The sequence below is a fragment of the Zootoca vivipara genome, chromosome 4 (assembly GCF_963506605.1).
Source record: "Zootoca vivipara chromosome 4, rZooViv1.1, whole genome shotgun sequence".
Lineage (NCBI taxonomy): Eukaryota > Metazoa > Chordata > Lepidosauria > Squamata > Lacertidae > Zootoca > Zootoca vivipara.
In genome coordinates, this window is record NC_083279.1 from 50,652,669 (window position 1) to 50,864,844 (window position 212,176).

Here is a 212,176-nt window from a genome sequence, read left to right on the forward strand (position 1 = left end):
TTCTTGGCGATCAAGTTCTCATTTAGCCTAAACAAAGTCACGCACAAGATGCTACAGAGATTTCAGACCAAAGGCAATTTCTTTTTTACAAAAGGTTATGCTGATCTTCATTCTCAGTGGAAAAAAGCCGTGAGCAGGACTGGGAATAATTACTAGCAATGCATGCCACTCATTTGCAAAGGGTGCCAACTGCAACCCTGTGAATGCCCCTCAAAAGAGAGAGAGGCTATCCTAGGCTGACTCTTTTCCTCCACTGACTCAGTTTCTACTGATGTTGACTGCTGTCATACCAAACAGTAAATGCTAACATGATTGATATGTAATAATATATGCTTTTTTACCACCAGCACATTGATTTAGACTCAAACATTCTGTGATAAAAAGATTAATCTTGGTCTGATTAATCATGGTTTATTGGGCAGATTAATCATTGCCGTGCTCATGTGCTTCTTCCTTTCCTTGCCACACTTCTCTCTTTCATCTTAATGCAATACTTCTTGGTAATGTTAAACCAGAGTTTCCCATTTTGTCCAAACCCAGAAAACTGGTTGGAACTCTCAGTACATTCCTGGTTTGGAAACCCAGGTCAAACGGTGCTTTTAATAAACCAATATTAAGAAGCAATGCATTAAGGCACAACAAGTAATGGAAGGCAAGGAGGTAACTTGCAGGAACTTTACACCTGGCCATTACATCCAAACCAGGTTGTTACCTGTAAAGTGGACCACAGTGTCAGGATGAAAACTATACTGTACATGCAAGTATGTAAATACACTCGACAAGAAATGATAGCTAAGTCTGTCCTTTGCTCCTGCTATCACAGCTGCTCACTTGTTTTTAATATTCCTATACAATTTTCTATGCAGCAGTCTTTCTGACACTATAAAATGAAGAGCTGTTTGTACTCGGTTTATTGTAGAAGAGGTAAGCAATTTGAGGTGCTTCAAAGGTGAGACAAAGCACACTGCCTGCCAGAAACACACAGAGATGTTTTATTTGTCCATAGAAAGGTTTGGAAGGTCTGTAGCTCAGCAGTAGAGCATCTGCTTTACCTGTGGAAGGTCCCAGGTATCTCCAGGTCATAGCTGCCAAGTTTTCCCTTTTCTCGCAAGGAAGCCTATTCAGCATAAGGGAAAATCCCTTAAAAAGGGGGATAACTTGGCAGCTATGCTCCAGGTAAGGCTGGGAGACATCTCTGTCTGAATCCCTGGAGAGCCATTGCCAGTCACAACAGAAAATACTAACCAGATGGACCAATGGTCTGATTCAGTACAAGCCATTTTCCCATATCCCTATGCTATATATTGAACTATTGGTTTTTCTTCTTATGTTTATATGCAATTTAGCATAGGAAAGGGAGTTCAAAGGTTGTATCCAACACTATGAGAGAGGGCTTCTGCATGCACACCAGGAAATCCCCTTCCTCTCCTCCCCTTTCAGCCATCCTGTACCACAAGCTATGTTCCAGAGTGTCCCTTAATGCTCTGGAGCAGATTTAGAGGGTGTGCAAGGGGAGGAGGGGGAAATGAACTCCTATTGCGCAAGCAGAAATGTGTTCCAGTTGATTTGGCTGCAGCATTGACTGCAATCCCAGGACCCTTCAGCCAAACCTCAGCTCCCAGCAAAATAGGGGTGTAGTGTAATACTTCTGTTTGCAGGTACCTGAATAGAGGAACATTTCTCTTTTTGAAAATTTCAGCTTCATAAATGCAGCTACGTGTTGTTTCACTTTGCACCACATCAAAATGTACTCTAAGGTGGGTTCACATGATGAGTTATATGTGGTCCATTACATCACAAGGGTATCATGTCAAAGATTGCATATGTTGACTTTCTGCAAGAGCCCGCAATGAAAATTTCAAGTGAATATGCTGTGATCTGGTTGTTGCAATCATCATGGGAAAGGTATGGTTTTGAAAATCCATTGCTGGGACTGCGATATGAAAAGGACAACCTTTTAGACATCTTGTCTCAAAGGGCACTCTCACCTTTCGATGGTAGAAGGGAAGATGGAGCGCAGAAAAACACAAACTAGCATGGAAATGCTTTTGTATAGGTAAATAATGGCTTTTAGACTCTTGTTCATTGCACACCATATTTAGAGATCTTCTGATGTGCTGCTATTTGCATTGATGCCAGATATACAAATACTAGCAAAATAAATACTCTTTGTTCTCCAGGTCTAGAAAAAAAATCAACATGAGATTTCTCTCCCCCACCATCCTGATATTTTTAGATTAGTGGGCCAGATGAACCAATGGTTTGGCTCTGTTTAAGGCAGCGTTTTATGTTCCAATGAGACTGTTTGGAGGGCTGGTTGGGTTTTCTAACAAGTCAAGGGTTTTCAATAAATGAAGTTATTTATCGCTATGATACAGTACAGGGAATTATACTGTAGCACTGAATAACTTAGGACAAGACTGTTTTCCCCTGTATAGACCCACAGCTTCAGAAATTCTATTCAAGGGACAGAATATCATAGGACAGTGATCCCAAAATGGGCTTTTTCTGCTATTGTTCCCAAACTATGAAATACCTCCCTTCGGACAGCTGTAGCTCCAGACAGCTTCTAAAAACGTATTTTTGTTCAGGCTTTCCTAACTCATACAATTGGTTACAGGTAGGTAGCCGTGTTGGTCTGGATCGAAGTAAAATAAAAAAATTCCTTCAGTAGCACCTTAAAGACCAACTAAGTTTTTATTTTGGTATGAGCTTTCGTGTGCATGCACACTTCTTCATACAATTGGGCACTGTTTGTTTGAATCCCCTGAATTCCTGTTTTTATACAGTTTCATTCTATCATTCTACTTGCATTACATTGTACCTTTGTTTCAATGTAAAGGTTTGTTGTTTTTATGTTGTACACGCTTGGATATGGATTGATTGGTTGAATTTATATTCTGCCCTATGCCTGGAGGTCTCAGGGCAGCTCACAAAAGAAAACCACCAAACCACAAAATATATAATCAAAATAAAAACAACAACCCAATAACCCCCCTGCTTTGTTAAACATAAAACAGTTTATAAATATTTTAAATAAATTAAATTTAAATAGATATCAGATTTGGTGAAAAGAAGAAGTCATGCAATGATGGCCTCAGAAATTTATGGCATCTAGAATCATATAGCCTCCCTCAAGCCCTTTTAACAGGAGGAGAAGGAGGAGATCTCAGAACCCAGGCAGCCCTCTGTAGGATTACAGAATTTTAGAATAATTAGGCACGGCTGGTGGCAAAAGAGAGCAAAATCTTTAAACAGAAATTGCTCACACTTCTAATTAAAATTGTGCAGATCACCTCTATGTTATATCCTATCTCAGTGCTGTTGTGTATATGTTTAAGCTGTTTGAGGAATTTGCACTAAAAGCAAGGTAACACAATGCGTTCCCTGGGTTTACTCAATAAGTATTACATATCCAGTAGGCTGGCTGTTGCAAAGGGCTCCTGCCTCAGAAACATATTTTGTATATCTGGAAGACCTCAAGAGATTAAAGAGATTCTATGTGGAGCAGAAATTGAAACTGAGACCCTGGTATCAATGAAGGAAAGAAAGCCAATATATGTGTACAACTGGTCACTTGTGGGGCAGATGGAGTGGAGGTGAGCTTCCCTGCATTGTGCCTCAAGCCTCAAACTAATCCTTTTCCTGAAGCTGAGATACACCACAGAAAACCTCACCGCATTATGCCTTGGGGATTTCTGCAGATTGTGGGTTTTTGTTTTTGTTTTGCAGACTGCATGCTGTTTTAATTGTAGGAGTGGCGGAGGTGCTTCTGTATCACAGACCCATAGTGGTTTTGAAGGAAAACAAGCATTTGAACTCACCATTTGGCACGTCTAGTATCCAGTTGCCACAATTTGCTTTAAACTGCAGAAGCGCCAGGAGTGGGAAGTAGGACTGAGCCAAAGAATAAGATGGAAAGGGAAGAAAGGTACGTGAAAGTGGCTGTACTACCACCAACAGCAGAGCCAGCCCTAATGTTAGGTAGAGTGAATAACAAACTGCCTCGGGTGATAGATGCTGGCGGGCAGCAGTGGTGGCTTTCTGGCTGTAGCTCCTGAGCCATCTAGCATTGACTTGTGTTGGTGGACAGAGCAGTATATATCACACAGCTTGGCCTAGGGTGCTAAACTAGTCTGCTGGAGGACACTATCCTGTCATCAGTCAGTGATGAAATAAGATTCAGCTGCCAGTCCAGTCTACATTTATATGTCAAAGGGGGAGGGTGTGGTCACCTTGTCTACCTCAGGCAGCAAAAAATCATGGGCCAGCCCTGATCAAAGGCAGCTGCAGATCCAGAAGTTGATAGGTCTCTTCATGCTATTACTAGGAACCTTACACTAGTTTTTGCAAATCTTTAGCTTAATATTTTTTTCAGGATTGGACTCTAGATCACAAGTCCTGCATCCATTACATAGGACTCTTTTAATAATAATGTTATCAGTTTCATACAGATTTATCCCCCTTGTTTAGTCCTAAAGTAAATTATTATTTGCTCCTCTCTTGACCGATAATGGAAGATGCTACCAAATCCCATACAACTTTACCAGGAAGTAAATCCTGTTGAATTCAACAGTGTTTATTTCCCGATACTGTGTGCATAGGATTGTAGCCATGCAGCATGTTTATTCAAACATAAGCTCTACTGAGTTCCAAGATACTTACTCTGTAGTAGGAATGGGGCAGGAAATCAATTTGGTTCACGGTTAAAGGCGAACACCCCTAATTCACACTTTCTAAAACAATATACAAAACTGAAATGCAGCTTTTCTGTGAACTTCTCTGAATTTTGCAAGGCAGTTCTCTAGCCAAGCAATGTGTACACAACGCATACATTAGGGGGAGTTGCTTTTCAAAATTGTGCATATCAGGCAAAAATGCATTAAAATAGCTACTAGAAGAAATTCACACTAAAATGCTAATGCCTTTACATAAGGACTTTAAAAATAAATTTGCAAACTGTTGTGGAAATGGGGATAACTAAACTGAAGACTAGGAAAATGAGAAACTGGGAGGAACTGACAATGACCGGTTTGCTCACTCCTAGTCTCTTCTAATTGTCCATACCTAGGTGTATAGATTTGAGATGAAATCCTAATCCCATTTAAAAGGGAGAAAGCTCCATTGACTTTAGTGGAACTGACTTCTGAGTAAACATACATAGAATTGTACTGTTAAAAAGTATAAAAGTAGACTACTACTTCTTATCTAACCTAGAGTCAAGTTGAATGGTCATACACTAGCATTGTCAAGATCTAATTACTTGAGTTCATGTTCCAGCTAATGACCCCAGCTAATAGGGTCATATTCTCTAGAGTAACTGTGGGGAAAATATTCTTTTGCATCATTGGACCTTTGACCAGATGCACTGGACAATGAACCTTTTTATATATAAAAAAAAGTGTACCATAATACCACCACAGTTTGTAGAACTGAATTTTGTACTAGACTGCAATTTGGTCAATCCAATTGGAGTCAGGAGGACATCTGCATAAACACGCTTCGGATTGCACTGTTAATCATTTAACTCACCCTTTTTTGTAGAAGTTCACTAAGGATCAAGGTTTCTTTGCACATACCATAGCGCATTGGCAACGAATGTTACAATTCTAAAGGAGGAGCATTTGAACATGGATATATGTAACAAGCATGGAAACATTCAGGTTACAATTTTAATCAGATAGACTTGGAAATAAGCTCAAAAATCAATGAGGTGTGTCACAATGTAAATCTGTTTCAGTTTAAAGTGACAATCTTTTGAAAGCAAATATTGCTGATGGCTTTGTGTTTTTTTTTTAAAAAAAAAACCGGTATATCTTTTTTTTGCTCAACATTTCTCACATTCTTTATTTATGTATAATGCAAATAACTGTGAAGGATATGGGGAGAAGCTGCAGGAGGCATGCTAAAAGCATTCAAGGATGGGCTTGCATCATCCACAGATGACAAAATCAACCCAGCTGTTGCTTGACACATACCATAGTTATTCTTTGACAGATGACGGAGCTGAAAAACACTAAAATGTCACACATAGCATATATATTCATTTATCTACTTTGCTGGGCCCCAGGCTGGGCAGGGCCGGTACCTGTCACATCTCTTTTCTTTTAGGTTTGCCATTTGTTATCCTTAGTTGCCCTTCTACTAATCTTATTTACTTCGTGAATGTGTGGGTTGCTTCTGTATTTTAAGGAAAACCTCAAAGAATTCATTAAAAGCGGGCCCAAAACAGAACATTAAAAGCCAAGCCATTCCAGCCCCCAACAACAAGCAAGCCTAGCAACAGCATGAAGAAATCTCGTCAAAATCAGGAACTAAAACTCAGCCAATGCAATATTTCAAAGGCTTTCCTAAGTAAAAATGTGTTGACATGGCAGCTGAGCAAAAGAGCCTCAAAAGTAATGAAATCCATAGGTTGGCAGTGAGGAACAAGAAAGCCCCTTGAGGGAACATGGAGAAAGGCACCCCCCTTTTTCAACCAGGTGAAACACCCTCCAGGTGTTTTGGCCTGCAGCTACCGCCAGCCCCAGCCACCATAGTGCCTCTCAGGGACTCTCCCATTCAAGATGGCTGGTGACGAAGTCCGTTTCAGTTTAGTTTTATTACAGCAAAAGCCAGCAATACAGAATACTATAATTCCAAACAAAAGAAAATCAGCAATAACATCACCAGAAATAAAACAATTACACAAAGGGAATTTGCAATATGTTATTCAATAAAAGAGACTTAAGTTTCTTAATAACCAAAGTGCAATATTTGGCCACATCATATGAAACTGGACTTGAGGAATCTTCCAGAAGGAATTTTCGTAAGGTTTCGGAGGAGAATTCCAAATAATATTGTAAGGGTGTAAATTTTGATAAAAGGGGTAAAATAAGTCGAGCTCGTTCTTCACTATAAAATTCGCAAAATAATAGGATATGAGTGACAGATTCTACCTTGTTAGACCCGCATAAATTTGCCGTACAGCACAGCTGAGGGCATTGCCTCAAAATAGGCTCTGGAAAAGGCCCATCTATAGGCTTCGTTAGTGATGTTAGATAAGTAAGGGCTGGTGATGAAGTGATTGTCTGACACTTGTGTGTTATGTGTGCACAAATAGACCTAGACAGAAAAAGATACAGCAAATCAAGTCTTAAGTGAACCGGTGAGGAGGGCTAGATCCCCAACTAGTTCCACCTGTCCAAGGAAGGTGCATCAATAGCAGCCCCCCCCCCATGCTACATAATTTTTTTTTCTAAAAACAGAGCAGATTGCTATGTATTTATTCATTTTAAATGTTTGTATTCTTTCCTTTGTCAGAAAATTATGGAAATCTTTTTAAAAATCAACAAAAAACAAGAGCAAAAATCTCATTAAATAAAAGCAGCAATCATCAAACATCTATGTTTCCATCTATATCAGCAGTACAGAAATTAAAACAAAGTCAAAATGCAATCAATGCCCCAGAGCAGCCACATTTTTACCTAGTAGTAAATAATAATAAAAATCAATGGGATCAACAATTATGGTTCCATGCCTGAGAAGGCCCCATCTTCCATAATTGTCCAGGTTTGCTAAAGATTAGAAACTCCTTATAGACTTTCTGCATGAAAAGAAAATGAACTGATGATCTCTGGGCTTGAAAATTGAATAAAATATGTGTTTATAGAAAGTGGAATTGTTGGGTGTTATATTGGAGTGGCCCCTTCATGGATCAATGCCTTGTCGTGGCGAAGGGGCTTGAATAACTCAGAGAAGCTATGTGCTATGCCATGTAGGGCCACCCAAGATGGACAGGTCATAGTGGAGAGTCTTGACTAAACGTGATCCACCTGGGGAAGCAACTGGCAAGCCACTCCAGTATCCCTGCCAAGAAAACTCCATGGACAAAGACAACAGGCATATAAAAGTTATGACGCTGGAAGATGAGCCCCTCAGGTCAGAAGGCGTCCAACATGCTACTGAGGAAGAGCGGAGGACAAGTACAAGTAGATTCAGAGCTGATGAAGCGGTTGGGCCAAAGCCGAAAGGTCACTCAGTTGCGGATATGCCTGGAAGCAAAAGGAAACTCCGATGCTGTAAAGAAATGCTATGGTCCATGGGGTCACGAAGAGTCGGACACGACTAAACGACTAAACAACAACAACAACATATTGGAGTGGCTGTTTTGAATAACTTTTGAATAGCTGGCAGAATAAAAATGGGAAGTTTTTCTTTCTTTCTTTCTTTCTTTCTTTCTTTCTTTCTTTTTTCCTCTTTTCCTTTTCCTCCTTTTAGTCTATGTTTTTATTTAGATTAGTTTTTATGTCTTTGATAAAAATATATATTTGATATTATGCTTTGTATATTTTCTTCAAACTTTAATAAAATTCAGGGCAGGTGGAGAAGGCCCCATCTCCCGTGTTCTCAATTGGTCAAGGGACATAAAACAGGGTTTCTGAAGCAGCCCAGAGTTCACAACAAAGAATGTGTGGTAGAAATCATTCCTCCAGGTAACCAGTTCCTGGGCCATTTAGGGGTTTAAAAGTAAGAACCAGCACCTTGAATTGGGTCCAGAAATGAATAGGAACTGATGGAGATGGTTCAAAACTGGACGTTGATGCTTTGTCCTGCCGGCAGCAGCATGAAGAATAAATGGAAGTTTGTAGATACTTTTCAAGGGCAGGCTGACATAGACAGTACTGCGCACTGCTTATCAAAGCATATACAGGATGAGTCTTTTAAAAGAGGCCCCGTGGAACATGTGTAGCCTACTCTGTATCCACGGGGCCTCTTTTAAAGGACTCACCCTGTCTAACCATGACATGAAATACAGCATGTGTGCCTGCCACTCAGTGGCGAAATGACAAATTTTTCATGGGTACACTAAATAATTTGAAGCTTAGAGATGAGAACACTGAGAAGGATGGGAACTAGCAATTGGAAGGTGGCTTGTTGTTATTAAGAGATGAGTTAAGACTGAGTTTTTAATGCCCTGCCCACCAGGATTCTGTAGCCAGCATATTGGCAGCAGCTGTTCCTCCTGCCACTGTTGAATCAGAATGAGGGAAGCCAACAAGCAAAAATTCCTTAAAGTTCAGCTTGCCAGACACTACAGTTGTGACTACCAGGGACTTTCCAAGAGGAATGAGGACGACCATCTCCAGTATTAAACATCCTTTCATGGAAATAGATCATATTAACCTCTGTGGAATCTACTTCAGTGTAAGCAGGCTTTAAGAACTAAGCATTACAGAATCAAAATCAAAATCAAGAATGTCCCTATCAATCAGAGACAGCAAAAAAGATTGTGATATTAACTGCTTTCTTATGGTGTGCTTTTTCTGTGAGGAAACTATCAATTCACAATGTAATCAGGGAAACAAAAAACGGCGGAGTTAATGTTGCCAGCCTTCATATCATCTTTGTAGACGTATTTGCAGCACAGAGTTGGTCTGCCAATGGGCCTGGTGCTTGAAGTCAGTGCCCCACAGATATCTTGCCATCTTCCATTCTGTGAACATGAACAAGGCAGTGTAAGACGTCACTGAGACAGACTACAGTTGTGGTGGTCACCTTTGTCCTTCAGAGGGTCACAACGCTGGAGTCATGCATGGATGTCCCTCCCTCCCTCAATGAGCTGAAGAACACCATCAACTCTCAGGTATGTGGGAAAGCCCCACGACAGGAAGAAATCCCAACAGAAGTGCTGAAACCCGACCTCAACTCCTCCCTCATGACGCACCTCCATGGTCTTCTCTTGCAGTGTTGGGAATCAGGATCTGTGCCACAAGCTCAGCAGTGGCAAGCATTTATAGCATCATGTGATAACCAGAGTAATAGAATCATAATTGGGGGGGGGCACCCAGTTGGCCATTGTGAGAGCAGAACGTTGGACAACGTGGCTTTTGGACTGATCCAGTTGGACTCTTCTATGTTATCTCAGACTGAAGGGAAAAACAAAATGGGAAATTGCAAAAAAGAGTCTAATTTCAAAACCCTATACCTGACTGTTGTGGACCCTTTCTCACCTCTCCCTCTGCCCCAAACCAACCATCCACCATTGCAGCTATGGTCGTATCACCCACTTGTATTCTCCAGCTACTGGAATTCAGAGGTAATATCCAGTCATCAGAATTAGTAGCCACTGATAGCTTTATCCTCTATGCTGTCAGGGGATAAGGCAAGCAATCATTCCTATTCCTTCCCTTCTTTAAAAAGTATCTTAAAATTGTCACCATATCTCCTCTCCCTTCCATCTTCATATCTGTAGCTTGGTTCCTTAATTTAGTTTTGCCCCATATGCAACTTACCACCTACACTCTTGATCATTCTCACGGCCCCATGAAATTCACTTTTCTGGATGCCATTTTCAGCTGAAGGTTAAAAAGCAAGAAGCATCTTGCTGGATCACTCCTATTTGAACTGGTTCATTGCTTCTATTATAACCAAATGCTTGGCAAATGCTTAATGGTTTTTAAATATTCCTGTGTGTTAGGCCTTTAGATATTACTAAAGGTGTGGGGAAAATCCTCAGGATTTCACATTTGAAGTAGAGAAAGGCTGCAGTGAGGTATACAGATCAGTGACTAAGGTGCTTAATAGCGTCTTTGTTCTTAAGTGGTTCTTTTCTTTCTTTAGAATTTTCCATTGGCACATGGTGAGGCATAAACTATTCTCTCTTTTTTGCTCCATGGGAAGGAAATATACATTTGGAATATCAAGTCCTAAGTTGAGTACCTTGTACCCAATAATTTCCAAACAAGAAGGTAAATCAAATTTTGAAGGGTTCAACAACAAAAAGGTTTTGCCCCAATAAAAATAACAAGATAATGATAATTATTATTAATTTTTATTATTCATATAGCACTTTAGTTTTCAAAGAGTTCCATAATCCTTACCAGTTAAAGTTTACGCAAGTCTTTAGTTCATTCATAAGATCCCTGACATTTTCTGGCTGTCCATTTTATCCTCTTTTGACTTATTATTGCCTTTTAAAAAATCCAGTTGCCCACCTGCTGAACTTTTTGAAAAGTGATTCCCAATGTTAGATGATGCCATATACATGCTCTTTCAGCAGCAGACTAATGCCAGGGTTTGAATTACTATTGAATAAGCAGCAGTGAAATATCTATGAAAATAATCAGTAGTTCCAGAAACCACAAGCAAAAACAAGGCAGTGTTGTCCTTAATCAGCAAAGCCCATTTGTAGAACAAGGACTGTGAGTCAGGCTCAGCCTCTTTCTGTGTCTCTGTCTCTCTGCATACTGTTTCTTTGCTGAATCTAGGGGAAGGCAGGTGGTGTGAGAAGAGCATTGCTCAAAATGCTTTTTTTTTTAAAGTTGACATCACTGAAATCATGTGATTGTCAAGAACCAATCGAAAGAGGCTGTGGAAAGAGGAACGGTTAAATTTGTAATATTGGTTGTGTGAAACACTTCTTTGGGCCTCATAAACAACCACAGAACCACAAGTTGGGTACAGAGGCAGTCACACAAGAGCGGGTCCGGGATATTGGTCAGCAGGCAGGGCGAATCATTTTGACTGCAAACCACAAGAGTTTCATAGAGTGGTAAGCATCATGAAACCACAAGTGATCCGCTATTTCTCTCTCTCTCTCTTTTACAAAACAGTTCAGTGGTTGTGTGAGAGAAAAAGTACCTTATGACTGAATTTATTTTACTTTGCAGATACAAACATGCAAAGTGCAATGGCAGAGGAGTTTGTTACAATGACCACTCTTGATTTTTTACTTCCCAAGGTAAAAGAAGTAACATATCATCTCCTTTTAAAAAAGAAAATAAGTTTTTAAAAGAGGAAACCATGACTTCAAACAGCTTCTTTGAGTCATTTCCTTCTTACCAGCAGTGCTTCGTGCGAGGTAAGTGCCACTCAATCTTTTAAATATACTTTTTGACTCATCCATGTTTAGGAAAATGCATGTTTGCACTTTTCAAGAAGCTCTTAGGAGCACATGTTTTTCCATGATTGTTTTCTCTGATTCTAATAAAAATCTGAAATGTAAAAGCATTACCAGCTCGATTCTGTTGAGCAATTGTACTGAGGATTCATTTCAGTTGTTCAAGTCGCCAGTACATAATCAACAGTGCTCTGTTTTGTAAATGTGACTGTTACAAATCATACAAATTGCATGCAACAAGCAGAAGCACAAACCACCAAAGGAGACTTTAGCTGTGCTGGCTGAATCAGTGGTTTGCAACTGCACTTATTTAAATAGCCAATAGCACACTGTATGCATCACAGACTAATATGAATAAGGAACAAAGTTGAGCTGTTGCTCCATTTATGTACCAATCCAAATAATGGAAGACGCCTAGGGCTACAATTCACATATGCATTTTCATCTAGGAGTAAATCCCATTAAAATGAGTGGGGCTTACGTCTGAATGAGCATAAATAATATCAGGTTGTTGGAATCACTCATTTAGGACATTTTTAAAATAGAAAAGGAACTTAACTTCCCACAGTGTTAAAAGTCACTGCACAGTGAGTAGAATGAAGCAAATTTGTTGCGTTTCTTGTTTATTGCGTGGAAAGCTGTGTTGCTTTCTGTATTTAGATATCATTTGTTGCAGATGCTTTCAGAACCATCCAGAGGTGCGGAATAATAAAGCAACCTGTGGAACAATGCCCTATACAAATACTGACTGAAGTTTTCGGCTAGCTCTACTATCCTCAGAACAGATGTTTTGATTGTGATAAATCCTTATTAGTAAGCAAGTTAACTTGTGAAAGAAATAGGCTGTCAGGAAGTTTGATCTTTCCCCAGTAGCATGCCAAGATAAGAGTGATGCAACATGATAAGAATGTTATTCTTATTCTTGCAGTACTCCTGAAAAAAATGCCTGTTATCATAAATGCTATTTTATAAACTGAATTCTTGGCTATTTCATGCTGGTGGTGGTTGGCAGGGGTGTTTGTGTGTGTGTGAGAGAGAGAGAGCATACAAGCGTTGCAAACTCCTTTACTTCGCCGCCTCAGGGGTGTCAATATGAGTCACCAGTTATTTGTATTAATAAGCATGCAAAGGAATGCGGAAGGGTTGCAAGCTGCTTTGTCACAACAAGCCACTTTGCAGCATCGCTCCCTTATGGATTAGAAATGGGGTGAACATAGGGGAGTAGAATGCTATAAAAGCTTTTCTTTGACTCTGCGACTACAAAGATTTTAAGCAACATTTTACTGGCAGGAGAGGATAGTGTAGCTCAACCAGATCATTATGAGCTGGGTGAGTCACACACCTTTTCTTTTTCTGAGACATCTTTTAGTAGCAAGGCTGGGGACTGAGAAACTGCTTAATCTTCCCCGACTCATTTCCTTTGGGTTGCTAACAAGCAAAGGAAGCAATATTCGTAGAATAACAAGGGGTCTTCCTGAGTGTAGTTGGCTTCACTTTTTCTCTTTTTTTGCCCATCCAAATGTTTATTTGCTCTTTTATCTACAGGACAGGAAGGCTTTATTGAGGAAATTTTATTCATTTGGAATGTAATAAAGACTGAACCCTGTAGTGCTCTACTTGACATAGTAGTGTACAGTCAGCCTGTTCTTGAACTCTGACAGGAAGAGAGCCATAAATGAGTAGATAAAGTTTAAACAAATTTGAAACAGCATGTATTAGGGCCTTCATTCTCCATTAGCATAAGCAGGCATAACAGTTCTTCTACAACATTAAGTGCAGTGGTACCTCTACTTACGAATAACTCTACTTACGAATGTTTCTACTTACGAATGGAGCTCCGTCCGCCATCTTGGATGTGGTTTAGATAGGATTTTTTCAACTTACGAATTTTTAGATAGGGTTGCTTCGACTTACGAATTTTTTCTCCCAAAGCATTCCTATGGGATTCGACTTACAATTTTTTTCAACTTATGAATGTGCGTTTGGAACGCATTAAATTTGTAAGTAGAGGTACCACTGTATAAACCTTTTATTATATACCAGACCAATCCTAATACTAAAATACTAAAAATAGATTCCAAGTGCAAAATTGGCTGGAAATCTGCCTTGTGTGAGAACCAGTGCTATTTTTCTAGAAAAAAGTGTCAAAACTCAACTACGAACACCTCCCTTGTTCTCTTGATGCCCACCTGAGAGGTGACAGAACTGAGTTCCAGTGTGTTACGGCTATAAAAAAAAAACACCTGGTGAGAACCATTAAAATTGTGAGGAACTCAAACATTTCCTCTCCTCTACCACTCAGATTTCATTCAGTTGATCTTGGTCCTATTGGGGGTACAGTTCCCATAAAAGTTTGAAATATTCTGTGCCCCTTACTTTCATTGGCTCATATTTTCACATCTTGCAGCATCATTTGTGATCTTCCCATCTATTTGCTGTAATGTCTGAGAAGCACATGTATTGGGCATGTGCTTTGCTTAGTAAATTTCCTGTATGCTTTCTGTTTTTACTTTCCCCGCTGAACATAGGTACAAGTGATTCCCTAGCAGCTGCATAATTAGCCTTCACTCTCAGCAGTAGTTTAGACTGAGTGGTAGTCAAGATGGTTGCTAAATGATCTTTGGAATTAGCAGCATAGAATGCACATCAAGCACAAGTGATTTCTGATCTTACAAATAGATATGAGAGGAAAGCACATTGGCTGCCGATGGCACAAAGACAGCAAAAAGCATTGCAGGGATCATGCTGGGCTAGTACCGTACTTCATCCATGATACCCTAGGGTTTTTTGTTTTTTGCTTACAGGGTTTTTTATGTGAGATTATTAAAATGAAAGTCTGAAGCATCAAATTCACCCCAACATCTTATGATTATGCCCCCACACTCTGTGTCTGTGGACTAGGCCTTAGTTCCAGAACTGGACCTGTTTTGAGCAATTAAATCAGACATTTTGTTTTGTTTTGCCTATATTTTAGGATGCGAGCTTAATTGCAATGGATAGCTTCAGTAAGTAGTGAATGTATTCATTATTTTCACTGATTAACAGAAATAAATGGGGTTTAAATATGAGAGACTTCAAGACTTGTCCAAAAGTGGTGTGTGGGTGTGTGTGTGTCTGCTTCCTCCTTTTACTGAGTTTCAGACAATTTCCAAAGACCTGACTTGACAAATACCTAGGCTTTGATGCAAGAAAAATAATCATTCCCTCAGTCAAATTGTTCTCACCGCCTTTTCTCAGTAGTGTTTATACATACTAGTCATTAGAAATGTCCAAAATAGTTTGGTTATTTTTCCCGCCAAAATTTATTACACTTTCTCTCTCTCAACTAAAATTATGGCCTAAAGGGTGGAAAAAACAAGTTGTTTTCTGCCATAGATTTCACTTTATCAGCCCATGCAGTCCTCTAGGACGGAAATCCATCATTCTTTTTCAGTGCGATACTCTGTGGAAATTTGGACAAAATGAGAGGAGTGGGGAAGCAAACACTGGTCGCACCCTCTGTGAAAACTGACAGAATCACAAAGCTCGTCATATTAATTGAATGTGGTACACCACAAAGGATATGACCCTCTTTCTATCACACCACACCAGGTCCTCCCTTACACTACTAGGTAAAGAAACAAAAAAATCCATTTAATCTTTCTTTTTGGGAAGCTAGGCTTCTCCAAAAATCACACATTCATTTGTGTACCAAGAAAATTATGAATTAATCCACTTTCTAAATGTTTTTCACTAACAAGTGTATGACAATGGGATTAAAAAACAAAAAACCTTTAATACCCTGAAGACGGAAAAAACACCACTGTAATAATCTGAAGGTCAGGAAAACCACCATACTACTTTTAATGGTTTTATATTTCTGTGTACCTGATATTTTGTAACAGAGTGGTACATACTTTTATAAACAAATAAATGAAAAAAATAAAAATAAAAATTAGCTATCCTGTGCCAAATATGAATTTATTGCGACAAACTTCCTGAACTCTTGGAGACAGCAAACAGAGCAAACCTATGCCTGTCTACTCAAAAGTAAGTCCCACTGAGTTCAATGGGGCTTCATCCCAGGTACATTGGCCCAGAATTGTAGCCTTCATGTTTGAGCACCGCTTTCTCCTTCTGAATGCCACAGCTGTTAGGGTCATGTCAAGAGATACAGGTCAATCACAAAGCGGGGGGGGGGGAATCAAATGCTTTTAAAATCCCATTGCTTATGTGTCTTCTGTCAGTAGGATTGTAAAATGATGAGTGTTGGTTGAATTGTGCCCAGTTATCTATGGCCAGGTGTAAAGAGGAGTTAGATCAGGCATCCCCAAACTGCGGCCCTCCAGATGTTTTGGCCTACAACTCCCATGATCCCTAGCTAACAGGACCAGTGGTTGGGGAAGATGGGAATTGTAGTCCAAAACATCTGGAGGGCCGAAGTTTGGGGATGCCTGAGTTAGATTCTAGGGTATGGTCTTTAGGACGCAGTACAGCTACTTTGATGTATCTAAGCAGAGTCATATCTGCCTTAAAATGGGAAGGTTGCTCAAGAACTCTATGTAGGCTGCTTTGAGAAAGGTGGAATATTGATATAATAAACATAAATAAACAACAATAATAATAAATATGATGATGATGATGATGATCAATATAATAAAGCGTAGTGTGGGTAAGGAAGCAACAGGCAGCATTTGGTATAAGAAGAAGCAAAAACATTCTCCCCAAGACTACAGCATTGTTACCCACTGACTTGGCTAAAGGGACACACATTTGTGGTTCAGCTCCTGACAAAGGTCAGGTATGAGGTGTTGAACTCAGAGGCCTGGAACTGGTCTGGGTCAAGAAATGGATCTGCTCTAAACATTCCATCAGTGAAGCACCCAAAAACTTTAAGAATACCACTGAACTCCATTATACAGTAGGTTAGCAGAGCTATCTGCTATACATCCGACAGAGTCAGTGAGAACAGGCAGGAATAGGAAGTGGACTGCTGCAATTTCCTGCTGAAAGATACAGGCACTTGTATCACTAGCAATTCACATTGTGCAACGCTTGCCGTCTAATTAATAACCTGTGGATCAAAATACATAAGCAATATGGCTTCTTGATTTAGTTCGAGGACCATGCAAGTCTACCTTACTCCCAGCTACCTCCAGCTACTATTTGAAACCAAAAAATGGCTATATTTTTTCTTTTTGACAGAAGTAGAACAAAATTGCAGGCATCATTGCCCTTCCAGAATGAATAAAGCCTGACACATCACAGGTATATTGGTCTACCGGCTTTTTACCAGCAACTTAAAAATGTGGAGTTTTTTAAAATGAAATTTCTATAAAATTATAAGATGCAATGGTTTTTTTTTCTTTTCTTTTCAAGTAAAATCATTCCCCCTGTTTACTATCAGTCACAGCATACTTCTGTGTCCCTCCGCCGCCACCACTCTGGCTACTCTCCTTTCTCCCATCACTGGATTATGGTATTATAAATTTAGAGATATTTAGAGACATTTCAACCCCTAAGTAGGTTTGAAAGGAGCTGTTCATTTCATTTCTCTTAGTTTCTCTCTCTCTCTCTTAAGCCTTAAATCTGGTTTTCCACATTTCTGTAGCAACTTGCAAATTTTCCTTTAAAAATCCTCATGAAAATGCCTCAGCATTTAATTGCAAATCTCTCTTAATAAACACATAAAGCAATTTTCCTTGGGGTGGTCAGGGACTTGAAACATGCTTCATGGAGAAAACCTGGGTTCAAAGAACACACTGAATGACAAGAATAGAATTATCATAGATTTTAAAAATAATTTAAGATATTATTTGATATTTCATCTGAAAACACACAATCCTGTAGTAGCAAATGATGATTCTTAACATGTGGGATATAATGAGGCTTTTCTTTGTTATGCACACCTAACTCATTCATATAGATTAATTCCTACAAATATGACTCACTCAATAACTTCTCCAAGTATGTAGAATCCAGCCCACTCATAGGAACATTTGTCTCTAGAATAGTTAGTCAGCATTGGTGTTACATGTCCTCCAAAATCCCTAAGGGCACATTATTGAAAAGCCTTCAAAATATCCTTATGGATGGCAGATGATTAAATCAATGTATTATTATCCACAGTGCATATTCTAAGCATCTTAATCTAAGCAAGTACAGGCAGACTCTTGATGACCTGGAAACATAAGGCTAAAATAACCATATTGACAGGTGTCTGTCTAGACTTTCCTTTCAATTCTCCATTAATGTATACACTACTGTTTAGCTCTTTGTACGTTAGAAACTTTCTTCGCATATCCAGCTTAAAATGTTTGTTGAGTGTGGTATGGCAGAAAGACGGAATATAAATGCAGGAGGTAAATTCTGTTGAAACTGAATGAAATTATCTCTTGCCCTCTTGTCGTTCTCTGGCCCTATGCTGCAACACCCACACTGCCAACGCTACCCAAATAATCTTTTGTTTTTAAATGTTGCTGGAATGGTATGTGAGCAGCTGCAACACACAAACTCCCACACAGCATCTGGATATCTAAAACACATTCATGCATTATCTCAGTCCCATCCCATGATGTGCAGAAACACTGTCATCTGTACTTAAAGGGTATTGGAATGAATCATAGAAACTTAGTGACCCATCCAAGGTCACATGGGAAGTTTGTTATGGAACAGGGTGGGGAAAAACATTTCTGGCCAGCAGGCTGGATCTTTATCTCCCCAGCCCTTGATAGGCCAAATTTGATAGGTGGGTAGGGGCTCCAACCAGTCAATCACTTGACGCCACTGTGATTATTAGGAGATGTTTTGCTTTAATGCCCTAATTGTCAGGACTTCAGAGCTCAGTGTGGCCTGTTGGAAAACCTTTTGGAAAACCCACTTAACACTTCTGATTGTTCCTTTGAAGCCCTCGCCATACCCACCCCTGACATCAAGTATGACATCAGCTGTCAGGCAGGTGAGCACAGTTTTCACCCAAATGAGGAACTCTGCTGAGCCATGTTTGATCCACAGGCTGGATCAAACATAGCTGGAGGTTCCCCACCACTGTTGTGGAGCAAAGGCTGAATCACAACCCTAACCACCTAAGTCATTAAACCATTTTTGTTTGTCCTATATCCTTTTCTCTAGGTTCTAAACTAGCGATAATCTAGCAGTTAACTTTGCGACAAGGCATGTTTATCCCTGTTTTAGGGTGCTAAGCATCTAAATGAAAGAAAGGGCTACTCAGAAAAACACTAAATTATCTTGTGGAAAGGAAATGGAACTGGCGAAACTAACAAAAGGCTTGGCATGGTTGATGTGTGGGGAGAGGGGGGGGGGGAGAGAAGGCTTGCACAATGTCTGGTTTTTACACAGTCTTCTCACTGTTAGAGATGCTCCCTTTTTCATTGGGAAGGCCTGAGTGCCTCTGAAAGAGCCATTACAGGAATTACTGGAAAGAAGGGAGTAAAATATCAAAAAGAAAACAGTGTGCTAGTTTGGTAAAACTAAGCATTCCAGACAAGGCCTGAAAACTAGATCCAGTGTCTGAACATTGAAATGGTGGTGCATTTTCTTCCGGTGCTCAACGATGATTGTTAATTCATAATTGTTTGCTCTGTGTCCTGTCACTATCAATGGAAGAAAGCCGCCTCTGGGTCATAGCTGCCAAGTTATCCCGTTTTTTAAGGGATTTCCCCTTATGCTGAATAGGCTTCCTCGCGAGAAAAGGGAAAACTTGGCAGCTATGCTCTGGGTTTGGTGTTATGCCTAAAGAGAAGGGGCTGCAGCTCAGTGGTACAACATGGCTTCTGCATTCCTTTGTCTCTGGTTAAAGGAACTCCAGCTGGGAGACTCTAGAGAGTTGCTTTCAGTTAGCACAGATCGAGGGGGGAAACCTCAGGCACATCCAAGCCTCCTTCTCTCTAGGCTTTGGGATTCTCCCCAGGCCCTGTCATTCACTAGCCGTGCTTCACACTGCCCTTGAGTGCTTTTGCCTTCCTGGAGTGTGACCATTTTACTCACTTACTGTAATTGCTGGGGGAAGAGGATTCTGATTCACCATGGAGCTATAGTTTACAAAACCAGCCCAGGAGTCTTTGTAATGCTAATGTTTGGGCAGGGCCATATCGGCAGGCCGGAGGAGAGAGTGGTTAAGTCTTCCTTCACCTGCTAATTGTCTCCTGGAAATTGCACATTTTAGCTCACTTCTCTCCAGTACAATAACCGACTGAAGATGAAATCTACAGTTAAACAAGGAGAAAATGGTACCCTGACTGCCACTTCAGGTAAAGAGCTATATAGGTCTGACCTGAGCCACTTCTGACCTGTGTACTCCCCTTCCCCCCCAAAAAAGTGTCTTATTCCTCTCTTCCCTGTTCATCATGCTGGTCCTTGCTGTTTCATCAGTGCTGGCCATTCAGTGCCACTACACCTTACCAGGCATGTCAAACCTGCGGCCCTCTAGATGTTTTGGACTACAATTCCCATCTTCCCCAACCACTGGTCCTGCTAGCTAGGGATCATGGGAGTTGTAGGCCAAAACATCTGGAGGGCCGCAGGTTTGACATGCCTGCCTTAGACGCAATGTATCCATCCTTGTACAGGGAATCTGTGTTAAATTTGGATGGTCATCTCATGGAAACCTCTGTCTTCCCTCAGTGTGTATTATATGAGAGCCTCCAAAACCTCAGTTACAGGGGCGGAGAAAGAGGGTGGTGGGGGTGTCACCACTGAGGGGGGTGACAAAATGCCAGGCGGCACTCACCGCGGGGCCTGCAGCGCGTCCGAGCCACATGTCTTTCCTGGGAGAGACATGGTGGCTTGGGCGCCCACCGGCTCCACACTGCCCCAAAGGGTCTGCCCGCTGCCTCCCCCTCAGTTGTAGGGCGGTTGAGTGGGAGGAGGCAGGAAGACTCTTTGGAGGCCCCGCAGAGTGTCCTGCCCTGGCTTGCCCCACCCCGCGGGTGGCTGGCCCTGCCCCTGGGCGCAGGGCACGCATGCTGCCCCAGGCACCTGATCGGTATGGTCCACCGCTGCTCACTTACTAGCATTCCTGCCCCTGGTGTGATAAGGGATTTAGAGTTGGAATTGAAGCTAAAAAATTAAAATAAGAATGTGCCAATATAAATGTTTCCAACTCAATTGCTTTATTGCTGCATAGAGTCTAGTGTAACTGACCAGATCATTGTTATTACAAAGCATCAGTGTGTATTTTATGCAGACATGAGAGCTAACAAGAATACCTTCATATTAGATGATATCTGGGAAGGCAGAAAACACCTGCAGTTGTGAGAGGCTGACAAGTTGTCCTTTGTTAGTTTGGCAGTGGTTGCCACTTTAGCATGAAAGTGAAGCTGTGTGAAACTTGGCAGTATTCTTTCACAGAGATCTGCAAGAGCCCTTGGGTTTTTGAGAAAGAGATATTCTCTCTCTCTCTCTCTCTCTCTCTCTCTCTCTCTCTCTCTCTCTCTCTCTCTCTGCTATAAATTCTGTTGGTCCTTAATTACAGAGTAAATTTCATTTGTCTATCCTAATTTTTCTCCAAATTCAAAACATTTTCCCTGGTTTCCACACATATCGTAAGCAGGCCTAAGATCTGTATCCTTATCAAATAGTTTCAGCATTTCAGTTGACCTTTCTGGTAAAGAGCAAGCACCTTTATCCTTTTAGTTCTTTGATGATGGCATGTAATGGAATGTAAAAACATGTAGCTGCCTGAACTTTTAATTTGCTTCTTTATGGTCCTTAAAGGAGAGAAGTGCCCACCTGCTACAGCAGCTTTAAAGCTTCAATCACATTACCACAAGGTGCCACAGGTGCAAATCTTATCCCAACGACAAATGTATTGCACACTTTAAAATGTGGTCACCGTCCCATTTTCCTTGATCACAATTTAGATCAATTTTATGGTCCACATCTGTGGCATACAAAGGATGCATGCCATTGTGAGATATTCCATCAATGTACTTAAAAAAGCAATATGCAGGCTAATTCTCAAGACTTAGCAAGCGAAAGCTGTGTGGAAGTGAATTTTCTATAATTAACTATGAAGCTGGGACTGGAAGGGAAGCTTTGTTCTAAAGCAGCAATAATAGTTGGAGGAAAGGTGCAAAGCTGCTGGGGGTTTCAGAATGGATTGTAGAAGTCTCTTTTACAACAGCATTCCCTTTAATAATAAGCTCAGGTAGTGAGTGACAACAGGATTGGAGCTACTGAGAAAGGGCAGTGTCACCATGGTTGAGAAAACCCTGAGGCCTACAGAGGTACAAACCATTAAAAAGCAACTTTCGTGTGCAACACCCTCCTAAGAATGCTGCTGCATGCTCCATAGCCATAGAATGCTGAGGGTTTTTTGGGGGGGGGGGCGGAAAACCATGGGAAAAGTGAAATGGCCTACTGAAGTTCCCTACAACTTAAAGCATTCTGGAAAGAGGACAAGACCCTCCCAGAGGCTTTTTGAAATGCAGAATAGCAGCACTTCTGACAGGTGAGTGCTCATGGCAACATTTTCTTGCAGGACAAAGTTGTACTAAGTTTATTTCTATTTGCATGCTTTGCTTTCTTGCACCTTTGTAACTTTGTTCATTCCCAAATACCTATGTCAGCATTTACCTTTAGGAACCAGTGGTTAAGATTTTGAACAATGAGGAAGGAAGTCCCTGGTTCAAATATTAGTTGAACCACGAACTGACTACCTCTAGGTGGCCTCTGACAAGTCATTAGTTTCACTTAACAATAATGGGTTACCTTGCAGGACTCTTGTAGTGGTTACGAAGACAATTTATGTGTCTTTAGAAACATGTATGTTCACATTTAGAACCCCAGATCAATTTTTGGTCATGCATTTCTGTTCTTTTCAACCACAGCACAGCCAGCAATGACTTGCTTCTCTACACATCTTTATAGGTAGATAGCACAACAGATGTTTAACAGACTGAAACATTCCAACATGTCTTATTGATTCATAATAATTTTAAAAACAGTAAAATGAGGTGTCAGTGATCCTGCTTTAGAGATATCTAGAAGTGCTCAAGTGCTGTTATTTCATTACATCATATAACATAGGCCTTCCATTCTGTGATACAGTTGGTTAGTTGGTTTGTTTTAGTGGGAAAGCACCTTTTTAAAAAATAAAAAAGTTTAACGTAATACTTTCCAATTTTGGCTGTTGTCAACAATACCGTATTTGAAGTTTTGTTCTGTTTTTAATGTTCTGTTGAAAGCTGCCCAGAGAGGCTTTCCCCAGATGGGCAGGGTAGAAATAATAAATTTATTATTATCAGTCCATGCGGTCTCTGAAATGTCACCTTAGGGTGGGTATATTACTTAGCGCGTTCATTGGATTCATTTCGTTGAATTGGTTCATTTTATTGATTTCAGGGGCATTTCTGGCTGAAGACTAGTTTATAACCAAGAGGAACAAATTGGTTTATGGGTTTCACTTTACACCTGTAAATGAAGGAAAATAAAAACTACACCAGCTAATTGCATTTGCTATAAAAACCTGTGTGTGTCCCCCCCCCACTTTTTCTGATGACCTGCCTCAGATCAGGTTTTCTCCCACCCACCCCTTTGCAAGATCTATTAAATTTAAATTCCCTTGTATAAACTGGTGATTATGTTTCAGGCTGCCTGCTGACTGGAAGGCTCCTTTGGATGCTCCTATTATATTTGCCTCCTTCCCCCTTTCACTCCCTGCCTCTCCCTGTTTCCATCACTCGCCCATAAGAGTTCCTTTCTCTCTGTAGGGCCCTCACCCTACACAAGGCTGCCTCTGGGACCATGTTCGCAGAGCTTTTGTGTGCTGTTGTGCTGGGGAGAGACCGCAGCAGTTTGAGATCAAAAGTATTAGTTAAACAGAAGCGGTTGGAGGTTTGTTGTGTGTGTTTCTTCCCCCTCCCCTGACTGCTTCATCTCGACTTTCAGCTTTCAAAAAAAAAAAAAAAAAGCCCTGTCCTGCCAGCAGAATTAGCAAATGCAGCAGACCTTTGCTGCAGACTGCTGTTATGGATCAGGTGTGACAACCCCCTTCTGTGTCAGGCAGGATTAGCAAGTGTTGTAAAAGTCACGGTACACAAATTTAGACACTGGAAGGCCGTCAGTTTCTGGGGTTTTCCTCTTGATGCCGTGCAAAGAAGTGTTAATCTCATCTGCTGCCTTCAGTGTTTGTTATGACGCAGAGAGATCCTTGATGTGGTGTTTCTGGAAGTTTACTATGGCAAGATGGCTTGGTTTGGGCGTGCACATTTTTAAGGTTATTTCTTTGCTGGTACTTGCATTTAGACTTATAAATGCAAGTAAACCATCAGTTTTTCTTCTACTTTCTCTTCTCTCAATACTGCACCTCGAATGCTAGGACTCAGCAGACTAGATGGGATTTGGGAGCAGGCTTTTGATCCAAGGGGAGGAAGGAGCTTGTTGTCTCTGATCTTGGCTGGCAGCTGCACCCTGGTGTGGTCCCGTGAACAGTGTTGCACTTGGAGACCCGAGATTCAAATCCCTTCAGTACTCAAAACACAGCCTCATGTTAAGGCTGTGTGATCTGAAGCTTGTAATGTATGGATTAGGATCTCAAACTTTTAGCATCTTAAAATGAGATAAGAAGTAAGCTCTCTTAAAATGAGATTATAAGGGCACATTTTGAAATGCATGAGGTCTTGGCCATTGGATACAATGGTTGATGCTCTTAAGCTAGTTTGTTGCATTGCATGCCCCCACTAGTACATTGTATCTGATTGACTGTTTCTTATTTGTCTTGCAAATAGTTGTTTGACCCTAAGCCTAGTTTCAAGAATGTGAGATGGACTCAGTTTCTAGGGAGGTCCTCTGAACCAAACAATTGTGTGTATCCATAAGCATGTTAGGTGGTGGACTCTCCTTCCTTGGAGGTTTTTAAGCAGAGCTTGGGTGGTCATTTAATGTAGCAAAAAAATGGGCTTTGCTTGTCTTTTTGTGAGTGTTAAGATGTGAGTCTGATGTATATCTTTTTGTAATATTATTACATTATTTTTCATAACTTTATAATAAATGGTTATTTTTTTAGTCTCACTGTTCATGCTTATTACTTGTCATTATCAATCCATGCAAAAATACAAATTGTAATTTTTTTTTTGTTCCTTTTTCTTGGAAAAGTGTATGGGTAGGTTGGGGGGTGTATCATAAGCACACCCTGCTAATTATGCCCTGAACAGTGTGATCTGGGTTAACAGTAATTAGATGTTAACATGCTAGCTAGGTGACAAGAAAAAAAAAACAAAGAACAGTAACTCTGGATCTGTCACCTCTGAAGAAGTGTGCATGCACACAAAAGCTCATACCAATGACAAACTTAGTTGGTCTCTAAGGTGCTACTGGGAGGAATTTTTTTATTTTGTTTGGACAGACAGTAACCCTGAGGCATGGGCAATTACTGTACTTCAATGGGCAATTACTGGCTTATTGTGTTTTCAGCCAGCTTTGAAATCATTATTAAAAAGGTAAACAATAATGTTACTTTTGAAAAACTAAAGAGCTGGATCAGGAACAATTTAAATTAGTGAAGTAAGAGCTGAAGCTAAACAGTACAAGTGCTAATCTGCCGAATCATAATCCGAACCAGTACCAGGATCCCTGATGTACAATAACCACTGCCTCCTTCTGCATGTTGAGCCTGGATCCATTTTTGACATTTGTTCACATCAAATGGAAAATTGTGGTGGGTAGTTATCTTACAACTGCCTTAGATTCTGGAAGGTTATCACAGAAAGACACAGCTTCATGGACTCAGGTGTACTAAGCCCTTACCCTTTACAGTAGGTAACCTACTCTGCTGTTCTTGGAATCTAGACATATAAAAGCCAGTTCCCAGGTTTTGTCATGCTCTAGTGTGACTAAGATACCAAAACCAGAATGGGTTTTATTCAGAGGGAAGGGGCAGGGCTGCCCAGTTAGGTGCAGACTTGATTCTCATTGGCTGGGATTCCTAACCCATTGGCGAGCCAAGCTTTACTGTAAGTGAATAAATTGCCTTTCCTTCTTACGGGCAGGGGGGGGGGGAGTATTACCCTTGAGGGCGTTATTGCTGTGAGGACAAGAGCTGGCCTCCCATCCCTGACAGGGTGCAGCCAAGTTGTCACTGCCCGGGTCTTGCACAGGGACAGAACAAGAGAGGGAGAAAGGCTGCAGTATTTGTGTTTCAGTGTAGCACATGCAAAGGCCCACTCTTGACAACTTCTTGGGTGGGGAACCGGTAGCCCTCCCGATGGTTTCTGGGCTACGCCTGCCATCATCTCTGCCCATGGGCTGTGCAGGGAGCTGGAGGGCCTGTTATAATGACAGACAGTTTGGTCTCCCCTGGTGCTTAATGCTTGTGATTGTCTGAGTTTTTAAAGAGCGTGACTGCTCTATTCATCCATATTTTTAAATCTGAGGCTTTAGTATCTCTAAAAGACTGCTCAGGCAGCTTCTTCTTTTAACAACCGCCATATTGACTGGTTTTTTTCTCATTACATCTGTGGCGTGCATCTTCAGCTTAGGAGAAGCGTTTTTTGCAATCGAGAGCGAGTAAATGGTTGCGTGTGAGGCTGAGCCGCCCTGCTTCTTTCTGTGAAGTTTTAGGGAAGGAGACACCTTAGATGCCGGCATCCTGTTCAATGAAAAACAACTGTCAGTTATAGCAGGCTTGTAAGAGTGAGAAAACCACAGCCTTCTGAGCCGAGCTGATAACAAGCCTCAGCAGCTTTTGCAGAAGTTCCGTCCCTTCAAGGTACTGATGAAAATATGCTTGAGTGTCGGCGGGTCTTTCCTGTTTCAGGCTTTTTTAGCCCAGCTATTTCATGCTGCTAAGTTTGCAACACTTTTTCAGTTACATGCTCATCTGTCATGTTCGTAGCCAGCATTTTGACTCAGCCAATAATTGTTCATCAGGTGCCTTTTCAAAGGAACTGCCTTTTCTCCCTCTGCAAGTAAATAAACTGAAGCACTTTTTCATAGGTGTTTTGTTTATTATTCAATAAGAAAAGGAATTCAAGCACACCTTGAAGTTCTCATCATCTTAGAATCATAGAGTTGGAAGAAACCACAAGGGTCATCCAGTCCAACCCCTTGCCAAGCAGGAAACACCATCAAAGCATTCTTGACATATGCCTGTCAAGCCTCTGCTTAAAGACCTCCAAAGAAGGAGACTCCACAACACTCCTTGGTAGCAAATTCCACTGCCGAACAGCTCTTACTGTCAGGAAGTTCTTCCTAATGTTTAGGCGGAATCTTCTTTCTTGACTTGGGATTCAGAATCCTGCCAGTTTTGTTATTAGGAATATATGCAGTTGTCCATTTTCTGCGGTGGCCTTTAGCTCTTGCAGGGAGGGACTGTTAAGGAGTTGTGGGCTAAGGTGTGCTAAAATGCTTACATAAGGAAATCAGGATGTACTTTGAGCAGCTATTTTAGAAAGCATTGAAGGGGTTTTGCATTATTTGTTTTTCAGCTTTCAATACAGAATAATCAGCCAATTCATGCTTGTCTGCCTTCAGCGATAAAAAGTAAATTAGGTCTGCACCTTCACTCGACCTTCCTTTATTTTCACAATCCACAGTCTTTATTCCATGACAGGTATGCAGAGAGTGGCATGGGTTTCTGTGGCAGCTTCTTCCCATGTAACCTTCAGAAGCTAAAGCCATGAAGGCAGAGTGAATTTCAAGCCCTTCCAGTCTACCCTCCTTCCTGGCAGGGAGATAAAAAAAATATCTACAAATCAACCTACAAATGGCTTTCAAACATCAGTGTAGCAGTGGCAGGAAAACACTCTGGAGAAGAGTCTTTCCATACCACTACAGAAATATTCTTCTAAGGATCACCATATGCCTCGAGAGGCAGGTGATGACCTGGGATATAGGGCCTTTTATGTGGTGGCTCCCTGTCTTTGGAGTATATTTCCCAGGGAGGCTTGCCTATTGCCTTTTCAGTGCCAAGTGAAAGACCACTTTATTTGCCAGGACTTTAAAAATGTTTTTAGATTCTATTTCAATAAATGTTAAACCTTACTTGGCCCTGATTTTAATATGTGGTTTTACTGTTCTTGGGTTATTTTATAATTGTATGGCATATTGATGACTGTATCATCGTTTCTATTCTTTCTTATGAGCTGTTTTGGGATCCCTTTTTGTGAAGTGTGGGATAAGTACGGATAAGATGAATGAAATCTAAGAAAGGATGAGCAAATCTGTCAACTTCAGCTTTTCTCAGTTTACTAACAATTTTTCCTGATAGAATGCATTTTGGTACAATATTATATATGTTTGCATACCCATTTCTGTGTGCCCTTTCCCCTAATACACATTTCTTTGACAAGGCAGCTGCATCACAAAATTGGGAGAAATTCAAAAATGGGGAAAGCTGCATTTCAATTCACATATTGATTTAGGAAGTGGAAATTAGGCATTAAAATGCAAACCAAACTAATTTCTCTCTCATTCTGAAAAAAAAATGTCTTTACTTGGTATACCCACCCTCTACAGAAGAGTCAAACTATTAGGCTATTTCTCTTAGATAAATAAATTAGAATAAACCTGGTTCAGCCTCTTCTAAAATATCCACACTGTGTGTGAAATCACCTCTTTTCAAATCACCAGATGTTTTTGGATTGCTGTGGTGTTTTATTTCCAGCTTTGATTTTCATCTTGCAGTAGCTAAAGAAGCGCCTCATGTCTTTGCTGGCGAATTATGTACAAAGCGATGCTGCAGAAGAATGGGTTTTTCTCTTGTGGGAAGGCAAAAGCCACGTACACCACTAATGCCACCACAATCATTCCTCCCTTTGCTGCTGATAGGGCAGAGTGGAGATGAACAGAGTGCTGTGTGTTAGGCCACAGATCTTGCTGGTTGACCTCATTTCTGTTTTCCTGACAATCCTGCAGCCTTTCAAGATATCAAATTTAATGCTGGCTTGTCTCCTATAATGTTTCTGTGCATCCATCAGAACACCAAGAGAACTATGGGACAGCAGAAGAAAACCTGAGGCTAAAACAAAGTTACTCGCAAATGCCATGTACTTTGCAGATATAGAGGAACTCATGTAAAACATCTTATTTTTATATATTCCTTCCATCTTGGAATTCCTAGATTCATATTTTATTTTAATACAAGGGGAAGATTAGAACACACATCCTCCACAAAAAAAACCCATGACAACTTGTGGCAGGGTTACTTATCTCTCTTATAGGTTTTTTAATGTGCATATTCTCTTATTCCAAATATTTTATCTGAATGTTGCACACACAAATATTATCTATACTAGAAACATTTTTTTTTATTTTTATTTTTAAAAAGCTTGTTAGAGAAAGTTTCCAATGGCCACTTTCAAATTCAAAAGGTTCCTTGGCAAACAAGGTCAGTGTTTGGTTTCCTTCTTTGAACCCAATGATCAGAAGAGATTATTTGCAGTAAGCCTGCTAGAAGCAACTTACTGGTAGATAAGACACATCAGGAAGTCTACATTGTCCCATTCTCAATTTGGTTGCTGGAGTATGCTGTAGTTGGTGTATTTTATGAGTATTGTAAAGTACATGGCAAGTTTCTAGGTTCTTTGAGACATAGAAGATTTCTGCTTTAAAAGATTGAGCTAGAAGGAATGCCTTCTGTGGGTTTATTCTTAGTACATGTAGGAAAACTGATAAACAAGATTAACAAGACTAGATTGAAAATATTTCAGTAGATTGCAAAGTGCAGCGAGCTTATGTCATGAAAATATAAAGGGATGGGGAGAAATTGGATTCATTGCACATTTAAAGGAGAGCTTGACTAATTTGCAGTATACAAAACAAGATGTGAACCAAAGCACAACCATCTTTGGACATTTGCACTTGTCTGAATTTTGCATTGTAGTTCTCCAGCTAAGTAATGTGCACAAAAATGCATGTACTGCATTGCAAAATTTAGACAAATTTGAAAAATGCATGCAAAAAATGTGTATATTAGGATAAATTTGCAGTAAAACGTTGGTGGATTTTCATGAGGTTGTGCAGGCCTATGCTATGCTGTCTAAGTGTTGCAATGAGCTGATTTTGTACTTTTATTGCATTTCCTACAAGCTTAGGTTTGATGTCAACATCCTAGGGACCTCAGATCCTTCTGACATGTTGTAGACCTCCACTGTTGTTAATTGTCAACAGTGCTTAAACGTACAGGGTTTTTTTAATCAGACATTTGGGGGGGTGTTTTTATCTGAATCCCCTGCTATATGCAAAGGAAAAAAAGTAAATTCTGCTTTTTTGTCTTCTTCTCTACAGCAAATTTCTTTTCTGGAAACAGTGTTATCTACTGGCATTCTTGTACAACCAACATTCAATGTATCTAGAACAATAATGAAACACCTACATGTTCACAATTTTTCTTCCAGTACTCATAAAAAAACGCTCATAAAACTCAACCACACTTCTTGTTCCCACTTCCTTGCTTTGAAACCATTTGTGGTTCATTTTGCTTTTATTTCATTGAAGCAAAAAAGCAGAAATCCAGAATGGGGCAGAAAACATGAAAAGAAAAACAAACAAGCAAAAGGGAAATAATAGACAGAGAAGCCATGCTGTGCATATCTGATGAACATGAAACAATTTTTAACATGTTTAGATAACCAAACTTGTATCCAGGCTAACACACTCTTGTCTCACTTCAGTTCATGTAGCTGCTAATCTTTCCCTGGGTCCAATTTTTGCATTCTTCTGATACAAATGCATTTCCTTCTCCTAGAATGGTGGGCTCTGTTTTTTTGCTTAATAAGTAACAAGGTGCCTATGCATGCGTGCATATACATCCCTGTAATCTTAAATCATACCATTTTAAGGGCAGGTTCTGAAGAGGCCAGAGCCCTATGCAGGTATTCAATGCAGGTTCTAAATGAATGTGTATGGAGAGGACAGCAAGCATCAATGTGCTTGCTCCATTCCCTGCCTGTCTCCTCGTGTTCAAGCACACTGGTGCCAACTATAGGGGGCCCTGGGGGGACCAGACACCCTCATTTTTTGTCTCCGAGGTGACGTCTGAGGCCCTGTGAAGCCTCTGACGCAACTTCCAGTAGAAACCAAAAGTTGCGTCAGAAGTCTCACGAGGCCTCGGGTGTGGCCTCCAAGGCCTGCCAGGCCCCTGACGCGATGTCCGACAGCAACCGGAAGTCGTGTTGGCGGTATTGTGAGGCCTCTGACATGATCTCCAAGGCCCCCGTGAGACCTGAGGCCTCAGAAGGGACTTTGAGGCCCTGCCAGGTCTCCAACGCAACTTCCAATATAAACTGGAAGTTGCATTGGAGGTCTCACAAGGCCTCCAACATGACATCCAAGACCCCGCAAGGCCACATCATAAGGTCACGTTATATCACGCCCATAATCTGGGATGGAACCAGAATGGTTATGCATACTGCTTCTTCACTCCTTCATTGAGGCCCCATAATGAATGTCAGAATAGGGCTTGGGTTTTGTTTCTGCTAAATTAATTAGAGATGAAGCTGAGATATCTGAGTAAAAGGATACACACAAAGAAAAAAAACGCGCCATAGATTACATTTAATGAATGGCATTGCTAAAAAGATAGACTAGCTAGATGTGATGCTAATGAATCAAATGCTCTCAGAATATTTTAACAACACTTTATGGGGGTGGGGAGGTAGACTTTTTCCAGTTTTGGTCATTTGTATAGCACCGCAGTTCATGTTTTACATGCGGTCTTTGTTTCACAGAAAACTAGTATGAGTACAAAAAAGTAAGTGTCATCAGCTCTGAGTGACATTTCAGTCAGTTCCTTAAGGTGTTTGAAACAGTATTTCTTGTAACATACATGTATGTTTGTTTGTTTGTTTGTTGGCTTCTTATTTCTGATAACTCAAGGAACAAATAGATTTGAACTGTATACATTATATGTTGTTACTCTAAAACATTACCAGAAAGGCAACGGCTTATATCATCATTTGCCAAATATATAGAAGTGGGAGAGAAACCATTACATTTGAACCTTCCTTGTATTAAATAAGGGGGATTATGCCAAGGGATCGTATTCATTTTAGCTGCACACACAAAAACCTCTAATTCAAAGTTTGTTCCTAACCAGCTACCACCTTAATCCATTAGCACCTGCCAGGAGACATCCAATAACCTGCTCTTTAACTTGTAGGAAACCATACAAAAGAAAATCTGCAACATTTCTCGTATTACAAGCCAGCTGCTAGCAAAAATCCATTCTGTTTCAGGAACAATTAGTCCTGATCTCTTTTGTGACTAGTTGTAGACTCTACTTCAAGCTAATTTTCCTTTTAAATGACTTGCCAGCTTGTTAGCATGCTGAGTTTGCCTAAATTTTGGTTCCACGTATATTACTAAAAAGAATGAATACAAAGCCTAAATTAGATTGTACGTACATGGCATTTTACCAGGAGTAGATGTTCATAAGCAAATTTCTAGTAATGCTGATATCTCTCTGTACACCACAGAACAAAATACTACGTGGTTTTACTTTTCCTCGTGGTAGTTCTTCATTTCTGTGCTCAGTAACTGGGCACAGGTGCTGCTGGGAGGAGGAGCAGCCTTAGCAAATCTTCCATCTTCAGTTGAGGAAAGTCAGTCGCACCACCCATCAGCTGTTAAATAGGGCAGAAGCAGTTGGAAGAGGAAACTTGGAGGAAGATGTCTGAGCAAAGTTGGGTGCCTCCTTCCCTCCTCCAGTCTAACTTGACAGCTGATTAGAGCTGTGGAAGGCTTCTGGTCCATGAAAAGTAAAGCTGATGAATAGGACCCTAGCTTGTGCGTGGGTGTGCGTGGGTGTACATCTATTGGATGATACAAGCAATATATAAGATTCACAAAAATAACTATTTAATGGACTAGTACAGAAGAAAGTTGTCCAGAGTTTCTAGATGTTGAACCTATCTGGGAAGTTTTAGTTCCACAGTCAAATTGAATTCTTTCAATTCACCCGAATCAGTGCTATTTTTCTAGAAAAAGAGGTGCTGGAACTCACCATAAACTCCTCCCTCGTTCTTTTAGAGTGGCAATGGCACTCACCAGAGAGGTGCTGGAACTGAGTTCCAGTGAGTTCTGGCTGTGGAAAAAAGGCCTGACTGGAATCCTGTCTGGACCAATCCTCTGCACTAAAGCTTCAAGCTGCATAATTCACGTTCATTCAAATGGTGGTGGTGGTTTTCCTGGTGTCCTTAGACAGCTCTCTCTTGAAAAGTTGACTGCTGAACATGTGCCTGTTCTAGATAATTTCGTATCTCCTAGCGTTTTCTATTATTTTAATGTAGTTGACTTTCAGAGAATAAGCTTCACTGCAATAACAAATTAGATATTGTTTCAGCCTGCTTGGCATAGTTTTAAAGCTGTATTTTCCTTTTCATATATCACATTTCTATTTGATGCGCTCTAAACCCTGTAGGGCAAACATGAAAACCGCTGATAATTGCCCATTATCAAAAACCCACACGACTTGCTCTCTGCACCATGCATCTGCTGCTCAATTATAATCTCAATGACCAGTGGTCTTATTTGTGTGTATATTTGATGTCCTAATATAGTGAAATTTCATCTTGCTCTCCAAGCCTAACCTGTTCAACACCATCAATTATCATGCAATAAAATCTGTAGTCCTGTCCACAGAGCAGTGGGGTTAACCAGTATGTACTTGACACGTGCAAGTTAGCTAATTATGTTGCTATTATTATCATCTTGCCACAGAAGCAATCATGCTAACATAGACTCTGCTTTCCTCTCTTAATGCATATAACAGTGAAAGGTCAGACTTAAGCATCAAGGGCTTAGACCAAAAATGGGGAACTTCATCCTGGAGTTGAATATAGTTCTATCCTTCCCAGTAAAACAGCGTGTTGACCAGACACACAGTGATGTCGTCCTCACCCCAGTATCAGCAGCTTGAGAGGGGAGGTCACCCAGACAGAAAAGTCTGATTCTGGTCTAAAGCAACAGACGGGCAAGGATATCATATTCTACTCTATCCCTGTGAAGCGGGAAAGTGTTCCAATGGCCCATAAAGCATTGCAGGGACATCTAAGACAATTTCCCATTTGTCCAGGGCCAAGGAGAGAAGCAGTGGTTGTGTGTAGTTTGTGGACCAGCTACCACCTCTCCTCTGGTCTTGAGGAGTGAACTCTGTGGCCAGGAGTGTGTTGGGAGTTGCTGGGATCCGGGTGTAGCTGCCACACACAGTGAGTCGGTGAACTGCTGAGTGGGATCTTCTCAATGAAGTACCCTTAGTATTTATGCCTGACCTGACCAATTCAGAGGCTCTACATCAGGCATCCCCAAACTTTGGCCCTCCAAATGTTTTGGACTACAATTCCCATCATCCCTGACCACTGGTCCTGTTAGCTAGGGATCATGGGAGTTGTAGGCCAAAACATCTGGAGGGCTGCAGTTTGGGGATGCCTGCTCTACATTGTGCAGTAATTACAGGGTGCTGCTGCTGCATGCTCCCATTCCCTGCCAGTCACCTGATGTGCAAGGCAGGTGGGTGTAGTTTGGCTGAAACAATCTCATGGACCATGAGAGGGGTGGCACCTGGCAGGTCCTATTAGGCTCTCATGTTGGATGTCCAATGCACTAAAATGCAGCTGCCCTTCGAAATTTACACTTGTATGAATTTTGGAATGCATTTGTCCTGCCGAACAAAGAGATGTGTACAAAAATGCATACATCAGGAGGATATGTTCATGAAAATGTTGATAAAAATAACACAGGAAAATTTGTATTAGGGTACATTGCTTGCAAAAATGTGTACAGTAGGAGAAAGATGCTTTAAAATGCTGATGAATTCTCGTGACAACTTTTTTGTCTTTTTATGTTATCATTTTGTAGTTTTGCGTATATTGTAAACTGGCCTGGGGTCTTTGGGTGATAGACAGTATACAATTTAATAAGTAATAATAATAATATTTTTTACAAAGAAAGTTTGCAAACTGATGTGGAAATGTGATGAACAGAACAATGAGAATATGAAAGAAACCGAAATGGACAGATTTGTCCATTCCTGGGTTCTGGTATGTGGGTTATCTACAACTGCTAAAGTGTATGAAGGAGGAACTGGATTAATTCTCCATTCTGTCATATGTGTGGGTTATTGGGTTTACGCACTTAAATTAATGGCTGAAACTGCAAGTCCCCCTCCAGCAATTCACTCAGCCTTTGTGTGAAGATGGAACAGTCTGGAAAGCCCTCCATTCTTCTGCGTGTGTGACTTAATTTCTTCTCTGCTACTGTGCGGGCTAGTATTACAGGGACTGAATTCATTCCCTGAGTCTGAGTGAGAGAACTGAAAGTATCTCATTTTGACCAAATCTGTGTCTAAATATGTACCAAACCCTTACCTTCAAGCTTCTGGGATGGTACCGTGCCAATTCTTGTATCTTCTTGAGTAAGTGGACATGTTATTGGTTGGACAGACCCAGGTCCAGTTTAGATAGTTTCACTATACCACATGAAGGCTTTGGGCCTCTGCCTCCTTCCTCCTTTGTAGCTCTCTAACTTACTATGCACTTTCGGGTTTAAGCAAACCATATGATATCCGAACTCTGTGAACCAAAGTACGTTCGTGCTCTGAGATGAAGGGTACCTGCAGACGCTATCCATCTCAGTGTGCAAATGGCAGCCAGCTCCCTTCTGTCTACGAAATTCTCCCTGTCTTCAATGTGATTTTTATTTTCCTTAAGGGAGAGGAAGGCAGAGGAGGCAGGTGCTCCTGAGTCTGTCATTTGGGTTGTTGTTGGTGTTGTTGTTTTAAAAAAGGCTTTGATTGGGGAAAGCAAGAGAGTCGTTGCCTATCTCCGGTAGTTTGCCTGATTCAGGCAGCACAGTCATTATGAAAATCTAAATGCTTAGTTCCCATAGGGACACACACCAAATGTGCATAGATGGTCCCTGTAAAGCAGGCATCCCCAAACTTCGGCCCTCCAGATGTTCTGGACTACAATTCCCATCTTCCCCAACCACTGGTCCTGTTAGCTAGGGATCATGGGAGTTGTAGGCCGAAACATCTGGAGGGCCACAGTTTGGGGGTGCCTGCTGTAAAGTAATGCCAATGAAATACATGAGTATGAGAAACATGATTATTGCCATTTTGCAGATGGAAAAGAAAGCCATAGAAACAGTGTAGCTTTTCACTGTATATGAACAGAGACAGCATCAAAACAGGCAACATACCCTACAGTTCTGAAGACTGATTCAATTAACTTGATGACAAATTGACTCTAAAGCTCTAGATTTGCTCACTATTTTTCTAGTTTGCGGATCAAGCAGCAGCAGAGAGTCCTGGCTTCTACTTCTTCGGATGGATATTTGCCAGAACTCTCAAGGGCCATTTTTCTGCTTTGTTTTCAAAGAACTAGAAGTCTAGTGTTTTCATCTCCTCATGTTTTCATAGCCTTGTGGAAATTCAGTACAAAAATTACATACAGTCATCCAAGCTTTTTCTGCCAAGGCAGGATAGTTTCCTACTGTGTGTTCTCAATTGTATTATCCTGTCTAGTTTTAAATGACTCAGGCAATGGGGCTTCCCATCATTTCCCTTGGGAGATTGTTCTGCAGCCTAAGTAGACTGCTTGGGTTAGCAAATGTTCCTAAAATTCAGCTGAATGTTTCTTTCCTTCTGTTTCATCCATAATTCGTGTTCCAGGCAGACAGTATTTGTGTGCTTGAGGGAGGCAGCTGGAAAAGCTGGTTAAAGACTTAGTAGAAACAATGGAGAAGTGGAGAGCCAGCAGAGCAGAAGATCTCCCCCAAACAGTTTTCTAGTGGTGGCACTTCTGGCAGCAGCAGAAGAAATTTCAGTGGCACTCCTATTCCTCTTCTTACTCAAAGGAGCCCAAAGTTGCAGAGAAGAAGGTTAACTATCTTAGTCATTTTTGCAAAACTATGGTTGTTTTCAAAGCATTATGGCAGAAAGGGAATAGTCCCTTCCGGCTCTCTGTGCATACATAGATGGAGTGATGTTGCCAAAATTAATCATTATTACTAATTGAGCACTATTTCACTGTGATTATAATAAGAGCCTGTGCCTCCCTTTGGATGCAGAGGCAGCATCCCAAATGCCACTGATATTGGGAAATCTAGTTTTCCTAAGGCACCAGAACCCTTTGTATAGACATAGATGGTTACATAACTGCAATGGAATCTTGGGACACGCTGCTTCTCCGGACATTCCTTGGAGGTTTTGAAGCAGAGGTTGGGTGGCCATCTGTCATGGATGCCTTAGCTGAGATTCCTGCATTGCAGGGGGTTGGAAAAGATGACCCCTGGGGGTACCTTCCAACTCTACGATTCTATGATTCACGTTAAGGATTCAGGCACCTGGGGATATGGCATGTCCCTACATTCCCCAAGTGAGAAGCAACAGGGAAGCAGTTGAGTTTGTGGAGATTGGAGAAACTAAGTGGAGAGGAGAGTTCCACATTTCCCAGCTGCACCCCAATTCATTGGTTGTCACAGAGGACAGGGAACTTAGCCGATGTGGTGGTGCCATGTGACACATTCCTTTTACCAACCCTTACAGAGGAATTGATTTGGTTGGAATCTTTGTTTGTGGTTCTGTACTAGCTATGCACACACACCTCCCATAATACAGTGTGTTCTCCCTAAAAGAGGGCACGTGTTGTGGTAAGAACTGGAGACTTACCTTCGTGTTGTGGGTGGGTCTATTGGATGACCACAACACCCGATTGGTAGGTCCCTCATTACTGGGTTTAATCTGGCCAATGGGGTGCAGTTTAAACGGATCGAGGGACCTATATATACCCATGCACATGACCCAGAGCTTCCTCTTTCGGCGCGTGCATTGAAACACGCTTCCGCCTCTCCCTCTATTTAGAGCATTTTGCGATTGACCTTGCTATGCCATCGTGTGTCGGCTGTCATTGGGACAGGGGCATGGCAGGAATTTCCCCCACTTGGTTGATTGGCTCTTGCCATTTGGGTTTTGCCTGCCACATAGCAAATTGTCACAACTTGTAAGGTTGCGGATAGGCCCTGTTTCAGGTGATAGGGATGGGAGAACGGTCTCACCATCCCTACGTGAAGGTTATTCCGTTAAAGGAATCCGGGGACTCAACTTGGTTTGGTCAACCCCCACGAGGGAGTTGTGCCTGTGCCTGAGTCCAGGGGAGCATCTGGGGGAATGGACATAGCCTGTACCCGGGCTTTCTACCTACCTCAGGTGTTCACCCTTGGCTGACCTACGATAGAGCTCTGGGTGCAGGGAGCTAGTCAAACCAGAGTCTATGCAACCACTCACTTTCTGTAATCAATAAAGTTGTGGCCTAAATTCTGCCAAAAAACAAACTAAAATTTGAGTCAAATATGTTTTTATTTAGGGGGGAGGTCTCTGGGTCTGAACATGGAAAGAGTTAGACCCTATAGAGAATACAACTTCAAGAAAACATCCTTATAGTGCTTCAATGCAAACTGCATAAGCAGATGGGTATTTGGTGCAAAATTTGGTACATGGGGACTAAGTCAATAACTCTGAAGCTTTTATCTGATTTCAGTTTGACATGGATATGAAAATGTGGTGCTTTGAGGGGCAGAATGGGCAGTTTTGTGAGTCATAAATTGAGTCACACAGACCCCCTAATGGCATTTCCAGGACTTCAGACAAACTGTTGCTCTTAAAAAGACAAAGCCGTTAAAACCTTTACAAAGTAAACTTAAATTTCTGAAAGATTTCCAGAAAGTGTGATAATGTTCTTCTGAGAGGGTTGCTGCCAAGGTACACACATCATCTCTTCGGGGAGGATTTTTGCAAGCCTTTGTGTTTTATGTGCCACATGAGGGTGGTAACGGGGAGCTGTCATCACATTCCGAATCCCAAGTTACAAATCAGCAGGCGGACGTGGAAGAAAGCTATCAACAGAGAGTTGTCCTCAGAAGCATACAGCAGAAAATCTAAGTAGCTCAGGGCACTGAGTTCACTAACAATTCATACACCTATATAGGAATGTAAGCAAAAACTATAAATTATTTAGCATTCTCTTTGGCGGGGGGGGGAGCCCTGCCCTTTGCATAGTTTTCCTATCACTGACATACACAATTGTGGGGTGGGAACTACAGATCATCACACAAAATACTATACATTTTATTTTGCTACTTTTGCACACAATTGGAAATAGCTATAGCTTCCCAGCAACGAATGATCCCAGTAAAATAGAAATATGTGTGATCTACAAGCATAACAGAATCCAGGGGTACCTCTCCTTATGAGCAATTGACTCTTGTGTGACTGAAAAGGATTCACATGTCCATTCAGGGCCAACCTCATACTTTGTTTTTTTGCCTGGGGTAAAAGGCAAGGCAACCTCAATCCATGTACAGAAGCCATCTGGATTGACATTTGAATCTCCTTTCAGTACAGGCGATAGGGTAGCATCCTCCATCTGAAGCAAGCAAGCAACTTAAGGGTATTTATGATAGATCACAGCCCTGTCCTCTAGCACAAGTGTGCATCCAAGGGGCTCAGGAAGAGCAACCAGGGAGCTACCACTGCCGCCGCCGCCTCCAGATTTGTTGCCTGTTGTGGCCATCTCGCTCTCCCTAATGATAGGGCTGGCCTTGCTCTAAGCATAGACTGAATTTAAAGATGATTATACTTCATTCCCTACACTTAGGTCTTAACTATCCATTACATTAATTGTGTGGTGCAAGGAGAGCTGTTGGTTACCATGGGGTGCAGCATGTGAGGGTGTGAGGTTTGTGTAGGCTAAACAGAGAGAAAACCAGATCTTTACCAAAAACAATTTGGTTTGCCAGTAACTTTGCCAGCGAAATATATTTTACCAAACATTTTTAATCATGTGCATTGATTTCAAACCCCCATAGTTAAAAGGGCTCCAAAGGGCTCCCTGAAAGGCTTTTCACCTCCTGCAGACCAATTCTAAGAAAGGTCCATTCAATAGTTAAGTAAAATTTGTTGCCTATTATTTTTATTTATTAAATTTTTATACTGCCCTTCTTCCTAGGATCACAGGACAGTTTACAATATAAAAACACAGACTGCATAACATATTAACAAACAAAACCAATACCCCCCACTCTTTCCCTTAGATGTCAAAAGCTTGCTTAATGAGTTTGCTTAAGAGCAATCGTATTTCCTACTCACCCACCCATTCCCAAAATTCTGCATCATCTATTAGTTGGTTATGAACGTTGCACTGCTGGTGCTAAATCAGGACTAACAACTTACGCACCAAGGGGAAAATACAGTTGCTTAAAATCATCTGGCAATGCTGTGAATGACTGCCCCACAACTGGAAATCCTTTCCCCCGAGGGCTCGTTACAGCTTAAGCCTGAACATTTTCCAGAAGTGTTGCAAGATTTTGTTTGGACTGACTTTTAACAGCTGGAACTAAGCACTTCCGAATTTATTTATTTTATTTTTTGTATACAGCATTTTATTTATTTTAACTGGATCTTTTATGTATCTGGTGTATGGCAGTGAGTTTTAGGGCCCCAAGGTATGGGTTGGGTTAGAAATGGAAGCAAATTGGTCTCATTTGCTCTAAGCATATGGAGCACTATGGAGTTCTGCTTGCAACTGGACATAACCAGATAACCATTTCCTATATATACTGTAGCAGGACTTGAAATTGGTCATCAGCAGTGTACTTTATGTCTAAGCTAGTGTCATAGTGGTGCAAGTCCAGAAATGGGTGTGAAATGGCCAAGGAAAATACAGCAGCAAACACCAAAACCTTCCCTCATTACATTCTAGCAGCAAGTGCACGACTTTCCTCCAAAGGATCCTGGCAACTGTGGTTTGTTAAGGGTTCTGGGAAATGTAGCTCTGTGGGGGGAAACTATAGTTCCCAGATTCTTTGTGGGAAGTCATGTGCTTTAAATATGCATTGGATGTACTTTGAATGTATCTCGCATCAGTTGTCATTAAAGCCTAGGAGAAGTTGAAGCGGTGGATGCAATGGAAGTCCCCTTTCACATCCCAGGAATGAGGTGACTGCTTCCTTCTACTGGCATGATTGTGCTCAAGGTCCTGAAACTATAATTAAAAGAAAGCTTCCGCCAACATGGATTCACTTTTGGTATGTACAGTGGTACCTCGGTTTACAAACACAATTGGTTCTGGAAGTCTGTACTTAACCTGAAGCGAACTTTCCCATTGAAAGTAATGGAAAGTGGATTAATCCATTCCAGACGGGTCCGTAGAGTACTTAAACTGAAAGTACTCAAACCGAAGCGTACTTAAACCGAGGTATGACTGTACAGTATTTACATAAAAGACAAGCAGTGCCTGTTCTCTTGGCAGGTCTGTCGTGTGTATGTTTTATGAAGACACTATAAAACAAAACTGTGTGGGTGGAAGTTTGGAAATATTTCTAGAACATGAAGCGAGTTCCTGTGAAAGAGGAGGAGGCAGCAACAACTACATTGCTCCACATCTGTGTGAAGTGCCAGTCTCAGAGAGCATGTGTGAAATGAAGGTAGTCTCAGATGGTAGTCACAGGATCGCCATATTTTATACTGGCATAGTTAATGTGGGTTAAGAATCACTGCATGGTTTGATCCTCTGATCACTACAGCAAGCTTTAACAAGCTTGAAACTCCTTTATTGATTTGCAGAATTCAAAGCTGCTACAGGATTGCAAAAGAATAGCTTTTATTCTTGAAAAAAAATTTAAAACATGTAAGGAACTTTCTCAAAGTTCTATATTAACGGTTCTAGGTGTATTAATCTGTGCTGTTTGCGAAAGCATTTACAAAGCTTCAACCATTTACACAGATGGTGTAAATAAAAGGATTGTTATAGTGTGTTAACTGTGTTAACTATGTTCTTGTAATCTAGTCCATTGCACACATATACACCATCCACTGGCCAAGTGACCTGAGGCTTTTGGCGAGAGTTCACTGGCATTCTGTTTGTTTGTTTGTTTGTTTGTTTGCTTGCTTGCTTGCTTGCTTGCTTGCTTGCTTGCTTGCTTACAACATAATGACCAACAGAAATAATCATTTGTCTTATGGCCAAAATAGGCTTCTAAGTAATAAATAATAATAATAATTTTATTATTTATACCCCGCCCATCTAGCTGGGTTTCCCCAGCCACTCTGGGCAGCTTATAGTCAAACCTCGATTTACGACTACCTCGGCGAGCAACCACTTCAGCGAGCGACTGCCGTGGACCCGGAAGTGTTTACATCCGGGTTCCGCGGCATCGGATGCACAGACGCGATCTGCGCAGCACGCACATGCGCAGAAGTGCTCCATCGGCGCTTTGCGCACGCGCAGAAGCATGCCTTTGGCGAGTGACCGCCTTTGTGGAATGGATTGCGGTCACAAACCGAGGTACCACTGTACAACACAAATAAAAACATAGTGGTTTCCAAAAGCCAGTTATACAAATATTAACATTCATAATTAAATTATACAATGAAATAATTCAATTAAAACAAGACAGTCAGATGGAGAGATCAAGAGAATGTCTGCGTAAACTGGTGCAACTTCAAAGGCCTACGGAATGCCAATATAGATGGGGCCTCTCATATTTCAGCAGGAAGTGCATTCCATAACTCTAGCACTAACAGTGAAAAAGTTCCTCCATGTTACCACAATCTGATAATCATCAGACCCTGGCAAGACTAACTGAGTTTCAGTTCTTGAATTTAATAATGTCCTTACCAGGCAATGGAGGGGAAATTCAGTTAACCTGGAAAATGTAGTGCAAACAGCTAGGGCACAATTCAGTGTTTCGGGTTCTACTATCAGGACAACCACACACATCAATTTTCAAAAGGAGAAGGTAAATGCAAAATACAATACAATGAATATCTGTCTGGGTTGGACCATGGGCAACAGCTGTCTGAGGTGCACCAGGAGTCAGAAACCAGAAGCCATAACACAAGCAAGTACAGGCAAGTCTAAAGCACAACTCAGGACCAAAGGAGGCTGGCTCCCCCAAAAAACCAAAGATACAGTAACGCCAGAGCTGTGGAAGTTTGGACATATTTATGCAGGAATGAAATGGAATTATGGGTAAAACATGCCAAAGTGACCCAAAGGCCCAAACTAGAATCTCTAAGCCCTTTCCCCTCTACCACTTTAGTCAGGAAAAAGGAAGAGGCAGTTGGGGAGGCCTGTAAATATATTGCAGTGAGGTTTTTTTTAATTATTTCTTCAGAGAGCAGCACAAGGGACTTGCAAAGGAAGACAGGGATTTGCTATATTATTCTTAGTAATAATTGTCTACTGATTTTGGCACGGGATTGCATCAAAGAAGAACCAGCTACACACACCGAGGCAGACTCTAATAAAATTCATTAGGTTCCCTGTGAGATTACATTTTCAGAAGTGATCGTGTTACAAGTCAGTCTGACAGCGTGAACCCATGTAGAAAGAAAAGAACCACAACTGTCAGGCTGAGCAATAACTGCAGAGAGGGAAAGAGAGAGAGAGAGAGTAACCAAGACTTTGCTTGTTCTTTTTGGAAGGTGAGTCAGAGGCACAGCTGCACTTCAGCAAAGAAATTTCCCTAACAGATGCAGAGAAAGACTAATGGGCTATTATGGGCAGACTATTCTTCTGAGAGAGCTCACTTGCAGCCCCAGAGAAGCCAGGAGGACACACTCATTGCTCACTCATATGGCAGCGAGTTCCGGCTGCAGTCCTAGGCTGGGAGAGGATGCCACATTGAGCACAACAGGGCTTACGTGCAAGGGTTAGAGAACATGGATTCTGAGCAGATGCTGAATCGAAATGAAACAACCTCCAGGTTTCTGAAAGCTTTCTTTAAAACCAAAATGGTTACTCAAGACCTGTTAAGGCTGGACCCCCCAGGCACAGATGGCTAAATCCTGCCCTCTGGTGTGCAAGGGAAAAGAAAGGCCAGAGGAGGGGATAGTTTGACTTCCTGGAAACTATGCCAGGCCAAAAAGAAAAAAATGCTCCAGGACCTGTAAGTTCTGTTGTTCGAAGGCATTCCCAATATGTGAGAGGGAATAGACAGCACATCATCAGATTTAACAAAAACAAAAAACAAAAACCCCACACACAATAAAAATTCCTCTATTTTTTTTGTTAGTTTGTTACTTATTAGTGTCATTTACTAATTACCAGTATGTGGTAGGCAACACCTAAGTAAAAGTCAATACAGTACTATGGTTGGCATAGGAAAGTCAATGCTATAGTTGACACAGCAATTCAAAGTTGGCATACAAAACCCTAAATGACTTAGGGCCCAAGTGCACCCAGCCCTAATACCTACAACACAACAACATTCACTTTCACATGTCAACAGGGGACATAGTAGTTTACCTATGCAATCACAACATGATCTGAGTTTAGTGGTTCTGGTATTGTACTGCTATGCTATCTTGTTTGAATTTTGTAGTTTTTAGCTGTTGTAAATGATTATATTATTACTTTTCTACTGCTCTGGGCTCCTTTTAGAGGAAGCTTATTTATGTGGGTGTGGGTGTATCCCAGCAGATTCACTGTGAACACTGTATTCTGCTTACCTACCACCATTGGCTGATGTAGAAAAATGATCTAAGGGCGAGCTAAGATATGGGGTTGCCACACATACAAAAATCCTCCTGCCAAATGCTACCCCTTTCACCAGTAGCTGTCATGCAAGCAGATCTGTCTCTCTGTTAGATGTTTCACTCCACCTTATTATTTGCTGCTAGCCTAGGCAGGGAACTGTGTCTAAACATTACTGTGTGTGTTTGTGTGAAACATTAACCCCCAGGAGTACATTTTTTGGCAACATCCCATGTTGAGTGTATCACCTAATTCTGTCCTTAGAGTTCTTTAAGACAACCCAATAGTTCTTGAATCACTATGTGCCTCCTCCGCAGCTTTCTTCTACTCTTGGAACAGGAATCTCCACACCATTCTGATACAACAGGTGTTGTATACCAGGTCAGATTGTATACCAGCTCAGTATTGCCTCCTCCAGGGGTAGGTGGTGTGATGCTCCCCAGATGTTTAAGGACTACCACTTCCATCAGCCTCAGGTGTTGATGATCAGAGGTGGTGAGTGTTGTACTCCAACATCTGAAGACACCACATTGGCTACTTGGTCTACTCCAACTTGTAGCTGCTCTCCAGGAGTTCAGGCAAGATCTTTCACGTTGCTTCCTACCTGATCCTTTTAACTGGTGGTGCTGGGGGTTGGACTTCTGACCTTCAGCATGTGAAACATGCCCTCTCCCACTAAGGTATACCGATATAGTTGGGTGTCTTACAGAGCACTTTACCAGATACTAGAGTGCTAATCCACATCAAATGCTAGAGTTGATCCTTTTAGATGTCCTCAAAGTTCTGCTTGAAAAATGGACAAATAATGAGTCTATGACGAGAGTTGAGTGTCTGAGAAGTCCCCTTCTGAATTAGGTAATATCCTTTGCTCTGCAGCAAATGAGAAATTCACTACTTTGTAACCAGGTATTTGTCAAATCAGTGATATCATACAATGATCCACTGCTGCACAATTTTTATTTTATTTAAGAGAGAGGTGGATGACTAGTTCCTTACGGGCAGCTTTCCATCTTCATGTTCGGCCATCATGGAAATGCAGCGCACAACTGAACTATGTGCAGTCAGAAAATTTGGCACAGTTGTATAGAAATGTACCATGTTTCCCACTCATGGGAGTCTCCTGTTACCCCCCCCCCCCTTCTGACTCAGTTACACATCTATCAATGATTTCACTACTCAGCTGTCTTACAACCTCGAAAGATCCAAAACTTGGTCATGCACATTTAAAGCCTGGAGGTCTGCCTTAGTGTTTGTAATCTACAGGGCACCCCAATTTATAGACATAACCAGTCTATAATAGCTTTTATGGCCGAATAAACCATTAGAACACAAACATCCAAAGAGCAGGATTGCTGTAGCCCTATAGCAACAATTGGTTCTAATGACAGCTGCGTGTTTAATGCCTTATGTAGTTGCTTGGGGAATGCAGGAGAGTTTAACATGTTATCTGTTCAGCCAGGGTGCCATCGTTTCTCACTGCGTTTATAATCAGTATAATTAAATTAACTATTATAAGGTGAGGGTCCAAAAACAAATAGCACCCAGTAATCAAACTCCATTAATAGGATAGTCTATAAGCAAAAAAAGACAATTAAGAGGTAACATGATAGATATTTATGTAACTAAGAATAGTGTGAAGGAAATGGATTTTAAAAACACCCGGTTCTCCTGCTCCTTAGAACTTTGGTGCTAGATTCAGGATTAAGAAAAGAAAGCAGTACTTCACACAATGCAGAATTAATGGAACCCATTGTCACAAGATGAGACCTCCAGGTATAGGGTGGTATATAAATTCAATGAATGAATGAATGGTTGTGATGGCCACTGGCTTGGATGACTTCAAAAGGGAATTAGGCCTGCTGTATGAAATCTACCCAAAGCTATTCATCACAGTGGCTTCTATGCAACTTCTGTTTAGAGGCAGTATGCTGGTGAATATCAGTTGCTGATGGAGCAGCAGTCAGGCAGGATTATGCTTTTGAGTCTAGGGGCCCCATCTGTACTATACATTTAAAACAGTATAATAGCACTTCATAGCAGTCATGGCTCCCCTCCCCCCAATAATCATGGGAAGTGTGGTTTATTGAGATTGTAGAGAGTTGTTTCAAGACCCCTACTCCTCTCACAGAGTGAGAGTTCTTCCGAGAGGTTTAACAAACAAACCCTTTCCCCATGAAACTATGGGAATGTTAGCTTTGTGAAGGAAGGGGGTCTCCTAATGACTCCCAACACCCTTAAAAAGCAATCTAAGGCTGGAAACTGGCCTGCTTTAACAGCCAATGCTTGTGTTTTCAGAGATTGGAACTAAGCCATTGTTACATTTCTTGTTCCCAGTAGGCCTTGGTGCAACCTGATATGTACACCTAAGAAGAGCTTCATTTGAATGTCTGCTCCTTTCCTCCTTCTCTATTCCATATGTGACCAGCTGCAGATTCCATGGCTTCAACATCGGCAAAATAAATAAATAATCTCTTCTCTCCCCACCTGCTGCCAAATTGTTCTGTTTATCATCTACTATGATAAAGATTTCTGGAGAATCTTGCTCACTATTTTATGTTATTCTGGTTGTCTTCAGGCAAGCATTGCCTTAATATGGACTGAAGAAAATGCAGTATTATGATATTGTAAACATTAGCCTCCAGCAGTGGTTGAATCCATTGCCAAGGTTGTGGCTAGTTGTTTCCTTGCCCATCTTATTCATGCATGCATTCATACTTTGCCTTCTACAACACACTCCCAATAACTCCTTTGTAGTCTAGAAACTGTAGAGTTAACTTCATATACATCCTTTTACTGTCAAGAGTTCTTCCTGGCCCACCCTTCTTGGGGTGTGTTGACCAACTGCTGGAGTGTGATGTATAGCATGCTAAAAGTTCCACAGAAGTAGACTATTTTGCTCCTGTTTTTCAGATCATCAGAAATGCATTCCCTTTGCACAGACAGATCTGAAAAAACAAGCAGCTCTCTCCACCCCCACCCCCTTCGTGTTGTAAAACAGCTGTCTTTAAATAGAAGCATCCTCTGCAAGTGATGTATTAACTTCCAGCACATTTGAAATTTGGCATGGATACGCTACTTATCTAGAGTGTGCTGAGCTTACAGGACATCAAAACAGGGCTGAATTTTTTCATGAGAATGAGATTTTTTTTCATGAGTTTCCCCCCCCCCCCCAGACTTCCTGCTGATTCAGAAATGGGAGATCCCAGTGTTTCAGGACATCCATTGTTGACTAAACCCAGAAGGCAGGAATCTACAAGAAGGGGGCGGACAAGAATAATAAGTTAAGCATCGATTTTACAGAACCATGTAGCTGAACTATAATTCAGTAAATATTTGGATTGTTTTCTGTAGGACCAATCTAGTCTCTTCAAGGTCCATCATTCTGGCCCCAGTTTTTCAAGAAGTTCTCATATTTTGAATTATTAAGCCAGGATGAGGTCACTTGTCTCATCTGAATGAAACACATTGCCTGTTATTTAGCTTATTTAGCTCCTGTTCTCCCAGTGGCCAAGCAGGATAATCAGAAAAGCAAAAGCCCTGTCAACATTTATGATTCCTAGCCATTGGCATTCTGAGATTTATATCAGGGCCGTCTTTACCCGGCGGTGCAAGGGGTGCGGTGCACCGGGGCGCCAAATTCTGGGGAGTGCCAAATGTATATGTACTGTAGTATATCGGGCCCTCTTGATCGGCCGCAGTGAAAAGCAGTGGAGTGAAAGTTACTCTTTTTCTCTGTTACTCTGTTTCACTATAGGTGAGCGATTTCCCCCCCTAAAAAAAAGCTCAACAACTTTGAGTTTGCTCCCCCAAAGGGCGGCTAAACTAAATTTGGGGGCACTGGGCACATCCTTGCATCCCAGCGGCGCATATGCTAAAGACAGCCCTGGTTTATATTGTTATGTTTTTACCACCATGGGAGTCCCATTTTTGTTTTTTGTCATCTTCTGTTAACTGCATGCCCTGTCTTCAAAACTCTGATGAGGACAACACTACTAATATAGGAAACTACTTTTTACCAGGTCAGGTTGTTTGTCCATCCTCACAAGGCAGTTTACATAAACTTTGAAAGCAATATACAGCCATGCCTCTTCTTGCGAATGCTTCATGTTATATTTTTTTTCAGGTTAAGAACGCAGCAAACCCAGAAGTGTTTACTACCGGGTTTCGCCATGTGCGCACGCGCAGAAGCGTTCTGTGCAGTTTGCACATGCATAGAAGCATTCTGCGTGGTTTGCACATGCGCAGAAGTGCCGCTCTGGTTGCGTACTTTTTGGGGTGCGAACGGCACCCCTGAATGGATTGTGTCTGCAACCAGAGGTACCACTGTAAAATAAATACAGTTACAATTTAACTATTTTTTTCAAACAAACTAACAAACTGATTAGGGCCACCAGCAGTTGAAATTATTAAAGCACTAGAATTGTGTGCTGAGCTCACTGCTTTATGGAAGTGAGTCATGGGCAACTTACACCCACCAGCAGCTATGCCTCAGTGCCTTCCATATGCGCTGTACATATGGGCGTCACATAGCAGGACAGAGTCTCAAACAAAGATCCGGCCCACATTCCCAGCAAGATGACTCTTGTGGTTCCTTCCAACACTACAGTTCTATGATTCTATGCAGGGTTTGGCCTGGCCATATCACTCTACTACAGGGGTCAGCAAGGTTTATTTTGCCTGGGCCGGATCGGTCCCACGGAGATCGCTCCATGGGCCAGATCGTGCACGCATGCCCGTGATTTCCAGTGTCTGTGCGGACGCAATTTCTGGCGCGCGGAAGCGAATCCCCACGCTGCACTGCGCTGGTTAGCTCAGTTCGGGGGTGGCTCGTGGGCCGGTCAAACAACCTCCGCAGGCTGCTTCTGGCCCATGGGCCTTAGGTTGCTGATCCCTGCTCTACCAAATACAGAATCCACATCAGTTTCAGTGAGCTTCAGGTTAAGCCTCTCCTCGCCTCACATAGATACAGTGGAACCTCTACTTACAACCATAATCTATTCCGGAAGGCCGGTCATAACTACAAACGTACATAGGTAGAGGCACACATTTCCATAGAAAGTAATGGAAAAGTGAAATGATCCGTTGTAGACGATGAAAAACACCCCCTAAAACAGCAATTTAACATGGATTTTACTGTCTAACGAGACCATAGATCCATAAAATGAAGGCAATAATCAATGTACTGTACTATAAAAGAAATAAGACAGTATTGTAGATGAAAAAAACGTGCACTGAGGGTGGGTGGGCTTACCTGGCTACAACCTGCCAGGCCAGGTTCTTCTCTGGACTTCCTCGGGTTCCTTGGCAGGGTTTGGGGCTGCAGTGTGCCCTGCTGTGCCCCTTGCAGGTGGTGGTGGGATGGGGGCCCTCTCCCTGGCAGCAGAGGCCTCAGCACTGCTCCGCAGCCAGCCGGGCGAGCTCTGGGCTGCCGGCAAGGCCTCTGTATCTAGAGGAAAGTTCATAAGTCGAAGAAGCACCTACTGAAGGTCATAACTGGAATCGTACGTAGGTAGAGCTGTACATAAGTCGAGGTTCCACTGTATCATTCCTAGAGTTTGGAAATTACTTATACATTTTCAAAATGAACAGTCTTAAGAGCATATATGTCATGAACGTGTTTTGTAAACAGCTGCAATGCCCAAAATTATTATTATTTTATTGTGATCTAGTTTCCCTCAGGCACTACCAAATGTTAGCTTCTTTTATGAGTAAGCATCCGATGTGCTAACTGTGACTAAAACCTCGTTCTGGGTTCCTTCCTGATAGTCAAATAATTCAGAGTCATTTTTATTTTATTTTTTAAAAGGTGCATTCCTAATTTTTGTGAAGTCTAGACAGAGCACTCAAAAGTCTCTTTGTATTTTATTAATTCGAGCTGGTTGGAAAACGAAGAAAGAGAGAGAGAAAAAGGTTATGTCCTTTTTTTAATCATTAACATTAAAATTCCAAATGTTTGGAGCCACATCTGACTCCTGAGAAGGCTGAAGTAATGATGGCAAAGTAATAACAGGCTTGCATAATGAAGGGGAAAATCTCATCAAGGCTAGACTTCTGCAATGTGCTCGCTTGAGCCTACTCTTGATTTCTGTGAGTAGTGAGTGATGGCTGTAGGAAAAAGGGCTTCTGCTCAATTCAAAGTGCTGGTTTTAAGTCCTTCATAATCTATGGAGTACATATCCCAGAGACTACCATATTTTTCACTCCATAAGATGCACCTGACCATAAAATGTACTTAGTTTTTAAAGCAGGAAAACAAGAAAAAAATATTCTGAATCAAATGTTGTACTAAACTATTAGGAGAGGTTGGGAGAAGTTGTGGCGGCAGCGGCGGAGGGGGAGCAGCCTAATTTCAGGCTGCTCGTCCCTCCGCCGCCGCTGGGAGCCATGGCTCCAATGGCAGAGTCATCCCTCCGCTCAAGGAATCCCGCTGCCATTCAGTGCCTTCGCTTCATAAGACGCACAGACGTTTCCCCTTCATTTTTAGGAGGAACAAAGTGCGTCTTATGGAGCGAAAAAAATGGTGCCCTTCCCTATATGAACTTGTCCCACTGGTTCCTAAGTTCATTCTAGGGGAGGGGTACCATCTTCATAGCTTAAGAAGCAACGAAGGGGTGTGAGTGGGGAAGAAAACAGGGTCTTTTGCTACTACAGTACCTTAAAACTGTGGAAGGAATTCCCAGAGGATTTAGCAACAATAGAAAGGAGTTTGGAAGTTGATGCTGATGTTGGCTGGTGCTCCCGGTTCTTTAAATCCCCCCTACCTATTCTGATGGGATTCTGGTTCCTCACCTCATTCCAGAGTTCCATGTACTGTACATTCTAATCCACATGTGAAACTGAGGCATGTGCTTGTTTATGCTGATAAAGAAAGGAGATTTGTTCACATGCCCTTTCTGTCCCTGTGGATCTGGTTCCACCAGTAAAATGAATAGGGAAACATATGTTGATGAAATTTCTCTGGAAGATAACCAGAGCTTCTAAAAGAACAAGAAATAAGGAATTCTCAATCAATCATTAAATTCCATCCCAATGAATGGCAGGAATGCTGGTGCCAGGAGGGTATTGCTGTGGCTCCGTATGACAGAGAGAACGGCTTCCAGGTAGAGCACATGTTTTGCATGAAAAAAGTCTCAGGTAGGAGAACTGTAATAATAATAATTAGTAGTATTAGAATTGGTATTAGTATTATTTATACCCGGCCATCTGGATGGGTTTCCCCAGCCACTCTGGCTGGCTTACAGCTTATCTAAAAAGATAATAAAAACATCAAGCATCAGTCAGTGTAGTCTTTCAATGCAGACAATACTGAACTAGACGGACCCAAGGTCTGATGCATAAAAGCTAAAGGTAAAGGGACCCCTGACCATTAGGTCCAGTCACAGACGACTCTGGGGTTGCGACGCTCATTTCGCTTTACTGGCCGAGGGAGCCGTCATTTGTCCGCAGACAGCTTCCGGGTCATGTGGCCAGCATGACAAAGCTGCTTCTGGCGAACCAGAGCAGCGCACGGAAACACCGTTTACCTTCCCGCCAGAGCGGTATCTATTTATCTACTTGCACTTTGACGTGCTTTCAGACTGCTAGGTTGGCAGGAGCTGGGACCGAGCAACGGGAGCTCACCCTGTCATGGGGATTGGTTTAGATGCATAGCAGCTTCCTATATACCTACCTGGGTCATGTGCTCAGAGGTTCTCTTTCCTCACATACCAGTGGTTTCATTTACTGGCCAGCAATTAATAGGCACCACTACTGAACTATATTCACAGTAAAGTAAATAAATATTGCAGGGTCGAGGCTCATTTTTCCCTTTTTCCTTTTTTTACATTAATAGGATATGCTATGTAATCCCCAAACCATGCTAATTTTTCCTACAGTTTAAAAGAGTGTCTCAACATATCCCACTTTATTATTACAGGCTATAGCTGTACATTATTGGCAATTCTTGATAGGCAGAAATCTCTGGCAATGACATTTCTGTTGGGGCACTTTCTCTCTGTGTCCAAATGCCTGTACATGTTCTGCACACTGTGTTCCCTGTAAGAGAGCCATTTATTGTGCAAACGTTGCTCCTTTGAATTCCTAGTATTTGAGCAAAGCCTTCCCGCTATTCTCTGCCTGGGGATTTAAAATATGAGCCATCTTTTGTGCTGCTACATTATACACTTGTGGAGTCGGGGTTTCTTTTCCTGTTTAAAAAGCCATATGAGAAGAAAAGCTCTTTTTTTGTTTTGTTGGCAAGGCTGCCCTTCCAAACGAATGTCATATCAGGATGCTGTCCTGCCAGCAGCCAAGTGCAGCCCAGTTCATTGGCAGAAATACCATCTCAGTGGTTTTATCTGTCAGTCTCTAGGTGCATGATTAATTGTGAGGATAGTTCTGTAAACCAGATACAAAGACTCATTATCAATGCAGAAATTAACTTACATGATATTATGTGTTTGCTAACTTAGGCCACAGTCTCACTGCACTGTGCCTACATAGAGAGGATTCCCGTTAACTTCTGACCACCACCCCTAGGTGGCAACACACAGTGTGGAATGGGAGGCCTTTGTAAATCTCCAGCATGGTGTCAGCGCCGTCTTAAGCGCCCCTGTCGCCATGGTGCGCCGGATCTCTCCGGCGCCCTTCCGCCCCGTTTCCCGGCGCGGTGGGCGGGTGGGCGCGGTGCTGCTGCGCGGCAGGCGGGCAGGCACAGCGCGATCTCTCCGGCGCCCTCCCACCCCGTTTCCCAGCGCGGTGGGCAGGTGGGCGCCGTGCGCAGCTGCGCAGCGGACCGGCGGACCGGCTGGCCAGCGGGCGGGCGCAGCTCGCGGCGCCCTCCTGGCGGGCCGGCGCCATGGTGCCCTGCGCCACCGGGGGTCTACGACGAGCCGGCCCTGCATGGTGTAGTGGTTAGAGTGTTGGACTAGGACCTGAGAGACCAGGGTTCAAATCCCCACTCAGCTGTGACCTTGGGCCAGTCACTGCCTCTCAGCCTAATGTACCTTAGAGGGTTGTTGTAGGGATTAAATGAGAAAGGGCAAAACCATGTACAGTACAGCCGTTGATCATTTCACACATGGGTTGCAATCCTGGCCTCCGCACGCATCAGCGGATCACATATGGTAAAGGTAAAGGACCCCTGGATGGTTAAGTCCAGTCAAAGGCAACTATGGGTTGCAGTGCTCATATCGCTTCAGGCCAAGGGAGCTGGTGTTTGTCTGCAGACAGCTTTCCAAGTCATGAGGCCAGCATGACTAAACCACTTCTGACCCACAACAGAACACTGGGACGGAAACCAGAGCGCACAGAAACTCTGTTTACCTTCCTGCCGCAGCGGTACCTCTTTATCTACTTGCACAGGGGTGCTTTTGAACTGCTAGGTTGGCAGGAGCTGGGACAGAGCAACGGGAGTTCACCCCGCCATGGGGAATTGAGCAGCCAACCTTCTGATTGGCAAGCCCCAGAGGCTCAGTTGTTTAGACCACAGCGCCACCTGTGTATAAGCACGCCACACCCTGCCCCGCCCCGTTCTGCCTTCTTCTGGGTCCAAAAGGACCCACACATCAGCGATCGCATATCAATTGGACATGCCTAAAATGGTCTTCACCTGTATGCTATCTTTAATAAAAAAAAGATTTTATTAAAGTTTTTTGTATTTCCATCTTAAGCTCCTTGAAGAGAAGGTGGAATATAAATGTCATATGAAATGAAATAAATCCCCATTTAGACCTTCCTCTCTGAATGATGTACATTGACCAGACAGCAGGGAGGGAAGGCATCCACAGACCCTGGTTTTGCATTCCCTGCTGGGTTGCCTTTGCACATAGCTCCACAGTCTATGCCCACAGAGGAACTGATGTTCTTTTTTATTTCATGTCTTCATTCATTTATTTAATTGCAGCAGAAAAATATGTGAGTTCTCTCTACTCTAAAGGCACCATACGCAGTATAGAAATGCAGAATATTTTTTTAAAAGCAGTATTATCCTATATACTAATATCAATATTCCCTGTTTAGGGAAGCTTTTAATGTTTGATGATGGATTTCTGTATTTTAATGTTCTGTTGGAAGCCGCCCAGAGTGGCTGGGGGAACCCAGCCAGATGGGCGGGGTATAAATAATAAATTATTATTATTATTATTATTATTATTATTATTATTTATCAAACTCATCCTATGAGTTCTGGGTCTTATACTGCTAAAACAGTACCATCCGTGAACAAAAGTGGGGCAGGCTTGGAGGACTTAAAGTTTGAAAAAGTACAAAAATAAAATCCCCTGGGGGTGGGGGAGACAACTCTTCAAAGCAGAAATGTGCATGAAAATTGGGGGAGATGAAATGGAATATCCTGGCTGGTTAGCTGGCTAGCTGGAACATTGAACCAGAGCATCCCACAAAGACAAGAGAAGAAGGCTAAGGAAGGACGAGACGTGCAAATGGTTTTACATCTAGGGATGAAGAATAACAGATTAAGCTAAACTGGCATCATGTTAAGTGTCACACACAGTAGCTTACAGTTCCTTGGTGGTTCTGTGGTGGCTTGAAATATACCCTTGGGAGACACAAAGGCTTCCCCAAGAGTTGAACAGAGGGTGAGGGAATTGAGGATAAGAGCAAATGGCAGCACAACCACTTCCCTCTCATCTATACTTCAAAGTTAGAAATCAGTATATAAAGTGAACTATATCCAAAAACTCTCCCGTGAAATCAGATACACATCCTTTGCCATATTGGCCTGACAGGGTGCAGTGAACGTTGAATGGAATCCAGTCTGATGCTATCACAGTTGGGGTGCTGCATCCTATATTGCCTTGGGATAAAAACCAAGCAGAGAACAGGAAGGAACTCTGATGTCAGCCATTCTCATCTGCTTCGTGAGGACTCGTCCTAATTTAAAACAAGCAATCTCCAGACTTTGTTGTACTGCTTTTTGGTACTCTGCGAGTGTGACCTCAGATACTATCGTGTGTGTTTTATCTGAAACCGTGGATTCCCATTCTGACCATGAAAATGGATTTGCATTTAACATGAAAGCGCACAATTTTTCATTTGGAACCAAAGATGCATGCCACCCTCCCTTCTACTCCTGAGGTTTAACTTTCCCTCGGTTGGTTTAACAATGGTTGGATTCCTCCCCCGCCCGCTTCTCTTGGGCTTTCTCCTTTGGGACAGCATGTCAGGAGCCAGCAGCTGTCTTTGGAACTAATAAGCAGAATGCATGGTGACTTCATTAGCCACACACATCACAGAGGCCTAATCCCCACGCTCCCCTCCTATGTCAGTGTGCTGTATCTTTTGCATGTCTAGCCCTTCCTTGGTAACTTGTTAAACACTTGTGTTCTTCCCATAAAGGCACACATCACTGCTGCAGAGCAGACTAAACTGGATGAAATAATTTAAAAAAAAAATCTTTGGGGCGTGATTCACTGAACAAAGATCTGACTGTGTCTGACCTGGTCTTTTCACTGCCAGAAGTTTGTGGGACAGTCAACAGCACAGACAAAATTAAATTTACCAGTTGCATGGGCTGGAGTTCAAAGATGCAATGCTTTGGTTGCATTACACACACACACACACACACACACACACACACACCATATATATATATATATATATATATATATATATATATATATATATGCCGTGTTTCTCCGAAAATAAGACACCATCTTATATTTATTTTTCCTCAAAAAACGCACTATGGCTTATTTTCAGGGGGTGTCATTTTTTTCCTCCTCCTCCTGCCGCGGCCGGCATTGCTGCTGCGCCTATCACTATGTCTTATTTGGGGGGTTGAGTTGGAAGGGACCCTGAGTATCATCTAGTCCAACCCAGTGCAATGCAGGAATATGCAGCTGTCCCGTATGGGGATTGAACTTACAACCTTGACGTTATCAGCACCACACTCTAACCAACTGAGCTATCCAGTTGATAAACCACACTTTCATAGGAATACATGGTAGGATTAATTATGCACTCTCCCTAGTGTTTGGTTGACCTTGGAGCAAGATATCTGCCACTCGTGCTCCAGCCATTATCCAGCCTGTTTCATTGCCCACAGCTCCCTGAAATGCCAGGGAGTGTCACACGCTCTGTCACACTCAGGAGAGGGCACTCAGAAGCAATTGTGTCATGAGCCCTCCAAATCTTGCAATTCTACAATGTTATGAGAGCTTTGACAGGATCACTGGGAAATCCCTCAGAGCACTCAGGATTCATAAATCATCAGGATCATCAGAATCATCAGGATTCATAAATCTCTGGGGAAGATCACCTTCATCAGTCTCCCACCCCTGCAGAGGAGGGTAAGATAGCTGCCAAAAGTCCAAGCTTAACCAGGAAGTGGTCTGACCCAGACCATAACACTGATAATCCATTAGCATGTATTTTAAGATCTACCTGTACTGTAGCTATGACTTTTCCAAGCAGTTTTGTAAAGAAGAGGAGGAGGAGGAGGAGGAGGAGGAGGAGGAGGAGGAAGGCTGCATTCTAAGCATATGATTCCCTAGATTACCAGTCTGCAAAGTCACTGTGCTGTTTACTGTTCACTGAAATCAATTGCAGAAGTCTTGATGGGTTAGCTTGGACCTGAAAATGCACGTCTTGACTGTCTTGTAAACATCATACTACACCTGAATCCACTTTGTCTCAGATCATCATGTCTGGCTTCAGTTACTGCCATCGCAGATGTAATGGAATCTATCATATCAGGAATGTATTTTTAAAATCCATTATTTTCGCATCGTGAAAGGTGAGGGTGCCCGGCGGGTAGATGAGATGCTTTTCTGGTTGAGTAGACATCTGAAGAATTTGCATTCAGCAGGGTAGTGAGAGCTTATACATTCTGGCTGCATACAGCGGCAAAGAATGCAGGAATTGTGGTACATGGTAGACCAAAACAGAGCCAGAGTGGTGAATCAGGGCTAAGCCCCTGCACAGAATTCAAGGAGCTTTCTGTATACTTGGCTTAGAACACAATACTGCACCCTAAAGGTAGGGAAGGTTATGTTTTACATAAAGGTAAAGGTAAAGGGACCCCTGACCATTAGGTCCAGTCGTGACCGACTGGGGTTGCGCGCTCATCTCGCATTATTGGCCGAGGGAGCCGGCGTATAGCTTCCAGGTCATGTGGCCAGCATGACAAAGCCGCTTCTGGCAAACCAGAGCAGCACATGGAAACGCCGTTTACCTTCCCGCTGTAGCGGTTCCTATTTATCTACTTGCATTTTGACGTGCTTTCGAACTGCTAGGTTGGCAGGAGCTGGGACCAAGCAACGGGAGCTCACCCCGTCACAGGGATTCGAACCGCCGACCTTCTGATCAGCAAGCCCTAGGCTCAGTGGTTTAACCACAGCGCCACCTGGGTCAACCACAGCACCACCTGGGTCATGTTTTACATACAGTATGCTTAAAGGCAATATTTACGGTCATGGCGCCTCTGGGTGCAAGTGTACAGAGATTTCTCTGGCACCCACAGGGTTCCCTCCCACTGTAGAAAGAAGCATCTGTTGTGGCCAATAAAAGAGGTTGTGGTGGGTGTTTGGTTGTGATGTTTCTATCGTGCCTACAAATGTTTCTCCAGTTTGTAAATGTCCCCACAGCACCTCTGCCTTAGGGGGTCCGCATTCACTCCTTACCTCAAGGAGGTAACCAAACCTCAAGGGAAACATTTAAGGCCCACTGTGGTTTGATGAGTTGGCCTGCCTACTGGTAGGACCAACATGACAGGCAGCTTAATCATGCCCTGGGAAAGAATACAGATGCACAATAAAAGCAGGGATCTGTGTGTCTTTCTGCCCTTATTCTTTAAATGACACACATACCTGCCTCCCCAGCAAATGTTGATTTTCTCCTCCATTTTGCTCTCCTCCACTCTGATGTTTCAGGTGGGCTGCTTGCATTATTTGTGTGTTTATTTAAAGCACTGTTTGTAGGGCAGAGATTATTTTTTGTAAAACGACTTCTAAGCAGAAAAGCTTAAAACTCATGGTGCCACTAATAGTTAGCCAGTCTACACTCTTCACCACAGTCCCTCCTTTCTCAGGCTGCCAGGAATTGTTCCCCCTGAGTTTCCAGAAAGATTGTACATGTGACACAAGTTGGTGAGAATCCTTCTCAGAGAAGTGTGGCTTCTGGGTTTGGGGGTGTGTGAGAGAGTGAAAATAAGATTTGTTTCCCTCTTAAGCTACCTTGGGTTCCACTCTACCACCACCTAAACTGTTTATTTCTTTTTTAAAAAAAATTAAAGGAATAGGGTGGAGGGGGAACAAGAAGAGGCAACAGCAAAGAGAGAGGGAAAGAAAGGAGAGGGTAAGAGAAGATGAAAGGAGTGGGAGACTGCGCCCTTGCCAAAATAAAGTCAGAGGCCCATTATCCAGATTCTGCATTTTTATTTTTTGTAGCTAATTTTCAGCCTAAACATTGCCTGCAATGTAGAACAAAGAGATGCTCTGGCACGAAGTAATCTCATCGGATCTCTCTCTTTGCTCTTTTTTTAAAAAATGCAATTTCTGGAAGGGAAATCCTTCCTATGAGGGAGCCTAGATTTCTGCCAGTCAAGGGGAAAACTATTCCCTTTGGAACACTATGAGTAGGCTTGGAAGACAGCATTTGGCTGAAGCAAAATGTGATTTTGGACAGGAGCCTCTATCTCTACCATTTAGCAGTTACACTTTCCAGAGCATACGTACAAACGCTCTTTGCATTTTCTTGGTGTCTCATAGCAGAGTAAATTGACATCTGTAATAACCGTGTCGTGCGTGTGTCTTAAGACAGTGCAGCTATCATTTTTATCTTTTTATGACTCGGGAGCATTGGCCAGTTCTGTAATTGTATTTCAAGACCTGTTTTAAAAGATTGTGTTTCCTTAACCTGAGACCACTTACCCAAAATATCTGCAACTGATGAATAGATTACCATGTCTACCTCCTAAGGAATACTCCTAGAAGAGCTGAAGGCTTATTACCAAAAGCAGAGCATTGCCAAGGCTATTGAGAATGATATGGAAAGACAAGTGAATCATGCTGTGCATTGGACTGAAGGCCAAGATTGCAACTTATACTGAAATTCAGTAACTTGAACTACTACTCCATGTGGCAGCCAATATTCTCTGTGGGATCCTGGCAGCACAGCACCATCCCAATACATACATCGCAAGCCCTTTTGGGGAGGGATCCTTCTGTATTCTAAATGCCATGGCATCCATCCATCACACATGGTGGAGATAAATAATAGCACTTTTCTTTTTCTGCTGAGATATTTCTTTTTGTAAGGATTATCCAGAAAGGCATCCATTGTTTTCAGTTACACTGCTCCAAAACATTCCTTCAAGTTAAAGTGTGGAGACGCTGTACAGCGGGTGGGAGAGAAAGCATTAGTGCAATTTGGGATCAGGTAAGGATAACCATAAACAAAGGCCCTGCTAGCAATAGTAGTTCCAAATTGAAGTGGGTTAATATACTGAGACTGTGATCCTATACCTATTTATCCCCACTGAACCTCTGTACAGGATTATGCTCCAAATGTAGGTATATTTTTAATGCAAATGATGTATTTCAGCAAAGAGGCAAAAAAGTTTAGGTTAGGTATCCTGATTCAAGTCTATCTTCATGTGGAATCAGACTTGTGCATGAAAAAGAGTGTTATGTAGAGAGAGAGAGAAAACCATTCATCACTTAAGGCTGTGCTTCTGGTGCCCCTTGCAAGATCATGGTCATCTACACACCATCAAACTTGACCAGAGCTCATGGCTCTGACCATACCACCACTCCCATTTCAGGATTGTGTAAAGAGACTCCTTCCAACTTTCCTCCTCAAGGGATGATGATGAGTCCTCTCAGAGCTAGCAATAATTCTGCTGAGAACTTCATGAGGACAGCACTATGTTGCTTAGAATAATCCATGAACTGAGCCACCATGTCCCATGGAATTCACTAAAGGTTGTGTCTAGAATATTGAGAAATAGATGCCAGAAAACTGGTTCCCAACTTTCTACTGGTGGAACAGAAGGTACTACCTCTAGAATCCAAGATGGATTGACCCAAGCACCATATTCTCAACACTCATTGTGGCACCTTTAGTCCAAGGCTTCCTCCAGCCCATATTAGGAAACTGCTGGTTCAGAATCATTTTACAATTATTCATACAATAATGGGACTGTTATTGTTCTGAAAGCAGTGAAAGTCATACATGGTGGTGTTCTGGTTTGTTGTTGTTGTTTAAATGAACTTCCAGGTTTGCTGAACAGAGGGTGGGACTTCTCAGTTCTTCTGGATGTGGGGTTTTCCTAATAATAATAATAATAATAATAATAATAATAATAATAATTTATATTTTATTATTTATACCCCGCCCATCTGGCTGGGTTTCTCCAACCACTCTGGGCGGCTTCCAACCGAATATTAAAAACAGTACAGCATCAAACATTAAAAACTTCCCTAAACAGGGCTGCCTTCAGTTGTCTTCTAAAAGGAAAATAGTTGCTTATTGCCTTGACATCTGCTGGGAGGGCGTTCCACAGGGCGGGTGCCACTACCGAGAAGGCCCTCTGTCTGGTTCCCTGCAACCTCACTTCTTGCAATGAGGGAACCGCCAGAAGGCCCTCGGTGCTGGATCTCAGTGTCCGGGCTGAATGATGGGGGTGGAGACGCTCCTTCAGGTATACAGGACCGAGGCCATTTAGGACTTTAAAGGTCAGTACCAACACTTTGAACTGTGCTCGGAAACATACTGGGAGCCAGTGTAGATCTCTCAGGACCGGTGTTATGTGGTCCCGGCGGCCACTCCCAGTCACTAGTCTAGTTGCCGCATTCTGGATTAATTGCAGTTTCCGGGTCACCTTCAAAGGTAGCCCCACGTAGAGCGCATTGCAGTAGTCCAACGGGAAATAACCAGAGCATGCACCACTCTGGTGAGACAGTCTGCGGGCAGGTAGGGTCTCAGCCTGCGTACCAGATGGAGCTGGTAGACAGCTGCCCTGGACACAGAGTTAACCTGTGCCTCTGTGGACAGCTGTGAGTCCAAAATGACTCCCAGGCTGCGCACCTGGTTCTTCAGGGGCACAGTTACCCCATTCAGGACCAGGGAGTCCTCCACACCTGTCCGCCCCCTGTCCCCCCAAAACAGTACTTCTGTCTTGTCAGGATTCAACCTCAATCCGTTAGCCGCCATCCATCCTCCAACCGCCTCCAGACACTCACAGTGCATTGTAATAATGTAACTAGAAAGAGATTGTGAAAGAACATTTCCTATTCCATTTATCACACAATCCCACTCCATACTAAAAGCACCTCAGAGCTCAACCACTAAATACTAATGTTTCCCAAACATTAGTCAAATATTTTTATTAGTCAAATCTTAGCAAGGAATGTGCAATGGGAGGGGGGGAATCAACACACCAAGAATATTTTCTGCTCCAAATATTCTGATCAAAAATAGTTTTTTGGCCAATTTGTGTCCTTCCTCCCACCCTAAGTTATTATGAACCCAGTCATTGGGCTGGCTTTCATTATAGCTTATGTGGAAATGTATAATGAATATTTCCTTTTTCTTTTTCTTGATTCATCTTAATTGCTAATTGGACCATAATTCCTGGACATCTTCCATGAGAGCAACCATTGATGACTTTTCAGTCTCCCTCCCTCCCACTCTCTCCCTCCCTCTCTCTGTTCACTTTGCACATTGCGCCATATGTAACGTAAAACAAACTAAGTTGGAAGCCTGGCTTCTTATTCTGAATCCTGGCATGCAGGAGAGTCACTGAGAGATATCATATGGTCTCCTGGCAAAAGTACAAAGTGGCTCTAGCTGTTTGATCTACTGTCTTAAATTTAAATGCAAAATCTGATAATTGGGTCAGGCAGGAGAAGAAACTGACTAATAAAGCTCTTTTCATTTCCTTTTCCTATATGTCCTTGTTTCATCTTTTCTTTTCTTTTTTTCCTGCTTGGATGATCTTGATGAGCAACAGTAAGTTCATAGTGAAAAGTTCAAAGGTGTACCCTGCCTTCTAAGTATTGTCTAGTTCTACAATTCCTGCTGAGATTATTTTTAAAGAATAAGAACCCTTTCCATGACTCCACTGCTATGATGCTAATGTTGCACTGTTAGTCTCTGTGTTTGTGAGCCGAGTGGGTTGAGCCAAATAGGCATCCTTAGACCTGGGGAAACTTCTGATACCACTTGAGCCATGAGCTTTCTGACTGGTCTCAGACAGATTGCCCTCAAGGCGCACGCACGCGCGCACACACCCCTGAACACAGGTCACTCAAATTCTACACTAAAAATAGCTGTCTTCTGTGACCTGTGCCAGTTACGGAAATGTGCATTCATTTGCATAATCCATTCAGTCTTACGTTCAACACGAGAAGGACCAGGAACCGTGAATGCAGCCCTCTCTGGGAACTAGTATGTTGTAGAGGTTATAGTGTTGGAATAGGGTTGCTGAGATCTGGATCCAAATATTCACTCAACTGAGAAGTTCCCTGGTTGATTTGGGACCAGCCACCACCTCTCAGTCTTACACAGCTAACAGGAGTGTTTTGCAAATGAATGGAGTATGCGGTCTTTTGAGCTCCTTAGAGGGGAGGCAGAATATAAATGCAATAAATAAATTATATAGCTTCACAAGGCATTACCAGTGAGATTTCTTCATTCCTATAAGGACCGGAAATTTTCTATTTAAAAAGAAAACATGAATGATTAGTTTCTAAAGATGATGAATCAAAAGTCCTATGCTTGTGCAGTTCAGTTGCAGAACAGTGAAAATCGCCCCAATCACTCTTTTCTAGCTTCAGTTCCTCGTTTATAAAATCAACAGTGGCCTGCCTTGGATGGGTGTGAGTGAATGAAATTAGTAATGTAATTTAAATTACATACATAAAGTGCAATAGAAATGTTTGAGGATGATTGTGAGGGATGCAGTCAGGTGCCACAAAATTAAACCCACTAATGTACTAAGGGCATTTTGGAAGTGAATGCTTATAGTAGACTTTTCTTGGATACCAGGAATATTTTATCTCTATTGTAGACCATTAAACAAAGACGGGGGATTGTACTTCAAAGGGCACATGAGATAAATGAAAACTGAACTTCCTTTTCGGCAAGAATCAGATCCTGAAGAAACAGACCCTGCGTCTCCATTCTAGTGGGCGAGTCACTTTTAGTAACAGCCCAGTTGTTTTTCTGTGCTAGCAAAAACAACTGCTAGACTGCAGGAACATTTTCATGGTCATGACTTAAAATGAGATAATTCACAAATGGCCCACGTTACTGGCTCCTTTTCTTCCCCATGCGTGCTTCCCAATTTTAGCCAAAATATAATACCCTAATCTTCAAAGGAAGAATGAACTAGCTTTGAAAAAGGAAGTGAGTCTCCAAAGTGATTGACGATTCCATGCACTCCATCTCTCATTTATTTAGTCTAAAAAGGCTCTTTAAAATCTTGGCTGTCGTACTGGTGTTTATCATGCTGGGTGGCCGCTAGAAGAGACACATCAGCTCTGCCGTGATTGCATTGGAAAAGCTTCTATATAGCCCAGAAAAGGTCACCAAAGCAGCTGATCGTTGGGAAGAAGTAACTAAATGATAGGGATTTAATTGATCATTAAGGGTGCCTGCTATGGCATGCTCAACACTCAGAAAGCTCAGCAGGATTCCTGAACTGTAAGAGCAATCTATTTTATTGCATTATAATTACCTCACTAATGCCTGATGTTCAACTAATTGCACCCTTGCATTTTTCTTCTGTGCATTTCACCCCCAGGAGCCTTAGGGGCCAGAAGAATCAACGATTAAAGTATATTTTCATCAGCATAAACATAAACAATGTGAAATGTGACCAGAGAGGCTGCCCTCTAAACAATTCTTTATCACCCCCACTGGTTACAGTTTCAAGCCTGCCTAGAAGCCACGCATGGTTAATCCCCGAAGTTGTCTATATTCACTTGTGGTGAGGGATGTGCCCTCTGTACATGCCCAGGTGCACTCTTCTCTTGAATGTTATTTTGTGTATGCTGGCTGAGCTGATCCCTTAGTCATCCCAAGGAAGAGTCACGGGTGATTTCTGAACTCTGCTGCCAGGATATTCATGAGAAAAATTTCTCATTGTACTTTCTGCACGCATCCCTAAGAACTAAAGAAAGAGCATAACCAGGCAGGACAAGTGCAACCTCAGAGGGAGAAAGACACGCTGCAAGCCTGAAATGAGCAGATGTGACCTGGAAATTGAAAGGCTTCCTGTCTTCTATTTGCAGCCGTAGTGATGGGTTAGTTTAAGAAACAGGTGCAACAAACCTGGTACCTGTCAGACTTGGTGGAATTTACTTCTGAGTAAATATCCTTAGAGTTGTGCTGCAATTGCTACAAACACATAACTGTGGATTTAATTCCAGGATCTCTCAAATGGGATCGTTGCACAGTGTGTGGCTGTCCTTTGTGGTCTTTTGGAATGGGTATGAAGCAACGTAAACTGGTTCCAAATGCAAAATAAGTACAAAATAAAAACGAGTAAATTGAGTTAGAGATGGAAGGAAACCTTTCTCAGGCTGTGCAATGCTATATTTTTTCTTGGAAAATACATTGCTGAGGAAGACTCCTGTCTGGAATCCGGCTGTCAGCTAGTGTAGACAATCAGCTCAATGGACCATTGGTCTGCCTCTGGTTTATGGTGGTCATGGCAAATCTCTGAACATATGTTATTAGTCCATTTCACCAACCACTTCACTCTCATCTTCTACATCCTGCTTTGAGTACCACCCTAAAGAACTCAGCTGCCATCTTCTGCAGCCATCTTTTGTTTGGGCTGTGTGCAGTGAAGTTCTCTCGTAACTAGAATTCATCCCTCATCCAACACAGTGTTTGTAACAAGCCTGTGAAAGTAATGCAAAAAGTGTGCCGTGGGTCTGGTTGCAATGTGCATGATATTTTCGATCGCTGCTCAATGGAGCAAAGTGACTGCCATGCCGTGTTACATGGGCCTTCGTTGCCTAGTGGGAAAGTGAAACCAAAGCTCAGCTTCACGAATACCATGGCACCGTAAACTGGAAAGTGACTCTTCCCAAGTGTCAGACCACCATTGATTTTCTGCACCAGCATTTTTGTTTTATGTTCTGTGAAATGAAAGGGTTTGGGTCATTCATTAAAAGGGAGATGTTAAGACCTGAACTTCAGAGGCAAACAAAAAACGTTGGCAATGGCTGGATCATGGATGATTTGGTTATGTGGAAGCTGGCGATGACATGCCTTTCATTACAGTTTTTAATCTCACAGCACAATAGTTTAGTTTGTTTCTTTTAAAGTTATACTTTGCTGACTTTTCAAAATACCCCCCAACTTCCCACTTAAATGTGTTTCTGTGTTGTGTGTCTTTTTGCTAATGGAGAGGAAGGGCAAAGAAGAAAAATATGTTCCTTTAGCACCAAATACATGTGAACAAAAATGATCTTGACAGTTTGCAAAAAAAACAACAAAATGCTCTTGACTTCTGAGATATTAAAGAAAAACAACCAAATGTTCCCAGTAGTTCCTTAATGCAATTACTTGATTAGAGAAAGGCATTTCATTTCCTAACCACAACAGGAATAAGCAATATAGCTGTCAATAATTTTGCAGCTGGGCTTTGGATCTGGTGGTCAACATCTGACCACATCTTTACATGGTCATTAATGCATTTCCACCAGCACTTAGAAATGCACCTAGCAAAGCTGTTGGAACCTTGAGGGATTCTGCTGGTGTGCCAGTGACCTTTTCCTTCATCAATTTCCAGAATGTTTTTTCCACTCCTGAATATGCAGCACATCATAATGTTTTACATCAGGCCTCCACTGAAGTCATATCGTGTTATGTTCATGGCTGCCTTCATTTAAAAATCTAGCAATGGGCAATGTCCAATGGATGTGCCCACTCAGCGGTTTCAGTTTGCAGAACCGGCAATGTTACAGGTGCCACTTTTGGGGAGACCCGTCCTCTAGTTTGGCAGCACCTACACTTTGGAACTCCCTGCCTATTGACACTAGGCAGACACCTTTGCTGTACTCTTTTCACTTAAAAGCATTTTTTTGTTTATGCAAGCCTAATGAGTCATGTACATGTTGGTGTGCTTAAAAAATGCTGTTAATTTTAATTATCTTTAGATATTTTTAATGGTTTTTAACTGTTTTTATTGATAATTTTAATATTTATTGTAAACTGCTTAGAGGTGTTACTACAAGCAAGCAGGATATTCATGTTGTTAAATAAGAATATGAGCTCACAACCCAAAGCAGAGTGATGCTCTGATACCTACATGGAGATCTGTAATAACAAGACACTTCAACACCAAAGGCTGCTCCCTATACATATCCCAATTGCACCCTCGGAGTATCCTTTAACCTGGAAGAACAGCATAGCTAATATATGAGGGTGAATCATATACCAGGAAAATTAGGAGCTACCAGATTCACATGAATAGAATTCGCTCTATGAAGTTGACTGTTGCGATCTCTAGTTCTTCAGAGAAGAAAATACAAAACAGAATTGCTGTTATTTATTTATGTACGTAACGGAACCTATATGCCACTTGATTGTAGTGTATCCTCCAAGAAGTTTACAATAAGTATTAAAATAATCAATTAAAACCTGTTAGAAACCGTTCAAAGCATTTAAAGAGAATTAAAATGAGCAGGGGCGGGAGAGATTAAAACACATTACTGCACTCTTCCTTCCCTATGACAGTGATGGTGTCTTCTATTGTTTCATGTCCAATCAGATGTTCATTCTTTGTACAGGTGAACATGTGGCCAGGAGATTTGGGGTTGTGCCTGCCAATCCTGTCCCAGACCTCTGCTTGTATAAGGTTTCATTGTGCATAGTGGCCTATGTACACACCCCCATTGCTTGTGTACACATATTGTATAGTTGCTGTTTGGTTTTTAAGGTCCTGGCCTTCCATATTTCTAAGGTCCTACCCTACCATACTTGTAATCCTGTAACACTTTGCTATTTCTAGCAGAAAGGGAGAAAGAGAGAAGCCCCTGTTATCAGTTGCAATGGGGAGAGAGAGGAGCTAAGCATGGCCTGCTTTCTCCCTAGAAAATTGAGATTTGCATGTGAGCATCTGACTCTGGGAGGGCTCTGAATTCGCTCAAATGGCCTGTAGAGAGATGTGAACTGCCCTTGCATATGATGCCCCAGCTTCAGATATTGGATTAGTGATACAGTAAGTGTCTGGGGGGAGCATCTGTCTGCCTATTTATTGTGATAAATATTTATATATCTTGTTCTTCCTCAGTTGGTTTCATCTGTGAAATGGGAGTAACTAACCTCTTGCAAAGTGGATATTTTATTTTACTGCATCATATTATTATGAAATTACATATTATTTTGATATTACTTGATCCAGTGAAGCCATATACAGAAATGGCATCTCTGCCCCACCCCACTCAAGCACCATATATTAGATTGTTTTCATTTATTAGGCTTAAACAGGCTTGGATCAATTCAGTTCCTGAAGTAAATGTAAAACCTGAATGACAAGGACTGTGTGCTCAATTTTCTTAGCCTTACATTCATGGCATCTGCACATGACAAAATATGAGGGACCCTCTAATGCCTTCATCCATACTTCAACCCAGATTTGCAACAAGATATACACTCTGTCGGGAGACAATCCTAGTGCTCCAGATTTAGGTTTACAAAACCGATACACTGCTTCCTGCTGGAATGAGTCCCAAAGTGATTTACAACCAAAGAAAAACATACATACAATAATAAAACCACATGAAAAACAGAGTTAACAGTACATTATCATATCCAGTGGCGGAGCTTCAAGCTCCGGGAGGAGGGGGGCGGAGAGCAGGCAGGGGCGTGGCGCCCAGCATGGGGGGAGGGCAGCTGTGATGGCACCTGTCAGGGTGACAGCACCCCACCAGGATTGTGCCGCCAGGGGTGGTGCAATCCCACCGCACCCCTGTTCCTCCGCCAGTGATCATATCACATCGCTGGTGTTGTCCGAATGCCCAGTAAATCAAAAACAGTTTTGCATGGTGCGAAAACATTGGCAAAGTTGGTGCCAGGCAGGCTTCCCTGGGGAAATCATTCCATTAAAAGGGCTGCTACAGAAAAGGCCCTGTTGCATGTTCCTGTATGGTTAAAAAAAATGTGTCTCCCTCATTCACACTGTGCATGTACACTTAAGTCATCCTAGGTGTACACCTAAATGTGAACAAAATAGCCTTTTGTGCTACATGTGGAAGCCAGCCTCTGAGTTTATTTATATACGAGAGATAAGAAACCTGTGACAATTTAAAGGTAAAGGACCCCTGACAGTTAAGTCCAGTTGCAAACGACTCTGGAGTTGTGGCACTCATCTCGCTTTACAGGCCGAGGGAGCCGGCGTTTGTCCGCTCTGCAGACAGGTTTTTCCGGGTCATGTGACCAGCATGACTAAGCCGCTTCTGGCACAACGGAACACTGAAACCAGAGCAGCGCACAGAAATGCCGTTTACCTTCCCGCCGGAGCGGTACCTATTTGCACTTTTTGGCATGCTTTCAAACTGGCAGGAGCTGGGACTGAGCAATGGGAGCTCACCCCATCGCGGGGATTTGAACCGGCAACCTTCTGATCGGCAAGTCCAAGAGGCTCGGTGGTTTAGACCACTGCACCACCTGCATCCCACTGTGACAATTTGGAAGCTTGCTATTTTCTTCCTGCAGGTCTTAGAAATCTGCTTGGGGGGGTATTGTTTTAAATCCTTCGGTTTCCCAAGTTAAGTAGTGTGGTTTGCTCCACTTGTTGAGCAGAGTCGCAAAAGAAAGTCCATCTGCCTAAAACCAGTAGAAAAAATATACAGCTGAAAGGGTAGATCCACTTCATAAGGAGGGAAGCATATTTCTTAATAATCCAGCATTAATTAGGTTTAAATGAAAGGCAGGGGGGAGAAAGAGAAAACAAACTTGAAATGTCACATGGGGAAATCCAATTGGATGTCAGACCCCCACTTTGATGTTGGAGGAAAAGAGATTAAATGTCCACATAAAGAATTGGGCTCCGGTGGTCTGTGCTTTTTCTTCTCACATTCATTGCAATGTGACAATTGCTTTTCAAACATTCAAAGCATACCACATTCTTAAAGCAGAAGTTGGTTGTTCTAATAATAAAAAAAGTACTTCAAAGCACAGTACGTTTCTGCGAAGGGCCTGAAGTTCTGAATGCAGTTCTAGTTTCTGTGTGCTACAGAATTTCAAAATATTTATTTGGGTGAAGCAGAATAACGGCCGTTTCCCCACCCCCACAATCTCTAAAAGAGCCTGTCCGTTGACAGCAAGGTTTCCTCATATCAATGTGCTGGAACAGCAGGTCACAAACAGTTCATTTCCTACCGAAACGCACCAGCTCATGGAAAAAGGGAAAACTGTCCGACATACGATCCTGAAATGAAATGGGAACTGCTTGTGATGTTACTTTGTTTTCATATTAAGCCTCTCTGACCATGTGTCACATATTTGGTAAGGGGTTTATCTGAGCCCCGATGAGCAATCTGAGAGAGAGAGGAAGCAAAGAATGAAACTTAGTCTTTTTTACGCAGCCCTCCACATCCATCATCCTTATCACTGTGCTTGTTGTTAGGATAAGTACGATAAGGGTAATAAGTCACTGCGGAGATAATTGATGGTAGAAAGGCAGAGTGTAGATCTCGCTAGGTATTGCATTTACGGAAATGGGACTTCACTATAGCGCTGTAGAAGCATCCCCTCCCCCCCCAATATCATTATCATTGCAGAAGAGGAAGGAAAGGGCCACAATGGACAGCCCTCCCCTGCCTTCTGTGCATTTGGGGGGGGGCAGGGGAAGGGCTCTGAAATGAGCTTCCACCCCTTGCCCTCTCCATTCCTTCCAATTCTATGGCTTTGCAACACAGCATAGTCAAAGTTTCACGACAAATATTGAGCACAGAATTCAAATGTCCAAGTCAAAATTCAAATTTTTATCGTTCTGATAGCTGGTTTCCGAATCCATCACAAAATGGCAACCCAAAGTTGTGCAATCAAGCAGGGAATTGTGGAGCAATAAGTTCAAGAAGTTACTTCCTGTCCTATGTACATTTCTTCCAGTGACATTCCAAGACAAATAGTGAAACATAACTAGGGCTTTTTGATGACAGCAAAGGTAAAGGATGCCATTTGATAGCATAGGCACCCAAGTGCATCTTGGGATTCTGTTCTCCCCCATGCAGTATGACTTCCTGTGTTGCAATGCTTCGTTCCCTGTTATTATTATTTTAGCAGTTATCACATGTGCATTGTTTAGCATTTTAAAGTGACCTGAAGTAGGAGCCACAGGCAGTGGCTATGGAAGCAGATTAAAGTGCTAGTCCAGACTGTGGGCATTTGAATTGCCTCTTTTTATTTTTATTTTTTTTTAAAGATATTTTAGAGAAATGGAGGCATCCCTCATACATCTTTATAAGTCCTTTTCTTTCTTTTCTTTGTCTTTTGTTAACTGTTGTGTTTCCATACATTTTTTTTATTTTTAAAAAAGAATTTCATCTTTAAAATCTGCATAGGAATGTCCCATCCACATGCAGAACTGGGACAAACTGGGTGCTAATGGGTCCATTTAGCAGCCATGCTGCCTGGGGCTGATTGAAATTGTAGTCTGACACATCTGGAGGACACCAGTCTGACTAATGCTGGGTGAAGGCAAAATCATTCCATGCACATGTGCATTGCAAGCACACCATTTTAATTTCCTTCAGAAACTAAAGGATTCTAGCAACAAACAGCTGAGGATGCTCAGAGTTCGGATGCTTAGTCATACAGATCGCACAGACCACACAGGTGCAGGAAATGCAAATAAATTTTTGAATCAGTTACAAAATCTTAAAGTTCATTAGATCAATGTCAGGGCTCATAATACATTCCAGAATTAAAAACTTGCTGGATGGAAGCTATTACCAGAAACTCATTTTTAGTTTTGGTAGCATCATTCGAGCTTCACCATGTTAGACTGGAGACACAGAATCAATGAGAAAATGCAAATATGCTACTTTACCTGACCTGCCTTCAATAAGCCTTCCAGCAAACTGATATATGGCTTTTCATTTACTAACTTCAAAAGCATGTCTAACTATTTTAGATTTGAAATAAGACGTACATAACATAATTTTATTATCTGTATATATGTTACATGAGATGTAGACCAACATTGCACCACCACAATCTTGGTTTTGACTTTTGCAGGTATTCCTCTTACAAATTGAGTTACACTTTCAGAAGCTGGTTATTTAAACTTGTTTTTCCAGATCTGTTTCTGCTGGGTCTGTTCATTAAGGGTCTTTTCTTGCCTTGTGCTATATTTTCTTTGGTTAACATGTGTTGCAAACAATAATCATTATAATCCAAAGAATCTATATGCATTTTTAATTTGACTGGGGTGAGGGTGGAATCTGCTCATTAGATAATTGACACAGTCTTTTACTTTGATTCAGTCTAATGAACTTAAATTAGGACTCATGTTTCTGTTTCAACTGTTGGAAAATGCTGGTGTGGTGTGGGCTCACTATGACATTTGGCTTTTGGGAGGGTGTATGTGGGGGACTGATGTCTTTCTTTGCAATAAACTGCAGAGCATCATGTGCTTGCCGATATAATTCCTGAGCATCCACACACAACATTCATATTGCCTGCTGCTATATTTTAAATCTCCTCATTTAGCTGCGATTGAATGAATAACCCCACAAAATACCATAAGATGTTTGTGCAGTGAATTGAGTCTATTTGTATTTTGTAGAAGCAAATGCTTTGTATTTGGTAGGAATATGCAGTCCAAATTCTTCTTCCTGATGCTTTAGTAACATAAGTGCATATAAAGTCCATTAAATTATGTGTATTCCTGTCATAGAATTGTAGAGTTGGAAGGGACCCCAAGGGACATCTAGTCCAACCCCCTGCAATGCAGGAAACTCAATCATACATGACAGATGGCCACCCAACCTCTGCATAAAAACATCAAAGGAAAAGGAGTCCACCACCTCTCAAGGGGTTCCACTGTCGAACAGCTCTTACTGATAAAAAGGTCTTCCTGGTGTTTGGTTGTAACCTCCTATCTTGTAACTTGAATGCATTGGTTGAGGACCTAGCCTGCCCTTTAGATACTGAAAGATGGTTATCATATCCCTTCTTTGTCTCCTCTTTACCATGCTAAACATACCCAAACATTCCTCACAAGGCTTGGTTTCCAGACCCTTGATCATCTTGGTCACCCTCCCCTGCACACATTCCTGCTTGTCAATATCCTTCTTAAATTGTGGTCCACAGAACTGGACACAACACTCCAGGTGTGGTTTGACCAAGGCAGAATAGAGGAGTACTAAGTGCTTCCCTTGATCCGGACACTATATTTCTGTTGACGCAGCCAAGAATAGCATTAACTTTTTGGTTGCTGCATTTCACTGTTGATTCATTTTAAGCTTGTGGCCTGGTCTACTAAGACCTCTAGATCCTTTCAACGGCAATCCAGGTATTCCCATCTTATATTTGGGCAGCTGGTTCTTCCTGCATAAGTGCAGAACCTCACATTTGTCCCTGCTGAAATTCATTTAGTTAGTTTTATCCAATCTGTTAAGGTAAACTTAAATCCCAATTCTGTCTTCTGTGGCATTGGCTACCCCTCCTAGTTTGATGTCATCTGCAAATTTGATGAGCACCCCCTCAATACCTTCAGCCAAGTCATTTTTAAAGATGTTGACCAATAACAGGCCCAGGACAGAACTCTGCAGCACCCCACTTGTCACTTTTATCCAGGATGATGAGGAACCAATTTTAATGTAGGAAACTGGAAAACTGTGGTCAAAAGCCAGCAAAGAATTAGGCATGCTTAAGCAGCTATCCTTAATGGTGTTTCCCTTTGTATTTGGCTGTGGCTACAAGGACTTTTCCAAGGAAGATGATGACAAAGGAAGTGGTTTTATGATTGCAGCTGTAGACTGCAGAAGAAAGAGATTTCGTGCTTCTTTGATGTGCATCTATCTGGTTCCTAAGCATGTATGTGAGTAGCATGGCACTGAAGTGACTTTATACTGTATGCACTCACTTATGCCAACAATATTTTCTCAGTCTCCCATCACTTGCACTATTGCTTCTCTAGAGAATTCATCATGCTGCTCTAAAGCGAGAGTGAGAGACAGAGCACAGCCTTTTGCAACCAGTTGCTCTTTATTTATTGTTTGTCCACACTAAAGGCAAATGAACTTGTGCAGGTCTTTCTATTTCTGTACTGACGTTCAGGAAAGATATGCAAATTTCCGTCCAAAAATGTAACGTGTGAAGCAGCCCTTCGTCTTGCCATATAAACTGTCAAGATTATTGTGGCTACTGCCACATTTTGGAATGCACCCTCAATGTAGCTGGTACAAGTAAATATACTCCACCACACGGAAGCAGCAGGGGCAGCCAGTGGAGGGGAGCTGTGGCTTTTGAAGCCAGGATGTGGTCGAGGAGTTGGGTGGGCAGGCTGCCGTCACCAACCATGTGTTTGCACACTGCTGGTTACGGCAGCATCTGCCTCCATTACTGCCCCCCAGCACCAAAAGCTGGTAAACACAGTGTTACCCAGGGAATCAGCCACCACTGTGTAGATGCATAGAAAAAACTATCAGACTCGTTTCAGAAAGTAAGACTTTTGCTGTGAAAATTGCCATTATAGGAGGTTTGACCAAACACCTCCCTCTCTTTTATTTATTTTTTTAAAAAATAAATCATGCTTTTTCACAGCCTACCACAGTCTAGGGCAAAGAAGGACCTCATATCTGTAATGTTGGGGAGTACAGTCCATGTTTTATCTGTGCTCCAGTGTACCAGCTCCAGTCCAGGTCTTACACAGAACTCTAGAGAACAGGCCCAGAGGCTGGGACACCCATAAAATATGGACTGGAGCCCCCGACATTATATTGCTTAGGCAACAGGAACTTGGGAGCAAAGCTCATTCTCATTGTTTAAGCACCATGCTGGATGCTTCCTTACATTCAGAGACACAGCCAAGTGTATAGTTTAATGGATTTCCCATTGTGAGGGAATATCAGTGTGGCAGACTTTGGGCTCTCAAATTTCAGCAGTGCCCTGTGTGATGCTAAAATTCAGCACTCCACCCCATCTACTGTGCTCCGTTCTACAGCATTGTTTGGGGGGGGAGACCTGCAGAGCGGTCACGCCACCCTAAAATCTTCTCTGATACCAGCCTAGCTGCTTTGATAACGGGGAAGTGTTTCCTCTCCTTATCCCAAAGCGTGTTCCCTTACAGACAGTTTTGCATCCTTCTACAAAGGGGTGTGGGAAAGTTGTCAGTGGGGAAAGCCCTTTTTCTCCAGGGTCCACGGCTCCCTCTGGATTTTGCTCAACTCTAATGGATATGTTGGTTATTATTTTTTACATCAAAAGCAAACATGTTGCCTCTTGAAACACAATGCAGCTTTCTCTCGAGTTCAAATAACCACAGGTTCATCTTCAAACCAAGGATGTTTGCCCAAGAGTTATAAAGTACTCTTCTAAATCCATCCCCTAATGCCTCCAGAGCCTTAAAGTCAAGTATCTGCAACCCAGCATTTTTCTAGAGACCTGGCAATAATTAACCATTCAGACTACATTTAGAAAAGTGCCTGAAGGTCAAGGAACAATTCTAGACTGTTCGGAGAAAATGAAAGAGAGAGAGAGAAAAAGATTTCCTGCTACTATTGTGTATAGAATTATTATTTTTTACATTAAAAAAATGACACACTAATGCTCTTTTAAACAAACTTGGTTGCTTAAGAAAGATAAGTCAGGTCTGGGGCCTATACATCATTCTAACATTTAATCTGTTTCTAAGCTCTCTTGCGTTAGGACAGATTCTATTTCCATTTACGATCGTGAACATCTGCGCCACAGGAGACAAGTTTGCTACCAAGCACTACTGTTAGATTTTGCGCCAGCAACTTCCATTGCTTCATGTGGTTTGTATTTTGTTATTTAAACAGTTAACGATGTTTTTGGTCTCTCTTCCAGAAAAGTTTAAATTTAGCCAAGATAAGCGCTAATAGGAAACATATTAAGGAAATGATAGAACTCTTTCTCAGAAACCATTCTAGGTAAATGTCACATGTTTATAAATAAACAACCAGAGGAATATATATATATATTCATTTTTTCCCTTCCAATTTATCCTGAGTGAAGATGAACCAAGACTACCAGTTATGTAAATCAAAGAGGCGTACCATTTAAGTGTACCCATATTTCAGTAGCATTGCCTGGCTTCTATTACATTAATTCAAAGCCTTTCCATGGTCAGATAGGATATACAGATAAAGCAACAACCTTAGAATGGCTATAAACTTTCATGATTCAAGGCATGCAGTAAACCAAATAGTCATAACTTTGACTGTCCCGTTGTAAGGAGCACAACAGCTTAGTATTTCTGGGTGCAAGCCAATTCCTTTCAAGGAGGAGGAGGAGGAGGAGGAGGAGGAGGAGGAGGAGGAGGAGGAGGAGGAGGAGGAAGAAGAAGAAGAAGAAGAAGAAGAAGAAGAAGAAGAAGAAGAAGAAGAAGAAGAAGAAGAAGAAGAAAAAGAAGAAGAAGAAGAAGAAGAAGAAGAAGTTGTTTAATTTAATTTTGCCATTGAGTTCAGCTACGGGTAGTCTGAATGCTACTTTTCTTCAATGCTCTAGCTCAAGAGTGCCCTCAAAATCTCCTGAGGTACAACTCCCCTCATCCTTGACCATTGGCCAAGCCAGCTGATGGGAGCTGGAAGCTAACAATGACAACACATTGGCTACCCCAGTAAGCAATCTGCACATCAGTACCATGTTTGTTGCTGTATTACCATCAGCAGCAGGATGAGACACCAGATCCATTTCCAATGGAGATGGGAACAAGATAACCTTAAGCTTGTTTTCACTTTTGTCTTTTCAGTATTTACATCATTTCAGGATTTAATAGCTACCTCATTATAAATCAAGGTGAGAATTTTTTCTTCAGGCCCAGGGTTGCATTTCCTGATGGAATGTTGTAAGAGGGTTGGGCAGGGCTGGGGATGCCAGAATTCCTAGGAAAACAGAAACAGGAGCATGTACATCCCATATCCAGAACAGAACTCAATCTAGGGAATTCTGTTACTACTTTCCATATGCAAACAATACACATTTTGTGTTTTTATATTGTAAACCGCTCTGTGATCCCTGGAGGAAAGGCAGCATAGAAATTTAATTAATTAATAAATTACGTAAATGGTGGAATTTTGCCATGGTGGACAGCTAGATGAATAGTGTAGCTTTTGTTAGAGGATGAACAGCACCAGAATGGAAACAGTCCAGAATAAAATAAAAAAATTCCTTCAGTAGCACCTTAAAGACCAACTAAGTTTTTATTTTGGTATGAGCTTTCGTGTGCATGCACACTTCTTCAGATACTGCATGCACACGAAAGCTCATACCAAAATAAAAACTTAGTTGGTCTTTAAGGTGCTACTGAAGGAATTTTTTTATTTTACTTCGATCCAGACCAACACGGCTACCTACCTGTAACCAGTCCAGAATAAAGTGATGCAATTAATACAGGGCAGAACGGAAAATGGTGTCTTCTTGCATTCCTTGTTCAGAGTCAGACCCACTTGTGCACACACGCACACACACACACAGCTATTTCCCATGGAAAAAGAAGTATATAGTTAATTCTACTCATGTTTCACTTTCCATTTTTGTCATTGACTTTTTTTTTCAATTTTCAAGGGAAATCTCCTTGACTTCCTTTAACTATTCTGACTATTCAAAAGTAAAATAAAACTCAGTAATCCCAGCAGAAGGACGCGAATAAACTAAACTCCAGGCTCTGACTTGCAACTATTCAGAGCCTCAAAAATAAAAATGCAATTGCATCCCCAAAATTGCATACATGCGGTTGCAGAATGCATGGGCAATTTTTTGCAAATTTGCAAGGAACACATGTCTGCTGAGATATTTCCCCCTCTGCTTGGATCTTTTAAAAGCTTATATTCATGCAGAGGATAGAGCCATAATTGTACACTTTCCGCAACATGAAAGCCCCATTTCCCTTCTGCTGCACAATAGATGGTTCAGAAGTGAACCAGAGGGTTGAATCAAATCTTGCTGCAAGCTACATCTAACCCATGGCCCATGGGCTGAGGGTTCACCAATTCTGTAATAAGCATTTTAAAAGGAACCAATATGTAAGGTATGTGTGTCAAAGGCTATGCATATTTTTGCTTCAGAAAAGAGGGTCCTGTTTGGCAAATTCCATTGATCTAGATCAGGCATCCCCAAACTGTGGCCCTCCAGATGTTTTGGCCTACAACTCCCATGATCCCTAGCTAACAGGACCAGTGGTCAGGGAAGATGGGAATTGTAGTCCAAAACATATGGAGGGCCGAAGTTTGGGGATGCCTGATCTAGATTCTATGGTATCTGACGAAGTGTGCATGCACACGAAAGCTCATACCAAAATAAAAACTTAGTTGGTCTTTAAGGTGCTACTGAAGGAATTTTTTTATTTAGATTCTATGGGGTTTTTTAAAGAGAAAATAATCACAGCAAGCTATCTTAAAAGTCATTGGGGTTTTTTCACAATTGAATCCTGCACATATCCAAGAGTGGGCCTTGTTAAATCTTGCCTCTGGCTGAAATCTGAAATAGTGGTTTTTATGAACATCAGAAGTTGGAGAGCCAAGTGTGATTCCAGAGGGATATTTTAAGATTATCTTATGATCCATCATTCCAAATACAACCAGTGATCTACAAGAGGCTCCATAAATCTCCAGTTTCTGTAGCTGAGAGCCCAAGAGCTCACCTCTCCCTGCCTGGGAACAGGAGCAGCTCCCATATCCAAAACTTGAGGTATGCAGCCCTTCCTTTTTCCCTTGACCTTGAGACAAGGGCAATTCTCAAGGCTACAGGTGCTAATGGGATGAAGGAGCATCCAACCTCCATTTCTGCCTTCCTGAAAAACAGGGCATTCTCCTTAGACATGAATGTGTAGCATGGGTCCAAGGGATCTGGTCACAGTCAGGAGAACACAATCTCTCAGGAGCAGCCATGAACAGGCATCAAACCCTAGCAGCCAATTGTAACAGCATCTATTAAGAATATTGCTTAGGGAGGAAGGGCAGAATGGTGCATGAAAGAAAATTGATATTCCAACTACCCTAGGCACCTACTGTCAACTAGGCCTGTGATCTCCTCATGAGTATTGCAGGATCATGGGTGGTCATATGGGTGATGAGGGGCAAAGGAATATTGTCAACATTCCATTTTAAAGGGCTTTTGACGGGGGGGGGGCTCTAATTGACAGGTGGCTCTGAGCAGCCAATCGGAGGAGTGATGTTATCACCTTTTGGAAGTTGGAAGATGGGGCTATAACAGCACTAATGACTGACAGCACTAGCTGACAGCTTAGCGAGACTGTGCTACTTACCTCCTTCCAGCCGAGTTGCTACTGCATTCCTGTCACAGGAGGTATGCTGAGGTCAGTGAGGTGCAAACGCACTGACAGGAGCAGTGTATTGTCTCTGCCAGTGCATTTGCACTGTGCAACCTCTCTGCAGCCATCCCCCTCATGCTCTCTGCCCATTATGCAGCGGCAAATCAGGTAAAGACTGCAGCTGCACTGCACTGACTGCTACTGACCGCCAGAATTGCCTGACTCCCCTGGTAGTTAACAAGCTTTCTACAACTTGTGAATTGTGATTTAGTGGGAGCCATGTGGTCTGTCTGCCAATAAGAAGCAGGAGCTGAGTGAACTGCAGATTTTTAAAGAGACAAGTAGGAGATAAGCCAGAACTGTACCCCAGAGCCAAAAAAGCTTGCAGGACAGTAATGCACTGATGTTGGGCTGTGTTTGACTTGGTGGATCTGAGTTAAGGCCTGAGAGTCAAAGAAAGTAGACCACAAACTATATACTGTACAGAGGCCGAAACAAATAACCTGAGAAAATTGACCTAAAGCAGGACTGTTATATAGGAAAGCTGAATCCAAAGATGGGAGAGGGGGGTGGGAAAAAGCCCAAACTGGGAGAGATGCAGCTCAAGCAACTTCTACCAAAACAGTCTGGCTAAGTCCTGGTATCAAACCTGAACCCTAGAAAATTTGGTTTTGTAAAAGGGTTTGTCAAAATATATAACTTTTTGTGCTATAATGTGGCACCCTCACTCTTTCACACACATAGTTTTTCTTACTATCATTTTTTTTTCAGAGTCACGTGTTTTATTATGTTGAACAAATATGACAGATAATTAAGAATTGTTTCAGACAGCTCATTTTTCCATTTAAGGCCAAAGGAAGAAGCATACATTTTATTAGAAGTGAGATTGCACCAGATAATGCCAGAAAAAGGAACTTGACTAAAGTAAAGAGCACGCAAGCACACACAAATGCACACTAACCACCCCCTCTTTGATTTAAAATACTATCACCAAAAATAGACTAACAAAGACTCTTCTCAAATAGCAGCTATCAGAAATGAATATACAAAATTGCACAATATACAAAACACAAATGCTAAAATAGCACATGGTATACACCTAGCACTGTCTATTCCTGTCATGCTTATGTGTAGAAGACAGTGGTAAAAATTTGCATATGCCATACCCTCTGTATACCGTTATTAACCCCTTGAAATGAACGAAGTCCAGTTCCACTAATATATACTTTATAAGGTAGGTTTCCTTTTTAAAAACTGGGCATCAAAGACCATGACTTATATGGCAGTGATAATTCTTTCAGTTGTTTTTAGTACAGCTCTGAAATACTGAATTTACATTCACCTGAGAGATTCATAATACCATATACAATAGAAGCCTACAATAAAACCTCTGAGATTTGCATCCCCGCCCCCCTGGAAAATGCATTATCTTTTATTGCCTGATGAAATGTCACGTGGCAAGCTCTTAGCTAGTAAGAAACTTGGAACATTGGAGTGGAATTTGCATAGAGTCTCCCAGCAGTCATTTGCTATCATTTCAGTGAATGTAGAAAACACTGGATGCCTTTGTGCGTTATTTCTTTGGAAAGCAGAAGTTCTGAGGGCTGCAATAACTGACAGTAATGCTTCTTACCAGATCTTATACAGTAAGCTTGTAAAATAGGGATCATTCTCTGTGCCTGGAAATATTTGTTCTTGTGCATAATAGATGTTGCTCAGACACCAGAAGGAAAGAGTGATTGGGTACAAGAGACCAGGAAACATGCCTGTTCCATTCAAATCAATAAGAGATTTCCATTGACTTAGGTAGGAGGGCTGCAATTTAACGGGGGGGGGGCAGCTCACAAATGTTTTTCCACTCTGCGCTGCACTCCAGTTGGCAGCAGTAGGAAACAGACTGAATTACTGAACTACTGTGTTGAATAGGCATATACACTGCCTTCTTTTTCTACTGATCTGTCCCATAACTATCTCAGTTCTTTGTCTGTGTTAAGAGTTCGGCTAGCAGGGATGAGGGATATTCAAGTCAAGGCCCCTCCCTATCTGGTGACTTTGAATTCCATAAGAGTTGTACACAAAGCAACTGACCATTGAGGGCAACTCTGCCCCCGCCCACCTCATTCCAATGCTGTAATTAGATCCACTTCTTCATGATGATTTTGTTTAATTCCTTTGCATATTGGGAATAAAGTTCTCTGTGATGCATGAATTCACACAGCTTTCCTCATGTTTCAGTAATTATGTATACAGTATAATGACTGAGAACATCTATTGAAAGGCATCCTCTTCCTACGACCTGTTTTTCAGGAAGTGTTGAGTTTAGTGCTGGTAGTTTTACACTGCATCAAGTTGTATAATGAGAGTTATTTTTCTCCTGTACAATGTAATCCTGGGGGTGTGTATCTTCTGTGTGTGTTTCAGTGAGTGATCACTGCAAGTCTACTTGTTGAAAAGTCATCCTGACATGATCCATTGGTTATGGGTTATTAGGAAGTTTTCTAGACTTGTAGAAAAACCATCCTGGCGGAAATGGGCCTGATACAACATTTCTTCTTACCCATACCTATAATGTACAGTTTCTAATTTCAAGACCTTGAGGGGGAAGGCAGTATAATAATAAACAGTGAATGGAAGTCTGGAATGGTAATAATTCTCCCCAACAGGACTTTGATCTGGAAGAAATAAACGTCTAGAGTGAGATTTTCTCTTCTGTTGCAGTCTGCTCAAAGAAGTCTTCTATGGTATTCTCGAAAAGGGTTTACGGGCAGATCTACACTACTGTTGTAGAACTGCCCGTAAAAAGCAATACTTGGTTATGGTGCCACTTTCTACCCTGACAGCTGTCTCTCAATTTGGCCTATATCGGCCACCGCGAGGGCCTAACACAGACCTCCAGCTGTAATCAATGAAACACCAAACTGTGTTAGTAACTAAACAGCAGAATCCCATTTAAAAATGGATCGTTTATCTGACACTTCACTCGAGTGCCTGCCTCTGCACCTTTTCAGCAGTTGTGTCAGAAAATCAATCAATGACTTCAGCAAAATCTTGATACTTTCTCTCATCTGCAGGGGGCATTAATTATTGATAGTCGTTCCCTTCTCTCTCTTTTTTCATCTCCAGACGTCCCCTAGTCCTAACCTAAACACCTCACAGAATATGCATTTACTGAAGCTGCCAAGGGTCTCCCAGTTATCTTTCTTCTAAAAGCTTAAATACGTCATGCTGAACACATAAAGTTCTCAAGCCAAAGCTTGAAATCAGGACAAATCGATTTACTACATGTGTTTAAGTTTCATCCTAAAAGAGTGTATGTTAAAACACTGTATTGCGCAATGTTAAAAACAGTTTAAAACAACTTAAAACTACAAAAAGCACATTCCCTACTACTGTGCCTTCATTGGCCAATGAATGGGTACAGGTTGGTCTCCACTTTGCCCTGATGTTCTTCTTCCTATGGGGCAGGGAAAGAATCTGTCCAGTGGCCCAAGGTCACATTGCATAGATATGATGCTTATATCCTACTACTCTCTGGGGGTAACATCAGTGGTCCACAGCTCCATGGTCATTGGTGGCCAGAGGTGGGAAACAGGCCCTTTCCTTGACAATGCTCCTCCTAATTTTTTCCATACCCATTTCTGTCCCTCATTGTTTCATAACTACAAGAGGACCACAGAGGGGAATGCTGATTGGAGGGCCTGTCCTGGGTATCTGGAGAGAGAGAGAGAGAGAGAGAGAGAGAGAGAGAGAGAGAGAGAGAGAGAGAGAGAGAGAGAGAGAGAGAGAGAAGCAGTAATGGTTGGCACCTTGTGCTGATAGGAAATGCATTGCCAATCCTACCATTGGATATATATATATCTACTAGCAACATACTAGAAATGATAATGCAATATTTTATTTCAACTAGTGCTGCAGATAACTCTGAAAGAGTTTCGGACAACAGCACCCTTCAGATTCCTTTCCTTTTATAGGTGAATATTTTTAGTGCCTTCAGTGTGAAACTCCTGAACTGAGCATGATGCATCTAGTCACCCAGCCCAATCAACAGCCGAATCACAACTTCATGTCAGTGCAATACATTGTTAACTGATATGTCAGAAAATCAATTAATTACTTTTAAGTAGGAGTTAAGAGTATCTACACAATACTGCCAGTTGAATTATTAAAGAAAGTAAGGTTGGGTTTTCTCCCAAACTGAAACCTTGTCCTCGAAGAAAGTGCAAAACGTTGCTTCTGCCCTGGAGCCTAATCAACATTATTGGATAGGCTACAGAGGCAGAAAGAGTGGTGTTGGGGAGTGTGCCGTCATGACGAGGACAGGTTTCACGGGGGTGGGGAGAGAGAGAGAGAGAGAGGGAGGGAGGGAGGGAGGGAGGGAGGGAGGGAGGGAGGGAGGGAGGCTTGATGGACACTCAACCCAGACGCAGAGTTTGGAAAGGGAAACTTTTCTCCCTCAGCCAAAATGCAACCTCCAAATGAGAATAGCCATTCCGTTGAGAAGGACTGTTATCTGCACTGGTAGAGCATATGCTTATGTGGTACTGGCTGCATTAAGGAGTGTGGTGGAGTCTCCTTCTTTGGAGGTCTTTAAGCAGAGGCTTGACAGCCATATGTCAAGAATGCTTTGATGGTGTTTCCTGCTTGGCAGGGGGATGGACTGGATGGCCCTTGTGGTCTCTTCCAACTCTATGATTCTAAGAAGAGAATAAGAGTCCTGTCAGATTGGACCAAAAGCCTACCTGGTCCTGTTCACCATCCTGATGCCCATGAGAAGCCCACAATCAGGACATGAGCACAGTAGCCCTCTGCCACTCATGTTCCCCAGCAGCTCATATTCAGAGACCTGCTGCCTCTAATACTGGAAGCGGTATACAACAATCACAACTAGCAGCCACTGATGACTTCCTCCAATGGCTGTCTGAGTTGGTAGCGGTGATGTTTTGTGATATGTTTTATGATTACAATGTTCATAATTTTCTTAAAATGTTATTATGGGGCTATTAGGTTGTTTTGTTGGGCAGCTGGTGGGGAAAGGTCTTAAATAAGCAAGTAAAATCAATGAATGTGTGGGGGAAAGATGCCAGTCGGCAGTGTAGGCCAAAACAAAGGTACGTAGTAACAATAATGCAGCTCATGTAGACACATCAAGAGAGCTGTAGGTAAGATCGTCACATCTTATAACCTTCATGGGGATTTCCCATAAATTTGGCGTTGTGTAAAGGAACCTTTACAGGCTTATAAAGTGAATTGTTCTATAGCTAGATGAAAAGGGCATGTGCTGTTTCATATTTCAGCTACAGTATTCGAAGCAGCTAACCACAATTCCAGACTTGTTCATACACCCAAAGCAAAGTGGATTTCTGTTCATTTGTTTACACTATGGCTTTTTAATAGGCTTGTCCTTGGTGTGCGGCTTTATATTTTAATGTTAGGTGTCTTTGACAATCACTTGGAAAGGTGGGATGCAAATATAATAAATGAATGGTGAACTTGAACAACAGCCTGGATTGCTGTGAGCCTAGCCAGGCATCCTTTTTATTGTGTATTCATGGTGAATTGCGTATTCATGATGCTACTGAGGCAGTTGTATGTGTTTCTACTTTAGAAACTGTTTGGGACAATCACACTGCTTCATTACCATTCAGTGCATATCCCATAACTTCCTGCTGAAATCCCTTAACTTTTCATACCACAAGTGTTCCACTTTTTTTTTGTCCCACCTTTTATGTGTGATAGCCCCCTGAGACAGCAATAATGTGCTAGCACTGGAGGAAGCACTGCAGAACCAAAGCAGAATAAATCCACTGCCAATGCCCTACATGTTGCAGAATACACCACCCACCATAAAGTATCAGTCTGGAGGGGACTTCCTCTGTTGACAGCAACAGCCAGATACGGTAGCAAGGCTGTGCAGAGTTGGGTTGTTACTGGCAGAAATTGTTGTTGTTGTTTATATTCCCTTGACAGTGAAACAAGACATGGCAGAGATGTGGTGGGGGTAGTAGTGTGGGTGCTGAAGATTTGCACAATATTATCACCTTAGTTATGCTTTGTTTCTATAGGAATGGAATACAGTAGTACCTCGGTTTAAGAACAGTCCAGTTTAAGAACAATTTGTTTTACAAACTCCGCAAAACCGGAAATAGTGTCTTGGTTTGAGAACTTTACCTGGGTCTAAGAACAGAAGCTGAACGGTGAAAGGGCACCGGCAGCTGAAGGCCTCATTAGGGAAAACGCACCTATGTTTAAGAACGGTTTCGGTTTAAGAACGGACTTCTGGAAGGGATTAAGTTCGTAAACCAAGGTACCACTGTACTGCTGTTTGAGCTACTGTTTGATAATCTGAGTTCTGTGGGAACAGATCACGCTGTTCCCTACTGCTGTGGCTGATGTGAATCATCAGCATATGTGGGACAGGCAGAGCTTACTCATTTTAACTGAGGCCCTTAGATATAGCAAATAAATGGAAGAGAGTGCTGTAATAAGGGCTTCGCAGTGCTTACCTTGTCTGTCTGTCTGTCTGTCTGTCTGTCTGTCTGTCTGTCTGTCTGTGACATTTATATCTCACATTTCCTCCAAGGACCTTAAGGTGGCATGCGTGCCTCTCCTCCCCATTTTATCCTCACAACATCATGCAAAGTATGCTAGGCTGAGAGCAAGTGACTGGCTGAAAGTCACCCAATGACCTTTATGACTGATTGGAGTTTGAACCCTGATCTTCCAGGTCCTAGTCCAACTCTCTATCCACTACAATGCAGTGGGCTCTCAGGAGTGCCTTGACCAGCAAATAATGACAAATTCACCCAAAAGAAGAGTATGAAGGTCAAGTGACAACCCAGTCAATGGGAAGGGTATTATTATTATTATTATTATTATTATTATTATTATTATTATTATTACCTTTGGAAGTCTGTGCATATGAAGTACATCTCAAAAAAGGACAGGGTGTACTCCTGGCCTCATTCAATGATATTTTTGTGCACTGACTTCATATTCTTGCATATGCATTCTCAAAATATGTGCTTGGAATTGAAAGACCATGATAGGAGAAAGCACACAAAAAATCTTATAGGGTCTCTGAATTCCAAATTCCACATTTAAGTAGAAGTCCTGCCTAGTTATCTCAAAGATAGTAGCATAGCCCTGAGGAAAGCTTTATCTCGGTTTTACCAGATGGGTTATTATTGCACCTTTGCTAAAACCACACTGTCTGAAAACCCAGGAAACACCTTGCTATATAGTTGCAAAAACTTTTGCCCCAGGTCTCAATAACCCTTTCTGTTACAGTGAAATAACATTGCAACATAAGATTATGCAACTGATATAAAGATAGCAGGGGATCTGTGTGGTATCATGCAAGTCACCTTCTTTCCCTTTTCCTCCCATACTTTTTCCTGGGGAAGTGAAGAATATTTCTTGTAAATATGTTTTTTTTTCTTCCCTTAATGCAGGGAAGAAAAAAACTAAAAATCCAGGAGGCAAAATAATGCAACATTTTCTTTACCGGGAAGGAAGGCAGTAATGGACAAGTGGCACTGGTTGTGCATAGAAAGTGTGTACAGGAGCATAGAAAGGTGCCTTATGCCTGGTCAGATGGGTGGTCCATTGCCTATACCAGGGGTTTCCAAACTGTGGTCCATGACTTTTGTCCAGGTGGCCCGCAGCATGTCTGCATTAAATATTCCTATTAATTTTAATGGTCTTTTCATTGTATTTTGTTGTAATCTGATAAAATACAGCGTAAGAAATAAAAGAAGTGAAAGACACAATTAAAAAAATGATACCGTATCTAGCACAGGACACTACATTTGCTACTACAGGCAGAAAAATCATTAAGTGGTCCACCAAGACCATCAGCGATTTCCAAGTGGTCCATGTGAGAGAAAGGTTTGGTAACCACTGGTCTACACTGGTTGCCAATGGCTCCACTAGGTATCAGGGAGAGGTATTTCATCTCATCTGCTCTATGAGTGGGCTTTTTTCAACTGAAGATAACAAGGATTGAATACTCGGCTCTGCTATTGAACTATGGTCCTTCCCCCAAACATATGAAATTGCCTAGAAAATGGTTGGGGAATCATTGACCCTCCAAATGTTGGTGGACTACAATTCCCATCATCTTCAACCATCTTCTTCCAATTTTTTGACTGAAGTGAGATTTTGAATCTGGCTTCCTTGCTCATAGCATATGTTCTTAGGCACTGCATTATTCCAGTAACCATCTAGCTGGAGCTGATAGAGGTTGGAATTCAACATCTGGAAGGTTATAGATTCCCCATCCCTAATCTACAGTAAGCAATGGTCTGACTCAGAATAAGGTAGCTTCATGAGGAAGCACATATGTTCTGAAATGGGTCACCAACTGATCCAGTTCTGCCAGTCCCAGTTAGCAACGCAGCAGCTGTAACTGGTAGGACTAACTGAAATTTCCAAGAAGTCTTCAGTGGGAGCCCAAAATAAAACAGTAGTCTAGTCTAGATGCAACCTGAGCTGGGATATAACTATGACCTTAAGAATTCCTCTTAATTGCTTTGTAGATCCAGCTCATAGTTGTCTTAAACAGTTGTGCTCATAGGTTTTCAATGAAAATGTGCAGAATTGCATGAAGGACCATAGCCCATAGATTTCAAGTTAAGAGGTATCCACTATGTGAAAGTCTATTTTACCTACTGAATTACATTGGCCTCAAAAATTCACTATCAGCATTCCTTATGTGGTTCACCTGTTCAGGCTAAAAAGTATATCATTCAGAAATGCATCCAGCCTTGAGATTGATAAGAGCTGAAGGGATAATGAGTCGTACCACTGAAAAATGGCAATCCCGCTTTCTATTGATGTAAGATGCTAAGTTTCCCAAAGAAAATAACTCAAAAATAGCACATTATCTTATCCAAAGTGTGTATATTTACTTTAACCAACCAAAGTGAAAGCTCTCACAATTAAGCCTTTCCACTCTAATTGGCCAATGGAAAGTGGGGTGGGAGGAATCATTTGAGTAGCTAAATAAAAATTACTGGTCTATAAATGCCTGAGGCAAAAAAAGAAGTGAAGTCTCTTGTGAGTTTGGTTAGTGAAAAACAACACACTAAGCATGACTGCATGCCATTTTTCAATTTGCTTGTGTTAAATAAAGATCTCTGGGGTAGAACAAGAGGGAAGGGGGAAAGGGAGAGAGCTGCCTTCTTCTTCTTCAGTTTTTGTTGGTCGTTTGCTGTGTCTGGCAACCCTGCTTGGCTCTCATCCTATTGAAGGTGACCATGAATCATGGACAGTTTGGCATGCCATCCCCTCTATCCTGGGCCATGTACCTGATGAGGAAAAACAGAACAATGACGGGCATCTTTGGTAAATGCTTATTTGTTTTTTCTATGGGATGTGTTTGTTAAAAGAAAATTCTCTGTTGCTATACAATAATGGGGACTGACTGATCTGGTGAATGGCTTTCAGTTAGCAGAACTGCTGAAGGAAACTAGCTCTGCATTTATTAACAACCAGAATGTTTTGAAATATTTCTTAAAATTACAAGGTCAGGCTGTTTGCCTTTGGGGAACGCCATTGTGATGGTTTGTGCTGTTAATTCTAAATAGATTAAAGATATTGATCCCATTCAAACTACTGAATGATTCTAATTCTGGCTCCCCGGTCCTGACATATGTATTTAGAAATATGTTCTGTTATGTCTTTAATTTGAGGCCATGCATGTGCTAAGTATCAAAACCAATGCTCATGACACTAAGGCTGCAATCCGTGGCATACATTCCTGAAAGCAAAGCCCATTGAAAGCAATAAGGCTTACTTCTGAGTATATATGCATAGGTTTGCACTGTAAGGCCGAGAGTCAAGTCCATTGAACTTATTTGGCTTTACTTCTTACTAGACATGTGTGAACTATGTATTGGGTCCTGGTGAAAGCAACAGCCTAAGAGAACATTGCATATGCTCTACTTCTGTGGGTGAATATATAGATACTGTATAGATAAACAGATATATAAAATTCTTAGAAATACATATACACTTATAATAAAAATTATAAGAACAAAAAGTGAGTTATGACCTATGGCAGTTTCATTTACATTTCAATTGATAAATATTATTCTGGATCAATAGCTCAGAATTCTCAATTTCAAATGGTTCTTTTGATATTTGTCAGGAAAAACTGAAACTGCAGGGAGTTTTTTGTGTAATACTTAAAACAACATCTGGAATTTACTCAGTTTGTCCTGCTTTGCTGAAGTTCAGTTTTGTGATCCTAATACTTAATTTGCATATTACTTTCTAAAATCCTTCTCATTCACATTTTTACACCATGCAAACAAAATGAGTGCCAGATGTTGGTTGCAACTAAAATATTGCCATTTTTGAAGCTGAAAAGTGTGTTTACAACCTAGATTAAGCAAAAACGCGCTTGAGCTGATGCTAATTTATAACCCTGACTTAAGCATATTGTGCAGAAGTCAGGCTGATGGGAATAAAAGGAGCTTATTTTAAATATTTTGCTTTTCAGTCCTGTTTTGTTTGTAATACCTTGAACATATTTAGAATCAGGATGGAAATCCCAGTTGGAGATTCCATCGAACTATGCGTTAGCCTGGCAAAGACCCAGAGCCAATTCATATGGCTGTTTCTGCTTTTCTTCATTGAAGAGCGATAATAGCTGCTTTGTGGCAAATCCATGTAGAATATCCAACGCCAAATCTAACGTCATGCAAGCATTCTGGTTCTCTTCCTTACTTTAATACAAGTCAGGAGTAACCCTATTAAGGACAATACCCACAGTACAGAAAGCCAGTTTAAATTCCCACTGGGCATGCTCAGGTTCCTGGACAACACTGGTAAGTCTCTGGATTGTCACTGTAGGGTAATACCTTAATTTATTTGATAGTTTATTAGGACCAATTCATTATTTTGTGACATTGTGGTTGGTTGGTTGGTTGGTTGCATGCTACTATAGGTTTAGGTCATGGGTAGGCAAACTAAGCCCGGGGGCCGCACCCGTCCCAATCGCCTTCTAAATCCAGCCTGCGGATGGTCCAGGAATCAGCATGTTTTTACATGAGTAGAATGTGTCCTTTTATTTAAAATGCATCTCTGGGTTATTTGTGGGGCATAGGAATTCATTCATATATATTTTTTTCAAAATATAGTCTGCCCCCCCCCACAAGGTCTGAGGGACAGTGGACTGAAAAAGTTTGCTGACCCCTGGTTTAGGTGGTTGCCCCCTCCACAATGGACCAAACTTCACGGGGCTGTCTCTGATTTTTGTGGAGAATAACACAAAATATCCACTTGAATCAGGGAACAGAAGTTGTATCTACCCATCAGGCTCTCTATCAATGTTAGGAAGCAAATGCACTGAATGATAAGAAGGTAGCAATGGTTCATTTACACTCCTCTCAAAGAGACTGGAGTTTCACTTCCTCAGAGAAATTCAGATTCCCGTCTCTTATTCATAGGAGACTCTATCTCTTCCTCCACTTTCATGCACATAGATCACAGCTTTGACAGATGGGGATAGAAGATTAGACCCAAATGTTGCAATTCTACTACCATCAAAGTCAAGGAAGGTTTGTTGTGGGCTTGTGCGAAGCCAGGTTTAAACTGAGAGTGCCCACTTGGACTCTCAGTTAGTCCTGTCAATTTCAAGTCACCTTTCAATCACACACTTCTGGTGTAACAGGTCTGGAAAACAGACTACCAGTACCCAGTATGGAAACTGTTCTGGTCAATCTAAATTACTGCAGAGTTCCATAAAGAGCAATTAAAATATGTTCTCAGACATCCCAAGACATAAAGAACAGAGCATCATTGACTTGAATGACTGATGAGGGCCAAACTAGACATGGCTTTCATTATGTGGTAAATAACCACGTCTGGAACTTAATAATAATAATAATGTAATACTAATTGTGAGGCCTAATTCTCATTGGAAACAGAGTGAACAGGGAGGGGAGGTTTAACTCTTCTCTTCCCACACCAGATGTCACATACACACCCCTACAGTCAGCCAAAGGACTTTCATACACAGGATTTTAAACAGTGTCTAACAACATAGCAGAACCCCTCCTGATATTGAACTCCAATTTGCATCAGCCCCAGCCAGAATGGTCAAGGATGATGAGAGTTGTAGTCCAACATATGGAAAGTCACATTTTCTGCATACTCACAGCGGAACTTTCATTATCTTAGCCCTGATTATATGAAATGGTTCTTAAATAGTCCAGTGTCTCATCGCCCATTTCTCCAAATGGCTGATTTTAACACAAGCTCTGTAGGGGATCCAAGGGGACGTGAGCAATGGAAAAATACTGCAGGTATAATAAAAATGAAAAGGGAATGGAATTACTTGTACTCTATCACTAATCAAGATTAATTGAAAGCAAGATTCATGGAAATGAATGGAACTGTTATATAGACATGCTTAGGATCCATGTGCTACAGAGCAGTTTCTCAAGTAAAGCTTGTACTCAGATCTGGTGTCAGCTTTTTTCTGTGGGAGATTTGTGCAAGCCAATTGAAATGTATGGAGGTCTTAGTGGATTGCACCTTAGTAATATTTACATTTAACGTATTTATTTGTGAGCATGCATGCTCTCTTCCTTCTGTGACTGGAAAGCCATCCTTTCAAAAAGCCTTCCATGAAACCACAAATATTGTAATGGAATATGGGTGGGGAACTCATCTCTGTGTTGGGTTGTTGACCGACTGGAAAAATCCATCAGGTTCACATCCAATGGCGGGTAGAGACAGAGCCAAAAGTGGTCAGAGTCTGTAGGGTGACATAGGTAGCTCTCCATCTCTTTCTTTTCATCCTAATCCTCTCTTTGTGTCATGCACTCCATATCCCTTCCCTGTATCCCATGTGTATGCATGCTGCAAATATCTCCATCCATTATAGCTTTTCCCAGTTTCCCCCATCCATTAACATAGATCTCAAATTACTGTTCACTTTTGGAAAACTTCTCCCCTTCTTTCATGACACATTCCAATTTCTCCTACCCCTTCTGCCATTCTTCTCTCCCTCCTGGCATCTCCATAGCTTACTGCAAGCCTCACCCAGTACCAGGCATGTCTCATAGTCATTCATTCATTCATTCATTCCCCCCCCTCTCTCACACACACTTCCTCCAAATCCTGTTGCAATATACACCACTACTGCCAAACAGATGAAGCTGATCCATACAGGGAAACGGCTATTAAATATGACTACCCAAAGACACATCATTCGAGCCAGCAGCAGCAGAGTGGCTGGGTAGTCAGTTGCAGGTGAAATGTTAAGTGGAAGAGAAACAGTTTATGAGATTAACTTGTGGCTTTGACTGTGGCTGCGATGATGCATTAGTGGCATTGACCGTGGTTAATGTGGATTTTGGTACGGCTTTTGTACCCTTTCTCTGATGTACCGTCAGTTGATGCTGTGGGGAAGATATTACAAATAGCCTAGTAAAAAAGTGGCTCCTTCTAAGGATAAGTCTAAAATTGTACCTGTTATGCACAATGAAAGGACATGAAAGGTTTGTCTGGAGAAAGTGGGAGAGAGGGGGAGAAAGAGTGAATTAATGGGAGTGAGTATGAGAGAGAGTTGGAGAATATGGTGTGTGTGTTTGAGAGAGGGAGGGAGAAAGAAAGAAGGAGAGAGGTGGGGAGAGAATGGGATGTTTGATTTGGCCTCACCCACTTTGATCAGGCAGCATCCAACCACTTTCCCCCAAAGGAATTCAGCTGTGGATCCCCCACTTCTAGCTTGAACAGCATGACACCAACCCTTGAGGTTCCTTCCTTCCTTCCTTCCTTCCTTCCTTCCTTCCTTCCTTCCTTCCTTCCTTCCTTCCTTCCTTCCTGTCATAAACCAGAATGTACAAAACTCAATTTTATGTCAGAAATTCAAAGGGTGGGTGGGTGGGTGTGGCAGGAAAGAGAAGATCTGCCAGGGTGGGAGAAGAAAGGGCTGCTTTTTATTTTTAAAAAATGGCAAGTGTATATCACATCCCATTTAGGGTTGTATCCAGGAAGTGATTCCACTGAAAAGCATTGTGTGAGAGGGGGTATGGAACATTGAGTGTTTATGTAGGGTGGATGAATGGATCGGTAGATAGATTAGATAGATAGATAGATAGATAGATAGATAGATAGATAGATAGATAGATAGATAGATAGATAGATAGATGGATGGATAGATAGATAGATAGATACCTCAGTGGATGCTGCAGTCATGAAGTGATGGACATGTTTTGTGAACCAGGCCCCAAGTGTTGAATAATGAGGAGATGAAAAGCTAAATGAATTCATGTGTGAACTACCAGCCCTATGGCTATATGAAACTGAGTTGTAGCTCTTGCTGAAGCCCAATGAGCCATATGCTCTCAGTACCTATCACCTCTCTCAAATACCACAGTTGCAGTGAGAATGCATGTATGTAATGTGTTCTGACTATGGGATAATAGTTATGATAGTGTAGGACCTCAAAGCTTGCCAGCATTCCCCCTTCACCATGATCTTCTTACGCCAGTGTCATAAACAGAAAGATCTAACAGCAAAGATTTAGGAGTAGGCTTTAAAAGTGTTGGAACAACTGATCCATCCTAACAATAAAATCCTAAAGCAGCCTTCAAATTTTTCTGGGAAAGCCTTTGCTGCACATCTGCCACAGAGCCCCAGCACCTTGCAGAAGATTCTGCATCATGTTCTAGATTAGAATCAAGGGCACATGCACTTTGAGGAATGGACTAAACCTTGCACCACAGTAATCTGAGAGGGTTCCTTGTTGTTTCCCTGCGGATCAAAGTGGTGAGAAACGCTTCTCAGCCATTACTGGTTGAACTCTGATGCATTTCTGGGGAACCCTCGGTAATGATCCAGAAACATCTTCCCAACCTTGCATATAGGATCAGTGGAACAACTGTTCAAAGTTTCCAAGAAGGGGGAAATGTCACTAAGAGGTTGTTTTACTTTTTCTCCCTTTATCTTCTCATTTTCAAGGGATGTTACTTTGCTGCTTCTGTAAGTATACCCAATGCCACATGGCATTAAGGACCCCATTCTGTGCAACACATCCCTTGGTGGCATTGGCAGACCAGAACAGGGGCTTCCATTACAATCGTGTTCCCTTTTTTGACTTTTCTTTGCCACATGCCCTATTTTTAAAAAATCATTTGTTGGTCTCTCATGTTTCCAAAGGCTGGTCTTAACTTTGTTACCTAAAAAGCTGGATGCTTTGCATCCGAGTAATCTTCTGTGACAGAAAGATTCCTTAATGGCTCGGAGATTTTAGCTGTGGTTTCTTCTCCGCTGCAATAAAACAGAGACTGAGAGCCGGGTAGGAGGATAAGGAGCCGCTGCAGCAAAGGCAAAGTGTTCGGGCAATGAGTTGCAATTTGCTCTTCCTCTCTTTGAAAACACTCAACTCCTCCAAATCTTCATGATAGATGGCGATAGTTTCTTGCATTGAAAACAACAGCAAAAAGTGCTGCCCTTCAGAGGCATTGTTTTACTTTGAGAGGTCGCGTCCTCTATCAATCCGGAAGTGGCTTTTCTGCCATTCCCCCCCCCCTGCAGACTTCTATGACTTTTCCGCTTTTTGCGCATAAACCAACTGGAAATGTACATGCAAATGTGGTCAGGGCCCAACTACACCTCCGATTCCATGATCCAAAGACCTACCTTTATTGTGTGTAGGTTATGGTTGTTATTGTGATTATGATAATAATTATTAAGCTCGGAGGAGGGCGGTTCTTCTGTGCAGACAACAGAGGGGATGGAGGAGGCTTATCTCTTCACTCTATCACCAAGATCGGAGTAGAGAACGCCCCTCTCCCAGCCCCTATGATCTTTCGGAGGGAAAAAGGTCCCCATGGGTGGCCATGGGCTGCTGCTTTCTGTGGTTTGCGTCTTTAAATGGAAGGCGAGGGCAGGTTGATTCCACGCGCGACCCCAAACGCAAGGGCTGCGGGTCTTTTCTATAGCTGCTCTTCTCCTTCACAGTTTTGAGATAGAATTATTGTGTGCAAATTTCTATTCTACCTGTGTAAGTTAGACTCGGGGAAGTGGAGCTTAGGATGGGGGGTGGGGCAACAACCGTGCAAGAGGCCGCTTCCCGCCTTTGGGGTCAACTCCTTGGTTGAGAAATTGGGGTCTTGATCAGCTTCCTCCCCACCCGCCTGCCCTCAATTCCGGCATTCTTCAGCGCCATACCCCGATGCAAGCAACTGGAACGCGATTCCCAGGAAGCCTATCCTATCCATGTTTACTCAGAAGGAAATCCCATTGATTTCAATAGGGTTTGCTCCCAGCTAAGTGTGCATAGGGGTGCAGCCTTATTTGAGCAAGAGGGGGTGGGGATATACCCCATTGCATTCGCTGGGTCCCTGACTGAGGGTCTGCTAAGCATTCCTAAGGACAGACTGTGAATTCAGTGTGGACGAGAAATTTGTAAATCGGCTTCGCAATTGCCAGAGCCCTTCACATTCGATCTATTCTGGGGTTACTCCCCCCACCCCCCAGGGAACTGATATTCATTCTTCTCTTGAAACCCCGGGGTCTTTCAGACAAGCTCCTTCGTTATTTTCCTCTGCGTGGTATAACTGTCTTCCGGGCAAAAGGTTTAGGGAAATCTCTGAATATCTTTTTAAAAGCATTTCTAAAACGTAGTATTTTCTTCCTGTCCTTTACATTAGAGAGCGGGGATTTTCTGCTTGAATGAAAAGAGAAAGTACAAAATTAAGAACGTATCTAAACTTTTAGGTGAGTCAAAAACCATTTTTTAAAAAAGAAATAAAACAGCCTTAAAAGGCTAGACTCCTCAAGCGCACTATTCCGAAGTGACAACTTTTGTGTTAGTATTTTTCAACAAAAACAAGGGTCTTTATGATACCTTAAAAGTCTAATAGATTTACTGTGGCATGAAATTCCGTGGACTAGGCAAAGTAGGCTCTAGAGAGCTTATGGCACAATAAATCTATCCGCCTTCAAGGTGATGCAAGACTCTTTGTTCCACACGAAGTAAAGTTCAGTAGGTGTTTAAAAAAAATCGGAGAACATTTGTCCAATATGTGTGATGGGACAGATCGTGTTAATTAATCTTGAAAGGAGGCAAATACTCTTTCAAGTTCCTTTCAATTTAAAGCCATTTACGGCCGAGAAAACCTCCACAGGATCGCTCTGCACGAACTCCTCACGATCCATAGATTTTTGCAAACCCATCACCTCCACGTATCATAATACTGTATGGTTATAACTTAAATGACATCCTCCTGAACATTCCCATTTCGAGTTGCTGTTTCCCCCCCTTTAATTCTTGTTTGGGAAATCAAGGAAGGAAACAAAGCAAATTAGCATCAATGAAGAGAAAGCCAATTAGCTTGTGGTTTAAATAAGAGAGGGTTTCTTTAAATAAAAATAAAAATCCAAACCAGTGTTTATTGTGTATATGCTACATTATACAGTGTATATAAAACAGGATGAATGTGGGTTTTAAATATCGCAGTCCAGATTCGGAAAGGCAATCATTTTCGACTCGGGTTCCATCCGCGTTGCTTGGGTGTAAGTTTCATGGCATCAGCGAGAGTTACTTTGCAAGGAAATGGGTTGGGAATATGCGTCAGCGAAAGGGGCCGCGAACTTGTCGATTAAGCCGCGGACGTCGCCCGAGTCGGCTTGCGCGGTGGATCCTTGGCCATCTCAAGCCTGCGCGGAAGTTAAATAGCGTCAGGTCAGGATATGCAATGCAAAAATCGCCCTCGCCGCCACTTTTAAGCAAAAACGGTTGGGATCGACTTATTTAACGGCCATCAATTCCACACCTGCTTTACTGAAATGCGCCCCCACTCCATTCAAAAACAAAACCAAAAACGACGGGGTTCTTTTGAGAAAGCCCGTTGCGAGCCTGCAAAAAGAAAAGGAATTTTTTTAAAAAAAATTAAGTGTCTTAATTTCTCGCTTAAAATCAACGAAAAAGGAAGCTCCGAAGTCCACCCACCAGTACGGTATTAGAGTTCGTGCCATTTCTGAGTTTGGGGTGGATGGGGAGGGTTTTAGGTAACCAATTTGGATGCGTGAAATGTCCTGGGCTGCGCAGCTTTGCGACCCACCAGAAAGTTGTGCGCCCTCTCCGTGTCATCCCCTGGAAAGCCATCGGCATGATCTGTTAAACTGGAACTCTGGACTTGGGTTGGGGGAGCACGCCCCTAACAGAGGGTCGCCCCCGCATTGGGGGCGGGGGGTGGATGGGGCAGGCTTTCCATTCCCCCTAAACTCAGTGGGTCGCCTTGAGCGAGTTAACCTCGCAAGGTTGTTGCAGGTGTGGTGACGTGGTTTGTTAATTTCTAGCGCAGGAAGCCCGGAGTCAATTGGAAGGACATTTACTTGAAATCTACAGGATCGATGGACCGAGGTGTTTAGGGACCGGCCGGGCTTTAAGGAGTTAATTCAGCTCCTAATGATAAAGGGCGGAGAGGTTTTGAGATCAAGAAGCGGCGGGCGGGCGACTGGATGGAGTTGTAAGGGGCTCAGACACGTGTTAGGATTCTCCCTTCCTGACGCACCGAGTTCCCTGGCGGCTCCTTTCGGCTCTTGCGGCACCAAAAGCCTCAGACCCACAAAGTTCCCATTTGAACTCTGATCCATCCAGTTCCTTCCGCTTTCCTGTTCCGCAGTTTTAGGTCAAGCGAGGAAGGGGTGGTCCTATCCTGACCTGGGGCGCAGGCTATAAGCCCCCAGAGGCCAGACAATTCTCTCCCCACATGAGTGGGTTTTATGGGGACGCATTTTGAGAAAAGGGGGGCCGTGGGGGCGCCCTGCGCTGGCATCGGCCCAGTAGGGTCCCCTTCCAAGGACGACAGCGCGGACTTGGCTTTGCTCGGCGAGAAAAGGGTAGATGTGGTGCTGATGGCGTGGAACTCTATCCGTCTGGTGCCTGCAGAATGGGCTTTTTCAAAACGAAAAACAAAGCTGCTGTCCTAAGCATCCAAAGCAGAAGAAAACCCTCCTTTAAACCAACGGGAATGTCTCTCGAAAATAAACAGTTAAGATTCGGAGGGACTGCTGAGCGGCGATCCTAAGTAAATTCGAGGGCACTTCCCAATGTGGGACGTGTGTGTGGTGGTGGCGATGAACAGGCCAGAAAGACCGCTGCTCAAATGTCGCCTGAGTCATTAATCTTTCATCCTCCACCGCCCGCCCACCCCCCACCCCCCAAAATACGAGGATAAAACTACGGTTATTAGAGTAGTGATAATAGCTGCGATTACGTCTTTGAAGCGCTTGCTGCGACATTGTTGAGAGCTCACCCTCAAGCATGCCTACTCAGAAGTAAGCCTCAATGAGTTGAATGAGATTTACTCCCAGGTAAGCGTGTATAGCCAGACGCTATATACTGCGCTTTAAAGGTATCGTGTGTACGCAGCGAACGTGGGACTCCGGGCGTCCTGTTGTCTTTGGTCCAGGAGGGCGAGGCCTACCCGGCTTCTGCAGAAATACTTGCCATTCCTGGGCGGACAGTAATGTTTAACTTGACGTGAATAACTTGATTCATCAGTTATGAACAAGACAGTTATTCGGAGAAGGGTTAGGGAGGCTTCACCAGTGACGTTAACAAGTGGGCTTAAGAGCACAGCGGAAAGGAACAGCAGCGGTGCCTTCGGGGCAGAGAGCCAGGGTCCGAGTCAGCAGAAAAGCAGGAGGCACCCTAGGCGCAGCACGGATGGCTCACCGCGTTTGGAAGGGAGACAAGGCAGGACGCACGTGGCCCTCTAAAGCCGTCTCCCCGCCGCACCCTTAAACCCGTGAAGACCAGAGAGTCTAGAATTACTGGTGGAAACTTGCAGTCGACCACGTTCACTGCTCGTGCGCCGTGAACGGCCTGCTGTCAAGGGGCCGAAATGATCCAGGATCAGCTCTTTTGCACTTTTGCATGCAGACACGGCGTCTGTCTGTCTGTCTGTCTGTCTGTCTTCCTTCCTTCCCTCCCTCCCTCCCTCCCTCCCTCCCTCCCAGGTTTAAGGGATCTATAGGGAAAAGGCCATGATCGCACCTGAAATCTGCTCCCCGCCCTCCTGATCCCTCCCCGATGACAGCTCGGAGTTGTGCTCAAACCTCTCCAAGTTGCAACATTCGTCAATGGGAAGAGGGATTGGGCCGAGAATGAAGGCTGAGCCTCCCGAGATTTAGATGCCACGCTGCTGATCATCCGGCTGAGTTCGTGTGCTGATCGGCCGGGTGAATCAGCGGGCTTTTGTGCGCTCCAGGCTTGTTTTCACGGCTGCAGAGAGCGAGGGGGGCGCATCTATCCGGGCTGGTGCGCGGAAGGCAGGGCGAGAGCCCGCGAGCCGCGGCTGCCCCAGCGCTGCTATCTATGCAGAGCTCCCGGGAAATTGCAGCGCTGAGACAGAGCAAAGTTTGCCTCTGCCCGGCGCACACCCGTTGAGCTCACATAGATTTAAGCAGGGGAAGGCAGCGTCGGGGTCTTCAGGGGATACCGGCAGGTGGGACTGTCCCGGCACCTTCCCTCTCTCTTAAGGTGCTTTGCGGGCCGCGGCACTTGTTCCAGTGCTTCGGGAAGGGGAAGGGGAAGGGCTTTGGGCGCCCTCTAGCGTCCGCTCCGCGTCCCTGCAGCAGGAGAGCCCCGGCCGGGCTTTGGATGCTGCTCAATGCGGGTTGCTTTGGTGCTAGAGGTTTCCGGAGTCGGTTGCGCAATGCAACTGTGGGCAGCTCCAGCGACCGAGGAAACAACAAGCTTCGAAGTGAAAGCCGCTTCCTCTTTGCGATTGCACCAGGCCCACTCCTCTTCCCTGCCCCCGCGCCAGACCCCTGCGGTTTCTCTTCCATACTGCAGATTTGTGCAACGGACGTTGCTAACTTAACGTGCCTTTTACCCTTCTTGGGAAACTGTTTCCCTTTTCCTTCCCCCCCCCCTCCATACACGCCTTGCCTCCGTGATCCCCGGTAATGTGAGAAAAGCAGGAGTTGGAATCGTCCCCTTTTCTCTCTCTCCTCTTTCCCCACCCCGCTATATTTGGCCTGCCCAGGCTTCTTAAGGGAGGAAAAAACTCTGATCCATCCAAGCTACCAGTGCTTTTCTTCTTGGAGTATGCTGGGGTATGCATACCCCTAAACATTTTGTGAATCTAAGGTAATCTAATCTAAGGTAGGCCTCATTGAGGGGCAGTATTTCAATATGAGTAGGAAAATGAGAGTACCCCTAAACATTTTTTAAAGAAAAAAACAACAACTGCATGCTATAATAAGTGAAGATAATTTGTGGGGGGGGGGGTAGGAAGAGCACCAGCATCATAGTCCTGGTTTGACCAAGATTCCTGTCAGCAAGTGAAAATAGCATACAGTGGGGTAAAATGTTCGGTTACGGAGAAGAAATTGCAGGGGCCCAAAGGATTTTCAGAAATGTGTCAGCCTCTTAATGCAAGCATCTAGGGATGAGGCACACACACAAGTACGGAAGGATAGTTTGTAGGAGAGCCCTGCTAGATCAGGCCAAAGGTCCATCGAGTCCAGCATCCTGTTCTCACAGTGGCCAAGCAGATGCCTGTGGGAAGCTTACAAGCAGGACAGGAGCACAACAGCACTCTCCCTCTCCTGAGCAGCAGCATTTGGCTACAATTTAAGCAACACACCAAGTTGATCAATAAAGATGAGATCCTCATTTAATTCTGAAGGGCCTTCTGATTTCTCTCTTAAGCTTAAGAAACTGTCTCCCTGCAGAAAAATTTGGGGAGAGGGATTGAAAGCCCCTATGTTCTGAGCATTGATGTAAGTGGCAAGTGGCAAAGAGAGTTTGTTCACAGGCTGATTCCACACTAATGCATGAAATTCCATTCATTTATGCCAGGGGAGGGGACTCCAACTCCCATCAGCCCTGGGTCAGCAGATGAGGAGAGCAACAGTCCAACAACATCTGGACAGCCAAGGGTTCCCCAGCCCTGGTTCATACAAATGCACTGCTAGCTAGTTGTTACATATCCTGGAATTCAACTGCAGGTAATTTCAAGGGTGTGCCAAGGGTGTGTAGAACACAAAAGAAGAGTCGTTCCATTGTCTGGATAGGCCACTTCCTGGTTCGCATGGAGAAGCCGTTATCAGCGGCGCCCAGTGATGGAAACATGCAACTGTGTTGAGGCATAACTGGGTGTTGGAATTTTGCGCCCCTAATTTTGCACCAGGGCAATTGCCCCTGTTGACCCCCCAATGCCACACCACTGCCAGCACTATCCACTACACCACACTCACTTTCATAAAGAACCATGGCAGAAAAGCTTATGTTTATGACACTTTCTTATTTTTATTTTTTTACATTTCCTCCAAGGAACTCATATATGGCTCTCCAGTTTATCCTCCCAACAACCCAGTGTTGCTGCAGGACAGTGACTGGCTTATAGGAGCCAACTCCCAGGGGCCTGGGGGCTTTGGCCCCCACAACAAAATATTTGAGGGGGCCGGGCCCCCACAAAGTTGATTGGCATTCCCATTCAAATGGTGTGTGTGCACATGTGATCGATAATGTGGGGGCATGGCTCCCCTGGGCCCCCACAATATTTTATTCAAGTTGAAAGCCCAGGATTGACTTAAAAGATCAGTAAGGTTTGTAACCTAGTGGAGATTTGAACTCTGGTCTTCCAAGGCTCTAGTCCAACACTCTAATTACTACATCTCACTACATCACTATGCGATCAGCCACCATTCAGCATAAACTTCCAAATGCCTTGCTGCTCTATAACAGCAAGACAGGGGAGACAACCAGTGCCAGGGTGCTAAAGAAATGCCATTTATCTTTTCATGTGTGCCTTTGCCTCTGATTATATACATAGCACATCTCTTTTAGACTGGACACAGTACTGTATATGAATTCATTTCGCCTGATCAAAAGTATAGTTCTGATTACAATACTCTGTGTTGAGCAGGACTGCCAGATATATATATATATATATTTAAAAAAGAGGTGATTTGAGGCATTGTTGAGTCTGCAATCAGGAACATAATGTAATATGGAGCTGCCACAGCGAAGAATAATTGGCATTCCTTAAAAAAATTGGCATCTTAAGGCTCATGCCATCACTCAACAGTTGAAAGCGTGTGATCCAACTAATTGAGAGACCTGGATCCATGCCGCTCAACTCCAGAAATGGGCTCATTGCCTTTGGCAAATTCTTTCCGGTCAGCCTTGGCTCCCCTGGGCTCCCAGATCCGAGTTCAGCTTCCTGTTAGCGGGGCTCTATTGCTTCTCATGCTGACAGCTGGTAGCCAGTCCAAGTGCTGTGCTAGGGTTCAACTCTGGAGCACATTTTATGATCCAAGGGAGCTTCAGTCCAACACATTCTAGAAATGAAAAAGTGAGATAGCTAAGGCTGCAGTCCTTGACCCAACTCACTTGGGAGCAAGTTCCATTGAACTTCGTGAAGGCCTGCAGAGACCTGTCCTGCAAACAAAGAGGGGGGGGAGTATGAGGGGAGCTGGGACTCCATTCTCCCCACCCTTTGCTGCCATGGATCCCAAACTTCTCCCCTGCAGTGTGGGCCCTCCACTGCAGTGCCAAAGACTGACAAAAGATCACTATCTGTATGACTGATCTATAAAACGCCTCAGTGACTATGATTGCCCTGGCTAACTTTTTCAAAGCATTTTTATAGTCTCAGAAAGAACATTGGCTGCAGTGTGATGTTCTGCCTATTGAAATTTGGGCATACAGTAATCTCTAGAGATGTGAGGAGCAGATCAGAGGAGAAAGGAAGTGAGACCTTTTTTAAAAATTCCCTGTCTGCACTTAAACCAGGAGTGTCTGAAAAAGTGTACCGTGTTTCTCATATTATAAGACATGTCTTATATTTATTTTTTCCTCAAAAAAACACACTATGGCTTATTTTCAAGGGATGTCTTATTTTTTTCCTTCTCCTCCTGCCGCGGCCGGCATTGCTGCTGTGCCTATCACTATGTCTTATTTTTGGGGTATGTCTTATATTCCTTGAATGCTTAAAAATCCTGCTATGGCTTATTTTATGGGTATGTCTTAAAATATGAGAAACAGGGTAAAATAGCAATCTTTGGCTCTCTCTGCACAAAGGGAGGCAGGAAGTGTGCACTGTTCCTTTGAGGGGAGGGCTGCCATCTTTTTCCTTCTTGCAGGCCCTTTAGCTTTCCACACAGAGGTGAGGAACCTGCGGCCCTGCAGATGTGGATGGACTCCAGCTGCCTTGTCCCAAAAATTTGGTCCTGCTGGCTGGGACAGATGGGAACTGGAGTTAAACCACCGTTCTCCCCATCCTGGTAAACAACTGTACGATAGGCAAATACTCACCAGGCGAACCTTTGCCCAGAACTTTGCATTTTGTGGGTGCTTACATGCTGAGGAGGGTTACTAGCTACTAGCCCAGGCACTGCGCGGGATCTGGTCTAGGCTTCGTGTGGGTTGGTGACTGTTGAAAAAGCCCAGCTGAGGGGGGGCGGGCGGGTGCTCGGGGTCCGTGCGGGGTGAGCTTGCTTCTCGAAGCCAGTCAGGCGACTGAGAGTCTCGGGAGCTACTTTCACGCCCCTTTCATTGTCCCTCGGGGACTCACCCACGCACGAGGAAAACATTTGGCGCGCGCTTGAGAAGGCCGTGCGACTCTTGTCCCCGCATCTTCCTCAGTCCGCCTTTTTGAGGCTTTGCCTTCCATACAAGCCGCCGCCGCCGCCGCCCAGAGGTCTGCCGCTTGCTTGCTTGTTCTTTCTCGCGCGCGCGCTGCGGTAATCGCGGCGTCCCATTGACACGCGGGCCTCCCTTTGGCTTTTTACAGTAGCTTCCAGCGGCGGTGCGCAGGCCAATTCCAGGAGCCCGCGGGTTGGAGCCGCGCCCTGCTGAATACCGGAAAGGGCTCTGATTGGCCGGCGCCCTCCCCTATGCAAAAGAGCTGAGGGAATGGCATTCCTCCGGACTCTCTTACTGTAAAAGCAAATTCATTTCCAGTCAATCTCCATTCATAGAGCCAGAAGGCGAGAGGGAGGAGGAGAGGAGGGCGCGCAGAGGGGGGGGGCAGAGAGAGAGAGAGAGAGAGAAAGAGAGACAGACCAGGCTTTTTGAGACCAGCATGAGCAAACAAACAGCGCCTCACAGAAGGTCACACACAGCTGGAGAGACTAGGCAGGAGCCCTCGGGAAAGCTCGCCGTTGGCGTCTGGTGAACACGTGAAGACTCCTTCCGCTTGGGGAACGTGGCCCCTGAGAGGAGCGCAGGCTCTCTCCTCTGAGCGACTCCTGCTACTACTTCTTTTAACTATTGACTCTGAGGCCGCTTGCGTGCGTGTGTGCGAGCGTGTGTTTGTTCTAACCGCCAATCGCGTGTGCTGCTAGTCTTCTGGTGGGGCAGAAGCGGAAACTCAGCCGGGCAGAGAGGCTTCCCGCCGCCGAGCCCCCCTCGCGTGTAACGAAGTCGGAGGCGCGAGAAAGGAGGGGAGGGAAAGAGGAAGGCCGTGAGGTGGCGACGGGGGCGAGGGGTGCGGAGAAGAAAAACCAAACGATGGTCCCGAAAGTGGAGCTCCACCTGCTGTGGTTAAACTATAGCTGAGCAGCCGGGCCCCGGCGGCTGAATCTGAGGAAGATTGCCTCAGATCTCTTCCCCCCCCCCCAAGTTGGCAGCGTGACTCACCCAGCGGCCACAGACTGTTGGGTGACTTCAGAAGTGCGCGCTCGAAAGTTGCTGCACGCAGTAACCGCAGAGGGAACCCACAAGCCAACCAGCAGCCCCGACCAAACCAGAGGGGTGTTTCCCCCCCCCTTCCCTCTCTCTCTCTCGCTCCTCATATGGACTACCTCCCTCCTCCTTTCTTTCACATTATTGGCCACCCGACCTGCCGGGATCATCATCTTCTTCTTCCACTCCTCGCTCTCGTAGCCGACCCGGCCAAAGCGTTGCGAAACGGCGCCCCGGCCGCGGGACTCTCCTGGCCCTTTCGGAGAGCAGCGCGGCAGCCCCCCCGAGGCCGGGTTTCTCAAGGCTGCTTTGGGAAGAGGGGGGCAGGGAAGCGGAGCTCCTGCAGAAGAACATTAATGGATTTCTGTTGTGTTTAAACTCTCTCTAGAGCCGACTGTAAATATTTGATGAAGTACAGTATATAATGCTGTGATAGCCGCTTGACCTTTGAGAAACCTCAGGCCACGTCCGTGAAAGCCTGTTCTCCCCCCCTCCCCGCCCTCAAATTGTTCTGAAACCGATTTTCTCTCTCCACGAGAAGAGACAAGTGGGCTCAAATCCGGATTCTAAAGCGACTTTTTTTTTGTTTTTTAAGGAGCAGAGCGGGGTGTGGGTGGACGGGAGAGAGAAGCCTGCTCTCCCAACAGGACAGGAAACTCGCTACTGGAAGGACTGGCTAGCCCCTTCCCTCCTTCTGTCTCCGGTGCGTTTGCGTGGCTTGCGACGGATGCCTTTGCTCAGTGCTTCTCCTCCCCGTGTGTGGGATTTTGGAAGGGCCTTTGATTTTTCATAGCACTGGTCATTCCCGAGGGGGAGAAGGCCAAAAGAAAAAAAAGCTTGTCCAAACCTATTAGGGCCTCTTGCTTTTTGTTGTTGCTGCTTCTAAAAGAGAGGGACACGCAATACATTTCCAGGACAGCTTGCCAACTGGATGCTTGGATTAAGTGTGGCAGGACCAGGAGAACGAGCGTCCCCCTGCCGTAGCCAACTGTTGATCCGAATTGACTCCGGGACTGGCTCCTCTGCGGGACCCCTAAGGCTCTTTCCTTTTATGTGGGTCTCCCGAGAGCCTCCGGCCGAAGAGTTGCTGCGCTCGACCCGCTTTGCGCGAAGCCCCGTGCGGAGCTTTCTCACTCAACCGGCTTGTTGTGATGCGTATCCCCGTAGATACCAGCACGAGCCGCCGCTTCACGCCGCCCTCGACCGCGCTGAGCCCGGGCAAGATGAGCGACGCGCTGCCGCTGGTTGGCCACGAGAACGGCGGCGGCGGCGCCCTGGCGGGCAAGATGAGAACCGCGGACCGCAGCATGGTGGAGGTCCTGGCCGATCACGCCGGCGAGCTGGTGCGCACCGACAGCCCCAACTTCCTCTGCTCCGTCCTTCCGACCCACTGGAGGTGCAACAAGACGCTACCCATCGCCTTCAAGGTACGAGGGGCAAGGGGAGAAGAGGGGAGCGCGGGTGGGGGTCGACTGAGCAGTAGTGTTCCTCAGCTGTCAGTCTTGTGTCTAATGCAACCCATTACTATTTACTTAGCAGTAAAGGCCCACTGCTTGCAGAGGGGACTTGCCGGGGGGGGGGGAGTTTCGGCTTGCAACCGGGCAGCCCAAGCCTGTGCGGGTTTACTAGGAAGTAAGATCCACAGAAAGCAGCGAGGGTGGACTTTTCCAGCGAAGTGTGCTTTGGGGAAAGGCTCGCAGCCTCGAAACGGAAACAGCAAAGTTCGGCCCATAGACTTCAAGGCCATGTGGACTGCATCCTTAGATGCGGTTTCGTGGCACGCGGAAAAGGCTCCCGAAATGCCTAACCCGGTCCTATCCTCGTTAGGAATAGGAAGTCTGACTAAATTGGAAGGGGGCTTTTTTCGGAGTAAGTGGGCGTCGGATTGCAGCCATGCCGACGGCCCCTCGTGCAGGTTGACCTGGAAGCAAGACCCCTTACAATAATTTAAGTTTACTTCGGAGGAAGTGTGCTGCACGGGCGCTGCCGTGTAGCGCGACTCTAAACAGCTCTAGTGAGGAATAAAGCCTACCGAGTTAAGGGAAACTTAGCCTTAGCACGTTGTCCTGTGCATTTCCCATCAAAAGCAAGCCACGCTCAGCTCAGCTGAGCTTATTTCCTTGTATCGAGTAGCAGCTACCTGCATTTGCCTGGGAATACACCTCACTAAATTCGATAGGACTTACTTCTGCATAGGCAGGGTTAGGATTACCCTGAAAGTGCCGCCCTTAACACCTATGGTGCCATGGAGATATCTTTCCCATCCATAATACACGGGTAGGCTGGTTTGTTTTATTTTCAAACAAACTCAAAACAAAAGTGGAATTTCCGTAATCTGCTCTATGTCTCTAAAAGTTTAGTAAACAGGAGTGAATTCTCATAATCACTTCACAGAGAAGGCATAATCAGCCTGTAGTAATAAATTATCCTAAGGGTGCAAGCCTCGCTTAAGACCAAAGGCCACCTAGTATTATGTGCAAGAGCCGCAGAAACCAGCAGGCCTCAACTGGCCAGGGGTAGATAGACCTCCCTCTACTTTCTGCCCACCCTTCCCCTAATAGAGATTTCCACATGAGAGAGGAGGCTACTTACTTCCTACAATCTCCCAGAACTTAACGCCTTCCTCCCGAAAGCATTGACCGATCTCCGAGCCTTAAACTCAACCTTCCTAAAACACTAAGAGTATTTGGAAGGAAATGCTCAGTTGAATTCCGTGGGGCTTCCTCCCGAATAAACGCCTTCGGGGATGCCAGGCACAAGCAGGCAAAGTAGAAAGGATCAAAGGACTTCACGCCAGGAGGACAAGGAGTAACACGTGTAAGTAAATATCATGGGGGAGGAAATATTTCACGGGAAGATTGAGCTTAGACCTGCTTTCAGTCGCTCAGGATTCCTCCTCCCTCCCTCTAGCTGATGAGGGAGTCAAAAGCAGTTTCTGAATTAATACCCCAATTCCCAAAGCCCTTTAGCAGAAACACAGGGAGCCAAAGCATTTTATTTTTTTTAATCTACACGCGCTTTCTCTCACCCACACTCTTTCATCATAGCTGCCAAGTTTTCCCTTTTCTCGCGAGGAAGCCTATTCAGCATAAGGGAAAATCCCTTTAAAAAAGGGATAACTTGGCAGCTATGCTCTTTCATACGGCGTCCCTCCGAATATTTTAGAGCATAACCGGCTGGTGGATGGAGCAGGAATAAATCTAAGGTGGAATTTACGGGAGCAGAATTGTCCACTGTGACAAGGAATTCACACACTACCTAATATCTATTACAATCTTAGACATGCTTCCATCACAGTCAGCGGTATCTACACGCAGATCTAACCTCAACAAGTGGTTGGAAGTAAACACTTAGGTATCCTTAGGATTACTTCTGCATAAGGCAGTTTGACTTAAAGCCGAGTGAAGCAAGCCTCGCAAGTGTAGTCTCGCCAGGGGTAAAGGCAGACGCGAGATGAGGACCTGGCCTCTAGGCTGCTATTGAAGCCTCCCCATTCACGTTTACGGTCTTTGCCCAAACGCAGCAAAGCCCTCTCCTTTCATAGCTGAGCTCTCACCATCTCTGTATAACACAGGAGAGAGTTTTCTGCTTTCGGCCCCTGAAGTTCATTCACAAATCGCTACATCAAGGCTGCGGCGGCCTCGCAGAATTCTGCGGGACTGACTTGCGGGGAAACATTAATAGGATCGGTCTGCACGAAGAGTGCTGTAAAAGGAGGGAAAGGCTCTGGTGGGTTTTGTGGGAGGTCTGTTTACATGTTGGGGGGGTACACACACACACACCCCTACATGCTGCGAAAGAAGCAGACCCTTCAGCCGCTGAAGCTGTGCACCTGATTTGCGCGGGGTCAAGGAGATCGCCCCTATAAAATAACTTGGGACTCGAAGGGCTGGCTCATTGCGAAGCACCTGCGAGCCCCGCTTTGTAACTGAAGCCGCTCAAGCCGCTCCCACCCCCTCCGGGTGTCCCCAAAGGGATTAACACATAACTCAAGGTTGGCGTGGGTTTCTTTTGTGTTTGGATCCCATATGTTGAGAGCACCCGCTGCAGCCGGCAGCTTAGTCCACGTGTTTATGGTAGCAAATGGAAAACAGATACACGCAGATTTCCAGACGTTTAAAATCGACTCCCTCTATTGGGGTATAATGCACGTGTGATAGTAACAAAAGTTACTATAGTAACAAAAGTTAAGTCCGCGTGCTTAAAAAAAAACAATCAAAAAATCCTAGTACTTCAGACTTAACTTTAAGAAACGCCAAAGCTGGAAGTATCCCTGCATATAAACACCCCCCATATATTTTCGTTTGGATGTAAAACTCGCATTTGTTCCCACGGAATAAGTCAGCCTCTTGGTCAGCAGCCCCCCAGCAGAGTTTTAAAACGAAGCAGGCCGGCTGAGTTTGCGTGTGTGTGGATGCAATCGCGTGGCATTCATCCATGAACAAATAAAGGAACAGAAAACTCACTTTGCAAAAAAAAAAAGTCTCATGACGGCCCCCACCCCCCATTGCTCCAGAATAAGTTCTTTGACCCCTGCAGTAGTTCAGCGTTTGTTCTTTGAATGTTTGCTCCTTTGGGAGGCGGGGAGATGGTTGCTGCTTTCGGGCCTTGTGCTTCAAAACAGGAGACGGAACCCTCCCGTGGGCAAAACTTTGTGCCCAGCTCCTCCTGAACAGCCGCAGGCTCCTCTCGCTACTTCCCAGGGAGTAAGACCACCCTGGATTCAGGAGGATTTCCTTCCGAGGGGACACGTGTAGGATCGATTTCAGTAGCCCGCCCCTGAGTCAAGGCGTTCAACCTAACACATCTCCTTTCCCCCTTTAGAACCGGCTTAGCAAGTTTTAAAGGGGTGTTTAAGATTTACCCTCGCCAACCTGGAGTCGAGGAAGACCCCGGGGTCTCCCCCCGCCCTCCATGACATCCGTGTTTCCGTTATGTAGAGTAGAACATTGCCCAAATCCAAGCCCTGCTCCTCGGCCCGTTCACACTTGTTCAGTCTGTCTGCCGTTGCTTTCGGCGCGATGCCCCCTTCGCCCAAACATCCCAGGCGGAGCCATCCTAGCGCTCCCTGGAAGGAAGCACCTCTCCTCTCGCCCGCCCGGCCACTGTCTAGCCTCTTTCTAGCCTCTGGAAGCCCGGTGAAGGCGCCCCTCCTAGGCCAGGGCAAGCAGAGAGCAAGTAACTTCCTCTCCGGGAAGGCCTGTTTGGGTACGAGAGGCCTGCAGGTGGTTTTCCCACTTGGCAGACGCCACCCACGCTCATTGGAAGGCAGGCGTCTCCCTCCCTCCCTCCCTCCCTCCCTCCCTCCCTCCCTCCCTCACACTTGATTTCACCCCAAGGCTGCACATTTACTTGCAAGTAAATCTAATCGAACCAAGTGCGCTCAATACTTGGATCGGGTTGGCGGCCCCCTCTCTCAGCAACGCTTCCTCGGAGCACAGGCCTTCGAAAGTGTGGGCATTCCCCCCCCCCCCAAAGCCCGCTACCTTTCATCTTTATGATCAGGACCCGATCCATTGGTTCTTGGCGGAGGATCGTCTTCACTGTTGCAGGCGCAGAGGGGGTAGGGTGAAAGAGGAATCCGGAGTGAATCCAGAGCGAATGCCACACTTGTCAGTTTTATGCCTCCCTCCCCAAATTTGCTTGACCCGTGTGAATTTGCTTAGCCTCGAATCGCTGCCCACAGCCCTCCAGAACCCATTCTCGTTTAAGTTTGGTCTGGAATAAGTCTTGCACCCCCGACCTTAATAAATGGCCCTTGCTTCTTTAGAAGTGCCCCTGAGTCCCTCATATTTTGTGCCATTGGTTTTAATTGGGTCTGCTTCCAAGAGATCTTGCTTATTTCGATTAATTCTTTTCCTAATTTAGCTACACTACTAAATTTACGTGGCCGTGGTAGCCAAATAGTGGGGAAAGTGGTCTGCCTTACATTCCCCCATCCTAATGTCCCGCAAGCTGTTCCTGTTCAAGGGGATCTCAGAAAAAGCAAAGTTCTGCTTCAGGCTGACTTCCGCAGCCTCCCGCCCTTCTTTTTCTGGCTAAGCTTCACTTTTCTCACTTCCCTGCAGGCTGACAGCAGCCAGTACGTGCTTTTCTCTTCCTTCGAATTCCAGCAGAGCTTTTAAATAGCCACGATATTAAATCCTATTACCTGCCCGGGTCTCTTATGTAGCAGCCAAGGAGGATGAGAAAGATCTGTTCGCACTGGTTCAGTTTCTTCCTTATTAGTTCTCAAACGTGGTATTCTCCAACCAACTTCAGTTTTGAGAACTTTGGGGCTTCATGCCCCTGTTCTTTCTTTCTTTCTTTCTTTCTTTCTTTCTTTCTTTCTTTCTTTCTTTCTTTCTTTCTTTCTTTCTTTCTTTCTTTCTTTCTTTCTTTCTTCCTTCCTTCCTTCCTTCCTTCCTTCCTTCCTTCCTTCCTTCCTTCCTTCCTTCCTTCCTTCCTTCCTTTCTTTCTTCCTCCCTCTTTCTTCCTTTCTTTCTAGACATAACCATAACTATAATCAATAAATAAAAGTGACACAACAACAACAACGTCATATTACAGAAAGAATTCCATCAGGCAATGCAAATGTGTGTGATTTAAGAAGAGAAAGTAAAAAATGTGTTTCTTGTTCAGGATTTTCCCTGCCCCAGAACACACACAGCTTTGCAAGCAAGGGGACTTTGCCTTATAATGTATTATCAGTAAATATGTAACCCTTTGTAACAAACTGTTGCAGTCAACATAAGCACACATAGAGGTTTGCAATCTAAAACAACCAAAATGAGTGGGGGTTTTTAAAACCAGAAAATACATGGGATGTGATGGGTGAAGAGGGATTAAACCAGACTCCTACATATAAATCCGCTGAGATGGGCAGAGTGTTAACAGTTCCCTTTTCCATCTTCCCATCCTGCATACACTACTATTGGTGGGTTGTTGTTTTTATTCTATCCCTCAAAAGAAAATTTTAAAAACCAGCAATCCATAAATGAGTCAATTCTCGGGAAGAACACCGCAGACTGGATTTTGCTAGATTTTGCTTATATAATCTCTACCTTGTAGGTATAACTATTTCCCACAACTGAGGGGTGTTGTTATTTAAATAATTTTGATAATAAATTATTATTTCTTTACATGTTTCTACAAGAGCTTGCCTTTCGGCATTCTGATGCACCAGATCAACAGTCCACTTCCTGTAGAAGAGTCCTAGTAAAGTGAAGGACTTAACTGGTTCTGCTATTTAAAACAAACCATCAATGGACTTTCTGTTATTTACTACAGCAGATGGTAACTGCACATACTTGCACACCACAAAGGCCAAAGCCTACCAAATGAGAATACCTGGAATTACATCCCAGTTTTAACCACTTCCATAGAAGTAAATACTATTGTTTCCAGTGACACTTACATCCAAGCAAGTATGGGAATATTGCCACATGGGAGACTGTGATCCTAAGTATGTTTGCCTGGAAATAAGCCTCAACTGGGTTCACTATGACTTTCACGTAACTAAAGCTGTTGAAATAAATCACTGTGAACTCTGTGGGACTTACTCCTGAGTAAAAATATTTAGCATAGCAGTTTAATCTCTGTTCACTGGCTTGTCTATACGTCTTAACTCTTGTGATGCTCCTTGCATTGCACCTTTAGAACACTAAAAAAAAAAAAAAGACAGAGCATTGAACTTCATCAGGGCTAATCTAAATAGTTGGATTTAATTGATCCATAGATTAGGTTGCTTTGCCCTAATCCCTTTGGAAACCTAGGATTTTCTGTCAAATTCAAGATGATGGCTGATATCTGACAAATAATAGAGCAGACTCATTTGATGGGTCAGCTCGGGGTATGGCTAATGTTGGCTTTTGCCTGTATAAATTAAGTGACAAAGAAAGATGATAAAACTATCTGTTCCTAATGTTTGATAAATTGTAATAGAAAAGTACAATGGAGGATAAGCTAATAATCTCATTTTACTTAAAATGTCCCCCCCACCCCCGATTAGTGGGATAAAGCAGTAAGATTTAGTTGCGCTGCAACTTTGAATTGTCTGTATTCCTTTCTAGCTCATGTAGAACATATTTTTATAAGCTGAACAGTCAAGCAGAAACACACACACAGAGCTAGCTATCTCCAGTCAACAAGTTCTTACTTATCTGTTTAGTCTGTTTTATAATGTAAATGTTTGTGTTTCTGTGCCTCTTTTACAGCTTTACTTGCTAGTCCCTTTCTCCTGGGCCCAGATATTTTTCTTTAGTGTCTTCCCAGAGTTTCCGGCATTATGTTGTAAACACAGAGAGTTGAAAATATACTTTTTCTGTGGAGTTTCTTTATTATTATTTTAAAAATGACCAAAAGTATTCCTCTTGTGTTTGAAGGTTTTTTTATTTTAAAAAAACCCCACTAGTATGCATATCTAGAAAGACATGCAGAGTATCAAATAATAATTTTTTTTCAAAATGTGTTCCAATAAACACTATAGTTTATTGACTTAGTAAAGCTATAATTCAATTTGTTGCTGGGAAAAAATAAGGTATTGCACCTGAAGTAATATTGTTACAATGTCTAATTGTTGTTAACATCTTACAGTATTTTGATTAGGAAAAAATAATAATGAGTGTATAAGGGTACAATCCTAGCATTCTTATTATTATGGGAAGAAATCTCATTGGGGAAAATGGATCTTATTCTGAGGAATATCTCACTATGTTCAGTAACTGTTCCTAGGAATGCAGCTTTTTATCACAATTATATCCATGTTTATTCAGAAATAGGTTCAAATTGTTTCAGTTGCATTAGCCCAAATAAGTAATTCAGGGGTCAGCAAACTTTTTCAGCAGTGGGCCGGTCCACTGTCCCTCAGACCTTGTGGGGGGCTGGACTATATTTTGAAAAAATAATAATGAATGAATTCCTATGCCCCACAAATAACCCAGAGATGCATTTTAAATAAAAGCACACATTCTACTCATGTAAAAACACCAGGCAGGCCCCACAAATAACCCAGAGATGCATTTTAAATAAAAGCACACATTCTAATAATGTAAAAACACTCTGATTCCCGGACCGGCCGTGGGCCGGGATTTAGAAGGCAATTGGGCCGGATCTGGCCCCTGGGCCTTAGTTTGCCTACCCATGAAGTAATTCCTCACAGGACTGCAACCTTCAGCTAAAACATTTTTTCTCAGGGAGCCCAATTCATACTTTGTCATTTGTCCTTGTCCTTCCTGCTAGAAGTTTCTAGAACAAGGGTGGGGAACCTGTGGCCCTCCAGATGTTGCTGGACTCTCTGTTCTCATTATCACTGACCGTTGGTGGTGATGGCTGAAGCTGATGGAAATTTGGATCCAGCAATGCCTGGACAGCCATAAGTTTCCCCACCCTCTTTTAGAAGTTTCAGAAGAAAAGGCCAACAACTTCTCACATAGGTGCCCAGCAAAGTCCGAGGGGCAGTTGTCTTCTGGGACAATTAACTTAGGAGAGAGAGAGAGAGTACCCCATGAGACCAAAGAGATGAGGAAGAAACAGGGCCTCAGAGAGAGAGAGAGAAGCAGGAATAAGGATGCTATTTTCGAGTTCAGGAGTTGCACTATTTCCACTAAAATTATAAAAGCTCACCATTTCCCAGCAAAAAGTTTCTCACTCAAACTTTTTGCCTGGTTCCTGCTTAGCCTCAGATGATTAGAAAAGAAAAAACAGGAGCAGGTGAATTTTTTAAAAAGTGAATTGTCTGTTCTGTTTCATTGAAAGGAGTAGGGCTGCTGAGGAAGGGTGGGTAGAGGGAAGTAGAATGCCCACTCTAAGCGGAAATTTCAACACCGGGCAGTTTCAGCAGAAGTGAAAAGGTTGTTTTTTTAAGAAGTTGCAGCTTATTTGGAAGACAGGGGCCAAAACTCAAGTGGGGAGTATAAAAGGAGACTTTGGCTCTGGGTCAGGTAGAGGGCTTCCAGCCTCCTGATTCTAAGCATGTTGTGTGGAAGGAAGTGCTGTTGATTCACACTAGATTGCCATGGAATATGCAGATAGATCTGTAGTACAAGCTTCATCTACAATCACCAGCCTAAATTTAGAGGTTGTTGCTACCTGTAGCTTACATTTAGTCACTGCTTCAGCACAGCACTCCAAAATGCCACACTGCACTAATGCAGCCACCTTTATTTCAGTTTTTTTAAAACCAATGACATTTATTTCCAAAAGAATGTGTTTGAGATTCAGGTTTTGATTTCTTTATTGTGCCCAGTTAAATAGGGTGCTGTGTTTTAGCACATACAGAAATGTTATATCTATTCAGCTACTTGGATGTGAACTAAGCTAGCCACTATTAGGTCCCACTGAAATCTATGGGAAAAGCTAGTCATGGCTAACTTAATTCTGATTGATTTTCAGTTGGACTTTAGTGCAACTAACTTAGGTTGCAATCCTAACTTTACATACCTCAGTGTAAGTTTCATACTTCTAAGCGCTTAAGATTGTTAAAGTATGTATTCACCTGTATGCAGTCTCCTGTCCCACACCACCCTATTAAAAATGAGTTTTTAATAATCCTATTTGACTTTTGTTTATAGTTTGCACCTTCAAATTATCAATAAGAAACTAATGGTGCTTCCATTTTATTTTTCTAGGTGGTGGCCTTAGGAGATGTCCCTGATGGGACTCTGGTCACAGTGATGGCCGGAAATGATGAAAACTACTCTGCAGAACTCAGAAACGCTACTGCTGCCATGAAGAATCAAGTAGCAAGATTTAATGATCTGAGATTTGTGGGTAGAAGTGGAAGAGGTATGATATCATTATCACTATTATTTTATTACCCTAAAATTAAGTTGTGTCTTGGCAGAAAGCTCTATGCACAGAATCTTTTGTTGCCGTTTTCAGACTGCTTTCTTTTGCAATAATCCCTTTTGCTTTCAGTATAATTGTATCGGAGTAAGAAGTTTCAGGATTACCACAAATGAGGCCAACCAAAGTCCATATTGGTGGTATTGTGGTAAATGATTGCAGGATCACTACCTTATGATGCATTTGTGCAACAAACATTACAGGCTGAATTGTGTATTGTTATCAAATGGTTTAGATCAGTCTTCAGAGCTATGGTACCATGATTTGTATCTGCTTGATATTTAGCCAGTAGTGTCAATGTAGAGCTCTGTGGAGCTCAGAAGTACTGTTAGAAATCCCATGTGAACAGTTTTCTCATTCATTTCAGTAGAAAAGGTGGCTGCAACAAACGGATCCTCAGTGAATGGGTGAACCCAGTATATAATGAAATTTTAATTACTGAAATGAAAACATTGCTAAATTATAAAGTTTGGTGATTGCAGAGTAGAGCCAACTTGTTGTAGTTTGCTACTGTTATATATATTGGCAGTGGTGGTTTTCTGCAGATTTGTCCTTCCTTAACGGTTCCGTTTAAGGGTCTCTACAAGAAATACGTATGCATTTGGTTTGTTACTTTAGCTTTAGCAATGCAGTTCATGATAGTGAGGTTAGGAATATACAGAATGACAAATAGGCACCCACATATGTTGACATGGAAGTAAGATATGTTGATGTCAATGAGACATGTTTCCAACTAATTATCCTATTTGTGAGACTGCTAAAAATGCACAATCTGTATCATGGTTTAAACACACACACACACACACACATGCACGCACACACACACTTATCTGTGTACTAGGTTCAACTATTTCTTTTTATGCCTTTGCATGGATATTGATACGGCCAGAAGAAACTCCCATAACTCTGGCAGATGGGAAAATGTTATTGCTATTATTGGAGGGGCTGCCAGCAATATCTGTGATTGCAAGAACTAAGCATTGTAGTGCTTTTCACATACTCACAGAGGATTCTCTCCATGTGGCGGAGAAGCTGACAGACATTGCATCCAATGTGTATATATGTTATTTGAGTGTTCCATGCATAGACCAATGTGCATATCAATTTGACTTATGCAACCTCTCCTTTTCTGAGAAGTAAAGGATCATAAAATCAGACAGTTGGATCACATATTCCTTTATATGCAGGATGATAATGATACACCCTTGCTCCTCCCTCTGCGGAGAGGATTCTAAGCTTGTTGAGTACATGAATTGGTCTTATCTCTATATGAGTACATACCTGAGGAAGGCTGGGGCTGCTCACATAGCCTTTGCTATGAATTGGCTCCTAGTCACAAATATAATTCATGAAAATTGCCTAGCTGGGTTGATTCTTGCTCCTTACTAATGTGCTGATTTTATCAGGACTGGGATTTGTGCATATAGCAGACTTGATTTCATTTTCTATGGAAACTAGCTTTTGATTATTTAATTTCTATACAGCTTAATTTGTTAAAAATATCTCTAAGCCATGTACAAACAAACCTGAAGTGACAACAGGCAACTGAAACAAAACATTACAAAAATACAGAGTTACATACTAAAATGTTACATTGATACAAAGTTACTAATACATATTAATCAGTATCAATTTGTTTTCCTTCTGTCCCACTCTCCTCCTCAACCTCCTGGTTCTCACCCAGGGTCCAAACAAACTCTCAGCAGCTCACACACAAAAGTCTCACAACAAGAAAAGTTCCTGGAAACATTGGACATCACCCTAGTCTCTCACACTAGACATGCCTTCTATGGGCAGGCCCAAAGTGTATGGCACTTCCTCAGGTTGCCCACAGCCATGTCCCATTCAGCTGCACTCTCCACCCTCAATTCCAGGTACAGCAGGTTTGTTGAGTTTCCCATGGGGTCCAGAGGATGTGAAAAGGGCCCCCCCTCCACTCACAGCACTTTCTTCACCCACTATCCTCTCCTTCTTCAGCTGCTTTTTTTTATATAAAAAAAGACCTCTGCCACTCACACACACATACATACTTCATTTTTTTCCCCTGAAATGTGTTTGCTGCTTTTTAGCCTAATATGCAAAACTAGATGGTTTCTAAACCTGCCTGAGTTGCTTCTGTGAAGAAGATAATTGCTGGGGGAGAAATACCTGCAGTTGGAATTGTAGCTTGGTGATGCTAACGAATGATAATAACAGGGTAAAGCAGAGAAAATTATATCCATTTACTGAAAACATGAGTGATGCTGTAATGTATAAAAGGATCAGTCATTAAACATGTTCAGTTGTTATATGGAAGGCTGCACCTTTTCAGTAAATGGAATTCTCATTATGATTCAGAGTGTTTAGAAAACATTTTGAAGATTTAAACGTAAAGCTGGTGAAGTGTTTGAGAAGCTAATAAAAACAGGCCTGCACTTTGGTAGTTGGCACCGTGCATAGAGCCAGGAATCGGAGCCTATGCAATTCCTAAGGTCAGAATGAGAAAGTGAAGGAAGGAGCAGGAGCTGTTCAGAAGAAAATTATACGCCATTTATTTTACTAATTCTACTCATTCACTTGTAACACCGATCACTTATGTATAGGAGTTGATATGCAAATAAAGATTGACTGTATTTGTCAGAATAAGTTTTAAGAAAGTGATCATCTTTGGCAGGTTGCATGCTAACTATTCAGGTCTGAGGTTTTGGTTCCTATGGGCAATACCAATTTTGAATGAGTGACTAATATATGCTTTTGTTTATTCATACAACCCTGAACTGTTTCCTAAAGGTGTGGCTGTTTGCACTGGTTTCTGGCATTCTTTTATTGCATTGGCTTAAAGTGTGAGGACTAAGGGAGTTTGCGTCAAAGGTCATGAAATGAAGACAGGGAAATGAACTTCTGATAGAGCTGTGTGATGTTTCTCTGTGCACGAAGCTAGCTGCTCGGAAGCAGTACTGTAATGTGAATAAACAATATGCAAAAACAGGATGCAAAGGATGACTGAAAATTAGGTATGTGCATATGGTTTGTAACTGAAATTAACTAAAATAACTGGTGTAGAACTAGGGCTGCATCATATATTCTCTGCTTTTGATTTGAGGCAAGAACAAGGGGAAATTTGATAAGTAAAATACTTAGGCAGTGTGACTATTCCCTATTGTTCAGTTGTGGTTAGCAGTTTTATTTCTCTTGGCTGTTGATTCTTTCTGCTCCAGAATTACATCGGTGATTCCACTCAGTAAGGGATCCTGAATAGAGAATGTGATAATGTACCCAAACTGATTTTGTTGCATGGTGATGCCATTGAGACAACTGAGGGCAATTTACAAGAATAAGCAAACATCCCTCCCCATCCCTCCCCAGGAGGAATTTTTTTACTGCCAAAAATGTTAATGGGAAACAGTAAGTTGCTTTGGCTGAGCTGTACGTGTAGCTGTCCAGAACAGTTTGAAGCAATGAAATGACAATGCAAGTTCATACCTATTTTTCACTGTCGTGCAGAATTATTGGTAGTCTAATATTCTGCACGAGAGGGTAAATCACAATACCCAACCACCATAACAATTAGACTTGCACCCACCTGATCTGAATAAGTCTGTAGACTTTGGTGACACTTGAATAAGACCAGGAAAATGGGAAATAGAATAATTGCTGGGTCAGTCTTTTTACTCATTACTATATTTCACATTGGCAGTTTGAGGAACTTCTTTATATACTTACACATTTCATCTACTTGAGGGACGCAGGGAGTTTTAACTGATTTCATGCTGTATCCCTAATGCACACCTCTTAGAAACTGCTTATAAATTATAAAAACAAAGAACACAATGTCTATTGCAAGTGTTCAGTCATATCTAACACTACATTTTAATCACTTCACTTGCAATTTTGAAGCAGCTGGTTTTTACTGCTATTGCTAAATATAGTAAAATCCCCATTATTTCAATCAACTCAACCTCATTATTTCAATCAATCAGCTCATAGTGGCTGGGGAAACCCAGCCAGATGGGCGGGGTATAAATAATAATAAAAATAATAAAACCTCCTGTTATTTCTTGTTCAATGTGCTTCATTGTCTACAGAACTCTACTTCACTCAATTTGCCTGAATTTTAACATACTGTGTACAGGATTACCCCATAATGTTATGGAAGCTTAGACTCACTAAAGTCAAAACTGGATACAGGATTAAAGGTGTAATGTTCTGAATCTGGATGCCCACTACATGTTTTGGAAATATTAGCTGTTCCATTCATCATTCTGTATTTTAAAAGTGATTTTATTCTCCCCATACTAAGCTGAAAAGTTGAGAATAGATCCTTATAAACAAATAGAATTGTATTTGACAGTTTTGGCTTGACTTCCAATACAAAACACTTCTGCTTAGGAATGTCCATTACTAATATAACATACCTTTCTAGCCTGTACTACTGGCACCAGAGTCCCAGAACACCTGGAAGGAGGTGCCATTGAATTCAAGGTTTGCACATATTTCCATATCATTTGCAAATTGATTTTTTCCTGGAAGTGAGTAACATGGAAATGAGCAGTAAACTTGCACTATATTCCAGTATAGTGCTGGAAATAGCTCAGGAGAACCTGGGGGGGGGGGGAGCATGGAGAGGGGTGCACTAGGTAGAGGAATTACAATACTAAAAATATGATGTCCTGCCTTGTGCAAGCAGACACAAAGCCACCACTGGATACAACTCTTTGCATATGTGTGTGTTTTATATTTCTTCACATAAGGGCAGCTCAAAACATTTCACTGCTTGAGGCAAAAAGCAAGATACTGCCCTGCCCCCACCTCACTCATTCCATGTACTGAAGTTTACTTGACTTCAGCACTGGCAATGGGATAGCATTCTCCTGTGCACCTGAGAGCAGCAGGCTCTGTTTATCCAACAGAGGGGAATCGTCAAGGGTGATGCCAGTGCTACCTGCAGTATCTGCCACCTGAGGCAATTGCCTCACTCTGCTTAAGGATGAGACTGGTCATGCTTTTGGCTATTTCTCTTAATTTCACCAGGAGCAAATGAGGCCATGACCAATCTCTAGTCCTTTATTTTGTTTCTCCCTGAAAGCATAGTGGGAAAGGAAGTGGATAGATGCCATTTTGGAGTTAATAATAAAGGCATGTAATAAATAAGCACTCTGTAGAAACACATCTGCATCCATTTATATTAAAAATAGATTTGCAAATTACAGGACCCTGCCAATTACTTTGCAAGAAAAAAGGTTGCTGTGTAGTGTTTCCCATTCTGTCAAATGGAGTGGAAGAAAAGTCTGTACCACTAGTTCCATGGAACTACTTTATATAAGTGTGTTTAGGTAAAACATGCATAACCATGGTTCTAGATGGGCACATGACCAGAACTTGTTGGTTGTTACTCAAGATTCGTCTGAAGTGGGATGTAAAATTTCCACGATCTGTTTATTGCCAAAACATCTTGGTCTATTTCCAGAATCTGGTTGCTTTTCCTGGTGTCATGCTGGCAAAAATTTGCTAAGGCTTTTAATCTTAGTTTTTCCTCTTTCTGCATTCCAGTACGTTCAAAAGCAAATATATCACTTTTAAAAAATGTTGTAGCACCATGAAAGAAACTAGTTTGATTGATGTTGGATTGTTTTTACAGTACTAGCAAAGTATACAATACTTTATGCAACCTAAGAAGATTGATAATAAGGTGCTACCTCAGAAATCAGTTACACATGTGTAAAAGCTTCTCCCCCACATGGATTGGATTGGATGCATTGGATACATACCTACTACCCACAGCATAAATGAAAAATCCCTTTGAATGAAAAATGTGACTGTTTCTGCATTGAGGTTATGGTCCACAGCTGAACTATGTTCTTTGCCAGACAGTAGTCTGGGGTTTGTGGGACCAGGTGCAGTGAAACCGCAGGTGGCGTGGCCAAGGCATGGTGAAGTTGCAATGAACACAGTACAACAATTTTGGGGATTAAACAGCCCACAACTTTATTGATTACAGATGCCAGCAGGTTTTGGCACACAGGAATTGAGTTTGTATCCCTGTATCATAGAATCATAGAATCATAGAATCATAGAATCATAGAATCATAGAGTTGGAAGAGACCACAAGGGCCATCCAGTCCAAACCCCTGCCAAGCAGGAAACACCATCAAAGCATTCCTGACAGATGGCTGTCAAGCCTCTGCTTAAAGACCTCCAAAGAAGGAGACTCCACCACACTCCTTGGCAGCAAATTCCACTGCCGAACAGCTCTTACTGTCAGGAAGTTCTTCCTAATGTTTAGGTGGAATTTTCTTTCTTGTAGTTTGAATCCGTTGCTCCGTGTCCGCTTCTCTGGAGCAGCAGAAAACAACCTTTCTCCCTCCTTTATATGACATCCTTTTATATATTTGAACATGGTTATCATATCACCCCTTAACCTTCTCTTCTCCAGGCTAAACATACCCAGCTCCCTAAGCCGTTCCTCATAAGGCATCGTTTCCAGGCCTTTGACCATTTTGGTTGCCCTCTTCTGGACACGTTCCAGCTTATCAGTATCCTTCTTGAACTGTGGTGCCCAGAACTGGACACAATACTCCAGGTGAGGTCTGACCAGAGCAGAATACAGTGGTACTATTACTTCCCTTGATCTAGATGCTATACTCCTATTGATGCAGCCCAGAATTGCATTGGCTTTTTTAGCTGCTGCATCACACTGCTGACTCATGTCAAGTTTGTGGTCAACCAAAACTCCTAGATCCTTTTCACATGTACTGCTCTCAAGCCAGGTGTCTCCCATCCTGTATTTGTGCCTTTCATTTTTTTTGCCCAAGTGTAGTACTTTACATTTCTCCTTGTTAAAATTCATCTTGTTTGCTTTGGCCCAGTTGTCTAATCTGTTAAGGTCATTCTGAAGTGTGATCCTGTCCTCTGGGGTGTTAGCCACCCCTCCCAACTTGGTGTCATCTGCAAACTTGCTCAGGATTCCCTCAAGCCCATCATCCAAGTCATTGATAAAGATGTTGAACAAGACTGGGCCCAAGACAGAACCCTGTGGCACCCCACTAGTCACTACTCTCCAGGATGAGGAGGAGCCATTGATGAGCACCCTTTGGGTTCGGTCAGTAATCCAGCTACAAATCCACTGAATGGTAGCATTGTCTAGCCCACATTTTACCAGCTTCTTTACAAGAATATCATGGGGCACCTTGTCAAAGGCCTTGCTGAAATCAAGATAGGCTACATCCACAGCGTTCCCTTCATCTACCAGGCTTGTAATTCTGTCAAAAAATGAGATCAGATTAGTCTGACATGACTTATTTTTCAGGAACCCATGCTGGGTTATCAACTAACCTCCCTGCTGGTTGATAATTTGGCAGGCCTAACCAAGGTTAAGGATCATCCTATGGTATACATCAAATTGGCATGACCCCCTCCAAGATTACTATTTAGGGAGGGCTATGGCACATCAGCCCCTCCCCCCCAATCTGGGCATCTGGACAGAAGCACCTCATCCTGAAGATTTGAAGGAGCCTCAAAGGATAGCCCTGTATAGATGCTGTTGTGAGTTTTCTGATTGTGTTTATGGCATGTTCAGATTAAAATGACCTTGGGGTTCATGTCAGGAAGGTCATTCCAGCTACAACATAGGATGCCCCACCAATTCTTTTCTATTTTACATGAACAACATCGTAACATGCTGATTTTCTCTAGTGCGTGAATTGGACTTAAAAAGAAAGAAGTGCTACGTTCCATTTCCCAATTTAAGCTAAATTGTAAAAATAATTTTTAAATTGTCAGGTTATTTTATATGGGCATAAATTGACTTTGTAAACATGGAAACCTTAACAGAGTGAGTTCTAATGATCACAAAAATCATTAGCACTTCCATAGGACAATGAAAACACATCTGATTTTACAATCCCTCAAGAAAAAAAATCATTTCAAAAGACAACTATAATAAAAGGCTGCAGCACTGGGATACACAAAAACAGCTAGGGATGTTAATTATTTTTCTTTTTATTTATTTAATTTCTATACCGCCCTATACCCAAAGGTCTTAGGGTGGTTGACATAAAATATAAAATACATAAAATGCAAACAAAACCAGCAACCCAATTAAAAAACCCCAAAAGAGCCAGCATTTTTAAACAGGGTATAGGACGTTGATCAAGTCAGGCAAAGGCCTGGTTGAAAAGGAATGTTTTTGCCTGGCGCCTAAAGGTGTATAGTGAAGGCGCCAGGCGAACTTCCCTGGGGAGAGCATTCTACAAACAGGGAGCCACTGCAGAAAAGGCCCATTCTCGTGTTTTATTTTATATCCCACCTCAGAGCCTTTTAAAATAAGGAAGCCAATAGAGTGTAGTGGTCAGAGTATCAGACTAGGATCTGAGAGACCAATAAACCTCTTAAAATGTTACAAAAACATGACCTGTCTCGCTGAAGGCACGTGTACTAAAGACAATGGTTTAAATCAGGCTTCCTCAACCTCGGCCCTCCAGATGTTTTTGGCCTACAACTCCCATGAACCCTAGTTAGGTCAGGGACGATGGGAATTGTAGTCTCAAAACATCTAGAGGGCTGAGGTCGAGGAAGCCTGGTTTAAATCTTAAGATGAGTTAAATTGAGAAAGTTTACAGAGGAAAAGTCCCCGCCCCACATCACCTGTAGACACCTCTGTTCCTTAAGATGACGGAGGAGGGGACAAGGAGGTACTGGGACCCTTCTGAACAATTTCTTAACATGCTCTAGGAAGATCATCATTACCATGTGGGGAGGAAGTGCACAATTGGCTGCTATGGGAGGGGAGAATTGCCCCAAACTGGGCAGACCTCCACTCAAGTTTAGGATGATTTTCCCTTCCCTTCTCACATTTTGCAGTGTGGGATGCTTTTTAGGGGGCTTCAGGGCCAGGGGGGATGTGGAACTTTTTTCACTTCAAGCTAATCCATCTTAAGATAAAGGGATGCAGGTGGCGTGGTGGTCTAAACCAGTGGTCCTCAACCTTGGGCCTCCAGATGTTTTGAGTCTACAATTCCCATCATCCCTGACCACTGGTCCTGCTAGCTAGGGATCATGGGAGTTGTAGGCCAAAAACATCTGGAGGCCCAAGGTTGAGGACCACTGGTCTAAACCACTGAGCGTCTTGGGATTGCTGATCGGAAGGTCGGCAGTTCAAATCCGTGCAAAGGGGTGACCTCCCGTTGCTCTGTTCCAGCTTTTGCCCACCTAGCAGTTCCAAAGCATACCAGTGCAAGAAGATAAATGCGGTGGGAAGGTAAACGGTGTTTCCATGTGCTCTGGCTCTTGTCATGGTCTGCCATGCACCAGTAGTGATTTAGTCATGCTGGCCACATGACTCGGAAAGCTGTCTGTGGACAAACACCGGTTTTCTTGGCCTGAAAAGTGAGATGAGTGCTGCAACCCCATAGTCACCTTTGACTGGACTTAACCATTCAGGGGTCCTTTACATTTACCATTTTAATATCTAAGCCATTAGAAATCTAGAATGATCTCCCTAGAAGTACATTTGTCCACCCTCATTGTTGGTCTTCAAATGTCAATTGAAGACATTTTTATTTATCCAGAATTCTATAGTTTGATAAAGGGGCATTTACTGGCAGCAGTATGTGAATCAGTGCTTTTTTTAATTAGTTGATGTATCGTTTTAGTGTTGTTGTCTTTTACTGTGCTTATATACAGTATATATATTGCTCTGAGCTCCTTTGAAGGATGAGTGATTTATAAACATAATAAATAAATAATCCAAACATTAGAAAAGCCATAAAAGCACAACAAAACAGATTTCAGACACAATCAAAATGCTGGTTGTGGACAAATTAACAACAGTGCTAAGCTAGAGAAGCCCAAGTGAAGGAGAAGGTTTTCAGCAATAGCCAAAAGTCTCCAATAGTAGGAGCCTGACATATTTCAAAAGGGAGGGCATTCAAAACAAAAAACAAAAACAAAGGAAAACCCAATGCTGTAATTTTATTGTCACTGAAGGGAAGCAATTGCACCTGAACTTTCCCTTATCTATTTCCGGAGACTAGCTATGTTAGTCTGTTGCAGCAAAATGAACAAAACATCCTGAGTTGCTAACCAGTTTTTATCATGGCATAAGCTTTTGGGTACTAGAGTATCTAAGGTGGTCTTAAATACTAAGCAGTTTGGACCAGGATGACAATGGGCAACTTGAATTAACTCTGTAGTGTTGCATTCAGACTGTCTGCTAATTTGTGGCAGTAATTCCTTTAGGGATGCCTCAGGTAACCAACTCGTCGCAGTATTACAGTACTTTGATTCTCAAAGCGTTTTCATTTGCAAATCTAGAAACAGGAAAGTATGATAAAACCTGTCTAGGTGTACCGGCAATCACTTTTTGCTGCAAACTAAGAGAAGAGCTGGTCAGATTTGTAAGTGCCTTTAAAGGGTAAAATGGGAGGCAAAACATTGGCAGACGAGCAGCCAACACCAAGTGACACTGAACATCTAAAAACAATGAGACTGACCATCTGTTTTCTGGCAGGGCTCCTTTGCATTTAGTAACTGCATAAGATTTGTGACCAAAAAAAGAGAGCTCAAAATTACTTTTGTTGCTGCTCCTTCTAACTTGCCACCCTGTTGTTCAGTTCAGCCACCTACTGTGACAGCATACTCTATTGGGAAGTAAATCCACTGGGTTCAATGGCACTTGCTGCCACGTATGTGGGTAGTAGAGGATTGCAGCCTTGGAGAATGACCAGACTAAAAAAAAATTAATGGCACAGTCAGCCAAAGGATGGTCTTTTTCTATGTGCTAACTCTTGTAGATTCTTAGACTGTGGGGGAAGATATATTTATAAAACAGTACAAACATAGCTGGCATAAAAAGACAACTTGAATGTAATGCCAACATTTTTTGTATGAATTGCCGATTGTCTAAGGGGCTATATGATACATTTCAATTAGAATATTTGAATTGAAAACATGATGTGGTTTGTGTGCCTCTTGCCAGCTCTCAAGCATTCTGTTATTTAAATTTGATCCGCAAAGAAGAACCTTCAACTAAAAAGCATAAGCAAGGAGAAAAATAATGGGAGAGGATTAGATTTCTTTATGGCATTTAACAAAAAATGATCTGAGTATGTCTCAAATGCAATCATATAAGCAGTGTCTCTGACCGTAAACTCATTACTTTAAATGCATTGGATTAGAACCTCTTTAAACAGGTATTTTTAATTTTTGTGTGTGTGATTGTATGATATTATTTAAAAGGCTGTACAGCGTTCAAGTGTCAGCATCTATATCATTATTTTTCCCTTTGACGGTCCAGTATGTCAGAGCTATTGTGGGTGTGTGCAACCATTTTCCTCTAAAATGTAAATAAAAGGGTTATAGCTACAAATCATGCTCAAGATTTATTTCAGTGTTCCTACTACATGAATTCTCTTAATAAGGCACATTTTGCGATCTTAGTCTTCAGAACTGCTGGCTGCAACTGTGCAAATTTTAATCATGAAATGGTTTTGGAAAAGTTATTTTTTCTTCTTTGGAGCTTCCTGTCTCTGGGCATATGAGAGTGGTAAACAAATATTGCGCCAAACGTTGAGCCACTGCCCTAATTCCAATAACAATAAATCTCCTTGTTTTTGGTTGTGCTGAGTGGTGCTTGCACATTTTGTTTTCACTGAGGCTTATGAGGATGAGTCGGTGCGCTATCTTGCAGCTGTTTTTGTATTTTACGTTATCACAGAAGCGTAGCTCAGCTTAGGAAGCTCTGTTTATGGCAACCCAGGTTACCTCACTGACTCAGTAGCTTACATATTCTGCTTGAGCAATGCTGGCTGCCAGCTCTTTTTGATTTGAGGTTTGAACCGCATTTTGGTAAAGTCATCTTCTAGCGCCAATCTGCCTGGGGAAAACAAATGCTGACCTGCTGTTAAAAATAGGGCCTTTATGATTTTTTAAAAAGAAGAATTAGTATTTTGATAGGATAGGATAACATGCATCCTTTTAGTTAAGCATCTTGTACTACTTTGCAAAGACCTGGGTTCATTTGCAATCAGTTGAACAGTTGTTGTTTTAAGGAAGAGAAGGAGAACAATGTAATTCAACAACAGCAACTGTCTACTGATGAAGTACTTTTAAAAAAAATATCAAGGTATCATTAACATTTTGCTCATTTTAAAGAAAATAAAATTGTGTTCAAGAATGTTATGTTCAAGCAGGAGTGTTATTTCATACTTGTAATGTGAAACACAGCTATATTTCTCTTTGGGTTTTTATTTATTGTCTTCATCGTTTGCTCCATGACTATGGAACCCAAATTGATAGGTGCCTCTAACCTTGTTGTGTGACATTCACTTTGAGAGCCAGTCTCAGCAACTGGCCATGGGATCCACAGCCAGAGCAGGCCACAAGATTCCAAAGGTCAAGAGGCAGAAAGGGCCCACAACAGAGAAATTTAGGTTTGTACGATCAAAGGAAATTTATCACCAGTAGTGGCAAACTTTGGGGTCTCAAATTTCAGCAGGGTGCAACGCCAAAATTCAGTGCCCCCAGCCTCTCACATTCCATTCTAAATAACAATTGTGCCCCCCAGGCTCTGTGCCCAGTGTGGCCGAACCAGTCACATTCCCCCACTAAATCCACCTCTGTTACACCCTAGCACAACAGACCCACTTTTTTAAAAATGGACCTTTTGCAGTTAGAAAAGACACATCTTCTCAGAGCATCTTCTTCTTTTTCACAGATACTTCAAAATGAAGGAAACAGGTATTCAAAGTTCTCTTTCTGGAGAAGATACTTTGAATGAAAACTATTAACTGTCTAGCTAGTTCTCATCTGAAAGGATAAACACAGTATAAATGGCTGGAGACTTGAAGATCACTTTAAGTTCTGGAGGAGTGAATAGGCCTCTTGATGCAAAATCCAGTGTCTGGCTGGAAAAAAGGAAGTTAAACTGGTACTAGCACCCTCTGCATGGAAATAGTAACTCCTCTGTAAGTTAATCTTTCCATCTTCTTGTCAGACATTAATATCATGCAAATATGTCTGAATCATTCTCATGCCTTCCACCCTTCAATAATATTTTCATAGTAGGCATTACACAGTAACAATAAAGCTGCATAATCCTTTTGTATGGCTGTTGTGCTCTTGAGGTGTAGCAGGGCACCCAACAGCATTACATTCCTCCTGTGCTGTAATTAGTGTCTCCACCCATGCTTATAAGAATTTTATTATCACTGTATTATAGAAGCAGCTCCACTTGTAGTCAGAGGCTGCTCTGCTTCTCCATTAAGAGCTGGTTTTATTTAAAAGCATCAACTAATCCTTAAAAGCACGAGGCTTTTAGCCAAAGACGCCATTCCTAAAATAATTGTTTTATATGGGATGTTGTTTATTAAAGTTGGCCTGGCGTGCAGTCTCCCCCCCCCTCTCTTCTGGTTTTGACCATCCTTCCTAACCCTCTCTCACACATGCCTTTGCACAGCACACAGGGGTCTCTGCAGGTGAAAGGTCCTTTTATTTATTTATTGCCATTTATGTCTTTCATCAACCCTAGATATCTAAAGTTAGGTAAAAGTAGCCATATATCTGATCATGTTTAGTATTGCATTGTAAGCGGTGGTGCCATCTACTAGAGAGATAGTTAATGCTTCAATGCAGGCTTTATGAATTCCACCTCTCCACCCTGATTCTGGACTACAGACCTTGGTCATATTAATTGTGTATGTACAGTACAAGAGAACAAGCAGAAGCTCTTAAAAAAACCCCACAGCTACACTGAGCTTCCTTTCATGTAAGGAAAGTTGAGAAGACATTCAATGATGGAAGGCTTCTTTTCCTCTAAGGGCCAGAGTTAAGGTTTGAAATGGAGACATGCTCATAATATTTTTCTCTGTGGAAAGCAGAAATCCTACAAAGAAAAGAAGACCGCAGTTTATCATGATGTGGAAAACCTCACATAGTCCTTTCAGTTGCAACCAAGAAGCAGTATCTCACTTGCACTGTGCTTCCTGTCTCATTTCTAGCATGCAAATCTGGGAAGAGTCACCTTCCTACTTTGCAGGACCTGTCCTACCTCTTGAAAGCAGGAGTTGAGATTGCCCTAGGTTTTGACCTGAAGTTTCAGGCTTTTAGCCTTCTTCTTAGGGCCTCCAGGGGAATAAGTACATTTCCATGTTGAGTGAGAGTATCAATTAGATAAGCTTCCCCTTGCAACTGTCCTGCCCCTGTTTGACTTTTGCTCTGCTCAGCCACCCCTTTTCCATAAAGCTCCATCAGGAGGTACCCAGGCACAGTCAAGATCTTCCCAAGCCAGTTTCCAACTTCTGCTCCCCTTCCTACAACATCACTCACCTAAACACCTGTTCCACCAGGTTCCCTGCTCTGCCAGGCGCTACTCTAGTTCCCAGACTTTGCCCCCCTGTATTTTCAGGATCTGAGTCTCTGGGGATGAGTGGCATTAATGATAATTGTGAGGAAGTATGGTCAGTATGGAATGCAGGTGGCACTGTGGGTTAAACCACAGAGCCTAGGGCTTGCTGATCAGAAGGTCGGTGGTTCGAATCCCGGCGATGGGGTGAGCTCCCGTTGCTCAATCCCAGCTCCTGCCAACCTAGCAGTTCGAAAGCACGTCAAAGTGCAAGTAGATAAATAGGTACTGCTCCAAGCAGGAAGGTAAACGGTGTTTCTGTGCGCTGCTCTGGTTCGCCAGAAGTGGCTTTGTCATGCTGGCCACATGACCTGGAAGCTGTACACCAGCTCCCTCGGCCAATAATGCGAGATGAGCGCTGCAACCCTAGAGTCGGTCGCGACTGGACCTAATGGTCAGGGGTCCCTTTACCTTTTATGGTCAGGTGAATAAGACTTCAGTAAAAGAATTATGGTGCTGGAGGAGACTCTCGAGAGTCCCATGGACTGCAAGAAGATCAAACCTATCCATTCTTAAGGAAATCAGCCCTGAGCGCTCACTGGAAGGACGGGTCCTGAAGCTGAGGCTCCAATACTTTGGCCACCTCATGAGAAGAGAAGACTCCCTGGATAAGACCCTGATGTTGGGAAAGATGGAGGGCACAAGGAGAAGGGGACAACAGAGGATGAGATGGTTGGACAGTGTTCTCGAAGCTACCAACATGAGTCTGACCAAACTGCGGGAGGCAGTGGAAGACAGGAGTGCCTGGCGTGCTCTGGTCCATGGGGTCACGAAGAGTTGGACACGACTAAATGACTAAACAACAACAACAACAAAAAGAATGGGAAGACGTTGATCTTGAAAGTCACTTTAAATTTACAGTGCACACAGATCTTACATCTTCTGTTCAGTTTAGTAAACCAGCATGCACACCACTCACAGGATATACCAAGCTGTGTTTTTAATGTGCTACCTATTTTTTTTATCCATGAATAGCATGAAATAAAGAACTGCATATATGTTGACACAGCAGTATTTTAAAAGTTTGTGACTTACCAAGTTCCTTAAATGATCAGGGAAGCTTCCCTATACAAGTTGCTGCTGCCTACATTCTGTGAAAGACGAGAGAGAGAGAGAGAGAGAGAGAGAGAGAGAGAGAGAGAGAGAGAGAGAGAGAGAGAGAGAAGCGAGAAGCTTTAGGGTCTTCTTTTGGAGCAGTGATCAAGGAGGATAGTATCACCCAGCTGGTGGTATGGTGATTCTGAGAAGTGAAACAGCTCTGGTACAGAAACGAAACTGTACCCGGAACACACACTAATGAGAGAGTAACCAAATGAAAAATGTGTGTTTTTAAAATTTAAAACATGCACTTTAATCATCAAAAAGTCATATCCTGGGTCTATAGACTGAGTGCACATTCCACACTGGTCGCAGAATAATTGCAAAGCAGACAAAATGGTCATCATAAATTTTTAGCATAGATAATTGCATACTTCCTCAGATTATTACCTAACAATGGTTTAAATAGGTCACACTGAATGAGGTAAGGGCTATTGTGTTAACCACAATATGAAAGAAACATGTAAACTCTTTAATATTGTATATATGATACATTTTCAGGCACATGGAAGGGTTTTATTCTTTCCATCAAAATTACTCACATAAGCAAGAACTAGTCTTGCCATTGCTTCTTCCAATTTTTTTTAAACATTCAAAATTAAATTTTGAGGACTATTTTGTGGTGATACTCTAATTGCTTCAACTATGTAGAGCAGAGGTGGAGAACCTGTGGCCCTCCATATGTTGCTGGACTACAACTCCCATCATCCCTGGCCATTGGCCAAGTTGGCTAGGGCTTGATGGGAGTTAGAGCCAGGGAACACTTGAAGGGTCATAGGTTTCCCATCTCTAGTCTAGACGTTTCATTCTTGAAGCAACAGTCTACCTAAATTATCAAGTCTTGCTTTTTAAAAAATCATTTTCCAATACAGAGGATTAATATAGATAAGACAGATGTCTTAAGAAGCTATAAAACTGAGCATGCAAAACAGGAATTACACAGTCAGCAAAGACTTTACTTCATAGCTGGATAACTGGTGGGTGTATGGCTAGAGGAATGTGGAAGTACAGACTGCAAATATGTAATGCTGCAGGGAACAAAAAGTACTGCACATGGAAGGGTGGGAGCCTGCAGCAAAGTTGCAGACTAACTAATGATGATTGCAGAGACTGAGTCAGATGAGGCACAGATCATTCATAATTTTACCAGACAATGGAGCCTTCATAAAGACCTGACTAAAGAGGGCAAGGGGTTAGCCCTGTGTGCATTAAGGCTGAGTGTTTTGGTGTTGGTAAAAACCAGCAACATACTATTTGAACACTGGATTCAAAGTTTGAAAAGTGTATCTAAAGACTTGTATTGCAATGGGGTCAGAGAAAAGGAGGATAACGAATATGAAGGGAAGTGGATTGCCTGTTTTTCTTTTCTCTCTCCCTGCTGGTCTATAAATTCTGCAACCTTGTGGGTGTTCCTTGCTACAGTTTACCAAAGGATGCAATGTTATATCATTGTACACTTCCCCATTCTTTTTCCAAATAGCTGTTCTTTCGTATCATTAATCAGTTGGCAGTCACAGTGAAGGCTGGAACACCAGGATAAAGGAATTTTCTCTCTCTCCTGTTCTGCTTCCATATATCTCTTATCTTTCATTAATGTAATGGGGAAAACTTGGGTCAGATTGAGATATTACCGAGGATACTCAAAACACCAACCCTGATTTTCTTCCTCCTCTCTCTCGTTCCTGGCTGGCAACATCTGTTAATTCAAAGACATGGTGTGACATCATCACCATAAACTGAGTTTCTTTTTGCCCACCAGCACAAACCAATGAAATGGAGGCAGGGAGAAGAAGCCCCTGCTTCATGCCATTCATTATACTTGGCATCAGAGAAGAGAGTGGAGGAGGGAGATGCTAAGTTGCTGCTTGCTCATTACATAAAGAGAGAAAATGCATTCCCCCAACCCCCCCACCCCAAAAAGAAGACCCTGGAGGACACAGGTTTGCATAAAATTTGTATGCACTAATTTTTATCTTTATATATGAATATCGAAATAATTACTAGGTGACCTCTGTGCCTGCTTAGCCTGCTGTCCAGGTGCTGTTGATGAGCAGTTCTTGCTGCCTTCTTATGGTTCTTTAATCAATGGCACCATCACTGATATTTTTATTCTTCCAGGTATTTGGGTCTTGGTTTATCTTGTGATTGAATGAAAGCGTCTAGTGTTTGATTTTTGTGTGTGGATGGTGTAGTGAGTTTTTGCGTGATGTAGTTGCTGGCATATTGGACTAGGACCTGGGTCTAGGGAAGTCAGGGTACCATTCCCCACTCAGCTGTGGGGAGATCACTGGACCAGTCACAGCTTCTCCGTATAGCCTGCTTTGCAGGGTTGTTGTGAGGATAACACGGGGAGGTGGAAAACAATGTACACTCCCTTTAGCTCATGGGAGAAAAGGTAGAATATAAATGGAATAATAAATAATTTTTAATGCATTGCTTCCAAAATTTATTTGTTTTTTTTAAAATGTATCATACTTCTTTTTGCATTACTGCAATTAGTTGCTTTGAGACTTTTGTGGGACTCAACACACAAATTAAGTAAATAATTTTTAAAACAAAAGAAAAAGATTTGACGGGATCCCTTCAAACTCTACAATTGCATGATTCTATGATTTTATGTAGCTCAAGGAGTTGTGCCACCTGCATTCCAGATTGCCAGTGCTCAGACTCCAGACTTCAGGAGGAGGATGAATGGATTAGACTCTGTTCAGTGGTAACCAAGAGAGCTTGCAAAGAGACGTTCCTCCTTGCTCCAGAAATTAACCTGGAGGCCTGGAGGTCTTCACTCATCTCAGACTCAGGTTAAACTGAGTAAGTAATGGCAACATCCAGAGAAGAAGGAGACACATTCCAGCATAATTCCACATTGCAGATGAAACAGGTTCCAGTACAGGGAGTTTACACACTCAAACTGCCACCAACAATGTCACGATGAGTTTGCGTCATAGTCTAGACACAGGGCAGTGTAGGCTACCATCTGATGTGGTCAAGTGAGAGAATGTCTTTCCTGCACCAGCTGGAGATGATGTCGCAACATTTAAATTGGTAGAAGTATAACAGTGGCAATGTGCATTGCCAGAAGCAGGGAAGATTCCTGAGTGATCATTAAAACATACAACTGATTTCTACCTGCATGCTTACTTGGGGATAAGCTACATTGAATGGTGGCACTTACTTCTGAGTAAGCATCCATGGATTAGGACTGCTGCACATGCCTTAAACGCAGATGAGTGAAATTAATAAACATTTGACAAATAATATCATCACACAGTGTATCTGAATTTTAAGAAATAAAAAAAAAATGTGACATGTCTGGGTTTTTTGTGCGGAGTTTTAATAGCCAGTGTATGTGGTAGTTCAGAATCCTCCCTCCTTAAATTCACAATAGGAGGAAAGCTTCGATTGGTGCCACTGGGAGATTCTGAAAATTGCAGCCACAGAGAGGCGATTCTGATCACAACTGTAATGGGTGCAAAAAGTTAAAACCGCTTCCTTGATTTAAAAATCAAGCATATCAGGACAAACATCACATCTAATCTGGCTCTCAGAAGGGGAACAGACATCTGGCTACATTTTGTAACAGAAATGTTACAAATGCCTCACTCCAGGAAGCTATTCTGCTTGTTTACATTAATGTTCATTCACCTCACAGCTCTGTGTGAGGTCTAATGCTTCCCTGCCCCTTTTTCTGTTTCGCACAGTATTTTGTGCAAGGGTGCCAGTTTGGCATAATCTCTATTTTAAAGCACTCGATTCCTGGGAACTGTAGTTGCTTAAGGGTCCTTGGAATTGTAGCTCCATGAGGGTAAAGTATATGTCACAGAATTTTTCAGGGGAATCCATGTCGTTAAATGTATGATGTGTGGGCAGCTGAAGAAACCTGGTTGAGAAAATGGCTAAGCCTGCTACCAAAGCAGAGAGAGAGAGAGAGAGAGAGAGAGAGAGAGAGAGAGAGAGAGAGAGAGAGAGAGAGAGAGAGAGAGCATTGTATACCACTTATATGTTTTGGTAATAAACAGTCTGTAAAGATACGAAATAAACAAATGTACACACTGTAATTCACAGGTGGGTAGCCTGTTGGCCCAGGGGCCACACTCTGTATCCCCTGATGCCTCTTCCAGCCCCTCAAACTTACTTCTGTTCTGTTTCTTCCTTCCATATTTCTCATGGCTTTTAAAAGTGTTCATTTCCCCACTCTCAGAAAAGGGGGCATTTTATTTTTTATTTTTTAAATAAAATGAATAAATGTAAATGCCCCACTTCTATGATTTGAGGGGGGGAACTCTCCCTCCCTTCACAAGGTGTTCAATAACAAAATGGTAGGCTCCTGCTCCAATAAATTACTTTCACTTGCTTACTTTCAGTAGCTATTCTGGATATATATATATGAGAGAGTGTGTGTAATCTCATCAAGCCGTATGGGGTTGCTAGATGACGAGACCTGCATAGGGCCTGGGAATTCTAATCTGAGGTAGCCATGTTGAAGACCGAAGCAAGATGGTCTTTATCCAGAATTACAGTGGAACCTCGGTTTATGAACACCTCGTTTATGAATTTTCGGTTTACGAACGCCGCGGACCCATCTGGAACGGATTAATTCACTTTCCATTACTTTCAATGGGAAAGTTCGCTTCAGTTTATGAACGCTTCAGTTTATGAACAGACTTCCGGAACCAATTACACCCATGCTTCAGTTTATGAACGCTTCAGTTTAAGTACTCCACGGACCCATCTGGAATGGATTAATCCACTTTCCATTACTTTCAATGGAAAAGTTCGCTTCAGTTTATGAACAGACTTCCGGAACCAATTGTGTTCATAAACCAAGGTACCACTGTAGTTAATCCAGAATATTTCAGCTATTGCTGGCATGTGCCCCCTTGACAAATGTGGGGCTGATGAGGGAATGCAGCCTTCATCAGCCCTACCCCACCCCCAGCTGCAATTTGTCACAGTGAATTGTTTTTCATAAGCACAAAGGTGACTGCTACTTGCTACCATTTGTAAAAGGGAAATGACATTGCAGACCTATGTCACATTATTGCCACAAGGAGAAATGAGCTAAATCTCATAAAGCACTTTTGTTCACAGCACAGTGTGCATTTATCATTTTGATGGAAATTCCTGGCATGCTGCTGTGGCCTGGGCTGTGGTCTTTGGCTTTACAAATGTTACATAAATGGTAACTTATGTGGTGAGACAATAAGAGTAGACTTGCCAGACTCGCCAGGTACAGGATTAAATATACTAACATAGAACCTTATTCAGTTTGCCCCAGGCATCAAGCCAAAGGAAGTTTTTAGTAAATTGGTCTTAAATTAGGTCTTTATCTCTTAAAAAATGAACAAAGAGCAAACTATTCCCACAATTTCAACAGCAGTGATAGAAATACTTTCCTTCCCTCACCACTCCCTTCCTCAACTGATGGAGCAGAGGGTGATCTTAGACACTTTCCAGCCTTCCATTGACTCCAGAGACTCCCACCTGAATTTTAGGCTTGAAGGACTTATTACTATTGCTACTTCCACTTCATAGGGGAGACCCATTGAAATGATTGAGACTTAAGTTAGGCATGACAGACCTCCATTGAGTTCAATGGATCTACTCTTCATATGACTATATCTGGATTCATTGCATACTGTCCTGGGACTCCATTCATACACAATGTGTGCATAGCTGTCATCAGATCAGCTAACAATGTAGTAGTATATAAGCAGTGAATTAAAAAAAACTTCAAAAAAAGTCAATCAAATAAATTATCAGTAAGCAACAAGTGACACATATACTGTAGGTGTGTGCCTTTGTGGTCTTGTGGTTTATTTAGTTTGTGGTTAATAGGTAGTCTTCTGTAAACATGAAATAGGGTCTTCCTTGGTTTGCTCTGCCATATTGTAACCACAAATCGTAGCCACAGATCAGTTTTCTGTGGATGGAATCCCACTGCTATCGTGGTTGTCATGGAAGAACTTTTGATCCCGTAGCACCCAAAATCCTAGAAAATTGTCTGCACTGAACAGAGTGGAAGACAGTGTGGGAAAGTGTAATGCTAGCAAACATTGCCTCTCCTGCTTTCTTTTTAATGGAGGTATTTTCTGGATCAAAATGCCTTCTTACCATAAGCACAAGGGCAACAATTGGATTCCACCCTGTATTATTTTAAATAAAACTTTTTACCTAATTTTTTTTAAAATGGAACATTTTCTTTCAACATTGCAATTCATAGGAACCTGACTTGCTGGAGTAAACCACAAAAAAGCACAAAACAGATTTGGTGTAAGAAACTGAGGCATCTGCTGTTCAATAGCATTTTATTTTAATTTTGAACTTGCAAAAACTTTTTAATGAAATACATTCTTTACTATATTTTATTTTATTTATCTAAAAGTCAATCGGTCCTACCCCGACCTGCTGATTTGAATGTTCTTTCAAGCTTTTGTGTCTGTTAAGTTAAATTGAATGTTCACCGGTACATCAAATAGTTTTCAATGTTTTTAAAGCTCAAGGGTGACTAATATGAATCAGGTGTAAAAGTACATGTCCTTTTCTGTTTCAGGGAAGAGCTTCACTTTGACCATCACAGTCTTCACAAATCCTCCACAAGTAGCCACGTACCACAGAGCCATCAAGATCACAGTGGACGGGCCTCGAGAACCAAGAAGTAAGTACTCAGATAACATGAAGTCCTAACCTAAAGACACAGACATAGAATGAACACACACACACACACCACTCTATTTAATAAACTTTGAATCTGATCTTACGATAAAATTTACTAAGGCTGTAATCCTGTGTACCTGTGGGGGCCTTGGGGCAACTGCAATTCTTAAAGCCTTTATCTCAGGCTCTAGGGACTTCCCACACTAAATCCCCTCCCCAGCCCGAGCTCCTCTCCCCAGGCCATTTCTTTCACTGGCCTTGCTTCACACTCCCATTGAGTGTTTCTGCCTGACTAGAATGTGCCTTCTAACACCGAAAATGCCTTTTGTTTCCTGTGGCCAACTGCACAAAAGCAAAATTTTCATTTGTTGCCCCGCCCACTTTTGCCTCTGGCCCCGCCTTCCCTCACTGACATGTGACCTCCAGAGGATTCCCCAAAGGAAATGTGGCCCTCAGGCTGGAAAAAGTTCCCTGCTCCTGCTAGACACAGTTATTTGGGAGATGGAACTCAATGGGGTCTTAATTCCAAGTGAACATGTGTAATAACTGCACTGTTAAATCTGACTGGCCGCATTTTAGATCTCTAGCTATATGGTTTGGGGAAATCAGTTAGCTAGGAAGTTATACTGTTTTAAACCAGACTATCACTGCGGGGGAGGGGGGCTCCCCTAGGGATCTGCTTTGCATGTCTATTGATTTGGAAAGAGACAGTTGAAATGCCTTATTGAAGAGAATGAACAGGGATAGTAGATGCAGAAATTGACAAAGGATGTGGGATTTCAAACATGCCATGCATATTCTTCAGCATTTCTTGCTCACTTTGGAATTTAGGAATTTTAAATTTAGGAAAGAAAATAGCCCTGTTAAGTCCCCCCCCCCACTTCCCCTTAAAGCTGGCAGATGGAACAGATGTGAAAGAGGTGGGAGAGGCAGAAAAACGGCAACCAGTTGCTCTTGTGTGCAGCTTATTGTATCTCGTGCCGGTTTGCAGCTTAAGAAAAGAGTAATTTTTGAAGGCAACACTTCAAGCAGGCACATGGAATTTATTCCACTGAAGCGCAGATCTTCAGTCAAGTGACTACCATTCTCTCCCCCCCCCCCATTTTTAACAATTAAGAATGAGCAAACAATATATGGTGTCTCCAGGGATATATTCAAAATACTCGCATGAGCACAGTGTGTGCAGGAGGGGAAATCCCCCACCCCAAAGCCACCTCATTGCTGAACTTATGCAATATGTTCCCTTCTCATTGCCCAAGGCAATAATTAACTTTACTGTAGAATGCTCATGCTGTATTTGTATTGAAATATCCTCTTGTATGCTGAGGTTTGTGGTTTCTTCTTATTCCCCACCCCGCCACACGCACATGCACATTTGGCAGAGGCAGTGTGGCTGTAGCAGAAGTCAAAACGGGAAGAGCATACAAACAAGCGCCCATGGGAGGGAGAGCATTGCAAGTTCGGATTGAGTTCCAAATCAATTCTGTACATTAAAAAAAACAACAACAACCCTTTGTGTGAAATCGTGGCAATCACTAATACTGGTTAGCACTGGCACCGACTTTAACAGACCTGTGAAGACTTGATATATGATGTTCTTCATCGGTTTCATTTTTACTAGTTCATCTTGCTAGCTTCAGACTGATGAATATTTCCTCTTTCTTTTCATGCAGTTTCCATCTAAGTGTTTGTCTGCATTTGGACTACACAACTGTAGATGTAATCTAGAGGATGTTTTTAAAATTAAGTCCCATAGTACAACATTGTATTGTCCAAGCAAAATGCCATTATATTCAGCTGCTTCAAACATGTGGTAGCCTACCCTTCCCCAGCCCTGCTAGATATGTATGTGTGTGTTTGTGACTGCAGTAGTGTCATGGGTTCATGCTTACATCACGTATTATTTTTATATTTCTTTAGAACATTTGTACACTGCTCCTCAGCCAAAAAAAACCCCTCCCTGAGTTGCTTGCATACAGTCAATTAAAACCAGACAGTCCCTGTGCATAGGATTACAATCTTAAACACACACACACACACACACACACACACACACACACACACACACACACACGAAAAGAGGCAGGGAAGGAAGGGGGGGAATAAAACTTAGGTACTAATTCTTAAACAGCTATTATAATAATGACCAGCTGACACAGTTCAGGAGGTACCTGATCAAGCTACATATCTCTCCCCCAATCAGTAATATTACCCCACCCTTTGAAAACAATTTCCTATCTTCTTTCCAGTCCTGGAGCATATAAGCATGCCCTTGTGGAGACACCTCCCACCTGCCCTTATCAAACTCAATTTGCAGCAACAGTATAATTACTGGGCAAGGGATGGGTGACCCATTCATCTGCACAGGTTGTGCTACAGGCACATCCTGTGCATCATTGGGTACCTGTTGTGAGCTCCTTGATGAAGGGGAGAGGGTTAGGAGTAGCAGCATCCCTTCTCTTTTCCAGAGCTGCTCTGCTCTTCTGACCAGCATGCTTGTACAGTCATACCTCAGTTTAAGTACACTTCAGTTTCAGTTTAAGTACACCACGGACCTGTCTGGAACGGATTAATCCACTTTCCATTACTTTCAATGGGAAAGTTCGCTTCAGGTTAAGTTCAGACTTCCGGAACCAATTGTGTACTTAAACCAAGGTACCACTGTACCACCTCTTGGAGTTTCCTCAGCAATAGCTATCCTGCTTGAGGAGGCTTTCCATAGCACTGGATCTTAGTTACAGGTAGGTAGCCGTGTTGGTCTGAGTCGAAGCAAAATAAAAAAATTCCTTCAGTAGCACCTTAAAGACCAACTAAGTTTTTATTTTGGTATGAGCTTTCGTGTGCATGTACTGTGTATCTGAAGAAGTGTGCATGCACACAAAAGCTCATACCAAAATAAAAACTTAGTTGGTCTTTAAGGTGCTACTGAAGGAATTTTTTTATTTTACTGGATCTTAGGTTCAGCTAGTGATGAATTAGGCCTAGCAGTGCTTATACAGCATTGACAAAACAAACACCTGCTTTTCTTGTTGTTGCCTGGAAATGCACACTTCCTGATAGCTTTCATGTGCACACCCCTTCTTCTGTGATAAACCCATTAGTACTACCACATTATCTAAAAAATACAGGAATGCCATAGGAGTGAAATTAATAACGGATCTAAAAATGAGGGTCTCCAAATGAGCTGGGGGGGGCGTGTTCGAAAAGTGGCTCTACATCCTCAAAGTACCTTGTAGTTATTGGATTGGTTCCAGACAATGTTATGCACACTTCAGTTCCATTAAAATCGTCACAACTTGTTCTATTGTTTTGAATTGGAATGAAGCATGATTACGGTAAGTTAGTATGGATCCATCCTGTTAATACTGATGCTGCTGCTACAACTGTGTGTGTGTGTGTGTGTGTGTGTGTGAGAGAGAGAGAGAGAGAGAGAGAGAGAGAGAGAGAGAGAATGAATAGGCATGTTTCTACCAATATATTCTACCAATTCTACCAATTCTAGGAGCTCTTATACATTCTGTACCAGGTATAGATTTATTAGGAGAGATGGTCCAAGAAACACAGTAAAATTATATCCCTTCTGGGCCCATTGTGCTAACAGATTAGCTCAGCTGTCTTCTTGGCAAACCAAGCTTTGTGCTACCAAGAATGTCAACCTATAAGATTTCATATTTTTAAAAGCAGCATGGGGCTTCTAACAAAGCATGGGGCTGGCAATGAACATACTTTGTACCGTGACTCCCAAGTGGGAATCCTGCACAATGGGTTTTGACAAGGACGTGACATTTTGTCATGTGATGGACAGGTAGGTTGCACTTGCCCATCTGTCAGAATTGGTCTGCAGAATGGAGGGTTGATAAGGACCTGGCTCCCAGTACCAAAAAAGTTACCCACCAAGTCTTATATAAAAAATATTAAATGTAGTAAGTATATAGTCTTAGGAAATAAATATCCCCCCCCCCAAAAAAAAACACCACCGAGCTGTGTAGTTTTTAGAAAGCACGAGCTTTAAAATATTTGGGGAAGAAAGACTGAAGGGATACTGAGATTACTAATATTTTGAAATCACTAGTAGTTAATCCATTAGCAGCCTATTTTCTTTCCTCAGTGAAACACATCTAAATATAGAACTACCGGTAAATAGAGAACAGAAAATAAGAATGGCAGTGATAGAGATCTTACTTTATGGTTTCTAAAATGAACATTCAATTTATGATATCTTTTATTTTCCATTGTAGAGGCATCTGAAACTTGCATTCATTAAATAAATTCTGGTGGAGCGTTTGCCAAAATGACTTAAAAGGTTATTTTCCATGGTGGTGAGCTTATGAATCACAAACCAAAGCTGCTTTTCTATGAGCCAGTTCTTTGAAGAAAATCATTACCTAGATCAAGAAATGTAGTAGACGTACAAGGATTCTTAAATTAGCTACTTTCCCCAAGGCTATTTCAGTTATTGTATTTTTCAATGAACAAATAATGTATTTTCCCTCTTTTGAGTGTGTCTTTGAATGCTTCTCTGCCATTTGAGGATAAGGCTATCAATAGCTGCTAGTGCTAGCCCAGTATTAGAGGCAGATTATCTCAGAATACAATTTGCTGAGGATCATGAGTGGGAGAGAACTTCTGATCTTATGTACTGCTTGTGAGGCTTCCATAGATTTCTAGTTGGCCGTTGTGGGAACAGAATGTTGAACTAGAATAAGCCTTTGGTTTGCTCCAGGAGGGCTCTCATGTTCTTATTGTTTTAAACCAGGCTTCCTCAAAATTGGCCCTCCAGGTATTTTTGGCCTACAACTCCCATGATCCCTAGCTGGTCAGGGATGATGGGAATTGTAGTCTCAAAACATCTGGAGAGCCGAGTTTGAGGAAGCCTGTTTTAAACACTACCATTCTAAACCTACGACCCATTAATTTTTTCCTTATGGAAATCAAGCCATGACCAAATTTCTACTCAGAGATGTGTCCTACTGAGGGTGCCCAAGAGAGATGTGGGGAAAGAACTATGCACCCGCCACCTGCAGGTTGTGGTGGTGGTATGTGCATTGAATTAATTATCAGTTCTGTAGGCTCTCTCTCTCTCTCTCTCTCTCTCTCTCTCTCTCTCTGTGTGTGTGTGTGTGTGTATACAAAGTACCAACAGTGATCTGAACTGACAGCACTGTTCGTTGGACAAGGAGAAGAGGGGGTCCTCTCTCAACCACTGCTTTAAATATATATATATAGAGAGAGACCTCCCTATCAAAAGGGCAGGACTCAGTAAAATAAAAAGCAGCAAGCCTCTGTGCACTGAGATCTGAACTCCTTGAATAATGTCACATCCAGTGTGTGCTCGGCATTAAGAAGATTCATAAGCACTTTCCCGAAATTGCTCCTCCCATTTTGAGTAGGTAGCTGTAGCACCACAGAATGGAAAGAGTGTTTCTCTGTCCTCAGTGCTTCCCTCACTGGCAGCCAGTGAGTAAACAGCCTGGCTCAAATACAGGAACTGCAGACAAAGAAACTTTGTGGTAGCAAATGGGTAAGGGTTGTAGCAGGTGGGGGTGGGGAAGAGAAGGTGTAAGATTACACACAACTTGGATTGCTACCAGAAGGGGACCTACTTTCTCCACCCTATTGTTAGTTTTTGCCTCTCAATTTGCATTTCTCTTTCTTTTGCCTTCATGGTGGAGCACTGGAATGGAGGTGGTCAGGCCACTTGGGGCTTTATAGGGCAGCTGCAGCAGCACTCTGAAATGAGCTTGGAAGGGGTAGATCTGCACCACACATTTAAAGTACATGACTTCCCCCAAAGAATACTAGGAACTGTAATTTGTTAAGGATGGTAGGGAATGTAGCACTGTGAGGTGGGGTGTCCTGAGCCCTTACCTGTCCTGAGTCTACTCCAGCTGAGGAATCACACACCGCCTCCCAGAGCTAACTAGCCTCACCTGGCCAGTTGGGGAGCTGTGGGTCCTTGCCTGCTCAGCCTCCTAGAGCACCCCTTCCGCTGCTCCCTATGACTCAGAGCCTGCCATGTTTATGGAGACAGAGGCCCTTCAGGCTCTGACGGTGGCTTCTGCTGCTTTGGTTCCTGTACAATGACCACCATCCCCTCACTATCCCCCATCACCCTGTGAGTACTTCCTTCTCCACCCCCAGTTTGCCGAAGTGTGTCCCAGTCCCAAATACACCCCCTCGCTGGGATCCTCTTCCTCCTTCCTGTAATCCTGCCAGTTCACGAACAGGGATAAACTATGGTTTCCAGAATTCAATTTTTTTTGGGGGGGGGGAGGTCATGTGCTTTGAATGTGCATTGCGTGTTCTTCAGATGTATGGCATGGATCTCCCAAAAGAAGAATCTCACAGGCCTCTAAAACAAACGGGTCAGAAATTGTAAGATGTTTATGTATTGACAAAATGAAAATTAGTAATGCCAGCTAAATAGAAAAGTTATGGCTTTTGAACCTACTACTACTGGTACTACTACTACACATACATGTATGTGGCATTCTGGGCTGGTTTTTGTTACCTGCTGGCTGTATCTTTTTGACTGAGCCGCTGACAGTTTTGGTTGACCACACCACTTCACTGTTGAAAGTTAATACTGTTTGACTCATTCTGTGCTGTTCGCATCAAGCCAAAGAAAACAAGGGGAAGAATAATCTGCCTGTGTGCAGTTTGGAAACTTCTCAGACACTCTGCATGCAAAGCACTATATAGTAGCTTACTACGTATATCTCTTTGCAAGCTGCAGAGGAAAAGGAGGAAGCAAACAACATAGCATGCATAAGACTATGCAGCACCATGGACGACATAAGAGGGTGCAGGAAACTGCAAGAATACTTGTATGTAACAAACTCTTAGTACAATGGAGAGACTGTTAAGGAAGTTAAAGGGGAAAAAATACTAAGCCATTCCAGTTTCTACATGCAGAGATGTTTATTTCAGAGGCAGGGGGAGTTGCTCATTTTATCACAAGTGGGTTATTTTGGTTCACATTGTAAGAGTAAACATTCAAGCAAGGGAAAATCCACTTTTCCTTCCACCACCCCATTTGTTAAGCAAAGTTTTGATGACTCAGGGCATGAGCGATGGCATAGAGGGCCTTTTCATTGGTAGAGTGAGTCGCTTTAGTTACTAGTGGCTGTTTTTAACTCTCAAAAGACAGTTTGGAAATGAAATGGGTTCATTGTATTTCTGGGAACACCCCGTTACAAATTTACTATACTGATTGACTTCAGTGGCCATGATCCAAAGATTCTGTTTTGCATGTAAAGACAGACTTCCATAGGTGGGGCAGCTGTTTGCCAGCAGTTTGTGAAGAAAATCAAGTAGTATACACAGAAGCCATTCTGCATGCAGAATGCTGCTAACTGTACACATAGATTGAGAAACGCTGTAAAAAATTTAAAACTTTCTTAAAGCTAGGTTAAATTCTCGCATGGAATTCTTGCTCATGAATGTTGTAAATATTCTATTGCTACTATTGCTGTTTAACATTTACTTTGTGTCCACTAGGGATGGACAAATCAGATTTTTAAATTCACATAAATCAATTTCGTCCAGTTTCTGCATTAATCCTGGGTTCCTCCTCCCCCCAAAAATGTACCACGATATACATTATTTTTGTATGTAGTATCTTAACATTATCTATGAACACTTTTAAATTTAAAACAAACATTTTGTATGCATTTTGGTACATTTTTAAAGCTGAAATCTAAAATATCTCTCAAAATTCATAGAAGTGCAGAAACCGTAAGATTCCTGTGTTCTGTTCCACATATTAGACTGAGAAGTGTAAATCAGGTCAGCTTGCTTAAAAATGGGTTTCATGCAAAATCTTCAAGTATCTCTGATGTCAATGCAGCACGAGGCACAATATGGCAAAAGGAATACAGTTTCTGCCCAGGAGACTTATACAGTCCCCATTTGTCTCAGTAGATAAAGGTGGAAAGAGAGATCCAGAAATACCAAATATATAGGGGGGGGCTAGTAAGGTAAGCCCCACCCTGCATAATCGATCACTTGATGCTGTGCACACGCACTATTTGCCTCTCGAATATTTTATTTGGGGAGGGGCAAAGAGACCTCAGACCCTAGGGGTTGACTCCTATGAGGCACGCTTTTTCTAATGCTCTGGTAAAAGGAATACATTTATTACAAAAAGAACCCCTCAAGTGATGCTAGCAAGCATGCTTCACACCAAAGGCGCTTGAAAAGGCACTCCAGAATCAGCAACCAATCAGAGCTGAGGGGAGAAATTCTCAATGCTTTTTGCCAGATTAATTTTTTTCCATGGTCCCCTTTGCAAACTCTGAAGCACAAGTTTAATGTACCGTGTTTCCCCTTTTTTAATACGTAGTCAGAAAGTAAGCCATGGCAGCATTTTTTAGCATTAGTAAAATATAAGACACACCCTGAAAATAAGACATACCTCCATGTCGTGTAGAGCGAGACCACCGAGCACCCCAGCCAGCCAGCGGGACCCAGCCAGCCAAAGGGGCCTGGAACCGGCTGCTGCTTGCTGCTGCAGCAGCAAGCGCTCGGAGCGCCCTGCAGCGCCTGGCCTCTTTTTTTTTTTGCCTGCCCGAGGCCTGCCGCCCCGCCGCCGGAACCGGCAGCGGCAGCGCGGAGCGCTCCAAAGCGCCAAACGCTTGAAGCGCCCTGCAGCGCCTGGCCCCCCTTTTTTTCCTTTGGCTGCCCGAGGCCCGGCGGCAGAGCGGAGCGCTCCGAAGCACCGAATGCTCGGAGCGCACTGCAGCACCTGACCTCTTTTTTTCCTTTGGTTGCCCGAGGCCCGGCTGCAGAGCGGAGCGCTCCGAAACGCCGTACGCTCGGAGTGCCCTGCAGCGCCTGGCCTCTTCTCTTTCTTCCCTTTTTTTTTGCTGCCCGAGGCCTGCCTCCCCGCCGGCGGCTGCAGAGCAGAGCGCTCTGAAGCGCCAATCGCCCTGCAGCACTGGGCGGAGCACAGTGGCCTGGCTTCTTCTTTTTTTGCCAGAACCAGCGGCTGCAGAGCCGAGCGCTCGGAGCGCCCAGCAGTGCCGCGCAGAGCGCCGAGCCAGCAGCCTGCCGCCTTGGTGCCTGGAACCGGCGGCTGCTGCAGCGCCGCATAGAGCGCCCAGCAGCGCCGCACAGAGCATCCAGCAGCACCCCCGAGCCAGTGGCCTGGCCCCTCTGAGGAGGCCTTAAGGTACAAGACATCCCCTGAAAATAAGACACCATGTGTTTTTTTTTTGAGTAAAAAAAGGTATAAGACGGTGTCTTAAAAAGGGGGAAACACGGTACTAGGAGCAAGGAAAGCAGCACCCTTCCCTTGAGACATCTGGCTCTCCTCATTTAAGTGTTTTCTTAACAGACTGCTTCTTCCACACTTACTTTGCTTTTGCATGTCCTCAAACAAACTTGTTTTTGGTGAGTGCTGGAAGATAGAACATGTAAATAAAGAAAAGTTTTTCCTAAACCCTTCACATTCTGGCTGGCATTAGTCTTCGCTTTAAAAGTTCTTTTAAAAAGAATTCCTGTGTGCCTGTTTTACATTACTTCTACCGTATTGGCCAGAATATAAGCCGCACCCGCAAATAAGCCTCATCTTTAAAATTCAAGGGGGGGGGAGAAAAGAATACAATACCCTAATATAAGCCGCTCCCTTAAAATTGTGTCTTATGCTTGTGCTGGTGGTCCTAGGAGCTGCGCGCTGCCATGGCGCCCACCATCTTGCCTCACCAGAAGTCCTGTAAAAGCCCATTTTTGTAAGGTCACAAATTTAAGCCGCACTTTAATTTTCCACGGTTGGAATTTGTGGGGAAAGTGCGGCTTATATTCAGGCCAGTATGGTACTTCAGTGGGCAGGCTTATCTCCAAACAAGAACTTATGAAGTGAGCCACTTTTTCAAAACCAGCAAGTTACACATTTCTGTGTCTTATCCACAACTTGGGTGTACACCTCCTAGACCCTTCACACATAATAATCAGTGTCAGTATAAGCTAAACAAGTTATAGCTTAGGGCCCCACTCTCTTGGGCCCCCCAAAAAAATTAAAGGAAAAAACCAATTGTATGTACATTTCCAAAATATAAGATAATAAAATAAAATAAAACCTATGGTCCATGGGGTCACGAAGAGTCGGACACGACTAAACAACAACACATATAGTTAGAGCTTAATAATTATTTCACTGTTAATATATTTCTTCTGCTGCTCTGGTTCTCCACTAGCGACTTTGTCAGGCTGGCCACATGACCTGGAAGCTGTATGCTGGCTCCCTCGGCCAATAATGTGAGATGAGCGCCGCAATCCCAGAGTCTGTCACGACTGGACCTAATGGTCAGGGGTCACTTTACCTTTACCTAACCTGCAGCCAATCTTTTGTTCATGTGCAAAAGACCCAAAAGAACAAGCATGAGTGATTATTGATCACAACATTCACACACAAGTGCTTTTCTGTAGCATGAAGTGGTTCTAATCTAACATGAAGAGAACTGGCAACAATCGATGCTGTAAAAAGACAACAATCACCTCTACTGACCATTTAATTCATTGCATGTACGGTATTATTCTAGTAGATTTCAGCAGATTTTTATTATTATTAAACATCTTGCCAGAAAAATAACAGTCCTCAAAGTCACGTTGAAAACCACACAGAATAACAACTGACGAAAATATGAAAGGAAGGCATCTCACAGACGTGTTAAATTGGATGCATAAATAGTTCTGTTCTGAACTTCTAATGACAAATGTATCTTATATGTATTGTTAGATCTGCCAGGCGTTACTCTGGAATCAAGATTCTGACCTCAAGGCGTTCAAGCCACGAGGCTGAAAATAATCACCACGTCGATGACATTTTACATATGTACACAGCTTGCACGACTCCAAGTGTTTGCATTCGAGCTGAGTGTCTTGAATCCAAGTTTGAATTTGCATTACTGACAAATTGAAAGAAAGGCTTTTGCATTTGAACTATAAAAAAGTAATAGATAAAAGTATTTTTCTTTTTATCTTTTTAACGAGCAGGAGGGAAGTGGAGTGGAGTGGGCTAATGGGTGTAAAAGATGCAATCCCTTCTCAAGTCCTATGCTCCCCTCCCCTTTCCATTCCTGTGATAATTTATAGCTCAGTGTGGAATCCGAGACACAGTGAGCTGCGCCAAAGGATCTGGCAGGAGGAAGAAGAGACGAGTTGCTCAGATTTGGAACATCAGCACAAGTTATAAAATTTAATTTTAGCTACTAGGCACTACTTTTAAGTGTGTGTTTTCCTCTTAGAATTCTCTTTAAAAAAATAAGTCCAGTGTCTTCATGGAAATGTTTTCAGGGCTGTATGGAATAGTGTGTTCTGTAGAGCAGGAGACATGTTTGACTTTTTAAGGCAGGGCTAGATATTCATTTGATGGCTTTCTTCGGGTGAAAATAATTGGCAGTTATGTGTTCATAAAAAGGTAAAGGGACCCCTGATTTTATTTAAAACCCCAAGGAACAAAAGAATGAGATGCAAGAGGCTTTTGGTGTGGATTTTGTTGCCCACAGCACACACATCAGTCTATGTCAGGGGTCAGCAACCTTTTTTCAGCTGTGGGCCAGTTCACCGTCCCTCAGACCATGTGGTGGGCCAGACTATTTTTTTTGGGGGGGGGGGAGATGAACGAATTCCTGTGCCCCACAAATAACCCAGAGATGCATTTTAAATAAAAGGACACATTCTACTCATGTCAAAAGCTGCTGATTCCCGGACCGTCCATGGGCCGGATTGAGAAGGCGAATGGGCCTCATCCGGCCCATGGGCCTTAGGTTGCCTACCCCTGGTCTATGTGATGTGTTTGGAGAGGTTCCTTTCTGTAAGAGTTTCCATCACAAAAACTGTAGGGGCTATCTCCTAAAGGAGAAGAAATTATTCAAAAGGAAGACTTACTCGTTGCAGTAAGTAAATAGAAGCAGTTTAGGGAAAGGAGTGGAGCAGAATTTATTTTAAGGGTTAGCAGCATCAGAGATGCAGCAGTTTTCACTCTTTTCAGACAAAATAAAAAGAGGAATTGGTTGAAAGAAATAGAGCAAGGGGGTAAGAATTCCATATTTGGATAGAAGATTTGCTAATGTCCTGCCTTTTGTGAGTCTCTTGATGTCAGCTGATATGTTCATCCCATCCCAAGTGTGACGGTGTGTGCGCATCATACCAGCACCAGCTCCTTTTCCTGAGTATTGCCAGGATATTGTCTGACTGCACTGGTACAGAGATGAATCACTCACCAACAAGGAAAGTGGAAATATTGTTCAACAAATGTGTGTGTGTGTGTTTACATTGCAATAAGTACATACCTCCAAGTTGGATTTCCCACAAACACATTTTCCCATGGGCATAGAGCAGCTTCTACCAAGAGGCAGCCCCTGGCCCCTCTGATGTTCCTCAGGATCCATGAAGGAAGTTAACAGAGGGCTGAACTGTACTATAATCTTTCTGAGCTTAGGAAGACTCATTAGTCTTCAGTCATTGCTCTGCAGATAGGAGGTCTCAGTTTCAGTCCTTTCCATCTCTGGTTTAAAAAAATATATCAGGGAGCACGTGATGAGTAAGACTGCATTGGCTCGTTAGATGAGTTATCTGACCAGGCATACGGCATCTTCCCATGTTCTCTGAGTCTGCATTCCTGGACAGTGTAATAATAATGTAGAACATGAGCAAACTGCAGTTGCATGTACATAAACAGCATTGTGGTGTGTGTTGAAGATCTCAGTTCCAATCCACGTAAATAGTCAGATCCTATTGAAATCAATGGGGTTTTAGTTGGGTTGAGCCCTTCATGTTTCTAGTAAATATTAGAGGGGTAGCTTATGTTGTGCCCTCCAGATGTTGTGGGACTACAACTCCCAGCATCCATGACCACTGGCCATATTGGCTGGGGCCGATAGGAGTTTGAATCCAACAATATCTGAAGGCCTCCACGTTGGCTAGACTACCCTGTAATATAGATGATCCTGTTGACTTTCTGACCGTAGTAATAGGGTGCATACACAGCAACAGATTCTGCTATGTGTCAGTCAGATATTTTTCTCATCTTCTTTCCCCTTCCCCGTAATAGGACACCGTCAGAAACTAGACGAGCAGACAAAGCCTGGGAGTTTGTCCTTTTCAGAGCGTCTGAGCGAATTGGAGCAGTTGCGTCGCACAGCCATAAGGGTCAGCCCACACCACCCAGCCCCCACTCCTAACCCAAGAGCTTCCTTGAACCACACCACTGCTTTTAACCCTCAGCCTCAGAGCCAGATTCAGGGTAAGTACCTGAACTTCCTCCCCTCACTCCACCCTGTGCATCGAGGAGAAGGTCATCCATTGGCCATTGGAATCATGGTTGGCTTGATCTGTTGTATAGGATGGCACTTTAGGACAGTTCTCCCCCCCTCCCAGTGGGTTTCATCTGGAACATCTAGCACTAGCGCTGAGGGCAGCAATTGCAAGCAGACAATGTGGATGAGGTTGAGTTTGATGTAAGGCTCAAAACAACCGTGGAAAAGTTTTGGTGAAGAACAGTGTAGAAGAAACCAGGCAGAGTCTTTCTCCCAAAACAAATGCTCATTCATTTCTCTGATTGCATACTCCTGTGGGATTCCTGCAGCCAATTAACAGCATTATAATCAACTCGACAATGACCTTACAAACAGGGCCAGCTCAAAATATTTTGGCACCTGAGGAGAACCACAAAATGGCATTTCCCTCCCCACGAGGGAAGAAGGGATGAGTGAAGATCTTGCCTCATGGGTCGGCCAATACTGGCTACAATATATGCATAGCAGTGAGGCACATGCTTTGCAGCTTAGAACGCGTGTCCATGTTTCATGCAATGAAAGTTTGATACTGCTTTTCCCTAGGAAAAGGAGCTATTAGAGCAGAGAAGGAGTGGAAACTACTTCCCAGTCCACTCCTTCTCCATTGCAAATTTCCTTCCTGGTGGCTTCTTCTCTCTGGGGAAAACAAGCAGCCACCAGGCTTTTATTAAAAGTTCATACACAGTATAAACTTACCAGAGTATGAACTTCCAACTCTAAATTCAATGATTCTATGATTCATTATGTGATATATATTTGTATCCTTTGGTCATAGGAGTTCAATTCTTCTACTTTTGAGTAAAGGGTATGAGTGATGTTGCCATGAATTTCAAGGCACTAACAGCAGTCATCAGTACCAGCTAAAAGGGATATTCAGATACCATTTCCACACATTACACTGAACTTGTTTCATGGGTGATCCCGCTTTCCTCCCCATGTAGGGATGGGGGGAAATTTGGGTTCTGAATCCACAGTTCCTGATGCAATATGCAAACCACAATGCAGCTGCCCTTTGACATTTGCACTTCTGTTTCTCCAACCAAAGAATAAGTATGAAAATGTATATATCAGTATAATGATTTCATCCCTTAACTATTCTGACCACTAATAAAATAATTAAATCGATATAGGGAGGCACTAATCTGTATGTCGTCAACTGTATTGCAGGAATAGCAGAACACCCAAAGACCGCCCTGTGATAAACCAGAAACTAATTTATTTAATCACAAAATTCTCCAGACTGACCTTCTGTTATTAAGCAACACTCAGTCCTTGTTGCATGTTTGCAAGTTATCTTTTAGCCTAGTTCAGACTCCTGCTTTTATAAGATGATGTTGGAGTAGTTGGTTATGTAAACAGACTCCAAGTGCTGTAGAACTATAGAAAAATGTTAGAAAAGGCAGTCAGGCACAGCATTAGGTGAAAGCCCTAAGTTACCGGTACTCAAAAAACTGAATCTACTGTTTATTCCAGTGTATTCGAGAGTAGTAAAATTTCAGCCATATATATTTTTAAACAGAAGATATTCTCTTATAATGGCAATGGCACCCACCTGAGAGGTGTTGGAACTCTCTCTCTCTATATATATATATATAGTTGCTCTTTTCACAAAGTGATCCAAAGTGACTTACAATAAAACCAATTGAGAACATTTAATAACAATAACTAGATACAAGGCAGGATTTACGCATCCTGCTCCAGTAAAAGAGGCTTCAATGCCACCCTTCAAGTTAATGGCCAAAAGAAAAGGGCAGAAAGAAAAGTCTTTGCCTAGTGACTAAAGATAGATAAAGCTACCACACAGCTATCACACATATACAGTTTAATTCTGTATATGTTTACTCAGATGTGAATCACATGGGACCCAGCAGAACTTCTTCCTAAGTATTGCCTTACAGCAGGCTTCCCCAGCCTGGTGCTTTCCAGATGTTTTGGACTACAGCTTTTACCAGTCCCAGACAGCATAGCCCAATGGTCAGGGACGATGGGATTGCAGTTCAAGACATCTACGAGATACCATGCTGGGGAACAGTACCTTAAACTGTAACACTTAAGCCATTTGTTACAGAGCAAACACAAGCTGTTTCTAATAGGACCTCTTCAGCCCTTAGCATATTTAATAAGTCTTGCCGATGGCAATGAAATTTACTTCTGTGTACCTTGATTGGGATCAGGGCATGCTTTAAAGATAGCAAAGTACATTTTTAGCTTATATTTTGCGGGGAGCTCTCTCTGAAGCTTGGCTCCAGCTATAATTCCAGACCACATAGTGTAAACAAATTAAAACAATCCTGTCTTGGGTTTGGGGGGGGTTGGTTTGGTTTGGTTTTGTTTTTGGTTTTTTTGTTTTGTTTTTGCCTTTTAAAAATCTTGCTTTGCAACTATCTGTCAGTAGCTGGAATTAAGTGCTTGAAGGACTTGATTAAATACCCTCTAATGTATATTTTACAAAGGTATATTTTACATGCATAATTAAGCATGTCTGAAATTAGGATGAATGACATATGACCCTTTCTTAGAAAGCTAATATTTATTTTCCAGTTTAGTAATAAGTACTTTGAACAGTTTTTGAACAGAACAATTCACTTGTTTTAAATCAAGTGCGTTCTTGCATTTTAACTGGGTTCAGTGGTGTGTTCTATTTATTATCATTATTAGTACCCTTTGTAGTTTATTATCATTATTAGTACCCATTACTCATAGTAATGTATTCAGAACTAAAACAACAAGATGTTTTAAAAATAAAAGAAGTAAAATTCATCCCTGCAGACTCACTGTCTACTGAACACGATGCAAAATTGTTTGTATTTCCACAGGTGTAAATCCATTTTTAAAAATATATTGTCATTTTAATTCTTAGTAATGCTCTCAGTATTTTGTGTTCATTTCGCTGGGTTCAGATTTAACATGAAACCATGTTATGTGAACAGTAGACGTTGTTTTTGTTTCCCATATTCTCAGCACTGAATTCAGATGGATTCACAGTGACTCAGATGTAAACTCTGGTTTGCAAACAAGCTTCATATTTTGGTTTCAGACACTGGTTTGCTGAACTTAAACCATGTTTTGTAGGTAGGCTTTGGTTCAGACATTATTAAAGGAAACATGGTTCAACATACCATGGTTTTGTATTTTGTTTGGACTCTATGTCGGAATTTAGGATTTGCTTGTCATAAGGCACATTTCTTTCCCATTTTTGTTGTGGACAAAACATTTGAAAGCCTGTAATTAAGAGACTTAAAAGCCATAAGACAAATACAGTAAACTCAAATTAGAGTGTACAGTACTTAAAGCAAATATAATATAGGCAGGATCCCCTGTACTGGAGAACAGCAATTACTGAGCCTACCGTATTGCAGCAGTAGTAAATATGACAGAGACTTACTGAACTAAAATGCTTAGATTAGACTGTACCAACAATAATGCTAGTGTAATGCCAAAATATATGACATTATAGTAGTTTTCTGTTGTGATGTGCAAGTTGTTCTTTGTTTTTATAAATTTGTAATTTATGTATACTATTTAATAGAATTTTAAATACAAAGGAGTTAAAAGAATTACTAGGGCTAGTTTCTAAATATCACAAGTAAAGGTCATAAAGCTATTATTTAAACTTTTTAAATAAAAAAGCAACTTCAAAAGAGACACCTGAGAGATATTTGTGTATGTTTAAAAGGGCTGAAATATTTTCATACCACTAAGCTACTGTTTACTTGCAGAGGTCTCCACCTGTGAAAGGGAGAAATGAATTAACTTCCTATTTTTTTATCAGGTTTCATATTTCAAACAAAAAGCAGTTTGTATGATGAAAGCAAGTCCAGGCAGGCTAGTGCCCATAAATTGCTTTAATAGACTCATTGATTTCTTTCATATATATAAGAAGGAAAATACACCTGTCCATTTTAGGAGTTCAAAACCTATGCCTTCACAGGAGTGAAGGGGAGTAGCTATGCTTTCAAGTTGAAAAAGAAAACTATTCAGTGTATAAGTACTGATGCAATTCTTCAAGCAGATATTTATATAGAGGAAAATAATTGTCATAGATGGAAGCTTTTATGGAGGTGGTACTGGCACAGAAGTTGAATGAAGCCAATCAACCCAAAGGTAATCCCTACAATCTCATGAAGTACTCGTTCTATTCTTTGTGAGAGAGTCAGCAAGCCCTAACTGAAGGACAATAGCATAAAATTCAGCCTGAATGGAATGGGAACGAGGTATAGCTTCACCATGGGAAGGAGGGTCTATACACAGGCAGAAGAACTGTCTGACAGTAAGAGCTATTCAACAGTGGAACAAAGTGGAGAGTTGTGGACTCTCCATCCTTGGAGGTTTTTTAGCCATCTGTCTTGGGTGCTTTAGCTGAGATTCCTGCATTGCAGGGGGTTGGACCAGATGGCCCTTCGGATCTCTTCCAACTCTGCAATTCTATGACACATTAGCAACTGAAGTGTTATATAGGGTTAACCTGCAGCCGGTTTGTTCTTTTTCTCAATTTGGGTTGAAGTTGGTTTGGGGTGGGAGGAATGCATCGAAGTGCAGCATTTCATAAGAAACGATAGCTTAGATCTGAACTGTGGCTATTGTTGTGTGTGCACTGCTTCCTAAACCAGTGGTGGGAATGCACTGGATGCAGAGCACATTGGATGCAGGATGCACAGTCTCGGTTCAATAAAGCTAATGTGCTATCCAGTAGCAGCCAAGTTTGGAAAGGATTTGTATGTGGTGCCGCCATCCAGTTGCAATCTTATTGTTATATGTGTGTGGCTTCACTGATAGGGCTCAAAAGGTCTTCTCTTATAAGGTTCCTCTAGGCAAGCCCTCTATCTAGTTTTCTCCTATGCTTCCTCTTCCAATTTTGTTTGGCGCTTTGCTGCATTACTTCTGGCCATGGGTAACTATTTCTAGGATGAGAGTGCCAACCCCTGATCCTGCACCATGATTAATGTCCTGGAAGAGCTGGTAATGCTTGAGCAGTGGTCATAGCGGTCATGGTGTTGCATTGCCATGTGCTCCATCTTCTTAAGTATTTATCTGACAGCATAAGAGCTCATAAGATTAATCAAAACATTTCTTGTTTATACCACCCTCTTGAACTGGAAGAAACAATATATTTCTGGAAAGAGGGCACTAGAACAAATTTGATATGTTTACGATGGGTTATTGCAATGTAATCTTTTGTTTTATTGTTCAAGCAAATGGGAATTTGTAAAAGATATAAAGCGCATAATGGCAAGATGCTCTTGGGTGTATGAGGAATCAAGATGGCAATCATTATACCTCCTTGCTAACTACCCTCTGCTTTCTATGCTGCTATCTTTCCTAGAAAGTAGTCTAGGTTATTGTAACAAAACGTGCTTGGGATGATGGTTATTTGTTACATTTTTATCCCACCTTTCCTCCAAGGAGCTCAAGGTGGCATGCACAGTTCCTGCCCTCCCCATTTTATCTTCACAACAATCCTGTGAGGTAAGGTAGCTTGGGAATGAGTACCGTAACTGGCCTGAGGTCATTCATTGAGCCTCATGACTGAGTAGGGATTTGAAACCTGGTCTCCCAGGTCTAACCATTGCAGCGCACCAGCTTCCAGTCTGTGGAGAGTTCGGTGTGTTATCTATTTGATTTCATGAAGTTTTAAATATCTTGAGTGTGTGAACATTGCATTTCTTTTTGCTCTTGTTTGACTGACGTGGGAGTCTTCCAAACAGCCTGTTTACTGAGCATTCATCCTAATTTGCTCACACAAAACCTACACTGAGGATAGACAGCATCCAGTATTTATTGAGCACTTGTGCAGAGGTTATATGACAATAAGTATTCATCCTGATTTGCTTACACAGTTCTTATATGTCTTCCCATTAATCATTTGTTCATCCCATACTTTTCAGTGCATTTCCCTATTGGTTTCCTAACTTCAAAAAGCACAGGGTTGACAGAGTGCTTTAATCTACTTTAATTGTACAAACCTAAATTTCCAGTATGCAATTGAATCTCTCCACAAAATACTGGCAGGCTGGAGATGACCTTGTAAAATGGAAGCCAGGACCCAAATCATTTACCTGAAGTATGTGTCAATTGTTTTATTTCTCCACGACCCATTTAGAATCTCTATGCCACATCTTAAACTCTTCTTGAGATTTCCTGTCAGTTTCAAATTGGTTTGCTGTACACCATGAAGATTGCTGTTCAGGAAACGTAAGTCCAGAATTCCCCTGTTCTTGCAGCATTAGTTATGCAATTATTTGGATCCTGGCTGCATTATGTAAAAGATTTTATGTCCTGCTAAAAAATTGAGAAATGAGTTTTCCCCATTCCCTAAAGACATCAACCATACTTAAGTTAAAAGAAATGTCTCTGGATATTTTTACATCTAAACTAAGCCTTTTCAAAGACTTGTGACCAATTATATTGACCAAAACATGCCTACAAGGACACCAAAACTGCATTTTGTAACACAAGAAGGCAGATTATTTGATCATTTCTTTGGAAAAGGCAGGAATGTTTAAACTTTGCAGTAATATTTTTCTCATTGCTTCCCGGGTGAAAAAAGCTTTGTTTAAAGAGATATCTTCAAGGTCTCTTATGCTATCTTAATCATTTCTTGAAAACATCCATCTTTATCATAGTTCCCATGAGCTGAAGAAACACACTGGTGTGGTTGACCACAAGGAATTGTAGATAGCATTGTTTCCATAGCTTGATCTATTTTGCTAGGATTTTTAGTATTTTTGTGGGTTTTAATGAAGTGCTCAAAAACAGCATGTGTTCAGGTTATAACCCTGAAAAATTCAGACACAATTATCATAATATTCAGTATAAAGTTAAATGTTTAGGGCACTGAAATTTGTCTTTTCAGTGTAGACTCTTTTGTAAAAACACGCTGTTTCAAAAATCTATCGTGCTTACTTTCTGTTCCAGATGAATAGTTATGTTACAGTATTCCAGAGGAACCTATACAACTGTTCTTAGACCTACTGCTCCTTTCAGCTCTAGCCAGCATGGCCAGTGGTCAGAAATTATGGGAGCTGTAGCCAAACAACATCTGGATGACTACAGATTTCCCACTTTTTCTCTTCTCCTTGGAATAACCACACCATTTTTTATTTTTGCATTTTAAAGATGAGACTCTGTTCTCCTGTCTGCTTTACAGGTGATGGAAGCACCTTTTAGAGGAGTAGGAGGTTGAACCTGGGAAACCTCTTTTCCCCCTTTCCTGCCTCATTCCACTGAACCAAATGATTGTTGCTGTTAGTGACTCGGCAAAACAACAGGTTGTTGCATTGTTGTTTTATTTTTGCCAGAATACATTCTTCCTGGATCAGGGTACTTATGTGAAATGCTGATCTAGTAGAAACCAGTCACTTCCATGTTAGGGTCAGAATGTTGAAGGTATTAATTATACGCCACTTTTGAGCAATATAATACACAAAGAAGCTATTCCTTCCTGTGCATTAGAAACACTTCACAGAATTTTTACAATAAATTAACAGTTGCCTCTTTCAGTTTATTCCTACTAGGACAGTAAATAACTTCTTTCAGTCTGTGTTTAAAAGGTAGTAAACATTACTAGATCAGTGCATGCTTCTTCACTGCAGATTCTTAACAGAACATCTTTGCTATATGGACACAGAAGTAATGCAGTGGTAGCTTGGGCTACAGATGCTTCAGTTTACAGACGCTTCAGGTTACAGATTCCGCTAACCCAGAAATAGTACCTCGGGTTAAGAACTTTGCTTCAGGATGAGAACAGAAATTGCGCAGCGGGAGGCCCCATTAGCTAAAGTTGTGCCTCAGGTTAAGAACAGTTTCAGGTTAAGAGCAGACCTCCAGAATGAATTAATTTCTTAACCCGAGGTACCACTGTAGTTAGAAAATGTTTTGCCATGCTTTTTCTTCTTTGAGCCATTCTGGTGTATTCATGTGTGCTCATCTGACAGATCTTTGGCAAGGTACAATAACAGTGTTTCCTGCCTAGACTATTACACTTAATCAGCTGCAGAAAACTAAATTAATTGTTTGGCAATAAGGTGAGAAGAGAATTCTCCAACACAAGGGATTATCTTTTCACAGGTCAGATAGATAATATCCTGTTTTGAGAGTCTAGCAAATTATCATAGGATTGTTTGCCTACTAATTAGTTGATTTGCAGAATGCTGATGACAGAAAAGCCAATTGCTGCAGGAAACTAATAAGTTGTAATCTGCACTAGAGCCTGCAATAAACCCAGATGCCAACTTTGCTGCCACATACACCCAGACAACACCATTACTGGCCCCAACAACATCCAACATACCATCTCAGGACTATTTAATTGCTCATCCTCTAACATTGTGTATGCCATCAAATGCCAACAGTGCCCTTCAGCTCTCTATATTGGACAAACAGGCCAAACCCTACGCCAAAGGATAAATGGACATAAATCTGACATCAGGAACCAGAAGACAGAAAAACCAGTAGGAGAACACTTCAATCTCCCAGGACATTCTATACAAGATCTCAAAGTAGCTGTCTTACTACAAAAGAATTTCAGAAATAGACTGGAAAGAGAAGTTGCTGAATTGCAACTTATCACCAAGCTCAAAACCATGGAGGGACCTGGTTTGAACAGAGATATCGGGTTCTTATCTCATTATACATGATAAGCGATCTTCAGCCATCTCAACCCTTGCTTTTTCATGCAAAACCATTTGCAGTCGTTTGCGGTCATCAACAGCTATCAGTCAGTCAATCACCCATTTCCACCACCCTTCTGGGTGATCCCCCCTCCCCATCCCCACCCCTCCCCACCCCTTCTCTACATAAGTGCCTGGAAACTTCCATTTCACTGTATCTGAAGAAGTGTGCATGCACACGAAAGCTCATACCAAAATAAAAACTTAGTTGGTCTTTAAGGTGCTACTGAAGGAATTTTTTTATTTTACTTGTAATCTGCAGTTAGGAAGAGAACCTGCATCCAAAGCAGTTTGCATCACAAAGCCATTGTCCTACAGATAAATGAGCAGTGAGAAAATCTCAGAGAGTCTCATTTGAACATTGGTTTACGCCTCCTACATTCTACCTTAAAGACTCAACAGATGCAGATACTGGATGGTTTGAACACCAACCATTTTTTTTCTCAAAATAAAGAAAAATAAAAATAAAATTGTCCAGTAGCACCTTAGAGACCAGCTAAGTTTGTTCTGGGTATAAACTTTCGTGTGCATGCACACTTCTTCAGATACACTGAAACAGAAGTCACCAGACCCTAGACCCGGCATCCCCAAACTTCGGCCCTCCAGATGTTTTGGACTACAATCCCCATCATCCCTGACCACTGGTCCTGTTAGCTAGGGATCATGGGAGTTGTAGGCCAAAACATCTGGAGGGCCGCAGTTTGGGGATGTCTGTCCTACACCCTTATATATAGTGGGAGGGTGGGGTGGGATTTTTCTCAGAAGGGTAGTAAGAGATGGGTGATTGACTCAATGGGTATGGTAAACCTGTCATGCACACGAAAGCTTATACCCAGAACAAACTTAGTTGGTCTCTAAGGTGCTACTGGACAATTTTTTAATTTATTTCGACTGCATCGGATCAACACGGCTACTTACCATCTCTCTCTCTCTCTCTCTCTCTCTCTCTCTCTCTCTCTCTCTCTCTCTCTCTCTCTCTCTCTGCATTTTCCCCCATCTACCCTGGGGCAAAGTTCCAGACAACTCAAAAGCTTGCATATTATTTTGTGACATTTTGGTTGCCCTAATAAAGGAATGCAACTCTCACCAGTCCCAGTTAGCATACCGGGTAGCTGTGATAGTGGAACTGTGTAGGCCAAAACATCTAGAGGGCACCCATATGGGAAAGGCTGGGATCATGAAATATTTCCCTAAATTATATTTCTGTTTCTTTCATCATCCATATCAGGGAAAACCTTTTATTAGGCTGAGGGAAGGTGGCTTGCAATGCCTAAGGCTAACTTCTCAAAAAGGGGATCTCCTGGCTTGCAGCTCACTCTCTTGATAGAGTTACAAACTTGGTGGATCAGGGGGATGCTGTGGATGTAGTGTATCTTGAGATAACTGTTAGGTGGATTTGTAGCTGGTTGACTGGCCAAGCCCAAAGACTGCTCACTAATGGTTCCTTGGCATCCTGGAAAAAGTGACAAATGGGATGCCACGGGGTTCTGTCCTGGCCCCGTTGTTGTCCAAAGTCTTTATAAATGACTTGGACAAAGGAATTGAAGGGATGCTTATCAAATCTGCATATGACACAAAACTGGAAGGGCTAGCTAATGCTACAGAAGACAGAATCTGGATTTAGGATTACCTTAACAGATTGGAGAACTGGACCCAGACAAAAAAAAACCCAACAAATTTCAATAGGGACAGATGTGAGATTCTGCACTTAGGCAAGAAAAACCAGCTGCACCAATATAAGATGGACACTTGGCTTACTAGCAGTACATGTGAAAAGGATCCAGGTGTTTTAGTGGACCACAAGCTTAACATGAGTCAACAGTGTGATGCAGCAGCAAAAAAGCTAATGCTATTCTAAGCTGCCTCAACAGAAGTATAGTGCCTAGATCAAGAGAAGTAATAGTACTGCTTTAGTTTGCTCTAGACACCTGAAATCCTGTGTCTAGTTCTGGGCATCACAATTTAAGAAGGATATTGACAAGTTAGAATGTGTGCAGAGGAGGGCAACCTAGAAGAACAAGGGTCTGGAAACCAAGCCTTATGAGGAACGGTTGAGGGAGTTGGGTATGTTTAGATTGGAAAATAGGAGATATAGTAAAGGTAAAGGGACCCCTGACCATTTGGTCCAGTCGTGACCGACTCTGGGGTTGCGCGCTCATCTCGCATTATTGGCCGAGGGAGCCGGCGTATAGCTTCCAGGTCATGTGGCCAGCATGACAAAGCCGCTTCTGGAACCAGAGCAGCACATGGAAACGTCGTTTACCTTCCCGCTGTAGCGGTTCCTATTTATCTACTTGCACTTTTATGTGCTTTCGAACTGCTAGGTTGGCAGGAGCTGGGACCAAGCAACGGGAGCTCACCCCGTCACAGGGATTCGAACCACCGACCTTCTGATCAGCAAGCCCTAGGCTCAGTGGTTTAACCACAGCGCCACCTGGGTCCATCTTAAAAAAAGTAGCCATCTTAAAAAATCTCAAGGGCTGCCGCATGGAAGATGGAGCAAGTTTGTTTTCTCCTGCTCTGGAGGGTAGGGCCCAGACCAATGGATTCAAGTTACAAAAAAGGAGATTGTGACTAAACATCAGGAAGAACTTGTTGACAGTAAGAGCTGTTTGACAGTGGTGGTCTCAAGGTTTTTAAGCAGAGGTTGGATGTCCATCTATCATGGATGCTTTAATTGAGATACCTGTATTGCTGAGGGGTGGACTAGATGACCCTTGATGTTCCCTTCCAATTCTACAGTTCTATGATTCTGTGATTCTTAACCAATGTAGTATCCTACCTGTCTAAATAAAGTGCCACTTAACAACCACTGTAGATTATAATAGCCCCTAACAACAGAAATGTTTAAAAATTAAGTGGTATTCATCACCACTGCCTTTAACAGGTTCACCTGCTCAATGGGAACATTCCTCCTTTTAAGAATTCTTAAAATTGCAGCTTAAAGAAATCAAGAGATTAGGCTGCATAGTGATATACCATCCAGGATCCCTTCTAAACTCAAAGTTGAAATTTAGTTTGGCATGAATTGACCAAGAGGGGAAGTGTCTGCTGCTTTGTTTTGCTCACTCACTTCAGTTGCACCAAGAAATAGGAGGTTGTATTTCACCTGCCAGCCACTTATCATTTTGACAGTTCTGAGCACTTAATTAATTCAGAGGAGTGGGTGTAGCCCTGGCTCATGAAGTCCTTGCAATACACTGCAGAAAGTGCAATGCTTCTTCCTTTCCAGAATTCATATGTTGGACTTAGACCAAGGAGGTAGTTTGTGAAGCTCACAGGGAAACTTTGGGCCAATGAGATCTATGGTCTGACTATTCTCACACGGTAGTTGTAAAGATGAAATGGTGAGGATTAGGGGTAAGCCTGTACCCTTCCCTGAACTCCTGGGGGTGGGGGATTAAATGAGTTGTGGGTTGGATTAGAACTAAGGCTAATTGAACTTGGATCACACTGAAATCAATAGGATGCAGAAGTCATGACGTGTGTGCCATTGATTTCAATGGGAACTAAGTTCAGCTAACTTTGTCTGGATCCAGCCTAGAATATATTACTTGGGTTCTTTAGAATAAGAAAGCCAGGTGAGTTTTATTTATTGTGTAAAATACAAGCAGAAGCAGGTGTGCTTCTTATACAAGACTTCAGACGCACTCTGAAACTATGGACACATCATAGTTGAGACCTTATGCTAGTGATATTGATGTTCTTTTTTTATTGGCTTTTGAAGCATAGTAAGGGCCCATGAATAACCCATTTGTTGCGAAGATTAAAGGTGCGTGTTGCAAAACTCTGGTAAATAAAATCTCTCTTCGTCTTTCACTGACAAATCCAGTTTTACTCTCCATTGAATTCGTCTTTCTTTCTTTTTTAAAGACTGTAATCTCCACGTTGGCAGAACACTTCATAGCTTGTTAGCAAAGCTTGAATTACCTCCCATGGTAAATACAACAAAAATTAATAAATAAGAACACCTTAAAGGCAAATGCTCACTGTGGCATGTGTGCTCTAAGTGGTGCAGGATACCCTCCAAAGAGCCATATTTTGAGCTCCACGGTGCCCTTGAATTCTTTGATTTCCAAAAGCAGCCACTAGCAGCACCCACACAGTGATCCTCTTTGAAAACCAGGAGGCTTTCAAAACATAAGTTTGTAAGATGAGGAAGGAGCTGTTCAAAGGCATTTCTCAAAAATCAAAATCCTTTCTTGGTTTGTACAAGACATTAGGTGCTTCCAAATCAGGGTTTGACAAACTTTTGGGTATCCTGTAGGAGCATTTGTATACGAGAGAAATTATCATGGACACCACACACACTCACTAAGCACACACCACAACCTATTCCATTGGCTACAATAGACTGCTGCTTCTAACCTTAATTGAGGTGGAAGGACAGAACTGTGGAGGGAAGGCCTCTGTTGATGCCTGTTGGCTTGTGAGAACTGCACAGGCAGCACCTGCAGGCACAGAATGACTTTGCTCTTTAAAGCACTTAAAGAGGTTGTCTTCATATTTAGCTACCAATAAATTGGTAGGCAATCCACTTGTCAGTGGCCTAAGGCTGGGGTCTCCAATGCAGCGCCTATGAGCACCACGGCACGTTCCTCCCTCCCTCATGGTGTACAACAAGGCCCCCTGCCCCTTCCTTTTTTGGAGAGTTGCCTGCTTTTTTTTGTCTGTTTTGGGATGTGTGTAGGCATCTAGCCTGTTTGGAGGATGGGGAGAGGGTTCTGAGCATTAGCCTGAGCATTACCACAACAGTTTTTTAGCTTTCCAAATGTGCTCCTGGGCTGAAAAATGTTGGGGATCCTGACGTAAGGGATACAATTAAAAGAGATTGCCTTCAATGAGTTATGGTTTTAGCCTTCTGCAAAGTTAAGCTATGCAACTTCCTTTTCATTTTCACTTAAATTTACTTTAGGTTTCCTACCTGTCTTATCCTTCGGTTTCAGTCCATATGTGAACAAAAATACAATGTGACGATCAGCCATGTCAAAATACATTCAGGTGTATTGTGTTAGACCATCTAGTCAAGTATGTGTTCACATGCAGGAGCATGCAGTTTTGCAGGCAGAAAAAATTATGGAATGATTGTGTGGCCTGTCTGAGGGGGTGGTGATGTACATACATTCATATCTGCACTTATAATCTCTCTGTGGGAGGTTAGGGCATAGTAACCTAGGAAGCTACTGACTCAGATCATTGGTTAATCTCGCTCAGTATCAACTACACAGCTCTCCATAGTCTTTGGCAAAGCTTTGCCCAGATCTATCTGCAGATGCCAGGATCTGGCAAAGCATGAGTTATGTTCCCTTTCTCCAAAAAGTTGATATAGAGAAGATCCATTTTTTAAAATAAAAAAAGCAAAATCTGATGAATATTTGTACCAGTCAGTTTTTTATTGCTATGATTGACAAGACAATTTTCCCATGTTGTAAATTCCTCCCTCCCTGTGTACACTGAGTAATCAGGTGTGTCAAGGACTTGACCAGTGCTTGATCCTGCTGAAATCAGTCCACCCTTCTCTTGCACAGTAAGCTTCAGACACATGCCCACACATGAGTATTTTGATTACCACCCACTGATAGCCTAACTTCTTTCTCTGTTAGATCCGTCAGTTCATGATCCAGGTAGAAGGTGGAGGATCATAGCCTGACCCAGTGCCAAGTGGTGAGCTTTGGGGCTGTTGGGGAAAGTATAGTGTTTCTCTCCACATTTCAATTAGCAAATTCGAGCTTGCAACCCCATTCCACTTATAAGCGTAAAGAGAAGCATCCCTTGATTTGTTTATTTTAGGTGTGGTTTTGTGGACTTCAAGTGGTTTCTTTCAGTCTGCATCTCAGAAATTTGCTCATCTTAATCCAGAGGTCTAAAATAGTTGGATATTTGGAAGGCTTTGGCAGATTTCTGTGTACATCCTAAAATAGAGTCGAAACACGTTGTTTATTGCTTTTGAAAATCTTAGCCATGAGACTGAATGTAGATTATGTTGATTTTTAAGGAGATATTTTTAATCTCTCTTTGGCATTCTGGAATAGTCCCCCCCTCCTCCAAAAAGTGTGGTGTACACATTTTGGCTGCACATAAAATATTCTTTTATTGGCCGATAATTGAAAATACTATAAATAAGAGTCTGCTGCAAAGCACTGCTGCTGTAATGATGCCATTCAGAGAAAGTTCTAGAAACCCCCATGGTCCTGATCCAGATTTATTTTTCTAAGTAAGGAGAGTAGCCAGTCACAAGCACATTTTTAAAGAAAATGAACATAACATATACTACATTATTTAGTTTAACCATTCAGATCTTTTATCTTCCAACCTTGGACTATTAGAGAAAACGGAATCAAGCCATAGCTGCAGCCAGTGAGGCCTTCTAGGTACAGGGTCATTGCTTTCTTCTCATGGAGGGCTAGAGAGGTGAGGGTGTGGTTTTTATTGTAATGGAAGAAGATCAGAGTCTGAGCCCCCTTCTTGTTTTGGGCCTAGTACAGCAATACCCACTATATGCCCCTCTTTGTTGGTCTCTGTGAGTTACTACCATAGAGAGCCTTACAGTATACAGAGAAAGTAGAATGTTGAGTAGATGGTGAGACAGACCTGTTTGCCCAAATGCAAACGGATGCAGCGAGGCACAGAAATTTATCAAGACATGGGGTATAGAGGAAGCTGCCAGACAATCATCTAGCTCAGTATCGTCTATAGCAGGCACCCCCAAACTGCGGCCCTCCAGATGTTTTGGCCTACAACTCCCATGATCCCTAGCTAACAGGACCAGTGGTCAGGGATGATGGGAATTGTAGTCCAAAACATCTGGAGGGCCGAAGTTTGGGGATGCCTGGTCTATAGGGACGGGCAGTAGCTCTCCAGTGTTTCAGAGAGGGGACATTCCCAGCCCTACCTGGAGATGCCAGAGATCATACCTGATACTTCCTGCATTCAAACCAGATGCTCTACCACCTTTACCTGAGAAATGGATCAGAAAAGGGAAATTCTCCTATACTAGCTTTTTCCCATGGAAGAAGTGGGATGAGACTTCCATGTATTGGAATCTCCATACCAGAGCTGTACTAACAATCCATTCTGTGATTCTCCCACCCAGCATGAAAAGGTGGTCAAAGGAGCATCAATAATGGGTGGTGTTGGCATGAAAGCTCTCCATGCTCTGGAAGCATCATCTGGCAACTGGTGTTATGCACTGCACTCCCTCACAGAGGCTGTTTCCAAATTTACTCAAAACTATTAAGGTAATTTGATGAAGGCAAATTGAACAGCATGTTGGGAAGCCAACGTCTAAGGACTTGTTGGGTCATGGTTTTATCCAGGTGGTTCCCCAGTCTATAGTAATGGATAGAAATGCCATGATTCAACTGGTAGCTCCCCATGATAGGTTGGTGCTAGGCAGCATAAAACCTTTTGTGTTGTTCTCATGACAAAACTAAAAGTAACAGCAGCAGGCCCCTGGCATCAACATTTCCTATAGACCAGTTTCAAGGTATGTTCTAAAATATTTATAGGTGTGCTAGCACACATACAATGCAATCATATGGTGGTTCAGTATATCTTTCTCTTCTTTTGTTGTTGTTGTTGTTGTGGTTGTTGTTGTGTGGTGCATTCAGACAAAGTTGTAGTGGTTCCCACAATCTTAATGAACACAACTCATTAATGAACATGATTCTGTTAGGTCCATTAGTTTCAGCGGGTCTGCTCTGCATAAAACTTAGTTGAATACCACCATTTGCCTGAATACCAGTTGCTTAAACATCTGTAAAAAGGCATCAGTCGTGGCATGGTGGCTTTATTTGTTCTTTTTCTTTAAGAAAAAAAGAAAGAAAAAATCTTGTCTCCAAATACTTTAACTCACTTTTATCTCCCTTACAATTTTCGAGACATGCCCTTGCGTGAGCCTATCCTGTTGCTTCCATTCATGACTCATGCCATCAAACCACCCTTGCAGCTGTGGTCGGGCTGTCCGGCCAAAAATCACAAAACCCAACAGGTGGGTGTGACAGGAAAACAGCTACCAAGAGGGCCACAGCTGTGAGCATGTCGCTCTATTATTGGTGAGGGCATGAATCATCTCTCAATTGAGGAAGCAGCAGTAGACAACCTGTTCACTTGGGAAATATGATGATAATAAGAATAACAATAATAATAAAGAAATAGAAACAAACCCAGATGACTCTGTGGAAGGGTTTTTTCCTCAGACAGTATGGAGGCGAATCCTTCAAATAGACTATGTGTTGTATCTGGACAGGCCAGAGAAAAACAGGAATACAAAACCGTTTTGTTGGGCAGGGGGTGGGAGGTGATGTTGACCAGAGAACTGGTATGTGCACTCACTAACCCTTTCTCTATTTGTCAGCTCTCTCTCCAAATAATTCTACACCCACATCCTCCACGATGTTCCATACGGGCATTGTTTGCTCTCATGAGGTTTATAGGCTACATACACACCAAACATTTAAAGCACACTGTTTCCCTCAAAGAATCCTGGGAGCTGTAACTTACCTCATCCCAAAGCTACAATTCCCAGGACCCACAGTTCCCAGGATTCTTTGGAGAAACTCACGTGCATCGTAAGAATGATGCGTGCGCATCCATAGAAGAAAGAAGCAGGTTGGGTGAGCCATTTTCTGAGAAGAATAAGGAGAAGAGGCTATGAGTTCTGGTTCTTTGGGTTTCCATGTTAAAAGGGCCCTCTGCCTCCCTGACATTGCCTACAGGGTTAGGGGTAGTTGCAGGGCTGAGGAACTGGCATCACCAAGACTTGGGTGGCTTTAAAAAGAGATTAGGCGCATTTATGCAGGATAAGGCTATGAATGCCTACTGGTCGTGACAGGGCACTACCTCCAGTACCAGAGCCTGTCTGCCTCTCGATGCCATTTGCTGGGAAACATGAATGGGGAGAGAGGTGTTGTGCTCATTTCCTGCTTGCTGCATCTGCTTGGCCACTGGGAGAGAGGGAGGCTGTTCTCTGATCCGGAAAGACTCTTGTTAAATTCGTATAGGGCCTCAGATGCAAGACAGGAGGCAAAGAGTGGACCTCATTAAGTCTGGCATTTAAGGCTGGCTTTCACAAAATTTCAAGCAAGAGGCAGGAAGCTGTCCAACCTAAGGCCTGTTCTCACCTTTGCACAGATCAGTTGGGCAAGGCAGACTGGGGCTTGTCACCTTTCTCACCTTTGGGGCCAGAAAAGAGTTTTTCCTCCTGTGCCTGCCCTGCATAGCCAGCTCCAATGTTAGGCACAGTGAGGCAGCTGCCTCAAGCAGCTGATTTTGGGTGTCATGGAAGGGCAGTCAATAGTTTGTTATTTAATGTGTTCTTATTGCCTTTTTATTTCCAGGAATTGAGGACAAGTGCTTGTGGTTTCCAAAACCACTTGACCTGTCCAAGTGCCAAAGTAACTCGAGCAGCTTTGGGTATTATGCAGCTCCACTTGGGGGGATGGTGCTGTTTGCTGCTGTACCCCAGACAGAAAAATGTCTTGAGCTGGCCACAATTAGCCTTTGGGCTGGCATGGGTTGTTTTTTGTCTTTCTTTTGTTTGGCAGTGTTACTGCATATTCAGCTCAAACCAAGCCGATCAGTTATGTTGATTCGTTCTGTTTGATGCAGCTTTGGCAGGTGAGACAGAGAAGGCCCCTGTATCAGGGAACTAGAGTAGGTGCTTGGGAGTTCCATCAATACCTAGGTAAAGTATAGGACAACCTATACTATTTCTGTAATGGGGGCTGTTGTCAGGATGGAGAAGACACTAAAGACTACTAGCCATGATGACTGCATTGTATCTCCAGTGACAGAGGCAGTATGTCTCTGAATACCAGCTGGTGGGGAGCAAATGAACAGAATACTCTTGCACTCAAGTCCTGTTTGTGTGTCTTCCATAGGTATTTGGTTGGGCACGATGAAAAGAGGATACTGGACTAGGTGGACCTTTGATTTGATCTAGCAGGGCTGTCCTTAAGAAAAGAGTCACAGAGCAGAGATGGGCAACTGTTGCGCAGAAACCTGCTGCTCTCCTTCCTATCTTGTTGGAGTAAGGAGCTATCAACCACTTGAGCCAGGGGAGGATAGTGGCTGAATAGTCAGGCCAGTTCCCCTGGACGGTTACATTTATATGTGCTATTAGTAATGGACTGTTTTTCTGTTTTTCTGTTTTTGCTACGCATCACAAATAAAATGCAGGTCTGTGTGACTATCCCGCCTGCATTTGTACATCAAACATTCCCTACCATACTTGCGAATAAAACACTTTCACAAAAGGTATATGCAAGAAGGCGGCTGAGACAAGACAGGGCCAACAGGGATGTGTTTGAACTAGTTGCTCCACCCTGCATCTCATCTTCAGAAGGGGAAAAAAATGTTTTCACTAACCCAAACAGGCACAGTCTGATCTGTACAGACAGTCTGCAGGCATCTGCCCAAGAAGCCGACGGTTGGCTGGCACATCATCATCTGATTTATGGTGTGTGTGTGTGTGTGTGTGTGTGTGTGTGTGTGTGTGTGTGTGTTGTGTGTTAAGCCTTAAATTGTTGAGTCTCTGCCTGGCTGTGTTGGTATTACTGGATGGTTGGTGCATGTTTTCAGCTGAAGAGCTGGCTCTGATACCAGGGTTGTTGGCTGTGAATCAGTTCCAGTTTCACACCTGTCTGAGACAATGAATGCCTTGTTAGAGACATTTTCAGAAAGAGAGAGAGAGAATCTGTCATGCATTTGGAAGAGACAGAGACCTTGTGAAAAGAATAAAGAGGAAATACTTCCTTATAACATTTGTTTCCTGGTGCAGCATTCTGTTACTTGAGATTAGGCAAAGATGGTGTCAATTGAACCTACCTTGCACTAAATGTATATTTGCTCCTCCTGGTTTAAAATTACTAGAAAGTCCTTGTAGCTTTGTCCCCTTTACCTGGCATGTTCATGCTTCCTTTTGTTGACTGTTAGAAAATGAAACTGCCCCACATGGATGGGTCTCTGAACCCTTCATGTCTCTTTTTATCCCTAAGTCTTTTAAAAGTAGTGTGTGTGTGTGTGTGTGTGTGTGTGTGTGTGTGTGTGTGTGTGTTGGGAGTTGTAGACCTACAACAAATTCCCTATTTCTACTCTGTGGCATATAGGCAAAGGCGATACACCTGCTTCTTAGTGGACCCAAACTGGTTTAGTGATCTCACTGGAATTCTTCACATGTACCCTAAGTTAAGCTCTGGCCATGTCCCTTGACAGGGTGGTCCAAATCATATAGTCAATGAAGATCCTCTCTACAGAGAGGGATTAAATGCTGCAGTAGGTGAACACAGAGGCAGATGTAATAATATACCTCTGTTGGTACTTGCAGTTTCTTGTTTTAAAGCATAGCAAAGGCCCCGAAGTAATGAAATGCAGACAGGAGCTTGATGTTATCTCACACCTATAAACCTTTCTTAGAGTCCACTGGTGGCCAGTATCCAGAATGTTTGAGTTCAGACAAACTTGCCTATGTTAAGTACAAGTGGCACATTCATTCTTCGGTAAACAGCATTTTGCTTCAGGGCCCAAATCTTTTAAATGCTTGCAAAGGCTGGTAATTGTCTGCCTTTGCCTTCAAGTATCTCAGCATTATCTGCAATGAAGAGATTCAGCTACGTCAGCACTCTGAAAAGGAGGGAGGGAGGAAGAGAAAGCATGCCATATTGTATGTAATCTTCTTGAAATGAGAACTAACACAAGACTTTGGATAACATGTTTTGGAGTTGTTTTTTAATATACTGGTAGGAAAAAACCCCAATGATTTGTGCTTTAAAGGGCATAGAATTATTTCAGGTCAAAACACACCAGTCATTATAGATGCCAGTATCTTGCTTTTGGAAACCAGAGAAGTCTCTCTCATACCAAGGTTAAACGTGTAGCATGTATGTAAATAGTAAGCACTAGAAAGAACTCATTAAATTTTCTGGGTTTTGTTCCTGTACTGAAACAAATCCCATATATAGGCAGACTTGTGCTTTCTCAATGTATGAAGCACGACTTCATACCCAAAGATTACTATAGTACAGGGGAAGTCAACCTTTTTATACCTACCACCCACTATGCATCTTTCTTGATGGTAAAAATGTTCTTACCCCCCACCAATGCTCGATGGAAGGAAGATTCAGCTTGTGCCACAGAACCCCTACCGCCCACCTAGAATCCTGAAACGCCCACTAGTGGGAGGTAGGGACTAGGTTGACAACCCCTGCTATAGTACATCCATTGAAGGAAAAACACTTTTGCAAGTTTTAGCAGTCTTGATGGCCCTGTGTTGAATATAAGGACGAGAGAGGAAACCCATTCTGTTTGCATTTTAATGTGAACAGCCCTGATTCACACTCCCTGAACCAATTTGCAAACTGAAATACCAACTGTACTTTGAAATCCACAAGTCTTTGAATTTTGCGGTATCAGTCTCTGACCAAAAATGGGTGGGGAAAAACACATATTAGGGAAAAGTGTGCACAAAAATGTATATGTCAGTGCAAATGGCACATTAAAATGCATTATATCAGTTCGCAAAAAAGGGAGAAGTTTGCAAAACGATGCAGAAATGGGGGCAGACTGAGCTCGAGTAGAAAAATGAGAAACTAAGAGGAACTGAAATTGACAGATTCACCCATCCTTAGATGGATAAGAGGTAGTTAATCAACTGTATGGTGTCAAAGGTGGAAAGCCCAGTGCATCACCTGGCATGATATTATGTAGTAGTTGAGCTTCTTTGTACTTGAACTTTTGACCCAAAGTGAGCCTATGTAACCAGTGCAATACTGTGATTTGAATGCTTCCCGAACACAGCAGACTTTTTAGGACCACGTTGCAACCCACAGATTTTGGAAGCTTCTTTGAAGCTCTCTCTTTTTCCAAGTGCTTTCTCTGGGTTAGCTTCTGCTTGTCCATATTTGAGTGCTGTGCCAAAAAAAAAATTTCTTGTTTTGTTTTTCCAACTGTTCTCTATCAATTAATGAAGGAGGAAATTGTATCCAAAAATTAGCACAGAATGCAAATTCTCAAGGGTGAGGTGCAAGGTTTATGTTGTGCTTACCCTACTTTTGTGGTGGCCAGGGGATGTTTGTGAGTGTCCTTTCTTCTACAAATCATCTCACTAGCAGTCTGCACCCTGCAGCCTTCCTGGGTGTCTGCACTTCAGTTAAAGTTCAGCAGGGAGAACATCATGAGGTAAGGCTACAGAGAGATGGATAAATGTTTACTGGAAAGGAAAGAAACACGTTTAATCTTTTATCCTTCTGCAAACTGGAAATTGTTGTGAAGCTTCAAAGCTTCCTCTGCCTTCACAGATGGATGATTTTACTTTATCACATTTTTCATTCAGTTGCTCCTGCTCCTGCTTCAGGAGTCTGTTTGGCCTCCACTTCTGATGCCAGCAGTTCACTCACATGAGATCACACCAAGAAGAAGTTAATATAATGTTTTACTGCCACACAGAAATACCTAACTAGCTTCCCTCTTGTTCTGCTCTTGGCTTCACACCCCTCCTCCAGGGATCATTTCTAAACTCTCTTTCCTAAGTTCCTTATAAGAAAGCATCTCTAAATTACAACAATCACATTTCAATCTGCCTTTCTTCACACATTACATATGCGCTTACAGCAAATGTGTGGGGCAATGGTAGGCTCTAGGCCCTGATGTACATGCTTTCACTGTACTTATGAAAATACATGTGTGTGTACAACTGTCTGTTTGGAGGGTTCCTTTCTAGGTGTCCATAAAACCTGAAAAATCTGTGAAGTGTCATCTCTGTACACAGTGTTATTCAGAGACCATTTCAGACAATGCAAAAATGAATGCATGTGCATGTGGCCACCCTCTCCTGGTGTCTTCATTATATGTGAACAGGGTTTATCAGAAGCTGCTTGGTGCTTACCAGCAGGTGGGTCTGTTGGAAGTTTGGGTGCAACTCAACTTGCAGAAAGGGTAAGGGATCACGTAGTTGTGTCCAAACTTTTTTCAAAGAGGGCCAGATTTGATGAAGTGAAGGACCAACCAAAGTTGTTGACCTTTTTTTTTAAGATTGAAGTTGTTGAGCTTTTTTAGGATCGAAGTTGTGGAGGGTGGGTTTTTTTTTTGGATTTTAATCCAGGAAATAAACTGCCACAGGGGCTGGATTAAGCTGACCAGCGGCCCGGATTAGGCCCCAAAACGGACTTTAGACATGCCTGAAAGGGACCTCTGGATTCCTATACTCTCCATGTGCCTTACCAGCATCATAAGGTAGTGGGGAGATCAGTATTGCGGTGACACACTGGCAGGAGTACCAGACTGGCTCCACTGGTGTGTTCATCCCATCCCATCTGGTGGGAAACTTTTGGGGCTTATATCTCACTGATTCCAAGGATATTTGACATTTACCAAAAGAAAATGCTATATTTCGTTTTCATCTCATTTTGTGAGGAGCCCTGGGTAAGTTCCTCCTGCATCTTATTGCCTGTTCCACCAGTTCTTCCTCTTTCAGGCTGGTCCGGGAAGCTCACAGCAATTTCTCACCGCTAAATGTGTTTTCTGTTTACATTTCTTTTACACTTTCCTAAGGACTTCCCACCCTATCCCACAGGCTTCGACAGAATGTCATATATTCTTATCTTTACTTACAACCTCATAGCAACTCTGTGTGTGGGAGGCAGTGGATAGGGATATGAACTTGAGTCTTTTTCATCCAAAGCACACTAGCCTCTGTCTTTAGGGCCCAATCTATGATAGCCACCCATAGAAATTCACATTTCCTCTCCTATCCTCTCAAGGTTTCTTGAGCCAATGTCTTGTTCATATTTGACTTGGTGCTGCTACATTATTGGCTGTGTACTGTTCTCTGCACCTGTAATTCCCAGCAAAGCAGACATAAAATTTAGCTACATTCTGACATGGAGCAAGTCACTGTAGTCTTTTTACACAAGAATTATCAGATGTAAAAAGTGACATCAAGATAACAACAGTCAATGAATCACACAAGCTAAACTGGTTGCAAAATACACTGAGCATTTCCTCAAAGCAAATTTTCTGACACCTTTTTTGAAAAGAAAAAAAAGATGACTCCTGTTGTGTCCTTAGGTTTGACTGAGATTCCATATTTCTCCATATTAGCTGGAAGATGTTGAGCAAAGCACAAACTGCCAAAGGATCTCACAGGAGTAGGAGAGCATTTATTAGAGATATATTTAAATAGAGAGCTGGATTGTGTAGTGACCTCAGCCTGACTACAAGATGGAGGGAAAGTCTTTTTACTACAAATTTAGGGACTCACTTCCCATGTCATTTTTGCTCTTCTGCTTTAAAACTGTCTTAAGTGAATTCTTAGTTGGGTGTTGGTGGTTTCCCCTCTGATACATTTTTGCATAATCAGTGTCCATCTGTTTCCTTCCCATATCATGCACACAGTCTTCTCTCAAAAGCACATTTTAATTGCAAAATAGGGTGGCATGTTTAATGCTTGGAATAATTCAATATTTATCTAGTGCAGCATCCATCTCTGTTTCAATTTCACTGCAGAAAACAGCAGTGGGTCTACCTGGTTTTCCTTCAGATGTCATCAATCATGAGTGACAAAGGTTGCATTCCTGTGGGTTACCAGTAGTGAGGCTTGATGGACCAGTGCATCCACCACCACATCCAAAGCCTTGCACCAACCAGGGCAGGGCAGGGGGGGGGATCCCCTTTACTAGCACACAGGTTTGCACAGTGAAGAGGCCCAGATTGCGCCCATTGCTGTCGTAGGACATCAGCAGGGTCAGTTCAGAATTCAGCAGATCCTCTGCTTGCCCACTCCCCATCCCCCCTCCCAAAATTCCCTATTCCAGGTTTTTTCACAAGCTACCAAGAGTGGGGATTTTGCCAGCGCTAGCTTCCGTACATCTTTTTGAGCAGACACACTGCTTCTCTGCTAACTATGTAGCTCTACTACCAGCAGAAGCTTGCAGAACTGGACAGGACTTGGGCGGGGGGAGGAATCCCCATCAAAGTTCTGGGAGGGGAACTTCCATTTTATTATATGTAAACCAGATGTTTTTTCCAATCACAATGGCAAAGGGATTATCTTATAGTGGGTAAAATGTGCTTGCGGTACACTTTCAGTGATTATGTCGAATTTTATGTAGCATGTCTCCTAGTCACACAGCAATGTTCACTTTATTCTTCAGTATCCAGCTGCCTAACATTCAAATTTCAAACTGCATGAATTCAACCTGCTTAGGATTGGGGTAGAACTAACATTTTAAAGATATGCTTTACAGCATACGAGGAAGACCTTATAATTACCTTGTAAATCAAGGCTGAACCTGGAGGGAGTTTCATACTCTCTGCTTGATATGATTCCCCCCCCCTCCCTTCAAGGTGACCTCGGCTGTTAAACTCTGGAGGTTGCATTTGATATAACATTTACTTTTTCTAAGTCAATAAAATGAACCAGGATGTCTTTAGATCATCAGAGGTCTGCTTATTACCAAAAGATTCTCTCTTTTTTTAATCATGATCTATACTGGAATTTGAAAGAATCTGGTTGCATTTCATTTGGTGTCCTGGATAAGGGTTTGTGGGATGACAATCTGCTGTGTGCGTAGAATGCCCCCAGATGAAGTTCTCTTTATTAGTTTGTATTTCTTTCTTTTTTCCCCCCTGAGCTCTGGGGATGAGATCATGAAAGTGTAAATGGCTGTTATGTTCAAAGGCACCTTTTATACCAGGAAAGTTTCCAACTGCCAACCTGTATTTTTTAACTGTTACTATCCTAATTAGTTCACATCAAGGTCAGTGTTTTGTAGCACAATGAACTAACTACAAACTCCACAAAGGGAGTTTTCCTTCACATTAAAGCTGTAGAAGTTAAACAGGACCACTGAAGAGATGAACAGTGAGATTGATAGGAACTCTATTTGTCTGCAAGCTACAAAACTTTAATATTGTGTAATTAGTTTGAATCTTCAGGAGTAACCTTTCAGACACCTGAGGCAATGTTGTTACAGTTATCACACTTCTCGTGTCTGAAGAGATTATTCACATCCACTTCTGCTGTTCTGTCTTTCTTAAGGTAATTAAGACCTTGTGGGATTTAAACCTTCTGCCAAATACTCTCGAAATATGCGCTCCACACTATCAATTTAACTAGGCTACTTGCTTTCATGCATTTTGTAGAAATTCCTCAATGCATTAACCCTTATCTTACAGCAAGGATAGCGAAACCCTGTAGCTTTGGACTCCAATACACATCAGCCCCAGCCAACATGGCCAATGGCCAGGGATGATGGGAGTTGTAGTCCAGCAACTATAACTAGAGGGCCATAGATTCCCAATCACTATTATACCAGATCAGGTTCTTGGGCTGGTGGCAACAGCAAGTCCTTCTGAGTTCAATGGTGTGAGTGAGTATAATAGCATTGCAGCTTTAATAAAGCAACCAAAAAGATCAGAAGGACATCCTTCTCTATGAGGAAAGACTAAAGAAGAGGCCAATACAGTCATACCTCTAGTTATGTTCGCTGTGGGTTGCGTACATCACGGGTTACGAACTCGCCGAACCCAGGTTTGTCAATTTGTGCATGCGCAGATGCGCCAAATGACGTCACTCGCATGCACAGAAGTGCCGAATCGCATGGCGACCATGCGCAGATTCGGGTGTTTCATGGTTTCATGGCAGGTTCTGTACTGCTCTGGATGCCGTTCTCATCCAGAGGTACCACTGTATGGAGCTTACACCTTGATAAGCCTTGGAATTGCAGTAAAAAACAAAGTTGATCATGCAGGCCTGTTATAAGGTGGGCTCTGGCCAAATGATGCTATTATATGGAGGTACTAGGAATTCCACAATATGTAGTGGTGGCTATCAACTTAGATGGCATTATAAGGGTATCAGACAAATTTATGTAGGATAATGCCATCAATGGCTGTTATGACTTTAGTATTTTGCCACCAGGATCAGAGGGAGCATGCCTCCAATACCAGTTGCTGGAAATCACAAGTGGGAGAGCACTGTTGTGCTCATGTACTGCTTTTGTGCTTCCTACAGGCATCTAGCTGACCTCTGTGGGAACAGAATGCTGGATTAGATAGGCGTTTTAGCAGGACTCTTCTTACATTTCCATGTTCACGTCTACAAATTCCAATAAAGCCACCAGAGCTTTGTGATCTTAAAAAAGCTACCATTAAGAACATCCAAACACTTGCAAGTCTCTCAGTCAAAGGGCAGGAAAAGGCAACATAGCAGTTATGGTCAACTGTTTAGGACCCGAGACCTTGACGCAACCTTTGATGCAATTTAAGGTGGACTAATTTCAGTTTCCTGTGAAAGTCGTTTCAAAAGCCCAAGCTTCTCCAGAAGTTCTCAAATGGTTTTAATGCCTCAGTGAAAACCACAGAAGCTCTAAAATAAAAGCAAACATTAGGGCATGAGGTCACGGCTTAAAGGTACCAATGCCTTTTAAAAGAGCCTAAGTAACTTTGGCAAAGATATTGAAACCTGATGTGCCACATTACGCTGCGTAATTTTCAGTTATATGAGGCATTGCAGCAAAAGGGTTGTGTGAGGTAATCTTGGCGCTGCCACACATGCTAAATGTGTTAAAAGCCAACCATGTCTGCTGAAATTCATATAAATGAATTGGTTACCTGCTGTGATTTCTGCAGTACATAGAAGCATTACCCCACTTTCGGCAGAGCTTCAGGGTTACAAAGGCCAGCTCTTCCATATTGCAATACTGAGGGCTCGTCCACAAGTCCGCTTCTCCTGTGAGAAAGCACGGGTCCGAGTGGTTTTCCCCTTGACTTTCTCCTTTGCCAGGGAAAACTCACTCTTTAGCTCTAAATCAGAAAAGACGGCAAACCATGGGAAATCTGATGGTTGTTTGCTCCAATTGAGTGCTAAAGAGGTTTTCCCTGGGAGAAAGCAGTAGGACAAGAGGAAATATGAATAAGCCCTGAGCTGATTAAGCTATTCCATAACAAAATACAGAGATGTTCTGACTTAGAGTGTAGGTGTGCTTAGGATGCTGCAGGTGTAGACCCAGAGTTGCACCCAGGCCAGTAAAAGCTAAGCCTTTGGGGTGCCTTAGAAAGGATCCCCATTTAGTGTAGTGGCATCTGCACTTTGGAGTTCCCTTTCACTACACATTACACAGCAGCCACCTCTGCTGCTTTCTTGTGGCAACTGAAAACCCTCTTCCAGCAAGCCTTTTATGTAGAGATCTTCCCCAGTTCTCATCTGTATTGGAGTTGGTTTTATATATTTTCAGATGTTTTCATTATTTGGCTGTGTGTGTTTTCCACCCTGGACTTCTTTGGGAAGAAGGAAGGGATATTCTAATTAATTAATAACTACAGTAGTAGTATTCTATACCATCTGATCTCTCTCTCTCTCTCTCTCACTGCCACCACCCCATATTTTGGCTTCTTTCGTCCCTCTCTCCCTGGTGGGTAGTTCCATTGGCAAAGCATGAGACTCTTAATCTCAGGGTCATGGGTTTGAGCCCCAGGTTGGGCAAAAAGGTTCCTACATTGCAGGAGGTTGGACTAGATGATCCTCATGATCCCTTCCAGCTCTACAGTTCTATGATTCACAGCTGCAGGTGATTTTCCTCTGTTATTCTTAGTATGAACCAGGCAGTGGCATTTAACAACAGAAACAGCAGCCAGCTACTTCTCACTTGGGAATTGGAGGAGTTACAGAAGCACCCACTTCCTGCTTCAGAACTTGCAATGTGGCTGGCTCAGAGGTTGAGGCACCATAGGGAAGGCAGAGTGAGAAGGGCGGTGGCTGGCAGAGGGCTACTTTGCCCTCAATAGAAGTCCAGTGTCCTAGTGATGCAGAAATAAGACGACATTAGCTGCTAGGATTCTCCATTCAAAGAAACAGCCACCAGTGAAGTTTTCATAAGCCATAGATTGCCAAGTCCCACTCCCCACAACCCCTTTGTAATACTCATTGGGATGTATTGTGGGATGTGAAACTCCAAAGCAGGGATTTCCACGATACGTTATACTGAGGGAAAGCATCTTCCATAATGAAAGAGCTGGCGGTGGAATTTTACAGTGTGCTCTGTATTTTTCCAGCTCCTCGTGTTCCAGCTCTGAAAAGGTAAGAGAATACTTGTGTTGTTGTACGCCTGCAGCACCTAGCAATGAAGTCGTCCTTTGGTAAGCCCCAACTTCTTCAAAGCCCTGAGTAATCCGACTACTGGAAAATGACACAGCTTTTCAAAGAGAGGCATTAGGCAAGGATTCAGCCTTGATTTTGTTATTCATATGGGAGGATGGTGTGGAAAAAGAAGAGCAGCCAGCTGGAACTGGTGTTTGGAATTGGTGTCTAAGCGTAGCACCACCCAAAGCCCTGTAAATTAGTTCAAATTCTGAGTGGGGGACCCCACAATTCAAAGGCATTCAAGTGCCAAGTTGATTTTGTCTGATATTTCCGATGCAACCTAACACAGAGATGACTGCTTTGGTGTGAATGCTAGTTGTGCTCATAATCACCTTTAGAAACATATATTTAAGTTTAGAAAGTTGACCAAAGATATCATTTAGTTCAGGAGGAAAAGTAGAGAGCCAAGTAGGTTGTTTTTGTTTAAAAAGAAGCTAAACCACTCACTCCAATTGGAGAGAGAAAGGTGAAATACTGTAGTAAGAGACCCAGAAGCTGGGAAAATCTGATTAGGTTGATGGCAGCAAACGAATGGGGAAAATAACGAGGTGCCCACTTTGTTTCATCCTCATACCTCGAACAATTTGAAAGCAATTGACAAGTTAATAAAGAAACTTGTTTTCATAAGGCGTGTGGCAGAATGGAGTTTGGCAGACATTTCTGCTGCTTTAAATGATGAATACAGTTCTTTAATTTTCCTGGATCATATGGTAGCAACACTTGACTCAAGGGATTCAAATTGACACAGATATGTGGCTAATTAATTGCTAACCACTTATATCACCTTTTCTCCCTGATCCTTTAGTTGCAAATTCTTTTGATTTTTTAAGTTAGCATTCAGGAGAGAGAGAGAAAGTGGACATGGGTTTCAAATTTGTTAGCCCAAATCTCTGCCAAAGGTATCCGTCATCTTGCCAGTTACTGGCATATCTACAGTGCTGACTCACATCCTGCTGCTCCTTTTTTAGAAATACTTCCAGCAACAGGCTTTATCACAGTGAGATTCAGCCTCTATAAATGCCACATACCTAGACCGAGAGGGCACTGTCTGGCTCATGGCGTGATGACCCTGTTCCAAAGGCAGCTCTCTGTGAAACAGCCTCACCACCGCGAACACCTTTTCTTTCCAAACATGACCTGTCCCCGCCAGTAAATCATTGCACAACCACAGCAAAAGGTGGAGGGAAGGTGTTGGTAGGCTGGCTAAAGACAATCGCTGTTGCAATCCGCCGGATAATATTTAAATTAAAATGCTACCTGTTTGATCACAAGCCTACCTGAAAATTTCACATGCCCCGGTGTCAGCCAAACATTTGTTGCAATCTGACGTTCTGAGCTCTAGGAGATTCCTCATGATGCGCCCTTAGCATCCTGTGTGAATCTCTGTGAGCACCATTGCTGTCTCAGCCTGCTCAGCAGCAGCTAATGTCTTCTTGCACCTTGAATTACAAGTTGCAGGATTGGATGGGAGGTATGAGAAACTGCCCCCCTTTGTGGAGGCAGATTGAAGCCTAATGTGGTACAGAGCAGACATACAGTGCACTCTAAAAGTTGTGGCACTGTGCAGGTCATGCTGTGCTGAAGGATATTGATTCTGTAGCGTTTTGGTGCCAACACAACATTCTCTGGCACTTAGAAGATTGGGCAAGAAGCTTTCTACTGCCACCTACAGGCCGTCATAAAATGAATAAGCAGCAGTCAACTACTTGGAAGAAAATCACCCATCCTAATACAACTCTGATCTTCTGCCATGCCACATGGTGATGATTAGAAAAATACTGAGTACATGAGAGGCAGCACATAGTGGAGTTTCTTTACCTTACTTACAGAGCCCTTTTCAAGTCTATTATATGAAACTATTAAATATTATGCAACATACGCACTACTTAATTATGGTTTTTTTAAAAAGAAAAGAAAAGAAGAAGAAGCCCAATACAACATTTTGGGGTCAATAAAACATGATGGGGCAAGAGTAGTGGTACAGTGCTTTGTATCTAACAGCTTGTTCAGCGTGAGGCTGGAGGCCGAGAACTTGTGTCTAACTAAACACAGTGCAAATTATTTGTACTCTTTAATTCTTACCCTGAAGTGTTTTATTGCAATAATTAACTGTTTACATATACTTTCTCACACTATGAAAGGCAGAAATTGATAGCGCTTGTGGCTTTGAATAAGACTTAGAGACTTTCACCTAGGCTGCCGGTTGGTACAAATCAGCAACTCTGAGGGTTCTCAAGAGGATCCCACACATTGCTGCTTTTAAACTTCTCTGAAAACCTGTCTGACTAAAATACCAGAGTTGTCCCATTATTTTCATTGCACTTAAAATGATGAAATTTTGTAAGATTTGTTACTTTTACATCTAATACCCCCTTGCATTTGATGAGCTTGCTGCAACAGAGAAAGACGTGATCTTCTGGTTTGACTCGGTAGAAGAAAATCGATATTGTTTTGATGCCGATGACAAAGCTTCTTAGCTGTGATTGGCTCAGCCTCCTGCCTGTTACACAGGGACTGGGCAATCAGAAAGGCCAATGGCAGTGTTGGCTAAACTGTTCTGATCCTGAACAGGGAGCATAGGTGGAAGAAGATGCTAGAAAATGATGGGCAAAAGAATCTGGGACCTAGAAACATGTGCCATGGAGAGGAAATTCTCTTATGGAACAGGACAAAGCAGCTACCGGTAGCACTCAGCCAGAGAAAAGAAAGCTGAAAGAGAGACTGGGTATGCAAAGTGCATATTGTCAGGAGCTGTAAGATGGGAAGGCGGAATTTCAGCATTGTTATGGAATTTGATATTTGCACATTCCAACACAAACTGACCTGATCTGCATCTCCCATTGTAATGTGGGAGTCTGCATTTCCTTATCCACCAGCTTTCACACTTTCAGCTGTAAAAACCCAAATAAAATATGTTTTAAAATGTTTATTTTGAGGGGCCAATACTTTGCAAAAATATATTTAAAACTTTTGGTCTTTTGTGGTTTGAGAGGCAGTAATGGGATGAAATAACATATGCAAAAGTGGCCCAGGCCAGAAATAGACTGATTTGCTCATTCCTAGCTGAAGGTCCCTTACTGATCTGAAATCACCAGCCAAATCTTTAGCAGTAGGCATCTGGTCTTTCATTCTCTTTGAAAGCAAAGCTCCTACTTTAAAAAAAACAACCCACCTCTCTTGTAGGCAACATTACTCTGGCATTGACTTGAGACGATTCTCAGTTGTTCTGACCCTATCTCCTAGCAGAAGACATTTAACAAAACCAACTTGTTTACCTTAATCTGCCTCTCCTCCTGTCCCTGAATACATTTACAGTGTAGTCACAAAGCTGGATGAAGCACAAAGCCAGGACAGGCCTCTTTGATTTGGGTTCCTCAAAGGACAGGCGTTTGTCATCACTCTGAGTGGTGCAGAAGCACTAGCAAATGCAGACCACAGAGTCATCGCTCAGCTGTCATTGCAGCTTCAGCTTCTGCAAGCCAGACATCTAGAGACAGAACAGTGTTTGATATCTGTCCAAGTAGGTTCTGTTTCCACTTGATGTGATTTGTAAGGATACTACCCAAATTCCTGGATTCACAGGACTGAAATAAATTGCCAAATGTCTCATTATTAAACTATGTGATTCAGCGCCATCAATAATGGCCCTCTTACTGGTACAGCATTCCCCTTTAAAAAATCATGATTATTATTTTTTTTGCATGATCCTTGTGGTTCTATTATGATTCTAGTGTGGTGGTTGTGTTATGATTGAGGGCATGCACAGCTTATTTGAGGAACAAACTGATAACTTCAAAATAATTAAGAATAATTGTGGAGTATAGTGGAGAAAGAACACAGCTCTGATTAGTGACTTGCTACTGTCCCTGTTCTAGGATGTGGGTGGCACTGTGGCTTAAACCACAGAGCCTACGGCTTGCTGATCAGAAGGTCAGCGGTTCAAATCCCCACGATGGGGTGAGCTCCCGTTATGCTCCCGTTGCTCGGTCCCTGCTCCTGCCAACCTAGCAGTTCGAAAGCACGCAGTGCAAGTAGATAAATAGGTACCGCTCCAGCGGGAAGGTAAACGGCGTTTCTGTGTGCTGCTCTGGTTCACCAGAAGCAGCTTAGTCATGCAGGCCACATGACCCAGAAGCTGTATGCCAGCTCCCTTGGCCTATAGAGCGAGATGAGCGCCGCAACCCCAGAGTCCTCCGTGACTGGACCTAACAGTCAGGGGGTCCTTTACTGTCCCTGTTACATTTATTTCAATAGTACAGAAAGTGTAGCACCCAAAATGCCTTCTCCTCCTCAAACTTCCATGCATCTCTGCCCTAGTCAGGCTGGCGTAAGCCACTTCTTCCCTCCTCTGGTCTCTCTCCATTTGAGCTATACCGGTTACACAGACAACTGACAACTACACACAATTTGCAGTTGTTGGAGGAAACAGAAGCAATGTCAGGGGCAAAGCCAAAAGCACAACCACACTCCCAATACAACGTAGCAGTAGCTTACACACAAGTAATGCATGCATAGAGTTGTATCTTGCCCTCTGGTCAACGTGTGGAGGTTTTTGCTTGAGTAGAGAGTTGTTTGTAGGTCTTGGTACTCATGGTAGAACACAACTTTTGGGTCTGAATAAAACTATTTAATATGAAATGCTGAGCTACTTTGAGAAGGAACAACTTTGCACACTGATACTTGAATCTTTGGAACCTCTGTCATGCCCCCCCTCAAGATCACCAGTGTGCAATATCACACACACACACACAAAGCTTCATAGCTAGCTGATCCCAAAACAGCCAAGTGTGCAAAGAATATGAATTGAAATAAACAGTTCCCCTGCAGGTTTCCTGATGAAAGGGAATACTAGTTTGTTTGTTTTTAAATGGTTTTTATACTGCATAACTTTTTAAGTCTGATTTCAGTCTTGCGTGGTGTACTCCCCTCCCCCCCCCTACATGAACAAAAGTGTATACTTTGCACCTTTAGACAAGGCATAGCTAAGCTGCATGGTATGTGATCATGAGTCCGAACTCTTTAGAAAATAGAAGTGCCTTGCTGGACCATATCATATCTCAGCAATCAGCAGGCATATTCTTTACAAGAATCTCAACAGCCAACAGGTGCTACTTGGTCCACCAAAACTGAGCAGTATTCCACCTTCTGGTCATTGTACAGGACCATAAAAATAACCACTTTATACCTTTTCCTCCTCATGCCAGACACAAGGCAACTTCAGCCATCTCCTCCGTGGCCTTACGATCCATCCTATCAGTATCTGGGATCAATTGCGACTCCCTCGGTTCATCCAGCAACCCCAATTTCACCTGGAAGGGCGAGTGGAATGACATCTCTCTCTGCAGAACTCTCAAGCCGACTGACAAGTAAGTTTCAGGAAGTATTTTTTTTAAAGCAACAACAACCCCAACCTGCTACACTCAGGTTTATTAAGATGTGAGCAGGCACCTACTACTCCCCCCCTCTCCATCCCAGTGACTCACCTGAAGGGAAGTCAGGTGAGCCTTCATCCACTACAGCAAGCGGCAGGGAGCTAGTATACACATAGCCTTGCTCCTTCCTCTACATATTCTGAGAATGCAGGGAGATAAACCTCTGAGCAGGGCTTATGTCGCAGACCAGTATATTAACCTACAGGCGTAAGTCAAATGCACAGAAATGGAAGCAAGCTCCATTGACTTCACTGTGGCTTTCTCATGGCTCATGTAAGCAGTATACCATTGTTCTGGTTCTGCCTCAATGAAAGCAGCTGTGAACCTTGCAAACAATGCCCAGAGATAGTGCACAAATTAAGGGTTTCTAAGGTTCAGTTTTAGGATTTGACCCCGTTCTGTTTAATCAGAATCGTGTCCAGCTGCAGCCCAAGACAGATGAATGGTGAGTTTGTAACATGTTTACAGGTTATTTTCCCGTGGAGTCCACCCATGAGGGAAGGTTTTAAAAACCTCCTTTGGTTGCTATTTCCTTACTTTTAAGATTTTATATAGATGGGTCTTGCCCTTAGGCGAATGCAACTGGTTTTCTAATGGGGCTTCTGTGCCTGAACTGTTAGTTATATACTTTAAACATCATTTTGTACACTCACATTTTTTTATAAAGGCCTCTAATCTTCATATTCCCTCAGTAAATTCACCTTCCCACAGTAAGAAAAGGCCTACAGTAATTGTTTTTCCTACTGCAGGGAAGACGAAATACAAATTTGAAAGTTATAGGACACTTTTTCAGGGTCATGGATTCAAGTAACCTTTATATACCCAGTGAACAATAGGAAACAGCTGTCATAACTTTTCTATTGTGTTTTATTTAAAAAAATATGAATCAAGTCAAGAAAAATTGACCTAGGAGGAGAAATATGGGCTTTTCTGCTGACATTTGGCAGCACCTTACATAAAACATCGTTCAAGTGGTTTGCACTGGTTGCAGACATTCAACAGGTGAAGCTTCCCTTGCCCCCGTGCTAGAGAACAAGATCACCTGTTGAATTTTTGTTTGTCGCATAGTTATCTAAGGCACATGAACCTAGTGGGAGGGTGGGCAGAAGGTAGCAATCCTCCCCCCAGTTGACATTTGAGGCTGAAATCTGATCTGCTGTGGAGGCATACCCAGGTGTTTGGTAGTATTGTTAAGCAGAAGGAGGCAGATGATTATAGCTGGCATATCCAGAATTAAGACTATAGCATGTCACAGAAATCTTCTGAGAAACCTGTGGTGGTTTGTCAAAGAGGCCCTGGCTGCTATGTTGACAGGCTTTCAGAACCTGACACTACAATATGTCTGCAGTCTTTTTAATCCAGTCACGGTGCAGACTGTTTTTGTTTTCTTTCTCCCACCTCCTGACGCTTTTTTTCCTGTACATGCACATTCCTTTTATGCAGACTCCACACTGTGTCTGAGGAGGTGTTGCCATGAGGAAAGGTTTCTTTATTGTTATTTTTAATGCCTCGTAATAGCTGGCAAGAAAGAGGAGCCACGATCCCTGTTAATTGGAGTCTGTCTAGAAACTCTCTCTTAAGAGGGCCATTATCTCTTTAATCTGTTTTGGGGTGGAGGGGGTTGGCAAGTGAGTTCTTCCATCAACAGAGGAAAAGGGTTGATATCCAACCATCATTTCAAACATGGAGCATTAAAACAAAAACAAAAAAAACCATCCCCAAATACTTTAGTCCTTAAATCTCTGTTGGCTGAGGCAGGCAACATAAAGTCTGAAGGGAAAGGAAGCGTTGATGTTCACAGATATTTTAAATTGTCTTGAAAGGTGCCTCCTCCTTAGGCAATCTTTCAGGGATGGCTGCAAAATGAATAAAAAGTGTGCTCACTCAAGAATCATTACCCCACCTTTCTTCTCACTTTCCTGGGACCACCAAGCGGTCAGTGCAGGAGAATCACCTTTCCTCTAAATTAGCTTTGTTTGCAGCACACAGCTAAATCTGATTGGCTGCATAGCATTGTTATGACATCACATTCTCCATGTTATGTCAGATTGGTTGAGATCACATACGAAGGAGAAAGAAGGTCAAAGGGGGCGTCACCAAAATAGGAGGAAATCAGGGAACAGTGGTCACAAGCAGACATAAAAGAAGGTGAACAGTGGGAGGTGTTTTTTTAATGGAGTGTTTCAGCATCGTCCCCCCACCCCCACAAAAACACCCCACGGCTTTTGCTATAAATAGCAAAACATTAATAGTTGGCACGCCCTGGAATCTGTCCTGCTTTTTCTCTCTCACTACCTACAGTACCTCAATTGAATAGCTCACCTTAAGTATTTCATAGACACAAAGGAGAATATAGCTCCTGCACCTTAATCAATGGGGGAAAGTGGAAATTTTGGGCAGATGGCGCTTGCCCAGTGAAAAGTGAGAAGGGCTGTACATGCTAAAATGTGCTTTTCTATGTAAGAGTCCTGGCTTTCCTTTGATTTTGATTTTATTTGGTTACTATGTGTGTCTGAAGCGTAGCGACATCTGTCTTATGTGTTATAACCTATAGCATTACCCCTGTCCTCTTTCCCAAACCAGGTGCTACTGACCTAACAGCATTCAGTGATCCAAGAGTGGGAATTGACCGTCCTTTCCCTGCGATTCCTTCCATTTCTGATCCTCGCATGCACTATCCTGGAGCGTTCACCTATACTCCCACACCTGTGAGCTCAGGAATAGGAATCGGTATGTCTGCCATGACCACTGCCACAAGATACCACACTTACCTGCCCCCTCCCTACCCAGGTTCTTCTCAGGCTCAAGGCAGCCCATTTCAGACCAGCTCCCCTTCTTATCATCTCTACTATGGAACGTCAGCAGGGTCATACCACCAGTTCTCTGTGATGTCTGGAGGAGATCGGTCGCCTCCACGCATCCTTCCTCCTTGCACTAATGCTTCCACAGGATCTACTCTCCTCAATCCCAACCTTCCAAACCAAAACGATGTTGTGGACACAGAAGGCAGCCATAGCAACTCCCCTACCAACATGGCAACCACAGCAAGGCTAGAAGAAGCAGTATGGCGGCCGTATTGAATCATTAGCACAGCTGTTTTGTCTGCCAAATGGCCGAGGACTCTGCCAGGTTTATATATCATTACAGAGAAGCAATCCATCCAGAAGTCAGTATTTCCAGGAATGGTTTCACGGTGTTTTCCAATTGACATTGGTCACTGAAGTGACAGTATTCCAGAAAAGTACACTCGTCCAAGGGCTGAACTTCTGAAGATGAGAACATGTTAAGACGATGGTACCTGCTCACTCACTTTTTCTAGAGATTTGGGGAAGGATAGATACTCGGTATGTTTCCAGAGCTTCAAAAATAGTTTTGGAGCTCCTCAAAGCTTTCAAAAGAGTGCTTTGTTTGACATCTGATTTGGAGGCTTAAAGCCTAACGCAATCTTAATGAGTTTAATCAATCATTTTGTCATGCTAGTTAAAAGGAAGTATAGGAAGATTCTCAGAGAGAAACTGTGAATGCTTCTGATTTAGCAATGCTGTGAATAAGAGTTTTTATATCCTGGAATTAATTTTTTTAACCAAGTTGTATATTCCAAAGAGTATGGGAATTATGTTTATTTTAATTTTAATTTTAAGATGCAACTCGTCCTTTGCATATCATTTTTTTATTTCCTTTTTTGGCACCTTAGAAATTTGTAAAAAGATTTAATCTTTTTAAAAATGTGCTTGCTTTTCTCATGCATTGTCAACTGAAGGCATGAAAAAGGCCTTTCCAGGGAGATGATTTAATTATTCCTTTAATATAAAAGAGTGACAGCCTTGGGTCCTTTTCAACTACTGAAAACGTATATGATGAGTTACTCGATATTTATGCTCTCAGCATTGATTTTTTGTGTGTGATACCTTTATTATTTAAATATGCTTAAAAGATAAGCACATGCATTTTGTAGCAACCAAAGTTTTAAAATATCACATATAAAATGGCTGGAATAATTATGGGTAATGTGACTTTTAATTATTTAGAAGTATTGTTTACATTTTGCTCCATTTCACTTTCATCAGGCATTTAATACCCAATGAAGTCATTTTTGTTGTCCAGCTGAGAACCCAGAATTATTTTAAACATTACTTTGATATAAGTAGTATCAAGAGTGTCTCCCTTCTTAAAAAAAAAGGAAGAACTTTGCATCACATTTTGCCACAATACTCTGATCATTTTAACACAAGTTTCAGAATATGAGGACGACACTGGAGGCAGGAACTGGTCTCAGAAAGAGCATGTGGAGAATCCAGGACAGCTGCGTTATACTCCATGTTGTGCTGAACTGATATCTAAAGGCAACAGAAGTGAAAAGTAAAATCAAACACAGCTAGATAGACATAGCAAAGTACTTCATGCTGATAAATTATGGGCAAAATCTGACAAGCTCCTGTACATTCTACTTTGATCTGTTGGGAATTGCAAGAGCTTGTTTCAAGCTGTGGTCCTAAGCACAATCATCTGGACTAGATACACAGACACACATCTCTTTAGTACAAATTCGACAGCCAAAGGCAGCCTTAGGAGGTTGCACATTTGAGGAAAGGAATGGCTTGAGGGACTGGTAGCCCTTGTCTTCTAGCCATCTCCCTACTCACCCATCCCAAATTAATTTTTCATCCTGTAGGAGGAAATATATGGCTATCCATATCTTTTCTGCTGTAACTGGAAAAGCAACTTCCAAGTGGAAGAAATGGGGGCAGGATAATGGTTACACCAAACACCATTGATTTGTTCAAACTTGCCGCCTCAAGGTTGGCTTTTGGTTAAAAATTATTGTCACTGGACAGCTCATCACATCCAGTTTGGGCCTCAGTTCTTGACAAATGAATTTAGAATCTGGAACAGACTGGCATATGCAGTATCTTGCAAAGCCAAGCCCATAGTCAGGAAAGGAAATTTAAATCAGTACAATTCAAACCTGGTACATGGGATGTAGCCAATTTGTACTTTCTTCCCCACCCCCAGGAATAACTCATATGGAACATTCACTGTTGTCTAACACACCTCAAACATATCGGACATCACTGTAAATTATAAGGCACTATTTTATGTGAGGGTTTGGTCTAATGCAATTGTATATGTCTTTAATTGTACATTAAATGAATACTGCTGAACTCAGCAGATTCAGAATTACCTTCCGATTAAGTAATGGACCTTTAAAAATTGGTGGAACAATTGCAGATCAACTCTTCTGAGTATTTGAAAGCAGGCCTTTAAATCAGTGTTGGGTGTTTAACAAAATTAATAAAGGATTCGGTTTAGAAAGATCCTCGGCTGCAGGCAGCAAAACAGCTGGACTTATTTAAAATATTTGTTTCTTTTATATATATATATATTATATATTTGTAGATTTCGCTTTTGCATTATTTGTGTGTCTGATGCAGTAGCACTTTGAGATAAAATGTTACAGAGTGAAACAGCTGATGCTATCAACAAGGTCAACTTACTGCAGAAATTTATTTCAGCTGATCTCAGCCAAAGCTCAAAAGATCATACAGTGTCATTTCTCTCCCCCCCCTCCCCACTCTCAGATTTGTATTTTGCAGTTGCGTGTTTTGCCATTTTTCAGATGTGTGTTTTACAATTTGCGTTTCTTTTTTTTAAGGAAATGGAAGAGCCAATACATTTCTGTGCTTCTGAAATGGAAAAAAAGTATTTCAAAATAGTTAATTGTACAAAAACTGTTACAATTACCTTGATTTTTCATGCATTGATTTCTTACGTCCTTAGTGAAATTTAAACCTGTCTTTCATGGTAACTGTTCCACATGATTCAACTTAAAATACAAGTTTTTATATAGCACTTTATGCTATATAAGTGCTTAAAATGTGGATCATCTGTTTAGATAAAAATGCCAGTCATTTATTATAGATATCAGCAACTAAGGCCACTATATACTCTCTATGATTTATGCCTAAACAAATGTATGCCATTTTATCCAGTATTAGAATAATTCATTGTCTCGACTACACCTGCACTGTTGATTGACAGCCCACTCCTTTGCAGGTTTATTCAGAAGTAAGTGCCAGTGTGTTCAGCAGTGGTCATTCCTAGGTATTGGTGCATAAAATTGCAGCCTGGTTTTACCAACTTCTGCCACAAATGGGCTGAGATGGAATCAGGCCAGCATGGAGTGAGGCATTGCTAGGGAAAAGACCAAAATCATTCTGAGGATAGCTACAGTTTTTGAAGCCCTACAGATGCCAGGGGTCAGAGAGCCACAGCTCAGCACTTCATAAAGAGAAGTGTCGACAATCCAGAGGAACTTGGGCAACTGTTTATATGAGCTCAGGCTGTTTGTCCACCTTGCCAGCAGCATCTAATCCGAGTGGCAGCAACTCTCCAGGGTCTTTGGTGCAGAGAGGTCTGTGCCTTCTCCCTTCACCTGCTACCTCCCTTCATCTGGGAAACAGCCGTGGTTCATTGGTAGATCATCTGCTTTGCATGCAGAATGTTCAATCTCCAGGCAGGGCTGGCTGGCCGAAAGCCAGAAGAGACACCGCTTTTCAGTGTAAACATGGACCAGGGTTTGACTTGGTATAAGGTGGTGTCCTATGTTCTTATGCACCTGCTCTTAACAGGACATGGCAGGAGTTATACCTAGAAGGAGCTTTTCCATGTAAAGCATGTGTTCTCGCATTAAACTACCAATCATTTTCTGTCAGACTACCCACTTTCCAAATGTTTTTCTTTCTCATAGCTGAATTGTCTGCAGATTTAGAATCCTAAATACGGCTAGATTTAGGTTTAAGAGACTTGGACTTTAAAATCTCTTTGATTTTTCTTGTTGTTAAATATCCCCTTGGTGATTTAATTTTGATCAGGGCTCTTGATGTCTGAGACCTTACCTGCACATCTTTCTGGGGTTGTACCATTTCAGAATGTGACATCTTCTGAATTGATGCCATCCCATGAACATGTAGGTCAAATCTATATCATTTTATATTGGGCTTGCCTAAGGAAGGATAAGAGTAGTTACTAGGGGAGGTAGTAAGCTCAGTTTTTCTGCATGCCTCTTGGAGTGTATTGAAATGTGAAACTCCAGATTTTTCATAGGATTTTCCCTTCTGTTAAATTCCTGCTTCTTGGACCTCAGGCTCATACATGAGCTGATTTTAGAGTGGTCAAATGCAAAAGAGAACAGGGCTCCTGGACCTTTAATGCCTGTGCAGAAGAGGGAACTTCACATGTGTGGGAAATGTCATTGCTCCAGATGTTGCTGAACTGCAACTCCCACCAGCCCCATCAAGCATGGGCAATGGCCAGAGACGATGGTAACTGTGGATCAACAACATCTGGAGGGCCAAAGGTGAGCTACAACTGCATAATTCCCTCTCCTACACAGCTGTTAAATGTGCAGGTGCCCTGTTTTCTTTTGCATCTGAGTCACCTGCCTTAAGGCAGTGCAAGACAGGAGTGCCTGGCGTGCTATGGTCCATGGGGTCACGAAGAGTCGGACACGACTAAACGACTAAACAACAACACCTGCCTTAACAGTATTTGGGAAGGCTCAAAGTACATCTCGTTTTATAGGATGCATTTCCTAGGGCCGCATTTCAAAAAGCATTCCAAACTGGCCACTGCCAGAGACAGATTGTAAGGATTAAGTCCACCTAGCTCCACAGAATAACCTGCATGGTCAACTGCTCACATACTTAAAACACATGGAGAAGGGTTTTGGTTTTCTAAAAACTGGAAATGGGGCCAGGAAGCTGATGGTCTATTAAGAGCTGAAAGTGAACTGGATCACTACTTTGCAGCATGTGAAAACACATTTTCTATCTTCATGTAGATCAAATTTAACTAAATATTAGAATTCCTGAAAGAAAAGTTCCCTATTTAAAGAATTTATTTTTTTTAATGTTGCTCTCCAAGAGAGATGTCCGGGTATTCCCTTTTGTAAAATATAAATGTGTTTGAAAATATTATAATGACCAGATAATGGCGAATAATTAGGAATTCATTTTTATTTAAATGCATTGCACAATCCAGACACACCCATGAAGCTGAATCAGTAGGTGTTAAAGCATTTTAAATCAGTTTTTGCTTCAGCTGAGATTAACTGGCATTACCATTCCTCTTTATTGCAGCTACTTTTGGCTTTACCAGCAGAGATCCTAAACATACTTGTTAGGAAAACAAATCCCACTATTTTCAGTGGGACTTAATTTTTGCCCTGGAAGTAACTTTTCTCCACATTTTAACGCAGTTGTGCAACTAGATCTTATTTATTCCCGTGTACTTAGATTTTTATAAACTGGTTAAACTTATCTTCCACAGATGTCCCACAATAAAAAAATAACAGGTATTTATAATATTTGTTATATTTGTTACTTTTCCCCAGATGACACTCATTCATTGCTCAACAAAATTTTGTTTATAACATTTTATTTTATAAGGCTTGTTGTGCCTTGCAACCTTTTCTATTTAAAAAAAAAATGTTGGTCAATACTATCCCATCATCATTTTTTGTTTCATGTATATCAAAGGGTGCATCAGGAGAATGTTAATTGTATTTCTGTATGTAAATAGGTTTTAAAGGCATAGAAACATATCGTTAAAGCTTGTATTTGACATTTTTCATTCGCTACATCTTTGCTGAACTTGCCTTTGCTAAATACTGTAGGAAACTTGTTTTATTTCCAACTTAATTATTTTAGGTTTTGAGATTAACTATTTTAGTTACTTTTGTCGACAGTTAACAGCATGGTTTTGTGTGGCACATCAAAATCTCTTCATTTTTTTTGTTGTAGAAGAAAATGTGCAAACAATTGTGGGTTATTTGTGGTATTCTGGAGTTAACAGATACAAATTCAGGGGGGAGTGTTTCAGTAAGAAATGACTGTGTGGTAAATCTCATGGGTGAACTCAATGGAAACAGGGCCATTTTGGAACATATATTTGGATCTGTGAGTTTACCATTTTCTGGGTGTATTTACAACCAACTTGTCCTGCATATTGGAATTGCCACATCATCTCCTGTCATATGGATCACTTTCAGAAGGGAGAATTTTTTCTCTCTCCAAGCGATAGCGGTTTTCTCTAATTAAGAAGAGAACAGGAGCCTATTTCTCTGCACTCCACCATGTCTTGTTTAGATAATAGTATCTGAGTAGGCACTTCCTCTATGTTACAAGGTCGGTGTGTCCAGGAGAATTCATTGTGACTAGCATGCAGAGCAGCTGGACTGCTGCATTAGTTCTCATGGAAACTTGCTTTCTTTGTACCACAAGTTCTTCTGTACATTCAATATTATAATTAGTGTGAATGACAAATAAAACTGTTTGAGAAGTATACAAGCATTCAATTCCTTCATTATTTTCCTGAGCCACGTGAATTTGGTTTTGGTAGCCAGGGTGCAAAGGAAGGGCCATCTTCTTGCAACAAAGGAGTCTACTGATTTTCGTTGGCAATTGGTAACCTGCCATTATTTGTAGCTGCCGGTGAACCATCCCATTCCATCCCCTTATTCTTCTGGCACATGCAGAGAAGCTTTTCCTTCACACCAAGCTTTGGAAACTCTAAGAAGCCACGAGGAGCTCTGTTTCTGAATGTCTCCAAAGGCTCAGGAGAAGCTGATCCCTCGTTTCCTCCCATGTTTTATGTGTGCACCATAATATTTTCTGCTGGGAGGAAGAGCCCTGGTCTGTCTGTCGTTTTTCAGCACCAACTGAAATAGCCTTTCTCTTCTGAGTTTTCTCAGGTGCAAGGTGGGCTTGCTTATGCACCACCACAAAAAAAGGGCACAGACTTGCACCTTCTAACTTAGAGGTATAGTTGAAAAATTAGAAATAATTGCTATGAGTTGTAAATCAGAGTGATAGTAGAGCTGATGAAATCAATTGATATGACTAACTTAAGTCCATTGGTTTCAACGGGTATGATTTAGTTGGAGATACCCTATAATTTGAGGGACGCGTGTGGTGCTCTGGGTTAAACCACAGAGCCTAGGGCGTGCCGATCAGAAGGTCGGCAGTTCGAATCCCCGCGACGGGGTGAGCTCCCGTTGCTCGGTCCCTGCTCCTGCCAACCTAGCAGTTTGAAAGCACGTCAAGTGCAAGTAGGTAAATAGGTACTGCTACAACGGGAAGATAAATGGTGTTTCTGTGCACTGCTCTGGCTCACCAGAAGCGGCTTTGTCATGCTGGCCACATGACCTGGAAGCTGTACGCCGGCTCCCTCGGCCAATAATGTGAGATGAGCGCCGCAACCCCAAAGTCGGTCACGACTGGACCGAATGGTTAGGGGTCCCTTTACCTTTATCTTACCCTATAATTTAATTAGGTATGCAGCTCACCATAGGAGGAAAGGCTGTAACAACCAGATGGCCAGTTCAGTCTGTTTACAAACTGCTAACTGTTGATGGACAACTTGAAGGCCTCTGCTCCCTGGTCTTATAAGGTTCTTTATAATTGAACCACATGGGCTGCAAAGTCCTTCAAAGAGAGGACTTCCCTCCATAAAGTGGGGTACATAGCCATTCTACTCTGCTGTACAGAGAATTCTGAGAAGGAATATCTCCTTGTATGCTAGACAATGTGCAGCAAGTGTTTCCTAGAAAGAAATCTGAAGCTGCCACTGGCCATTCAGCAATTCTCTGGACCGCTGTTCGCACAGTACCTTGTTGATGAAAACACACCAAGGATGCAAATGGGAAAAGACTATGCCCCCCACATTGGTGGTTTTTAAATGATAAAGCACTGATTTAAGCACCTGTGTATCCATCACAGCTGGCATTATATCTTGTATCTGCGGCCAAATACAAAGCAGCGTGAGAATTTGTCTAAATTTGCAGACAGACATTAGTAGACTGTGGCCCATGAAAGTTTATGCCGTAATAAACATGTTAAGTCTTTAAGGTGCCACAAGATGCATAACTGCAACTTAAACATGGAGGATACAGTCCAGCCCTATCTTTTTTTTAAGTTCCTTTTTATCCAATGTACTTTACTCTGACATGTTTCACTCTCTCATTGAATACAGTTGAAATAAAAGTGCTTAGCTGTAGCTGGATCTTGCCGTGAAACCCAAATCCATAGATCTTCACAGAGATAACAACTGACTTAAGATAGGGCTGCCATACAAAAAAAAGCTCAACAATTTTGGGGTGTCCTGTTCCTTACATTTTGAAACATGGCACCACCACTTAAGTGTCAGGAAAAGGCCTACAGGTACTTACGAGTAGGACCCTGGCAGAGACACATGCCCGGCTGGCATGTTCTCCCCCTCCTGGGCGATCGGGAGCTTCATAAGCATTCTCCAGCCCAAACATCACAGCGACTGGTGTCAGATGAACACCAGCACACTTCACAGATACACAGAGGTTTGCGCAGTTGTGTAACAGACCACAGCTAGTTTATTTACACAAATGCACGGAGCACTGTAACATGGCTCCCCCCTCTCTAGCATCACACAGCAAAGAGAAAGAACAAAGGAACAACAGTCCCACTTAGGAACACAGTAAGACAAACATCCTGTCTACGTCACTTCCACTCTGTGGAATGAAAACACATACAGTCATGTGACAGACAGGAAACCTATGACTGTGCACGGGGAATGAATCTCCCAACATTAAGACCCATCTAGTCAGCTAAAGACCCATCTAGTCCAGCATCCCGTTTTCACAGTGGCCAATCAGGTGCCTATCACAAGCCCACAAGCTGGGCTTGAATGCGACCTCACAAGTTGTGAGTCTCAGCAACTGGTGTACAGAGGTATACTGCCTGGAGCAGTGAAGACAAACTTCAGGAGTTTGCTCTCTGGTTTGAAATTGCTGGGGCACCTGAAAGTTTCCCAGACTACTATTACTACGAGTCATTGTCTGGGAATTGTTTGGGTTTGGGATCAAATGATAAACTAAATTAAGAAGAAAATCTAATACACAGGCATTCATATGAAGCTTTCTGTCCTACATAGAATAAATAATGTTTGGCCTCAAACTTTTAAAAGCATGGAATCATATGTCTGATATGCAGTAAAGCCCATCTTTTTTCAACAGGCCTTGTCAACATTTTTTCCTTTTTTTTTTTTAAAGCTAGATTTCCTGTAGAGGTTTAATTTCAGTCTTGCAAAGAAGAGAATGTTAACTAATTTTTTTCCATATTGATAATGTTTTATATTGCTGCAAATTAATTACTGTTGTGTTTTAGCCTGAGTAATATGCAAGGGTTTGTAGCTAAAAGCACTTTGGAATTAAGATCAGTTAATACTGATTTAAGAATGGCTCAGATGCTTCCATGTGGTTAGAGGATCCACTACCATGCTCACAGTGTTACATGTGGCATTGATGCTTTGCATGGATGGTCTTATTTGTAGAGTGTCAAATCTTGCAATCTTTCACTGCTTTTGTGATGAGCAAGTATTTCACAGTGCAGGGTTCTGCATATACAAACACCCACCTAGAGAACTCCAGTCACAGCATAGAAATGGGATCCTCAGCCCAGAAGATTGTCTGTTTAGGTCTCTTGAATTTCAGTATTTGAAATTTGGCTGCCTAGATCCAGCTTTGGGGCAAATGTTCTTGGGTGAGTCAGTCTCAGCAGAGATTTAAAACCACAAACATGCTGCAAAGTAAAGTGTGGAAATATTGGCTGATAGACCTTTAAAATACCCCCTTCTAAGTTTCTTCCAAAGCTTTCCACTTCCTTTAGCATAGAAATAGACTACACCTTTAGTAAGCTAAAAATGGTTTACTTATAAACTCTTCAAATATTAGATTCATTTGCTTTTCCATACAACAGCAAGAAAAGACAGGCAGCAAAACTTAGGTTAGTTCCAAAGTGGTAAATTATTTTGTCTAAATTATTTGTATAGAAACACAAAGATGGCTTGCTAAAGCCATGCCACCGAAGCCTAGAACATCTAGTTTAGACCTCTGTAAAAGGTAAAGGACCCCTGGACAGTTAAGACCTCTGTACTGGTTGGTTCACATGCATAACAAGGAGTTTGGTAACCCTTCCCCCCCCAGAAGAGGGGGTGCAACCTAGCTAAGCCGGGCAGGACAGCTTACTCTATGGTCTTAACCCCTTCATGCAGTAATTAGTGTTAATCATGTTGGTTATGAGGCTGGCTATATCCCACAATAGGGAGTGGGTGGCGCTGAGCCTCTTGGGCTTGCCTATCAGCAATTCAAGTCACACAACAGGGTGAGTTCCCATTGCTCTGTTCCAGCTCCTCCCAACCTAGCAAGAGCATACCAGCACAAGTAGATAAATAGGTACCACTGCAGTGGGAAGGTAAACTGGCCATGGTGTCCCATTGTGCCAGAAGCAGTTTAGTCATGGTGGCCACATGACCCGGAAAGCTGTCTGCAGACAAACCACCCCCCTCAGCCTGAAGCAAGAGGAGTGCCACACCCCATAGTCAAGTTTGACTGGACTAAACCGTCCAGGCATCCTTTATCTATATCCCACAATGCGCAGGCACTTTGAATCAGCAACAGGGCAGCCGCCAGCCTGTCAGAATACACAAGCATATATTTTCTATCCACTGGTATACATCAATCAACAACTGAGCAGCCTTGTGTTATATTACATCACGGGTGTCAAACACAAGGCCCGGGGGCCAAATCCGGCCCGCCAGACCTCGTCATGTGGCTCGCCGAGCGCCCCAGCCAGTGGGACCCAGCAGTGGGACCTTGCTGCTGAAGCGCCGCGCCAACAAAGTGCCGACAAACAGCTGGGGCCGGGGAAATGCTTTTTGCCCCTGGGTCCCTTCGCGCTCTTTTCTGACGCTGAATCAAGGCGGCGACCCCCCCTTCCCTTTCTTTCTTCCTCTCTCTCGTTCTTATTCTTTCTTTCCCTCTCCTTCCTTCCTTCTTTATCTCTGTCTTCTCTCCCTCTTTCTTTTTCTTTCCTTCTTTATTCCTTCTTTCCTACTCTTCTTTCTCTCACCTCTTTCCTTCCTCTCTCCCTCCTGCTCCCTCTTTTCTTCCTTCCTTCCTTCCTTCCTTCCTTCCTTCCTTCCTTCCTTCCTTCCTTCCCAACGTTCTTCCTCTCCCTCATTCTTATTCTTTCTTTCCCTCTACTTCCTTCCTTCTTTCTCCCTTTCCGTCTTCTCTCCCTCTTTCTTTTTCTTTCCTTCTTTATTCTCTTCCTTATTTCCTACTCTTCTTTCTCTCCCCTCTTTCCTTCCTTCCTTCCTTCCTTCCTTCCTCTCTCCCTCCCACTCCCTCCCTCCTTCCTTCCTCTCTCCCTCCCCTCCCTCTCCCTCTCCCTCTCCCTCTCCTCAGAAACATAGGATTCTGCTTTATACTTCTGGCCCTTAAACCCTGGAACCAGGAGAGCAGCTCCAGTGAGTCAACCTCAGCCAGTCCCTTTGGTGAAGGGTGGTGGCTCACTGGCAGAACATCTGTCCTGCATGCAGAAGGACCCCAGCATCTCCAGGTACTAGTAGCTCTGCAAAGGTCCTGCATGAAACCCTAGCGAGCCTTCACCACCCAGTGCAGTTACCAAAAATCATTTTTCAATAAATTGTACAATAATTGTACATTTGAATATCTACTTGCCATTATTCTGACTATGTTTCTGCTTTCATAGCTAGTTATTACTTACATTATTACAAAAAAACAGTAATAATTGAATGCAGTGACAATAATTTATGATAATAAAGAGTGGACACATAGTCCTACAGATACAACCGGCCCTTTGAGGGTGACCAAACTGCTGATGCGGCCCCCGATGAATTTGAGTTTGACACCCCTGTATTACATGATTTGGAGAAGCAAAGCAGTTGGGGTTATGTGCCAAATCCTGTAGAACTCTACTAATCTCTACAGGACTCCAAACTGCTCACGTTTCTTTATGAGATTCGCAGAACTCAGCCTGCAGAAGCTAACACATGCCTCAGAGTTCACAAGCTCAGTGAGTGTGCATCATATAAGTGCTGGCAATTTATACCTTACTAGCTCTGTCATAAATCCAGAGTTGTCATAAATTCCCTCGTCAGCTGAAATATTAGTACACCGAGTGCAGCGTTCTGTGAGAGCTTCTAGCTCTTTGTTCTGTAGAATGCACCTTCCACACATCTGGGAGCACAGATGTGAGCACATTATGAGAGCACAAGATGCCACGGGACATATCTGCATGTTTGTAATCGAGTGAGCACGCCTGCGTGCACACATACACGCAGGCGCGCGCGCACACACACACACACACACACACACACACCCCTACTGACAGGTTTAAAGACAATTAAGTGGGTCGGTTCAGTTAATTTTAATCATGCTGATTATCAGGGGCATATTGGGGGTTGGCAAGGCTGCCCCCCACCAAGCACTGGCGGAGGAAGAGGGGGGTGGGGCGAGCGCACCGCCCCTGGCACCATGATCCTGGTGGGGTGCTATCATGGCTGCCCTCCCCCTTCTGGGCACCATGCCCCCAGGACATGCGCCATGCCTCTGCGTGCTCCATGCCCCCAGTGCTGGAGCATGAAGCTCCTCCACTGCCACCAAGGGCGCACAAAAATTACTCTGTTGCTTGTCACTTTCCTTACTGCAAAAAGAATGAATAGTCACTGTGGCCCTTTTTTGTGATCCATCAGGGCCGCTCTCGTTTCCTTACAAATCCACTAAATCAAACCAAAAACTCTTAATCTGGGTGTGTCATAAAGAGCTATGGGTTAGCCCCTGACATCAAATTTAAACACATTTGTTTGAAAATTTCAGCCTTGTTGAATCACTACTACTTATTTTACAGCATTGAAATTGAAATGAGGTAAATGAAACGTGGAAGAATAAATGGAAGAATAGATCCAAAAAATGAAGAATTAGAAACGGCAGATGACTGGAAGGTTGCTGTCAAAGATTGGCTAGATCAGGCATCCCCAAACTTTGGCCCTCCAGATGTTTTAGACTACAATTCCCATCATCCCTGACCACTGGTCCTCTTAGCTAGGGATCATGGGAGTTGTAGGCCAAAACATCTGGAGGGCCGCAGTTTTTGAGGATGCCTGGGCTAGATAGTTGGCAAGCTTTTTGGCCTTGTAGCATCCCACCCAACCCTTCATGTATTCATTTAGGGCAAGAAAAAGCTCTTTGATGTCTGAAGAAACCAAGCAGAGCAGCAGAATATACAGAGAAGTGGCACCTGCTTAGGTGAACTGAAGAAGAGAGCTTCTTCCAAGTTGCTGTGAATTAAGAAGCATTAACTTTCCCCTTGGTAAGAGTTTCCACAAAAATTGTAAGGAACCATATCTATTTGTAGAGCAGTCTTTGTTTTTTGCATTTTCTAGGGATGTTATTTATCCCTCTCATTTTAATGATTTTAATGCGAATTTACACACATTTTACTTACCAAGCAAAACTTTGAATTCCCAAGCCATGTTGCAACTCTTAAGCACCCCTCAGTTTGGGAAGTTGAAAAATTCAACACACCCTACTAGTGGAGTAGTGTCTGTCTCCTCTGCTAAAGCGGACTGAGCCCCTTGAACTGAAGAGGCTCCTCTTGGGCAAGGCACTTCCTATTTGAGGCTCATCCTGGGGAGGACTGCTGTTGGGGGGGGGGAATAACATCTGAGAGTTGCTCTTATGAAGTCTCTAGCATGTGTCCTGCATGGAGACTGCTTTGCCTCCATACTGCTGAGACTGTCACTCAAAACAGAAGAGGATAGTCATCTCAGTCAAGGTTGTGAGCAGCCAGTCCTGGTGTCCAGGCATCGTTGTCTTTAGCTGCTAGCTCTTGCAAGTTGGCCTGTGCTTTCGAGTTGGCCTACTTCACTTTGCGGCAAACTCCATTGGACCAAAATTTGAAAACAGATCACAGACCTGTCATTTCCTCTGTACATCTTTTTTTAAAAAAAATATATAAATTTTATTAGTTTCTCTCTTTATAAACATAAACCAGGCATCCCCAAACTGCGGCCCTCCAGATGTTTTGGCCTACAACTCCCATGATCCCTAGCTAACAGGACCAGTGGTCGGGGAAGATGGGAATTGTAGTCCAAAACATCTGGGGGGGCGAAGTTTGGGGATGCCTGACATAAACACTCAACATATATGTACACTATTACAGACAAAAAAAACCACACTCTAAAGATCTATTCATACAACCAAAAAAGCAATCACAAAAAAGAACAAAAGTTAAGAATAAAAAACCATTCATTTATATCTTCTTTATACTGACTTCCAATTATTCTCTCTGTAATCTATGTATGTTAGCCTTATTGTATTGCACAATTCTTCTATTCCATTTACATATTATCTTCCCTTAAATTCAATTTAGGTTCAACCTTAATCTGCCGTTAGGATTTTTGATATACCATTATTCTTTATATACTCATCAAATATCCTCCATTCCTTTTTCATTTTTTGTTTCGTTTGTCCTCTGATCCTTCCAGTAAATTTTGCTAGCTGTGAATATTCTTTCATTAAAACTTGCCAATCTGTTGTACTGGGTAGGTTTTTGTTTTTCCAATTACTTGCAATCAGAACTCTTGCTGCTACAGTTCCATACATCAACAGTATTCTATTTGGGGTTTTAATGTCTTCTGGTATTTTATTTCATAAAAACATTTCTGGTCTTTTTTTATTGTACATTTTAACATTTTCTTAAGTTCTTCATAAATGTTATTCCAGAACCTCACTGGCCCTGCTGTGCACTCATTGTTTCTGATTGGCTGGAATGTGCCCTTGAAATCTGGCCATGCCTCTTGCAAGTGTGCAGGGAGGATAGAGAGGGGTGTGTCACTGTGTGTACAAATTAGCCTTCTGTGTAACAGTGACATTGCGTGGCTCCGCCCATTTTTGCCTCTTGCCTCACCCACCACTGGCATATGAACCTTGGAAGGTTGCCCAGAAATGAGTGGCCCCTGGCCTGAAAAAAGGTCCCCTCCTGAAAATTGTGAGGCCAAATGTTGTTATTTTTCTGGTGCCCTCTCCACACTGACTGGAAACAGGATGAAAGAGTCCAACTTCAAAAGTCTCTACAGTCTATTGGCACATGGAGTTAAGAATATAGACTAGATGTCACACACAGACGCAGTGAAGCCTCTTCGCTTACATAATGAAAGCCTTTTCAAAATGCCTGGCCTGCTTCATTTTCCTCTCAAGCAGTACTTTATTCTTTGTAGCCTATGATTTGTTTGTATGTAAAACAGCTATTAAGTTTACTAGCTGCTTTGAAAGGGAATCTAGAGTTTGGGTTGACATTATCCTCGTTTCTCCTGACACATCTGGGATTTCTTTTCCTTCCTGGTTCTTGCTAAGTGGTAGATTGCAGTTGTACCACTAGAGGACACCCTTGACCAACACTGCAACACAAACTAACCTAAAATGTTCCTGCGGTTTAAATGTGTTTAATGGATTCCTGCGCTCGAGTACTCACACACACACACAGTATTAATATATAGTTAAAAAGGTGTGCAAAATGTTTTGTGGGAAATGATGGCTGATGCAAAAGCAAATGGGGCATTTTGCCAAACAGAGAGTTATTGTCAACAGTCTAAGCCTATGATTGCATTTTAATTGGCAACGAACAAATCACGGTTTGTGCAGTGCCAACAAAAGCACCCCACCTTATTCAGCACATCCAACCTCTGCTATGCATAGCACTGGGGAAACTACATTTTTCTCCAACAAGACTCCATTGCCTTTTTTACACACATTAACAAGCTCAAATACGACAAGTGAAGCTTCTTACCGACATGAAGTAGTGAAAGAAATTTCACCTGATGAAATTAACTACTGTATGTACTTATTGTTTGAATTTGTACCCTGCCCATAAGATATAGTATGGGCCATAAGATATAGTAAAATGTTTTTAAAGTCAACACAACTTTTGAAATGTTGGTTATCAAAAAATGAAAAGCTGATAAAACCAATCAAGGACAGAAACAAACGTCATAGCAAAACATTAAGGTAAGCCATAGGTTTTTTAAAGTCAGTTTAGCAGGTGAAAGGCCTAAATATAATGTTTTTGCTGGATGCTAGGACGACATCAAAGATGGGGTTTAAACCTCTCTGGGGAGGGATTTTACCACCAAGAATTTCTGGGTGCCATGTAGCTGTTAGAATAAAAAAAAATGATGGCAATTCCACCAAGCACCTTCCAAGCACAGAAATTGCTGTTTTATGCAGCTTTGAGTTACCTTTTATATTAAAAAGCTAATACTGTAATAATAATATAAAATAAATAATGTGAGCATCCTCTGTTGCTTTCCTTAATTTTTTTAGTCTTGCTAAATGTACTGGCATACCTTTTTTAAAAAAATAAATAAGCAAAACAAAACACAATCCCACTTAAAACACTGATTTACATGTTGTAAATCAGCTTTATTTGTGATCTAACTTTGATGTCTCTCCTGGCTGACCAAGAAGCCAAGGAATTATTCCCCCTCCTGCTTCTTGTAATATCCTTGCAATAAGCCTCTCTGCTGCCTATTTTTATGGTCAGGTGCACATCTTCTGGTGTCTTTCCTATTCTGATTTTGTCATGAGAATACACCCTTTGCCATACTTTGCCACCCAATGCCATACCAATACTTTGTAAGCCATCAACCCACAACCACCTGACTCCATCATCTTGGCCACATTCACAAGAGACATTGAAAATACTAGTGTCCTGACCCCCTGGCCTACCTGGCAGCAGGTCAGGTTGCCAAGTCCAAGGTTCAAGGGTTAATCCACACAAGCAAAGTCCAAAGTTCAGGAAACAAGGTTCAGGGTCAATCCAAGTACAGTAGTGAAGTCTGAAGTCCAGCAATCAGGATACAATCCAGAGTCAAACCCAAAGCACATTTCCATGGTACTCCAGGAGCATCCAAGCCAAGGTCCTCAACATGGGGAGTTGAGCAGAAACAGCGCCACAGCTGTGTTTTTATACTTTGCATGCTGATTTGCAGCACCTGGGCTTGACGAGTCATGTGACCCTCACCTGTTCTGAGTCTACTCCAGCTGAGGAATCACACACCTCTTCCCAGAGCTAAGGAGCCCCACCTGGCCAGCTAGGGAGCTGTGGGTCCTTGGCTGCCTCAGCCTCCTGGAACACCACTCCTACTGCTCCCTACATCTCAGAGTCCACTGTGTTCATGGAGACAGGGGCCCCTCTGGCTCTGGTGATGGGTTCCCCCATCCCCTCCTCATCCTCCATCCCCCTGTGAGTACTTCCTGCACCGACCTCTCCTTCTCCATCCCCCAGCTTGCTCCCGGTGTGTCCCGGTCCCAGATATACCCTTTGCCAGGAACCTCTTCCTCCTTCCCATTGTCATGACAACTAGAATGTCGCTTGGAACAGCCATGTCTTCCTGCAAAAATATCTGGGAGCTATAGTTTGTTAAGGGTGCTGGTTGTTGTTAGGGCACTCCTATTCCCCACCCAGAGCTTCATTTTCCACAGTGGAGTACAAGCAACTCCTCTTCACAGGAAACACTGAGAACTGTAGTTCTCGGGGGGGGGGGGATAAGGGTCTCCTAACAGCAGCAGAAGGGCTTTGTTTCAGGTGGGTGCTATGCCATTATAAGAGAACAAGGGAGGTGTTCATTGTGACTTCCGGCACTTCTTCTTCTAGAAAAATAGAACTGTTCAGCACCTTTAAGAACGTACAGCTCCCAGAATTCTTTGGGGGAACCCATGAATGTGTAAAGTGGCGTCAGAGTGCTTTAAATGTAAGGTGAAAAGACGTCCTTATCATGGAAGTTCATATGATTTGGGGGCAAGTACATCTCAAATTCTTAAATTCTTATGCTATTTTTTCCACATGTTTTTAGATTAATCACAGGTGACAGAAGATGCTGCTGACTTTACAAAAGCAACCATTACAAAATGAAAGTGATATAAATAGCTTTTGCTGCTCAGATGCTAAATCTGAAACTCAGGGTGGGGGGGGGGAGAGAGAGAGAAGCTCAGCAGCCAAAACAGACCTGAGCTATTTGCTGTTGGATCCTAATGCTGTTTGGCATGCTGGTAAATCAATATGGCTTTGAAAAAGAGTTTGAAAAGTCTGCTTAATCGTCTGTGAACTCGGCAGATATTTTCCGGGTTCACATGGAACTACTTTGCTCGGTTTAAGTTGAAGAGGTCATTGTATGTGCCAAGATGTGGGGACAGTAGAAAAGCAGAGCCTTGTGCTCCTAATTAACTTTCCAACCTTTTGCCATGAGGCAAGACTTGTCTTGTTGCGGTTCCGGAGCATATTCCCCATAAATTTTGTGAACTTTAGGGAAACCGGGAGTATAGTCTAGGTTCATTTTTAATCCTCGAATAATATCTGAAAGGGGCTAGAGATACGTATCCAAGGCCCCTATCTCTGCCACCTGCAGACAGTTCTACATCATACAATGGAAACACATTCCGTGTACATGAGTTCCCCCCAAATAATATTGGGAACTGTAGTTTCCCTCTCACATAGCTACAATTCCCAGCACCCTTAACAACCCACACCTCCCATGATTCTTTGGGGGAATTCACACCCTTTAAAGGTGTGTTGAATCATAGAATTGTAGCATTGGAAGGTGCACCCAGGGGTCATCTAGTCCAACCCCCTGCAATGCAGGAATCTCAACTAAAGCATCCATGACAGATGGCCATCCAACCTCTGCTTAAAAGCCTCCAAGGAAGGAGAGTCCACCGCCTCCCGAGGGAGTCCATTCCACTGTTGAGCCGTTCTTACTATCAGGAAGTTCTTCCTGATATTTAGACGGAATCTCCTTTCTTGTAACTTCAATCCACGTGCTTTAAATGTGTGGTGTGGATTATTATCTCCTGTAAACTGTTAAAGTTCTCATGCAGACAGCTGGGATACTGTATCTTCAGAACAGGATTTGAGGCATCTCTGTATAAAAATCAATGTTCCAGCAGCAGCTGACTGGGAAGGTTGCCATTAACTTCTTCTTCTTTGGCGATCACTTGTAGCCGAGTAAGATTGTCTTCCATAAACATGATATTAACAATGGGTCTGTAAGTAACTGTGGAGGCCAATTCTGGATCCACACGTCCTTCCACAGTGGGGACATTGGTTTCCAGGCGGGAGTTGATCATGGTGTGGATTTGCCAAGCGTGCCTTCCTCTTAGCATGTTTCTCCCTTGCGTCCTGAGTTTGAGTGTCTTCAAAGCCCATGACACCTTTGGTAAAGGCTGTTCTCCAACTGGAGCGCTCGCAGGCCAGTGTTTCCCAGTTGTCGGTGTTTATACTACATTTTTTAAGATTTGCCTTGAGAAAGTCTTTAAACCTCTTTTGTTGACCACCAGCATTACGCTTTCCATTTTTAAGTTCGGAATAGAGTAGTTGTTTTGGAAGACGATCATCAGGCATCCGCACAACATGACCAGTCCAACGAAGTTGATGTTGAAGAATCATTGCTTCAACACTGGTGATCTTTGCTTCTTCCAGTACACTGATTCGCCTGTCTTCCCAAGTGATGTGTAGAAATTTTCGGAGACACCGAAAAATTAACTACACCTCCAATGTCATATAACATTCAGGAAACGGGAGGACTTTTTGGTTTAAGAAACCTATTGTGACCTCCAAATGCCTCTGAAGCATGCTAAGGGAGATCTCTTAGCCATTAGAAAAGGTGAAGTGGTGTTGGGTTCGGATATTTATTGAGTTGGACACACTTCCGACAAGTCCTTCTCGGCTGACTTTATCATCCTACATTTATCTTCTCCTCGCTCCTTTTAGTACCAGTCTCCATGCAGCTCACTTTTGAGTCTTTGTCTCTCGGATGTTTGCTAGATTGACCGCTGGCGTCATCACCAGCATGTTTCGAATCGTACCTTTTAAATGAGCATCCTCATTAAAAATCAGAATGGAGACAATGTAAAGCATAAGGTTATTTTCCGTCTCCAATGGCTGACCTTCCACCGTCACTCCCCCCCCCCCAGGTCCGGTTACTTTATCCCAAAGTTTGCGTACACATTTTGGAGGTTGTCCTGTTCAAGCAGTGATAACACAAAGTTAATGTGTTTGCTTAAGAAGAGAAAAGAGCTCTGACGTTGGAGACTATCACTAGAAGGGCACAAAGCAAACCTCAGGAAACAGAAAGACGGGTCGCCAAATGTCAAAATGCAGGTTAGCAAAGTGGAATTTGAGTGGGAATTTATTTTCTGGCTAACGAAAGGAAAGAAGGGTTTAAAAGTCCATAGCTAGTGCCATGTACTTGACCAGACAGAAAACTTGGACAAAGAGTCTTGACCGACCCTTGGCTAACAGAGTACAGACCTAGGAGCAGAACACAATCCCTCCCTTTTTTCTTTGCAATGGAAACCCGGATCTTGTTATTTAGTCTCTTGATCATTGTTGCCTTTTCTTCAACAGTTCAGACAATGTCTCCTCCAATGATGCTTGACAAACTTCAACATCAAGAAGGTAAGTTAAAATTCTGTTCCCATACTACTGGTTCTGTTAATGCCTTCGTTGCACAGTGTGGCCATTTTAAGCAGAGTTTTGAATGAAAAGTTTTGCTAAAAAAAAAAGGAGGGGGGGGGAGACTTGTGCTGCATTATTGCAGAAAGCAACATTTAACAGAGATGAGTTCTAAGGAACTCCACCAACTGTATTTCATACCACTAGACTTTGTACAAGACAGATTTGTTTCCAGGTACTGGGCATTTGCATGTGAATTACATCAAAAGCATGGGTTTGACTATATGAGTTGGCAGAACATGAGACTCTTAATCACAGGGTTGTGGGTTCAAGCCCCACCTTGGGCAAAAAACTTCCTGGATTGCAGGGGGTTGGACTAGATGACCCATGTGGTCCCTTCCAACTACACAATTATATGATATATGAAGCTGGCCCATAGCTGCCAAGTTATCCCTTATTTTAAGGGATTTTCCCTTATGCTGAATAGGCTTCCTCGCGAGAAAAGGGAAAACTTGGCAGCTATGAGCTGGCCATTTCCCTGATATCAACATGCTACAAGAAATGAGACCATAGGTCTTTTTTCTTTTCAGGTAAAAGCCAAAGAGCCATGGAAGAGTCTGCATCTAATCAGCAGAGGAAGATCTTGGGATTTTTATCAGCATATGATGACATACAGAAAAGTACCAAACCTAGATTAGATCCTAAGACCACAGGACTTCAAGGTAATTCATTCACCTTTGCCTACCATCAACTGTATGGATGCTTTAAGCCATAATGGATTGTTTGCAATAAATTTAATGGCATGTAACTAATTCATTATTTTAAATGGTTTATTTAATAAAATGTATACACCCCAAAGCAGTTTGCAAAACAATAAAACAATAAAATTGAGGGGGGAAATCACATCCATACTTAATACTTACAAAAGTTAAAATAATGAAACAGATTAAAATTGCCTCAACTTCCTAAGCATCTGAGTTGGCTCGTCTAAACAAGGATGCTTTTAGCAGGTGCTGGAATGAATACAGTGAAGGTGTCTGCTTGATCTCAATAGGCAGGGAGTTCCAAAGTGCAGGCACTGCCACACTAAACGACTGAGTTCTTACAAATGTGGAACCTGTAGCAGTACCTGTAGAACCTATTATGTGGCACCTGTAGCAGTGCCAGTTTTGCCACTCAAAGTGGTCAAGTGGGCACATGTGGGGTAAAGCAGTCTCATAGGAAAACGGGGGCCAAGTTGAAAAGGTTCGGTTCAGACACTTAATTTCACAATTACTGCATGAATGTGTTTAGAAATGAACTACACTACAATAGAAATAATTAAATTCATAATATTACTCTAAATAATAAACCATTTGAAAAGGGTTAGAGACAATGTCGAGTTTTGGACACATGTGCAGAGCAATCCTATGCAAGTTTACTTGGAAGTAAGCCCCGCTGCTAGACTGAAGTCTAGCAAAGCAATTGTGCTCAGAACTGTGCTCCATTTCATTCAGTGGGGCTTATACCCAGGTAAATAGCAATCTTATGCATGCAGACTTGGGATTACCGGTAAGTCCTCCTGAGTTAAATGAGCCTTACTTCTGGGTAAGTGTAACTATGGAGGATTGCAGCATAATGGAACTGATTCACCTGAGCAAAAAGCACTGGGACAAAGAGGATTGCATATTTTTTAAATGTATCAATTGCAAAAATATATGCATGAAACTAATAAGGTCAATGATTGCTGATCTGTCTCAGTGCCATATGAGAAACAAACTAATCCACCAGTTTGATCATTAGAGTGTAAGTGAGAAAAACTGGACATTAGGTTTTTGAGGGAAAGGCTCTTTTCTTCAAGTTCAGAGATGTTTACATTTTGAGTCTCCAGGGTCTATGCAGTATTTCTCAGAGCTGTATCATTCAGAGTTTGATACTCTGCTAGTGATCAAAATGGATCTGCCAAATGCCAGTGCCTCTCATTATATTTTCGTGTGATCTTTTTAAAATGAAGCATTGGTCTTAATTGTCTTCCATCTATGCCTCTGTTATTTATGGTCCTTGCAAAGCAAATTGGTTTGATATATTCTGTCTTCAATTCTTACAATGATATTGTGTGTTCCAAATAACTGCAATGCTTCATGCTTTGAAATATTTGGATACTGGCAACATTCAAAGAACACCTAACCTTTAAATAATGCTTTTCTGACCATTGATATGTGTGCTATATCTTTAAAAAGAAGAAGGAGAGTTAAAACATTGCAGAATTGCACTTCTTTTGTCCAGAACGTAGCGCACAGGTCCAAACGAAAAGGAACATTAAAATGGAAAATCTTTGAGGTTTTTGGGGGAGGGTTACTCCTACGGTATGTATGGATGTTTTACAGCAAATACAACAGGTTAATAATAGTGCTAATACTAAAAAAGTAGCCATAAAATATCGGGAACAAAAAATAATGAGCCTGAAATAGGCAACAAGCTACCCACTCCTTCCCTAGACTGCTTGGCGTACATAATTTGAGAAAACATGTATGCCATGTTTAAGACTACACAGAATAAAAGTATGCTTCTTCAATAAAACTACTCCATGCAGCATAAAACAAGAAATGCCCAAGCTCTCTTAATTGGGGGACAGAAAGTGTCCAAACAGAAAAGCCAGTGTGCAGATTTATTTGAAGAGGTGAACGTAACTCTATTGCTGAGATACTGGATGCCTTTAAAGGAAGAATGCAGCTCTGTGTGCACTGACCACTGTTCTAAATCACCCTGAATTTAGGGGCTGGCATGGGAAGCAGCTATAAATGCTACATATCTGCAGCGGGTATAAAGTCAAGGCAACGAAGCCATTCAGGGAAACATCAGGCTAAAGGAGGGTGGGGTTGGGAGAGAAATGGTTGGCATTGTTAGGCTGAACCTAGATGAGGTCAGAGGGCCAGAGCCTCATTAGTTTCAAGTGGCATGATCTGAAGGGCATCATGCGGGTGGTCTAAGGGATACAATTTCTGAAACTTCTCCCCAGTTCTTGGAAGGTAGTGCCTCCCCAAATTTCAGCACAAGCCCACAAGTGTCCCTCTGCATTATATGGTGGTGGTGGTGGCATGCTTTCACTCTGCTTAAAGTATCTGCTAAATAGTTTTCCCAATTTGCATTTCAGCTTATGCCAAAAAGTTTGGAAAGACAATCAGAAAGGTAAGAAATTGCCAGCTTTTTAAACACCTCCTACCAAAGTTTTCAGTATTCAGAATAATTGTTCTCTTTTGCCAGGGATATACTTAGATCAGGGGTGTCAAACTCAAATTCATCGGGGGCCGCATCAGCAGTTTGGTCACCCTCAAAGGGCCGGTTGTATCTGTAGGACTATGTGTCCACTCTTTATTATCATAAATTATTGTCACTGCATTCAATTATTACTGTTTTTTGTAATAATGTAAGTAATAACTAGCTCTGAAAGCAGAAACATAGTCAGAATAATGGCAAGTAGATATTCAAATGTACAATTATTGTACAATTTATTGAAAAATGATTTGTGGTAACTGCACTGGGTAGTGGAGGCTCGCTAGGGTTTCATGCAGGACCTTTGCAGAGCTACTAGTACCTGGAGATGCTGGGGTCCTTCTGCATGCAGGACAGATGTTCTGCCAGTGAGCCACCACTCTTCACCAAAGGGACTGGCTGAGGTTGACTCACTGAAGCTGCTCTCCTGGTTCCAGGGTTTAAGGGCCAGAAGTATAAAGCAGCATCCTATGTTTCTGAGGAGAGGGAGAGGGAGGGGAGGGGAGGGGAGGGGAGGGGAGGGGAGGGGAGGGGAGGGGAGGAAGGAAGGAAGGAAGGAAGGAAGGAAGGAAGGAAGGAAGGAAGGAGGGAGTGGGAGGGAGAGAGGAAGGAAGGAAGGAAAGAGGGGAGAGAAAAAAGAGTAGGAAAT

The 212,176-nt window shown here is 42.5% G+C and overlaps 1 protein-coding gene across 3 annotated transcripts; it reads left to right on the top strand.

The window, feature by feature from the left end:
* The first annotated feature begins 11,393 nt into the window (after positions 1 to 11,393).
* Positions 11,394 to 193,397, top strand: RUNX1 (RUNX family transcription factor 1). Of its 3 annotated transcripts, XM_060273583.1 has the most exons (8): positions 11,396 to 11,533; positions 11,723 to 11,842; positions 105,606 to 105,865; positions 115,046 to 115,202; positions 137,291 to 137,395; positions 150,449 to 150,640; positions 184,703 to 184,864; positions 187,514 to 193,397. In XM_060273583.1, the coding sequence occupies exons 2-8, from the start codon at positions 11,785 to 11,787 to the stop codon at positions 188,008 to 188,010; spliced, it is 1,431 nt and encodes a 476-aa protein (XP_060129566.1). In that variant the 5' UTR covers positions 11,396 to 11,533; positions 11,723 to 11,784; the 3' UTR covers positions 188,011 to 193,397. The 3 variants fall into 3 exon arrangements, with proteins under 3 accessions (XP_060129567.1, XP_060129566.1, XP_034970454.2); XM_060273584.1 differs by lacking the exon at positions 150,449 to 150,640 and having other exon boundaries at positions 11,394 to 11,533; XM_035114563.2 differs by lacking the exon at positions 11,396 to 11,533 and having other exon boundaries at positions 11,615 to 11,842.
* The last annotated feature ends 18,779 nt before the right edge of the window (positions 193,398 to 212,176 follow it).

What these genes read in the sequence shown, in the direction of transcription:
- RUNX1 (XM_060273583.1), top strand. Translation starts at nt 11,785, where the DNA reads ATGACTTCAAACAGCTTCTTTGAGTCATTTCCTTCTTACCAGCAGTGC. An exon ending in TGTGGGTAGAAGTGGAAGAG is followed by an intron (nt 115,203 to 137,290) that starts GTATGATATCAT and finishes TTTCTGTTTCAG; the next exon opens with GGAAGAGCTTCACTTTGACC. An exon ending in ACTCTCAAGCCGACTGACAA is followed by an intron (nt 184,865 to 187,513) that starts GTAAGTTTCAGG and finishes TTCCCAAACCAG; the next exon opens with GTGCTACTGACCTAACAGCA.